At 41.0% G+C, this 288,358-nt stretch overlaps 2 protein-coding genes and 1 long non-coding RNA gene across 5 annotated transcripts; all 3 read right to left on the reverse strand.

Moving 5' to 3' along the window:
- Nucleotides 1-82,041: 82,041 nt before the first annotated feature.
- Nucleotides 82,042-92,039, reverse strand: LOC131462596 (uncharacterized). The gene is made up of 2 exons (XR_009240894.1): nucleotides 91,761-92,039; nucleotides 82,042-83,949 (listed from the first exon to the last, which is right to left on the reverse strand). It is a non-coding gene; the product is annotated as an uncharacterized LOC131462596 (long non-coding RNA).
- Nucleotides 92,040-92,648: 609 nt separating this feature from the next.
- Nucleotides 92,649-230,931, reverse strand: zgc:172282 (leucine-rich repeat and fibronectin type III domain-containing protein 1-like protein). 3 transcript variants are annotated; one of them, XM_058633908.1, is made up of 11 exons: nucleotides 230,392-230,931; nucleotides 161,444-161,546; nucleotides 141,051-141,267; nucleotides 139,745-139,896; nucleotides 137,495-137,748; nucleotides 137,070-137,313; nucleotides 136,820-136,977; nucleotides 135,503-135,886; nucleotides 99,593-100,239; nucleotides 94,236-94,336; nucleotides 92,650-92,731 (listed from the first exon to the last, which is right to left on the reverse strand). In XM_058633908.1, the coding sequence occupies exons 3-10, from the start codon at nucleotides 141,241-141,243 to the stop codon at nucleotides 94,284-94,286; spliced, it is 2,085 nt and encodes a 694-aa protein (XP_058489891.1). In that variant the 5' UTR covers nucleotides 141,244-141,267; nucleotides 161,444-161,546; nucleotides 230,392-230,931; the 3' UTR covers nucleotides 92,650-92,731; nucleotides 94,236-94,283. The 3 variants fall into 3 exon arrangements, with proteins under 3 accessions (XP_058489893.1, XP_058489891.1, XP_058489892.1); XM_058633910.1 differs by lacking the exon at nucleotides 94,236-94,336 and having other exon boundaries at nucleotides 92,649-92,731; XM_058633909.1 differs by lacking the exons at nucleotides 92,650-92,731; nucleotides 161,444-161,546 and having other exon boundaries at nucleotides 92,741-94,336.
- LOC131462904 (uncharacterized) lies at nucleotides 170,008-222,255 on the reverse strand. Its single transcript, XM_058634469.1, has 2 exons — nucleotides 219,460-222,255; nucleotides 170,008-170,115 (listed from the first exon to the last, which is right to left on the reverse strand). Exons 1-2 carry the CDS (start codon nucleotides 222,253-222,255, stop codon nucleotides 170,008-170,010), a joined length of 2,904 nt encoding a protein of 967 aa, XP_058490452.1.
- Nucleotides 230,932-288,358: the final 57,427 nt, after the last annotated feature.

A 288,358-nucleotide genomic window follows, 5' to 3' on the forward strand; every position in this document is an offset into this window, starting at 1 on the left:
GATTAAACAAAGGCTTGTGTAAATGGACTCTCAGCCAATGATAGCGCTTCAGAACATATGAAACTGCAGAACAGCTTTCGGAGACACTGCAACTCTCTTAATGGCCGGTGTGAATTGTCCCCTTGCTTATTGTTCATTAGTCTCTGTATCACACAATAACATTCACCTGCACAAGTTGATCGTGTTCAAACTCAAAAATAACATATCAGATATTAGATTTAGCTTCAGACCTGCCTGGAACTGACACTGAATGTTACTGGTGACTATTTAATAGTGGCTAAATAAGTTGTGGTGTATTTGGCTCAAGAAGGAGAAGAAACAGCTGACTAAAACAAATCATTTTCAAAACCCTGACATGGTTAGATACATCTTTGATCTCAGCAGGAAATCAGTACATCTATACAAATCTACTGGTTAGTGATCATTACTGTGGAGAATATTAACCCTGACAATCCATGTCATGGTTATTGTTGATGAAACGTAATTACATTTTATAACAAAGCAATACAAGGCCACTAACAGTATATGCATCTTGTTGTTCTGTTGGAAAAAACTGATCTAAAGTAAAAATATTTTCCATTAATGTACTTTTTTTTAATTATAATTTGGATGTCTGTGTGTCGGTTTGGTTTGACAACTACAAACATTGCTTATGTAGGTTGAATGAATAAACCAAAATATGTTTTCCCAATGGACTAGAACATAACATGTATTTGTCTTAATGGTTAAATGCTTAATAGTTTGATTCATGTTTACCTCAAGTCTGTGGTTATTATTCTTGGATACAAACTCAATTTCAAAGAAACCACAAGACTAAAGAGCCTATTCTATGATGTTGTTATAGAGTGCAACCTGGCTCTTCTCTATTACCAATAGCTGAGAAACCTATTACAAGTCCGACAAACTGATAAGAGCTTTTGCACTCCAAAGGGACTTTTTAAATTACTTTTTAGTAGAGCTGCACAGTGCATCGGTGTGGCCGTACAAGTTTGGGCAGGATAATCTTTCTTATTTCTGGCTATAAGACATATTATTCATTATGACAAACTGTTTTGCCCCAGAGCCGATGAATACATTTTTTAAAGTAACTTTTTCTCAGGTAATTGCGTCTTAGCTACTTTAGCTGCAGTTAAGTATTTATCTTCATTGAGCTCGTTCATCCACTTTTCAGGGCATCCTGGGCGTTAAATCCTCACAGTGGTCACTGACAAAAGGAGAGTGCAGCATTTCTTGAATCCACACCAATCCAACAAGCACAATGCAGCTACACAACAGCTTATTCAGTGTGGAAAAGACATGGCTATTTTTTTTTTTTAAGTGTGCTCTTACACTGAGAATGATATATTATATATAATGTATATTATGCATTATCTGCATACTGAAAAACACCAAGGACGACTTTGTGTCGCATTAACAAGTTCAGACTTTGAATTTCATGAATTGCCTTATTTCAGCTGAGGAAAAAAAAAAGACCTCAGGTCTTGTGAGAATTCATGAACATGCTGATCATCAATAGACTCCGGCATTATCTGTGAACGGAAACGTGGAGAGACTGAGATAAGAAGTGCTCAATAATGGAAATAGAAAAATGACACCATCCGTAATTACATTGATCCTCCATAAGACTCTCTTTTTGCCACTTGGATGCAGTTTCCGCAGAAATGTGATAACTCAATTTACAGCACAAGGGAGGGAACTTTGTTATTCCACATCCAAAACAACAAGGTTGTTTTAAAGGTGGTCTATTCAGGGCCCAAGAACTGTTTCCCTGTACCATTCAAATGTGTATTGCTGCTATCTTGGCCAAAAAAAAAAAGATCTGTGATCTCAATGGGACTAACCTGTTTAAATAAAGGCTAAAAGAAAAATGAATAACCAACTTTTGTACTATTGTATGCTCCTTTAAAATCTATGTCTGTGAATGTATGTATGTCTACAATATTGTTATTTAATGTTGAAGCTCAGTGTTTCATCCTCTATATTTCAGAAGCGGTGTGTATGGCCAAGCGTCTGTTGCAGGCTGAACCCTCCCCAAATGAACTGACCTAACATCACTAAGAAAAACCACAACGTGCAGTGTTTTCCGTGTCCTCTCAACTGTGGGAATCGCCTCCAAACTGCAGACAAAAAGTTAGTGTAAATGTAGAGAAAATACAAGAAGGTAGGGGTCGTACAGTAACGGGATGTAACATGTAACTTATTTATCTTACTTATATCTACACCTGACTTCCATCCTTTATTGCTCCTGTTTAAGGGTTGCATTTGTGGGGGACTCAAGATATATGATGATACATAGATGTGACAAATATTTCCAAGGATTAGCTTTCACGCCACTAATTAACTAATATAAATGCTTATTTTGAGTGCACCTCTTCTGTCCTCTAATTCCACACACAAATGTGATATCTTCTGCCACGCTTGGGACAGGATTTGAGTGAGACACCCTCGCTAATCCTTTTTTTGAAAAAATTCATTGTTTATATGTGTGAGGTCGCAGCAGGAGACCTCATAGAGCTGACTGAATATAGCCGGGTGTGAACACCCATTCTATTATGTTAATGCATGACCTACTACTATATGTAGGACAGGCTTCAACATTAATAACAGTTCCTTTTGGCTATTCATTTGTGGCGAGGGGTGTGTGTCAGGGCAGGACGGAGGAAGGACGAGGGTTTTTTTTTATATAAAAGCAGAGAGAGGAAGCAAATGAACATTCGGGCTTCTGCGCTTGGCGGAGAAAGCGAGGGTCAGACAGAGAGGACATATGTTAGGCCTCACCAGTCATGCTTGGCATCTCTGGGGGGAAAAAGACACAAATAAAAGGTTGAATAAAGCACCGGGGACGTGGCTCCTGAGCTACCTTATAATGAGGTCTGATGACTCGGTTACTTTCAGCTGGATAAGTTGCTGCTCCTCGTTGGCTGCGTAGCTGTGTGGCCGCCTGTGGTCTCGATAGCTCCAAAAGAAGCAGCGCTTGCAATCACATGCACCTTTCAGTGTTGGTCTGCCCACACTTGTTAAAATTAGATGGAGAGTCATTAAAACATTTCACAGCTCAATGAAAGTGACAACATCGGTGTCCCGAGTAGTTCCAGGTTTACTACCTTTTGGTCACTGCTGTAAAGATGGCACTCTGGTTTAAAGTACCTAAAAGGAGTACTTGAGTAAAAGTACAAGTATCTTACATGAAAATGACTTTGGTAGAAGTTGAAGTCACTTTTTCTAATGTTACTGAAGTAAAAGTCTTAAATTATATGACATTGACTGTACCCGAAATCACTTTCTTAAAGCCCACATAGACCGGAAGCTCCAATTAACGCTGCGTTTGTGTGTGTATCTGCGTCATTACCTCGTTTATGAAACCCTAAAGCTTCAGAACAAACAGTTCAGCCACTGCTGAGAAAATAGTGTTGTATTGTTTTCCTGGGCTCTGCGAAGCGGATCGGCACTTCCGTAGTTTGATGTCGTCATCAGAAATCCTCACCACTCCTCTCACCACCGTAGCGCCTCCTGGTGCGGGCACTAGTTCGGGCACATCCGGTTGCGTACATTCAACCGCAGAAGAAGAAGAACTACTCTCGTTGTAGCTGCTGAGATGCAGAGCATCCTCCGTGCCAGAGGGGGAGCTGTGTATCTGAGAGCTGGCCTATCTATTACGTCACTTCCAGGTACCTGGCCAATCAAAGTACAGTAGGAAATCTCTCGTTGGCTGGCCAATCACAACACAGTCCTGGTTTTGGTCTGAAACAGCGCGGCTGACGAGAGCGTCAGTGAGGAGATATTTTGATCGGCTCGTTTGCAGCGATTAGGAGGATTTTAACCATGAAAACAAGTTTATATATGTAAGTAGACCTCCATAACTAACATATATGTGTGATACAAGCATTCTGTGTCGCCTTTAAGTATATTTTATATCAGAAAATAACTTTTGATACTTAAGGGTTTAGCCTTGGTAGCTCAGTGGGAGGCCATGTTGAAGTGTGCGAATGTTAAGTACAGTAACAAAGTATTTGTACTTTGTTACATTACAACAGTGTTCCCCAACACTGGTCCTCAGGGAACACGGCCCTGCATGTGTTAGATGCTGCCCTGCTCCAGCACACCTGATTCAAATGAACAGCTCGTTATCTAGCTTCTGCAGAGCTGGATAACGAGCTGACCATCTGACACAGGTGTGCTGGAGCATATTATATAAATATATTTGAAACGAGAAACAGTTCAGGAATACTTGACTATACACGACTGAAACAAGTGGAATGATCTACAAATCTGCCTGATAGGAAGGATTATCTTTTACAAACTGAAAAAAAAACAAAAAATAAACATATAGAGTTCACTTTTTGCACGACAGCTGCTCTTCTCTCCTGCTCTCATTTTCTCTGGACTGCTGTAACGAGATTACAGTCCACTGCTTAAACACATTTGGCTGCTTGTCTGGATCACTGCCACATAAAAAATAAAAAAAAATATAAAATAAAACACTGATTAAAGATGTTACAACAGCGAGATTATTCCGATAAGAAAGTCATCAAACAACGGCTTTGGCGGCACCGAAATATGTTTTAGGGAAATAATTTCATGCCTTTTACGATGCAATCATCAGGGGAATAATTATTTCACCACTGCACTAGATGGTGGGCGTATAGTAACATATTCAGATCCTCAAAGATGTTTGGGCAGTGTCCTTTAAAAACGGGACTCGCTGCATTTGCAGTGGAGCTCGAGGAGGGTTCAAGGTCAATAACACAGATGTCCACACACTGTATTTTGCAAACGTCTCAGGGCGTCAGCAGCTTTGCTGTTTTTATGTCCGTCAAATTCTATGATCATTGACTTTTTTAAATCGTACAAAACAATTGCATGAATGCTCAAGCATAGCAGACTTTTTCTTCCACAGCGGATATTTGTCGACATAAAATAGCAGAGCACACTCACAGGTTTTAACAATAACATTAATTAGGATTCCACTCCAGTTTTAATAGAGCCAGGGTCACGCTATTGTTCAAATTTAAGGGTAGGTCACACTAAATACTTGACACCTTGACCTGTAGATGCTGTTTGTTTTCCGGATGGAGTTGCTATTTTAAAACTGCATACATATTCCTATTGTTTTCATTATAGCATATAGCGAAAACCACAAATATACGACTTTTACACAGTATTTTATGCCTCTATGTCCGTGTGTGTGTGTGTGTGTAAATATTATTGTCGTATGCAGCTTTTGGACGTAATTGTACTTTACAGAGCTGTGCAGCACTCATTTAACGCAGCACTGGCCAGCACAGCTGTCATTTCATCAACACTAATCCACACAATATTCTTATATCAACAGCCATGTGGGAAATAGGAGGCGTTACGCAATTCAAGTTCCCCTTCGGGGGAACATATTACAGCCTCTGGATTAATAATGGAATTAGCCTCACATGCAGCCAGGCACACATGGGCACATGCAGGGGGGAGGGATGTACAAATTCCTATACAGTACGCATTGGCAGTGTGATCCACATAGCACACGCACTGCTGATACAAAACATTTGTCAACCACAAACCATAACAACCACTAATGGAAGAATCTGGGTGATTAATCGAGCAGCTGTTCTCCCACCACCCTGTCTATGATAAGCCAACTCACATGTGATGAACAGCCAGCCCCCCGCCCCCCCAAAATATGGATGTGACGTAAAAGTGTTTGATTCTTACTGGTGTTCTGCCCAAAGGCAAGGACTTCAAGTCTGTCCTCCAAACCAAGCTGTTGTGGTGGTGAATTAGTTCTGCTGCAGTGTTGGATTTATGGTCAGATGGCCCAGTCCAGCCCAGCCCAGTCCAGTTCAGTCCAGTCCAGTTCATAGACTGTTAAACAGAAAACAATATAAATTGTCTTTGACACAGAGGTTGGACTATCTGTCTGTCTGTCTAAATATCTTTTCTTCAAATGACTTCAAGTGTGTAAGCTCACTAAAACACATTTTAAACTCTCAAAATGAGGCTGACAGAAACAATACATAGCAGGTTGCCTTCTCTCTGTTTAAACTGCAGGAAGAATCCCATCATCACACCGTCTTCTGCCAGGCTGCCAGTGCTGCTCGACACCACAGATGCTGACTGGAGTCTTTTTCCCCTTTTGTGCTTGTGCTGTGATGCTTCTCATCTCTTCTGTCATCTTTCTCACCTTTTGTTTGCTGCGTTTCTCTGAGGGTCTCTTTGATCACTGATCATCGTTATCCGGAGCTTACTTTTCTTTCATTATTGTCCAAGGAGGTTGAAAAACCTTGAGTCAAGGCAGTCAAGACAGTGTTTGTTCGGTTTTTTAATTGTGTTTTCTAAGTGTTCCTTGTTGTCATGTTTCTCTTTATAGATCTTGATCTCACTGAGACTAAATAAAGATGAAATGAATACAATGAATAAGGTAATACCCCTTAATCTGGCTCTCTGCGGCTCCAAAGTTTTTTTGCATATCACAGGAGGAGAACGTTTGAAGCTTAAGGAATTAAGTGTAATTATTAAAAGTCACTATTATGGAATTTGTTGAGGGTTTTTTGCAATATAACTCCAAGAGATGGAGAAATAACCTAGATAATAATCATCTGCTTCTTAAAATGATCACGCAGTTACAGTAGTGTTATAAACTACACTAGAAGAGAGGAAGTGGATATGTTATGTTGAGATAGAATCAGTATAGAGGTAAGGCAGCACATTCTGTTGTTCTATGGTGAGTTTTCAGCCTCCAACTAAAGATGATGAGGTGCTTTACTGACATTTTGGCACTTTGGTAGGAATCTCTGGCAGAACCAGACTCAAAGATGTGCAGCCATCTGCCTTGGCCGGTTGGGGTGAAAGGAAAATAGGGGACAGAAAGGGGGGAGAGAAAAAAAAGAGAGAAGGGAAACAGAAGGACAACTAAATATAGGGGGAAACAAGAGAAACAGGGAGCAAGGCCGGTGTACAAACACACAGGAATGACACAGCAAAAGAATAAAGCAATACCAAAACAATACAAAAATAAAATAACCAAGCTAGAATGGACTGAGCCTGCACAATAAAACTGTAAAAATGTAAAATGGAACCAGGAACAATGGGGGACAGAGGAGAGGTGACCAATGCATGAGAACCAGGATTACAAAGTCTGTTCCAATTATGAAGCTCAGAATTGTAAAATGCTGCTGAAAACCAAAACAGCTTAGTATATGAAACAGCAAAATGGTCTGAAATACGTGTCTCACAAATCTCACTGACTTACTACATATTTCACAGGAACAGAATGCAATGCAAATAGTAATATACTTGCCAACCCTATGTTTTCATATTAGTTTTACCTGTTTATCCTGGGGTTAAATGCAACTATGGAATCTAAAAGATGCTTTGAAGTGATTTGAAGGCTTTCTCTTTGGCAAGGAAAACAAAAGACTTGCACTTTGAATATTTACATTAAGAGTGTGTGAGCTGCTTTCCATGTTGCACTTTATTGTTGTCACATTTTGTTCGCAGAAAGAATAAATGGAGAGTTGTGTGTGCTGGGTGCTAAGTAGGTGTGTTTTTAGATGTTTATGAGTATGTGCGCATGGGTGGTAGTATTTAATGTGCCATACAGATTCCTATTTTTTTTATTTTTTGTTGTTTATTTAGGTGAAGATGGTCAATTAATTCTAAAAGTGGAGGCTATAGAAACATTATTGAAGACATTATTATTCTCCCATACCTGCTTCCCAGTGCTCATAGAGCCCCGGCCGTACATTTAAATGTATGATAACAGAGCAATCTCAGAATGAAATGCTAACATAGACACTGTGGTATTTCAAAGTAGGCACACGTGCAGCTGGGGAACAGAACTTGGAGGTCAAGGAAATATAGGACAGCATGAGGACATGGAAATAATTGAGCAAGACTGTTGCTCCACCCTGTGATGCAACAGTCATCCCCCATCCAGCTATTTGCAAATCCATTGCCATGAATGAAAGAGTAGCATCATTCATTCAAAGATGATGCTTCCTGTTTGCAGCGTAACTCATGATCAGATGAAAGAGTTGTTTGTGGACTAAAACTGAGTGGACGGGATGAGCATTACTGTCGGAATATAGAGCTTTTCATAGACGCGACAGTACAGCTCATAAAAAAGAAACGCCAAAACAAGCTCTTTCTCGCCATTTATACACCTGAATTAACACCTTCCGTGAGTGGTGGGCGAGCTCCCATCTGGGGACTGGCAAGATTATAGGAGGCTTTTTCGTGTATTTAAAGATGATTATAATCAGTGCTGTTACCATGGTGATGTACCTGCTTAAAAAAGCAATACCATCGGGGAGCTGTTGATGTTCAGCGTCAGTGAGACTCCTGACGGCTGTTGTCTTTATGGGGATATTTCTCCTCAGTGTAGGATATTGAATGTGTCATGTGATTGTTTTGATGTAGTCATGACTCTGATTTAGTGTTTTTCAATTACATGTAGCTGCACATTAGTAAACCTGAGCGTGGAGATTCCTTGGGGATTAGCTGGTTGGTGAGATTTTTAGATTATTTCTAGTTGCTGGAGGATTCAACATTAGAATTGGGCTGTTAGAAAAACACCTTTTTCTAAATGTGACACTGGACAGAAAATATGATATTTCTACTTTGAGATTCACTGCAATGAAGACTTGCTTTACTCTCAGGGATGACAACCAGTCATGTTACCATGAGTATCCTCCACGACCGTCTCGGGGCTGGAAATGAACACTGATTATCTGTTTGTATCTGTTTCCTCGCTGCTTGCTTGTCGGCTCTTCCTCTGTTTGTCTGCAAAGTGGTGGTGTTCACCGGTGAAGGGCGATAAGAGTGATAAGGTCATGACATATGTGTCAGGTTGGCTGCCGATCAGTAAAGTCATCTGTCCTCGCCAGTGTTTTCGACACGGTGCCGCAAATGTTCGGCAGAGCACAGGATATTAATGTAGTGTCGCGTCTTCGCCTCATTTCATCCGACAAATATCAAGAAGTGTTATTGACAAAATGGAGAGGAGGGGTACGTGGTTTTTTTTCCCCCCATAACAGATGAGCAAAAAAAAAGGATTACATTTTCATATTTTGCAAATGTCAGTGATTGCGACATGTTCAGAAATGAAATGTTAAAATGATGTATATCCCGCATTATGCCATGATCCATAAATTATGAAGAATACACATCAGCATCTTAATTAAACATTTCATTGTTGCCATAGCCAGACATCCCCGAGGTGCTGGAGGAAGCCTTATTTCAGCAGAATGCCCATTTAAAGTGTATTTCTGTTAAACTGGAAGCGTGGCATGGATTTGTCATTTGGTAACGCTTCAATATTGAAACGCTTATCCCCATATAGTCACACAGCTAAACACACAAACAGAAAAAAAGAAAGCGCTCACACAGGCCTAAACAAAACATACTGCTACAGCTTTGATGCCCTGGCTGCTGCTACAGGCCCATCTATGGCAACACTCAACAGAGGAGGTTTTATATGTATTTGCATTGAGCGATGCTGTCTGGAACAAGTGGTGCAATTTAGAGGATGCACACACACAGAACCGCTTTCTCCTTCATTCATTCTGCTGGGCACTTTTCCCCCGCGTACTGTCTTTTAATGAGCATGAGTTTGTGCCGTTATTTTGGCGAATGTGCACCAAGCAGGATATGAAATCAATCTTGATAAATTGTGACATGGTAAGGTCATCAATTCATGGCATTAGCCTGCAGGGCCACCTTGTGTAATTGCTGTCCTTGAAAATCCCCCAGAGCTCCACAAAATCAACCCTTAGCACATACAGGTTTATATAGCTTCACACATAACTCTCAACAGTCATAACGATTAAATCATGTATGCAGCACAGACATTTATGAATTAGTGACTTGATTAGTGACTGTCTCTATGGCTTAGTCACACTCAAAGCACCGTCACTCTTCCTGGGCAACATATGCCAAAATACTGCCTCATACAGCCATTATGTGGAGTTACGTCGACACTCTACTGCATAAAACAATTGTGATTAAGGAATCAAACATCTTGGAAATGGCTATTTGTGTAGCTAACACAATTAATATCAGGCGTTACAAAAAAATGACAGTGAACATGGTCAAGTGTCACGCTCCGCCTTCATCTCCGCCTGCGTCTCCTCCTCCTCCTCGTCTCTGCATGCAATCAGTTCACCTGCGGCGGGAGCACACCTGCTCCCAATTCAATCATCAAGCTCCTCTACTTATTTCCTGGTTCTCCAGTCACACGTCGCCAGATTGTAAAGTGGTAAACATCACGTTTCTCCTGAAGCTCTTTCGTATTCTAGTGTCTAGTTATTGCTTGTTTCTCTGCTCGCGTGAACTCCTGTACTTTCTGTTCTGTCTCCCGCCTGCTGGCTCACGGGTCCAGCACCTCACCGTAACACTCAAGAACGTTACGCCCCAAATTCGCACTGGTCCGTGTATAAAAGAGTGTCAAAGTGTGGTGTCTACTTTGTTCGGTTGTTGGCTTTTTGCCCTCTTTTGTTTGGATGTTTTCCTCAGGCAGTTCTTAGCAGTTCTAACTTGACTTTCCTGAATGAGTTGTGTCAAACATCTTCTGCATGTACTGTCTTTTACAGATTCCAGATTTAGCTTCATTACGTGGGACAGGCACCCAGCAGTAATGATCTCTGCTGGCGTCCTGTGATATACTATATGTAGATGTAGATGAGACGCATGTAGACGTCACTGAGGTCAAGCTGAGGCAGACACTTGGTTGATTCCAGAGCTTGAAATCTGACTGTAGCAGTAAAATGACTTCCGCTGTGGACCACCGTACTAACTTGAATAGTCAGCCGAATAATTACAGTCATGAGGTGGCTCTCTTTTCACCCTTCCAAGAAAAATATGGATAAATTCATTCCCTGACGTGTTTTATTCCTGATTAATGTCAAAGTGCTGCACTTTGCCTGTGGCAAAGGGCAGGCAGTCATATCGCTACACAACTGTTTCTGAAACACTTGGCAGTAAAATCTTTTCCCCGACACTATAAAATGTCAAGAGTTCCTCACTGAGAATTCATCGGCGGTCTGGTCAGACATGCGGCAATAAAAGTTAGTCGGCGCACATTCACATCAGGTCCACTCTTTCACAAAGTTGCCGAGTCAGTGAACAGACTGCACTCATATTGTATGTGTACTGCTCTTGTCTTCCTCTCCTTTTCTTGCCCTTCTGCTGAACCGGGATCATAGATTTGCTTCCAGTTCCGTTCTGTCTGTCCTCTGGAAAGTGAGCTAACGCATCATCTCTCAGCATGCCTCTATCTTTCTCTCGCTCCGCTCCCTCTCCTCCTCTCTTACCCAGCTGCCCCCGTGGCAGCAGCTTAGTTTTTCTTCAGTGGCAGTGTGTGCTTGTGGGGGTTTGTTGTGTCAAAGTGTTGCCAGCTGTCTTCTCTGTCTCCGGGCCTCTCGCTATCTATTCCCAGTGTTCGCCCTCCCTGTTCCTCTAGCTCTCATCGTTTTTCCTTCTTCTTTTCTGTCACCTTCACTTTTTCTCTTTCACTTCTCTCTGTTCTCTCTATCATCACCTCTATCCCTCTCATCTTCTGTTGTCCTCGGTTCACAGACAAAATGTACGACGCACGAACATTGTGAGTCCAGTGTAATAATAAAAGCCTGCAGACTCTAAATGTAGACGTGCAGAGGTGTGGGCGTTGGGTGTTTTACATTCTTTATTACAGTCATTTTACTTCTTGATCCGATATAAATAGACTTTCAAGAACGAAAACATGATTCTGCGAGTTTTATTGCCACTACATCACAGTGACACCAGCAGAACACTTTTGGCTCAGAAGTGATGTAGGTGGGTTTTTTTTTTCCACCTGATTAAATTTAAGGGCTTCTACTAGCCTCAGTCTGCCCGTCTGCTGTGTCACAGTAGCATTGAGTGTCAAACTTACAACCCCGTAACCACTCATCGATCTTTGTCTTATAGAGGGCAGACTGTAAAAAAAAAAAAAAGAAGAAAAAAAATCAGTTCTCAAGCTGCTGTGTGGGTTGTTTTGGCAGCGAGCAAAAGGTCAACGATATGGAGAGATTCTGAAATGTTGTTACACACTTTCACGCTTGTCATTCTGCTTATCTGATATCTGTCTTTCATGAAAAAAGATCATGCACCACAACCACAACATAATGTCAAATCGAATTGGCAGCGACAAGGCATTTTATTGATATTTGTGCAATGATATTGATGAATAACAGAAATAATAAGGATTATACAGAGAAATGAACATGAACGTGCGTTTGTATATTGACCTCCACATCCAATCCATTTTTTCCTCCAAAATAATTTGCATACATGCGGGTTTAGAATAATTGGAAAAGTTGTATCCATTATTTTGTTGTTTTTCTCCACACTGTTTAACTTGTGAAAGTCTGCAGAGGTTACACTGAGCGGACATGATGCTCAAACTCTAAAATAACACTTGAGGTCACAACCTCATTTCTCTTGACCAGTGAGATTGATTATGTCTTCTGCATCCAGTCTACTGCTAAGACTCCACTATAGCTGGAGGTCCAAATGTACATTTGTCACATTAAATCACACTTTATTGATCACTTTGGGGAACTGAACTGTTGCAGCAGGTCAAACTGTACTTACAGGAGGAACAGCCGTAAAAAGAACCCTGGAACTCCCAATTTCTGAAAATGACAGTATGACTGTATGTCAGTTATGTTTTTTTTTTTTTTAAGGTGACAATGAAGACAATATTGGTATGTTTTATTTCTTTGGAGGATTATCATTAAACATTTGTTTTACAGATGACAGCGAAACTTTTAAACAAAGTAAAGGAGAATTGTTTCAGCCTATTCAACCCTGATCTAGATTGAAGGCATCATGCAATGTCACATTAGTCTGATATTAATACGTCACCTTCAAGGATAATTAAACAATCTGCCATGCAATGATGTGTGCAGGAATATATAATATTAATACAAATTAAAATGAATAGATATTTACTTAAAACTGGTGTACAGTATCTCACCTGCTCTACAGTAGACATATACCAACACTAGAAAGTTGACTTGAAAAGTAATTTGAAATAGTTTTAGTTTCAACAATTCACGCCAGGAGCTGAATTATTAGATCTTTCATCGCCTTTCCACTTCCTACCCCCCCCCCCCCTCTGCCTCTTGTTCTTGCCAGCCATTACTCTCTGCTGAGCAACCTGACTAACACACCACTGCAGCCCTCAGACACACGCTGCACACTGACAGAGAAAAATGGCTCACCCAGATCCACTATTTAAATGAGTCACGATGTAAAATCAAAATATGCAAAACAATATGTGCAAAAAGGGAAGAGGGGGACAGTGTGTGTGTGTGTTGTTTCTGCTTTAAGATGACTGTCTTGCATCACCTCTTGTAATTTGGCTTTGTGCTAAATGAAGAGTTGGGCCACGGAAACCATAAAGCCACTATCGTAATCTCCTTGCCTCATTTTTTTTGTCCCTCACGATTTCTTGAGCTGTCAAACGCCTGATTTACTCATCTACACGTGAATGTGTGCACAATAACGACTCCCCCTGCAGTCACAAAAAAGGAAGGCACTCTTCAATTTTATTATAGACTATCTATCAATACAAAAGAATGAAAAATAATGCATGGTTGTCAGCCTCTTACCCAGCTGGCATATAGAGATAAACGACCCACATTCGCAGTCACAAACAAATATGCATATCTTTGGACTGTGGAAGGAAGCAGGTGTAGCTAGAAGAGACGTACACAGGCACGGGGAGGACATACGGGGATAACTCAGAACAGAATAACCACAGTTATCACGCTATACACTGACTAGTATAGAATTTAGGATACTATGTTGTAAAAACTACGTATGTATGGGGTGTTTTTTCCGTGTTTTTCCTTCCGTAATTGTATATTTGTTCGCTTATACAAACATAGGTAACACTTAAACAACTTTTTTTTCTCCATCGTTCTGTCTGCCATTACTGTCTAGCGCTGTTGTTGGTTTCCCTCCCTGCTCCCGGTAGGTAAATGTAAATACCAGCATTCATTTGTATGGTCTAATTTGTGTGTGTGTGTACCTCTGCACTTGTGCGGTTTACACACTCACATGCAGATTGTGACCTTAATCAACCAACCGTATCCGGGCTCTTTATTTTCCCACAAGTTGTATAAGCAGTGTGTGTGTGCGTGTGTGAGAGAGAGAGCATTGTGGGTATTGACTAAACAAAGTCTGACGAGTGACCTGCTATTCTCCCACACCTGCCAAATTGAATAGACTGCACCTGCAGCTGCCCTGTTTACTTAGACGCGCGCACACGTAAACATAGAAATGCCAACAGTAATTGGAGACAATTACAGCCACCTGTATAAAAACAAGAGATAATAACCTGTTGTTTCATTCGGGAGCTTTGTCTTTGAGTTGTATACGCTCCATTTTCTCCTTGCAAGCACTATGGGAATCGTCAAATGAAAAACTCTCTTTTATTCCCAGTGTGTCAGCTATTTTTATTTGCCAATCCTGTCATGGCCACTAAAGGCCTTCACCATCAAAACTCAAAAAAAAAAAAAAAAACATTCCAGAGCTTTAAAGTCATAAGGGGTGTCTGGTGGCCTATTGATTAAAAGGGCATAGCATATAACTAAAACATCCAAGGATCGAGACCTTTGTTGCATGTCAAATTCTCTCTGCCTTTCATTTCCAGACTTTTTCTCTCTCTCTCTCTCTTTCTCTGACAAAGTCAAAACTAACAAAAGTTTATTTTTTTTTGCAGACATTTATTGAAAACCACACATTCCTGTCTGGAGGGACGTAAATGTTCCGCAAAAGTCACTGTGGCCATTTTCTGAGACCCGCCCCTGCCTCCTGTGTCCTCGACCAAGGCCCCACAGTGAATTTATGTCGCAAGCAGCGTTTATAAAGGATGTTCATGTGTTTGTATGACAGCGGTTTTCTGTTTGTCACTGACGCTTGCACTTGCACATCCTTCCTCATGCGCAACCAGTAATAACAGGAGTGATGAAAATCCAGGTATAAAGCTGTGTCATGGACACCCAGTGAAAAACTAAAACCATCATCACAATGAAAATGAAGGGAATGTGCCTGAAAAGTCACTGGCAATGCACATCCTTTGAATGGGAACTCCATGGTGGGCGGATCATTTCCTTCCCTCCCACTGTTATCTATCTTTAGAAAGATCTTGTAAGAGCCACACAGGACATCATAAAACAGCGAGCTACCAGAGCTCTATTGTACTACTACTATATAAGTAATATAATATTAAAAGCAACATAAATGTAATATTTTGACCTTCAAATGTCTGCAACATCATTTTGACAGTACTTCAACTTAGAACAGGGTGAATGGCACCCGCTTTCAAAGCCTGAGCGCGTCTGCAATGCCTGCATTGGCACCAAGATGACACAAAAAGAACGGTTAAATTCTACTTTGGGTACCTCAACTTAAAATTCAGAAATAGCCTTTTTTTTAACCTCTTTTCTGAAACTGGGCTGAGTACTTTCCTCAAAACAACATACGCAGCATGTTGACACTGTTTTTTTTTTTGGTTTATTTTTCCAACAGTTTAATCAAGCTCCTTAAGCCTCTCTTTTTTTTCTTTTTTTTTTATCTTCAAGCTCAGTTCATTAGAAAGAGAGAAAAATCCCTCGAGAATATACCCACTACAGAAAATGTAAGTCTCAGTGAAGTGCACTGAATTTTATTCATAAGAAGCAGCTGAGGTCCACCTGTGGTCCAGGGATGTGCCATCATAGCAGGTGGTAGCAGTGGTTGGTAGCTGTGCATAATAATGCTCCAATCAATTTGAGACTAAAAACAAGGTTCATAAAGTGTTACTGTACCCAGGGTCAGCGTCACATCACAGTTATCAGAACACTTCTAATGTGCGCTTAACCCTTAGTGCTGAGCACCCGTGGTAAATTACAGTGGGAATAATGCAGGACTCCTTATATGGACATCCTGGGGGGGTGTGGTTATAGGCCACATATTCAGGCTTTAAAAAATGTGTTGTTGAGTCAAAGTTATGATTCATTTTATATCAATTTTTTAGTAGTGATATAAAGTAGCACAACACTTGTGCAGAAGTCACAAAATTAGACTGTTTTTCTTTTGGGGTTTTTTTTCATAAAAACTGAGCCAAGTGAACTTTGAACTGTGACATATTTTCCAAATTTCACAAATTCAATCCAATTTATATAAGTTTAAGTGGTGAAATTTTATTTTTTTTCATCAGATTGCCTAAGTTGTGTTGAAAAAAGGGATATAAGACACTCTATATTGGACATTCTTTAATGCGTTGAGTTCTAAGGGTTAATACAGTGTGTGGTGTCTTCTGCTGCTGTAGCCCATTAAGATTCAGTGTGTTGACACATTTTAGTTTTCTGCACACAGTACCTTGCCTCTGATTGTTAACTGTAATTTGAGTTACTGTTGCCTGTCAGCTTGAATCAGGCTGGCTGGCCATTCTCCTCTGACCTCTGGCATCACCAAGGCAATTTCCCCCATGAGAACTGATGCTAATTCTGGATAGTGTGTTTTACAGACCCTTTCTCTGGAAACCTTAAGTGGCTGTGTGTGAAAATCCCAGTTAAATCAGCAGTTTCTGAAATGTCCCTGTCTACATCCCTAAATGCATTGAGCTGCTGCCATGTGATTGGTTGATTAGATATTTGCCTAAACAGAAGGAATAAGCAGAACCTAGAGAGGCGGCTGTCATATAACATGTATCAAACATTAGTCTTTTGGTATTTTAGGGACGGAATTCCAATAAAATCATATTAAAAAGCTACAAAAAGCTCAGTCAAAATGATTCAACTCACCCTTTTTATATGCAGCTGTTTTCATATCCTGTGGTGGGGGGTGAATAATGATGAGCAAGAATCTAAGAAACACTGACAAGTCAAATCTAGCTTTTGTCTTTTCTTTATTGTGTTACCCAGAATGTCCTGAGATAGAGCTCATATACACATTTTTTATTATTATTTTAATAGATCTGCAACCTGCTCACTTTCATCTTTTTCACACATTACTTACGCACACAGAGAGGCAGTCGGGGCCGATTCACCTTGACTTTCTCTTTAGCTCACTCCCCTCCAGTCCTGCTTGCTCATGCAGAAAACCAGCACAGCCCAAGAGGTGTGAAGCCTCACAGGAATTCCAAAAGACACTTTTAAAGACAGTTCTGTGCTGCGTCTGCCAGAGGAGGAGATGTATCTTCTTAAATTTATTTTGTCACAAACTTTCAGGTCAAGTACTTTGATCTATCACTATGTTTGAATGTGCACAGCAAATCAGGTTGCAGGGAGAAATAAGAGCAACACAGGCCTTTGGATAAACTTGCTCCAGAATAACCTGGTTATGAAATTTCATTCATCACTGTACAGGAGGCACCGCTCTTGTTGTCTCCCACGGGTGAGGAGGAAAACAACATCTTTGATCAATAGAATATTTTAATAAAGAACTGGGGGTAAAGCTTTATATAAAGCAAGCTGGAGGACGAGTTGATTCATCTGATTCCATCTTATTCCCTCACTGTTTTCTCTCACACTGACACAGATTGTGTCTGTCTCTGTATTCTGCCTTTTCCCTTCTCTATGCTCTCAAAACTCACACATAACTCATATAAGCCTTGGGGTGTGAAGCTCTCAAATGGTGACTGAGAGATGCTTAAGTAGACAATCAAATAAAAGTAAAGGTGATTTGCTTCTGTGAAGCGAGAGAGATGCTATTCGGTGACACTATCAGAGGCCGAGTCTTCATATTTACTTGGTTTTGCTCAATTATTGTCTGTCGTTTGAGGGTCTTTTTTGAGGGTCAAAGCGGAGCTAGAGCCAATCCCAATCAAGGTGACACAGTTCACCACACATGAGGAGAACATGCAACTCCACACAGAAAAGAAAGCACGACTGCCAACCACCATGTTTTTGCTGTACCATAGAATTAGAATAGTACAAAGTTTTATGGGAGGACTACTTTTTATCTAAAACAACATGTAATACTGTTTCAAGCAGTATCCATCCATCCATTTTCCACCACTTTATCCTCCACATGAAGGTCATAGGGGGCCTGTAGCCAATCCCAGGTGACATAGGGCGAAAGGCAAGGTACTTGACAGGTTGCCAGTCCATTCCAGGGCCGACATACAGAGACGTACATACATTCGCTCTTACATTCACACCTCCTGTCAAGCTGGTGTGACCTACTTGGCAACTGTCAATTATCCTATAACTGACAAAGGCCTTCATTCGAACCAGGATCCGAGCTGATGACCCTCTTACTGTGAAGCAACAGTGCTCGCCACTACACACCACGTGGTCCCCTTTAACCCTTTAACACAGTTTGTATCACAGACGACACGTTCGCACAACCTCACTCTGCATGACCGTAATTATGCAACGGTTTATGCTATTGGAAAAATGTTGTTTCTGAAAGCTGAGAAGTTGCACCGTGTGGTTATTACGGTAATTTAATTCGCACTGTTGCAGGAAGCCAGCAAATCAGTGGCTTTGTGGCCAGAAAGAGTAAAGGTGATTTGCTTCTGTGAAGCGAGAGAGATGCTATTCGGTGACACTATCAGAGGCCGAGTCTTCATATTTACTTGGTTTTGCTCAATTATTGTCTGTCGTTTGAGTATTAAAAAAATGTAAATTTTACACCAAAGGTATGGAAGAGTAAGACCACCATGAATTCTGATTTTCATCTCAGAGTTCTGACTTTTTTCCTCAGAATTTTGTCTCTAATCATTATTTGTGCATTTCTAAGTTACTATTTTATAGCGTTTTAGCGATACCTCTGATCCTGTTACCCATCCATACAGCATCAGTACTTATTTGGGGTGTTTACTGCTTTTGCTCATTGTACATTAATGCATAATGTTAAGGCATACAGTGAATTGTGAGGTGCAGAATGCAGTGTATTCATTTATTAGAATCTGCTGTAATTCTGGAACATTATACTTCACTACAAGGAGGGAAAAAAATAACACAAAATTACCATAAAGCCATATATCTCTACAACAGTTTAAACTGTTTTTGGCGCTAGTACTGCAGAGCTGCTTTATTAAAATGATTTTGACATTAATGTGAAAAGAAAAGACGCGATGAGACTAGTGCTTTTATTACCAGGCCGACAGACGCTGGCTCTTTGCGGTCACTCCACACAGGTTCGGCTCCTGCAGAGCTTGCCTGCACTAACTGACTGATCAGTCTGTCAATCAGTTTGCTGCAATTAAGCAGCAAAAGCAAACAGAATAATCTATACAGCAAACTTCATGCTCGTCCATCAGTATTCCAAACAAACATACCCAGCAACTGAGAGCTGTGATTATGAATAAATTCATTAACTTGTGGTGCCCATACCGAGAAGGTAAAGCTTCAAGATTCCCCCTCAATCTCACTACATACATTGACAGGCTGCATCTCTGACAAGACGGAAACAAGACGATCCCAACAGTAGCATTAAGACGTGCTCGCAGCTGTTTTCAAGCTGTCTTGAATATGCACCCGCATGATTTCAAATATTTGCATGAAAGGCAAAAAAAACAAGATGAAACACATTGTACTGTACCCCATAGCTGAAGGTATTCAAACAAACACACACTTACACACACATTAATTCTGCATTCCTGAGTGAAGGATACCACACACTGTGCAGCGATTGAGATGTAACACTATGGTAAAATGTAATGCAGATTTACTTTGAAGTCTTCATTATTGTGAGTAACTCTCATCCAAACTGCTGATGAAGCTGTGCATGTTACCTCAAAGCAGCTATTGTGTGTTTTTCGACTTGCGAAGACGGCTTCCTCACACCAAACAATAATATCACTGGCTTAATGGACCACTTGGGGCTCTCACATGCACCAGCGCAAGTTGTGATTACTCTTCACAACCGCTCTAATGAAGCTCCTTTGCTGATTTGCAGATTTAAAGGGTCAGGGTGATGTGTGTGCAAACTCATACGTATACGTATGTGTGTGTGTGTGAGAGTGAGAGAGAGAGAGAGATTATGTGTGTGTGAAATGTTGTAATAATGCATCCTATATGATATCTAAAAGAGTGCCGTGATCAGGACAAGGCAATTAAAAAATATCTGCATCCAAATCATCACTGAATACATTTGCGATGTAAAACAGAGACAATACATGCTTTTAAACAACGAGTCTCTTCTTGCAATGCAGCCTTGTGTGAGCATACTTGAATAATAAAGTAGTCAGAGGACTATAAATACATCAAAAGGAAGAACAATATTTTATATTACAGTTGTTAAAATAATTAACATGCTACTTTCAGGGCCTTGTGCAGTCGAGGCAGTATGTTACTCCTTGCTTATACATAAATAAAAGTGAAAACCAGGATTTCTTGTAAAGTGGTGCTGCTACAATAGTTTTCTTGACAGTATTTTTTTTCGTGCACCTTCTAAAACACACTTACTATGTACAATGAATGGGTTTGTGCATTATAACAGCAAGAATATCATTAAGTCTCTAATTATTTTTTTGAGGGTCAAAGCGGAGCTAGAGCCAATCCTAATCAAGGTGACACAGTTCACCACACATGAGGAGAACATGCAACTCCACACAGAAAAGAAAGCACGACTGCCAACCACCATGTTTTTGCTGTACCATAGAATTAAAATAGTACAAAGTTTTACGGGAGGACTACTTTTTATCTAAAACAACATGTAATACTGTTTCAAGCAGTATCCATCCATCCATTTTCCACCACTTTATCCTCCACATGAAGGTCATAGGGGGCCTGTAGCCAATCCCAGGTGACATAGGGCGAAAGGCAAGGTACTTGACAGGTTGCCAGTCCATTCCAGGGCCGACATACAGAGACGTACATACATTCGCTCTTATATTCACACCTCCCGTCAAGCTGGTGTGACCTACTTGGCAACTGTCAATTATCCTATAACTGACAAAGGCCTTCATTCGAACCAGGATCCGAGCTGATGACCCTCTTACTGTGAAGCAACAGTGCTAGCCACTACTCCACCATGTGGTCCCCTTTAACCCTTTGACACAGTTCGTATCACAGACGACACGTTCGTGCAACCTCACTCTGCATGACCGTAATTATGCAACGGTTTATGCTATTGGAAAAATGTGGTTTCTGAAAGCTGAGAAGTTGCACCGTGTGGTTATTACGGTAATTTCATTCACACTGTTGCAGGAAGCCAGCAAATCAGTGGCTTTGTGGCCAGAAAGGGGAAAAAAAGAGGGGATAATCACCTGTACATACAATTTTTTGGCCTGTTTTTGGGCAGTGAGATAAAAATTATTATTTTTTTTTTTTTATAAATAAAACTTTTGGTTGTTCTTCATTTTAAATTGTTAATACACTATTTTAACATACAGTACATTGTAAATAAAAGTGTTAACCCTTAAAATAAGCAAAGAAAGGGTGCTAAAGGGTTACACTGCAGACATGCCTTATCTCTGGATTATCTGGAAAATGAAAAGTGAAAAAACTATACTGGTTAATCTGTTTTCTGTGATTTGCTTGTGTTTTCTATTTTTTCCCAGGCCCCTTTCCAGATGGCTTTGATTGAGCAGGTATTAAATGGTTTTAATTGGTCATTCATTTCCAGACTTGTCCTCTGTGTGGGCTTTTCTACGGTTTCACCAGCACTGATTTATTCATCTACATCTAACGTCGTATAATCTCTATAAAACAAAATAGTTTCCCGTTATTCCTCGAATTTGGGGTTAAAGCGCTGAGATTTAGTGGTACAGTTAAAGCCTCACCACTCCCTTATGCCTGCAGCCTAACCATCTTTTCTCCCTAGTGGTCTCTCTGTGATGACCTACATAAGCCACCTTGCTCTGCTGCAGTTTCTCTCTCCTGACACACACTTCCATGTGCCACAACACACACACACACACACACACACACTCCTACCCACTCTCCATGTTTTATTAATCACTCGGCTGAGTAAAGGTTGCTACAAAACAACAAAATTGCCACATGAACACAGAGACAAAGGCAGACTTCAGGTGCTGACGCAGTAACTCAAACCATTCAATATCACATTATATCTAGCTGATTTATCTATATGCCAACATACTCAATATGCATGCACGTTACTATTACGTAAATCATCATATTTCAGCACCTCTGCTGTTACTGTGACATGACTGCTATAAACCAGGTTTTTAGTTTTCAGCATGTGCACACTGAAATAAACTTTGCATTCATCGATAAACAATTGATCCAACAGTAAACCTTCATCTCCCCGAGTGTTCAGAGTTCAGTAGTTTCCAAGCATCAATTTTAAAAGAGGACATTTTAAATCCACTTTGATCATAATATTGAAGTAAAGTTTAGACAGGAGGACCAAAATATATTCAATGTAAATCTAAAAATAAACTACATTTATATCTATGTCTATATTAATCTGTCTTTGTTAAATGTATTTCAATGGAGGTAAACACAACATCCCCACAATACAAAATACCTTTCATGATAATTGTTTTATCTGATCAATTTAAATGTGTCTGTTTTTATTTTGGACGAAACAGCGCCCCCCTTGGTTGCCTGTCTGTGACAATAGTAAGTATGTGTGGTCAGATTTGGTATTGCACCCTACATCGATAAGGGCTCTGTGCTGTGGTGAGGTCGCAAGTGAAGTTGAAATTTGAATAATGCATCAATTAGTGACATAGTGACCCCCGCGACGCCAACGACGGACGGACGTGTGTCTGGAGGAAGAAACCGTGAGAGGAAAATTGTGAAGCCAGGCTTTTCCTGAACTTACAACAAGGTCCAAAAGTGTTTCATTAAATAACACAAACCAAGTTGGTATGCTTTCCACCATCGAAGGAGTATGTACAAGGGAAAAAATTGACAGCAAAAAAGACAGCAACACGCGCAAAGGACTGTTAAAAAGATGGACAATTTCACCAACAGCAACAAGAAGGACTTCAACGTCTATAATCAAGGTGAGTCGAATACACAGTCTGCCTCTGTCTTTGCTGGCTGGTTTATGTCCTGATGTTTACATGGCCCGCTGTGCCTGTGCTACGGTTACATGTATGTCATTTAATATGTTTAACTGTGAGGTAGCAGTGTGCTGTAGTTGTTGTTTGGTGTCCTGTACTTGTGTATTTGTGATTCATACAGTGTAGATCTGCATTTGTTTCCTTAAATCCATAATTTGGCTTCAAACTGATTAGTTCATAGACCAGAGGTCATGCTAGCTATGCTATATGACTAGCATAAACAATAGTTTATGCAGATTTTAATGTATTTAAAGCTGCTGTACATGCATACATTTTGGTGATTTTAGTTGTTGATGTTGTTATTTGTTTGTGTAGTGATTTGTTTTTAAGAAAAAAACGTTCCAGTCAAAGAGCTGTTTGTGTTTTTGAGGAATAGAATTCTCTTCTTAAACTTTTTGGTCGCGTGGTTTCTAGGTGAAAGAAGTCTTTTGTATCACAAAATACTGGTATACCACAAATCTGGATTTGGTTACTTCTTGCGTTAATTTAACTGGGTCCATTACGGCTAAATTTTTTCTCAATGTGGCCCCTGTGGTTACATCGGACAAGTATAACTGCTGCAGTGAAATTCATGCTGCTTTATTTTGCATGTGAGTTTTTTCAGTGGGGTGAATCAGCACAGGTGTGTCTCTGTGTTCATGTGTGTATGCCCCACTCCAATCGATAATCCCATTGTGCAGATAAATCTTTATTTCATTTTGTAATCCACTTGCTTTGGGCTATGTTGTGCTTGTGAATCTCAGTTCTTTGTATAACCATTTTTGCATCTTGGTGCATATCTGTATGTGAAAAACACAAACGGAGCAGCCAACTATTGGAGTGAACCTGATGCATTAGATAATGGGCCGAAACAAACAGATATAGTACACAAATGTAAAGCTTAAAAGATAAAATAAATCGAGTCTGTGTAGTGTCATGGATAGGGGTGTCACAATCTTGATTTTCGCAAGCAAAGGTGGAATCCGATTTGACCACGCCCCCAGTGTGACGTCCTGCTCGATGCCAGAGGAGAAATGTAGCATGACTACATGTCACCTCCTCTCACTAACATGAAGCTGCTGCCAACTAATAGTAACCCTCATAACCATCCCCATGAGTTTTGTCGACAATGTTTATGTAGTAGACAAGAAAACCATGGTGTGTTTTCATCTGCGCACGCATCAAAAGGACGTAGACGCAACTACGACAATTCTGTTAACACAGGCAACTCAAAATTTCCTCAAAATTCAACTCACGCTAAAGAGATAACTAGCGATATAGGTGTTTGTAGCATCAGACATATTCAGTGGTGGAAAACCCTGGATTTAAACAGTTAGTTAACGTACTGGAATCACGCTACGAAATGCCAAGCAGGTCACATCTTACCACAAAAGCATTATTGGAGGTCAGAGCAGATTTAGTGGCCTTAACAACAGATTATTGGACTTCCAGAGCAACACAGAGCTACATGACTCTATGACTTCTCTTGTTTTTACAGTTAGTTTCCAATTGACAGGTTATTGTTACATTCATACTCTTAATAAATAACTTAAATTTGAGGCCTTAGTGTGGTACATTGCAAACATATGATGGACATCATATCACTCATGACACCATGTAGACAATCAAAATGGGAATTATGAAACTAGACAAGTCTAAAAAAAGGCACACCTAGGCCATCCCCTAGCATACCTAGGAGATTGTGAAGTTTTTCACAATCTCCTAGTTATTCAGCCAGTAGCACTGTGTGGTTGTGTATGTCCAATGATAGGCATAGTTCACACCCTTCAGTGTTACTTCACCAATTAAGGCTGTGACGCTCTCGTCTGTGCCCCTATGTTTGAATCTTGTCCTGACACATTAGGCACTACAGCCCTGATATTGTGTTGAAAAGGTCAAGACTCACAACGGCTCTAATATTTCGACTCATTCCACATGAAAGGTTGCAAAGTCCATGAAACTTCATGTTGCCTTACAGTAATCACTGTGGAGTGTATTTAATGGTGTGCCATGGCAACTTATGTCAGCAGCTTCATATTCTGCAAAGTAGCACTCATGAAGTCCTCTTTCCTGTACTAAACAAAGTATGTCTGTGATTTTTATAAAGCCACCCTTTTTATGGCTCACACTTGAAAACAGTTCATTAAAAAGAAACAACTGCCACTCTAGAAACATGACATCTCGAGAGTGTGTATTTTTCATACTCCGTGATTTCCATTAATTTTATTAGGTTGCCCCCTGAATAATTTCCATGAAATGGCTTGCAGTGAGTAGAAGCCACAGATAATGTATCTTGATACAGCATTTTCTTTAAATACAGTGAACTATGGAATACACAATGCATCTTCTTCTTTCAGCTTCTCCCTTTAGGGTTCGCCACAGCGGATCACATGCAATGCATTTACATATATTAATGCAACCCTAACCCCTACTTTTCAAATATTTAGCTAATGGAGTAAACTGCAGCCAAAGCATCCTATCTTGTGCCAATCTGTAGACACAAAACACCCTTCTTTTGGCCACAGAAAATAATCGGCCAGTATTAACCTGCACTGGATGAATATGTTTCACTTTGGAGTGATGAAAAAACACTTTTGATCACTGAAATGATAATATGAAAGACCAGATGCTTTGCCCTGATATACTACTTTTAGTATGTTGTTGTGGTCACATTTCTTTTGTGTTTGGGGGGAAGGGTTATTTTACACTACTTTTAACTTGAATGTGAAAAGCACAGTGAAAGCAATATGAACCAGAAAAAAACAAGTTGTCTTAAGAGGAGTCTCTGGGCACTGCAGGCCACCAGTAAGTCCTTTGACATCTGCCATGCGAGTGCTGAACTCTTCCTTTATGTTGCCACTTGGATGCTGAAAGAACATATTTCTGAAATCAAAGCACTGATTCGGTCAGCTCTGATGTCTGCAGGTCACATAAGAACATGAGGGGAATCAGATGCTGGGACAGAGAATGGAGTGGGATGAAGATGCAGAGAGATAGTGTAACGTAGTGTAACGTAGTGAAACAAAAGAGACTGATGCGGGTTATGAAGTAAATTGGTGGAGATAAGAGGAGGAAGGGCAGAGAACAAAACGTCTTACACACACTATGACACTGCGACCATAGACGGAGACAAGACAGAACTTCTGTGCTGGAGGCAAGAAACTGAGTAGAAGCAGCTTCAATTCACTTCTTTTTTTGGTCCATAGCCTGACTTTTCTCACGAAATTGTGTATCCGTGTCGCATCATGACAAATCTGTAGCATCCATCAAAACGTTGTATTTTACTGCTCACAGATGGCAGCGTCTATGACTATAATAGACCCCTGGCTTGTAAATAAAGGACACTGGCATCATGTCCAACTGCCTCACAGAGCCTGTGGACATATCAACACTGGATACAATCACTGCTCGTCAGCTCTGACATGCAAATTTAAATGCCAGGTCAGACCAACATTGCCCCGGAATTTACATAGCTAAATGAGCTTGGCTCTCTGTTTTTTTTTGAAATGGGGGAATAGATGCAAGTCACCAAATAGTTTCAGGTGGTTGTTAACAGATTAGTATTTTAGAAGTTCAAGAAAGATTTTGTCCAATGCATAGAGAAAACGGGATGAAGGATGGAAAGGTCTTAGGTGAGATTAATAAGAGTGCTGTTGATACATGAGGGGGAAAGCTGGTTCAAGGTTCTTGGCTGTCACATTTTCATTTTGTCACATACCTCATTACTCCAAAACTTTTCTGGGACATGAGAAAGTCTCCGGAGCATGAACCTTCAAGTTTCAAATGAATCACTCTTCTTGTCTATCAATACGCTCACTTTAGTGTGAAAAAGCCCCCTCACCTGAAACACTTCTTGTCTCTCATCATTATCGCACATAGGTTTTCCTGAAAGATACTCTTAGTTAACGTAGCATGACTCAATCAGTAATTTTCTAGACTATTTCTGACTTTTATCGTGTCTGCATCGCATCATGCTGATGTGTTTGGTGTCGATAGATGTTGTCTTTATTCTGTTAGATGCTAGATACAATATTATCCATAACCATAACATTTCCATACACTCTTTACATTTCATGTTATGGCATTAAAGCAGTCATATTTCATATCGGATACATGTATACAGTGGTTGGGTAGTGTTGTACTTTTCTCTTAAGGCTGCTCATAGCGGAGATGTGCTCTCACGTCTCCAAGCAGAAGTGGTATCCTCGGGGTGCAATATTTCTACAATAAATGGCACCCGATCTATCATTAATATTTTGCTCCTGCCATGGTATTGACATCGACTATTCTGCCGTGTGGCCCGTTTTGCGGTATTTCACTCAAAACTGCAAATACCCTGTGGTGCCTTTTGTAAGATTAGGAGGTCAGATGTTTCTTGGGATAAGCCGAAATGTTAATCTAGTGTTCTAATCTAATCTTCAATGAATCAGGGGAGCACACAAAAACAATAATGACGGAGCTGTGAATGTCAGTGGTCTTGTTTTTACCACCCATAGATCTGTTGGTTAATAAAGTGCACCTTCAATACAGAAATTATATTTGATAAGAAATGTGTTCTAATGGGATGTGGTAGAACATGGTCTAAACTAAACGGACTTCTACTATTTCCTTTAAGATAAAAAACATTCCAAAAGTCATATACTGTATTTATCAAATGTTATCAAGAATTTCCCCTTCCTAGAGGGAGAAGGATTGTCCCTTATACGCATACTTTCACATAAATTTTGCAATTTCATTGGGGATGGCATTTTACAAGCCTCTGGCAAAGAGCCTGCTGAAGCCGAGTGTGCTGAAAATTTGTCAGTCAGATGAGGTCGTATACTCGATGTTGACTTGCTCATCTGTGGTGCCTCTGAGTCTGTGCCTGAGTGGGAAAGTAGCAGGTGAGCCTGAAGGTTTGCTGTCATTGTGGGTGTTGGACAGGAGTTTGCATGAAGTGTTCAAATGTTCTTGTGTTTATTGCTTTGCCATTTAAGGTATGCAACTCAAAATACTTCCCCACACTGTCAGGCAAAGCTGTTTTGAGTAAATCGTCTCCCAGCACCAAAGCATCGACTAGTAGCCTCCATTTTAATAGGAAGCAACATAACATACCACCGGAATTTAATGTGCATAATATGTGTTTGTTATTGTTTGCCGTCACTGCATATGATCATGGAGCATTTCAGTTTCCACCAGGAAGAAGAAGAAAACATGCAGTTGTTGCAACCCACCACCTAATATGTTAATGTGCTTTTTAAAGTGCTTGAATTTAGTTGAGTTTATTTCCAACTTTAAATGATAGTGTTAAACACTGACACTCTAGCAAACACTAAAGTTTAAGGTTACCATTGTTCTGAATCACTCCAATCCTTTTTTCTTTTTTTTGCCACAGTGTCACAGTATGTTATGTGACTTTGTGTCTTTGCCTCATTACAGTGAGCTGCAGGAGCTTTCCACACACTAAAGCTTTGGATGTCTGTGTCTGTAACCTTAGATAGTCCCGACATGGAGTCAGTCAGAGTGGAAATAGCTAATAAGCCAAACCAGAAAGAACAAATGAGATGGGTTAGTACCCCAGGGACTTTAGTCATGCTGTGGCATGTTTTGTTATGACTTTCAGAGACCGCATCTTTTTTTTTTTTTTTAAATTGAGATTGTTAATGTTGTAACCTTAGATTGTGGATAATATTTATTTATTTAGTTAGTTATTAAGTGATGCCGTATAAAACAGGTGAGAGAGATACAGTATAGTATTGCTTTTGTGTCTATCCTGTGAACTTTGGCATTTGGTTTGGAATAATGTGACTAAAAGGTGGTGTGTGTGTGTATATATGTGTATATATGTATGTGTATGTATGTATGTATATGTATATATATATATATATGTGTGTATGTGTATGTGTATATGTATATGTATATATATATATATATGTATATATATATATATATATATATATATATATATATATATATATATATATATATATACATATATAATATTACAGCTTCTCCACAATATTGTACGGCCTTGACCTGGAGCAGATGTTAACTGATTTGTGTGTGGTGCTCAGTGGGCATGGTGAGTAACATATCCAGTAACATATGCCTTGCTACTGGAGCATGGGTGGGTATATTTTAGCAGACAGTAGCAAGCAGACTCAATTCCCACTGTTCCAGCTGGTGCACCTGTTTCAGGTCATGTTTGCCGGACAGGATAATGGATTGCCACTCATTCACACAGACCCAGAGAGGGCAGATGTGAAAGCGCCTTTGCCACCTTCTGCATCTGTCCAGTCCTAATGCTAATGAACGGGCCTGTTTCCTGTCGCGCTGCTCCAGATGGGAGTTTTCAGGCAGTGGGGTCAGTGTGGAGCCTTGTCTTTCTCATGATGTGACAAGAGTTGGCTCTCTCATTTAACAGCATCCTGTGCCCATGACCTCATCACGAGTCCATATTATAATCAATCTTTGTTTCAGGCCTTGTAAAGTGAGTTGGAGAAGAAGCCAAACTGTCACTCACTCGTATAATATTATCTCATCTCTTTTAAGCCACCTTTTACATAAACCCAACCTTGACAAACACTACTTTTCATCGAGGGAGTAAGTTAAAATGACTAATTAATTCCACTCCCCCCATTCCAATTCAATATATTATGTTTTGTTCTAAGCAATCTGTTGACCTTTTGATATGCATGTGTGAAAGGTTCAACCATTTGGATTCAGGCTTTGTACTGTCAGGAAAAAAAACAGCTTAACTAGTTGCATTTGGGGGATGATTTGTCACTGACATTATAGTATGTGAGAAAGCCTCATATAATTGCTTTGGCATTTAGGACAGGAAACTTATTATCTACCAAATCATGTCTTGTAAAGTTCAAGGTATTCTTTCAACAGACTAAAGGTGTTTTGTTTTTTCTCCTCTTACACATACAGTATCATTCAGGAAGAGATTGAATTTGGTTGCAGGATTTGTATCTACAACAGTCAGTTGTACCGACTGCATGGTCCTGTAAATAGAAGTTAGTTAGTTTCCATGCATCTTAAAGCTTCCATATCTCCTCTGTCTTTGTCTGACGTACCAAACCATCTGTCTATAGCACTGTTTAGTCTTCCCCTCTGTCTGCCTGCCTGACAGCTACCCATCTGAACTAATACATAATTAAATGTCAACATATTATATTTCCAGTAACATCCAGTAGGTTTATTTACCGATCCATGAATTCCTTTCTGCCTGTACACAAATGCGGGAAAGGACCACAATACTACAAAACTCTGGTCTGCTTTAAGATGCCTAGAGTGCATTCAGACACATTCTGACAGTAGCTATGTTTACCGTACATGGACATAAGTATTTTGGAATAAAAGGCTGATCAGAATAAAAATTTGTGTTCATATAAACAGTTGGTCCGATCATTACTTCCTGGTTTGGTGCTATCACTTGTTTGATCCACGTAAATGTGACATATTTCCATTTTATTACTGCTGAACATCGGACAGCAGCAGGACGAGCAGAAGTTTGCGACATTTGTTTACTATCGAAGTGGGAGTGGAAGCTGCTTCTTTTGCTTCTACTACCAAAGACACTGCGCATGTCAAAATAGTCCATTCCAACTGAACACTTGATGCATGTGTACGCACACCACAATCGGATCATTTCATTTTGCGTCCATAAACAATGGAATTGTGAATTCCAATTGGAACAAATCTTTTCGGAACGAAGAAATGTAGTACATCCATCTTCTGCCGCTTGATCCTCCACGTGAGGGTCGCAGGGGGCGCTGTGCCAATCTCAGCTGACATAGGGCGATAGGCGGGGTACACCCTGGACAGTTCGCCAGTCCGTCACAGGGCCACATATTTATCATTGTTCCTAAATCTGCTTGTGCCTATGCGCAGAGGTTTCCCAAGCAACAGGATTTTAAATTGAAATTCAGGAGCTTGTGGTTCATTGTTTTCTGCATTTGTGTGTGTGTGTGTGTGTGTGTGTGTGTGTGTGTGTGTGTGTATTTTTTATAATTATTTATGAAAAGGTCTTCATGTGTCCTTCAACAGTTTTAAAACATCTTTGATATTAAAAATCTGAAATTCAAGAGTGGGATGGAAAACACAGCTAACTGATGTCTCGACTTATCAAACTTTATGTGACAGCTCGAGCTGTATAAAAAAAATAATTATGGTTTTCACCTATGATGAGATGGCTTTCACCTCTTCACCGCTCATCAGTTATTTTACTTTGTGCCTCGGTAATGACACACTGCAGCATGAAAACAATGCATTGCCTATTTCATCACTTTTTTGCTCACTGAGAAAACAATGGTTGACTTTTGTGGGTGTGTGTGATGCTCTGCATATGAAGGTTAGGTGAGTGTGGGAAATAAAGTGATCAGTGTTTAACATTTTCACTGTACAATTCAGTATCTATTATATAAATCAAAACAGCTATAGAAGGGGCACTCCTTATTCCTAAAATAATTTGATCTTAAATAAACAAAATTTAAAAAATAAATAAATAAATACATAAATCAACCCTTTACAGAGTTAGATTTGTGAGGCCTGAGATAAATGCAACAACATAAATGGTGCTGACATTTAAACTATTTCCACCTGTTTTTTTTTTTATTTTCTTTTGAAACATCACTCCTTCCTCTTGGAAGAAGTACAATCCCCCATCTCAATATTTTCTGACAACCTCCTCTTTGCTGCTGTCTGTGTTTCTTTTGTATGGTGAAATGACTGCCCTACATTTTAAAATGCCACGTCAACACCATTGTTGTTTGTCAAATCAATTTCAAATTCAGTGGAAGCCAGCCCACCCACAGCTTGTACCCGCCTCTTTGAGCTCAAAGCGCCGTCAGTGTGAGCGTTACATCGCGGGCTCCTTTGGATTAGACAATGGTGTGCTTCTGATTTTCTGTCTGGTTCAGTTCCCTTATAGTCAACTGGGTTGACAGCTTGAATGCTTTTACACACTGCACACTGTAGTTAAATCAGGCTATAGCCCACCACAACAAACGGTGTCTTACAGTGCTTTGACAGAAAACTGAGCCTTTAAACATAACAGATTCTCAACGCATACTCAGTCTGTACAGACAGATACACACACACACACACACACACACAGACAGGCAAAGTAACTAAACCTACAATTAGACGTGAAAGCAAAAAGCAAGGCTTCCAAAAATGACACGCACACAATTTATCTAAAGGTGCACATACACATAGATGGATATGCAATGCTGAATTCACAGATTTCTCAGTGGGTCGTTATTCTGAGAGGACGATAGGCGAGTGAACACATCTCAAGTGGTAAGGTTGCCATACCAATCGGGTCCGGTTTGTGAGATTTTGCTTTAGAAGGTGACACTATCATCCACTGTTCTCTGATTTTGCCGTAGTGCAGGTCGATGACCTCGGCGCTCAGCACCTGCAGTGGTAGGTTGGGGCAAGATAATATCATGACCGCTGTTTTAAAGATGTGCGAATTGACATTATCGATTCTTTAAATTACTTAAACTCCACACATTAGCTGAATGCGTGCAGCAGAAACCCTCCCTGCTGCAGGAACTTGAATGACCTGAAAAAAATCGGATAGGAGCCATTTAAGCCTGGTCATCCGAGGGCAGACAATGAAGAGACGAAAACTGCCCACAAGCACCTCTAATAAGATATGATGTGGTAATAAGTGAACAATCGAGGTGGTAAAGCAGATTCTGTTGCTCCTAAACAGAAACATACTCGCAGATTCTCTCTGTCTCTCAAGTCTTTGTTCAGTTATGCTAATAGTTTTCTAGTCGTTAGGTCATTATTGTACAGAAATGAGGAGTGAAATCAGATGAGCGTCCCAAAATGTCAGTGATTTAAATATTGTATACATGTAAATACTAGTCCAATAGAGTTAACTGGGTTTGTTTCAAGTAATATAAGCACGTTTCTAAAAATGACTATGAAGTTGATTGTTGCTGTTAAAATGTGTAAGGTGTCTGAGGCTTTTCAACTTCTGTTTCCCTTGCTCTTCTTTCCTACTTCTCATTCCCAAGCCCTGCTCACTCTCCCGTCTCCCTCTCCCTTAGTCCTCCATTCTCTCCTTTCCTATCTCTTTCATAGGCTGTCTTTCATTCTCCCGTACACATGTGCAGTGGCATTCAGATGTGTGGCTTGATTCAAATGCTGAATTATTAAAGGGAGCCAGTTTTAAGGATGCCTGCTCTGCATTGCAGCGAAAAACAAAATCTCCATTTCAACTGCAAATGTGAGCAGGGTTGTGAGTGAGTGAGCGAGTGAGCAAGAAAAAGAAAAGGATGAGAGAAGAGAAATTAGGGCAGTGATTTCAAGTTCCATTTATGAAAAAAATAAAATAAAGTTCAGAAAGTTGTGCGTATGTTTTCCTACTGTTGTAGTCATTCGTCATATAGGCAGATCTTGGTGTGTTTGCCGTGACCGATGATCCATTTTAAAGCCAATATCGGCCAATACTAATATTGTGCCGATTGCATTGCCTTTTTACATTTTAACATATTTTTATTTGTTTTTCAACTTCATTTTAGTTTTGTTTTTATTCCACCAACAGTCTAAATGGTGCTCGCAATAGTCGGTTGAGTAAGGTGCTGTAGGGCCTGAGTGTCAGTGCGGCACTGTCCTCACAGTACAACAATTTCCTTTTAAAAATAGAGACATTTACTGGAATATTCAGACTGTGGAAATGCCTATTGCTGTGAATCAATCTTCTAGGGTTCAAAGCATATCAAAGGCACATTACTCATGCCTGCAGGGATGCAGTGGTTCTAGGGCACCCACACACATGCAGGATATACAGTTCAACAATGCAAACCGAAAACATGTTTACAATGTGTCGTGGGGTTGCTTTAAGTTGAGGTTAGTCTAATCAGTCTGATCCTATTTGACCAAATGTTTGCCTGTGAAATGATACAGGCAAAGTGATTCTGACACGACAAATGCAGAATTTGTTCTCACTGGCCCACGGTCGAACTGCAGCCTTCTTTGTTTATTTCAAGGTCTGCTATGTCACATTGTGTAAAAGGCATTTCCTGCAGCTTCCGTGAGTCGTTTCCTTTGGAACGGTTACAAGATACGAAGGTGGACAGACAACTGGCAGAGAAACGAAGAAGAAATACACATGCACACACAAATAAAGCACAATGGCTTTGCGAATCATGGTTAAAGAAATAAATACAGAGATTAAAATTGTTATCAAACAGAACAGGCATCTCTATCCCATTATCTTATCCTTTACAGCTCACCCTTAACCCTGTTCACGGTCTCCTTAAAAACCGTTTTAGAAGTGCTTAGATGCTTAGAAATTGTAATGTTGCCAGTCGATTGGCTTTCATGTGAGAATGGTGTTTATTTAAGACCACATAATCGCACAGATCACAAGCTATTAGATGTTTTTGGCTTCACAAAGCGAACGCTATAAATCATTTGGAAATTGCGGGGAAAAACTTGTGGGCGAAGCATGGGGTGTTTCTAACCGAAACCCTGGAGGGGTTGTGCTTCTTTTGTGCTCGGCATTACTAAGCAACCAAAACCTGGGAGCTGGCGAGATGACTGAGATGTCACTGACGTTGCTGAATTAACACATTTAATTAAGAATGAATCAAAACAAAGACGATGCCGCTCGATTGCGTGTGTGACACACCCAGCGGAGCGTCACAATGAGCGGAGGCACGTCTCAACGGACTCATGTCACAACAGCGCTCTCCTTTGTGTGTGCGCGCCTTTGTTGAAAATAATTTGTATTTGTGTGTGCAAAAGATGCTGCATGTAAACAGGCCCTCTGGGGACCGAATTCAATGGATACTTGTTATGGTGTATAATATCCAAATTATTCTAGATTGCTCACAAGCAGAGGAATACGGAACAAGAGTTGTATTACTAACTGCCCTCTATATATTGATCTTCAGTGGCAGCTCAGTGACTCTGCTAATACAGAGATGACAAGTTGACAGGATGACTATATAAAGATGGTCATGGGAGATACAACTGCTGCTCTACAGCATATCAACGTCCCCCCCCCAGCTTATAGAGCAAAACTTCAGTCTGACTATTAGTTAATTCAAGTCAAATCTTTACAAATTCCGGTTGAATTAAGGAATTAAATTAAAGTGTACTGAAACCCAGGCTTAGACTATAGTATCTAACTGTTCTGAATGTTATGGGCTCATAAAATATGACATAAATGGTGTCTTGCATGTTTTGTGTCACAAACTACGTGTCAAATTAAGACTGTAGCCTATGATACATTTTCAGTTTTCTCTCTCACACACACGCACACGCACACACACACACACGCTGCAGGTCTTTTGGCTGTAGGAGTGAAAACACAGGCAAGCTGTCAAAACGTCTGGTAAAAATCCATAAAAGTGGAGAAATCCCTTTCTCAAAACCCAAACACTGAGTTAAAGAAATACAGACCTGGTCATAAGAAAATAATGTATAATGTACCTACAGTATATATCAGGGTTTCCCTATATCCGTGCTGTGCCTGAGTATTTTTGAAAATTGCAATTCTGTGCAATGACAAATGGATACCTGTCCTCTATTTTAAAGCACTTAATTTATTGGTATATGTCTTGAATTTATTTGTGTCGTATGTTTTTCAGAGGAACTATTGTTTCCATTGTCTTGTAATCTAAGCTTTCTATTCTATTCTATCGTACTTTAAGCATGTGTAAATTAGAGCTGCAAATAATGATTATTTTCATAAGCAATTAATCTGTCGATTATTTTTTTTCGAGTAATTGTTTGGTCCATAAAATGTCAGAAAATGTTGAAAAAGGTCGATCAGTGTTTGTCACACTTGGTAATGATGATGTTCTCAATTGTCTTGTTTTTGTCCTCATACCAAATTGATTCAGTTTTAGTGATTTATTTGTCATGTGGAGCAAAGAAACCAGAAAATATTCACATTTAAGAAGCTGCAACAATCATAAATCTTGTTTTTAATCATGAAAAAAGCTTCAAGCCGATTAATCAGTTATCAAAATAGTTGTCGATTCATAAGTTTAAATTTTTTTTTATTAATCCCCTTAGGCAAAGCATTCCTCTGCATTTGACCCATCCTAGAATTAGGAGCAGTGGGCTGCCACACTGAGTAGCGCCCGGGGAGCATTGGGGGTTGGGTACCTTGCTCAGGGGTACCCCAGCCCTTTTTTGCCAAGTGGGGATTTGAACCAGCGACCCTCCGGTAACAAGTCAAGTTCCCTTTCCACTTGGCCATGGACAATTGTTTCAGCTCTAGTGTAAAAATACACACTTACATACACTTTCGCTATTGCTGCGTACTAGTTTGCTCCTGGCCCAAGTTCCCAAATAATACTTTTCTAATCTTCCCGTTTCCACACCTCCATTTTTTCCACTGACATTTTCTATCTGTACATGAACTGAAATGGGGAAAAAAAACCGTATGCGCTCACACGAATCGGTACTGTTCACACACATTTATTCACCAACATAGATTTCTGATTTCGTAGACGTTTAGTGTTTTTAATAAGTGCTGGCCATCAAACAGATGGCCGGACATTAAGACATTTTCTGCCGTCATTGGACATCTGGATCATAAGTCATCGCTGAAACAAGCTACTGAACAAGCACTATTAGAGGAGGACTTCATTCCATATTTGGCTGCCATTTGCATCCATCTGGACGTACGCAGCAGTGGGAAAAAAAACAAACCCTTTATGTAAATGGCTACAGCAGACACAGTCACAGCACACACACACGTACACATGCAGGCATGTTTGCACTGCACGCATTTGTACATTTTCTCCCTTCCCTCTGGCCCATAAGCATTTCATCAATATACCAAGAGACAAAATCCAACTCATCAATCATTCATTCTCACATAGCAGCAGGTAAGCCACTGTTCCTGCCTCACTCGCACAGCAACACTTGTTTCTTTATATCCATTATGTAAAATACACTATTACTTCCCCCCCCAAAAGCTGAGCTCCCTCCACAGTATGTAAAGGGGTGATGTCTTCATGATGTTGAAGACATATACAAGCACTGGAAGACTATTTAAATATTTAAATGACAATATACAGGGAAATCGGCAACTCCTTTTTTTTCTTTTTTTTTTCTTCTTCACATACATGCACACCAAACTAAGATGGTTGGTCTCACGGGAACATTTACACGTACACACAGAAATGTACATGACGTAGAAGAGAGAGCAGCTTCATTTAAATCCACATCTCGTCTCCAAAATGCATCCTCTGCATTTTTAAGGGCTTAGTATTTCGATGGCGTAATGCAACGGCGACGAGAGCTCAGACATATTTAAGAAGATATCCTTTTTTTTAAAAAAAAAAAATACAGCTAGAGTTGAGAGGAGAAAGGAGAGGGGAAGCAAATAAAGGATTGGAAGGGATAAGAGCATTAAAGTGAGAGAGACGAAGGGCGGTCAGGTCAGGTTAGGAGAGCACAAGAAGAGGAATATGGAGAGAAGAGGAGTGTAGGAATCTGCGATGATTAATTGAGAGGCAAAGAGAAGGGGAATAAATAGAGAAACTAGAGTGTAAGTGTTGGCTGCATTTGGAAAGCAGCTGTTACCTAACACTGCAAATACACAAACACCTTTTTCCTCATATTTTCTTTCTTTACTGTTTGATAATACAGCAGAATAATCAGCAGGTATCTGCCTCCTCTCACTGGCCTCTGGATGAGAATAAAACAACACATGTCATACTGTTCCTCCTCCATCCTTCCCACCGTCCCCACTATCCCCCCCCCCGTTTCTTTTCTCCGTACTCCCACCATCCTGCTATCATTACCCTACCTCTCCCTCCTCCATCGCTTCACTCGCCTTTTCTTCCATCGTTTGACTTCCTTCTCCACCTTCACATTTCCCTCCACTATCAAACTAAGCGTCCTTATCTTCAGATTTCAAATTTGACCGAAGCATTCACACACAAAAACACACAGAGCAGAAGAAGAAAATAATCTTCCCACAGATGATTCTTGGTTATATAAAGGTTTTTTTTGCTGAATTCCTTGACATTTTTCATTTTGGCTTCACAATACTGTAATTGCATGATGCACATGATGGACAACCTGGAAATTGACGTGAACTACAGCACTCCTTATTTCTCAACACTGCAATTTTTGTTTATGGTCACTTCTGTTGTTTGGGAAAATTGAAAGAAAAGAAAAAAAAACATTGTAATTGTGGTATAGAGAGAGATGATATTTATTTCCTGGAGACTTGGAGTCATGACATTATTGAAATGAAACTGACAAACGGACACGAGGTATTTGAAATGTCATTGTTGTAAAAGGGTTTAGAAGTCACAGATCCTACATTTCAAAAAGGTCTGACAGGAAAACGACGTTCATCGAATAGTGTATTTTTATGTGTTATAATGGTTACATAATAGTCTGTGGGCTCCATGACTGCAGTAAGATTGACGACATGTCTCTGTTACATGCCGTACTACATGAAGTCAAAAATATCCTCTATGTGTCTGCAAAAATGTTGTGACTTACAGTATGAGATTGTGGAGTGGAACTAGAGTAGCGACATCCCACTAATATACTTGCCTGTCCAATTGTGAGTCGGTCCTCTCGCAGTGCTTGATTCCTGGTTGGAACCGTAGAGTGATCAGTACACATCCAAAAGTACATTTAGTATTACTTCTCCCCCCCAAAGCAATAGACGACCTGGAAGAGAGCAGGTTATATATGGCTTCTCGGTTAGGGAGAATTAGCCATAGGTGGGGAAGCCAGGTGAGGCGTTTGGTGTCTCTTCATGAGCCTACTGGCCGTGCATTGCAGGTTTAAACGATAATAGAATTTATGACACCTGTGTCTTTTTTGTTGTGTTGTAACATTAACCTCCAGCCGCCTCTCCACACCAACAGATCTGGCTTTATGGACACCGACTTGTTTCCATGTTCAAAGCGATGAGACTGCACTTCCAGCAGAGTTCCTATACTCGTTTACTATCTGCTGCAAATCTCACAAGCTGCCACTTCATCAAAAGAGTGTCCCTATAATCTCTGGCACAGTCTTGTCATTGTCCCAGTACTCTTTGTGATGTGTTGTCACTGCAGCTGCAAGCACTGCGACTAAAAGGAAATGGAGAGACCCTGCAGAAGTGGCAGTTTTTTTGTTGTTGATGTTTTTTTTACAATATTAAATCACTTTTTAAGTAAAATATTGAAACTGCCTATGGCTTCCTGCTGAGCAGCCTCTCTGCTGTATCCCCTTGAGTCTACCAAATATTTGTATTCGGATGAAAAACGGGGCCTGTGAATAGCCCCGATAGCCTTATTGCAATACTTGTTTTGAAAAACCGCAGATAAATTAATTAGTTAATTCAATTAAGTTGTACCCGTGTGTGTACAGATATGTCTGCTGAATGCACCCCAATATTAAAACGAACGTTTGCCCCCTGTATGAAGTTTAGAGTCGGCCACATACAAATGGAGACAAGGGTCTGCAGTGGGCACTTTTTTTTTTTTATTGTGGCTCGAATTTTGATTTTATAACAACCACTGGACTATGGAATTTTTACTGCTGAGAATCAATCAGTGAAGCACACGGAGCTGCATGGTCTCGACGCCCCTGAGATCACTAAATAGTCAGAGGCTACATTGTTCTGTCGTGTTTTATTCTTTGCGCTTTCATGGCACCTAAAATCAAATTGTAGTGAAATGTGGACGATCGTTTGCCGATGCCTTTTTCAATGTAGTGTTTCTAAACTGCTCGCACACTGCCTTCCTGCTCACTGTGAACTGCTAGTGTTTATACTGTTACAATTTAAGGGGTAAAGGATTTTTCAAAGGATATTTTTTACCCTTTTTGGTCAAAATATGAGGTTAATGTACAATGGTAATAGAAAACCCAATGTTTTTTTATTTTTTAATCTACACTGTATATCCCTTTGTAAACGTAATACTGTCGATTATTTTCTAGATTAATTGATGAATCGTTTGGTCCATAAAATATCAGAAAACCATAAAAAATCGGTTGATCGGTGTTCATCAAACCTGGAAATGATGATGTTCTCAAATGTCTTGTTTTGTCCACAAACCATTATGATTGACTTTTAATGATTAATTTGAAGCTTAAACAATCAGAAATCTGTTTTTTAATCATGAAAGAAGCTTCAAACCAATTAATCGATTATCAAAATAGTTGTCGATTAATTTAGTAATCGAATAATAATCGATTCATCGATTAATCGTTTCAGCTCTAGTTTTATTGCAGACAAGCCGCACATATCACATACGTTGTAAATGTAATCTTTTTGTGTGTGTGTGTGTGTGTGTGTGTGAAAATTCAGTAGTTGTAGATAATATTTTTATTGTTTACCTCTTTAATAATAATAAAAATAACAATAATAATCATCATCATAATAGAGCTGGATTTATTCTTATCTCTCAGAGAATCTTTTAAATCCGAGTGTCTCCCTTCCACCAGTTATTTACTAATTCTGTCTCTGTTATCAAGCATTTTCTCTCGAGCTGCTGGGGTTTATTTATGGAGTCGTCTTCACACTTAATATTCCAAGGATTACAACAGCATTAGATGCTCTTACTTACAACACCAAAAGGATAATATCGTGTTTAGGCAACACTTTATTTGAATCCTCGTCATTTATGAGCGGTTTACAAACATTTATCTTTTTATTTGTAATGCAATGTGGATATGTCTGTAGGTACATTTAACCTGTGCATTCTGTGCAAAAGTCTTAGTTTTCACACATTGTATAGTGTAGCCAGGCCCCTCAGGATATAGCCCTCAGTTTTAATGCGTTTACGTAATCTTGTCGTCTTTCATACAGCGAGTCGTCGGATTCATTAGGTCTTATATTAAACGCGCTGTTTTGAGACTTACTGCTTAAATTTTGTATCAAAATAATAACAAGTTTTTTCAAAACTCAGTAGTGTTAAACCAATTTGGCTTGTGCCGTTTAAAAAACGTTTCCCAGCATTTGGTCATAAGCCAAATAAAATCAAATTAAAGCTTATGATTATGATGTGGATTTCCACTCCCTGTTATCGGACTCTTTCTCCCTTAATTCTGAGGGTAAAAATCACTATAATTCAAGGAAACTCCCACTTTGTCTGGCAACCGTTACTGTGTTGTCCTGTACTGCTCTTAAATTGGCATTTTCTAATGACCAAGACTTCCCTCCAGCGGTGGCACCGCGGGGAGAAGCTGCAGCAGTCGTACAGAGCTCACATATTCAGCCGTGTCTTGTCTACCCCACTACATATAGGGGTAACCTTGCTTCTGGCGATCCTTCATCACATTTTCAGCCATATCATCTTCTCAGCAGCAGCACTCCGATCCGAGAAACTCATCAGGGAGAGGAAGAGAGTTCTCCACCTCCCTCAGAATTGGGCCCTACAGTTTGACCTGTCAAACTGCTGTTGCATTCAGCTGAGGAAGAGGATACCCGGACACAATCGAAATAATTCATCGACTGATGTGGCTTCCTCGAAAGGGGAAATTGTGTTGAGTCAAAAAAAACCCCCACATTTTGTTTATCTTGTGTTGTCTTGTCCAGGAAGCTGTGAAACCCCAGTGCTTGACATGCTTGTTTTCGTTCTTGCTGGCAATTTTCTGCACGTGAGAGAAAGTGGCGAACAAAAATTAAGTTAAATGACAGAAAAGCGAAGAAAGTGCTAGTCAATTCTTGAAGACAAAACACTTGTAAACATGCAGCACAAACATTTGCCAAGTTGATGTTGACTCGGTGAAGAAGAGCCCACTCAGTAGATGAAAGGAGACATGCTGTCATGCCCTGTGTCTGACGGTGAATCACGCATTGGGCTAATCAAACAAATCAACCAATCAACCTCTCTCTCCATCTCATTCTCCCTAATCACTGGATTGAAGAAACAATTATGTTCATGTTGATTCCGATTCATTTTGGGTCTGTGTTTGTAGTGTTCATTATCACTATTATCATCATGCTTTTAGGCACTGTGATTGCGTGGTTGTATAGTGCGAGATGTGTGCATCCTTGAGAAAGGGTTTTAGCATGTAGGAGCAAAGAGCTCAGGAATGGAAGGATGCGTTGATCCGCCAAGTTTGAAGGACGCTGCTGTGACACAATTAGTGTCTGCTAATGCCGTGTTTCCACTACGTGTTCCCAGCTCGCCTCGCCCCGCCTCGACTCTACACAGCTTTGTATGGTTTTCCATTACAATATATAGCACCTTCTAAATGTGAGAAACGGCTGCATGAAACGGACGTGACTTAGTTTTACATGGACATACAAAAACTATTGACTTGTAAAGCAGTTGTTTTCAGTGTTACTGAATTAAAAATACTTGGAACCTCGCCAGAGCAGGTACTTAAAAAAGTACCAGGTACTATCGCTAATAGAAAGGCAAAATAGCTGCAACGTGCCACGCTAGTGGAAAAGGTGCTTAATATAGTGTGAAGGTTGTGGCCCCTGAATATGGATAGAGCTGATGGAATGGGTTCTTGTTTTGGAACAAAGAGAAGCTTTGTGAAACCTAGGCACAAAATACTAAATAATAAATAAAAGACATCTTTGCGTTATTGGTTATAAAATTTATGGTATAAAAATGAAGTGATTAATTGTGGTGGGACTAATCTGATTTAACGTTTACCTCATGTCAGCAGTTTTATTACCTGCAGTCTTTCTTTGAAGGATAATATCCATATACCTGAGCTGAATGTGTTTACCCTCCGGTCAAGTGGTTATATGATATTTTTTTTTTTATATATGGTGTTGAGGGGGGATTTGCAGCACCACACAGTATTAAACGCAACCATTATCAACATTTTATATTCATCAAATGTATTATTAAGTGAACTGCCTGGTATTCCTGCTGATGAATTACTTTATTTTGTGTGCTCGGTCTTTTCTATGAGCCCCCTTCTCTCCTCTTGGTTTTATTTATATATATATATATTTTTTTTTTTCACACCTTGAAGCTGCCCAGTAAACTCAGAGGCCAATCAGTTTGCCACTGTGCAGTTCTACTGGAGCACCTGGGTTACATGCTTTGTTCAAGGGCACTTAAGTGAGCTCCCATTTTTTTTTACTCTACCCACCCAGATTTATTCCCACTCCATAGAAGTTGGTTGGAGAAAAAAAAAAAAGTACAGACCATGGTACTGCCCTTTAAAAAACTTGAGTTTTTTTTTTTACTAGTTTTTTTTACTGAAAGAATATGCATGATTAGGTTTTGGAAGTGTAAAGTTCAGTCAGTGTGTCAAGTAAACCCACAGTTGTAGATTGTTTAGTGAAGCTTCCAGTGGCAGTGACGGGAAGTGACTGTTTCACAGACTGAAACAGCAGCCAGGTGTATACGAAATATTTCACCCAAGATCGTATCTCCATATCAACACCTAAAGGGAGCATGAGACACTGTCAGAGCTTCACTGCTTCACTAATGATGGATGGAATGTTTGATCTCATCATTGCAGCCCACCCATCAAACTCCATTTCACTCTGCCTGTGTGTCTGTCACATTTGCTCTTGTTGTCTAGCATCTCCCCACTCTGTCCACTCTTTTCCTCTGTCGCTCACAAACTCCTGTTTCCGTCTCTCCTTATGTCTTGTCATGTTATCCATGTTTTGTTTCACAGTGCGTTTATGTGGGCAGTAACTTAATGAAGCCAGTGCTGCAGGTACAAAACAAGTGGCCTTGGACTGGTTTGCCATTATCGACTTTGCCGCCGGGGAGGAGTCTTACTTATCGGATGCATGCTCTGTGTTAGGAGAGAACATGTGCGGTAACACTCGGAGCTTATTGATCTAATATGCGTGTGTGTGTGTACTTGTATTTATATCTTTGTGAGGACATTTTGTATGAGCCCCACAACTTTAAAGGCCCTTTTCAGGTACAAGACCTGGTTTTAGGGTAAGGGTTGGAACTCAGGTTTTTATATTTTAGAATTAAAAATATAATTTTTGTTGAAGAGCTTCTACATACCGGTATATTACAGAAACTTGCTGTTAATTTAAGGCAGCCGTGGCATATTGGGTGGTGGTGTAATACATTTGTTAAGCACTGTATATAAAAGCTTGATTTTATTTTCATTTTTGTATTTGTATATATTTGGTTTATTGAAAATAAAACTGTTTAAATTCTATCAACTTTGACTGTTCATTCATGTAAGACTGCAAGAATGACTGCTAATGTATTTAAGATAATAAATAAGTATACTATGCAGCAAATGCTGTCATATTAGTGTAACCAAAATAATGTATGAAGGTTGTAGAAAAGTAACGTTACGGGAACGTTCTGGGAATCAAAGGAGAAAAAATATTTACAATATTTAAACAAAACTAATAATCTTTGCAAATATATAAATAAAAGTGTTGTGTGTGTGTGTGTGTGTGTGTATTATGTGTGTAAGTGTATAGTTTTGTAAGTGTGATTTGTTTTGTTTTTACATTTTTGTTTGACAGTGTTTTTGAAATGGAACAAAAAAAATGATATTACAGAAAACCTTTAAAGATAATTGGCTATTTTCTAAGACTGATCAGGCAGTTATGTTATTCCATGTTAGTTTGCAATACCATAAGTATCAACCTAATGACGACCTAAATAATAGTGCATCTATTACCACAAGGTGGCAGCAGTGGCAGGTATCTGGTCAGTAGGCTGTGTGTGTGTGTGTGTATGCAGAGGTGGGTTTCTCGAATACATGTTGTTGCTGCTCCGCTAAGCTCAACATGGTGTGGACTCTGCAGTATTTACACTAGCTCTCATGCGCTGTGTTGTTTTCTAATGGAACATTGATTTCTCACAACGTTATTTTTGATGTGGCATAAATCAAGTCTATCATGTCGGTTTAGATGGATCATTAACGTTTTTTTCCTCTTTCATAAAGCCTGCAGTGAAATTGGAAAAAAAAAGCAGCCCCCTGCTGCATTTAAGTCAGAATGGAATACCAACTTGATGAAACTGACTTCACACTTATGAACTGTTCTCTTTCATGGAGTCTTTAAAACTGTTGGTTTATATTGTAATCATCAGGAGAAGATCAAGTATACACTTATTTTCAGCAAAAGTGGCCCTTAAATGATCACATATAGCCATTGACCCATAACTTGTGCTAGGCTTGCTATTAGCAGTAGCAACTATGCTTGCGGAACCTCCCTGCAGAGCATTGATCTACATCTCTACTAGAGTTGTTCCGATTCCGATACCGGTATCGGAAATGCCTCCGATACTGCCGAAAATGTGGGTATCGGTATCGGCGAGTACTGGAGTCCATGCACCGATCCGATACCACGTTATTTAATAGAGCTCCGTTAGCTCTGACACAGTTCTTCTTCGCCGCTCTTGAAACAGTTGCGCTGTGCTGTTTTAGAGGCGTGAAGAAGAACGGATCACCCGACACCTGTAGACAAGGAGCTAACGTTAGCTCATCATGTCGGCGGTTTGGCAGTATTTACCAGTTAGCTCCGTTAGCGTTGTTAGCTGCGCTAGCTCCGTTAGCGCGTCTAACGTCAAACTGGAGCGGCCCGTTTATTAAACGAAAAGAGCAGCGCTACAACTAACCAGCGTACCTGTGTCCTGCGTATGTATGCCTCTGTTTTTAAAGTTTAACGTTACTTCAGAGACTCATTTTAACAATCTGGAGTCGAGTAAAAATGATGTCACGCGCGTCCTTTCCCGGTCAGTCGTCATGGAAACATGAAGCTCTGCCAGTGCTGCGGTGTTTGGACCAGAGTGAAAACAAACGTACAAGCTGAAAAACTAAATAACATATCACTGGTAAAAATAAATGATGTCCATTTGCTGTATTCGTTCATGTTTTACAGAGGGTTTAACCTGAGCCAAACCTTACCACCAATGATTTATTTATATATGTATATATATATGTTTATTTCGGTCATGTCAGTTAGATCACTCATCATCACACATCATCTTAGTGTAGTTTAAACAATACACATAACCAAAAGGGAAAGCCGGAGAAGCAAAAGCTTATCTAGTCCCGTCCCCATTACCCACAGAATACATATTTTCATCATACAATACATCATTTTTCTTTTTCTTATGACATTTTGACAAAAACATGTTTCAGCATCAGGTAGCACTCAGAGATGCAGTCTAGCTCTAGACAGTCAATCAGACTCCATGTATGTCAGCTGTTGTTTGGTTACATTTGCTTCCACTGCTGTATCCTCACGGTGTCTACAGATTTCTGTCTCTGACCTTTGTCATACTTTCCTCCTGGGTCATTCTGTATCGATTAATGGTCATCTCTACATACTTCTTTTTAAATACACTCCGTTTTGCTGATTTTTTCATCTCCTCATCCAGATTATTCCACTGTCTGACACCCGTGACTGATACGGTAAAGGATTTGGTGATGATAATCATATCACAGTCATGCAGGCGTAGTATGATATATATATTTTTTTATAACACACTGGTATCGGTATCGGTACTCGGTATCGGCCGATACCCACAGCACAAGTATCGGAATCGGTATCGGGAGGGAAAAAATGGTATCGGAACATCTCTAATCTCTACATAATCGGCAGAGAGCACAGCTATCAGGCATTTTTGGAGCCAGGATCCACTAACGCAGATAAGCTGTAAAATGGCCCATTACCATTTAATCGTCTAAAATGGTGAATTTATGCACATAATTATGATACTGGATAAAAAAAAAAATGCATGTACCTGCAAGCAACTGTACAGACAGGCACATCTGTCAATATGCTGCTGCCTGCATGTGTCCTCAAGTTCTGCTGTTCCTCCTGACAGACCTTGAGTCATGAGTCATTGGTTAGTGTGCTGGCCCATAATTGGATGATGGATGGGCTCGCTGGTCAGTTTTCTGCATTGTGATTGGATGATTTACCACCAGCTGCTTCTCAGACAACTGTGCTGTGCATTGATCCACATTATTCAGATACATGGTTTATTGACATCTGTGTGTGTCTGTGTGTGTGTGTGAGTCCATGTACTTTCCTAAGTGTAACTCGCAGTGACTCTGTTTGATTATTTTTTTTTTTTTTGTTTAGTTTATCTGATGTCTAATGCTCATGATTTGAGAAATGATGACAAAAAGTGAAACTGTTTTGCTTGCGTGACTGGAAACAAACAATGTGCAATTTACGTACACATTAATTCAGTGCCTCAGCTTGTGGTTGAAAACACAACATTTAATTTCTCAAACGGTGCAGGCACAAAAATGTAACAAATAAATCAAACGGATCTTTTATTAATATCCCAGTTCAGTCTCAGAATGAAAGTAGTACAAACTGACACTAATGAGGCTGGTTCAGCTTTGTCCTGCACACACTGTTTGTCAGTCAAATTAATGGTGAAATATCAAAAACGTCTGCACATTTGATATTTGCATTTATGTTATCTATTGCTAGCCTGGAGCGACATTTATCACTGCAGCTATCAAGACCTCCAGAGCCCATTTAAAGGTACAGTAGGTAGACGTTATTTATCAGTAATTCCATAAATACAGGGCTCTAAAATGCGGCCGCTTTTGGTAGCACTGGTGCAAACATTTCTAGTCCCCCATATATTGATCAATGCCGGATCATCATAAATCGATTCGGTCTTGTTTTCAAACACAATTTACACAACGTGTTGTTCCATTCATTCACCTCCCTGCTCCACAGCTCGCTTGCTCTCCCTCCCTCTCTCTCTCTCTCTCACACACACACACACACACACACAAAAAGCATGCTTAACAATGTGAACATCCACATAACGGTAATGTGTAAATGTGCTTTGGTGTCACACGCAACAGCACCACTGCTGAAAAATTGATAAGAGCTGAAAGCTCTGCTCTACCTGTCCAAAGGGGACAGAAAGAGAATATTCATCCAAAAATGAGTAAATAATGAAATACAACAAACTTTTCTTCTGTCTCTATCCTTTATCTGCAGCTGGAAACCTTAATATTTGTGACTTCCATCCCTGAAGTTGCAGATAAACATGTCTTGAGGGCCACAGAGAAAATTAGACCAAAGTCCTGCAGGTCTATGGTTACAAATCACAAGTCACAGTCGTATATTCCCCATAATCTTTAAATCCCTGTTGGCACTCTTTATAGCTTTCAGGCTTACGTACAATTCCTCCTCTAAGGTCTTTGATCTTCACTCACCTGCTATTAAACTGCAAATGATGAGCTTTTGACGGTTCAGAGAAGTCTGCTGTGCATGTGCTGAAAGGTAAAAAAAACAACTTTTGCTGAAGATGGAGCTAAAACAGTGGAATTCTACAGGAGCTAAAAATAAATAGCGGTTGGTGGATAGGGGTCCATAGGGTTTATTTCCCATCCAGTTGCTTTTTGCCTGTCTCTAAGTGCATTAATCATATTTCCTTTGTCATATCTCTGCATTAGTCATATCCTTTGGTGCTGGCGGTCCCCGCATTACTGCAGTCTCCTGGCCTAGAGTTAGAAATGCTGCTAGGCTCATGTCCTGTTAGCATTCCCACATTACTCATAATCTCTTTAACACATTTTCATGCATTATTAAATACTCAGTGGTGGTCTTTTCCTTTTGTACAATGTGGCCCGGACCTGCCGGAGGATCGCAACTCAATCGCTGATTATGTTCTGTACTGTCAATACTGTGACACTATTCCCCCGAGCTTCATGTGATGGGTGTTCTTTTTATCATAGTGAAGCAAACTAAAATAAACTATCTATATTATGTAATATCGCACAACAACGGACGGAGAACCCTCTCCCTTGCATGTGTCATTTTGAAATGTGTTGAAGAACTGACCAGACATCGGTTAGTAGAAGAGGCCAGAATAAGATGTGATTTAAGATGCTGCAGATTACGTCCCTTACATTAACATGGGTTGATGTCCAAACAATTATGGTTGTTCATTTTTGCTTCCCTTGTTTCTGTCCGTTATTAGCCGGTTTATATTTTCTGATCTTTAAGTGTATCCTTTTATCAGGATGGAATTATTCGGGATGGAAATACCAAATTGCTCAGGAGAAGTTTCTTTCCATTGTGCTCCTGTCCATAGTAGTTTGTGTTATGCTCATGTAAATTAAACCTAAAATTGAACATCAATTAAAGCACAAACATTATTGCTCAGATCTTCCTCTATGAGCCAGTTGTGACACCGAAAACCCCATCGGCTCCGGAGACTGGCTGAGGAGAAAATTGCTGTCTAGTAAGTAGAAGTAGTAGAAGAAGATGTTACCACCAAATCAGCGTGGGTCTTTGTTCGAAGGGGAGACAGTGATAGGGAAGTAATGTTGGGTTTAGATGGTTTCTCCATTTCAAGTAGTCCATTTTTATCAAAGATTGGCCAGTCTCAGATTTGCCGTCTGGAGAGCACCCATGTTGTTTCGGTGCTCTATAAAACTGTGACAGTGCTTGATATTCATGAAAGTGAATGCAATATGCACATTTTGTCGCCCGGTAGGAGGCAGGCAGATATCCACTGTGGCTCTTGGCCGGTTGTTGAAGTATTGATGTGTTATAACTAGATAAGCTTTTTTCCTAACATGAAGGATACAACTGAGATCCACATAAAATACATTTTCTACAGCATTGTAGTGTTGCTTCATCCAAGCTCCCTGTAAATGATTTTCAAACAGTCAAAGGCCCCTACCTGTGGTGCTTCGACACATGACAGGAGTACCAATGTGCCTATAATACTTAATAGCCTTTTAGCCTGACCTGCTGCCTGAGCGAGAGAAAAGGTTCACATATGGTTTTTTGTTGTTTTTTTCATGTGTGTTCTTTTCCCCAAACCTTGAAATTAAAGCCAAGAGCATGTTCCAGCTACATTTATCAAGGATGATTACAGCCTGACAGCCCATGAAAGAAAACTGGTAAGCATCCTTGACAAAGCTCCAAGGATTAGCATTTTTTATGATGGTTTTTTTTTCCTTTTTTTTGTGTAATCGTGGGGGATTTACACATGCAGATTAATCAGACAGAAATAATTTTCAGTTTTGCCACACTTATCTCTACATGGTGACACACGTAGGTATCCGGAGCAGGCCGTTGCACATGCAACATGCAATTTACTCCATTACCTCTAATTTCTTGCAATCAACGCCGTCATTTTAAACTCATCAGCAACAGCTTCTTTCATTTCATAAACAACCATATTTATTTCTCCAGGTGCCGACACACTGACTTTTATACCACGCTGATGTCCCATCATTTTAGGTTTGTAAACTAAAACAAAGCATCTGTTTAAAAGCATTGGTTTCCCAATGTTTTTTTGACCTACAGGCCTTCACACCAAACACAAACTTCTTTTTGGCTCTCGCTGATTTCCGATCCATTTAAGAGTGACGCATCTAATATGTTTCCGTTTTTGAAGCACTTTTCTAAAAGTGAGAAGCAACATGAGCATGAGCACCATAGGATACACTATTATTTATTGTGTGCTGTCACACACAGACTACACAAGTGCCTACACGGAGTGCTTTTAAAAAGCAGACTGGCCCTATTGGGGAAAGCATAGTGTCTGGCTCCCTAAGGCCAATTGTATCATACTGGTTTAGCGCACAGTTTTGGATGCTGAAATGCCTGCTTTAATAGTTTAAAAGCAGCACAAAATTCAATTTTAGCAACAGAGCCAAGTGCTCCTAACTGTTGGAGACTCCCACTGGAGGTCTTCCTCTTAATGTCAAGTCTAAAAATAAGCCTCTTATTTACCAAAAAACATGGTAGCTATATTTGGAGATGACATCTACACACACCCGGATCAGACCGCCAAAGAATATTGTGCTCCACTAGTATGCAATAAAATGTTTGGGTAAAATGAACGACATTGAGGAAGCTCACGTGATGAAACTTTTTTTGTTTGGTTCTGGAAATAAATGAGTGCTATGTTATTGCAGGTGTCAGTATGCTAAACTGACTGTGTTTCCCAGGATGAAAATACACGGGTGAGAAAGGGTGTGATTAAGATCTCAGACTTCACTTAAATTTCTGTCTCAATATTAATAATTATGTTCGTCAATCCATAATGTTTCAGGTTTATTTTCAATAATATCTCCGCTGGTTTATTTAACCATGTCTCGCACTCCTCGTCACAAGATTGCGCAGGTGTTTAACAGATTAATATCTTTCCACACGCCTCCACAAAATCCGCCTGCCGACTGCTCAAGTAACCCCCCGTGGTACCAAGTATCCTTGGTTGCGTAAACTCTGTTTTAAAGTGAGTTTGTTTCATTAACAGTAGAACACTGATGATGTTCATAAGCACAGCAGCAGTTTACATCGCAGATTGATACAATAATGGTAGAAAAATGAAATAATTACTGATTACAACACACTCTTTGATGACTTATTTCATTTTTACTTTAATACTTTTAATTATTTAGTCAAACTGCCTTTTTGATACCTGCTTATGTATTCGTCAATCACTTTCTTATAATGCTAAATCCCTCTCTCCTTCCTCGAGTTGTACCCAAATTTGATTTAATTTCAATCCCTTTGTCGTTGTCACATATTCGACAGAAAGCTACACACATAAACATGTATATGTCTGCAGTTGGGACTGTCTCATCGCTCACCTTCTGGTTTATTTTTAGCAAAGGGAGTTTTTGAACTCCCTTTCCTGATGATTCCAGCAATGGCGGAGTTTTCGTTGAGCCCCACTGAGGATAGAAGTCGCGTCTCTTTTATTGTGTGAAGTGCCTTAAGGTTGACTATACACCAGAACAAACTAGTGCTAAAATAATAAAGGTGAGTGATGAGGAAATGGAAACAGAACGAATGGGAACAGTTATTGAAAAAGGCCAGAGGCAAGGGCACGGAATGTAGAGGAAAGCGGAGGAGAGGGAAAGTAAAAAAAGCTTTATTATACTAAATGTTTGACAACTGGAAAACTGACAGCACCATTTGAACCATCGGGCAACACTGAGTTTGTTGTTTGAGTGTAGTCTCATGACAGTAGCCCTTCACTTTGACTGCAGTCAAAATTTGTCAAAATGGTTTTACTGCATCAGGCCCAGGCTTGCGAGTTAGGAGTTGACTGAAATCGGTCCCATGTGTTGATGTTGTTTTGGCCTAACTGGCTGGGGGGAAAATAATGAATACAAATCTTTCACTTGAAAAAACACGTCTGTCCATGCAAAATTAAAGCCTAACACTAAAGTTAATTCAGCAGACTCTAACTTTATGGTTGTGACTCCAGAGCACTTAAGATGTATGCACTCATGTGAGAAATGAATGGGCTACCCTATAAAATTGTAAATTGTAAAATTGATAAAGCCCGTCTAGTAGGTAATTTGAAAGTTATTTAATTTAAGGCGTTGTGTTGTTTGGCTTTTTGTTTTGACTTTCTGTCTTCTGTGACTGTCTGTGTAAGACAAAATGTCTATGATTAAAAGTATAATAAAAAAAAAAAGGCTGCTGCAGAACAACATGTAGTGATTTGCAGCAATCCCACTAATGAAGAGGAATCTTTTGTTACATGAAATCAACCATTCACTTGAGATTAATGTAAAATACCCACTTTCTGTTTATTCATTCGACGCAGTTACCTGGTACTTGCTCTGACACAAGAACCTAGCCGATCAGTGCTGAACTGTGAATCAGTTAAAAAGACTTAACAATTCTGGGTTAATTTCCAACCAGGGGAATGTCTAAAATCTCAATATTTAACGAGGAGTCTGGTGTATTTATCTTTAGCGTGCGGCGAGCCACATCACAACCCCTGCCGCTGTATTTCAGTCCAGGGACTGTGTCAGACGGAGTTTGTGCTCTGGTCATGGAGGAAATTACCCAGTTATACTGAAAACAACTGCTTTGTCACTAGTTTGTGCGTGTGCCGCGTGTAAAATGAAGTCACGTCCGTTTCATGCAGCCGTGCAGTGATGACTCTGCCCCTGTTGAGTAGGTACTATTTTGTAATGGAAAACCAACCTAAACCGTGCCGTGGCAACTGGGAACATAGGTGGAAAAGGGGCTATAGGGACAAACATCCATCAACTCTCACACCACAGTCAATTTAGAGTCTCCAATTTACCTAATCTCCATATTGCATATTTTTGGACAATGAGAGGAAACCGGCAAAAACTCCGTGCAGAAAGGCCCTTGTTCCGACCGGGTTGTGAACCTGGGTCTTCTTGCTGCAAAGGCAAGAGTGCTAACCACTACACCAACCGTGTGGCCCACTTTCTGTGTATGTTTATTTATTATGATTTTATAAACTCCTCTTACAAACTTGCTCCTCCATTTTATCATATCACAACTGTGTCTTATCAGATACAGATTACTCTGATACAATCAAAATAGCAGTTATATCTTTATGTATCAGGATATTGGTAAGGGGAAATCCAGAGAGGTACAATCTGGCATGGCTTCAGTGCTTGAGCAGGATTAATGACATTGAAAGAGACTGAAAGGGAAGATGGGGCAAACATTTCTGTCTTGTTGTTTTTAAATTAAAACATTACTGTTGAAATACTTCCACGATCTTCGTGAGTGTCTTAGCCACTCCCCACAATAAAATGTAATTCCCCAGCACTAGATCATTGTGTATTTTTGGCAACACATTAAAGCTTCTTATCATATCAAAAAGCAGTTTTTTTTATATGCAGTAAAGTCATACAGTAAACCAGCAGTGAAAAATGTGCAGAGTGTGTCTGTGTCTGCATGTTTGATGGCGTGTGACAGATTCCTCGTCTCCTTTCAATTATCTAGATCTCAAACTGTTCCGATGCATTTTATATAGCCCACATGACTTTACATTTTCCCTTCCACACTTGCCTTGGGGTGTGTGTTTTCGTCTACATATCTGCTCCGTTAATGTTTTTTTGGTTGCAATATTTGTGTCGGCGCTAGTTGATGTTTTTTTTATTGGAAATTTATTGCAAACCCCCAACAAACTGCAATGAACAGAGTGAGGAATGCACAGTAAGTGCAGCATTACCTTTTTCGTGTTTATGTCAGGCAAATTCTATGATCATTAGCTTTTGGATTGGAATAACGTGACTGAAAGTTGGTCTTGTATATTAGCAAACTGCGCTCGTACAACGTGTGTATGTAATGCGCATGTCTTCATTAAAGCTGGCCTAATGGACCTTATTCACAGCAGGTGTTTCTCGGCATTAAATAGTAGAACTGACACAGGGTTTAAAAGGATCATGAGTTAGTCTGGCTAGTTCTGGCTCTCTCCAGTCTTTCGAGAGCCAGAGTTTTGCTTTTGTTCTGGTGTAATTGTAGGTCACACTTAATACTTGACACTTTAACCTGTGGAAGAAGTTTTATGTCAAAAATATGTTATTTTGAAATTGCTGACATGTTTAATGTATTTTCTGGATGTGTTCCAATAAAGTGATTGAGATAGATAGATAGATAGATAGATAGATAGATAGATAGATCTTCCCCCATCTTATAAGCTACTGTACAATGTAGACATTTTTTTTATTTATCAGTAAGTGTCCTACTCTGAGTGAATGAACGAGGAAGATAGGGTCAGGGACAATGCCGGGCTTCTTGTTAACCACATGAATGGGTACAGATACAAGATAAAGCGAGAACGAGGAGGAAGAGGTGGAACATGAAGGGAGGAAGCACTTTAGATAACTTCATTACTTTGCACCGCAACAAAGGAAAGGATGGAAAACTGAGAGAGGGCCAAAAGAAATACTGCAGACACAGGTGGGCTTCAATCGCTAAAAGCCTTTCCACTGCCAAGGTACAGACATGCATGATTTAAGAGATATTTTCAGGGAAAAAAAGGGTAGAAGTTTAAAAGGAACTGGATTGTCATGAGGGACTGGGAAATTGTGCATTTACTATGCCCCCTGTACCCCATTACATTGGTAGTACACATCTATGGAGGAGGTCAAAAAAAGAAAAGAAAGAATGAAGAAAATGGGCCACTTTACAGTGTGAGACTGGAGTCAGCTGCCCAAATAGAGTCAGGGCACTTACGGATGGATTTAACTAGGTTTACTTTTAGAAATAGACGTTTTATTTATTTTTAGCCCTATATTAAGATTCCGTTCAATTTTCTGTATCATCTCAAGGCACTTTACATGGTAAGACTGTGTTTTATAGCAATGCTATAGTGAGTGATACACACAAAATTACTTTATTCCATGATCAAAAATCAAATTGGAAAATTATTTTAGATCCTACACTGACTTGTACAATTTGAAAACAGTGTCTCCTTCACTCCCACTGTGAGAGTTGGGTTCATATCTGCTCAGATACTGAACTGAACATGCAGGTTTGACCCTATAAATAGTAAAGATTTATTTGCAGGGAACCAGAAAGAGGGTAACGTAGATCGTTCCAACAATGAGTGCTTTACTGCATGTTACACTGTCTGCTATCAAGTGTGTTCACAGCCCACAGACTGCTCAAACGTCTCAAATGGGATCAATTTAAGTGAATAACTGAAAATGCGTTTGTCCTCAGTCCTCTGGTTTCAAGCAAAATTGTTTTTGTACTCACAATATCTTAAATGTGAAGATAATTGCTGTACAATAGTTTCTGAATTGGAAAACAAGTCTTCAAATTATTGTGTTTTTGTGTTAAAAAAAAAAAGACATCAAGATAATACAATTTAATCATTATGCAAACCTTCATGAAAATTGGGGAGATGATCCTTTTTGGGCTGGTTAGTGCTCCACTCACAGATTTGTATGCATACACACGCTCCTACACACAGAGATAGAGTGTAGGATAGATGGAGGGGAGCACTTTTTCGAGCTGATTTGTGCTTCTCTAATGTAGTTCATATCTCTCTGGTCTCCTAATTGACTTCCTATCATCTGCGTATAATTTACATATTGTAACCCTAGGCTAAGAAGTGTAGGAGAGCCTGACCTGGGACTTAGTATGTGTGTGCCTGAGTGTGTTCTCCTGTGTTAAGTAGAGATGAGTGCAGTGTGAATGCTATTAAATAGACCAATTTATTGTGTGCTTAACATCACCAGCAATAGTGAAAAAACATAAACAGGAGGAGTGCCAGGTTTTTAGAATCAGGAAAAACTAGCTAGAAGCCTTAGTCATATTCACCATTAGGTGAATGGTCGTAGAGTGACTCAGCTAATAGTATTGGTTCAACCACACAGTGACATTGAACCTGGGGTTGCTGTAGCAGCCTCCGCATTAAAACCACTTGAAGCTCAGCTTCAACTCTTCTCTGTAGGACGGCACAGAATAGGTTTTTTTTAAACTGCGACAAAAATGGCAAAAGCGTCACTTCCAGGGAAGCTCGGCTTCCACGACAGTGGATGGGGTGGGTGTGGGCGGGCCCAGACGCTGGGCTTCTTCATGATGATTGGAGGAACTGACAGCGGAGCCTTTTCTGCCTCACTCCTGTGTGGATTTGTGTGGACCGTGGACACAACGACGAATAGCTGGTCGTTGTGTGTTATTTGCTCAGCGATAAAGACCATTTTCATTTGCTTATACACCGTAAACAAAAACACTATTTTAGCATTTCAGTTTCTAGAATTTATGTATACATACCTGGTTCTGAAATGAGCTTCCCCAGTTTCAAAGACCAGCAACCTCCACTGGTTCTGACATAAAAAAAAAAAAAAACTTAAATACTTAAAACCATCTGAATATCTTTACAAAAGCATTGGTGTTTATGTTATGTGTAATGAATGAAGACGCCACAGAGAAAATTGTTGTTTCTACATGTAAACATTTTAGCTGTTTTGGGCTGACACACAATATTATGGTATGTTTCATCTAAAGACATTTAAACACAATGACATTGCAAGAGTTGTGTGAGAGTAGACGTGATGATACTAGACAGTCGACGTGTGATTTACACATATATATTGTTGGTAGGAAAAGAAGTGTGTCCACTTCATGTCCGGGCTCATTTACAAAACACCTTTGAAGCAGGGAGAGAGCAGAAAGTACGGGAACGAACAGGAAGCCAGCCACGACAGGACAGCAGAGCAGCAAGTCTGTTAACTATTATTTACCTATTTATTATTAAACATTTAGCTAAATATAAATAGAGATGTGTGGTTGGAGAGCAGAGAATACAATTGCTTGATTAAATGATTATTAATCGTTTACTACATTAATCGTCAACTATTTGGGCCACTCAACTTCCGGCGCCGACGCGAGTGGCAGCCTTTCTAGCAGCTCCGGGTGTTTCACTTTTAAATTTCCTTATTCTACATTGAAGGCAATTTTCTTGGTTTCTACTGAAACTATTATTAGTATATCCCATGGATACAGATTATTTCATATGTTTCAGTTTATATTTAGAATGTACATAGACTTGCATGCCTCTTATGTTTCTATCTTGTAACATATTCTGGAGCTGCTGAACTGTGAATTTCTCTGTGAGATGAATAAACTATCTATCTATCTATCTATCTATCTATCTATCTATCTATCTATCTATCTAATCATCGGTTTGAAGCTTTTTTCATGATTTAAACAATTTCCGATTATTTCAGATTCTTAAAAGTGAATCATTTTGGTTAATGGACAAAACAAGACATTTGAGAACATCATCATTTCCAGGTTTGACAAACACTGATCAACTTTTTTTTTAACGTTTTATGGACCAAACGATCACTCGATTCATCGTGAAAATGGTCGTTAATGTAGACACATTGGTTCGCCCTGTTTCACAGTGGAGGGCTCCCAATAAATGCTATGTTGCTGTGTGATATGTAAACGCATTCCAGGTTTTTTTTAAGGAAGAGACGCATCAAAAATCTAAATATATATAACCCAGATTGGACAGGAATGACAAGTGCACACTGAAACGCTTGTAACTGTTTCCGTCGCAGTGGCTTCCAGAGATACGATGTTTCCTCAGCCTTTGTCTCTCATGTCAGGCACCCCACTTTCTCCGTCTGTCTCTGCCATCACTCATTGCTACGCTACACCGACACACATTTGGAAGCACACGGACATCACAGTGACAGCGGTTAGTGAGGTGGGAAACCCTCCTTATGCTGCAGGGACTGTGCTCACCTCGATTTTGACAGCGACCACCCATCCAATCTCAAGTGTCCTACAGAATTTCATCCAAGATGTCCCAGGACAGTGACGATTGAACTCAAAATAGTGGCACATGTCCATGTCTTACTGGTGTCTTGTCATATCCCAGCAACAGACAAGTGTTTTAGTGCCTGTGTAGTGTGCATGTGGCATGTGCTGTAGATGGATGAGATTAATGTGTGTGCAGGCGTAGCATGGGGTAATGTATTATTTCAAAGTCTTATCTGATAGAAGGTGTTTGTAGTGTGTAATGACAAGATTGCCGAGCAGGAGCTCAGCGGGAGGCTGAGAGAGGAAGAGGGAGGCTTAGGAGTGAGAGAGTGAGAGTTAGTGTCTGTGGTGATACGGGGGAGATGAGAGGGGAAGCTTACAGAAAACAGATAAAAAAATAATATAAAAAAAAAACAAGTGGAGAAAGCTTGAAGTGGGATGGGGAAGAGACGGAGAAGGGGGGAAGGGGTTTAGTAGAGAGAGAAGACTGTTGTCACAGGTCTAACTTAAAGTGCTCTAATAAAAGAAGCACTAATTTAGAGATTAGTAAAAGAGACAGAAAGGGCACCACAGATGGAGCTCGTCGGGTCACGTTCATTTGGTGAATGCCTAACACCTCACTCGCTGAACAGAGAGGTATAAAAGACACCATGCACTCTAGTGTGTAAAATATTATGGCCTACACCCAAAAGTGCCCCAGGTACACCTGCAGTGTGTTAAATGGCTGCTGTCCATTTACAAGTACAATTTACATTCACCAGCCACTTAATTATTAAGTACACTGCTCAACTGCTTTAATGCAAATGTGTAATGAGCCAATGGCAGCAACTTAAAGCATTTAGACATGGTCAGTGATGACAGGCTGACAGAGCAGAAAATGTGAAGAATAGAGAAGAATAGTGATATACAGTAAGTGACTTTGAAGCTGACATGGTTGTTGGTGCTGGACCAGCTGAGTCTTTCAGAGTATTTCAGAAACGGACCATGTGGGATTTTCATGCACATCCTTCTCAAGGGTTTACAGAGAAGGTTTCAGTGAGGGACCGTTTTGTGGTTCAAAATGCCTTTGTTGATGCCAGAGGTCAGAAGAAAAAAAAAAAAGGCTGGGCTACATCTAAGTGATAGAAGGGCAACAGTAACTCATTACAACCGAGGTTCAAAGAATCTCTGAATGCACATGTCAAATTGACCACACCAGGTGGCACTCATGCTACTTTATTGTGTTCTTTGTACCTGGAAAACAGTGGCCTGCAAGTGATGTAGAATATGTTTCTGCGAAAAGAAAAGTAAAAGCGCTATATATATATGCACTGCGAATGAAATCTAACATTTAGCTGGTTATGAATATGTGTAGACTTTACTCTAAACTATACTACAGGGGTTAAATGCTGCTGGGCATTTCATACGTGTATAAACGAAAAAAAAATCCTAGACATTTGTGTCCATCAGTCCAATGTTTCACTGTCTCATGTTCACTATAATGAATCTTGTACCTGCAATAATGTCATTCATGGCAATCCAGGCAGCAGCGGGTAGACATATTTCAGTCTGGACCAAAAGTGGTGGATCAACTGACTGACAGATCAGCACTGCGATCCATCAAACTGCTCTCCAGGCTCCAGATACAAAATGAAATATTTATAGTAATAATAATAGAAAAGAAGCGGCACACAGAGAAAACATCACCAGAAAACACCAAGGCAAAACAACGACAATTCTGTGTGTGTGTGTGCAAGAGCAGTTGATCATACGTCCATCGAGTGATGTGTGAAGGTCATGAGAGCTCGTCTCACACACACACACACACACACAGTGTTTCAGTTTAGTCTTTAATAGAAAACCTAATTACTTTATGCATCTTGTGTCCATTTATGGAAAGTAGAAAGACTCCAGTGTCCCATGGTGTTGTCAGTGATTCATGTGTTTGTCTTATCCTGCAGAGCTTTACTGCAAGAGGTATAAGCTCTCCTACTTGCAAATATCGATTCATTTTATGAATTTAAAAAATAAAAATAAAAATGTATTGATCTAGATGGCCTCAATCGTGAATTTTGCATCGTTTTACTGATTCCTAGCAGCAAAAGAATCATCTCTAGCATCCTGAGACTTCACTCAAGGTATTAACCCGGAATATGTCAGTTTTTCTCGCTGAATTTAGCCTAAAGTCGGGTTGCACGAAAACAGGGACGCATAATTTACCGTGGCCATTTATTCTGTGCAACTACAAGGATTTTTTAATCCTGCTGCCGTCAGCTGTCACCTCAGTTTTATTAATCTGCATTAAAATGTTACAGTAATCATATTACAGTGATTACATGTGATTCTATGCCTTTTCTTTGTAATTCTGGGAGCCATTGTTACTCTTACGTGGATCTCATGAAGAAAGATGTTCGTATTGCTAAACATTTCGTATGTAATATTATTTAACAGATAATATAAAATGCCCAGTTATGTAATCTGTGTTTCCGTCACAATCCTGTTTTTTCTATGGGGTTGTTTATTTTTGCAAGCAGCATTCTTATTCTCAAACGGAGATGTGGAAAATCTGAACAAAGGCACGATTTGCCGCACTAGCTGAGCTGCATGCGATAAAGCCAGTGGCACATGTCTGCGTGATATGTTTGGATATCAGTCAAAGGTCCTTTGTTTCTGCTGGTTTTTTAATGACAGCAACAAGTCTTCAATAACAGAGTATCCTAGCGCCTTCTGCTGGCCCTAAGCTGCTACAGCACACAGAACTACACTTTCCCTGGCCTCAGAAGATCATGCTACATTGGAGAAGAAGATCGCAGTATCATGAATTGCACATTTCGCAAAACACATTGCCTTACAGTCGCAGTAGGAAAACTCATGTGCGATTGGTCACTGGACTGCACACAGATCCACATCAAACGTCCCCCAGGGAAACACAAAGGAGATTTTCAACTGCAGAGTCTTTATGAAGTTGCACATATTGTTTATTTTAGTGGCGGAATGGTAAGTAAGTGAGGAGCTCATTTGCAAAAAGAACTAAGGTTTTATTTATGAGACACCTCTGTTTTGAGTCAAAGGCACCAATCTCAGTTTAAACAGTATAAAAGATATTTAGCTCAAATGAGCTCTGTAAATATTTATGTTGGGCTACTTATGCATTCAGTTGGTCCTCAATCATCTGCCAGACTTTTTCTCTGCTCTTATTAAAAGTGGCTGTATCGCCTTTTTTTTTTTTTTTTTGTACTTATTATGTGCTTTCACCTCTTCATAAGATGCCATTATAAGCTGTTGCTCGCTTGGGGACTCACGTCTTCTCTATTTCTGCATCAGTAAATCTGTGATCGACCTCAGGGTCTACTTCAGAAAGCCGTAAATGCACACTTACCAGGATAAGTTACACCTGGCTTGACCGAGCCGTGCCTTCTCATCCAGGTTTGATGTTCGTGCAACAGACTAAGCCGAAATGAACTCCGTAGCATAGGTTAAGGCTCGCTTTCTCAGATATTCCAGATTTCTTGATTCTACTTTCGTGCAACAGGCCCCTGGTCTCAACTGCCTGGACTTGTGGGTGTTTCTTTTATTTTCTTATTTTTTTATTGTCTTGTTATTTGTAGAGACTTATTTCCCACTAGTTATTAATGGTTTCATTAAACACCAAAGACAACATGAGGTAAAATACATTTATATTGAATGTGAATGACGATATGGCAGTGCCAAAGAGGGAGGGGCAGTTGTCTTCAAATGAACGCACATGCACATGCTCTCACACAAATGCAAGTACTCATTAAGAAACTAGGGTGAAACTTTGATGTATTGTCTTATTTTTCACGTCAATATTTATAGTAAAGTGCAGTTAAAAGAAAAAAAAGAATCAATATGCCTTCTTAAAGACATTTAAACATTGGCTAATACCTTGAATTTTCAGGTCCTTTTAAGTGAACAACAGAAAGTGATTAGGTTTCTCTCCCACACGTCTCTAGTCTGGGCTACGTCCCCCGATCTGCTCGTCCGAAACCCCCCACCAAAGAGTTGCCTCCACCCCCGGTTACACCACCGCCCTGTAACCCCAGCGCAGTGCGGTGACCGCGGCCCGGCCACCCTCTGCGCATCCACCGAGTAAATCGGAGAGATTGCAGAGAGATTACACACACAACCACACACAACCTGTCGACTCCTCCCACGACTTCTCCACTTGTGCCGCTGACGTCGACGCGACATCACATGGGCTTTTCTGTTAATGCACCACTGTGTACACGGGAGTTGTGTTTATGCCAAAAGCAAACAGCTCTCACTTCAAAGAGAATCGGAGACCTAAAGCATGGAAGTCACTTTTACCTCACACACTCGCATCGCATGCATATACGTCTGAGGACACATTTCTAACACGACCCTCGACATTAAACATCAAAAACACAGAATTTCAGAATAATTACACAAATTACCATATTTTCATTCTTTTTTTTTTTTTGCAGTTCCTCATTAACACAAGGAAACAAAGAAAAGAAAGTAGGCCGCTGTTTATCTTGTCAGGGATTCGCTTTTTTTGCACATTACTAAGAGGTCAAATCATACGATGCTTTGGTCATGTGTGCGAGAGGCACACATTGTTCTCCAGTGCAGGCGACCATATGGTGTTTTGTGGAGCTTTGATTTCACCACAGTGTACTGTGCTACCCTGGTGGTCCATTGTATCAAGGTTATTCAATCCCCTGAAATAAAGGGAACAAGCTTTATAAGATGTTAACACCTTCCACTTCAGTAACCTCTACACTGAGCTGTAGCCCACCTTTTCTCCAGCACTGATAGATCCTTTGGAAGAAGGGGAGGGGGTGTGCGACTTAGTTATTGGCGCAATAATCGATGACGTAATTAGAAAAAATCCATTTGCCTTATTATAACGTGATTTATAACGAGCATACAATCATGTAAAACATCCAGGAATCGAGCATTTGGTGGATGGTATGTGTCATATGGAATCTCACGGGATGGTTCTCGGAGCTAAATAGCTGTAGGACCAAAAATATCCACGTTTTTTTTTCCCCAACACTGTTCTGCAACCAAATGGAAATAGTTTTCAACTATTGCTCATAGACTCTCATTCATTTATCTATTTAGAATATAAAAAAAATCACTAAAACACTGCAGAGTTTCCTTGTCGTAACATATAAGGCACAACATTGCCAAAAATATGAAAAAGGTTAGATGAACTGGTAAAATAAAGCTGAATCAAATATCACCTTCCCTCTGGAGACCTGAGCCGTTGCTCTGCCAATGTGCCGTTCTTACTGAGGGACCAAACTGCCGTTACAGCAGATAGCAATTAAAGACAAGAAGGTCAGAACTGCCAAGGGAATTGTAAACCCATTCATACAGAGATGAATGTTCCACTCTCTGTGCTCTGTGCATGTACGCGCCCACACACACACACACACATTTGCACAGCATTCAAAGTGAGGACATTCATGGACATAATGCATTCCCGAGCCTCTTACCCCAACCTTAACCATGACAATCAAATGTTTGACCCTTACCTTTGCACTAACCCTAACCTAAACCCAATTCAAGCCCTTTGTGATGTGAGTCCTCACAAACTTACATGGGCAAGAACACACACACACACACACACACACACACGCACACCTGTGCTCATAAAAGTGCGCATTCATGCACAGCAGCAGGTGTTGGTAAACATTTACTGTGAGTGGTAACAAGCTGCTTGTCAGTCAAACCCTCGGTACGTTCTTTTCAGTATTCCGTTCGTTGTCGTCCGACTTGGTAGCTTTTTTTAATCAGCTGCTCAGATTTCCCAAATCACCCGTCTTTGACAGATTTATTTAAGTGCACGACTCGCATGGCAAGCGCGGCTGTAAACATAGCGGCAGAGGGGTTTCGCTCACTTGGTTCAGCATGCCGATGCAGTGGCATGTATTTTACATAGAGAACAACATTTCCATGCGGCTCTGTTTAAGTGTTATAACTTCACTTTCACCGTTTTGTCGAGGATATTTTCTTCAAAATAAGTGATATTATTTATTTGGCTTTGCTATTAATCCACATTGTCTGGATGTTTCTGGTTAAACAAATATGTGTATCTTAAATCTGTGGATTCTGCTTGTTTTGGAAACAGATTTATGGGCCAGTCTGCCAGGATAGAATTAAACCAGCTTTCCCGACGTGTGATTCCGACAGATCCGACATGTGATTCTACGTTATGCTAAAAGAAGTAGTTGTCATATTATGTATTTATTTATTATCTCACAAGATATTTGTTTTTCACAGTTTGAGTTATTAGGCCCGTATTCAAATCGATGCATTCGGGAGGCACGGTGTGATAGAGGCGATCAATGAAATGAAGTTATGTCATCAAAATTAAGTGAGTATGCTACAAGTAATCATAGAGCCACTGTAGCCTGGTAGCTATGCAACAGAAATGTCTAGTGAAGGATCACCAACTGTAGATCTGCAATTATATGCACAGATTTTCTGAAACGGTCAGTGTTTTTCTATCCAACCTGTACAGAGGCTTAGTAATGTGCACCCTTTGAACAGATGTGCGCCACAAAATGTAGTTCGTGTGACTCATCTGTGTGTTTTTATCCCGTCTGCGGTCCTCTGTGATTTTGTTTTGGCATCAATTGGAAGGTCTAAAAACATTGAGTTTAAGTAAATGCACCTTTTTGTGTTTTTATCCGCTGCTGTTACACAAACATTGGAAGTTAGTTGTATAAGTTATTACAGATAAGCAGCTTAATGGTGTGAATAAAGAGAAGCATCTTGTTGCTGCTTCCCATCTGTTATTGTATTAATATTTGCTTTTATCGAGGAACGTTGTGTGTGGTTTCCTCAACAGACCACACATACCACCTATTGTGTGCTCTTTCTACTGTTTTTCCAGTGTAATGAAAAGCAAAGGCTTAAGTGATGTTTCAGTCGTGTGATTTCTAAATGCCGTCCTTGATGAGTTGAATCAATTTCCGTAGCATTTAAACCAGCGGTGTCAAACATACGGAACCAGCCCATCCAAGGGTCCAATCCGGTTTATTGTGATTACAGTCTGCTCATAATGTGAACAACTGTATTTGTCAGTTTCAGATACTGTGTGACTAACTGTTTTGTGCCTTTGTAGATCCAACTGGGACCTGTAAGTTGTAATGCACATGTGGAAATAGGTAAACTTGGGCATCCTTTTGTATAAATTCACTTACTTTTCTCAAGAAATGTCAGGTTGTTCATTATTCGTTTTGTAAAAAGATACTTAATTAAATGTAAAACAAAGGGAAACATAGGGCGATTTTGTTGTTCATAGGTTGTTTTTGTGTTGGTTTGGTGTGTTTGAGTGCTCATTGTTACTATTACACAGCAAAAGTTCAGTGACATTTTTATTTGTCTACGCTAGAAAGCAAATACTGATACTGACGTAATGACACACAATAAATAAATCAAATAGGTGTGTGGTGTTTACCTCCTGGAGGAAATGTCTGGGGACCCTGTGCTGAACCAGTTCAAGAACATACCCAACTTGTTGGCTCTGCTGAGCTTTTCCCCAATCGGATTCCCCCCCCAGCCTTGAAACCTTTGATCCTTTTCTCACCAGATGTCATGTTATTGTGCGGTTGCTTGTTTTCCATCTTCCTCCCATCAGCATCTTTGCTCCCCCTCAGCCCCACTTTCAGCTCTCCTGTTCACACTCTTCAGTAGGTCTTTGTGTCCATCCCCGAAGGCTCTCGTCCTCTTGTTCAGAAGCTCACTCAAGGAAAAGGTAGTTCAAGGAAAAATGTTTTTGTGGGGAAAAAATTGCACAGGGTGGGGGGGATGGTTTATGTCCACACGGTAGTTTGTGAGGCAGCCTGTCGTGGATTTTGTGTCATCTTCATCGGGCTCATGGAACTTATTCAAAAAGGAAAACCGTATTGTCAAATATTGCAGGCATTAAGGGAATAAGAATACATTGCGTACATAACAAAACAAAACCTCTCATAATGTGAACGTACACTCATGGCAAATACTTTAAATTCTGGGCTACATTGTTTTTGGCAATGAATTAAGCACAAAAACGGGGATTAAACCCATTGCTGGGAAAGCTCTGGGTTATAGACAGTTAACTGCACTGATTTTCTTCATAAAAAAAAAACAATATTGTAATAAGTGAAGTCCCTGCTTCTAATTTGAACATTGTCAATACTATTTGGCTCTAACTTGCTTCATTTGTTCTTTGTGTTTGTTTGTTTGTTTTTTATCTACCTGGAGATGGCAGAGAAGGGAGACAGGGGAAGTGAACATTAGAATGATGGATAGTAAGCCAGAGTAGAAAAAGGGTAATTATTTTTCATAATGTGAACAAAGAACTGGTATGCAGTCCAGTCCAAGGACTATCAAAGCAAACACACTCCACTATGAAAGTGTCACACACACACACACACAAACACGGAAACAAAGGGATGAAAGGATGATCCAGTAGTGAGGGAGTAGGAAGACAAAGGATGGTACAGCTGGAGCTGACCTTCAAATTTGTGGAATCAAGTGAGATGGTAGATGGAGGATAAGCAAGCAAGCAAGAGAAAAAGGTTAGAAGAAAAGTGGATGAAAGAGGGACACATCTTCCACCGTCGGTTCTCAAGATTGTTACAAGTGAAAGTACAAATGTGTGAAAGGCTTGTACAGATCAGCTCAGAGAAGAAATAAAAACATAAAAAAAAAACACGATGAGACTATACTAAGAATATAAACAAAGTGTTAAAAACACTTACGTTTGTGCATTACTATAAAATAGTTATAGGTAGTTTGTCCTTAACTTAAAGGTAATATAATAATAAGAGAGTCTCAGAGATGGATATAGGTGAATATACAGTCAAATACCACAGACATAGGAAGAGGATGTGGGAAGGCTTTGTTGGCACATAAGAGATGTGGTAAGGCAGAGAGGAATAAAAACAATGCATGGCCATATTCAGAATATCATCACTACAGTACACCCTTATATAGACCACCAATAGATTTGTTTTTTTAGCAGTGTTATAATGACATGCAGTACAATTATTTCTGAATCACTTTGTTGGAACACATTCAGAAAATATGGGAAACATGTATGCATGTTGAACCCCTTGACACCTAAGTCTCAAAAGTGACTTCCTGCTTATTTTAACCATAAAAGGGCCAGAAAATGTCCTTTGAGAGAGTGCTTTTGCTCATTTTTTCCAGAATAACTTTCAATATCTGGCAGTTATTTACAAGTTACTGCATGTTAAAATGGTGTATGTACGGGAACACTAGATTTTGCGTGTTAAATTTTAAATTTGAAACAGTATAAAACATATTTAAAATCACATTTGTCTTATGAGTCTTTGTCTCAATGTCCAAAAACAGGCCAACAATTGGAAACTCCTCTCCGGTGACGAAGGTGATAACGTTGTTTTTTTTTTCCAGGTTTTATAGGTTAAAGTGTATTTAACCTGGAAGTATTTAGTGTGACATACTCTTGAACACTTGAACAATAGCACAACCCTGGCTCTCTTAAAAAAAAGAGGTATATTATACCTGGTTTATTTAACAAATAAATGCTTGCGTTAAACTCGTTCACCGTTTGGTATAAGCCCATCTTTCAGTGACATCATTATTATAAAAATTCCAATGAACACTGAATATGACGAACATAAAAACTACAAAGCTGCTGGTGCCCTGAGACTTTTGTGCAGTACTGCGTGTGTGTGTGTGTGCATGCGTGTGTGTGTGGCACGTGTGTGTGTGTGTGTGTGCGTGTGCGCGTGCCTTGCTGTGAAGCTGGATAAGGCAGCATTGACGTCTGATTACTATCCTTTTTGGCGTCTGCCTTCACCTGTGCTCCTTATCTCCGCTCCTCCTCCTCCTCCTCCATTTCATTTCCTCTTTCATCTCCTCTACATTTCACGTTACGTGACGTGAAATGTGCTGCTCTTTGAGAAAAAGACAGCAGCTGCATAATGAACTGACGAGCCATTATTTACCCAGCATCCTGACCAGGTTTGTCGCATTGTGCAATGTGGGAAGAAGAGCAAGTTCTTGTTCCACAAACCATCTCTTCATATCTTCTGCTGTTTTGTGCAGTGCATATGCCAGAAAAAGTGTTGCCATGCCTACCGGTAAAAACATTTGATAGGTGGATCTGGAACAAACCTTGAATGATAATATCTCTATTGTAAAGCTTCTGGGGTTTTTTAAGCTCTTTCAGTTTCAAGGTGTATAACTTGTTTATACTCCAGTAATTATAATGTGCTGTGCAACGTCCTTTAAATTTCATCCACTTTTTAAATAGAATTCCAGCCTGAACTATATTTTCTCCTATTCAGCCTGTGACTTATTGGACCTGTATCTCTTTTTTTTCTCTTTGACTTTGAGAGTTTATTTCTCTTTTCTACCTCTATTCTGACACGTTCTCCTTGGAGACTTTATAGCAGCATGCTTTTTGTTACCTTTTCAAGAGAAATGACAGCTTCTAATTTTCTGTTTTATATACATGTAACTGGGAAACGCGGCCGTTACTTCTAAGCTACGACGTCGACATTCTACGGGACCACAAAGTCAGGCGTTACTGTCACTGCAATAGAAAGTTCAATGCCAATCAAGCAGTCATCACACTTTCAACAAGCTCGCAGAAGTGATACATGTATCAGTCTGCCGTCTCATGGCACTATTCTTCTAACACATCTGCAGCTTGTCGGTGAAGCTGAGAGTGCGTTGCTGTGGGGGGGATCTAAAATAAAAGCCTTCTCTCGGTGGTTTAACCACACATCTTAGTTTGACACTTTCTTGTAAACCTATTAACTGTGTGAGACAAACCAAACCAACCCATCCCACCCAGAGAATCACAGCACCAGTAAAGGGAGGAGGACAGTGGACAGGAGGCAGGTCGGATAGTCGCTCGTTTAAATGAGATTTTACATTTATTGTAGTGGGATATTATCGCGTATATTGCGCGAGAAAACTGTTATTCCTCGGGCAATATTGTGTTAGATTCTTCTGGGCTCAAGCTTCCTGTATCATCATGCTGTTATTTTTAGAACGAGTCCTTTTTTTACATTCAGGAATGTAAAACTCGGTAAGATTAATGATCGAATAGTGACCTTAAAATGGGCAAAAGGCCACTCACTCACTCACTGACTGACAACTCCAGTCCTTACATTTAAAGGAAGCTCCACTGAAAGCAGACACCAGAAAAAAACACCTAATTGCTGTAAATCTATCGGCACCTGTCCTTATTTATGATTCATGCACTTTATTGTAGTCAGCCATGCAAATATTCTCTCTCTTACTGGTTTCTGTAAAAAACAAAAATACAACAGAATACATTCCCTTCTACTGATCACGTCATTACTGGACAAAAACATTTTCATCCTGGCAATGAAAACGACTCCTTTCTTGAGTTTTTCTCTTGAGATGTGGCTACATCTGATTTATTGATGTGGATCAGAGACAGATTGTTGTAATGGACACAAGAGGAGGAAAAAAAACCAAACTGTGAGTGACAAGAGAAGACAAAATTGTTCTGCCACCAGAGAAGAGCAGATGAGAAATGACAGTGGTAAGGCTGATGTCTTTGGCTACTGCAGCAAAATACACACAGTGGCCCTCATTTATCAGACTTGCATAGAAAAGAGTGCAGATTCAGGTGCAGGAATTGCTGCGTGACAAGTCTCACATGTGATTCATGACACATGTGAGACTTGTCACCCAAGGTAATTAATTTTGTTTGTCAGACCCGAAAAGTCTGATCAAAGGAAGTCGGACCGCAACGGCGTGGAGAGAAATGAATGCTGCAGTCAACAGCGATGGCGTTGACGAGAGAAGTCCAGCTGAGATTTTAATATTTAATTTATCCAACCGCTGTCGTCGGGTAGAGCCCAGCCTGACACTGAGCCAGACTGAGGTGGCGCTGAGGGAACTCCTTCAGTGTCAGACATAAGTGATGGAGGAAACGGAGACAGTGGCTGAACCGGATAATGATTGATATTGAAATGTGCCAATGTCTGTGGAATTAGAATATTTTAAATTCACCTTTGGCACAGCTCCTTGAGATAGCATACACAGTACCATATGGACATTTCTTGCCACCACAGACTAGCCTGGAACAGCTATGAAATGATTCTAATGGCAGAAGTCCTGGAAAAACAGGCAGAAATGTGTCCGTTAATGACTCTCTGTTTGCAATAAATGACACATTAAAAGAGATCACTGGGAAAAACTAGAATGAGCATCAAATAAAAGAAATTTCAATCAATATTGTGCAGTGAACATCCTACTTGCCAAACATCATACTGACATTTTAGAAGCACTGGACGATGTCTTGTCTCCTCATATTGCTCTCTGATGGGGCTGCACCTTACAGGGCTCAACGGGCTCGTCTGGCTGGGCTTTGTTTCCTGTTCTTATTTTATACAGAATCTCATGTGCCAAAATGATGTCACTCACATTTTCCGGTGTTTACAGCAGGCTTCTCCCCACTGCTCACAAACGCGGTCCTCTGCCCTTTAGCAGCGTGATGCAGTGCTCCCGCATGTGTAATTGCACACTGAATGAATGTAAACTGCTCGTAATTATGCCACTAGTAGTCTGGGCTATAAATAAAAGAGAAATTAATCCTACACCTTAACATACACATCTTTAAGTGCCGAATATGCGACAGTACATGATTATTGTGTAATCTTTCAGCCAAAATTTAATTTAAGATTTTGTATGCAATATGTAATTCAACTGTGAGTGTGAACTGCATTAGTATGATCTAATTACAATTATCCACATAGCCATACACTGCACTCTATACACAAATATATATGTACACTATGCCAAGTACACCCACTTTTTTTGGTGTATGCAATGAATGCCTCATGGATGACAGTCACCACAGTAGCTCAGAAAACATGAAGATAATAATTATTGTTTATCATTGTTTTCATTTTTTTTTTAAAACCCTACTGATTATGCATTCGTCATAGTGGCTTCTTCTGTACTTTTATTTTGATATTTTTTACCTATATTTATTATTGTTATAGTCATATTATTTCATTTCAATAACTGTTTATCTTTGCAGAGAATACTTTTTTTTTTGCATTGTATTAAGCCGTGACGTCCGTGAGTCACATTTGCAGGGAAGTCTGAAAACTCCATTTTCTTTTTCAAATTAAAATATCAATATTTGGCACCAGCAAAATAATTAGTGTACCTTATTGATGTGTCTTATTGATTTTTTTTTGGTCCCACCACTGTCAGGGCTTCAGACTAACTTTTTACATTTTTTACAGTGGTGCACCTAACTTTTTTTTTTAGGTGCACCCAAATCTTTCATTGCTTCGCCTTTAACGCCATAAGGTCACCTTTTAATCGCTCTCCATAACATTCATATAATGCGAATGATTTTTAAACAAGAATAAGGTGTAGAGAAATGCTTGTCTTTAATTGAAGCACGATTATATAGTAAAATAAAAATAGCGTTTAAAGTGCTTCACTGAGCTGAAATCGAACGTTTCAAACTAAAACATTAAGCGAAATACAACTTTTCCAAATAAAGGTGCTTGTGCTTAAAGTGCTTCACTGAACTGAAATTCAACATTTCAAATCTCAAAGGATGATTTCAGATTCCTCAGAGGACCACGTTTTCTACACACAGGGGTTCCGAGTTCGGTCGGTGTCACCTCAAATCAGAATTTGCCGTGGTTACTTTTAGTTGTCAGGAAGTGATGTGTATTTGAGCTACAGTGGCTACAATCACAACAATGTGTTTTTTTCCCCCGCCACACGCCTGCAGGACGTCACACTGGGGTCGATTCCAGCTTTGCTTTTCAAGATTTACAATCAAAATTGGGACACCCCTAATCTTTACCCAAACGTCATCTAGTAGAGGACATGATATCTGCATTTACTATAAGAGCCAATCAGCTGCAGAGAAGAAATTGACTCCTGCGAGCAAATGGCATCAGAAAATCAAGACTGTGGCAAATGGGCAGAAATCTACAATGGTTAGTGACATTGCTGGTGGAAAATAATGAGGGGAATGTGTTGCTTGTCAGAGGAATTGTTCATGCAGCTCAGTAACTTCAGTTGGCCTTGACACGCAGCTCTCAACATATCACTGTACAGTGTACACTCTTGCTAATTTTCACTCCCCACAGTCTCTAGCATATCAAAACCTGCAAGCCAGTAAGTTTCAGGGCAAAAATGATGAAAGGGTTCACTGTTCCAGGGAAAGGATTCTCATTGTGGGTCGGCTCTTGTGGCCTTACTAAATATTACTAAACTCTCTCCTCAGTACAAGATTTAAACATTGAACCATGAATATAAAGGCATTAGTTAATGAGGGACGGCTCATAATCACTGAAAGTTCTCACTCCTAATGTTCTCAGCAAGAGATTAAAAACACATTTGAGTAGAACGTGTTCCGTCACCGATTTATCGTCTCGTGTCATAATGTTAAAGAAAGTTGGAAAAAATAATTTGGTATCCATCCCGTTTATGGCTATTGTTTCTTTTTTCTTCCTGGGTCATGCTCCACCTGTCCGCATTTCATCCAAGTGTCATGAAAAGATTTCCACAGTAACCCTGCTTCTCGACAGCTCAGATATAAATAGCCTCCTTGTCGGATGTACGCAGAAGTCAATATACTGTATGTACAAGTGAAATGAATAGTGAGTAAAATGGACTTGAGCGGTCATAAGTTGGTTTTTTTTCAGAATGTCGAGTTTTATTTGTGCTTCTCCTTTTTGAGTCTGAGTCTATAAACACTCAGTATCTTTACTAGTACTGGTGTAATCAGCTGTAATTGCTTCTTTTAGTATCAACTGGTAGCTATTTATGTTCAATTTTGACTCAGAAGCTGGCATCCAGGAGAAAGAAGTCAACATCCACGGTACTAAACAGCTTATCAACACTAGAGTTGTAGTGCATACTGATTTAAATCATTTTTGTTTAGAGTAGCATTTCAGATTTTGCCCAAATCAACAGAGGCGTGTTTTTAAATGTGTAAATCAAATATTTCTTCCCTAATTTCTAACTGCCTCTCTATCACCAATTACCACTTCTATGATTCATTAAATTGTGTTAATTCTCTATAGCTTATCCCCTAAATGTTCACAGGGGTAGACTGGAGCCTATTCCAATCCATCACAAGGCCTAGAATGTAAAATAACAATGCATTAAACCCAATTTTGCAAGTTATCTCAAAATTCCTCTTTTAAAAAAAGAGAGGGAGAGAGAGAGAGATATGCCTCTTCAAAGCTCTCAGAATTAAACCGCCTCTTCATGGTGTGAAATTAAGTTTTGAGACTGATCTGCAATACATTTTTACATAAAGATGGAAACATCATCCTGAGTGGTGATGGCTGATAGGAGGCGCCTGCATGACGAGTAAACATCAAGGCAAATACGCACTGGCCCCCGTGGGTACTAATATCCGCTGTTACTGGCTGACCAGATTGTTCATCTTTGATAGTATTGTTTTGATGAAACTGCGCTCCAGCTAGACCCTGATGACTTGTGAAGTTCCCTTCTGCTTTCATCTTATCATAGGAGTTAACTGTTCATTGTTTTTTGTTTTTTTCAAACGCAGACACCGTGTTTGTGTAACTACAGCTCATAACAGTTAGAGATGTTCCGATACCATTTTTTCCCTCCCGATACCGATTCCGATACTTATGCTGTGGGTATCGGCCGATACAGAGTACCGATACCGATACCAATACCAGTGTGTTGTATTCTGTAAAACATGAACGAATACAGCAAATGGACACCATTTATTTTTACCAGTGATATGTTATTTTGTTTTTCAGCTTGTACGTTTGTTTTGACTCTGGTCCAAACACCGCAGCACTGGCAGAGCTTTATGTTTCCATGACTACTGACCGGGAAAGGACGCCCGTGACATCATATTTACATGACTCCAGATTGTTAAAATGAGTCTCTGAAGTTACGCTAAACTTTAAAAAACAGAGGCATACATACGCAGGACACAGGTACGCTGGTTAGTTGTAGCGCTGCTCTTTTCGTTTAATAAACGGGCCGCTCCAGTTTGACTGTAGGCGCGCTAACGGCGCTAGGGCAGCTAACGGAGTCAACGGAGCATCGGAATCGGAACAACTCTAATAACAGTCTATGTATAAAATCAGTGACATTAAAGTTAGATTTTTCATGTAATGTATATCCATGCGCTGTCCTCAAGCAAAAATCCGGATAACTCTCAAATGTGAAATACCTTCTCTTTGTTCTACCATTTTCTTACTCTTCTGAGAAACCTACAGAGACGCTTGACAGTAAATCACTGTCAAAGCTCTGGCCTATGTCTTACCCTCTGTTCTACTCTCCATTAACAATAAAGGGAAGCTGGCCTCTTACTGTCAAAAACAACAATGGTCAAAAGCCAAACATTAGCATTGCTTCCTTTCTTTCTCTCTGCCCATCGGTTCACTCTTGACAGAACTAAAAAAACAAAACAAAAACACTTCCTACTCATTTTAAACCACTGCATGGACAATGACAGCTTCAAACTTCAAACCCCACACCAGTCCATGTGATTTATTTTGGACAAAGCCTTACGTAGAAAACATCCCTAAGATGTGAGACTGGAAGGAATGACTGCATTATGTCAAGAGACACATTCATAACAACAGGAGAATCTCCGGCACATGCAGATGAGGGGGTGGCACCTGGCGTGAGCATGCAGGAAACAGGACGCTTGCCTGTTTACTTCCTGTGGAGTTTCTCATGCTGCTTTCTCACATGAGCTCACTCAGACATTATTTGGAGATTATACTGGGAGCCGGCTGGAGAATCTCTAGTGAATCTCTGCACAATCACACATACAGCGCCTCCAATCTCTGGACAATCTCTAGAGATTGCTTTTGGTTATGCCTTTTGCACTAAATCCATTTATCCATCCATCCTGTTCAGGGTTCCTCCAGTAGACCCGTTTATGATTTTACAGAAAAAATGCACGGTGTTTGATTGCTGAGTGTAAATACTTTGATATTACTCATTTAAAACTTTTTTTTTTTGTTCTCCAAGACTGTGCACTGCCAGATACATTTTGTGAGATTTTGCTTCTTAGTGAATCTTTTGTTTCGGCTAGACCAGTGAACCCAAATACAAGATCTGGATTGGGGATAAAGTCTTGCGCACCTGGTTAGTGGTTCGGTGAGAGTGGAGGTTGTTGCACTTTAAGCGTTGACTTTTACGTTGATCCCTAGGATATCTGTGTTACAGCTGTCATGCTTGAGGGTCAGGGACCATGGTAACTTCCAGTATCAGTCTCTTCCGCTCCTTCCTGTGTCTGGCGCTGTGCGTGCACTCTGCCAGTGGTTTTCCCATCCAGTCTCGGACTATTGTCATCACCCCACCTCCTTCGTGGTGGGGTGATGACAATAGTCCCTTGGAGGATGTGTGTGGAGCTGTTTATAATTCTGTCTGTAATTCTGTTATCACGTCGTTTGCTCTTACCAGGCCCCCCCCCTTCAAAAAAAGACAATGAGCCATCGACCCCCAATTAAAGGTCGGTTGCCACAAGGCTCGGGCTTATGAGCCAATTTTCTGGGGGAAATCCCAATGTTCATAATCTAATTTACCTAAATTACTAACTGAGTGTCGCAGAGATGAAATAGAGCCTATTCCAGCTGATTATTCCAAGAGACATGGTAATTAACAGCAGTTAATTAACATGCATTTCTTTGGCCTGTGAAAAAAAAGCTTGCGTTTCCAAAGAAAACCCACATAGAGCACAACATGCAAACTCCCAACTGAAGGGTCCCCAGCTAAGCCCAGTTCAACGACAAAGCTAAAATGCATTTGGGTTGACACAAGCTACGAGATACAGCACAATTGCACCTATGTAATATGTTGAGGTGTAAATGATGGGATGCATGTTGCACTGCTTGGACAGGTTTCCATGTGTTCTTTCAGATCCAGATCACTGCAGCCTCCTGCTACTCGCTGCCAAATGTGGTCAGTAGCCCATGATTTGACAAGATTTAGTCCAATTAAGCAGCCCTGTGATGCAAGTTTAGAGTATATATTTTCTAAACGCAACCCATCATAATGTTTTCCTTTTGTAGCTCCCTCACAGCAGTTCCCTCATCTGGAAAATTTTTGGCTGAGATAGGACAGTAACTTTGGGTTTAATTAGTCGAACCAAACTTGATGAGACCTAGTGGTGTGCATCCGAGCTAGGATAAAACCGAGGGAGAGCAGAGTTTTTCAGTTATTTCTCACTTTGAGCTGTCCTCATTAAAGCCCATCTGATGCTTGTCTGCAGAAGATTAAATGGAAAACACATGAGGTATCCTTATTATAAACACTGAGTTTTGCTGATTACATACAACTACCCTTCATCACCATCTCTCCCCTTGTTTAGTGAATGGCCCGTCTCTGGAAGGTCCATTCCGCTGCCGTTCACAGGCGATAAAAGATACTACAAATGTTGCCTGTTTTCGGGTCGAAAACCATGAATAGCAGAGCAGTAGGCATCTCTACTTTGCTTCGACTGTAGTTACTTTAGAGTTGAGCAGTCAAAAGGTTTTAAAAGAAACAGGTTATTCATTATTCATTTTCTGTTATGCAAGAAAAAATGTACCATTTGTGACCACGCCGCCGGAGTTAATGAAGTGAAATGTAGGCAGGTAGTCTAAAAATGTCCAGTGAGTCATTTCTTCTCTGTAAAACTAGACGACACCTGGACACTCAGTACAACCAGTACAAAAATAAACAAGAACTCGAATGAAAGAATATATAAATGAACAAAAAAAAAGACAAAACTGAGTCGTGTGGGCTGGACCATCTAACTTCACACAGGACCTGACTTCTGTCTCCTCCTGAGGATTCGGTCAATGTCGGCTGCACTCTCCTGAGGATCCAGCCCTCAAATGGAGACACGGCTACTCTCATACACATTGTCAGTGGATATTTACCATACATTATGTTTTTACAGTCCCTCGTTGTCACTTACCTATGACAGTCTGTCGATCTCTATGCTGGCATGTGAAAATGAACCAAATATGCTAAGTTTATAAAGATAAAACAGATTGTTATGTGTGTAATTGCAGCTCCTTGCTTCCGTGTTCATTTTTTCTTTGGCAACACTTTCTCCTATGTTTTGGTTTGCAGTAATAGTTTGGAATGCCTGTGGTCTGTGTGTTTTTGACATACAGTACATCCCCAATTTTGGCAGAATATCGCTCAGACAAGTTAGACAGAAAACGCTTTTTAGTTTTTACTTCCATCCATGAATTTGTAAAAACTGCAAGGAGTTGCAGGAAATCTAAATGAAGTTGCCTAGTCTCATCTGAGCTGAGGGCATCAGAGAGCAGGCATTTCTCTGTGGCATAACACACTGAGGTGCAGCTATAGAATCCCCACAGGGTGAATGAATGAGGAGGGCTTGTTAAACACTTGCAAATGAGATTCAGGCTAGGGTCCTTTGGTTTAAATCTCTCATACTGTATTATTGTTGGCTAGAAGTCTCCCTGTGCTTTCTTCTCCAGTTTTCCTTGTATCAGCCCAGGAAGGAAACTGTGGTAGTTAGTTAGTCAGTTAGTTGATTGTCCCCCTGGGGAAATTTGTTTTCACAGTTTCTGTACATTTGCATGTCTCAGAAAAATATATAGAACATTATAAAAAAAAAAAAAGATCCAACAAAAGGAAAAACACATACACTACATATATGGCTGTTTTGTTTAAGGTGGATGTGGCTGAAGGTATTAGGCTTCTGCTGAGGCGGGCTTTATTGCATTTCATACTTTAGAGCTGGAAGTGATGGTTGAGTGGGTGTGTGGTGTCCTGTGATATTGCATGTGTGAGGCGTGCGATGGCCTTGCTGTTTTGTTCTTGTAGGTTTGGAGAGGTTTTTTTTTTTTTTTTTTTACAGAGAGCATGTTAAGGAAACAGGTGGAGCAGTATGTGTATACAATGCTTGTATATACATATCTGGGTTAGTGTTGTTCATGTATCATCATTATCATTTGTATGTCAACAGTAGTCACTTGCGTGCTTCTACACTCATGGTACACTTCAGCAGAAAATGCCAAAGTAATAATGGGTAGTTCCTACCTTTGCTGGGAAAACAGCCTCAGTTCTTTACAGCATCAATTTAATATGATGTTGGAAGCATCTGCCCTGTGTTGATGGATCTGTTGGGTGAACATTCATGATGCAAATTAGGGTTTCATCTCAGGAAACAGGATTCCCGGGAAATTCAACCGGGACCATTTCCCTAATTCGTGGGAGATTTAATGTAATTAAAATGAACTAAAAAAACAAATAGGTGAAATAAGTCTACAGTTTTCCCTCATACAACTTCAGATGTGTGTGTTTGTGTGTTGTGCATAGCACTAAAATTTCAACATGCAGGCTCCACAGTTCTTGCATTTTAATGGAGCCTTTTTATTTCATTTAAATGAACTACTTGTGTGTTATTAGTCGAGAGCAATATGCCTCCTTTGCCCTGCACTGATAAAGACATGTGAACTTTCAAGTGGCCGTTGTGCTCGCAAGCTTGCACAATGGGAGCCGCCACATAATAGACTTAGCTTAAGAGAATGGTTTGGAAATTGTCAAATGATTTACTTTAATCTGTAAAATGCTTTTACGAGGATATGCTTCTCAGGAGACAAGTCACAGGCAGTAAACTTTGCATTTCATATTTAGCGGTGCAGCACATTGGAAGTTCACACAGTGCAGCGCGCTTGATGCGAACAGAGTGGGGCCTCTATTTTACACCTCATCCAACCGACACAGTTGTCACTTGCACGCCCAACTTCCGAAACACGCATGGATGCACTTCAGCGGTCCTTCTCCTCCTAGTCCCCTTTCTCATCAGTTATATGCAGGTTGAATGTCGGTGCCATCCTTTATCCTGTGCGGTCTAATGAGTTGTTGATGGAACAGAGCCAGGAGACAGCGGAGCCAGATGGTTCACCAGCCAAGGACCACGTACGCATTAGTGTGGGCAGGGGGGGGGGGGCGCTGCCAGAGCTGTGCCACTTTTACACACAGTCCGTGCGTAAAAGGGCACAGACACAGTCTCTGTGTGCCGTGCGACTGAGATTCTGCCTTTTAATAATGATGAAAATAATACACAAAAGGTCAAATTGGGAACTCATACATGCATAATGTCTCCTTAGTGCATTGAGTGCCGCCTGAAATGACCTGGGCTTTACTGAACTGAGTTGTCTTTCTGCATCCATGATCTGGACATTTGGGAGCTTACAGAACTGAGATGACACTGTTTCTCTGTGATATGCTATAGCTATGACACAGTTAACTGCAGCTACTGTATAAATGGATGGGCATGGTGAGCATTCATTTTCAGATACAGTAAACTGAAGTATTCAAACCACAATAGGTTGGCGTTAAAGGGCCCAAAGTGTGCAACCAAGTCAGTCCCCTGCACATGACTCCATGGATTTGATCTGCTGTTGCCAAATTCTGACACTACAATTTCCATAGGGATCAGATTCTTCAGAACAAGCTGTTTTCCTTCAGCTACAGTGTTGGTGCACGTGTGCCTACAGCAGCTTCTGATTTTCCTCTTGCTGGTCTAGTACTTGACATGATGTGGTCTTCTGCTGCTGTAGTGGTCTCAATCTTAGTTGTGTTGTTCTCATTGTCTTTTTTTCTTTTCAACACATTTGTAAAGAGCTGTTATCCAGGTCTGGCCATTCTGTTTTGAAGTCTCTCATCAATCCGGCATGTCTGTCCACAGAACTGCTCACTGGATAGTTTCTGTTTTTCCACTCTGGTCATAATCCTAACCCCAGAGACTCTTGTGTGTGACAATCCCAGGAGAATTCCTCAAACCAGACTGATGGGAACCAAAGATAATGTCATGGTTAAAGTCACTGAGATCACATCATTTCTTCAGTGTTCTTAGGTGATGTTTTGCAGAAGAAACCTTTGAAATCTTCTTCATCCTGATGGCAATGAATACATTAAGGTTTGGACAACAACACAATCTTACCTGGAGGAGGATTGTTGCCCACAGTGATCTTCTACTCCTCTTCTCGTCACTTGTGGTCTCAAGTAGTCGGGCATTACAAAACGTGCGTGACTTTGATGGGCTAATTGTATTAAAATACAGTTGTCATTATTAAAATCAACTGCATGAATAAGTAAGCATTCCTAGTGACAGGCTTGTCACTGTTTGTGTTGTAAGTGATTGTTCCCATGACTTTTCAGTCAAGGCTACTTTTCCCTAAAGGAAAGTTTAACAGATAATGCTGTAAATCACTTTTATATACCGCGTGTGGTCAAAGATAAATTAAGTTTCACCGGTAGAACGGGCAAGGACATTGACCGAAGCGCTTGCACACGTTGTATTTCTTTTTTTTTTTTTTATTTTAAAGACAATTTAGCTGACATCAGCATGTCCGTGTGTAGATTTTGTGGATGAACAGTACATGACAGGAATTTAATGCGTACACAAAGTCTCACCCCTGTTGAGAAGATACTCATCTGATTAAATTTGGAGCACCTTGCTGCATAGGTTTACATATTAATCGGCACAAAAACAATTTTCCCCCGAAACTACTCGACGAAGTGGGATAAAGTTCATATTAATACAAGCCAAAGTATGCAATAAATATCTGGCTTGATTAATGAATTCAGCAGCAAAACCTTTAATATGCTGTGTCATAATGAGTGTGATTGGGTGTTTGTCCGTACTGCTGCAAAGCAAACTTTTAAGTTATGGTTGCTGTTCAATAATTAATCCCTAATGATAGTGACTCATCAGGATTTGTTTCGACTTTGTTTTCTACTCTGCTACATTGATTTCCTGTGGTAATGATATTCACTTCCCTGCTTTAGAGCTCCGCGAGTGAATCAAATTTTAATATTAGGATCTGTTTCAAAATGAGATCCCCGATGCCACATTACCTACAGCAGCTGATATCTGCCTGTATATTCACCCACCTCCATTTTTTTTTTTTTTTTACCATTTATTTCTCTCTTACTTTGGCTCCTGCCGTTTAAACGTATCATTGTCATTTGTTCAGGTTTAACCGGGAATGAGGTAGAGAGAGTGTTAACAGGTGGTGATGAGCATAAAGGAGAAAGCAGAGGCAGAAATTGTTAGTGGCTAATCTGGTGCTGGCCGCCTGCCAACAACTGTGGATCAGAGACGTGAGGACTGCAGTCAGTCTGGGGGAGCAGGACGGGGTTGCGTAGAATCAGTTAGGTATTAAAGTTGAGGGGGGGGGTGGGGGGGCAGCAGAAGAGTGAGGCAGACGAGGGCATTGGTGGTTAATGGAAGAAAGAACGAGGGAGAAAAGGAGCCTGTGGAAATAGATGAGGGGAGGACAGGTGATGGGAGGAGATAATGGGAGAGGACATAAGAGGAGGAAGAAGACAGATTTAGGTTATGCTTGTTGGAAACATTTGCAATGGGAGAATAATCAAGGAGTATACCAAAGACTTTTCATTATGCAAACAGGCACCTTCTTTATAAAAAGTGCTACTCTTTTATGTGATTTTTACTATTTGAAGAAAAAAGTAATTGACGTTTTTAAAATATAATTTCACAGATGCTTAATTTATCATATAAAATTTAGTAATGTTTGACGCTTGGAGAATCAGAGTTCAATATCCACTCTTCTTTTAGCTTTCATCTGCTCCTGGCCAACTACTGAGGTACAACAAATGTGTGCTCTTTAGCTGCTAACAGCTCAGCTAAGAAGTAATTGATGTTGCCTGCGTGCTTAACAGGTTGTGCACATTTGGTTTCTTGGAGCTCAGAACACCTGCCTGCTGCTGCAATTGATTTTTGAGAATCTGTAATCTCTGTAGATTAGAGGAGGGGGACGAAATCCACGAGGGCCCGTCATCTTACACGTAAAGATTTCTTCCATTGGTGGAAAAGCATCGACAGTATTAGCTGTGAGTAGAAATTGACATGGCTGCTCCTGTAATTTACGTGGAATTGCCTGATGTGGAAGTCTGACATTAAATCTGATCCCACAGTAACACATTTTAGTTCATGTTTTTAGACAGGAGGCTTTGTGGATGAGAAACATAAAACAAGTTTTATTTCAAATGATTGTTTATTTATTCACCTTTACTCCAAATGGATAGTTCCCTCTTCAAAAGTATACATATATACTGTATATAGCTAATTACACACTAACTAGTAGACAACTAGAAAATAATGGGCAACTAAGGGTTGAGATAGAAACAGACAAAAGAAACCAGTCTAGGAAAAAAGGCATCCATTTTTGATTCATTTTATTAGAAAATATTGACACACCATAAAAATTACATGTACAAAACTATAAGATTTGAAATTGCTTTATGTACAAATACAAAAGATAAAGCCCAAACGAAAAAGAAAAAATGGGAGGGGACACAACCGGTGGGGAAGGTGATTCTACTACGATGGGTCAAACGATTTGAGGCTTTTCCTCTACTAACACACACCTCGGCAGAAACAAACTGTGCCATGAGTATAATGATGGTGATTTTACAGAGGAATGGTACGCGCACATATGGACGACACATATCTCACGTGGCAGGCGTGGCCCATACATCGGACTCTGGGTAAAGGTGGTGAAAGAGATGCTATTATTTGGGCAACGGAAATATTTGGAGGGTCAATGTAAAGGTGATTTAGTCTGACGGCCATGACGGTGCAGCTCTTCAGAAACGGCGTTCAAGGGGACCCATCATACTCATTGCATCAGTAATATCTTTTTTTTATTTGAATTCTGGGACTCGTGTGCTTTGTTTCACTCTTCAAAACTGTCTCCATTTATCTCAAACTGCCTGTAACGCACCCCCTAATTTAAACCCTCTTACTTAAAAAAGGCAACATTAGCTCGGGCCTCTTTAGCAGCACATTTTCCTCTGATTGACTGAGCACCAGGACGCCTGCCAAGGAGAATCACACCCAGTCCTTGTGAGCATCACTTCAACTCTGTGCACTAAATATAACAGACTTTTCCTTTTTATTCTGTAACATAATGACAGCTTTTGTCTTTCAGTTACAATTGTGCACATGCCTCGCTTAAAAGGTGCATGCCTGGGCTATATGCTACCTGCTTACTGACACATGTTATGTCTGCTGTCAGAAAACACATTGTTGTTTTTGTTATTTCTAGTTATTTGTTGGATTTGTGCATTGCATGCTCGTATTGCCACTCAAGTAGATTGTTTTGGGAGAATGAGCGCTGCTTGAAGCATATGATTTTATAAATAAATCAGATGTCAGTTAGGCTGCATATGCTGCCGCAAAATTCAAAGTGACCCAATTCTGATTATACATTATATTTTTATACTTCTCCTCCCATGTGGCACAAGTCAGATATGAGCCATGAAGGTGTAAGCAGGGGGGAAAAAAAAGCACACGTTTCAGAATCCGAAGATCTCATTCGTATGTGTAAAGAAATCAGATATGAATCAGATACCTGCATTTTGCAGATATTCCCATCAATGCAACTCGTATGTCTTTTGACCAGTGCTATGGAGGATGAGAGCTCAAACCAGTGGGACTCATACAGACGGAGGTTTCCAGCCTTTTAAGCCTTGGGGGATTTTGAAAGTTCAAAATAACACCACATTCACTTTCTATTTCAGTAGCCATGTCCACCCCACACGTTGTCTTCCTCAAATGTTAACCAGTGTAAATGCAGATGTAAGCTAAAATTGAATATAGGCAACATAGCTGAATTGGGCATCACGTCATTAGTCCGAGCCCTGAGCTTTTCTCTCTTTTCTCTATTGATGTTATAACGTGTGAGGTGATATTAAATAGTAAAATAAGGCAAAAAATATAATAGGTTCCCTTTTACGTTACCGGTAAATGAGATATGGAATGTCATCAAATATTTCGTGAGTGGGGGAAACACTGTGGCAAAAACAAGGGTGGGATGGCAGAAATGGAAGTGGTGCAGCCATTTAGAGACACACAGCATTTTTTTCTTCACGATAAAACTATTCTGACTTTGAACGTAGAACTCCCTTTCTGTAAACTTATTCAGGGTTGACAGTAATGGGGATGACGCAGATTTTTTCTCATAATAATGTCGATCATAACAGTGATGCTGTATCGTGTCCCTCCTGTCCTGTTTTATTTGTTTTTCTTGACTTTTAACACGTGGCTTTCCTCCCGATCACTGGTCTGAAAGACAGAAAGAGAAAGACAGAGGCGTTAGTTTGCATTTCACATCCAGAAACAAAATATGACATAGGTGACAATGGTGTGGTTTTTATTTGAAAGTAAGATCTGAAGATCAACACCTCTTAGTTATACAGTAGCTGTAGCATATTTACGGCCTCTGGCTAAAATATGCGCTTCTATTCTCTAGTGTTGACACGTGTGTCATGTTGAGTGCACTGTATCTATTTTTGAACAGAGGTGACAGAGCAGATTGTTTCCATTGTTGTATTTCTCTGGATCAGAGAACAGAAACTGAAACTGTTATTTGTGAGGAGCCCTGGGAGTTGTCATGGCAGAAAAACAGTTTCATATAAAAACAGTCACATATTTGATCAAAGTTGTCTTGCATTTAGGAGGTCTATCTATGCACCTGTCTGTGTGTGGTGTTTTCCCCACCCACATTTCATGTGCCTTTTATAAAAATACTAAATTACCTGCTGATGCACCTAAATAGGACACCTAAACACACCTATTTTAAAAAGGCCAGTCCTGGACTGACAGTGAACCCTCCCGTTGAGCACCTGAGAACAGTTTTCCTGAATCCAGAAACACAATAAACACCACAGATGGTGGGCTGTATGAATTATATATGTCCCTGTTGAAACCTTGAAAAATAGTAATGTTTTATGCTGTGTTAAGATAGATTGCTAGATGGTGAAAATGGTAGGGAAATCCGTTGGCTGGCCTGCTGGCGCCGACTCACTTCATTATGAACCCTAATGTGAGCGTGATAAAATGATTAGCTGTCACAATGGTAAGAAGTCCTCGGGGGGAAACCTGGTGCTTTTTGGAAGTGTTCATTGAGTGGTTAGCAGAAGCACTGCACAAAGTAAGTACATACACACATAAATAACAACAAAGCAGTATTCTGAAGTAACGTATTTGATTTGACAAATAAGCAATAAGCCCAGGAAATATTTGGACAGGAGCTACTCGGACTGTATAGCAAAGATTAAACACAGAACGTGTCGTGTGAGTAAGTGTTTTTGCCCATTTTTCCACAATGACTTCCAATATCTGGCAGTTATTTACAATTTAGCGCGTATTAAGCTTGTGAATTAACAATTTAAAATGAAGCAAAACACGAGCACAAGTTGTACACAAACAACAGATTGTGCGTGTTAAATTAGAATTTTGAACCGTATACAACACATTTACAATAACAACTTCTCAGCTTTCGGAAATGGTTGGAATTTTTCCGATAGTAAGTACTGCAATACAAATTGCACTTGAGCAAACGTGTCGCCTGTGATACACTCGGTGTTAAAGGGTTCAAAATACTAATACTAATTACTGTTAATAAACCTATTGTGTCTCCATAGCTACAAAAAACATCCTCCTTATGGCGTGTTTCCACCGGCTCGCCTCGGCACGGCGCGGTTAAGGTGCGTTTGCACTAGCATAGTGTCTGGAACCAGGTACTTTTTTTTAGTACCTGCTCTGGCGAGGTTCCAAGCGTGCTGAGGCGATACTTTGCGTGACACAAGAATCAAGCCAAACGATGTCGAACTATAGATCACTTAAAAAAAACATAAGAATCCTAAAAACATGGGTTAATCTCCAACAATTAGCAGGAAAATAGGTTCATACTAGGTACTATTTTTGGAGTGGAAAACCAACCTAAGCTGTGCCGTGCCGTGGCGAGTTGAGGCAAGCCTGGACCATAGTGGCAAAGGACCATTAGTGGGGGTGCCCAAACAGCTTTAACCCCCCCCCCAAAAAAGCCAGGATGAAACCATCTTAACTTGCTGCAACACAATGCAGTATTAGCTGTGTAAGCAAATCTCCAAGCGCACATTCTTTTACGTCACGCTGTAATGTGAGCCGTGGCACCGTCTGTCAAAGCTGCCGCTGCCTGCAGCAGGCTCTCCGTTTCACAGTGAGACAGGTTATCAGCTGAGGAAACTGGCCTCATTTAGTACCTGATTCGTGACTGAACACTTAATTAGACATAGTTCCCACTAACTGCCCACCCATTCATCCACCTTTCAAATGGGCACATGTTGCTGAGTAGTGATGTTGTTGCAGCAAGCCAGTAAACGTCTCCACACTTAAACTGGATCTACAAGGGCTGAACTGACTGAAAAAGAGACCTGAAGACATGCACTCAGGACTGCACATTCCATTAAATGTTTGCCCAACTGATTGTCTCCCTGCCAGTCTAATTAACTGCACTGTGTTCGGGAGTTGCACTGCTTGAGAGAAATGAAAGCACTGTCTGATGAATGTCGACACACTAACGTGCGCCAGAGTTCCGACTGACGTGTACATTATTCATACTTGAACTTTCACTGATGATTATTTTTTAAAAGACGTCCAATCTTATCTTAACTTGACAAGCGTGACGTGACACTAATGTGTTTTCAGTGCAAAAAAATGTGCAAAAATCTACATCTGCGTTGTCACGCTGTGTGCACAAATTAAAGCATTGTTTAGCGATAGTGCTTGGGATTTAAGCTGATAGTGCAAACACATGATTTACATGATTTATAATTGAAACAACACAGATCACCAAAAATGAATGCTGTTGAAAGTCTATGGACCATGTTTAGTATGACTGTCATATTAAACAGTTCCTTCATAACAAATAAAAACCATCCATCCATCTTCTACCGCTTTATCCTCCACATGACGGGAGGTGCTGTGCCAATCTCATCTGACCGATCGCCAGTCCATCGCAGGGCCACATCGAGACAAACAACCATTCACTCTCACATTCACACCTACGGTCAATTTAGAGTGTTCAATTTACCTAATCCCCACATTTCCTGTTTCTTGGCCCTTTTCCACTATGGTCCTAGCTCGCCACCGCACGGCACGACACAGTTTAGGTTGGTTTTCCATTACAAAAATAGAACCTACTCAACGTGGGCGGAGTCATCACTGCATGGCTGCATGAAACTGCCGTGACTTTGTTTTACACGCGACACACACCCACGAGTGACTAGTGACTTGTAAAGCAGTTGTTTTCAGTGTAACTGAATCAATAGTATCATCCATCCATCCATAATCTATCCCTTTATCCTCCACCGGAAGGTCGCGGGGGGGGGCTGTGCCAATCTCAGCTGACATAGGGCGATAGGCGGGGTACACCCTGGACAGTTCTCATTAGAATCAGTTAATTAAAAATATTTGTTCAGTACATCCTCCATGACCGAAGCACAGACTTTCACTGAACTGGACTGAAATACAGCGGCAGGGCTTTTGATCAACAGTGTTGTCGCTAAAAACACCAGACTTCTCTGTTAAATATTGAGATTTTTGACATTTCCCTGGTAGTTGTTGGAGATGAACCCACGTTTTTGGGATTGTTAAGTCTTTTTAAGTGATCTACAGTTCGCCATTGTCCAGCTTGATTCTTGTCTCGGACGTCTCTTCCTGTGACGGCACCCTGACCAATCGGTGGCCGGCAGTCTGACAAACGTCACGCAAAGTGCCGCCTCAGCTCGCTTGGAACGTCGCCAGAGCAGGTACTAATTCTATTCTAGTGGAAACACAACTTCACTGAGCCGTACCGAGGCGATGTGAAGCAAGGCGAGCTGGTGGAAACACGCCATTGGACTGAGGAAGGAAACTTTTTTTATACTTTTAACACACAAAAGACTGAATCACTAAATTCAGCATCTCACCATCATCTCATTTTTGCTACAATCCAAATATAGTGCATCAGCGTTCTCTGCATAATGCTGTGAATACATCATTCACACACATCAAAAGCCTTAAACCTGCCTGAGATTTTAGTCCCAACAAAAGTGCTGTGTCCTATCGGCGTCGTGCCGTGACGTCCTGATTAATTCGATGGGTGTTTCATTAACACTTGACAATAGAATTTGGATGCAATTATGAGAATTTTCACTTGCTCTGTATCCAGAGAAGATAATGTTTAATTAAATGTTTGAATCACTTCACTCGCATTGCTTCTCCTGGAAAGTAGTTACAAACTCGCATTTGTTTATGCCTTGAATTGTTTACAGATACTGGGAAAGCACAGGTGCAGCCATTAGTTTATAAATGCCTCAAGGTATTTCGTACTTTGCTAAGTCATTTTGTAACTGGCTGAATATAGTGTTGTCTCACTTGTTCTTTTGTGTCCTCTTTTCTTTTACTCCATTCACGTGGCTCTGTATCCTGAATGTTGCTGTTGCATTGAATTTTACTCGGTTTGAAGTATAGTAGCTGCTGCCTCATTTACATGACATGCTTTCGAGAACAAGTCCGCTGTCCATAAGGAGACATTTTGTGCTGGAGTAGGCATTTATCTGACATATGTGCTGTAATTGAAGAAGAAAGGCCACTAAATTTAGCAGCGGCTCATCATTTACACATTATGTTCAGCCGACGCTGCACCAAAGATGGTATTTCCTCGTAGTAGGTCATTTTTTATTTTTATTTAACCTTTATTTATACAGCTCGTCTCACTGAGACACGAGGTGTCATTCTCAAGAGAGAGACCTGTTAAAAGGACTACACGGCGTCGCGGGGACCACCAGTTATGGCAACTGTGCGTTTAAACACACACCATTATTTCAGTAATTCTAGCAATATATGTGCTGTTCACACAATATGTATATATATATATATATATATATATATATAGTTTCTTTTTTCTGTGAAAAGCACATCCTGGGGCGGGGGTGGGGACTAATATAAAATCTGTCATAATAAATAAAATCACAGTAACAAGACAAGTGTTTATTTCAGCTTCAAGGGGGTAAAAATGGGAGTTATGTTCACGTTTTAAAAATGTAAAATAAAAACAAAGCTGAACTGGGAAGCGATAAATCAGTATGTATATAGCCTAATGGCCCTGCAGTCCATTCATCTTCATCCTTATTCTATGAAAGTATGGCCCTCCCTTTCTTTATATATGTTGCGCTTGGATCTTGCAATTTCTTTTTAAGTGACAACCTTAACAAACGACAACAAAACAAGACAACACATATGTCTTAAACCGGCTTTCCCAAATATCTGTGGCGATATAGCACTTTATAGCACAGCCAGAAACATGTTGGAAAGTGCACCATGTCTCCTAAAGTAAATACTTATATACTGCATGTGAACTGTTTATATGACAGCTTCCACCTTTGGCCATATTGCAGCTGCATTTATGGTCCCCTCATAGCAACCATTTGGTTCATGTGAAGGAGAGAAATGGACAGACACAGACTGAGGCTTTTGTTACAACCTCACTACTGGGAAAAGGCCTGTGTGTGTATGTGTGTGTGTGTGTGTGTACTCAGTATGTAACCTGATGGTAACGTTCGATGAGTAGCTGGTAGCTGATGAGGCACTGGTGTACCATGCATACATTACTGCATTTGTATAAAATCTTCCATACAAGAAGATGGGGAGGAAGTGCAGAAGGGTTGCAAAACACAGAATATGAGATTATAGGACAGCACGTTGTCTTTTATTCTGCCTCTTGGAATGAGGAACAGAATCAGATGCAAATGAGATAGGGAGAGGAATAAAGATTTATGGAACAATCTTTATTTTAAAAATTTTTTTTTTTTTTAGGGTAAATAAGAACCTCAGTGTTATAATTTCAATACGTGTGAGTTCAAATGAACATACAGAAACCACAGTGATGAGCGTATCTTGGCCAACTTGCCAACGACTACAAGACGAGCAGATTTATAAAGGAGGAGGAGGAGGCATAGCGGCAAACGGCGAGGATTAAAAGGTGAAAGTGTTGGAGGGAGGATGAGAGGAGGGATGTGGAGCGGTGGAAGAAGAGGAAACGGACCGGGAAAGGCAAACAGAGAGAGAGTGGGATGTGTATCGAGTTGTGTCTTAGGTTCGTCAGAAAGAAAGAACGCGATAGTATGAATAAAAGATGATACGACACACACACGCATACAATGTGTGTTTGTTTTTGTGTACATTTCTGATGTGATTCCTCTCGTTCTTTGAGTAGGTTGAAAAAAAAAAAAAGAAAAAGACAGGATTTGAGCCTGATGATGTACGGACACATTCAGCATCAGATATTCTCATGGAAGCAGCCACTGTGTTGAATGACAATATGAATTAATTGAAAGATACATTGGTGTTTCATGCCTGTCTCTCTCTATAAATGTGTGTGACAATCACGCTACAAAAGTCCTACTGGTTGTCCACCAAGGAAAAGCGTTCACAGTTTGGTGCTCACAGTCATGCGATGAGCACACCCGACTGAGTGTGTGTGTGTGTGTTTTTGTTTTGTTTCTTTCAATAACACCTAAGCCTCAAAATGTTTGCTTATAAAAGGGCTAGAAAATGTCCTGTGACGAAGAGCTTTTGTCCATTTTTCCAGAATAACTTTCAAAATATGGCAGTTATTTACAATTTACTGCATGTTAAAATGCTGTTTTAACAATTTAAAATGAAGTTTTAAACACAGTTGTACATGAACACTAGATTTTGCGTGTTAAGTTTTAAATTTGAACAGTATAAAACATATTTAATTCGCCAGCTTCCTGAAACGGCGCGAGTGAGATTACCGCGATAACCACACGTTGGCTTTGGCGTGCAACTTCTCAGCTTTCAGAAGCCGCTGGAATTGTTCCGCCGCGTATTTGCGACAAAGCGAAGTGTGCTTGTGCAAAAAGTGTCGGTGTTAAAGCGTTAAGGGCAACCCCATATGGCTAACGGGAAAGCATGGCGACGTCATGTTGACAAAGCAAGAGCGCAATTGACACTCACGGGCGTCGGTTTCATTATAAAAAAAAGGCTTCATTTTTCCACGTGTCAACTTCAGCGCTGCTTTGTGAGCACAACAGAATGAAACAGCAATTGACCTACACAGTGTTTAATTGCCCAAACTGCAGCGAGGCCCACCATCATTTATCCCACCACAGTCTCATTTTGTATTTCTCATAAAAACCTAGTATTTAGTGTCTCAGCTGAGTGGTGGCTTTCAGGAACGACATCTGATTAAAAGGAAGGGAGTCAAAATGCATGTTATCGGTTTAACGGTTATACGCGTCCTGTTATTACAGAAGAGCCTTAAAGCTTACAGTAATATACCTTTTGTGAATTGCATGTATTACAACTAACTCCACTGGACGGTGGCTCTTGATTACTTCCACGGCAGTGATCGCAGTGGATATCTTGCCAGCCTTAAAAAGAGGATGAGTGGAATTGTGCAGCATCAGACTTTGGTCTCTGTCCATGACTAAAGGGATATACAGTAGTATATCCGACCTCCTGTTGTACAGACAGAGTCCATCCCCGGGCTGTGGTGTTAGCTCATAACCATATCCTCTCCCGGTATATTAAATTCTCCCCTAGTATTCCATCTCTGCCCCCGGCAGACAGGAAAGAAACAAGAGATGGCTGATGGACAGAGAGGGGGAAAAGGGAGAATAGCACCGAGATGAGTACGAAATAATGAGTGACTTGGACAGTAGAATAGAAACTGACAAACAGGAGGGGTGGATCCGTTTCCTGTCGCCTGTTGTGATGTTGTCAGTCGAGTGCAGTAACGAAACAGATCGTTTGGCTCTCTAATTGTGTACCTGACAGCAATTAGATTGCTCTCGTAAAAGCGCTGCCCTAATTAGGTCACACACACACACACACACACACACACACCACTCCTGGCAGGAGGAGATGCTGCAGAGTGAAAGTGTGTTTTAAACAATGGGGCATGACTCAAAATCAGTAGCTGGTCAAGGTGACTGTCGGGGTGATACCGTATGTCACACTAATTAATGAGCCCGGGTCTTTAAGTGTGAGCGCTCATCTGGCTGCTTGTTTGGATGGGTTAATGGGCTAATCAGTAGATTACTCACCTGTGTAAATGATCCTGGAGAGATGTGGCGAGAGGCTAGTAAAGGTCCTTCCTGGTCCCACTCAGTGGAAAACAATAGATTGCAGGCTTTTATGTCTAGTCCAGTTTGGTCTGCATTGGCTAACTGGCACAGTCCCGGTCCATTACCAGTATACAGCAGCAGGTAATTCTTCACTGGGTCCAGGGTTTCTCAGTTCTGGCCGGGTCAAACCAATTAAATTGTCCATAAACTGTACCGTATATGCTCTCCAGATCATTCTGAGTGTGAGATGAAAGGGTCCAGGTAAGGTTAACAGCTCCAGCTCAGCATGAATTGCATGATCAAGCCACTTAAGAGCCGGCAACAGCATGCTGATGTTTCACAGACGTTTATATCCAAGGCAAGACCCATTCATAAGTTTCGGTCTATGCAGTATACCATGATGTATATCCGGGTTGTATGTGATTATCTATGCATCCTGTTTATTCCAAATGTTTACCATCTGCTCAGTGTCTGTCTGCACATGAAGAGGTTCCAGGTAGAAGTTAGAAGTCCGTCCATCTTTTCTTGCCTTTTTTTTTTTTTTTTTTGGTTGAGATATATACCCAAATGCCTCTTTATGCCCACTGTATCCATTTCTGCGGCGATTCCTTGTGATGCAAAGTGGAAAGTGCGGCACCAGCGCGTGTCGCTTCATTAAAAGTAATTAAGATGATCACACCCAACAGCTAAATCCTCCACGCTTGGTCACGACACAGTCAGTTGTCCAGTTGAGACACGAGAGCCAGGATAAGCGGTGAAAAGAAAGCCAGACAGTCGAGGTCTATAACCCCGTGATGTTTAATGGACACAAAGTAATGGGTAGAGTAAATGGGAGGTACAGAGAAAGAAGCTATAGGGCCTTTTTTTTTTTTTTTTCTTCTTCACCATCTTTTCCTTGGTGGTGATGTTGATCCTCCACATCTGCCACCCAGAACGACATCATCAGGGCTCTAGAAAGACAAAAGCGAGAACATGCGTGTTTTAAAATAGCACAGTAAAATACTCTTTAATGCTGGAAGGAAAAGGGGCATCATCTTTGTTACTGTACTGAGAACCGGGTGGTTAGAAATAAAAGTCAAATAATTGGGGAGTGGATAGAACATCAGCTTTTGTCAACAAAAACAAGGTTCTGGAAAAAAAACATTTGACAGAAGAGCGACTCACAGACACAATTTAGCACCATTTTCCAAATGTGTAGTACATCTCATAATAACTTTAAGTCTGTCAGGAAGAAAATAAACCTTCTGCAAAATAGCTGGAATTGACATTAACTTGATCGGGCCCAAAGGCCATATTTATAAATTTTGTCAGAGGAGTTGAATTAAAAGCATTATAATAATAGTTTAAGAAAAGCTACTTTACACTGAAAACAATTTTTTTTTGTGTGTCTGGCTTCATATCATATCATATCATATCCACTTTTGCCAAGACATGTAACAGCCTAAAGAATGATGGAACTGTCTATTGTGTCAGTATGATGTTGCCCCAGCTCTTATTTGTGGGCACTTCTTCACTGTATTTTTCAGAAGGAATATTTCTTGACCGCGTTCATGTGCAGGCAGTTCTTATTGTGCCAGTTTAAAAATGAAGCACAGTCTTCATAATGCCTCGGCGCGTATTCATCCATCACAACCACTGCACATCTTCAATGTCTTCTCCTCCATCATCCTCCACCCCTCTGCCCTTTTCATCTTCATCACCCTTTATACCACGCAGATGGATGAAGGAGATGGGGGGAGGGGGAGGGGGGCTGTTTGTAATGTGAGTAGTGAGCAGATGGATATATATATAAAAAAAAACACAAGTAAAGGTGTTGGACAAAAGGAAGTGGCAGCAAAAATAGAGGGTGGGGAGGAGAAATATGAGAGGATGAGCACTAAAAAGCAATAAAATGGAAATCTAGACTGAATAGATAAAAGGATGGGAGAGAGAGAGTAAAAGGGCAGGGAGTGTTAAGGAAAGGAAAACCAGGGATAATAAATGAAGGGATTCTATAATAGATTTATCCACATTACAAAAGCCACTTCCTCTAGTTGTAAATAACCATGCTGATGTTTTATCAAGCAGCGGATTTTATTCCTGCCTTCACCCTAATACAATAAAGGTAATTTGCGTTGATGAACATAATACATTTTACCACTCTTTTTGTTTGTTTTCTGCTTCTTCAATAGGCAACAATGTCACTTCTTTTCAATTCCAAATATTTAAAAAACAGAATATCATATGGAAAGCCTCTCATTTGAGTTGAGCAAAAATAATGACATTATCTCAAATAAATCAACGCTCAAATGACAGCTGTTGCAACGCTGGTATTTTCTAGGCTTCAGGAACCTTAAACGAATGCAGTTCTGTCTTGCTTTATTGTATAGTGGTGGTGACAAGAATCTCCAGGGTAGATGACTACAGGAAGGAAAACGGTACAGGGGTGCTCAAGTTCTTAGTTCCAATCATTACTCTTTATGTGAAGTGTGGACACGATCTCTTTGTGAGGCCGAGAGACCATCAGATCTTAAAGTCTCTCCATTGGACACTATGGAGCCGCCTGTTGTCTGCTGCTGGAGGTGTTGAAGAAATAGACAGAAACAGAGAGGCGGGACATGGAGAGAGAGAGAGAGGAGACAGAGTCGGAAACAGCAATATAGTAAGAGACATTTCAAGAAACAATAATGGAGGAAAAACCCTGACACAAGTTGGAACAAAACAGCAGAAAGAGGGCATGGAGAAAAGTGTGTAAAGGAAAAGATGGGGTAAGGTGACAAAGAGAGCTTGAGAAACACAGCAGGGTGTGAAGAAAAGGAGATTCAGAGCAATGCATTCAGTGAGACAGGTAGTGGGGTGAAGAACAAGGCTGCGTAATACAGGCCGACGGTGAAAGGAGTGATGATAGATTAAAATTCACGGAGGACAGACTTGCTGCGGGGTCACGGATGGGCCACGGGGAGAACACACACTTGCACTTCACACAGAGTCACACGTGTTTTTTGTGTTGTGTTATCCTTCCCTGCCTGACCTTGTGGGAACATTTCCATTGGCTCACGGCTGTGTTCAACCTTGGACACAACACCAATTTAATACCAACACCTTCAGCGAGTTTGCGGCACAAAAGCGTTCATTTTACATTCATTACCAGGAGGGTTGCAAAATTCGTATAACTGTGTTTTTTGGTGTGAACCAGTATACCGCCCAGCGCTACTTAAGCCCTTACAATGAATGATCTGCCTTGTGGATTGTGGATCTACTTGTTCCCCTTCCCCCGTGCGACTGTGTAGAGAATTTTGTCCTCATAAAATGATTAATAACTTGCGTATTCAGTGGCTGTTCTTGAACTAATGACACCGCTTGGCATAATCATAAACACGTTTGTTTCATGGAGCAATTGTTGAATATTTCCCACTTGATATTCAGGTTCAGTGATTCCATATCCACTAGAGTCATGGACTAGACCTTTGAGCTCCAAGGTGGCCGGAAAGTTTTTGACCATGTGTGTTAATTACTAAATATGGGATAAGGGGATAAGAGTCTAGTTACAGTTCACACTAGAGCTGAAACAATTAATCGATTATTAATCGATTACTAAATTAATCCACAGCTATTTTGATAATTGATTAATTGGTTCAAGGCTTTTTTTTCATGATTAAAACCACATTTCCGATTGTTTAAGTTGTTTAAACAACAGTCCAACACTCCTTTTTTATGCATTGCAAATATGAATATTATTATTTGTTATTTGGAGGATATCTAATTTAGACAGCCAAAATAGAAACATGCACAAACTAAAATAAATAACTATGTGTACCCGGCAAAGTTAGGAAAATGTATTAATTCTGTTTCTTGCACTGGAATCAGTTGGAGCAATTTCAGACACTGGTAACTCTTTAAAGCTGAACCTGTCATGTCTGCTTGATATGAAAGTATGGCTGGGAAAAAAAGGGAATATTTATCAAGGGCATTATATAACTACAAATTCATAATTAGGTATCCATTTCATCCCCATGAACAGGAAAAGCAAACAAAGCCAAACCCATCACCCACATTCTGGCTATTTCCTTTTTTATTAATGTTGCATCACATTTTGATACCCATTGCCTTTTAATGGGGTCTCTCTGTGTATCTGTCAGTTGCACTGTTCCTCAGGCGCTTAGACTCAATGCGGCTCTCTCTCTCTCTCCCTCTCTCCCTCCCTCTCTCTCTGATCAGATCAATGTTGCCTTTCTCTGCAATGCAGCAACCAGTAAAACACATCACAGACACAGCTACACTTGAGAAACCCCAACAGCCTGTGTACAAACACACGGGTACCAGCCTTCATTGCAGGTTGGCCTCAAAGTGCCACTGAACCTCGAATCAAAGGGCGAAGAAACAAAGAATACTAAGGCCAGCGTTATTTCCTTCTTCCCGTGTTAAGTGTCAAAATAAAAAGTGTATTTATTGCCTTGCTCCTTCTCTTTGTCTGGCTTCTCTTTGGGAGTGCCTTTGACTGACACTCTTCAGTCGGATGAGACTGAGGCTGAGATGAGGTCATGGCTTTAATTAAGGGCTATGGTGAGCATGTAAGGACACCTTAGCGCTGCAACGAAGTTCTTGACACTAGTTTAAATATTTCTACCCTAATGAGCACTCCCCATCCTCTCTCATATGCAACTCCAACTTAGCCATTAAGCCTCCCAGAACACTTGCTGAACTACATCTGCACAAGCAGAGGTGATAAAAACAACGAGAAGAAGAAGAAGAAGAAAGTAACTAGTTTCAGTCTAATTTCATGAACCAATTAATATCCAAGGTAGCTCGTTACTTGGAGCAGCACTTGACACTATAAACAATATTTGCAACTCTCTTGTATCATGCAATAATTAAAGTCTGTGATGTAAGTGATGCCCAGCTCATTTAATTGTGCTCCAAATGTCAGACTACAGATCCAGCTGATGTCTTGGAGGTGAAAACCTTCACTGAAACAGCCGGACTCTGCACAGGTCTCTCCTCTCGTCCTCGGCCATCAATGTGAGGCTCATTCACTCCTCATTTTAATCCCTTCACAGAGACCACGTGAACGATCAAACAACCACTGATAAAGTATTCTGACACAGCTGTTTCAGCCTCCCATGTGGAAATAGTGTCTCCATTTATCGGCTTCATTGAAACCCCTACATCCCGAGTGGAGCACCGGGTTTAATACCTGGTAAAAACTCCACCTGAATAGAACATTCAAAATACTCTTGTCAATGTCTATTATGTAAGTGCTTTTGAAAAATGTGAAAGGCGTGTTAACACTAACCCATAATCCTTAATGGATTAAGATAACTGTTGGAAATTTGGCATAAGAGGGGGTGATCTGATAGATGTTCTGCTAGAAATGTACTTACTTCACTGCAGTATTTTGGGTTTAGACTCCACTCAACTTTAGTGTGTTGTTTACACTCCGTGCAACATCTTCAAACATGAGTCTTCAGTAAGGGCTCTGAGTCTGGTTTTTCCTCATTTTTTGGTGTCAAAGAATCAAGCTCTCCACATGAATCTTTTGCCTTCTTTTTTTGTGGGAACATACTAATGTATCCCCGCACTTTTTTAAGCATATGTTAACATTAATAATCGTGGCCAGAAGAAGTTTGTATAAGAAGCGCCGTAAAAACTTTACTGCCCTTGGCCTATTCTAAGTGCTTGTACTGCTTACTACTTAAGTGCTGCATCTCTTAACCCTCACAATGTGCTCTCACGGATTCACATTTCTCCACCACCACAATTTAATCTTCTTCCAGTTGCTTATTCTGCAATACAGACAACAATAATGGTTGAGGTTGCATCACTGTGCTGCGTATAATACATTCCTAAATTGGATGTATCTATGTGATACTGTTGTGTTACCCTTAGGCGATGCCATTACAGTCTCACTGGATCTAAAGGACTTGGCCTGTGTTGTACGTCGAGCACCCTGGGGGCACACAATCTGAGCAGTGAGTGTATACAGCTGTGTAAACATTCATGCATAAGCTGCAGTAAATGTTTAACTTTTATTATATCAGTGCCTGAACAGCTAACGGCAGTGTATTGTTTTTACTTGATACATCTTGCGTTTGAAAAATCCCAAAGATTATGCATGGTCTTTTTACGTTGGATAAAACATCGTTGTTGAGTTTTCATTGACGTCGCTCATCTACGTTAGTGTTAATCCGAAGTCCCATACAGGGATTAAAACATCTTTGTATAATCCACTGTGCGTTTTAGAACGTCATGTGGCTAACATTGCTATTAGCTAGCTGAGTATTGTCGTTTTGAAATGCACATGGAAACGTGTGTTTGATCACATGATCGCATTATAAGCTGTAACGGGAGCGCGTGAGCAACTGCTACCAATATGAATAACACACCAACCTGATGTGCTTGAATAATGAAGTATTGACTGTGATGCTAATGAGTTAGCAACTAGCTGAGAGTTAGCACATCATCATCAGCTCATTCAGCAACAGACTGATCCGTCCACACTACACCACAGAGCCGCTTAAATGTATTTGATTTGATTTGAATTTAGAAATATGTATCTGTCTTTGAAGTGTGTTACCTTTCTTGTTTTTCATTTTTATGAAATTTATATTCATATTTCATTTCATTATTCTCTTGTAACCCCTGGGGACCTCTACATAGAACCTTCGGGGTCCTTAGACCTGCTATTGATAACCATTAAACAACCAATTAAATAACCTTTTTTTTTTTAATCAATAATCTTTTTTTTTTAAATGATTTTGGGGGTGGGGCTTTTTGCCTTTATTGGACAGGACAGTGAAGCATGAGAGGCAGAGAGGGGAAGACGAACCCAGGTCACTGTAAATGGGCCCTTTGCCCTCCAGCTCTACCAACTGAACTATCAGGTTCCCCGTCATTATTATTTTTACTTTGCCCTCAAGGAACTAAGCATTTTAACTTTTAATCAAAGTCATGGTGGTTTTATATTCTTCCGTCCTGGTGTTGAATTTCAACCCAAGCTTGGATACTGTTTTTCTTTGTACTGAAGTACCTTCGCCTTCTCACTCTTAATTACTCTGTCATACTTGATGGCAAACAAGCTTTCCAAAAGTTATTGAAGTCTAGTTTGAAGCACTTCGGTGGAGGACACACCATGAATGCTAATATAATGTTAGCCTTAGTGTGGCGGATGATCCCACAAATCCCTTTCTCAACAAATCCCACAAATGTTTTTTTTGGGAAGCTGACACAGACTAATTATACTTTGGAAACGTTTCCCGGCAGTCGCTGGTCGATGCGATCCAACACATGCAGGCAGCTGAAAATAACTCAGTGGTGTCATAAACTCACAAATATATTTAAAACCATTGTCTTGCATGCATCATATTTCATTCAACGGGGAGGAATCTGGCAAGAGTCGTGGATTTAAATGAATCTGACTAATCTGACTGTAGTTTGTCTCATTAAACTCATGCAATTGTTCCAAAGACCGTGGGGGAGAGAGGTAACAACAAATGTAGACACTACTTCAGTTCTGTAGACAAAAGGGAACACATGTCTGACGCTCTTGCCATCAACTATTCCACAAGGGTGGCATCTCTCTTATTCATGTTCTTTCTCACACTCACTTTCTCAGTATTCCACTCTGTGTTATTATCTCGCTTAATTTCACACCCTCTGTTGCACTCTGTCTGTCTCACATCCCGTCATCTCTTTCTGTGGGACTGCAGTCGGAATCTTATTCTCCCTTGCACTGTCTAGGTCACCACGTCTCTAAAGTGCTTCCTCCTCTCTTTGCTGCTGTGCCTCCTCTACATCTATGTCTATCACTTTCTACCTGTCTGACTCTTTACTACCTGCCAGTTCCTTGGGGGAGGTGGGCTCTTTGGCAACAGATGGCGGTCTGCTTTTCATCTCAATGGCGACCCTGGAGGAGAAGCGGGCTTTTGTGGGCGAGAGCATCTCCTCATTGGCCAGGGAGTCGGTCCTTGTCATTATGCTCCGTCCACTGCTCTCCTCAACCAGTGCAACTGTGTCTCTCAGGGTGTTGCTAGGCGACATGGCTCTGGACGACGCTAGCGCTTGGTCCTCATGAGTCTCAGTGATTTTTGAAGCAGAGTGAGGGAGGACTTGGACTTGTCCACTTCCTCCTTGTCCATTGCTCTGCGGTCTTGGCACACTGGCCGCAATGGCTGCTTTCCCGTGGCCTGCCCCTTGGTGGCTGTAAACCTTGTAACGTATCATTAGGATGATGATAAACACCAGCACAGAAGCAACAATAATCCCTCCAATGATGATGATCATAGTTCCACCTAGGAAGTGGCTGTGCAGTGCTTGGCACTGGCTGAACTCTGTGTCTGTGGTGAATGACAGACAGCCCAAAGGGCGGGTCGCAGTCAGCGATGTAATGACATCGTCGAACACGGCCAGGACGCAAAGGTCATAGCTGCGTCCAGCGGCAAGGTCCCGCACCAGGAAGTCGTTGCTGCTGGACGGGATCATCCTGCCAAAGAAAACACAAGATACCAACGTCAGAAAATGTGACAACAGTAATTAAATAACGTAAGACACGTCAGGCAAAACTTTAACATAAAGGAGCATAATTCCTAATCTGCAATAGACGTGAAGAATTAAAACCGTACACAAAAATGCATATATGTCTCCACCCATTCCTGGAAATAAGTTTCAGTTCGAGTTAGATAATTAAGGCTAGTAAATAACCAATTTCTCAACGTAATAAATAAATAAAACACATTTAATTTTGCTTTTTGAGGTTAAACAGGAAGTCATAGGCAAACTATCACTATCAAAAACATTTCATCAAGGGACTAATTGGTAAAGGACATGGCCTCAGTTATTTAAAGTGTAAAAACTCCCCCTCTGCAGCTAATTCTACCCAAATCCTGATTTTGAAAAATGTAATTCAAATAATTATTTTAAAAAGTTGCTTTTTATTTTTTTAATGATTAATGCATAGTTTTAAAAATAATGCTTAACAGAGGTAACATAATAATAACAAGAATAATACAAGGACATTACACTTGATGACATTGTGGTGTGGACTGGAGAGCCTACGTATCGGATCAACACTTATCACAGAGCCAAGTCTGAAAGCCAGAGAAGCTGCCAACACAAACCTCTCTCTCTGTCCAGCTCTGTCACTCACCTCTACACTAAACCAATCCTGTGATGTAAAATCCTGCCCAAAAATGACTTAGTCCATCTACTTGTATACTATTGTGTGCCATTATGAGGAAGCAGCAGTGGTGACATATGTACTATCATTATATATTTGCACGCTGTGCTGCCAGTGGCAGCCACCTCATCCTCCTTATTTCCCCACAGAGCTGGAATTCATGAGCCTGTTATCTGACAAACACTCACAAAGATCCATCCCCTACAGCTGTAGGAGTCTTCATTTCCTGATTAGACACATTTCCTGATTCTTCTTATTGTCAACCTCTGTCTTGGTATTTCCCAAGGTAAATAATTGAGCTCTCATTTTTTCCGCACCAGCTTTCTTTCCTGTGGGAAATTCGGTCGGGGGGACAAAATCACCCTGGTAAACAAGAACAATGCATCCCTGTGCTTACGGTGGTTTTGCTTTGTTTCTCCTTGTTGCACTGTTTCCTCCAGAGAGCCCACTTCACTATATTTTATCTCACATTTCTCTTCTGCGTAATCTGTTTAATTCAAACGTTTCCCAGGGTACCGTGAGTTTTTATGCCTCTGCCGTCTTTCCTCCATAAACACATTTCCACCTGTGCATAGAGCGATAAAGAGAGAGAGAGAGGCAGACCTCACATACTATTTAGAATGAAAGTGATTGGAGCCATGTTTGTGTCTGTTTGAGAGCCAGCGGGCATCGGAGGATAGCCAGTCCCAATGCCAAGCTCATTGATGGCATTAAATCTCCATCTGGGATTCTTCTTTCATATACAGTATAGCTGTGTGTGTGTGTGTGTGTGTGATGTAGGTAGGTATTTCTCGTGTTGTAGGAGCATAAATCTACATTGTCATATATGATGGGGACACAAATACTTCATATCAATCATTATTTTTAAGGTGAAGATGTTATGGGATTGTGTGTGCCTGTGTGTTGATACCAGGGACTGACTTTTGTAATAGAAATTGTAAAAGAAGAAAGTTTAACTGCCTTGCTGAAACTCCGAGAGCAGAGCAGAGCTGGGCTGCAGTTCCTGTGAGCAATTTCAGCATGGGATACTTAAATAAAAAATGTCACACAGAACAGCCCTCCAGTTCACTCCAGTATTAAACTTCAAGAAGCACAGAATGGAAGAATCTCCCAAATGTTTCTGAACAAAAAATGGTACCCAGCTGTTTGTCTCCTCGCCCGTGCTCACAGAGAAGCAGATTTAATCTAAGTGTATTAAAGGAGAAACCTATGGGAATCAATTATGTCCGGTCCTGACAGTCTACTGACAATCCTGCTAAGTATGTGCTTCGACTTGCAATGTGTTTCCATTGCCTGTGAAAGCTGTGATTCCATGTGAGGTGTTTGCAAGTGGCCTTAGCGTAGGAACCAAATGATCTCACTCGAATCAGGTTATGTAAAAGTCGTGACTTCTGAGAATTAAATTGTCATGGAGACAGAGCACAGGTTTCACTATTTGTGACTGTGATGTCTCCACTTCTGTGTCACACACTCATTTTTAATCTACTAAATGTCTAATTTCACAGAGTGACAGTCCAGTCTGGGAAGTGCTCTGGGTTATTTTGTTAATGCTCTGTACTGCTGGTGCACTGTGGTTGCTGCCAGCCCTTGACATTTTCCACTTTGTTGTGAATTGCTGTCATTTTTTTTGTTTTGTGTCATATTTATTTAGTTAAATTGACCCCAAAGTAGTTCCTTTAATGCAAACTCGAACATTACAAACCTGTTCAAGTTTAAAAACAAAAACAAATCTAGCCTAGAAATGCGTCAGACATTTGAAAGTTATTTACAAGTTGTCCAGCAGAGGGTGCTGTGAGCATCCATGACCTCTTTGTTCATCAGGAGCAAACATCTCACAGTCATGACAGACTATTATGGTCAAGTCCAGCATGATTGCGGTAGTCTCGCCGGATTTGTGCAGAGGAAACGGGGAATGGCAAATATCAAAAGTTCATTGTAAAGATTTTATGAATCAACTTTGGATCTGAATTGGGAAATAATTTTTTTTTTTATCCAGCTCAGAACAAAATGCCCCTAGAAAAGACTAATAGGCACAAGAAGGGGATCGAAAGTCGAGCATGTGGTATTAAGGGATATGTCACCCGCGATAGAATGACATGTGATGTTTTTAGTAGTCTAGAATATACTGAATCTTTGAATCTCTGTGTTTCCATCACCTTTGAATGAACCTTTTATATCTACAAGGGAAGTGAGTCCTCATTTTTCCGAGCCCGCTATATTGTACTGCTGTGTTTCTACCGTAGAGTACACAGGTCAAACTAATGCTGGCTCTAGATAGGTCCTCTAATGTTTTTTATGTTCTCTGAAGGCCACTGTATGTTTTAATAACATGCTTTTAAGACGAGGGTGAGGTGAGGCGTATTCGGTATTTTTGCAGTATGCGCTGCAAATGTGTTTTTGCTGCTACAGCACATGCAACTGAAGGCTGCAGACTAAACCTTTAACTGACATTTAATTTAAATCTAATGTAACACAGGGTTTTTTAATTTTCATTCAATGGGTATTCATCATCATTAGGCGACACCGTCTCCCCCTCACCTTCGCTTCGAGTCTCATAAATCTGTAAACTCCACACACCACTAAACCTGATCAGGACCAAATGTCAGGTCATAAATATTGATTATGTTCTCACTGAAGCAGCACAGATCAATTGTATCCAACCAGAGCCAGAACGCACACTCGCACACAGACACACACGGTGTTCCCACCCACCCCCCCCAGTATAGTTCTCTGTTCTTAATCGCTATCAAACTGGGAAACCTCCACTGCCTCGCGGCTTCGCTAAAAGGCATCTGCACATGAACAGCAAAGGGAACATGTGTGATGAGTTGGATCATTTTCGGAGCATTTGTGGTTTTTTTTGTTTTTTTTTTATCTTTTCTGGTCCGTCCATAATCACCTCAAATAGGGTAATTTACAGGATAACCTTGAAGCAAAGCACAAATTAACGGCTCAGTCGGGAAGTGCTGCTGATGCAGGGAACTGAATCTGGGCCTCCCACAAGGGCAGTTTTTTTTTCCCTCCTCCAGATGTACAAGAATGATTCCAGCTACTTTGATTATACCCGATGAATTCAGCATATGGCGTGTGATCAGCTCATTGGCCAGCACCTGCTTGTGTGGAGAGGATACAGGAACGTTTTCAACCCAATCAATAATTAAATATAGTCAGGGGTCGTTTTTGGACTTGTGCAAGTGTGTCATGACTTTAAAAAAGGACACGGACTTTTGGTGCCAAGGGGAAATGCTACATTAAGCCCATTTGACGCCGCAGTCGTACTAGATTGTTTAGCCAGTGAATGGGTTACACGACGGACACACACTCATGCACACATACTGTACATTCTCTCTCTTTCTCTCCTCCTCCTCTCTCTCTCTCCGGTTTTTATGGCTTAATGGATTCCTTACCTCCACACACACACACACACACACACAAAGCTACTGAGCAAAAGGAATGCTTTGTCAGACTCTGCTGCTCCCTCACACACTGCACAAACAAATCAACAGTCAATCAGGTTTTTGTCGCTCCTCGGTTCATCTTCACGCCCACAAGCACGTGCGCAAACATACGTCCACATTAAATCTGTGCCCACACACAGCTGAGAGACTACAAAACAACCCATTCAAATACACAAACCGATAAATTATCCCAATGTTTGAATAGATTAGTGCGGGCCTCGGTAGTGGATTCTGTGTACGCGCGTATACACATATTGCGAGCTTGATAATAGTCTGATTGATGTGTTTAAATTAGCCGAAAGCCCCTCAAAATAATCCTCGCGTTGTGAAATGTGCGTCATGCAAAAAGGAAACTGGAAGCTTAAATCACGTTGTCCACGAACCGTCCAAACACATGATTGTGTGATGTGACTGGAAGCTTCACATGGGAAACACACTGGCTATCGGAATTCAATACAGTGAAAGTGCTGCGCTGCTGAGGATCTTGGCAAGAATTACACCTTAAAATAGTGTTCTACTCTCTGCAGGTCTTTTCGATCTTCTGACAGACGTGTGCTGTAAAAACATGTCCGTGGTAACGCTGCAGAAAAGCTGAGTAATATTGTTATACATAATATTGAGTTATTTTGTTGATACATTCCTGTACACCCCGTACTCTGAATGTGCATCTTTGTACGTCTTCATCTTCAGCACTATAAAAAGCAGGAACAAACAAATGCTCAACCGAATGCTTCGTACGGTCAACACAATGCACAAATACCTAAAAAGATTGCCTCCATTTACAGAGCCGTCCCTTGTTCCTCTACATAAAAGTCTTCAACCCTGGTTTTTAATAATGCTAGGTGTTGCAAAACGACACCAATCTCACGCAGACTATTTTTAACCTCCACCGTGAGATCAATGAGATTTCACAGTGGCCAGTGGGAACTGGGAAGCAGAAAACCCTCCGCCTGTACTGTGATCGAGCACAATCTGCCACAGCACATATCATCTTGTATTCTGAATAGCTTTGGCAAAGCTGTTATCTCTACATGTATTTTGGCGAAATGTGTTTCAGAGGTTTTCGGATGCTTTTATTCTCCTCTTAGTTTCTTACTGTCATTCTTATTTTCTTATCTACTTATTATCAGAAAATGCATACTGATACACCACCCCCCCACTTCACCAGCAATCCTTTATTGTTTTTTTTTTATCGGTGACTGTTTTCATAACACAACAATCTAGGACAAGTGATTACCTTAGATTGCTGTCACAAACTTAACTGTGCAAATCAGCGTCTAACTGCACGATAACTGCAATGGGGAAACCCCACAGAGAATTTACACGTCTTTCAACAAATACGCATCAGTCAAATCTCATTTCTTTCAGAGAGTATAGTACAAAACGAATGCCAGGTAGATGGATACTGTAGATATAAGTAGATGAAGTGATATAGACAGTGTGGTTGTGCTAGGAAATAAGACTGAGTATCATGTATGTGGAAAGCGGTGAGAGCAAATAACATTACTACACATGCGCAGATATTAACGTACGATCACGCAATAAAGTGATAGCTGTCAATCAAATATAAGAAGTTCCTTATGGGTGTGATCACACTGAAGGTGACCAGTCATAAGAGGGCCGGTGCCCTCGTTGGTCTCCACCCCCAAACTGTCAAAAGTCTGGTCCACTCACACGACCAGATTTGAACTTTTCTCTTTAATATGCGCGAATCTTTATTGCCCCATCGTACGTTAATATCTGCGCACGTAGCAATATTATTTGTTTTACTGCTCTCACGACTTTTTGACATAGACTTGACGCCCTAATCATGTGGTACACTTTGCCCCCCCCAGAGTCACTGAATCTCTACAACAGCAAATGATGTGATGGTAGTCTTAGGACATAAAGGTGCAGTGCAGAATAAAGCCAGTGGATTGCAGCAATGTCAGTTAATACAGTAATACAGTGCTTATTGCAAACCTCTTCATTTTCATAAAATCTATGCAGGTTGTGGCCATTATTCAAAATAACTGCACGTGTATTTTACTGTGGCCTCTGTGTTGTGATACATATTGTAGCATGAGGTCGTTGGATATACCCAGCACTGACAGACAGATACAAGGTCGAGCTTAGACTGTGTTTAGTACTGAATGCCGAATGGTACAAGAGCTGCCATTGTGTGCAGCCAGACGCCCAGAGAGGCATCAGTGTCTGTGCTAATAAAGAGCATTAATAGATGATAATAGACTTGTTATTAGGACCTCCCCTTTGTTAGCATGCCGTTATTGTCTTTTCTCTGGTGGGGCCAGTGACGGGGTCCATTAGGGGCACTTGTTACAACAGTGGACTGACAGTGAGTCTTGTGTCGGCATGTTCATGAATATGCACGCGTGTAAGTGTGGCTGACATTACCTGTGCCCAGCATGGTCGTGTACACGCTCGTGTGCACATCTGTTTCCGTGCGTGAGCCTGACATTTCCGTGCTGTCTGTGTTCAGTCACGTTGACTGACAGCGGGGACGCTTTGTTTGCAAATACTGTCCATCAATCAGCCCGTGGGGCAATCAGAATGCATACATACACTTCAATTTGCACACGGAGATTGAGAGAGAGAGAGAGAGACGAGATGTCATGAAGTCACATCCGGCGCCCTAGGTTCTGACTGTCGATCTAAGCAAAACGTCAAGTGAATATTTATGATAATGGACCCCGGCTGTTTTTAAATAATTGAATGTGCCAATTACTCATACGGTGTGGGAAGGTCTGAACAGAGGAGGGCAGAGGGTCGACGGCAAAGTCATCCCCCGAAACACACTGCAAATAAAGGCAAATGATGTATCGCTAAGGAAAACGTGGATGGATGGATGGATTCAATTTCAAACCAACCGTTAATCTGCTTAATATTTGAATTATTAATTGCAATAATTCTTCATTTTCAAGTGAATTCAACCCAGGTTGTTTTTCTGTAGCCACAGATTACTGATGCTCTTTGAATGCATTAGCTGCAAGCGATCATTAGACTCCGTGCACACAGCAGCTTTGTTTCCAAACCCCCCGTGGCGACTGCAGTGCAGCTCAGGCAGGTGCGTGACAAAAGCTCAGGTATGTCTGAACAAAAGGTATTATACCTTGTACTGTAAGATACAGAAGCAAAGCTGTCTGCAGCTGCCAGTGTAGCCAGAGGGAGGAAACTGCTGAGTCTCTTAAGTAACTTTTAAAAGAGAAGTCATTGATGAAATTCCAACATGATAATCCTTTCTTTTTTTTTTTTCAATTACTTAAAGCGAGTGATTTCCTTTTGTTTCCCTTTTGAGGGATGGTACTTTCTGTTGCTGAGTGCAAGGGACATTTTTCATTCCTGTCTCAGAGCAGCAAGTGTTTACACTGGTGAATTAACACCTGTAAAATCACCACCAGAGATTGTCACTTTTTGTATAAGAGAAATAGCCATTGGGTATTCACACAACCCAGGGAAAAATGTTGATGTTACAAGCTTTAATTATGAAAATAAGTGCCACATAATAAATCATTTGCCGAGGCTTTGGGAACTCATGAGCTGTGGGGCACGTCTTGTTGACCTCTGTTAGGTGAGCTGTCCCTCTTCATCTCCCCCCCCGGGAAATGAGTCAGTACTTTTAAGGTTCAACTGAGAGGCTGGATCTGTTCGCCTTTCAGTCCGGCAGTGCTTTGACACATCCTCTTTTTCGCCCTCCTCCGCTCTCCTGCTTAATTTCCCCATTATCTTCGATTTCTCTGCCTCTCTTTGTATTTATTTTTCAGCAACACCACCGGTGTTCAGATGGATCATATTTCAGAGTTGCGAGACAAACACGAGAAGATCTAAATTGCAGATTATAGAAAAAAATGTGTACCGACTGATGATCGTAACGGCTTCACTCTTTTAGTAGAATAGTTGCGACAGTTTCTCGGGAGGTCGGGAGTCTGCTTATGCGTTTCATGTTGTGGGAAAGATAAATTGCAGGAGTGTGTTTTCTAATGGTTTCACAGAGAGTGGGAAAAGAGAACATAGAATACAATAATCACCATAGTCGATGTGTTTATTATGGTGTGCATTTGGACAATTGGCCATTTTAGCATAACAATGATTTGCTTGAAATCTATTGGATGACAAAATAGATGCATATGTGTATATATATGTGTGTATATGTATATATATATATATATATATATATATGTATGTATATATATATATATATATATATATATATATATATATATATATATATATATATATACATATGTATGTATATATATACACACACAGTATATATATGTATATACACATTGTGAAGAGGCCATTGTCAGGCTATTTGTAGAACCCTAGTTGGTATAGCTCGTAAATTGTAACCTGTATGGATAAATGAATGGCGAGTGGACCTGTAGTGTTATCCAACAGCCTTGTTGTGCTTTTGTCTGTTTTATGAGTATTTTTCTCCTCCTTCCTCACTCATCACTCCCTTCCTTCCACTTTTTTTTTGTTTTTCCCATTTTCTCTTTAATGCCCTTTCACTGCTCTCCTGTACAACACACCACTTCTACGTGACCTCCTTCTGTCCTCTGTCCTGCATGGACAAAAAAAAAAAAACAGTAAATATTCAAGTAAATATTTCAGCATGTTTTTACAGGCTGCCGTTTATGGTCCGGGCTGGATTTCTAATGGAGAAAGAAAGCTTTTCCCAAGGACCCTAAACAAACAGAGAGCAAGCTGTCCTTGTGGGAAAAAAAAAATATTTTCTTACCAACAAAGATCACATGAGGCTTTTCAGGAGCACAGGTGCAACCACCAAGCAAATAAGATGCGGACAAAATATCTTAAGAGATGACATTGAGTTGTGCATGGAGAGAACCTATAGAGTGTGAGCGTACATAGAGCCGGATCAATTATGTAGAGCAAAGAATAAAGAAAACTAAAAGTAAGTTATAGATCCTTAAAGGGAACGACGCGTCCTCCGTTTGTTTCGCACTTCACATGCCCTTTTAAAATCAATCGAGCGTTTTCTTTATGTTTTTAGAAGAGCAGTGTTATCGATTGACGTCATGGTTAATGGAAAGTACCATGAAATTATTGAAATAATCCTTCTTGTGGAAACGACTGTGTCCAATGTGCAGTTTACCTCACATACTGTAACACTGTGTCACAGTTTATATGAATAATTTATATGAACTATATCAATGAATCCTGGTCAGCGGTAGTCCAAAAAAAAAAAAGTTTGAGGAGAAGTGTTTAGCAAGCCAATAGTTCAGGATGTAGATTTTATACAATTTTCAACACAAACGACTTAAAGTAACCGCTATGTGGGGCCGAGGTTTTATCACTTTCTCTAAATAGGACTCCTATTATTAATACAGACAGGCAGGGCACTCTTACTGTCTGATTGTATTTGGGATACTATTGTAAATGCAGTTATGCCTCATAATAAGAGAAATACTGTAGGATAATCGCCATTATTACTGATTCTGTTTAAGAGGCTTAGCTATTTTGTCCCCCGCACTCAAGATGACATGCTTGATTTTGTGTAAGATGGCCACAAAACGCACTCAGCACTATTTTGTGCCTATTACGCACTCTCCTTTTGTGACTTACTGCAAACACACGGAAGCAAGTGTATATTTGTTCTAAGAAATTGTATAAATTGAGGCAACGGAATGGTAGAGGCTTTCATCTTCATGTGTTGGGTCATGTGATAATGAATACTTGTTGGTGAGACCCTCTTCCATGGTGTGCTTTGCACATGGCTTTGAGATCCAAGTCTGTGACATTATGAAGGCGTTTTCTCTCACGGCTGACGTCCTTGACTTTGCAGATTTGCTTTGTGCACTGGAGAATTTTCTTGTCGAATTTTGAATCTGCTTTAGGGAAAGGGTCACATTACAATTAGTATGTTATTTTTTGTCCACAGACACCAATTAGTGATGGTGAATTGGACCTATGCATTTAACCCATCCTTTTTACACACCAGCAGAAATCACAAGCGGTGGGCAGTACGTATCTGCACCCAAGGAGAAATGGGGGGGGCCTTGCTCAGGGGCACCCCAGCCTGAACTCGAACTGGCAACCCCCCGGTTACAAGCCCAGTCCCTTTCCCCATGGCCATGGGCTACAGAGCACATCATGATCTACTGTATAGATAAGGCAGCTGCATAAATTCAGGCGCTCCATCCACCTCGTCTGTCGCTTGGCCGATGGCAGAGTAGGTCAGATATGATGCATAAATGCATTCAATTCACAAATCCTTTTCTATTTTGACCTTCACCGAAGGAGCCTCTGTAGTGACCAGAGGAATATGATTATGGATTTCGAGCAGCATGCACTAGGCAGTCCAGTGAGTCTTGGTATTAAGCTGCCACTTGTCAGGAGTCAAAGGTTGTTGGGTACCTGCTCGAGATGCCGTCCCATCATGTGCGATGTTGCAAAGGGCTCCAGCTGCCAGGAGGGCTCATTGGGATTCCCCCCCCTCCAATATGAGCAGCTAGCATTGAAAAAGACATACAACACATTGCTCTACTTGTCCTGCTGGCACCTCAGACATGACTTGAAGATGCAAGGGAAAGGTGTAACATAATCTGCTACGTGTCTGATTAAGAAAGACTGTAAACTGTTACCTGATTGGACAGTATCTGTGTTTGCAAATCAAACGTGATCACCATATATTTTAATAGCATATTATATTTAATATTTAATCCGAAAATACGGACACCTCTCCTCAGGAAACTATCCATCCATCCATTTTCTACAGCTTTATCCTCCACATGAGGGTAGCTGGGGATACTGTGCCAATCTCAGCTGATGTAGGGCGATAGATGGGGTCACACCCTGGACGGTTTGCCAGTCCATCACAGGACCACATATAGAGATAAACAACCATTCACTCTCACACTCACACCTACGGTCACTTTAGAGTGTCCAATTTACCTAAACCCCACATTTTTTTGGACTGTGGGAGGAAGAGGAGCCGGGAAAACCCACGCACACACGAGGAGAACACGTAAACTCCATGCGGAAAGGCCCTTGTTCCGACCGGTTCTTGTGCTCACCACTACACCAACCGCCTGGGAAACTAATATTAGTGAAATAGACAATTATGCAGTAGGTCAAGCATTAAACCTTTATTATTGTGGAAAAAAAAACTATAATCATCACCAATGTGCTTACTTGATCAAGAAATTTCATGGTATAAATCCTTTCGTATCGTTGTGTCTATCTCTCTCCGACACCTGTGCCATTAATTTTGCTCACGAGCACTGGAGATGCAAACGCTAAAATGTGTTTTGTTCCTCAAAAATAAGCATTTGATTTGGTTAACGTGTGTTAAATAATAATAATAATAATAATACTAAGTAAGTCTGCGAAACCTGGATTCCTAAATTATTGATGGGAATGTAATTGCACTGAGCCATGACACCAGAATAATGTACAAGCGGTGATTGCTCGGGGAGGGGGGTAAGCGTATTAGTGCAGCTCATCATCATGCACATTTAATGGCAGATGTGCTTTTATAACTCCCTCCTCTCTGTCTATTATATTATTACAGGTACAGGGTATTTCTCAAACATGTCAAGAATGCAGCGAAGAGGTATTACCAGTCCGCGTGAATAGAAGTTGAACATGACATCTGACTGCTCAATATGGAACAGACCTTAGGGGGCAGGTTCTTAGCGGGATGCACATCGCAGAGTGAATGAGGGGTAAGGTAAGGTGCTGCATAAGAGGGAGCTGGAATTGTCTGTCTTGTGGCTGAAGTACAATTCAAAAGCCCAGTGGAGGCACAGACAAAGGGAGGGGCTCAACAAATTGCATTTGTGAGTGCTTTTATAAGTAGGTCAGTTGATTTAATGGTACCTGAAGTCGCATTAAAGCTTCACAAGCTGTCTGCAACTCTCTTCAATACACGACTGCCCTGTCACTGTGTTTTCTGTTTTACTATTAACACTGTGCCCTCAAAGATAAAATAAATCAATAATACTCTCCGGGTGACATATGATTCAGTGTTACAAGAAGCATGACCTTCATTGTCCTTGAGTCAGAGGGCTGGGGATAAACCAATATGAGAATGTCAGCGCTAATCCCTGGTGTTATAAAGTATTATCTTTCTAACTTAACATTAAGCTGAAACACTTTATATAATGGAGGCTGCTAAGCATACATGTCCTGTTCACATATGTATTATACAAGATAAATATAGAAGTAATCTATTGTAATTATGCATAAATATGTAGGATTTACCTAGTTGTGATTGAAAAGAGACAATGGCTTCAATGGGATAATACAAATTCAATTTACCGAGTAAATACAAATGACTTTCAGTCATTCAGTAAACTGAGATATGCTATTTAATTTTCAGTAGAGCTCCTCTTTCACTTTGTTCGGATTGTTGCTTGTGTTTACTGCCTTTCAGCTTCCAGGGTTGTTGCGTGACTTTATTACAGTTGCTGTTGCACCGTGTCCATGAGGATGTGATCTATATTAATGCAGTCCAAATCATTCCAAATGAAATGGCCTTAAAAAAACACCATAGATGGTTATTAATGTTCATCTTTGGTAGCTGTAGAAATTACTGTTTGAAATGCCATTTACTGAAAAATAAAATTCAGCCGTGCCTACACTGTAAAGCAATCTTGAAAAAAAACAACAACTAAGAGTTGACTCTCAATTTATTTATGTACACACTTTATCTCCTGTCCGCCGTGCTGCTCCCTCTGTTTTTATTTCTTGCCTCATTTGCAATGCTGGGCTTTTTTAAAGTGCCTTAAGCACTAATAGGCAATATGTAAGAGCATTTTGTTCACTTTATTGTGTATCATTCATTTATTGTCTACAGCTTTATCCTCCACATGAGGGTTGCGGGGAGCTGGAGCCAATCGCAGCAAAGGACGGGGTCCATCGCAGGGCCAACATATAGAGACTAACAACCATTAACTCTCACATCACGCCTATGGTCAATTAGAGTGTCCACTTAACCTCTGCATGCTTTCATGTTTTTTTAGACTGTGGGAGAAAACCCATGGGCAAAACATGGGGGAAAACATGCAAACTCTATAGGAAGACCAGTCTATACTACACCAGAATTTGTGTAATAACCCTCTTATGACCGGCTGTAGAATTGTCAAAACATGTTCAATGAGTCAGTGCTTTCACTTTTGATATCTGGCAGTTATTCACCCTGACGTCACAAACGTGAGACGCGCTGGTGAATCTTGTCTGTGATTGGACGATCGTTTCGCGGGAAGTCCTGACGACTATTATAACGACAAATATATGGGTGCAAAGCTCTATTTCTCTACTTTCCGGTTACTTTCCAACCAACCATCTTCTACCGCTTTAGGGTCACGGGGGCGTGCTGGGACAGATCGCCAGTCCATAGTTTTTGAATTTTCGAGATATCACAAACGGTACATGTGCCAAATCCTGTCGGCGGTGACAGGATTGGTATCAGAAGGGTTGATATCCAAATTAAAGTTATTATCTCATCCCTTACCTCACCTCCTCCATGGTCACCAAGCATCACTGCAACCCATTAGCTCTGCTCTAACTACTGTCAACGTAGCCTTTAACGCTGTAGTGTGAAACGTTTAAACATAAACAATGTCCACTCCAAGCCAATGTGAGATGTGTGTGACGCTCCTCCAGTACGGCGGTCATTTGTTTCTGTGTCTGTGGCAGAAGAAGCACACAGTGTGAGTAAAATGAGGCAACTTCATGCAGCAGCACTTTAGCCTGGAAAATACCCCCAAGTGCCCATGAAATGTGGCAAAATAAACTTCATTCAGAGGAACTTCACAACGATATGTTAATCCCAATCACTGCGTTGGCTTCTCGCCGACGTGATTGTGAATGCGTGCTCCGCCGACAGAACAGAGAGCAAATGAAGTGTTCCACGAACAGCTGCCTGACGATGCGCCCGCATGTGCTAATTACAGCAGCTGCTGTTTCCTTCGCCATGCAGCTCCTGGATGCTGTCTCGACAAGTAATGCTATGCTAATAGACAGACGCACAAACAGAGACCATACCAAAGCACCATAGAAAGAAATGCCAGAAGACACTATTGCTCCTCATTCTCTCTTCCTCTTTCCACATCACTTTTTTTTTTTTTTTTTTCATATGCATGTGTAAGAGTGAGGAGGGGGCGAGCGAGACAGAAGTTAGGTCAGACACCGCACTTTCTTTTGGGTAATTTCTCAGAAGTCTCGCAGTTTAATGGGGAAATGAATTTACTGTGAACTGTATCAAATGCTCCGCTCTCACAGTCTGCTGCGGATGGGTGGAGGCAGTGGAGCCACTCAGTTCTGTACTGTGCTATAAGCGCTGTTATCAGCTTTCACATGAATATCCTGCCCCCACAATTCTTCTCACAAATCTGATCAGTTATTTTATTGATCTATGTGGGAAAATCACCTCTCTAAGGTCTTCCCACCACATATAGACAAGAGTTCACGGTTAGTGATACACTCAAAAAAACTCCACAGGACTGACGCTGCTCTCATATAATTTAAATAGTGGCAGTTTTTGTTGGACTGTAGTGCACAGTGGAGCAAATGGGATATATCCTAACCCCTTTGTTTGAATATTGAAAATAATATACCATGTGGTGCATGCTAGAATAATCTTCTCTGGTGCTGTGACTAATAATCCTTGACTTTATACTGTGACCTTACTCCCAAATCCGAGGCCAATGGCTGACCTTTAGGGTATAAATACATGTCATATTTTAAATTAATATTGTCTAAGCAATAGCCTGTGTTGCCCTGTATCGTAACATCACACCGTAATGAAAATAGTGGAGCTGTGTTTAGCCACCCAGGTCTGCCACGCATAAGAGATTTATATCTCAAAAGGTTAATAAAATAAACCCTCTGACCCTAAACCCTTTTTAATCCTGACCTCTGGCGATGTTTCAGTCAAACGAAATGGCAGTACGTGTTTAAATCATGCATGAGGATTTGTGTTTAAAAAAATATATATATATATATCTATGTATATATACATAGATATAAATATTTATACTGTATAAATTAATTTCTATTTTTTATTTCAATGTTTTAAACATTTCCTCAGGTGTGACTGAAATAGTTTTTTCACAGCGATTAATTAGACGTTGATCAAGAAATGATCTTGAAAGAGTGACAAAGTATGTGTAATTAATTCAAATTCAATTTGCTCACTTGCTCACGGCATTCCTGAATGAATTTTTGAACTGAATTATCACCACTGGCATAGAAGGGGGGAAAACCCACGAGTTAAACTGACTAAGTCTATTAAAATATTTAAGGTCTGAATGCACGGTGAAAGCGCTGCGGCACGAGTTTTAAAAATGTTAACTACCTCGACGGCAGCGCTCAGTTTTAATCTACGCTCCGGGCAGCTTGTTGTTGCAATATTTATAACGCTACTTTTTCGGCACTGTTTATTATCGAAATATAGTGGCAGATGCAACAGCAGCGCTTTCCTGCCCTGATATATGTAGCGCAACACTTTATCCATTTACCTCCGTATTGACCCTTCTGAAACCGTCAGTCTGTCGCCGCACGGTAAAATAGTCTGACGCCTCCGTCAAAGTTAAACGCCTATAAAACTCTTCAAGCTGTTGGACTTTCATAAGACGTGTCTGAACAGACTGGAGACGTTGTTGACCCCATAACATTAATCTGTCACTTCCCCTCTTATACTCTGTATCAAAAAGCCCCCCCCCCCCTCCTCCTTTCCATTACCCAGGAAAGAGGAAGAGATAATCTGGGCTGAGATTACTCTGAGATTAGTTGTGTCCGCTGCTGTGTTGTGTGTATGTGGCGGAAGAACTAGTTTGAAAGGACACACCGCCCCGCGAGTGAATGATAGAGAAACAGACGCAGGGATGGACTGAAGGGAGATAAACAGACAGGTGGGCAGTTTCGTAGTCAAATAATCGAGAGATAGATGGTCTGACAAGAGAAGAGAGAGAGAAAAAAAAATAAACAGGAAGGGGCGAGACTGACGTTGACAAGTGGCCCTGCGCGAGTAAGCTGGAGAGGTTGTCGAGTTGGCTGCAGCGCCTTTTTTTTGAATTATTTGTTATTTTTTTCCACGTGACCTGTGCAGTCACCGATTCACGCCGCTTTAAGAGTCACTTACTAACCCTCAAAGTGGCAACGCGTGAACCTAGACCTGACCTTTCATCCCCGTATTTCCTGTATAAATAACTTAATGGAAAACACAAGCCTTCCGGTAAATAGAGTTACAGTATATGTTGCATATTTTATAAAGCTTATGTTTTGCTTTTCCATACATCAGTCAACGGGCGTGAAGCTGAGATGTCCTGAGATGGAAAGCGTCCGCACGGGTAAAGGTCAAACGGCCGTAATGGGAGAGGCACTTTAAAAGGTTATCAATGTCAACATTGACCCAATTATGTATAATGGGTGTCATGGCCATGATGGGATAACCCATCCTGCATTTGTCAGTGCAGTTCTAAAAGTTTGCTCCTCCTGTTGTATACCGTTGTGAAACACAGCAGATTCAGAGCCACAGAAACGTCGAGTTACATAACTTAATGTTTGCATGATTTACATTTTTTCCCCCGTGCGTTCCTTGTTCACAAGTCATGTTCAGTAAGACGTCACTCTGCCTTTGATCAGGGGGGTACGGGGACTTGCCGTTTGCTGAAACATGATGTTGGTCTTTGGTTGGAGAGAACTTGTTTACTTTAAAGCTAAAGTGAGAAAACCTGAAAATGTGTTTTTTCTGTATGACACTTTTTTTTAATAAGAAATTTTAGCAGTTCTTTAACTTTTTTTTTTTTTTACCAATTGTCAAACTGACTCTTCTAATTTGCATATTAGTCGAAACCTCATGTTTACTCGATTTGAGGCCGGTGTGCATGCATGCGTGTGTGTGTGTGTTTTTCCCCACTGACAATCTTGTGTTGTTTGACAGGGCAGCAGAGGGCCTGGAGTGTCCTGACTGAAGTGAGTGCAGTATATTGACAGTTGAAGTGTAATGAAATAAAAGTGATGTGGAAGCCCACACTGTTGTAAAAATGTGCCTCCTTTGCCGTGACGATTGACGACCTGAAAAGTCAGACATGGGGACAGAAAGGCGACTTTTTCCACTAATATTGCTTTGACACAGGGACACATAGATGAACAGTTTCCTTTGAATGTTCAGTGCATCTTAACCCTTAGAACACAGAGACTTTTGTGTGCTTTTTTCCCATTACTATGTTAAAACGTACAGTATATACAGAGGGAATAAGAATAGAGTGTCTTGTATCCTTTTTTTCAACACAACCTGTTGGCAATCTGGTGAAATATTTTCATTTTCATCAACTATGTAGACACACCAAAGCAAAAAGTACCCAAAATGTTTGTAATGGGATTGAATTTGTGAAATTTGGAAATACGTGGAAGTTCAAATTTTATTTGGCTCGTATTTATAAACACAAAGAAAAGGAAAAAAACGGTTTATTTCTGTCACTTCTGCACAACTCTGACTCAACAACACATTTTTAAAGCCTGAATTTGTGACCTATAAACACACACACCCCGGATGTCCATATAAGGAGTTGTGTATTATTCCCATGGCAAATGACCGTGGGTGCACCTGCGGCACAGTGTGATAAGCTAAAGGCTAAATGTGTTATAAGCTAAGATTTCCCTGAAATCACCATTCATTCATGGCCATAAACTTTTGCAGGCTCTGCAACTTAATGGATTTCTGACATTTTGCGGTTCATATGTTGTTTGTTTGATGGTAATTGACGGTTCCATGATACAAGATACTATCTGAAAGATGGCAAATGTATTCAGTAATGTACAGCAAGTGGTTGTTATTGTTGTTTTACTGTATACCGGGAGTATTCATTTCTGCATGATAACATATGGGACACACACACACACACAGAGTCACTCACTCACACTGTGACAGTCATAACCATGCAGGGGAAAATGTCAGTCTCTTTGTCAAGCAGAAGAGCCTGACAGAATCAATTAGCAGGCAGGGAGAATGGAGAATACTGGATTCAATTAAACTGACAGCTTTCCCCATAGGCACACCACTCACTGGGCCATTATTCAACCAAACTCACTGTGCTTGTACGTCTGTCTGTGCGAGTGTGTTTCCCACTGTCTGTCTTTTGTGTGTTTCTTTGTGTGTACTCCCCTCTGTACACAATGGAGCGCCAGTGTCTGTGTGTATTTATCTTGAGGATGAACTCGTTTCTCTTCTCCACCCTCGCAGAGGTCAGCTCGCCGTGGAAGGGGATTTGCCCAAATCAAACGCAGTCAAAGCCTAATCCGTTCTTCAACTGTGGCAACCAAAACACACACACACACAGACACACACACACGGTGGTCAAAGAGCAGCTTTTTAACCAATGAACTTTATCCCTTGGCTACATTAGCATTAGATGGCTTTCTGACACTGGCTTTGAAGAGAGCTCCAGCAAGAGCAGATATGTATGTCTGTCTGTCTGTCTGTCTGTCTGTCTGTCTTGAGTATGGCTTCACTGACACTGGCAGGCATGTTTAGAGTTTGAATCTAGAGAATTCACCATGGGACAAAATAAGAGTGGCATTGTGAAAAATCAATAAACTGAATGTACCCGCGAGTAGGCAAGCGGTTGTATTTCTGTAGGGCTAATGAGCTTTCAAACTCACATGACCTCACAAGACACTCAGTGTCTGGTCAGGAGGGAGCCAGGTCACTTGTAAAAAAAAGAGCCCAATTCTAACCCTAACCCTTTTATTTATTATTCTGTACAGCACCTTGGTCAAAAAAGTGTTTTAATATGCGACAATATTAAGTTTACATTAATAAAAACATACTTGTGATGCAAAATAAATCTATTCATTAAATAAAATACAGAAATGACTCATTATAGGGCCACATGACATTGATTAGAGGGGCCCCATGTGGCCCACATGCCTCAGGTTTGAGACCTCTGCTTGAGAGGCTTGGGTTTGGCACATTGTGTCATTTTTTTTTTGCATATAACTGATTCCCATTATCATTACCACATTTATATAAAACGGCACATTCAGACAGCAGCCAGACAGAAAGAAAACGTACGCCAAAGTCTTCCTTTGTAAAGTGTCTGAGAGAGCGCTATGGCCTCAGGTGCACGTTTGTGAACAATGATGAGATGACGACGTGGCTCTTAAAAGCATTTTACTCCTCCACCCATAACCATCATCTGTGACGGAAGTCATTCTTGGCTGTTTGACAGATTTTCTTCTTCTTCTTTTTTGTTTCCTGATGATAACTTAGGCCTTTAAGTCGTCAGGAAACATTAGCGAGTCATTCTCACTCGTCGACGTGCACTTATTTCCTCTGTGGCAAGTGTTGCAGCAGCTTCAGAAACTCCTGCACGTGACACAATGTAAAAGACTTCAGTTACACTCTATTAACTTAAAGAACGTTGTTTTCGCAATGAGGCAACATGGGATTGATTAGTCCGCTGCTCTAAGCAGCATAGTAACTGAGTTTGTGTGTGTGTGTGTGTGTGAAAGGTGTTCTTAATTGTTGGTGTTGACATTATTGTACACTGAACACTGAGCCGCCTGTCATTTCTCAGAAAGTGCTTGTTAGTTATTCATATATTCATGTACATTTTTCACTGCAGCAGCTTCACATGCTCGTAGTGTTACTGTTTTTGACATTTCTGTCATTTGCTTGCAATCCAATGCACTTCTGTCGCAGTGCTTTACATTTCCTATAAAAAGGGGCGTTTTGTGTTATAAACATAAGCTATCGCGTCAATCGCGCTACGCAGTCTCAACAGAAACATTCTGTGCCACAGATTGATTGATTTCAACTCTTAAAGCTGCCACGCTGTGCACTACTTTGGCTTTTCTGTTACACCAAAACCAGTGGGTGTCTCTTTTTTATTTAAATATAGTTAAGAAAAACAGTAATTACACGCTTTACACTCACACTTCACTTATTATTGCATATTGTGTTTGAACTATCCGCAGGGATTCATACATGGTTATGTTTTTGGAAGAAATATTCAAACTAAAAACATGCCATCATGTAAATATAGTAGACAGAATACAATTAATATCATTTAATTTAGAATTGGTGGAACAGCTGCTTAATGCAGGGTGGTGACAGGTATAAAAATACTTGCCATCTCAGTGTGGCAGTAAGTATCCCGGCCCATTTCCATGCAGCTTAAGCCAAACCCCGTCCAAATGCTTCTCTTTTTAAACAGAGGCCTGGATCCATAACTCTGGCCATTTTATGTATTCATTCTGGATCCAAGTATTTAAACCGCTCTACCAGAAGCGTATATTACATTTTATTTGAGTTGTCCTTTCTAATTCCATCCCAGATCTTAAAGAGCACAAACTCTCCCATCTGTATTGTCACATAATATAATAATCCCAGTGACGTGAACTGAATTGTTGTGTTCTCACCGCACTGAAGACAAAACAACAAATCCTAACCTGTGGGTTTAATTCTGTCTGTCCTGCTGGACAATAACAATTTGGGTTTTCGGTGTCCATTAAGAACATTTACTGTCTGTCTGCTTGTCTGTCTGTTGGTGTGTCGCTGCGACGCACGCACACATAAAGAACCAACGCAGACACTCAACCAGTTTAGCTCCTAAACCAGCTGTAATGGGTAAGATTTTCTGAAGCCATTGTCAGATTTCCTCCTATTCACCAAAACTATCGATCGGCAAACTGCTCTCGGTCCATCAAGCATGAAGGGAGGGAGGGAGGCGGACGGAGAGGGAGAGGGAGATACAAAGTGAGAATGAGAGAAAGGAGATTATATTCTTATCAAGTGCGTTGTTGACAGAGGGGCAATAGGCTAAATTTAGAGCATCGATCACAGATGGAAAAACAAAAAAGGAGTAGACTGACTTGGGGAAAAAAGGGAAAATAAAGGACATTTGACAACGAAGAAACGTTTTGGAATGAGAAGTGTTGACTCTGGGGAGGATGCATTTAGTTCAGCTGGAGGATTAAAGCCTAATTTTACATCCATCTAAGTGGACTATAGGGGGAGAGAGTGGGGGGGGGGGGGTGTGAAGTGATGCTTGTAAATGGCTTAAGAGTCTCGTCAGGGCTGGGGTGAACTTTGAGTTCAATGACGAGTTGTACTTGAGACACGCTGGAGGTTCAACACTGTCAAGCAGAAGATGCAGGCCTGTTAAATACTTCCACTTGAATATATTGCTGTGGCTAAATTAAAACGGCCTACCTTGAAAGGATACTTTTTCTTTTCTTTCTTTTTTTTTTAAATTGAATGTACTCTCCAGTTTGCCCTGACCTAAGGCCCTGAAACCCCCTCACAATACAAAATAGAATCTAATGTAGTTAGATAACTGCATTCCGTGAATTATAATGAGAAAGTAAATATTCATACTTGAGATTGTTCCACAGAACTGTCAGGCTACAAAGAATCTATAAAACTGTGATCTGTCATACACTTTCGTTATGCACACACACACACACACACACACACACACACATCAAGGTTTTTTGAAGTCTTTGGAAACAAAGACTGACACCGACACAAAATAGCTGCCTCGCTGTTACTGTACACAAAAATCTATTGACATTTGAGATGTTCATGTATGACCCTCTCCTGCAATGATTTGTTATGTATTAAATGATAATGAATTCAAACACAGAGACACACAGAGAGAGAGAGGTGCACATACAGTTAAAATGCATTGTGATGTAAAAATGAAGGGAAAATCTGCCTCGTGCTCTTAGATTCTAAGAGCACGAGGCAACACGCCTGGCTGCATGACCGCACCCTCACGCGTGCAGTCTTACAGATAATAATAATACAGGTTATACTTGGCTTATTCAAATGCTGTGTATGGAAATGCAATATCACTATTGACTCGACGTCTGTCCACACGTGCATGCTGCCCCAAATACGCTCAGACACGCGTGTTTAACCCGCCAACACGTGTTTTTTTTTTCCATTACTATGTTAAAACGTGCAGTACATACTGAGCTTAGAAGAATGTGCAATAATAGAGTGTCTTATATGGTTTTTTTTCAGCACAACCTATAGGCAATCTGATGAAAAATGTATATTATAAACACACCTGAGCAAAAAAAAAATGTTTAAAATCGGATTGAATTTGTGAAATTTGGAAATCTGTCACAGTTCGAAGTTCACTTGGCTCGTTTTTATGAACAAAAAGAAAAGAAGTCTATTTTGAGACTTCTGCACAATTATCGCTACTACTAAAAATGCAATATAAAGTGAATCATAACTTTGACACATAAGAAAAGACATTTTCAAAGCCTGAATATGTGACCACCTGCGGCACAGATCCGTTCCGCATGAGCACTAAGGGAAACGCGTCATTTCATCACGTGATCATATGGACACCCGTGCACAAACAGGTACTAAATAATACACAGACTACAGGCTAGATCAACTGGTATTTGACTGCGCGCTGCTGTGTATTTAGAGCACACACTGGCATAGACGCATTCAAATTATGAGCACAGGCAGTGCAGCAAGGAGTTGGCAGTTTCTGATTATTCTCATCTGCAGACTTTAATGGCTCTCTCCATGTGACGCCCCCTCACCTCTTTTCTACTCTTGCTTCCTCTGTCTCCTTGTTTATTAGTCCCATAATAAGAACTCGCAGCTTTTCCACATGTGCATCCATGACGGTGTGATTTATACATTTTTTTTTTTTGTTTTTTTTCCTTGCTCCTATAACTCACTGAGCCTGTGTACGGTGATTATTAAATAGCCGATCATTACTGTAGCTTCCCCGTTGAGAAGCAGAGTAATAAAAAAAAAAAATGAGACGAGGGAGGAGGAAGGGAGAGAATTAAAATCAAAGCAGAAAGAGAAAAGAGGAGGCAGGAAAAACAAGTCACAGGGAGACGAGGCTGGAGCGTGACGAAACAGAGGAGAGATGAGTAATTATGACTCAATATTACATGGAAGATCCCACTCATGAACATGTACGTGTACACACGCACGCACACAAACACACATGCAAATACAGCACTCGGGAGTATACCAAACTCAAATTGGCCAATTAAACTAGGCTGCTACTGAGTTATTGGCCTATTAGCAGAAACAGGACGCTGTTTTCGACAGTTAACTCTGATTGCTCAGAACCTGTGTGAGGCCGTTAGCTCGGGACACAGAGGAGACATAAAACACTTAGCACTGAAACAACACAATCAAAATAAACTTGCCTTGTTCAGGAAGATCACCTGACCTTTAAAGACAAACTCTTCTCAGGAGCAATGCAAAGACGATGCAATATAGCTATAGAAAATGTCTCCCAGATTACTTTGATGGTATATTCACTTTAAGGACAACAGGGTGCATGGCCTGAGCAGGTCTGCATCGCCGGCAATGAATGGAATGGGTTCTATTTTCCCATCACCACATGCGGTTTCACATGAAAGCAAGTTATTAGAAATAACAGCATTAACGATTTTAACCCCGAGTCACCGTCCGGCCTCAGCCTCTGTTATTGTTATCGTTATTTTATTTTTTTGCGACGGCATGGGTAAACAACATATTTTGTTGTTTGTTTTGGAGGAAGTGTGGTCCATGGTGATTTTAGAAGACCTGAGGGTATTTTTTTTGTTTTTTAAAAAACAAAAAAAAAACTTCAAGGGACTTTTGTAAAATGTTCACCACATACAGTAAACCTGGCAAAGTGTCATGAAATAACAACAAGTCAACAATCATGCTTCCCGCAACAGCACAACAGTTACCTATAGCAACGCTGTGACACGATGGGAAGCCTCAGGTTTGATTGGCTAATGAGGATTTATACTATTAATAATTTCTTTGCATATGAAACCAGGCTTTTTTTTTGTTTGGACAACCATCTGTACTTGGATTCAGTGTCTGACCAGGCTTTCCCGATTTCCTGAGGGTCTGTTTGTTCTTGGCTGGAAGTTTCTAGGCAAAGTACTTTTACTGCTCCCCGCAGCCAAACATTTGTAGCTATAATTAATACTCAAAGGATTGGCTGACGGTGGACTATAGATGTACTTCTTACTAATAACTCTTACCCCCCTACACACGAGCCAACGTAACTGCTGAAACGGCCCAGTAATCATAAAGTCATTAGAATCACAGGTGTCTTTTTCATATCTCAGTTAGCTCACATTTACATATCCACCCTGGCCCTGACATCAAGTAACACGTTTCCTTATGTTATCTTTAGTTTTATCCAAAGAAAGCAAACATTTCATGGACAAATTCATCCGATACTAAACATAGACAATACCGTATATTGCCAAATAGATAATATATCTTTAAATAAAAGAAAACGTCAACAGACTTTCAATAAAGGAATGATAAAAGGTGCATAGAATGCTCTGAGAAACATTAAAAGAATTCAGCTTCCACAGTAGATGGATACGTTTAACCATAGACTCTGTGCATGCAGCACTATACATGGTTTAAGTCCAGTTATCAGTTATCAGTTTTTCATTCTGTAGAAGTTTAATGACCTACACAGTTACTACCGAGATGCATTTATCTCTGCTGGGGAAAAGTGAAAACTCAGCAACCTGTCATTGTCTCACTTTTGATAGTTTCTTCCTGGCAGCACTTGGTCGAGGTATGTGTCGTGTAAATGTCAGTATCTCTTGGTGTGTGTGTGTGTGTGTTCTTGTATGTGTGTCATTGTGAGGACCAAAAACACATTTTGGCTGGTCCTCGTGTCTTTTAAAGGGCTTTTTCAGGGTTAAGGCCTGGTCTGAAAGTCAGGGTTAGGCATTTAGTTGTGATGGTTAAGGTTAGGGTAAAGGGGCGAGGGAATGCATTATGTCTTTGATTGTCCTCACACAGATATATTCACATAATATTTACATAATGAAAACAATAATAATAAGAATATTTATTTCATCTTTTGTGCTCTCAGACTAAAAGAATGAAATCTGCAGTTGTCTATTTGGGACCTTGGTGACTCACTTGGTTTTCAGCACAGGACCTTTGACAGCAGGTCTTCTGTCAGTGGCTGAGCCAGGGTCCATCCTCTTAATGAAGCACTGTTCCTTCTCTCCACTCTCCCCTTTTCATTTCATCTTCCTTTCATATGTCATTCTCCATCCACCTATTGTAACCTCTTAAACTAGCTCCCCATCCTCACCGCTCCTCTTTTCATCTTGATCCTTGGCCTTCGCTCTCCTCTTTCTTCTTCCCCCAGTTATCCGTCTCTACTTCCTCCTCTTTCTACCCACCTCTCTCTCTCTCTCTTAACAGGCAACTCATCCCGTGTGTTGCGCATCTGGCTCCTCATACTGTCCTCTTTACATCTCTGCCTCATATCTTTGAAGCTATTGTGGATGAGGACATTAGCCAAATGCTTTATTTGTGCTTATGCAGACGAGGATCAAAGACGTCATTTGGAATGAAGAGATGTCACGTTGGTGAGAACTCATCTCAAAATTCACATCTACATGTCAGAAAGGGGACACGCGCACAGCAAAGATATAAATATTCTTCATTATCAGCAGGAATGGAAAAGTCTAACGGACCTATTTCAAATGCATCATCAAGTTGATGTCAGATCTTTATGTCCGTGCGGTGGAGTGTGAGTTGCTAAGCTCATTTAATGAATGGATTTTATGGGAAGAATATTAAAACTACACTTTGAACATAATGACCGGTGCCTGTGAAGGTCAAAGCATATCTGAGAGAATTGTTGAAAAGCTCCGATAATTAAATATGAAGTGCCACTCGACTTTAAAGCTTGTGTATGCAATACTCTACAACAACTGCCATATTTACAGATACAGCGTGTTAATGGGCTGCACAGAGAATAAGGGCGATTTCATATTGTGATACACGGTGAAATAAACATCAAAGATGCTTTGCCACACGCAGATACTGCAGGAGCAATATATTGTATTTATTTTGCAACTCTTACTTGTTTTTTTTTTTCAAATGTAAGCTCCATATACTCGATGTTTCCAATGTTACAATCAGATTTGAGGGGAATTGCACTTGATGCTGATTGAGTCCTGTGTCCATGACCATAGAACATATAGAACAAAGCAAGTGCTCTTGAGTTTGCTGGTGCTTGTGTATCAGAGAAGACCTGCTGCGTTTGAACCCATTTCTGCACTGCAGCACATTTCAGCTCTATTTTCTAACAATCACTCAACACACTATACATCCATACGTAACCAACAGTTATGAGCGGAGCTGGCACAGCAATTTGTAGTCATAAAAAATTAAGTGTGTGCACAACGCTGGGCTCGACATCGTGACTGTCAGCCATCTGCAATGGCCCAACCCCACACTGTAAGCCTCCCGCTCAATCTACACTGGTCCGGACTTAACCTCGTTTGTAACGTAGTGTAATGAATAAATGTAAATCTATTGACATCGACCAAAGATCTTGACCTGGTATTACAGTGACATCTGTGATCCAATCACACATGGACAGCTGTCCCGTACCTGACATCAGAATGGTGTTCACACAGTTTACAGAATAAGGCCAAATATGTATCATAGCCTTCATAGCCTCATTTGCTGGCCTGTTGCCACATATTATGCAGAGCGGGCTTGGTGCGTGAGAATCAATCTGGAGCGATGAGACCGTATTTTAAGTAGGAATCCTGATATTGTCTATTAAATGCAGCTTTCTTTTTCTTGGAAGTTGAAGGCTCTTCTTCTTCTGTCTCCTCTTTCTAAATAAGTTCCCCAAAGACTCATTTTTGCTAGCTTGTAAGCCACATTTTTGACGTGCCATATCATGTGACTGAGACAAGAGTTTTTTTTCAAAATAAAATATCTTCCAGACTCTAATAGTCAATAAAATATTTTATTTTACTTTATTCAGTCTTTCTGTGGGCCCAGTACCAAATGACCAGTCTGTGGCATCTCTGAACGAGTGTGTGACTGTGAATGGATCTTAGGTGTGCTCACATCTGTGCTTAAAGTTGTTGACTTGTGATCACATTACTTGACATGTACGTTCTAGTGTCACTTTATTGACAATGACAATATCCATCCATCCATTTTCTACCGCTTTATCCTCCACAGGAGTTACCCCCATATTGCATGTTTTTGGACTGTGGGAGGAAGCCGGAGAACCGGGAGAAAACCCACGCACACACGGGGAGAACATGCAAACTCCATTACCATCTGTCAGGTAACTTTTAATATAATTGTTCGTTTACTGACTGTCAAGTCAAGGCAGATGATATTATCTTTCTTTTTTTTCCCTTTTGCAGCCTCTTTTTCACCTTTTTTTTAACTTGTCACAACACACGTCACATAAATTGGCTTTTCATTTTGTTTTTCATATTCAATGACTCTAAAAGCCCCCTACCGATTGTGATCACATTAAGCAGTTTTATTAATTCTTAAATGAACTGATTTGTCCATAGCGAGATCCCAAAATAAGCTCTCATTATCTCCGGTTCAGACTATGCGCGGCTGACTCAATTGCACTTCGAGACTGTGAGGTAAAATGCATAACAATTAGGCAAATCAAACTTCACAAGTAATTATAATGCAGCTCTAAGGGGTTCGCTCATACAACAATGGAATAAATGGAGAAAATTGTGAGAGGGATTATAAAGGCAATAGACAGAAATGAACAAAGACTGGAGAGGAGAGACGCAGAGCAAAGGAGAACATTTAAAGGGAAAGGGCTCAATACAGCACATCTATATGCGTTGTCAAATGTTTGACCGAGTGCAAGACGGTGACTGCATCAATGCATGTATATATATATATGTGAAAGCATGTGGGTAAAGCTTGGATGATGAGGTACAAGAGGAAACAAAAGAAGACACCGGACAACGGGGTAATAGGACTAGAGCATGAATAATGCAGGCATGAAAGGCTACCTATAATCTATAAGAATCTATAAGAACAGGAAAAGAATAGATCATTCCGAGACACCTGACACGTTCACCCGACATATAACATCGATATCGCCGTTTCCCCCATTACCTGTAAACAGACATGCTCTAATGATGTCTCGTATGTCATATGCTTGTTCTGCATCAGACGCAGGGAATCACAAAATCTCCCAGCGATTTACGCTGAGGTTGTTGTTTAGCGAGAGAGAAACGTTTTGAGTCATTGGAGAAGGTAAACATTCAAGGTGGAATAGAAATGGAAACTCGTTGATTTTTTTTTGTTTGTCAAGTGGTGAAGGTGACTGTTTCCCCTCCTTAATTTAAAAAAAGAGCATCAGCACTTTTGACAGCGACACTGTCATATCCATTTGTCCTCATGACAGTCATTGGACATTCTCCCGTTCTTTAACTGATTGTGTAGTTTTAATTTGTCGGTTATTATGGGCAAAGTGAGATAAATGTTGCTTGATTCTGTATTTTTACCTTTTAACCTTCTGTGTCCGTGCTGTAAATGTTACTGTTTTTGTGCAGCGCTGACAATGATAACCCTTAATATTATTCCCATACCCCTCCACACTCGATAACAGGATAATACTTTTGTTATAATACGGGGCGTAAAATAATGTTTGCATCCCTGAAGACAAACAAAAAAATGGAACTTGCTCCACTTTCAGTTTTGTATTAATTTTCTAAACACAAGTTGGTTGCAAAGTGGTAACAAATAGGACAAGGACAAAAAGCTTAATACTTTCTAATCTTCTCCAGGCTTAGTGCTGAACTAAATTACTATACACTCAATATATTGGATTGGGCCTCAGCGATTTGATTTATGTAGATGTGTCTTGTTTACGCTTGACTCCTGTGTTGATGTTCTTGGGTTGATAACAAATGAATGATAATAATAATAATAAAAAAAAGTGATCTCATAAAATATTTGAGCCATCTATTAAACAGTGTATGGATTCCCTATTCATTCACTTCATTTGAATCCATTATGTTCTGTTCCAAGCATAAAGTGTCCTCTGGCAGAGAAAGATCTCTTCAATATTTTAACAAGCTCCTTTCTCATTTACAACATGTGCATTTTGTTGGGGCTTTGAAAAAAAAAAAAGGTAAAATAGCTTTTGTCTGTTTAGCTCATTCTACATTTTGGTCAGAGCTATGACGACACATTGATTTTTCATGCACTCGGTAAGCCCTTAACCTATGTTATTAATTTCTACTCAGGTTTTAAAAGCATAGATAAACCAGACTTATTATAGTTTAAATAATATAGTTTTTACTCATATTTTATTAAGTGCAATCCGGCGTCTCTTATCTGTACTTACCATTAAAATCACCTCTTGTCTGTTTCCCTTATCCACACATCAGTTCCCCTTCCCAGTCTCCTCCTCTTTCCCTCTGACTCCCCCTCTCCCTCTCTTATGCCACCCTCTCCTCTCATTTAGTACATTTTTATCTCTCTCCCGTTCCCTCAGTCTATCTTTATGTCAGTCAGCGTGTGTCATGTGTCTTTTTAATTACTCTTCCCTCCAGCCATGACAAACTTAAGGTTGGGTGGGGGACGTGGAGGACTACGGAGAGGAAGAGCAGGAAGCAGGCTGGTGGGTGGGGTAGTAGGGTTGGGGTGTGTCATGGGATAATTAAACATCGATTTGGAACGATGATGAAACCAGCAACAAGGTGCCAGACAAGGGAATTATGGGTCGGACGGCCCGTGGTGTTTTGCTGAGCTCTGCAAACATCCAGGAGAGGAGAGGAGAGGAGAGGAGAGGAGAGGAGAGGAGAGGAGAGGAGAGGAGAGGAGAGGAGAGGAGAGGAGAGGAGACGAGACATGTGGAAGGGAAAACAAGGACTACATAGCAAAGGAATAGGCTATGAAAAGAGAGCGAGACAACGTAAAAGACAAACAAAGTGATACAAAACGAGGGGATTTGAATGTATCTGTGCAAAGTAAGAAGAGCAAACGTACAGACGTGACTGAATGTCTTCCCTGTCTTTGAACCTAACCTTCCTGATCTGAGTCATTAGTTATACGTTTAATTGGCAAAAAATACAGCTGCTAGCCGTGATGTCAGGGTGTGGGAGTGCATGCAAGTGTGCAAACAGTCGTCTGTCATTAGGCTCTTGAAGCTCATTAGTTTGTAGTGCAGTGAATCATTCAATTTAACGGCAAAGAGCGACAACAAAGTGCCTCCTCACTGCCACTGTAGCGTGTGTTTGATTGTGGGTGCATTGTGACAGACAGGCATAAATATTGGTTTGGTCATCATGTTTTTTAGATTTGAGTACATAGTAGTGTACATATTTGATGCGAATATGAACCATAGTTAATGTTGATATTGTGATTGTTTGTGACGAGAAAAAACCAAACCTCACTTAATGTGATAAAACATTGACTGTGGAATCTGTCCCTTTGACTTTGGGATGGTTTAATCTATTGTTTCCCATCCCAAGGCCATTTTTTTTTAGAACGCGGTCGCTTCAGACGGACACTATTTGGCCATGATGTGCAACAAAATAAATAAATAAATGATTACATTCTAATCAAGAGCGGTTGCTTTTTGAATCGTGCACGCACAGGCAGACTGCACTTTTGTCAAGTAAAGCCACATTTCCTAGGCTACGGTTGCGTCCTTTGTTTGCTTTGTGCTGGTGTGTGTGTGGATGCCCTGCTTTCGCCAAAAAAAAAACATTTTTGTCCACGCTGCTGAAACTCCCACAATCTCGGTTTGAGTTCATAAAATAACTAGAGATGTCAAAATATAAAGGAAATTGCACTGCACACATCTGCACACATGGTAAATGGTGTGTATTTATATAGCACTTTTCTAGTCTTTATGACCACTCCAAGGCGCTTTACACTACAGTTTGGCCATTCACCCCCATTCACATACGCTTTCACAGAGCAGTGCATTTTTTGCATCACACGTCTCCCATGCCCATTCACACGCTGCCGGCACAGCCGTCGGGAGTAACGCGGGGGTTAAGTGTCTGGCCCAATGACACGCCGGCATGTAGACGAGCGGAGCGATTTCCGGTTGAAAGACGACTCGCTCTGCCGCTGAGCCAATGTGGCATCCCTCTACACTGCCTCTGTCCTCCATCTCACTCTGCACAGTCACCCACATGGGCGCACACCTCAGCCCACCCAGCTTTGTTCCAGATGCTCCCACCACCTGCTCAAAAGCTATTAACCCACAACTTCCTCTATCATAACCACCCACTCGTGTACGCACGCACACACACAGGTTCGTGCAGCTATTCTTTTTAGGACAGTGCAGTCATTTCATACAGCCTAAACAAAGTGTTATCCCTAAACTTAACCATAACCAGGTAAGACCTTACCGCACGTCCAATGTTAGCCGTAAACATAACCAGTTCTTCTAAGACCAGGTTTTTGTCCCCATAACGACTATTTGCCCTGAGTGGGTCTGCAAAATAAAACAATTACAAGTACACACACGCACGGATATTGCTTATGCACTGACTTGAGTTCAATTCATATTTCAGTTTAATGATGCTTGACGATTCGCCACATAGTATCACACCAAGTACTCGAATGGCTTTTAGAATTCCATACTGCATGTTCAGTGTCTGCGGTTTTCATTCCAAAAGTGAATTGAGGGCATTTGAGAGAGTCAAAAATCAGCCTTGTTGATAGTTTATTTTATTTTATTTTACACTGTGCACTATAATCTGATTAAGACAAACTAATTAGAGGACATGTGTGTCAAAGCTTGCCATCATGCGCGCAATGCCTACTTTTGTACACGAGTAAGGACTTGGGATGAGAGCAGGTCTAACTAACTCGGCATCACTGAGAGAGTCCATTATCTAAAACTGCAAACTGTGGACTGTGCAGGGGAGTTAGGACGCAGATATCTGGGCTCACGTCTCACCTGTATTCTGTGTGTTTTTGTGTGTGGGTGTCTGTGTGTACGTGGATGTTTCACACTGACCTCTTTCTGCCCTTGTGTGGTGAGGAAAATGGGAGGCAAATAATAACACTGAAGCCAAAACACATATCGACAAAAATCTTAGCCCACATACTATCTCAGTCATACCTAACCTAGATGGACCAAGGCGGTGTGGAATGAAAACGAATCAGAGCCGTAAATGTAACATGTTTTCTGTTTTTCAGAGGAATCTCTTCACAAGTTCTATTTATATGTGCACCTTAAAGGCAGTTCTTGCTCCCTCATCATGGTAATCATATGTAGAAGAGGCGCGTCTGTCTGGAGGCGAACACAACACACTGCAAAAGCAGCAACTGCACATTACTTAACATTTCGCTTTCTTTCTTTAAGTCATCTGCCTCTTTTTATTCTTGTCAAATACTGATGCACTTGCGCTGGTGTTGAACCTGCAAGATGCCAAACTGACTGATGCTCACAGCTCAGCGCGCCAGAGCACGGTATGATAAATGTATAGAATTAAATAAATAAAACCGCGCATGAGGCCACAGAGGACTGCTAAGTCAGATTCTGCTCACAGTACAACACTGTGGGAACCCTTTTTGCATAGTGATACCTGACTTTGACTAAGACCTTGTACTTCACAATATACAAGGAGTGCCAAGAACTACCTGCATACTCACATGCTGCATTTAATCTGGATCTACACTCTGCACCAAGTCATTATTTCTAAAAACCCACAGAAAATCTCTACTCTGCATTTTATGGTTATGTGAGTAAGTATAGTATGTAAAGCCACGTATGAATCATTGCTCAGATGAAAAGGGTAGTTTTCAGCAAATGTGGCAGTGGATTGGGTTTATCCTGATGAGCTACAGAATGCATCCCTATCTAATGCCACTGTGTTTGACTGGGTAATGTGTTATCACTGTTTAGGCCTGCAGTGTAATCTAACACTTTTATTAATCCTATATATATATATATATATATATATATATATATATACACACATATATATATGTATGTATGTATATTGTATATGTATATAATATAACTCCTCTTAAGAAATCTGCGACCGCAAGCATGGTGGCTGCAAGATAAAGGAGAGAACAGGGTGGGGGGGGGGGGGGGTTGTTAGTTAAATCAAGAAATCAAGACAGGGACGTGAGGAGGAAACGGATAGAAACTGTCTTCAGTGAGAGGCATTTCACCCCACATCACAGTGTGGTGTTTTATCATCTCACCCTCGCCGTTTTGTTTACTGTCTGAACTGAAATGATCATTTACGATCAAGATCTTTTGACTTCTCTTGTCTTTGTTAATCTCAAATCTTGAAGATTTTGATTATTCTTGATTCAGAGACATGCATACACACAGGTACACACACACACACCTCTATTCTTAGCCACTGTGCCCACTATCTACATCCAACCTCAAACACACACAGGTGCAGTTGGGTGGTTGCTATGCAATAAAATAGTTGTCATGGTTAGGAGTGTGAGAAGCTGCCTGTCTCTCACTTTTAGCTGAACTGTCATATGAATTAGTGTTCATTTAGACCGCTGTCTTACTTTGATATAGCACTATAATCATTTTTTAAAGTCGATGCTATCATTTCCATATCCCACAAGTGGTTGAATTTGCACTTATTGTCTGGTTCCTCAGTGAAATGAACGCATTTTGGCATATTCTGTGAAAGGATTTTTCTTCTTCCCAAGAGACAAAGAGACAAAGTCAAAAGGCTGACAAAAGTAACACTGTAGGAAGCATAGTTGATGGATTTATTTTTTATTTTTTTGGTAACTTTTGTAGTAACAGGAATCGGAGAATCGATAGTAAGTAGTGAGATAAATCAATAATCAGTGGTTCCTATCTGGGAATATAATAACCTATAATAACCTACTTTTATTCCACAGAACAAAATCACAATGTCGCTCGACTTTTGTTTTGTCAAGTGACACTTTTCAAAAGTGTCAAGTGCGGGAATATAAATCAGGACCACCCCCCCCATCCTGTTGTCATGACAACTTCACAACATATGAACCCTCCTCAGAATACTGAAAGAAACTGTATTTCCAGGCTTTTTCCGAGAGATTTTGCAGTGATGCTGGCAGGGCTTTGGGTTCCACACAGTGAGATAATGGATGATTCGCAAGGGCACACAGATTTAGAGGAGAACTTAACTTGAACACATACTAGTGCTCAGTCGTTTATCCATGCCCCTGTGACATTCACACTGCACAGAGGCGTAGTAAGTTGAAGAAAGACGCTGGACGACAGATTCTGTTTCAAATACTTAACCAATAGTGGGAGAAAAGCCTGGCTCTAAACCAAATGTGTTCATCATAAATTAAAATAATGAAGGGGCGGAACAGCGTCTATACTGTAATCTAAAATAAGAAAATGATCCGTCTGTAAAAAAAAAAGAGTGAGTATATATTATATTTAAAGAAAAAATGTTCTCACAGATAATGAAACACTCTTCAGCACATTCATACACTGTACTGTATACTCCAAGTCCAACATTTGACGTACTGCTACAGGGAATCTTTGAGCGAATGTTCGGTGACACTGGTAGTTTAATGATTTGCCTTCAACGTCCAATGGCTGCGACGGTCTGCCATTGATCACTTCGCTGCAAATGTGATAGGGCTGGACATCATGAAGACACATGACTCAAAACGACTGATTTGTCAATATTTGTCATAAAGCACTAACTGAGCCATCGATTTTATTTCTCAGAATCCGCATGCCTTCAATGTAAGAGACGACGCTAACCAAGTTTAGAATGATTAATATGATCAAATTCTGCACGTCAACACTCTATTTGCATCCATTCACACATTGTAGACGGGTTATGTGACAACATGTTTATGTCCAGTTGAGTAATATCCCCAGTCTCAGTCGGAATAAAAAAATCTGACACCCACTGCAATCCCAGGCGCTTAAAATTCCACCAAACATACAAATCACAAAACTGTAGTGTTATAACCGCCAGTGAAACCACACGGTAAATAAAACAAACATCAGCAGAGCGATGCAGTCATGAACCAAACTGACAGCGAAGCATTCAAACTTTGTAAACTCTCCTCACATTTGGCACAGACTCCTGCATTCACTGAACCCGACAATGGCTCAGCTCCATTACAAAAGTCTAATCATTTCAGATGATTAGACTTTTATGACTGGACGAGTGGCTTATCTCCACTTGCGTCATCTGTCACACTTTGTCATCCTCACAGCAGGGGCTGACAACTGCTGAATACGCACTTACAGACACTTCTTACTAAAACGCTGTCTTTAAAAAGATGAATATGGGGCATTGTAAGTACATTTAACACAGACAGACGGATCACGCATCGGGAGTGTAGATAGACAGACCTGTAAACCAGCGCGTCATCCCCAGAGCTGTTGTACTGAATTTGGAACATCCTGACTCCAGATATCGGTGGCGTCTGGCTGGTCCATCTAATGAGGGCAGAGTTTCCTCTCAGTTCCACCAAGGAAACTCTCCGGTCCGCTCCCCGCGTCTCATTGTTGGGCAGTGCTACCTTGGAGGATGTTAAAATATCAGAGGGGGCGGGCTCAGAGGACGGGTCTCGGCTACGACTCGTGCTGTTTGCAAGATGGGGCATCGCCGTGACAACAAGCTCCACCCTCCCCGTGGATTCGCCAGCTGCATTGGAGGCGATGCACGTGAAGTTTCCGGAATCCTTCAGTGATGTTACGTTGATCTCCAGGCTTCCATTTGGGAAAACTAAAGTTCTGAAAGACATAAAAAAAACAACCTTCATAACTGAATGAATAATCAATTGAAGAAAACAAATATATTGTCCATCTGGCAAACTCTACTGTCAGGTACACGTATGTATGTAACTGAAGGAGCAAACTCTCATTCTTTCCATCTAATGACTTAAGCTGGCCTCCCTCGTCACCCATACATGGGCCAACTGTTAAATTGTTGTTCTCCAAATCAACTCATTTACCCACACCTCCACTTTGCTGCCCGCAGGACCTGATGGTGCTGCCAGTGTACATTGCCAGCATCCATCCAGATTCTCATCCAGAATCACTATAATGACTTCCAGCCTGAGGATTTATGGCTTTACCCCCACAAGTTTAGGCATTAGCCCAAATGGTACTTGCCAAAAAAAAAGGTTTCTTTTATTTTTTTGGTCAGAATGAAAAACAGAAATTCCAAATCAACAGGTGCCAATAAAAAAAAAGGCTTAAGGGGGTGAGACCACATTCAGACAAACCCTGTTTACCCTGGCATTGAAATCTATGCATGCTCTAAACGTGATTACATTTCTACCTGGTATTAATATGTATCCACAGTGTTTCACTGAGATCTGATATTAGATCCAATCGCTTTCCCTTGGTCTCCTCCCACTTGTACTGGTCCAAAAAACCCAAGAAATAACACAAACATCCACAAATCTGTGTTATTGTGTTTGCTTACTTTCGTAAATTCTCAATTCATAGTTGAGAAGTGAAGAGAGCACTGCATTGAGCAAGTGTTTGCTGCCGAATGCCAAACTGCACATTTGCAGTGGTTTGGCATGCATTCTTTTCTGCCCAAACAGTTATTGTATGAGGACTGTTAGCTTTTTTCAGTATTACATTAGCATCGTTTTCTTTTTGAAAGATTGTGAAATCTATTACCCTTGAGTGAAAAGCACAATACTGCAGTAATACCTGGAGCTGTTAGATATAAGTCGCCCCTCTGGGCTGATCCAGTGGACTTCAGGCTCTGGATCGCCATTTGCTTTGCATTTCAGGCTGGCAGGTTGACCCTCCATTGCCATGGTGTGAGGTGACTTCCGGGTTAGAACTGGTGGGTCACAAATGAACTCCTAAAGGATAGAAAACAGCTTAAGTCATTATTTCTGCATTCGTTTTTGAGCTGCAGGTTTATCTTTAAAAGGGTCTTCTTGTCAAACCTCACCTCTTCAGGTATCGTCCAGAAATATTTGGCACTGAGGTCAGGGGGAGAGGCGCATGTCTCAAGGTCATCTTCCCTGGTAAGTCTCCTCAACCACAGAAGTTCACAATTACAGTGAAGTGGGTTCCCACCGAAACTCAGCACCAGCGAGGACAGAGGGGATCCTCTGGACTTGGCATAAACTGGGATTCTCAGGAACAAGGGATCGGGGGGAATTTTCTTCAGTTTGTTGGATGTCATATCAAGCCTGTATATGGACAGTGAGGGACATTAGGGAGAGATGGAGAAATAGATTCATTAGCTAATCCGTTAACCACTCAACACATAATAATCAGTGTGATAAATACAGTAAGTCCATAACTCAGGAAATTAACAATGCTTAACACACACCACACTCTATTTCCTCTACATTCTATACATCCTTTTACCTTGCCAGTTTGTGCAGGTTGGTGAATACCCCCTGGGGAACGTTCTCTATGAGGTTATGATCCATATTTAGGGTATTGACATTGGTCAGGCGCCCAACCGTGTCCCATGGCACCTGGGCAAGGTTGTTGTAGCTGAGGTCAAGATCCTCCAGTGTTGACAGAAAGTCATCAAAGGCATGGGGCGAAATGTTGTGGAGCTGGTTGTTGGCGAGTATTAGGTGGCGAAGGTTGGTCAGGCCTTTGAAATGATCGTCCTGATGAGTGAAATAAATGCAGTGAGAAACCGTATCATTCCATAAAGACAAATCTCTTAAAGGTGTCGATTAGAAAATACAGTTGTATCATGAATAGATAATAATGAAGCTATTGATTGAGTTCATACATACTAATTCGATCACAATTTCATTAATTCATCACTAATAAAACGAATGGCCAAAGTGAATCTATAAATACACATCCATCCACATGTTATCCATTTTTAATTGTGCAACAATTTGGTTTAAATTGTAGAGCGAATCAAGCTACATCTCCCTTTACTTTTACTGGTCCAACCCAAAAAGAACAAGATACAATTTTATTCTAATATAACAGTATGCTTTCTGAACAAATTATGTTCAGAATGAGAAATGCAAACGATTAAATTATTTACCTATTTTGTTTTTCTTTCTTCTCCTACAAATGTAACAATAAGAACCAATAAGAGTACCATTAAAGTACTGGATCGATAAGGAGCAGTGGATCGATGTGCCGAGGTGTTAAGTTGATCAGCCACACCATGAAGACATGGGTGGCTGACATGGGTTCATGCCAACAAAAAAAACACGTATGTGATTTTTTTGCTTTGAGACTGCTGATGGAGAAATACAGAGTAGGCCAGAAGGAGTTGCACTGCGTCTTTGTGGATATAGAGAAAGCTTATGATCCGGTGCCAAGATAGGAACTGTGGTGTTGAGTGAGGAAGTCTGCATTGGCAAAGAAGTATGTGAGGGTGGTGCAGGACATGTATGAGGACACTGAAACAGTGGCGAGGTGTGCAGTTGGAGGAGAACGTGGGATTGCATCAGAGATCAGCTCTGAGCTCCTGCTTGTTTTTGCGATGGTGATGGACAAGTTGACAGATGAGGTCAGACAGGAGTCTTAGTGGACTGCGTCGTTTGCAGATGATACTGTAATCTGTAGTGAAAGTAGGGGACAGGTGGAAGAGAGCCTGGAGAGGTGGAATTATGTACTGAAGAGAAGAGGAATGAAGGGTAGTAAGAGCAAGACAGAATACCTGTGTGTGAATGACAGTGAGACAGGTGGTATAGTGAAGATGTTTTTTTTGGAGTAGAGTCAGCGAAAGTGGGCGAGTTAAAATACCTAGGGTCAACCTTCCAAAGTAATGGACAGTGCTCAAGAGAGGTGAAGAAGAGAAGGCAGGCAGGGTGAAGTGGGTCGAGACGAAGGCTGCACTGCACGGTAATTATACAATCGACTTTTTTAGCGATTATTCTAATGATTATTATTGTATTACTCTCATTAATATTTTGATATTTTATTCAATCGTCTTCTCTTTCAAATAAGAAAGTAACCAGACAAAACCAAATCTTTGTTTTACAGTCCAACATGATAATATTCAAGTTTATGTATCAAGATATGACATAGTTAGTTTGGCAGCGAATGTTGTTGGTGGCGAGGAGCTCTGCAAAAAAAAAAGACTGTCCAGGAAGAAAAACTATACATAACTATATACACCATTGCAGCAAACATATGTAAACAATTCCAAGATTGTCAGGTATCCGTCTAAAATACTCGTATAGCAATTTTTTTTTTTTTTTATTCAGCTTCGACAAATTTCTGCCTAGTCGAGACGAGTGTCAGTGTTGATATGTGACAGAAAAAGTGGCAGGGGAGGTTGACAAGACAGTAGTGAGGCCAGCTATGATGTATGGCTTAGAGACGGAGGTGGAGCTGGAGGTGGCAGAGCTGAAGATGCTGAGATCCTGGAGTGACCAGGATGAACAGGTTTAAAAATGAGCATATTCGAGGGACAGCTCAGGTTGGACGGTAGTGAATGTATTGGACAAAGGATGTTGAAGATGGAGCTGCCGGTTGATGTAACAGAAGGGGACATAAGGGATAGAGCAAGATGGGGGCATATGATACGCTTTGGTGACCCCTAAAGGGAGAAGCCGAAAGACGAAGAAGAAGTAGGAGAAGTGTATCAATGCCCCCCTGTAAACTTTGCTTGTTTGGCACCATCAGTCTTACCTTTATCACAGTTAATCTATTAGAGTCTAGGTGGAGCGCTCGCAGTCGTCGCAGGTCACTAAATGCTGAAGGGAGTATCTGACTGATGGTGTTTCTGGAGAGGGTCAAATGTAGCAGGCTGGTCATGTTGGCAAAATCCTTTCTTCGGACAGCTGGTAGCGAGCAGAAAAAACACAAAGAGAGACAAGAAAAACTCCATAAGCTAGAATGTAACGGGCCAGATATACTGAAAAGGTAAAGCCGAGGGAGATTTGGATGGCTCTGGAGCATGGGATCTAGTGGTGTGAAAACAAATGTATTGTCACACTTATGTTGGACAAAAATAATGAGTCATTTTAGTCCATTGTCTAAAATAGCATGCGGTAACTTATGTTTTGAAGAGGAGTGCAATGTGACATGCATAATTTGACTTAAAGGGTTTTTCCCCTACATATTGTTTCAGCTGCAGTGCTGTTGTGAGGATGCCAGAACAGCTAGGCTCATATTTGTTTTCATTAAATGGCTTGATCTATCATTGTAGATCATTATTTGTTGACTTTTGTATCTTCATTTGCAGCATTCGGTGCTCTCTTGTGTAAGTTATCAGTGATCATCATTAACGGTACACTGATATTAATGACCGTGTGAAATGTTTGCATTGTCCTCGATAATCTTGCAGAGGTGTCAGACCTGAAATAATGTAGAGTAGGAGAAACACTCTGCTGTGTGATTTAATGCATGGCACGTCACAATATCTGAAAGCAGTACATTTTTTCAGTGTGTCTATAGTTTTGAGTCACGCCTCGGAGGATTAGGTTGGGTGCCTTGGATGGAGCAGATGACAATCGAGATTCAAATGAAAGGATAAAGTAACACTACAGTTCTTAAAAATAAGCTAATATAATATAACACAATACTAAATTAAAAACTTGTTGACTGAAGCACAACACAAACAAAAAGTAATCATGGGAATAGTAAAAAAAAAAAGAATAATAGATTACTGTAGTGAACTGAAGGTGATCTGACATGTGTGTTTACTCAGTTTAAATAAGTAGTTTAGTTGCAACCAAGTGTTCTACGGTAAGGTGAAAAAAAATATATAAAAAATATATAAACAAACAGCCACTGAATCTGTTTCCATGTGAACAACCAATCCAAATATACCCATCAAATTACAGATAACGGCAAATTAGGTGAAACAAATGGACCAGTTTATAAAGAACGCTGCAGCACTCTTGTGAGACATGCTGCGCTCTAATGTGTGATTTGAATTCCCATGCTGTACTAAATTGAATTATATGCTGATAAAGACTGGCAGGTACATTACCTGTGATAAAGTTCTCTTGAAGTCGTAGCTCCACGGTGCGCCGGTCAATGGCTGCAGGAACGAACAGCAAGCCCGTCTTGGAGCAGAGGATAGCCAGCGATGGAGAGAGGCTCTGGCACATACAGCGTTTTGGACATGGCTGTCCTCTGCATGCTGCTGCCAGCAACAGCAAAGACAGCCACAGCCGTTCCATTATCCTCCAATGGAAACAGGTCACCTGGAAAACAGATCGACGACGACAGCAATGAATTCAAGTGGATTCAAATATGGTGTCACTGAAGAAAACAGTGGCCCTTAGTTTCAGGGCCACTGTTGATGTCTAATGTGACTAACTCGCACATATTCTTTTCTTGTCCAGACATTAAATCGTGACACAAGATAAAGAAATAACTCATAACAGAAAAAGAAAACGGTGACACAAAAGTCTTCTGCTCAGCTTTTATAACAAATACAGTGAGTGAGTCAGAGTCAGGAAACATTACAGCCAAGTGTTATCTCAATCACATCGGTAAGTGTGCAAAATACTGTATTATCCATATCATATTTGTCCCCTCCCACTTCAGCCAGCATCTACTTTATCGTATATATTCACACTCGTCCATTCTGTTATTCATGTTAAAAGCAAACAATGTGATGTCATCCGCAGGGATCAGAACTCATATTCTGAAGCCTCAATTGTCTATTTCCCTCTAAATGGGAACGTCCTTTATAAAAATCGATTGAAGAAGATCTGAAACTATCGATTACGACCATTAACTCTGAGGGAAAATGTTTACTGTTGTTGCAAATTAGGCGTGAAGTAGACTTTTCTTTGGACTCTCATTCATACGCAGTTCTTTTTTTGCATCCAGCTTAGTTGCCCCCTGGTGGCTCTTCAATTTAATTCTTATCTCCTAATTAGCTTCACTGGCAAAACGGAAAACTATGTCCATTGCTTTTTTTTTTGGCTTTCAATAACTGTCACAACTGGAACATCCCTTCCTGTAACCGGTCTCACAAATGTAATTAAATGATAGGTTGACATGTGACTCCCGTAACATACTGTGGTGGAACACAATCTTGGCGGGTTCGCTGCAATTTGTGGATTATGCACAGAAATGATTGAAATGCTAATTTAGAAGCTAAATGTGGCACAATCAATACGTTCATGCAGCGGTTATCTGTCGGTAAGCGGTACGTTAGCCTCGCGACCAGGCTAATCAATAGCATTGAGCTACATTTTAGTCAAAGTGCATGTGTGCTACCTCTCTATCTTGACTACATTTATAAAGATCAGTTGTGATTGGGTAGGCAGTGTTCTCCGTCCTCCCACAATGTAAAATAAAGTTCAGAAATGAAGGTTAGCCATAACCTCCGTATACAGAAACACAAAATGTCCTCCGTCAGCCTTCAGTGCATTCTCCGTTGATGATTTTCTATCCTTCAAGGTCTGCTTATTATACTGTTGATAATTCCCTCGACAACACCTCCCCATCCCCTTTTCTGTGCGCGGACCTTTTTCACCTGTTCTCAGAAATCCTCATACCAGTAGGCTCTTTCTTCTCTTTTCATGCTTTACTCACTCAATGGTCCCTATTTCTAACCCATGTGAATACATCACATCCATTATAAACACATGCTTTTTCAGTTTTCTGATCATTTGTAATGTCGGGCTCAGGGTCACAGTATCCCTGCTCCCCTTTACTTCTATATCACTTTCTCTTCCTGCCCACCATTCTCTGTAACTAATGCATTTCTCATAAGCCACTTCATTCGGCCTAATCTCCATTTCTATCACACATCCCTTATTTTACTCATCGTCCCTGCCTTTCAGGTCTTCTGTCTCCTCTTTTTCGTAGAATCAGAATCAGAAATGGGTTTATTGCCAGGTAGAGCTTACACAATACAAGGAATTTGCTCCGGTCGTCGGTGCAAAAAACAAATAAATATTAGAGCAACATAAAAAATAAAATACAAATAAGAAAATAAAGAGTAGCGTACAATTCTTTACAAAGGAGATACTGTATATGAATTTAAAACAAACCCCAAAAATCTGTGCAGTATGGGCACTGTGCAATATGTCGAAGCCAAAGACAAAAGACTGTACAAATTGTGCACTCTGAAACCGGGAGTGCAAAAGCAGCAGTTTATAGTGTCAGCGAGATAAAGAATGGTTCCTGCGGAGGATTGACTTCTTATTCTTAATCATGTCCTCCGACGTGCTTTTCATTTTCTTGTTTTTCCTCGTGATCAACTATCTTACAAACCCCATTCCTCGATCTTTCTCTCTTTCTCTCATAGGCCTCCTGTGCTCGCTCCCTACTTGTGCCCCGTCATGCATCGCTCGCTGTGTTTATTTATATTGTGTATAATGTATAAATTAATGTGTACAAATTTCTACAGACCGTGATTTTAAACCCTCTGCTTGATATACTGTACTGTAACCAATGCAGCTCAGCGTAATAATGGATCTGTCTTAAACATTTAGACATAAATCACCCGCTTCTATGCAGAGTAGGGTTGGACGGTATGCTGGTATAGAACTACACGATACTGTTTATACCTTCACTGTAAAGCCATTCTTGCGTCTGTGGCCCAATCATTAATATTTACTTTATCCTATTTATTAACATTTTGTTTCATGCTAGAGTAATCAATGAGTAGAAGAGATTGGACTATTTAGATGTTTGTTTTTTTGTCTCCTGTGTAACGATAGTGATCGGTCACACACCATTCCTCCCCACGGTGCCTGTTCAGCTGTAACGAGTTTATAACACAAGAGAAAACAGACCCAAAACAAATTGTCTGCCCTTGTAACCACTTAGACTGGGCCGTTATAGTCTCTGGCATTGATTTGGATTGCAGACTAATGCTTTGCAATAACTGTTGAGACACATTGACAGTTGTTTTGTCCCAGCTCAATTAAAACTGCACCTGGTCGTGATGTAGCCACTGGCTGTGTTCATGCGCTCACTCAGAGTTTCACACTGCATGATAGTCTAAATACTGCTGCTGATAATAATAATAATAAGTGTATTATTCAGCATGCTTCTTGAGGCTATACTTTAGTTTATAAAATCAAGTCATATTGAAAAGATGGTATGTAAAACCTAGTTCAGCCATCAGTCTTGAAAGAGTATTTGATTTTTTATTTATTTGTTGTTTTTTACTCTTGTCTTCAGTACGTTATTTGTATGTGGTGGAACTTAGGCTTGTCTTAGGTGGGGTTAGTTACAAAGCTGGTTGTTGGATGTTAAAAATGAGCCTGACCACATTATTCCAGAAATATCGTATTGCAATTTATTGCTTGCCTTGATCTCTAAATAACACGTGTCCACTTTTTACATTCATTTTAGTGGAGAATTCTGCATTGATCCTTTTCTAGAAGCGACAGTAAACGCTGCCAGGACAACACTGAGGTTGTTTTCAGCGGGGACAATTGATTTATTTTTTTTCCCCTCAATGCAATGTAAAACTAAATCAGAAATGAACACTCACGCAAAAATGATCTCAACGTTGCATTTGTGAATCAATCAGCTGCTCCCTAGCAGCAGAATATTTTCAATGTGTTTATGTTTGGTATTGAAGCTGACTTAAAATCTACATTGATTTTTAGGTATGGGGGGGGAAAGGAGAAATCCAGGTAACACTGCTTTGAGGGAAAATATCTTTAACTTCAGTTATAAAAGGACATTATGAAGAAAGCAGGGATTAGAGAGATTTACTGTTAAAGCACCACATATTTATTTTGTCTTAAAGGAAAAAGAAATTCCTCCATGGGTGATATCAACCCTGTGAGGATATCTCTCAGTTTTTATTATACTGTACCTGATCAATGAAAATAAGGAGCTGCCTTTATGAATATGTTTATCCTAAATAAAGCAGACTGCAGTGCTGTGTTTACCTTGTTTAAAAAAAGCCATGAAGGAGCTTTAGTCTTAATTAAAATGGACTTCCCACTGAATAAACGGGTGCTCTTCAGTCAGAAATGTGATATGAGCAACCTGAAGTCCACTATAGCTCTTTAGTTTCTTTGCATGCAAAATGAATTTACATTATGATGGAACACTGGAAACAACAGCAGTGTTTATTGGCAAACAAATATGACGCGGAAAAAGCAGAATACACCTGTGGTCGAGACACAGTCAAACCAAGATGAAACCAAAAAACTTAAGAAGCAGTGACATGCAGCCTCCAGGCAGAGATACAAAACACACAGAAATCAGCTCATGAAAGGGATGGAGACAGAAACCACAGGGGAGCTATGTGCACCGAAAAAAGAGAACAATTGGACATGCAACCAAGATAGTTGAAATTGAATCACAGTGAATGGAGTAGTGAGGTAGAATGATGTGAGGAGTAAAAAGCAAATTAGGTAAAAAGGGGCACAGTTGTGTCAAATAAGATCTGTGTGAAATAAGTCAAGATGCACTGTCATCTTTATCTAATTGCACTCGTTCCTGCCACACCACCCCAGTATGTCTAGATAAGCAAAATCATGTTTGAAATAATTGAATCACGAGGAAGACGCACTCCCCGTCACCTGGTGACTTGACCCACTTGCTCTGCTAATACCCCAGATCAGTAGTATTATGGGGATCGTTTTTCAAGATGATATCTGAACTTCCAGACAGGAGCACATATTCTGCTCCCACATTTACAATGGCTGGCCTAATGAGGTAAGGACTGTAACCTCTGAGGAGGCAAATGTCATCTTATAGCTCCCTTAATTGCCCGATGAAAGATACGTTTACAGTGGTGGCGCGCACTTACAAGCACACAAGTCCTAACCATGTAATGTCTTCACCAGTTTCAAAAGAAAACATTTTACTCGGCGGGTAGCGATACACTTTAACTGCTTCAGCCTTTGAATTCACAATCAGCAACGCTCAATTGCACTGAAGTGGCATCGTGGCGACATACAGGGGTTAGATTGGCCCAAAGCCCATTAGTGCTCTTCTCCACCGCCTCACTTCAAATTCACACCACACCAAGACAATCCTCCACCTACTTGAATACAATGGCAATGTCCAGTGGTGATGAAAGCAAGTGGTAGTGATGTAATAAAATTACATCACTACATTAGCATTTACTACTGTTCATATTAGTGCTGGACGGTGTAGGGTTCATACTGAAAAAAATATCATTTATTTTTTTCTGATATGAATTTTTCGTATACCGCAAGATCACTATATAAAAAACGGAACGTGGTGCGGCACAACACTGTTCGATGGGGGCCCCTTTTCATTGCTGCACCAAACATGCTAGAGGGGCTGAAGAACAACTGTGGTAGTAACTGCAGGAATGATATACTTACTCCAGATATAAATGTCTGCTAAATTTGAGCTCTTCAGTACCTTTCTGGGTAACACTGTGTAATTCACAGCTTAGATGTGGTGTCCCCCAAGGCTCTGTCCTTGTACCCCCTTGTTTTATTTCATTTATAAAGCCAAAAACTATCCCTAAAAAGAATGACGAAATAACAATGGTGCTCCACCACTCGACAATTGAAAGCCATAACAATATTCTTCCTTGTCCGGCCTCTTAATCTATCACTCTCCATCGTTTTCGTTGACTTTCCGTCAAAACATTAACCCTCTTCGATTTTTGTGATGCCTCTACCATGAGATCCGCTCAATGAATAGTTCCACCTGTGTACATTGTGTTGCTTTAAATTCAATCATGGTAAGTCTCAGCTAGCCCTGCTTTTCCTCCTGTAGTGCTTATCTTGTTGCTCTGTCAAAATAATATTTAGCAGGCTCCTACATATCTTTGACTTTAATCTCTGTTGTGATGACCAAGTCAAGATTGTTCTCCATGGCATCCCCTTACAGAAGGAGTTGAATGATAAAAACATTTCAGCAACCACAAAAAAATACAATAAAACCAGCAGATGGTGGGAGGAGGTGAGGCTACGTGCCTCACCTCACAGTAAAAGCTGTGGACAACAGTAAGACAAATTGTACACAAGTATCTTGAATGCAATGTTGTACTTTAATTAGTGTAAATAGATAAAAAAACATATGGCTGTTTTAAATCTTGATATTCTGGTCAGTGGATTTCAAAATTAGAAAAAGTTACAATTTCACATTGCAGGGTTAAGGCTTTTTTTTTTTTCCTCTTGTATTTTTTGTTTGTGTATGTGTTGTTTTTTTCTGTGTGCATGTGTGTACACCCTAGCCGTGTGATACTTGATTTTTTTAACAACCTCAAAAGCAGCACTGTCAGTCCACTGCATACTCACAGAACCATGTTGTAGCTCAAACAGATGGAGCTTGTGCCATCATCTAACCAAGTGCAATCTTGCGTGTTTGTGTCCATATGTGCCAATACATGCAATGATTGCCCAGCCCTCCACTACAGTCTAATCTCTGTATAATGTTTAAGTGATTAACCATGAAACAAATCTATGTGGAGTTGAATTGACAATATGTCAACAGTCAATGAAAAAAAAACCACAAAAAAACTCTTCATCTAGTGCCTGTCTTGCTTTTGCATTCCTCATTAATACCATGCTGTATTGAGCAAGTTTGAAGTTTGTGAGCAAATACTCGAATCAAAGCGTGGAAAAACATGACAACAAGTGAATAATGGGCAAGACTAGACCGCGGGAAGGCAAAGCAATGTTGAAAGATAAGGAAAGAGCCGAGCAAAGACAAAAGGGCTCCTACAGAATGGGGTATCTGACAAAAAAGCAAAGCCTTTATTGGCTGAAAAAGAAAAAAAAAACTTGGTAGGGGCCTGTAACTTAGCAACGACCAATGACACATGGATGGTAACAGTGAGGAGGTGGGAAGTGCATGCGTGTGTGTGTGTGTGTGTGTTGTACGATTGTGGGGGAGTAGTGAGAGTGTGTGTATGGGGGCTGTGAGAAAGTGTGAGATTGGTCTGGAGATCTCACAAGAAATGAACGTGGAGTTTTTTGTAAGACAGAAGGAGGTTCAGAGAAGAGTGAGAGAGGGAGAGACTGCACTTGTTGTATGAGGAGTGCAATGATACAGTTTTTTCTATCCAAGGTACACATTGCTTCAAAGTTACGTTTGCATCAAACATAAATGTAAACATACTGTGCACTAGCAGCGCTCCAGACTAACTTTTTGCAGTGGTTGCACCTAACTTTTTCATTTAAGTGGACCATCCCAGCGTTTAGGTGAACCTCATTTTTTATTAACGTGTCGCCTTCAGCGCTACAATTTCTTTCTTTTCGCATCATTACTTGTAAATGATTGTAAACAAGACTGAGGTATAGATAAATGTTAGTCTTCACGTGAAGTACAAATATAGTGTGGCAGTGGCGGCTCAGGATAACAAATGTTGAGGGTCATAAATTTGATGACAGTAAATGGAAAACTTCAGTGTGTCGTGAAGGTCCTTCTACAAGTTATGGCAGACTGAAGCCCTATTGCGATCCTACAGACTCTGATCCGCAGCTGCAGCTGAAATGTTGTTCATGAATCAAAAGAAAAGAAGAAAAAAGCTGCGTCCCTGGGAGGATCTGGACAGAACCAGTGAGAGACCAGCCCCAGGTCAGCTGTTTACCAAAAGTTGAAGGACTTACATAGACACTCATGTAACCATGCCCATGAAGCGTACACACTATACACTGTGTATAGTTATTTAGAATTATTTACGTTTATATGACAGAAGTGGCCTTCTTTTGTTGGCGTTGTTCCCACCACTGTAGTATAGTGTGGTCTACTAAGTATCCTGTAGTATTTCAAACTAATCAGAGGCTAAGACACCACCACTTCTGTCTTTGCTTTTGACTACCATGTCATCATTCTGTGAGTGTGAGCTTTGGCAAGTGAGGATAGAGAAGACGGGATTTGTGGACAGACGTTAGGGAAGAGGAGCGTTGCACACCAAAGGTTTTTGGTCACACTTTATCACCCTGCCTAGTGTTCTGACTCAGAGGAAGAAATTGTCCTGTTGGTCAATTTAACAGCATTTTAGTGAAATAAATAATTGTATTGTCTTTATCCACGGGACAATCCCCGTACTGTACAATTTTAGACCCAGTTATTTTTGCCACCCTCCGCTATGCTGATTAAAAATGGGGGCGGCTTTGGCATTTAAATAGGTGTCTGACCAGCAAGAATATGAGTCAGAATACTGAGCAATTCTATATCTTTTGTCAGGTGCACAGGTGTTAAAAAAAAACAGGATATGAGTTTCACTTTTTGCACATCTAACACAGATAAAACATTCACTACCTTTAGGTCTTCCAGTCATGTCAGGCAAGGTCAATTACTTATTACTGTTACTTATTCAAAAATGAGATGCAGAAACATCACACCACAATAATTGACGATCGAGATACTCCAAAGAGAGTGTGAGAAGAGACCAGGGCCTGTCAACTGGTGTCCTCACAGTGTAGCTCATGCATTCTGACAGCGGAGCCATATCTTGATATTGTCTCTGTGTCTGAACAAATGTAATGTCAACTGTGTTTAGAGAAAGATTTTGTGTTTCTGACGAGATTATAGTCGCTGCAGCCTAGCAACAGTTTGCAGTCTCGTAAAGAAATCGCTCTCTCCCTGGTTATTCTGCACAGTCTCTTTGGGAAATGTGTCTCTAAAACCATGGCTTAAAACAAAGTGTGCATTTCAAAGAAAAGCCCTGAAAATATATATAGAATGTGTGTTATGAACAATGTATAAGATGTCTTAAGATGTTCTATTCAAATATAAGTTTTGATGTTGATTTTCACTTTGCGTTGTTCCAAATATTCCCTATTTTCTGACAGTTGTTAACTGTAGGATTGTTTGACAGGTACATTCCTACATATTTGCATGAAACTAATTATAGGATATGTTGACTACTTCCCAACAATGAAGCTTTGATAATGTCTTCTTTAATATTTCAAAATGATGTGATCCTCAAATTTCCTACACTTAGTCCAGACTTTGTCAGGTTGTAAAAACCCTCGTGGTAGAAAGAATCTGCCCTTCAAAAAGAAAAAAAATATATTTTTGACTGGCATTGTGCTTTTCTGGTGCTGACCCAGACTTTCCCATGGAGTGGTATGTAGGATACTTTCACAGTGGGGATCAATATGATTACAGCCTATGAGATGTGATGATCATTCTTGTGAAGTCATTGGTGAAGTGCATGCTGTTTTTCCCTCCCACTGCAGCAGATGCCTCCAATTTAACCCCGAGAAACAATTATGTGTTGAAGCTTTCAGAAGGCACAATGCCATTGTTCACATTTTAGCAGGATTTCGTTTAGTTTTGATTTTTTTAATAAAAAAAAAACATCAACAACTTTGTAGTTACCATGAAGGGAAATGAAACTTATCCCCTACTAAGTTTTTAGTTTAAATTTTTTTTTATTTTACCTTCCAGACAATGACACATGTAAACTGTACCTTCATTATAAATATATAACACATGATTGATCCCATGTTGGAGACTGATATGGAAAGTTCCAAGGGTTTATTGAACCTGAAACTTTATATCAGGATAAATGTAATTGTCTTTAAGGGAATGACTTTTGCAATAGAATACACATTACATTAAATTTGCAGCCTCCACCACCACGTGCCTATGTCCTTTCTCCACCTCTGAAAAACATCAGTGCTACTCCAGAATCTATGTGGCCACATATAGAATGCCGTGGCCTGGAAAAAGTGTTCTCTGGTTATGCTGGGTGACAAAAATGTCCCCCAATAGGCCCTGAGAGTTAAAAAAAAAAAAAATCCCACTTTTTATAACACAGATGTTATAAAGGGAAAAGGTAACAGGAAAGCAATGGAGATGAGTCTGATGTCTCTTCACGTAATAATGTTGTGTTCTTGGTGCGGGTCAGTCGAAACCTCTCTGCAGCTGGACACATTGCAGAAGCTGCAAATATACATGGTCATACACTGTGGAAAAACAGTTGCCCAGACAGACATTCACCACCAATATCGATCTGATACAACACTGGGATCCAACACACACACACACACATTATTGTACAGCACTCTCTGTAGGAGGACTCTTGTAGACAATTCATTCCCTAGCTCCTTCCCCTAACTACCACAACTAAATACCTCACGCTAAAACCAAGTATTCACTCCAAAACAGCTCTTTGTGAGGTCAAAATGTCCTCCCAACCTACAACACACACACACACACACACACACACACAGAAGGGGAAACAGAAGCTATCTAATGGCTCTCATGTTACATGAGTCCTTCTCTCCACTCCTCTTTCTGTCTATCTATATCTTCTGTCTCTCACACAGTTGTTTGCGTCCTTCTATTGTTCTCCTCTGTTTCACTGTCACTGTTTCTTCCCCCGTCTTTGCTCTTTTTCCCCTGTCGCTGTGCGCCGTCTTTCTAGCGCTCTGTCCCTTCGCTGTCAGTACAGTAGATAATGAGGTGATTGCGGCCACGAGTATGGTACATTAATGCCTGTCGCGCTGCACTCACCCGTAACACTAACCGCAGCCTCAGGTTTACTGTAATGCTCACACACACATGCACGCACGCACACACACACTATGTTGCTCTTTGCTTCCTCTTTAAAAAACGTGATATTTAACGGGCACGTCCTCTCGTCCCTGAGCCACATTATAAACTATATGTCCATCTACTCTCATCGTTTGCCATCGGACCTAATTAAAGATACGCTGATTACTGTATTTTTGCAGGACATCCGGCTGCATCGGATCTTAAAAAGGGGGGGGGGGATCGCTTATATGTCATTCTCATCTTCTTATACAGTACAGGGGATCTGGAGGAAGAGAGTGAAGTGTGAAATAACTCAGAAAGAGATGTAAATGAGCGGGAGAAGAGTTAAGCAAAGAGGTCATGTAACAAGAGAGCCATTAGTGAATGTCTGTTTCCCCTCCCCTGCTAGATCTCTGAAAGACAGCATCTCTCTCTCTCTCCCTCTCGCTCTGTGTGTGTGTGTGGTGTGTGTGAATAAACAGGACCTTCTCTGGCATAAACACTGACCTTGTCAGGACCAGGGCTGCTCCTAATACCTGAGGAAAGCGGTAAAATCTGAGGCTAAGATTTGAATTGTGGTGAGGTTAAGATTAGAGTCCGGCATCACCTGGTTATGGTTAAGGTTAGGGATAACGTTGTGTTAAGGCTGTCCGAATGAATGGAAGTCAATGCAGTGTCCTAAAAACAATAGCTGTGTAAACCTGTGAGGGTGTACGTGTGTGTGTGGGTGTCCCTTTAAAAAAAATAAAATAAAAAATCAATAATGACTTTTATATACCACTGTACCTGCAAAACAAACCGTCTTTCTACACAAGGGTGAACTGACTTGACATAATCTTCAAACTTGAATGAATGAATGTTCTTATATTGATATGTATGCATGTATTTATGTATGTGTATAAAAAAAAGTAATGTTAAAATGTATCTTTTGAATCCTTCCACTGTGATGTTGTCAAATTAGTCAAATCAGCTGTTGGCTGGTGACAAATCTCCGTCTGGGGACAGGGGCATATACTGTATCTTGGGACTCCCTGTGTGTCATTTACCATTTGCAATCCAAGTCGCATTTGAGCGACAACGTCTAAAACTGTGTTTTTTGGCTAATCTCTATCTCTAGCTGTCTGCGTTCATATGCAGATCATTGCAAGCTTATAGCCCTGCATTACTTTAAATGGGTTCCCACTTCTTTTGACTCTCTACACAAACTGTTTATCTCAAACAACCGAATGACTGCTCAGCCACGATCGTCAAAACAACTAAAAAAAACAAAAAAACAGAAGGGATATTATTATTATAAATTGTGCCTCTTGCCTACAGATTTACATACAGAATGTTCTCAGAAGGATGGTGACATATTTTCCTCCCTCATGTCTAAGATGGCATCTGTGTTTTTCCTTTCCTTTTTTTCTCCCCCCTCTGTTAGTAAATTGTACTGGTGTTTTATTAGCTGCCATGAATATAGAGGGGGGAGTTTGACAAGCAACAAAGAGTTCGCTTGTGCGTTCAGTCAAACTGGGGAAACTCCTGACTCCATCCACTCTCGACATTATTTATTTTTTTCCGGTTAAATCAAGGAACATGCACTTCCTCGTCCACGTTCTGTCATTTTACACACGATACAAATGGGACATTTTGTTTCTCTGCTCTATTTCAATATCTTTCACAGTCGTCCTTTCCAGGCTTGTGATGTGAGTTTTAGTACAGGGAGTCTGGAAATAATCACAACGCAAAGAAAGGGCCGATGTGGGAGCCGCCGAATGTACCGACGTTTGATATGCTGAAAGCACGGGCACGTTGACCTTGAGAAACGATCAGCGTTGAAAAGGTTTTTTTTAGCATGTAGATTTTATTGAAGCCAGTGAAGTGGAGAAGCCCGTGTGGCGTTTTGGTAACACACTGCATATCTGTGCTTTTGTATGTTTCCAATGATGTGGCCTTGAGGTTCACACACCATGAAGGGACAATGAAGCGTGCTGATGCAGAGGTTTTTCTCTCGCTGCTTTATTCCCCTGTCTTACGTGCAGAAAGATCCTTCCAAATACTCAGTAGTGTAGCTAATGGGGTTCTCACTTCAAACACTTCTCATTATGAATGACTAAATATAGGGCCTTTAGTGTTCCTCAGGTTCCCCTGTGTTCTTACTTGCTGTACCGCTTATTAATGGCCCTTTTCATTCATCATTTTTCATTCTTCTGAACACAATTTTATTCTTCCTTTCCACTTTTTTTCTGCTCCCCTTCCTTTATTCATGTTAAAGTTCCTTATATCTCCCCCCCCCCCCCTCGCCGTGTCTCCACTTTCTATTGCTTTTATTGCTTCGGATCTTACAAAGGTTATCCTGTGACAAATGTGTCTCATTTTGCCGAGCGCTGAACCAAACAGTTGGGATCCAATGATTATGGTGATTGGAGAGTAATGATATTACAGAGACAAGACAAGGAAAAAATGTACACTTTAAGTGAGAATGAGCGGAGAAAGGGGAGAGAGAGTGGGGGAGACAGTGGAAACGTGAGACGGACAGTGTACACTCCCTTAAAGGGAGGAAGAAGGGGAAACTGATGGATAAAAGAAAAAAGGGGAGGAGAAAGGACACATGTGCCACTTGGTAGTCATCACAGAGAATCTTCTTCATTCAGGAACTTAGCGTGCAGCTGTCGCTTCAGGGAACTGATCACACACACACACACAAATGCTCTCTCCCTCCCTCTCTCTCTCTCCTCTTTCCCACACACAAATGCTTTGGGCTGTACTTTGAACTGATCTCTGCTACTGGAGAGGCACATACACAGAGAGCTAATATTATCCTATGGTCTTCTTATGGTAATGTGGTTTTTATTGCTATGAAGAAATATGAATATTATGGCTTTCAGAGGCAGCTTAGGGAATGACATGGCTGCCATGGTTCTCAACTTCAATAGAATATTTAGATTTTCCTCTTTACCCAGGGTCTCTGGGAGGGAAATGTGTTCAGGTATTTACCTTTGTTATGATATGTGCAGACATGTTTTATTGTTCATACCTTTCCTTGGCACGGTCTGTGTGGATCTGAGCTATATGGCAAAATGGGCTTTTGCTGCCTGAAAAAGACAGGGTCCATGACACAGTGAGGTAATATGTCAATTAAATGTCTCCTTGCCCTCTAGCTCAAACAAAGAAGAATATCCCTCCATAAATATGGAGTAATTGAATGTTCTCATTCTACAGGAACAAAAACACCAAGATACATGTGATAACATGGTTATTGAAGGTAAATAAATGAAATATTTTCTGCAAACTTACTCACAGACCAACTACATTCAACCATCCAAGCACAAGGGGAGAGTGACAGACACGCGTGTCTTTGACAAACCCCAGATCAAATGTTTTGATAACAGACTTCGATGGGCTTTGAGCTTTAATAGCAGTGAATAACACGGTAAAACAGTAAGAGCTGATGTGTGAGATGTCTTTGATACGACACGACAAGAACAATAACTACACATGGAGCTTTTGTCTCTTGCTGCACCGATGACTGTTTCGCTGACAGTCACAGAACGGCACAGAGGACAAAGTAGGGGAGACATTTGCAAGTCATGAGGCGGGGGTATTAAAAATGGCAGTTGTGATAATAAATGTGTGCATAGCATATGTACTGTATGCATTAATGTATCTTTTATTTAAGTAATATCACTTGAGAGGGAGTGCCGTCGTACTGCGGCTGTGATGCGGTCGAGGGTGATACTACTTTTATACAACAGTTCTACTAACTTCTAACTATAACATAAATAATAACTGGAGACTTGACTGTCGCCTAGCAACACAAACAATGGGCATATCCTGGTTATGTCCACTTCTTTGACTCATGTACATTTATTTGTATTTTTTATTGATTGGGCAACCAAGGGGGGGGGGGGAGTGTCGACTGGGTTGTTTGTGTTTGGTGGTTTGTGTGAATCTGGCACGTTTACATCTTGATCTGACCGTGCACTGCTCCATGGTTTCCTGCTCTCACTAGATGGTCTCCAGCAACTTTTCAATTAACTTTCAGATCCGTCTCACTCCCATGTGTGTGTGTGTGTGTTCACCAGCCTGCGGTGTCTCATACGCGTCTCTCCCCCCCACACCACCAATACGCTCATGACTTTAGTTTATGATTTATCTCTGACTTAGGCAGACGGAGAGCAAAGGAGAAAGAGAGAGTGTCTGCACTTCACCTTATATATTAATTAATAGTTTTTAAAAAAAAACAATATTTATGTTTTTGCATGTATTCAGTTTAGTAGAAACTCGCTAGTAGAATGCCAGTATCATTATCAACAGATCTTTAGTCTGTTTACTTTTGCTGGGTACCGCGCCTGTCACACATGAAAAATAGGGAAGGCACTGAAGCGTAAAAATAGACACGGGTGCATGTCACACACGCAGCGTGAACACTCTAATCTATTAACATTTGTTAGGTACTTTTACCGGTGGTACTTTGCATATTTGGGAGCGCGATGGTTACACCAAGACTGGTATTATCGCTTGGTTTTGTTTGTTTTGATACCAGTTGTGTATTTACAATAAATATTTTATTTTCACGACTTATTTTTTTTTTTAATTAGCACAGGAAGCCGCCCACCTTTCATCCCTTTTAATGAATCAGCAGATTACAGTATGAGTGCCGAATAACATGTGAGTCATACTTCATCTGATAAGTAAACTACTCTTCCAGTCAGTCACACCAGTTTGGTAAATACTGTTTCATACAGTTAAGATGTTGCATGATGTGAACTTCATATGTGGACATCTTCAGTAGTTAGCTGCAGGCAACTGGACCTGCTTGAGTTATGTTTCAATATGTTTCACCTCTCATCCAAGAGGCTTCAAATCTGACTAACTGGTGGAAAAATCCAGGTATTCAGTCTGTCTAGAGAAATGCTTTAAGACAAACAATGCAGGTCATTCCAGCTCACGCCCGCATCCCAGTTTCAGGCTGTTAGTCTTACCCGAGTCAAGGTGTGAAAGAGGGTTGTTAGGGTCACCTGAGAGGCCGAGTCTGCTATCGTGCGAGTGTCGAAGGTCACGTTTGTTTGTGTGTTTGAGACTCCGAGAGACATAGGAGGATTTTTAACAAACACCGCATCCCTGTACTATTCCAAACCTGTACTATTCACTTTATGACAGAAACGTGTTCATCCAAAGGACAAAACTCCACGGCACAAACAGAGCAATGTGGTATATGCAGTGCAATATAATGAGAAGTGCCCTGACCTCCTCAGTGGGGAAACCAAACAACCGCTGCATAAACACGCGGCACGGCGCATGAAGAGCCGGCTCATGTGGACAGGACTCAGCTGCCCACCTACATCTGAAGGACAAAACACATTCTTTTGATGATGAGAATGTACAAGGAAAGACAGCCTATCTATGTTAACCTGGAGAAAGCATCACTCAACGGAGGAGATGGCCTAAGACGCCAACTATCAGTCAATATGCGACGCTGCCCTGAGCTGTCTTCCTAAAAGGATCAACGCTCGCACAACAGCAGAGACACTGTCTCTTAAGTTTAGTTTAGAACTGATGAAGCCTCCTGGATGAGAGATGAAACTTAACTCAAGCAGGTCCATCTATGTAGAGGTAGACGAGTGTTGCAGTCATGGCTGCTGGACTAGACAGATATGAGTTGCACTTAGTAGTACAGTAGAGTGATGCTTCTCCTGCATCAAGGTTTTTCATGAGCAGGATTGGTGGGTGAATTTTGTCTGTTGCTGTCTTGTCACACTTCACACATGACTGTGGCCACGCAAGAATAACGTTGTCTGTTCATTTAGCTTTAGGCCGATTGCCTGGAAGACTTCGAAGCAGCGGAGACGTAGATTGGGTGTGACTGGAGCATCTGTGATGTTGCATTTAGGGATCGACCAGTTTTCAGCCTGGCCTATTGTTGGGGGCCAATATTAGGCTTTTTTTTCCAATTCCCACCAATATTATGAAGTCATTACAAAGTGTTCTGCTGCTGTGGCTCCGGCCGTTTGCTCTCAAGCAGCTGCTTCATGCAAGGCCCTGCCCACAAGAATCTCTGATAGTGTAGATGTCGCACAAGTAATAGCCAATCAATGCTAATGCTAAAGCCCAAAAGTGCAGCATGAACCTCCAGCCAAGAGAGATGAGAGTTTTGGCTGAGCATGACGATGGCAGATAAAGCAGCTGATGCCTCCCAAATTAAAACATTATACTCTCAACACTGAAGTTACAAAATACCACACAGCTCCTATGAGATACTTCCGTAATGAAAACCCTGCCTGGTTTCCCAGTTACGCTGCTGAAAATGACCGAATAACAAACGTTGTTGTGGTTCACAGCATTACGTAGCAGGACTTGGGATTCCACGCTGCTTATCTTACTGAACTGAAGCTGCAGGACGAGGGGCCGGTGGAGTTGGCATTGTGGCATTTCTGTGCATCAAGGAGATAAGAGGCACCTGTTGGCAGACAGTGACGGTGGTTTTGGGGGCTTTTGTCTCCAGGTTAGTGCGCTGGCACGCGGCGTATAAAGTCGTTGACAAAAGAAAAAAAATGTTATTTAATTGTTGAAGACCTTGTTAAACATGAGGGGCGTAGTATGTCGTTGGCTATTAAAATGTGGACATGAGCAGCACGTAGCTTGTACGTGGGCTGCTTGGTCAACGATTATATCTATTGATAAAGAAACCAAAATGCAATGATTAAAATGACCACATTGCTGTATAGGTGGTAGATTGTGTGCATTCTTTTATTTTTAATTGCTAAAATATCATGAAAAGTGATTAAAGCTTACAGCTAGTGAACCATGGTTGACTGACCCCTAGTTACCGTTCTGCCTTCTTCTCTTTCTCTGAAATAAAAAGACTTGATTTTTTGTGCAAATATAGACATTTCTAAAACTCTATTAAGAAAAAAGCCTTAAGCTCCTGATGGGACATACCTTACTGTCAGTACTATACTTCCACAGTCTGACCGTGGGGTATGCTCTGGTGCAAGACCAGACAAGAACACAGAACCATTGCAAATTGACGAACCACAAACCCTTTAGTGAAAACATCCATCAATATGACAAACCATGTTGCTGCATTTAGAAGTACACTGCAGTTAAGAAAACGCTTGCAAATGGAGGAACGCTGTATTGTGTACAAATGCAATTGGACTGAGCTACTTCCACATAGCGGGGATGTATCTGGGGATCTGGTTGACATTTGCTCCAACTCAAATTCTGTGTTGAGGGACTTCCCAAAGGCCCAGGGTTTCCACGAGCATCTGCAAACATTAGTACATACTCACACACACACACAGAGGGATGACCGACAGTATTCCAATCTCTCTGTGCCTCATGAACTTGTGCATTTTTTCGTTCTACAAACTTGAGATATCCAATTTTCTCATATGTTCATCCCTCTCGGTCTCTGAGATAACTAATCTTAGATAAGCGGAATGTTCTCTGATACCACACTACATACTTTACTCTATCTAAATGGGAACTCTATGAATATTTCACCGGGAGATAGAGACATAAAAATAGAACATATTATAACAGATATCACGTAGTTCAAATGAGCAATCTTGAGCAGTCTTTGAAATGTTAGGCAGATAAGAAGTTAGTGGTCTGACTTGAAGTCTCACTCCGCACGCGAGGAAAAGTTTTTCTCATGTCAGGAAAAGGCTTTTTGGATATGGATGGCTCATTTTGGAAGCTACAAATAAAATCTCATTGTACATGGTTTGTCTTTGTGTGCAATGTATAGTCTTAAGTCTAAATGTTATCCGTGTTCCTATTGGCTTTCATGTTAAACAATGCAACAGGACCAAAATGGCCATTATTAGAATGCTGCATTGACACACAACTCTCCTAGTGAGGAAATTGCTGACTCGTCTTGTGAATAAACTCTTCTAATCCGAGGTACAAAACCCCTAGGTTTGCTGACAATGTAAAAGTAGAAATAATGCAAAGTAGCACTCGGTTACAGTAAAAGATAGGACAAGCAATGTTCTTTGAACACCTTAACATAAGCTTCTTTCAGAACTGGGGCAATATCGAGAAGATGTGAGGTGTTGCAGCTGCAGCGCCTTGTTAAAATAAAGAGCATATTTGATGACCAAACTGCTAATAAATATTAACTTCAGTACGTTGTTCCACAGCATACACAAATATGGCGAAGCATGGTACAAAAACGCACTAAAGGCCAGAAGGTGCAGGAGGAAATAGTCCACCATAATGCCATAAAATGTTTGACCAACAAAAAAAGCTTCTCCTGAAAGTTAAAGCAGGAACAGGGGCCTCACAGTGGTACACGTGGCTACAACTGGTTGCTGGTTCACATCCTGGTCCAGGCGTCTTTGTGTGGAATTGACATGTTCTCCCTATGTGTGCATGGCTTTTTACCTGGTTGCTCTTGTTTCCTCCCACATGTCCAAAACCATGCAGAGGTTAATTGGACAGCTGGGATTGGCACCAGCGCCCCCCCCTGTGTCCCTCATGTGGAGGATAAAGTGGGTAGATGTTTTCCATGTTTGGTATTATACAAACGTACCATAAAGTAGGTGAAATGAAAGGGCAGTGCGCCCAGACATAGTACATAACTGAATAAATGTGAAATGGATCACTACAGGTGTCCAATTTATTGGTGTATGATTTCCCACCTGTGTTGGTCTCACTATCTCAAACACTTTGCTGCTTTTGACCTTTAGTCTATAGAAATAAAGAACTGCTGTTCTCTGACAGGCTAATGGCTAAAATATCACTCGCTCCTCCAATATGTCCACTTCTGCTTTGGTTGCAGACTCGGTTGCTTCGTTAAAATTCGGATTTGGCCCAACCTGGTCAGATACATTTGGCGTCACATTGCTGCAGAGGTCTTTAGATCTGTTAAACAGCAAGACGGGGTTTTTGTAGATATAGTTGTATTTTAAATGACAGGTTCCTGGGTCACTCATGCATTTTGAATGACCAAATCTAAGTGCAATGGATCAAAGTGAATGGCGAGTGGGCTAAGGTTTTCTGCCTGCATCATACTTTACATCCATACAATTACCAAAAAAAGAATAAAAGATAAAAGGAAACACTTTAAAACATTGGCAGTGCCGGCACAATTTTCTCCTCTACAGTGAGCCGCCACTCGAAGACTTGTTATGAAATTTTAAAATGTAATTTCAGTTCTGACTGCAGCAGGCAAGTGTGACAATTGATTAGGGGGTGTTGTACAATGACAGCTTATCCCTCTTCCAATTAAGTCCATCCATCTAGTATTAATGGCAGCATTTCTTCTCTGCTGAGCCGCCTGAGCCAAGACCCCGACCTTAACTCCTTCCTTAAGATTTATTCACGGAGACACAAACGATTTTGCTTCTATCTGAGAGCAAGGCATTCACCAGCCCCTAAAAGCTTAAACTTCCCACCAACTATAACCTAGGCCTGAATCAGCATATCTATCTATCTATATATGTATATGTATATATATATATATATATATATATATATATATATATATATAGATGTTTTTTTTCAGCAGTTGGTTTGTTGTTAAAGGAGAAAGTAGGAGCATCCGTCACCTTGTGCTTTATTATGTTCCCAGTGTTTTTGCTCTTCTCTTATGCCATTTGTTTTTTCTCTTCCCATCATCAAAGGCAGACTTAATGTAGAGGGATCGACCTTGAATTTGTAGCATCACAACAGACATATGGACACATGCATGAGCTGCTTCATTTCGGCAAAGTAGCCGTCACACATACAGTACGCAAAGGGAGCCTAGCAACAAGAACACTACACTATGTGGGCACTGGAATATTTTAATGACTCAGTGCAAACGTATACTCATCTAATTTCCCAAACGGGATAATTAAACGTCAATGGTTTGTGTCTGTTTTAGATGCAATTAAAAGCAAACAATGGTGTTACGGTAGAGGCTGTTTCGTGTCCTTTCGACAAGCGCAGTTTTGAATCCATACAGTACAAAAAAAGGGGGAGTTTTTTTTTTTTTCCTACCTCTATCTGGTATGCTGTGATTTATTCATCAACATGAAGGTGAACTGTGGCGACCAGAGACCGTCTGAAAAGGGAGATGACCTCAAGAGAGGGATCCAAAGACCTGAAGGAGGAGACGAGAGAGAGACAACACAAGGGTTTAATCTGGGATGGGGATGGGGATGTTTTTCAGCCGCTCCCTTGCATTCAGTGGTATTGACTATGTCACCAATGTGAACAGGTCATTGACTGCAATCCATTAAAACAGAGGAATTGTTTCCCGTAAACATAGGCCTTAGAATCGGCTGCGGCACAAATGACCAGAGAAGCGTGAATATTTTGCAATTCTAATCGGGCAGATGGAGACACAGATACAGTCAATACACACAATTGAATTGCAGTTTGAATGAAATTGGTCAGACGTTTCAAAACTGCGTATGTTGACCATGTGATAGCTGTGGTGGAGGAACAGGAATCATTGATGTCTAGACAAAGGTTCATTTTGTCTTAGGGCTGCAACACCTATTTATTGATCAGTCATTAATTTCAGCTTCTAAAAGTGCCTTTCGTCTGCATACGGTATAAAACCTCGATAACTGATCTCTACAAATGTGGGAGAGTCAACTCAGATGCTCAGTGTCTACACTTACTCCGCTAATGTGGGGATGTGTTGCTTTCAACCCTTGCACCCTTGTCAAACCTAGTATGCTCACTTTAGAGTCCTCTGATCTTCCTATGTTTCTGTCTCCTGTCTCCTGTCTTTTAGTAATCTAAAAATGGAATCATAAGAGACATAGTCAGCGCTAACGCAGATATCAAGTGTATGCTCACACTAATGGGAAGCAGAGGCCCGTGTAAGTACAAATATACATTTCTTATGTCAGGACTGGAAACAGTTTTGGCACCTGAAAATCTGGGTGCTGATGCATAAATTAATTCATCCCCTATGAATCAAAGAACTGTCACACTGAAACTGACACGACTTTGTGTTTTAGTGGACACACACACACACACACACACACACACGCATCAAACAGGACGCACACACTTTGGCAGTCAGTTTTCCAGCGAGCCGAGCTAACAAGTTGCAGGTTATTAGAAATTCATTACTCGCATCAGAAGCCCAGAAGTGTCTCATCACTGAGACATGAAACCGCAGTGTGACAACAGCGAGACAGCTGATTAGTTTCCAGACATCCAGCGTCGCGTCTTGCGCATAGGGTGAATCCACACGAGTCACCTAAAGCTGTTAATAAAGAGGATGCTATACAGTATGTGTCTTTCCTTTCAAAACCCGCTGACGACTTGTCATAAAGGACAACAACAGCAGGCAGACCTTTCTGCACGCTGGTTCAAGTTGGCAGATGCAACGTGCACATGTCAGGGCTGTTGCTTGGCTGTTTGCACACAGACAGACATAAACCTGGGCTGATGTTGACATGTAGAGTATTAATTATCTTCAATAAAGGCGCCCCCACTTTTAAAAAAGATAAAATATAAGTAAAACACACACACACAGACAAATTCTAGGAGTGGCAGCACCATGTTAGTGATATCTTCTTAGCATAAACCTTGTTCAGCCTACTAATAGTATGCCAGCATGTATGTTTTTTTGGGGACTTTTTTATTTATTCCAAACAAAGAATACATGAAGATCCACATACGTTCACAATCTGACCAAGTTTTATCATTTGTCTCATCGGATTCCATCGTGTTTCAAATGTTTTGAAAGTCTTGCCGTAGTTTTTTTTCCATAATAAAGAACTTTTTTACTCTCCATTGCATGGAAATTTTTGTAGTGTTACTTACTACTGTTTAAACTTGATGTCCATCGGTTGTCATTAAAATGTACATCTGGAGTACTGGAGTTGAACAGTCCTTCTACCCATCTATTTCTCCGTTTGTGGCTGCGGATGATGTGTAGCAATGCAGTTTTATCCAGTTGATTAAATCTTTGCTCGAGTGAAACTGCAATTAAATAACATTTCATCAGAAAGCAATTCTCTGAAGCAACTCCAAGTCCCCCATTAACCACCACCTTCAGGTACGACGCTGTCTTTGAAAACCACAGTTGCTGCATCAATCGAATCGTCACACTGCTTCGTCTGAATGGTAGGCTCTTGGAAGTCGTTGGTATTCCGCTCAGTTTGACTCTATATTTAGCACCTGTTCTCCACGGGGCTATGTTAGATTGTGGTGAAATGACCTGTCGGTGCACTGCGTGTGCACGCGTGTGTGTCTCCATGTCCCTGATTCTCTGTCGTTGAACATGTAAGCAGGAAAAGAAACAAAGAGTCATGTGAAAACCGCTGAGGTATAAAAGATTAAAATATGCAAAGCAGAAACACCCGCATTGAAGCTGCATGCCACACACAACACATAACACGCAGGCTAAGGTCAGGGCCAGGGCACATATTAACTGCTTAGAGCAGCCACACTTCCTGCTTCGAGACCTGCGTCTCAGATGCCGCTCACAACTCGACTTCTTGCCTATTTATTTCTTTTTTTCCATTTCAATGTAAAATAGACATTGAAAATGACCTGTTGTTACAGTGATGGCGTCTATATTTGTCACAAATGTCACCGACACAATGTCACAATGTCAAATATTTGTTTTAAGGTAAAAGCAGACCCTGATTGTGAGGTATGTAAAGCAATATGGAAGTATATGATACGATCACTTTCAAAACGTGGAACGTAGCGGTAGCTCTGCTGAAAATGTATCAATAAGACAGCTTTCAGTGCAATAAGACAATAAGTCATAAATATAAAGTGACTGGAGTGACTATAGAGTTGTCTCAGTTTTTATTCAGCCCCAGTTTGTCTTGCATAATGACTGCAGCTACAGATGGTGCCACTGCTGTTAAAACCCTGTATATATTACTTTTTTCTTCTTCGGTTTTTTTGCCCTCCAAGTTTGAGAACTTTGGTCACAGTGACACACTACACAGCTTGGGTTGTAATCATGCTTAAAATGTGATGTCTGACCTCGGCATTAGAAGCACCTCAATCATTAGACACAATGCTATGAGTCCCAAATATCGGCCGAGTATTATTAGTCTGGCACCTAAATGAAAATGAAAAAAAAATTGATGATTTATGGTTGAATAACTCCAACTAGGCACCTTACTAACAGAATACAGTAAAGATATTTAATTAATAAACATTGTTAATGGCCTGTAAGCACCCTGCTCTCATCTCACACCATCTTCCCTGATCCTTTTCTCTTCCCATTTCTCATGACACATGATTTTTTTTTCCTTGCCCTTGCATCCACTCCTCATTATATCATCAATTTCACTCTCATTTTAATCCAACATACCGCTTCCACCATCCCTGATCCTTCGTCCCCCCCTTCTGATGCAGCATAATTATCTGGTCATTATTATCAGAATCATTCTGTTTCCTCATTATAAACCCATCTGCCCTGCTCTGCGCTGCTCTGCTCTGCACATGAAAACAGAAACTGAAGAAAACACACTCTCTCTGTATCTCTGTCCCACACACGATCTCATCACTGGAGCCACTTGAGTGACTGAGCACATCAGTCCTGAGTAATTATGTTGAGAGTGAGGTAAAGATGTTGGACTAATCTAGTGAGATAGCTCAAGGAAAGAAAAAAAACAAAAAAAAACGCACTACATTCGCCCTGATCTAGATAAAAATGGTGTTTTTGCAATGGCATACACATTTACAGTTGCATTGTTCTCAGTCTGACACCTGCTAATTTTAATCCTGTCACAATCAGAACAGTCTGTCATCATGTGGCATCACGATATTACATAAGTGACCAGACACGAGAAAACCCAGCAACATGTCGGCCCAGCACAAGTCGTTTTTTTTTACAGAATATGCAAATTTAAATCACAAAGAAGCTGCTCAATGCTTCAAATCACAGTATTGTGGTTCTTAAAATCATAACCTTTGTGTTTGAATTTGGGTTTGTTTGATCACAGTGAACCGATACCTAATTGGGTGTTGTGATACCACATTGCAGTGCTTCTGTTGTTTTTTGGCCAATGGCTACTTTATATGCAGGCTCATTACTGTTATGACAAGGGAAAATGCATTGCAGAAGAAATAAATCGTGGGTGTAACAGCGCAAATCTTCGGCTGTACTCCTTAACCAAGACAGATGCTTCTAGTCATGCCGACGCCCATCTCACTCCTGCTATGCTACGGAAATGCTACGAAAGAAGACGCCGCAACGTGTAGCCACAAACTTTCTCCAGAGCTTATGTACAACAAACGTTTGGATTCTTTAGCGGCCCGAAAAGAGAGTGGCAGGACATGAGGGTAATTGGACAGACAGTGCAGTAGTTACTTCTGAGATGGCGACATGGCGCCCGTGAAGAAAAGAAAGCACCCCCCCCGAACCTCTTATTAACCTCCTCTCATTAAGCTCATCCAGCGATAGACTGATCCATCCACACTACACCACAGAGCCGCTGAGATGTATTTTTTTTTAAATGTGATATTAGAATTATGTATCTATCTTTGATCCGTCTAACTCTTAACTATATGTTTTTCATATTTATGAAATGCATATTCATATTTCATTTTATTTTTCTCTGTTCAAACTACTACAATAGTTTATGTCCTGTGGGCTAACAGATATCGGATGTCACTGACAGCTACACTGGGAGGGGGTTGGACTATGTAAATATGATGATACTATCATATATATATATATATATATGAATACATATATATATATATATATATATATATATATATGAATACATTTAATGAAATGTACATCACCAGCTAGATTAGTGAATTGCAAAAGCGCCTATCAAAGAGCTTTTCATATGGTTAGACGCTGTTGTGATGATCTCTAAAAGCTCTGTTCTGAGAGCCAAGCCTTTTAGCACCGTGCAGTCAAGCTCGCAGTGGCAGGCAGTCGGTGCCTGTGTTTGTGGGACCATATGTGTGTGTGAAGTGACACAGACAGTGGAACATTTGATCTTCAGCTCTGACGTGACTACTGTCCCGTAGTTAACGGAGGATTTAAAGGACGATCACAGCCATTAGCTGCAGTTTTCGGAGTAACCCTGGATTTCCACTGGACGCGGAACGGCCGCGGAACGGCCGCGGCGCGGTTCTGCTTCGTCCTCTCCCAAACGTCAATCCCCACCGGGCGCGTTACGGCAGTGGCGCGGAGCCTTGGGAGCCAGCGGTATTCACGGAAGATCGCGCGATAATCTCGAACGGACGCGAGATCCCGCGATAGACTGTGTGTATAAAGGAAACAACAACAACACAGCTTCTTTCATTTCTCCACTTCCATAATCAGTCTCTCGTCGTCCATTGTCTCCGAGACCCTCGGATCAAATGACTGTTGACCTGGGAGCACCGGTTATGACGTAACGTTGAGGTGAAGTTGTGACCTGCGTATTGTGTTTTATTTTGAAAGGGGGGCGGAAGTGTTTTACTTTGATACTGTGTCGGACTTCCTGTCTTGTGCGATCTGCTTCGTTGAAATTTACGAGGTTCAGCAGCGGCAACGGAAAAAATAGAACTGATTCCTATCGATAGCGCTGCGGCGCGGCGAGCCGCTTCTGGGCCGCTGCTGATCCGCGCTGCAGCGCGGCCGGTGGGAATGCTCACATTGATTAGAATGGAAGCGATTTGCAACGGCTACCGTTCCGCGGCCGTTCCGCGTCCAGTGGAAATCCAGGGTAAGACGTTTTGCATGCGAGCTCTCTTGAGAATGTAGATTTTCCTGTAGAGTTTCCACAACTGAGTTTAGTTAACAGTTATATAAACTCACATGCACACCCTGAATGCCAGGCTCAACCAGAGGTTTGAGAAGAGACGGTTAATAATAAAAATATGTGTTCTTGTATGAAGAACCAATGGGGTTGCCCTGGTGTCCCTATCAACTAAAGTCTGTATTTTAACATTGAACCGTCCTCACACTCAATCTTACAACACATCTACACTCACCAGCAACTTTATTAGTCACACATCTTCGACTGCTTGTTAACACAATTATGTAATCTACTAATCGCCTGTACCTAAGGGCATGCAGAATTGGTCAAGGCAACTCGCTGAAGCTGAAACTGAGCATCAAAATCGGGGAGACAGTTCATTTAAGTGACTCTGAACTTTGCATGGTCGTTGGTGGCAGATGGCTGATCTAAGTATTTCAGAAATTGCTGATCTACTGGGATTTTCTGCACAAAAAAAGAGAAAATATCCAGTGAGTGGCAGGTCTCTGGGTCTACATGCTTTATTGATGCCATAGGTCAGAGGAGAATGGTCAGAATAGTTTAAAATGACAGTAACTCAAATACCACTCCAGTCAGTCCCTGAAAGCCCAACGCATCAAAGCTTTAAGCAGAAGAGGACCACACCACGTGCAACTCCTGCTACTTTATTATGTGTCCTCTGTACCTAATATAGTGGCCATGAGTGTATATGTAGCATTTTTTTTCTACCACACACATTCACACACTGCCGGCAACAGCTCTTAGGAGCTGGGGATCGAAGCCACCCTTGAAAAAAAAATCTATAAAAAATTAATTGTATACAGTATTGGCTTCCTATCCCTGTCCCCTTGCTTCCTCTAACCTCAGCTGGTTGTCACCATATATCCAAACGTATTGTTTGTGTCATTACACATTTAAAGCATGTTATTACATAAAATAGCTGCTAACCTCTGCTTAGGTGTAGAGTAGTCTGGAATATTGACAAATCTCCAGTTTTTAATCATTTTTCTACATAACACGAAAGGAGAGCGCGTTTGTTAGGAGATGACGATGAGTGGTATTCAGCATCACCTTAAAAAATGCACCCGTTAAACTAGGAACTATTTGACCTTTAAATAGAAAGTATGTTGTCGGACGCTCACACAAACATGCTGACACACACACACACAGCTCCAGCTGTGCGACAGATTAAAGATTAAGAAAGGATGAATCTGTCTACACGCAACGGATCACAACATAAGCACACACGTGCAGTTGATCTCCAAAGATGCATCCTGCATACAGGCACAGATAGGTTACTGATGTATGCTGTCGGTGGTTTACTGATCCAGGAACACCCACCAGATTTCCTTCTTTCTTGTCTATTTCTTGCCTGTTCTTCATCAGAGGTTTCATATGCCACCGTCCCTTTTTTTTTTGCCACTCTGCAAAGCATTATGTTTAGGGCCATCTGCTTGATGCTTTCATTTTGTCTGCAATTTCTGAACCCAAGGCAGCGCCGTACACCGTGTATCATAGTCTCGTTTGAAGGAAAAGAGCTTGTCCTATGATGGACAGCACATGCTCCAGGGAAGACATTTGTCTATACGTTCAGATGTGTTTTAACTGTCAGACGGTTGTCTTTAGGGTGGGTTTAGCTGTGCTCGGATCATGATGAGCGATGTTATTTTTTGTGATGAATAAAGGAAAATGACTAATTTATCTAATTAAGCTTGGCTGTCAGCCACCGTGCAGCTTCAAGGGAGAAAGAACACAGGTTAATTTGTGGAAAATAGAGCAGAGAATTTCGTTTTAATTCATCTCCAAGAAATGACTGGGAGAGATAAATGTAGTAGAATAAAGAGAGAGAGGAACAGAGAGAGATAAATGGAAGGAATAGGAATAGGAGGAAGAAAGACTTTACTGCATAGACACGGTTTCCCACTTTCATGCCTGTTTCTGTGCTCTCACTGTCAGTCAAAATAACTATCTGAGAGCGAACCTACTCTAATTCCAAAGGAAGTGATCCCCAAAACACCTTTAGACTTAAATCCATCACAGATTCCTCACTGGATGCAACTGAACAGGACTGAATGGGCCTCAAAACACACACAAAGACCAAAATAAGAGGGTCTCAGTAATTCTAACCTAATGCAAACCTCACTGAAATGTATTGTGACAGACTGGGATGAGCCGAGAGGATGGTTGATGTCGGTGAGTGTCCTCACAAAGATAGAAGTGCATGTGTGTGCAGGTGGCCAGTGGTGTGTGAGGTAAATATTATTGCTCTGTCCCGCCTCCAGGATAACGTCCCACATGGCTGGTGATGACTGACAGCTGCTTTTGAGTGCTTTCTTCGATGCCTCTTAGCTCCCCTTATCTTCTCTCCTCTGACTTGTCTGGGGTTATTTTCCCCCTCTAAGTGTCTGTAAATGTATAAGAGTGCATGTCTAAATGAATCTGAGAAAATGTGATAACAAGAGTGTTTTCCCTCCCTAAAATTGGGGATTGCACCAATTTTGTACATCATGAATCACCTTTCAATTCATTTAACATTCTTTCTCTCACGATATAAGGAAACATATAAAATAGTTGAGATACTCTGAGGTCAGAGTTTCCGTCTGAGGTCGATTCTGTGGATTTACTTAAAAAAAAAAAAAGCCTGCCCTTTAAAAGACTTAAGACGAGGAGAGCAATAAAATCAAGATGGGAAATCTTTTTAGACCAAACTTTTGCGTTGCCCGTGCATGGCACCACACTACCTGTGAGAAATCCCCAGAGCTCAGTGCTCAGTTCTTACAGGGAGCAAGTGTTATGAATGGGCGGGCAGGGCTGCCTGAGGCCCGGGGAGAACCGTGAAACACCGGGGAGGAAACACTAAAGTTTTTCAGGCTATCCAGCTCTGGCTGGAGGATGAGTGCTGGCTTTGAGCACGGGGGCCACGGAGCTCTGGGGAGTTCTCGCAGGGAACAAGTGCCATGCACGGGCGGACAGGGTTGCCTGAGGCATGGGAAGAGCCCCGAGAGCTCTGGGTATCACTGGGGAGGGAAAACTATTGTGAGGGAATTAAAAAAATATTGTCTAAAAATATTTCCCACCTTGACCCTACCCGGGATCCATAGTATGCTCTGATCTAAGATGCAAGAAGTTGTTCTTGTGATCTAGATTCACAAATAAGGAAACAACATAATTCATTGGCATATGTAGAACACAAGGTAGCACTTACACAACTTAGCGTGGCGTTGCAAATGCTACTTCATTGTCTGTAAAAGACGCCACATAAGGAGCTGTTCACAAGCCTGTTCCTAAACACATGAAAGACAGAAGCCAGAGGCGCTCATGAGGGTCAAGCTCCTGACACGCCTGTCGTTACTAAGCAACAGGAACCTGGGAGCTTCTAAGATTAGCAGCTTCACCGTATACATTAATACATTAAAGTGAGAAATAGAATCACAAACAAAGACAACAGAGTATCAGCCCTGCATTTTCTTCACTGCTGCTTTATATAGATCCGAAAGACAGGGTACACCCCGGACAGGTCGCCGGGTCTGTGTGTATTCACAACACTAATATTTAAGCATTCTCGGGAAATGTTATGTACCAGAAGCAACCCTGACTTCACCAAATGATTCAGGATCTTGGTCAGGACAATTGAGGTTCCAAGTTTGTTTCAGCGTAAAACAAGCACCAGGTTACAAAGACACATGCACAGTATTTTGGCACAGGCTGAATCTCATCAGTGGAGAATCTGTTGATAGACAAAGTGCTGAGTAGGCACCAGCGGTGCAGTTATTGGGCAGTTGAGGGGATACCGGGCAGGGGTGTGTGGAGAGAGAATGATACTATATTCTGATCCACCTGTTCCCCCGTGATGCCTGCTTTCAGCCTTTTATCATGTGTTACACTGCACGGAAGGTCTCACAGTCTAAAAGACAGGTGTAAAAGAAGCCTTTTTTGCACACACAGTGGTACATTCCTCTTTTCATCGTTGACTGACATGATAGCTCTTGGACACGAGCTGCCATGATAACTTTTGTTTTTTGTCTGACATGCATGCTCCACTGCCCAGACTGGTGGTGCTCAAGTATTGCATATTGCACTTTTAAGAATGCAAATGAGGCCCTTACACTGCAGTTGTTTTTAATGGCACAATGCATAATTTAGATTAATCTCATCGAAAGGGCATCTTTTTAAGTATTCAAGATTGTTTCTCAGACAGTGCACAAGCGCTTTCCTTGTGTCTGTCTCACAGAGGCCAAGGTGAAGTTTGTGCCAGAACGGTAGTGTAGTAGCCAGACCCTGACCTTGACCAAATCACCAGCAGGTTGTAGACACACAGTGGTGTGTTGCAGCTGCTCTCTCTCTCTCTCTCTCTCTCTCACACACACACTTCTCATGGAACCGTCTCTTCATTCCCTACTTCTCTCCATTTCCTTTCCCAACCACTTACAACACCACTATTTCTCTCTATTTAGCCTGTCCACTACACCGGGGAGGCACTAGTTTTTGTGTGTATCCACCTGTGTGGGTGCGTGTGTGTGCACCAGACTGAGTTGATGGGTTGTGATAGGTCTCAGGGAGAAAGCCAGACCACAGCAGTTAACACTGACCTCTCCATCGGTGTGTCTCTCCACCTCCCACACAACTCTCTCTCTCTCTCTCTCTCTCTCCCTCCCTCTCTACATGCCTCTCATTTTCTGTTAGTCATATCCCTCTCCTCATATACTGATTCTCATCTCTCAGTTTCCTCTTTCTCCTTCACACTTTCCACACTATCTTTATTTTTTTTACCATAATCCCTGGTCCTTTTGTTTGTCTTTTTTGTCCAGAGTGCTGGCCCGATAAGCAAGTTCATGTTATAGCTCTGCAGTCCCCTGCCTTCTCTCTCTCTCTCTGCAGTGTAACTCTGCATTTCTTTCCTTCTTCCACCTCCTTTTCGTCTTTCACCTTAAGGCATCTACACACTGTGCGATAACAGGAATCTTTCAGTTTCACTACATGTCAATCTGTGCTACTGTGACTATATAATATACGTTTTAAGGCATGACAGATTGTGCCATGATTACCTGGTTGATCATAGAAGTATGTCAAAGAAAAAAATAGACAGTGTACAGCTGTGTTAACTGCTCTCTAACGCTCTAATTGGGCAAACTGTGCTCTGAGATGAATGCTAACATCAGTCTGATAAAGTGCTCACAAAGGCGATGCTGATGTTTGGCAGGCGTTACATTTTCTGACACTTGTGTTCTTGCCAGTGCCATGCTAATCACGTGGTTCTAACTGCTCAAATTACTACGTTGACCTACCGATGGCACTAAAATGCCAAATGAAGCATTTTGCCCAAGTGACACACGAGAGACGGATACATGTGAGCAATTCCAAGGCAGTCTGTCCATTTTCTTGTTGGCATTTCGCTCAAACGAGAACCTGATGTCACTGTGTGATTCATCCTCCATTAATGTATGTACAAACATCGCTGCAGTGCATCTGACAGATGTTGGGTTATTATGTCCGGGCCAAAACGGTGAATCTGCCAAATGACCAACGTCACAAGCGATCCTTGTAAGCATAACAGGACTGCAACTGCGATGCTACAATCTGATTTTCAAATACTGCCCAGATTTGTTTTATGCATTTGGTCCCCAAACATATACTTCAGTCATTGCTGAACAATGGATTTAATTCAGTAAACAATCAACAAATCCTTGAACCTTTCTCGCGTCAGTCGACTTTTGTTAGAAGTAACCTGTAATTACAGAGAGTAGGAGGCCTTTCATGCTCAGCTTCCATCAACAGCAGCGTGTCCTTGAGATGCCACATGCCCTCTCTCCAAACTACGGCTCCCGTGCCATCATCCCGCTCTTCTCCAACCTGTCAATCCATCTGTTCGGTGTCTTCACACTCTTTCCACTTGATCAACTCTCCCCCATCTGTTCCCCCCCCTCCCCTACATGAGACACTCTCCCCTTAATTTCTTTCATTTGAACACTGCCCCATCCTATTACCATCCCTCCGTTCCTCAGCTGTCTTATCCATTACCGTCTAAACATAAACTTCAGTATGCTTCGATGGTTCTGTCTCCATGACGACATTTCCTTCATCTTCTCTTGTACTTTTTTCCCTGTATTTCTTTTCTGTCCTCCCTCCCATTGTCACCACTGTAATTTCTCAACCCCCCCCCCCCGCATGACTTTTCTTCTGTTTCCTCACTCTCCCTCACCTGCCTCCATCAACTGTGAATTGGTCAGTGCTAATTCATCTGGTGTGTGTGTGTTTGTGTGTGCAGTGATCTAGCATTGTAATATGACTCACTCAACACACACCTGTATGCATGCAGGCAGGCACACACACACACATGGACGAAAGCACACACATTTCCAGCAGCCGCAAAGGCAATGACACACCATATATCCATCCCTCAACACTTGACTGACCCTGAATCTCATTATTGTGTAATTTCACAGGTGAGGTTGGTATTTTATTGTTTAATTCAATACCACTTCATTCTTTACACCCTGGTTTTTCATTTAGTTTTCTCTACTGTTTCTATCTGCAATGATTATCAGTTAAAGGCTTGTTATTTAGCAGCAGCAAATTTAATTGTGAACAAACATAGTGTCAGTAAAGTATTCCCAGACACAAATAAATTCAACAGGCAAACGCTATCTACCTTCAAGTCGCCCGGCAAATTAAACCCAGCACCAAACCCTCTTCCATGCCTCTGACTAATATAACAGCCTGTTTCTATCTCTATTTATTTCTCTGACGCTATCTTTCTCTGTGGGCCCTTTCAACTTTTAATTAATTCATTGAATGCTTTCTGGCATGACATGTAGATCCCCTTTTGCCAAGCACATTCACTAAAGCTCACATTCAGGGTTGTGATAAGCACACATAATGGGGATTTATCTGCAGAATTGCGGGCATTGGCATTCAGACTTAAGTGCTTGTGAGACACCTCTGAGGCGGCTTCATCTTCAGGGTGGGGTTTGTGTGCCAGTATTTCGAACATCATTTCTGCTTTGGAGACAAAGACGCCCGGAGAACAGCAGCCACTGTACAGTTCTGATTCATTTTCTATTAATTGACCAACATAAAGATTGCAAGTTCATTCAATTTATTCTAACTAGTATTGTCGTCGGCATAGGCAGCTTTTTAAGCCTCCGGCCATTTTCAAATTAGAGCGGTGGTAATGTCATCCACTTAGGAGGAGGGAAAAAAAAGAAATCAATGTATTGTACAACTAATGAATTAAGAGTACAGCAGTGATGAGGCCATTACATGGTCGTACTGCACAGCTTTTTTTTCTCTCCTGCTTATTTGATGTATTTCTCCAGACATACAGAGCCTTCAGCTTCTTCAGAGGAGGAAATGTGACCACCCTACAGGAAGTGCCAGTAAACACAACGTTTTTAATGACAAAAATCAAGGCAAGTTGAAAGTTGTGTAAGATAGAGGGGGTTCATCCGCACAACTCCAAGCTGCAGGTCGCAGGGGATAATTTGCGGCAAAAATGTTGTTACATTGGCTGAACACAGAAAATTGATCCCATATCAAAGATAGTGGCGTGCAATTGATAATTCAAGCACTTACCTGAGCCTGGAATCAAAATAAGACAAATCACAAATATCATAATCCAATTTTTTCTTTTTTTTTTTGCTGACTCAAAACATAAAAGAGTTCAGAGAAAATTAGAATTACTTAGGTTAATCACACTTTGCGTGGCATCACTGCACTCTAGAGTCATGTTACAATAATGAAAATTCGCACAATGCATTATCCTTCTGTAAGTATTTGCGTGTGCAGTAAATGTCTAGTTGGAATAGATCAGTTGCAGCTGCACAAGCATGTCTCTTTCCCTTGAAATCCACGGTCGTTGGAGAACTGTAGAAAGTACAGCATAACATGCTCACGATAAAATAAGGTGTTATATTTATCGGTTTGAAGACCTGCTTGATTTCCTTTAGTTTACCACTCTCCAACCTTCACTGTGTTTCTTCCTCACCCCAATTTTACTCTTTTAAAATTTCCAAAGGTTAAACGAGTCTTGAATCACTACACATGAGTTCTCTCTGGTCAATGTTGGGCGGCCACCCACCGTGCTCTTTGTTCATGTCCCCTGGAGGCATAGCAGAAAATCTAGGAAGAGACGTTTGAATTACTTTCAAATCTATCCACAGCTTGTCTCTGAGGCACAGCGAGCAGACAGAAATCCTCCCATAGAGACTATCGGTAAGAAATGATTTATAAAGACAAGTGCGCCTTTAATGTGCACCAGTCAGAGCCTACTCTACTCTCATTTATTGTCAAATATCCATACGACTGAAGTGATTTTGCAGCGATTCGGCAAAAACAAATTAAAACTGCATTTCGTAAAAGCCACGGCTGCATGTCTAGATTCTCTTATATGTCCAGATTTAGACTGTTTTATTTTGAGGAGGGCGAAACACAGACTGCTCCCACGACAATGTGATGGTGTGAGCCAGTTCGGAATCATCTGATACTGCAGGGACACAACAGTGCCAGTGAATTAATGATAATCATAAAAATGTCATCACTATGCCCTTCAAGAATTAGCATTTTTTCGTATTTTGTGTCGCTTTTTCGGAAGGGGCTTTAACTGATTTTTGTTTCATTGTTGACGTTTGCTGTAGCTTTGGTTTGGTTTAACTATAAAACGTTCAAATCTTTCAAATCTTTTATTCCATAGAGTTGGGAGATTAGCTTTTTCATGGGTGAAGAATTGCCCTCTTGATAACCTTGGGCCTAGGTATACTGTATATAATTCAGTTCAGCCACAATGTCTTTGTAGTGCAAAGACTCCAGCAGTGTACCTCACAGTCAGTTGATCTGTAATTTGTGTACACATTCTTCCTCGGTTTTCTTATAAAAGCAGCACAGAAACTAATCATGTTTCACTCACTCCCTGCCTTAAGTTTGCCTCTCCTTCTTTGTTTGCTCTGTCCATTTCTGATAACTTTCAGTCCATCTCTGTCATTCCCCTCTGCATCTCTGCTGCTCCCTGAGCTGGAGTATCAAACTAAAAATGAATTAAAAACTCAATGACTGTATAATTATGTAAGAAAAAAATATTTTTTATATATATATTTATTGTCATCTGCATTTTCTTCTCTTCTCTTGTCTCTTTATTGAGAGCTGTCACACATATAAACACAAATAAATCACTTTGAATTGTATGTATTTCCTATTGTACAGCCTCCATCACCACCTTGCTAAATGACTATGTTACATCCAGGTTACTGTTAATAAAGGTATTGCAGACAATGTAAAGCATGGAATATGTTTCATATTATTATTATTATTATTATAATTTGATTTAATGTTCTGAAATCTCATTGTAATGTGTGTGTTACGTTCAGACTCACAGTGCTCGTACTTCTAGCCGATTCCTACCACTGGGTTAGATCTAAGATCAGCCTACATTCATTATTTGGTTTTGAAAAGTAACATCTTGTAGGTTCAAGTTTATGGTTATGAACTTGAACCTTCTTATTAGTCTAAAGGAAATATGAGAGTAAGCGTTGAGAGGAAATGACCCGACTTGCCCAAGAAAGAAAAAGGATATAGAAAATATAAAGGTGGCTTGAGCCTAGTTAATCAAATCAACATCTGTACCCTTTTACTTTATGCTGCTTTTTATTGCTTCATTAAACCAATGCTTTTTTTATTCAGTCAAAAATCACACTGCACTGCTTTTCATATGTGTAATTACAAAATTGATATAACAGCAAGCTGCAGTTCTGTGCTCAAGTCCCCTTTGTGCTCTATTTCCCTACTCAAAAAAATACGAGTCAGTTAACCACAGCCAGCTTAGTGACCAATTTCAACGGTAATAGTTCAAGTATGAGTGAGAGTAGAGTGGTTAGAAGATGGTGATTTAACTATTATGCTGAAACAGTAACAGGATAAATTAAACAAAGCCACCTTTAAGCTTGGGGCTAATGCAAGCGTGGTACAACTACAGTATGACACGTTTCTCCTGTGAAAAGGAGAACATTTAGTGCAGCATTTTAGTAACAGAAGAGCAAAAGAAATCTAGTAACAGACAGAACAGAGAAAGAGTAAAGATGCATGAACCGTACATGAGGGCATATATCAGAAAATGGAGAAAGGGAGACACGGTTGCTCCACGTTTGGCACCTTAATGTCATTTTCAGGTTTTCCTGAGGCGAAACACAAACACACACACACACAGGCCCAGTATTTCCTTTCTGTATTTATTCCTGTTTCTGTTTTTTCTAATTCAGCTGTCACCCCACCAGCCTCTTCATCACAACCTCATTCTCTCTTTTCTGTCCACTCGTCATTTCCCCCTCCTTTTATTCCCCTTACTCTATCGTTACTGTGGCATTTTAATCCTGCAACCATTTGCATTAGTGTTCAAAATCATGTATTGTAGAGATAGAAACAGACAAACACAGAGAAGGAAGAAAGATAGTCCGTGTGTGTGTAGCATGTGCAAGTGACTGTTGACCGGATGCCAGTTGGCATGTGGTGCACAAGCTGTCCTAATGAAGTGTGCATGACACCCCCATCCCCAATCACCTCCAGTAACTAGTTCAACCAATAATGAGAGAAAAATAACAAACCTTCAGTGTCATAAAATAGCTATTTTCAGCAAAATATCAACAAAACAAGAGAAATTGAAGGAAATTGCTAATGAAGGTTATTTTAACAATGGAAACCTTGCTGTGGCTTGTCAACAATAAATGAGTGCATGATCAGAAAATTTCATGGTTTAAAAATATGGAGTAATTGTTATAAATGAAGCCATTTTTTTTTCTCTAAAGGTATTTGGCAGGATATTGTATCTCCTCACTAATAACCTTTGAATTTTGATCCAGATTTTAGTCAAATAAAATGAAACGGCTCAAACAAGGACATTGAAAGGAATGGTTCCACCGCTTCTGGATGTATGGCAGTCACTGAACTCACCACTGACTCACATCACTGCTGAATCTGAGTGTCATAACACAATGAATCACATCTTCTGTCAATAACTTCCACTAAATGACTTCTTGACGACGTTTTTACATGCTTATCGAGAGTAATCAAAGGAGCAACACTCATAAGATTCTTTGCTAAGTCAATACAGCCGTTGGACGAGCAAATACTTAATCTAATCCTTAGTCTGCTGTAATCAAGTGGCTCAAGTCCAGGCCAATCTCAAGATCAATATCACTGCTCAGATTGAAACTTGAGTGAATAGCAATACTGGACACACACGTCAATTAGGCCAAATGCCTCATGATTGAACTCATTTTTGCTGCATGTTTTATACTCATTTCTCAGCCCGCTTTGAAATACTAGACTGATCTCAACACGTAACAACACGTGTAGTTTTGGAGCAAATGTCACAACTAATATAAAATATTGTCATAAAACACCTATAGTTGCCACCATTTTCACCTTAACACTGTAAACTGTTTTTCTCGAGTACGTTCTTAACATCAACAAGTGCAGAGCAAGCATGCTATATAAACAACATACATGTCATGGAGACTTCTGTATTTATCCATGCACTCACTCACTCATTCATGCATGTGTATTAAAAGGTGCAGAATGTACTTTGTGGTGGATATTTAGTGGAGTGCACAGGTACAGTATGTACACACGTTCACACGCTTTGTCATTGTCAGGCTTTAAAGACGTATTTAAACAGCTTAACAGGATCAGTTTGGCAAACAGCTGATTCATCCTGACCGTCGTTGTCAGAGTTGCCAGTTCATAACGGGCTGAGAGGGAGAGATGGCGTCAGACAGTTGTGCTGTCAACACTCCTGCTGGGGTGCCTTGCTCAGGGGCACCACAGCCCTTGGCCCACCCTAGAATTGAACCAGCAACCTTCCAATTCCTTGGTCCATAGACATGGACAAGGCCTGTCTTTGTGTGTGTGTTCTAGAGAGTGAGCACAGCTACATGTATGACATGAAGAAGAAAAGACATACCATCTGTGCACTGCTTAAATACACACACACACACCTGCTCCAGCCAGCAGGGGCACTGCTGAGTATGGGCTTTAACACTCACACACTTGCAAGTCCTCACTTTGCTTAATATTAAAAAAAAAAAAAAAATTCACCAGAGCATCTTAGACATGATTTTAGCTTGATTTAAATCACGACTAACAGGGGACCTGAAAACTGTCCCCTGTTCAACGTGGAGTCCCCTGTTTGTGAGTGTGTAACAACACCAAAGTCCCCTGTTCTACTGGTTCACAAGTACACACGCACATACACACATACTCCGAAGACTGCCCTACCCACACACTCTGATATAACACGCAGTGATGCACACAGATTACATATACTTAGATTATGTCCGTGCACATCCACTCTTATATACACTACAGCCTAAGACTTCATTTACTGAAAGCAAGTCATAAATTGAGCTTGTTTATGTGCCTTCACTGCACCCAATGGGAAATAAAATATCTTTGGCTCCATTTAATGGGCTATAAGATGCCCGCTTTTGATTTGCTGCAAAATGGTTGCCATTGTCCTTTGACATATCCTATGGGATTATGCAAAATTGTTAAATGAGTCTAGTTTATTGCGAATCACAGTGTAAGCGCCGCCTGAATACAAAGACGTCTCCTTTTCTTCCCCCCCCCCGGTATAATGGTTGTTCCCTCTTGTCCTCCGTCTCCGTCTTGTACACACAGGCCATTCTTCTGTTCACGCAGACAAATATTTAATAATACGAGTTAAACCTTCAACAATGGAAAAATAAAATTGCTTATTGACAAACACCTCTTCTCTCATTACAAAAACATTATTTCAACACCGAGTCTTGGCCGCACACTCACACTCAGAGAGCGAGAGAGAGAGAGTTATCCCTCTTGACTTCTGCTGCAGCTGTGCCAGTCTGTCACCTGATTCTAAGCTCCTTTTCTCTGCCAGTGCACCCACTGTGAGAGGAGTGAAATATGCAAGCAAAGCTATCTGAGCACTGACGCCACATAAATTAACAGGGGACAGGAAAAAGTAAACACTTTTCAAGAACTTTTTTTTCATCAAACGACGGGCTGCCGCAATATAACTCTCAAACAATAACTCTCACTCTGTTTGAAAAACAATTGCAGACATATTCCATCGCATACAAGTGTAGTGTGTAATGTTTTACCTTTAAGAAAAATAGCACATCATGAACACAAACATGTGGTCATGTGACAGAGTCTGACTGCCTGTGAGGTTGGTTCATGGGATGAAGGGAGGGAGATGCAGAAGTAGGAAGCAACCGTTGGCAAAGGGGGAGAGGATCAGTGTTGTTGTGTGTCAAACGGATCAAACCGAGCGATGACAGAGGGATTACACGGATGTAACTTCATCAAAATGAACGGCAGATTATGATAGATACAAGAATCGCTGGCAATGCTTAATGCAAAACCAAAAATGAATTTACACATCAATGCAGGAACAGCATGTCAACGACCAAAGTCTATTCAAATGGCGGCCGGCGGCCCATAACCAACTTCACCAGAAATAACTGAATAACTTTTCACCGCCCCTCAAAGATTCCTACGTCAATTCCTACAGTAGTCTGATGAGGTCTGATAACAGTGTTAGTTCTTTTGTGTTCTGTAAAAGGCACTTTGAGATGTCTGTGGGTTGTATATGACATATGTTTATCTTTTTTCAAAGAGAAACACATGCTATATTTAAATTTTAAGCACTTTGAGTTGCACCTGAGATGACAAACACGTTTATTTTCAATGTAAAACAGTTGCAGCTAAGGCTGTGCACTTGTTTATGCACTTTGAGGTGTGCAAAGGACAGGTATGAACAAAATATTATATTATTTTTGAAATGCAATTTTCGATGTATGTTTCAAATGTGTCATCACCTGCTTCTTACTGGCTGCAGACAATTAGATTTCTTGGTTTGAAAACGCCGCCCAACTGAGTTTGTAATTGAATATTCCTGCCCGAAAGCATCAGGCCTTGAGGCGAATGTGCACAAAAGTCTAGTATTTGCAATTATGCTGAGCAGTATATCATATTGCCCAGCACCCGTATTATTATTGTACATTCCCTTTTTTTTGCCTGTCAGCTGTGATTAACATGCAAACTTTGGCCTCAAAGCTCCAGCTCGTTCTACCACAGTGAAATTCAGATTGGAGGGAGGGTTCTATCATCATAAGTAGGACAAACAACGCACCGAAATGAAAAAGAGAGAGAACTGTGTCGCCAAAGAGCTGGATATTACACAATATTCAAAGCGAGTGCATGCTGTCACAGTCACACTGTTAGAAATACAATAGGAATAATGGAGTTTTGGCAAAAAGCATACATACATACATAGTTTTTTAAAGTAGCCTCAAATGTGTCATTTCTATTCATAAAGTAAAAAAAGTGATCAACCACACATGCACACCTGCTCAGTCGAGTTACATAAAGGTAGTTCAACTTGTAAACAAACGGCTGAGTGAATGGGAGTTTAATATGTTATTAAATGACTCTTGGTTTTCACAGTGGAAGCCAGAGAGGATCAAAGAGGGGAAAAAAAAGAAAATGACATCAACAGTAAAGGCTTTAAAATGATCATCCGAGGGTTTTTATCATGTTCATTATGGTTTTATCACACAGTTTCATCTGAGAGTAATGTAAGAACCAACGGTTTCTATTAGTTGTCAGTAATAACTCTTGTTTTAAAGCCGCTGGCTGTGGCCGCCCCACTCTGCTCTCACACTTGCACTCGCACACCCTTTCATGACCCTGCTCTGTATTCAACATGAGTAACTTCCTTAGTTTAAGGAGATGCATGGCTCTCTCTCTCTCTCTCTCTATGTTTGTGTGTGTACATTCTGAAGGAGGTTTTTAAATCAAAGCTATCTTTGTGAGGACATGTTGACAGCTTTTTGAAGATTAAGACCTGGTTTTAGGGTTAAGGTTGGTTAAGGTGAGGGTAAGGGTTTATGAGTGTCCTCGCGAAGAATGATGTACAAGAGTAATGCGTGTGTTTGGTTGTTGGCCCCTGATACTACGTTGGCAGTCCGTTGTTATTACCCCAATTAATAAATGTATGAATATAATGATTAATAATTCACAAGCCTTGCTCCTAGCAGCGCAAAACATGGATTATTTGAAGAATAAAAAATACCAGTGAGTTTGCCAGTGAGTGTTTAAACAGACTATATGATAGTCTGTCTTCACAGCCCGGCTGAATTTTTATGGACCGTACACATTTAATGCCTCATTGTAATTTTATAGCTATGATAGATAAAGTTTTGTCTTGGTATTTTTGCGTTTTCGGCTCGGACTGCAGTACAAGAGCGCTTCACTAGTGCAGTACTAATATAAGATAAGTGAAAGAGATGACCATGGATTTAATGACTTCTGACTTTAAAGCTTAGATCCGTTTCTTGCATCACAGATGGGAGTGGCCCAACACCATCCCTCCATCTTCTGCCGCTTTATGCTCCGCATGAGGGTCAGAGTTTGTGCCGAAGTTAGAGTGTCCAGTTTGCCTAATCTGCATGTCTTTGGACTGTGGGAGGAAACCAGAGAACCTGGAGAAAACATGCAAACTCCATGCAGAAAGGCCCTTGTTCCGACCGGGTCTTCATGCTGCAAAGGCAAGAGCGCTAAACACTACACCAGCCGTGTAGCAGTAGATAAGAGGTCAATGTGAGAGTGACCTTAGAACAAAAACATTGTTCACCATTTGCAACTACCCAGTTGTACACGTCAGTAAAGACGGCACTAATTTACCATCACCATTGTGATATAACATCTTACTGTTTACACCGTCACAGCAGCTATCACACCCGCCTGTGAACAGAGAGAGTGAAGACATCACAGGGCGGAGGAAGGATCAGATAAAATGGAAGGCAGGAAAAGGAGACGGCGGACAAAATGAAGTGCACTAGTGCTGAATAAAAGTGAACAACAATGGCGAAGAGAGAGGAAAAGGACCTCAACATCACTCCCCTCCCCCATGCTCCTCTTCCTTTCACCTCCTCATTTATATTCTTTATATCTTGGTCTTGCTGATCAGTTTCCGCTGGTTATTGATTTGTGCTATAACTGAACAACAGTCATCACATGCCCTCTGAAATCACTCTCTTCTCCGTTTCTTGCTTCTCCCACTGCTCTGCACTTTTCCCCTTAAAGCTGGTTTAGATTTCTGAGCAGGTTTTGCCATTTCTCTCATCAAAGAAAGCAAAAGCACATTAGGGACAGTAATGCCTTTCTACATGTCTCTCCTGTGTATGATCCTTGGGGGCATAAATCTAGTGAAGGCCTTGCTTTATATCTTTTATTACCTACTAATCAGTGCTATAATTATTAGGTGCTTAGGAGGAGCACTAAGAGCCAGTCTCTGTTTACTCATTTGTTTGTTCACTAACGTCTAAGGCTTTTTGTACTGCGACTGTTTAGAGATTTATGGCGTGAGCCGTTCAGGCTAAGCTGAGTTCACAAGCTCCCTGGAAGGGAAATATGGAGCTGTTTTACAACAGACAAGTCACATGAGCATCTGATGGTAAGTGCACTGTATCCTGTAGGAACCTCTGTTCGAAATAAAGCCAAAGTTCTGCAAACAAACTTCTCTGTTTTCGGTGTAGGAGCGTTACAGCGACATGTACAGACCCGGCATGTGTAGTACAGCATTTACAGTCAGTTTGAGTGATTTGTGTGGATGAAGACATTTCTTGAAACAGTGCCGTATTTAACAATAAGAAAATGATTATGGGGGATTATTCTGCTTCACAATTATTTCAAACACAGCTGAAAGAAAAAAAAAAAAAAATTTAGTTTAATAATCTTTATTAATGTGCTGATGACTCTGGACGACTAGAGTCTTTGACACTTGAACACGCCTAAGGAGTTAATCTCATCAGCATCAGTGGGCCAATATGCATGCAGCCAGCTGTTTCTGAATGAATGGAAATCACAACCAGAGATGGGAGCTCATTCCCCCCAAAAAAGAAGAGGAAGTAGAGGATTAACACGTGTGAGTGTCTGTGTCGTATTTTGAAAGGCTGCCACTTGTTCTGTGAATGAAAGTATGTGAAGACGATCTGAAATACATCAATATGAGAACAGGAAGTCGCTTCATGTTTGACTGCAAAAAGATGACCCGTCCAGCTAAAAGCAAAACTAATTTAGAATTTTTTAAATTGATGTAACAACATGAGAAAAAAAAAATATCCAGAAATAGGTTTCAAGTCCAGATAGCAATACCAAAAAAATGTAAATAATACCCAGCCTGAGAAATGACAGATATGGGACCTAAGAGTGTGCATGCTTGAGAGGATATGAAAACAGGCAGTATGAGAATGAAAGCATGATTGAATGCAAGAGCAGTCTCATGCTCGGGCTTCAAGTGTGTACCACTTCCTGTAAGGCACATGGCAAATAATATTTAGTCACAAAAGCTTGTATGGTAATTTATTCAACAGATGTATGTGACCTGCAGGCCTCACAAGAGCACCCTGTCACTATTGTTTGAAGGAGTTTGAGAAAATCTCTCCCCGGAATCTCCGAAATCGTGTTCTTTCTCGAAATGAATTGACTTAAATGTCAGTAGAATTAGTCCCGCTATACCGAAGTGCTGTAGTTCTGCATAAGGTTGTCACAGGACGTTTTTCACCAGAAAGGTCTTCCTCAAAACGTGTTGTTCATCTTACACTCATGTACAAAATAATACGCATTTTTTCCCATAACTGTATTTTCCCCTTTTTGTTTCAAGCTTCTTGTTCCTCGCTCTGAAAAGGAACTCCACTCGTTTTTCTTGTTCTCATTTCCATATCTCTCTATCTCTCTGTTTTCCAGCTCTCAACTAAGAGAGTTGATTCCCCCCCGTTCATCATTAAGAGCTTCATCCCTAAGGCACTGCTTTTATCTGTCTGTCCCATCTACAGTACACACCCAACCACACACTGGATCTTTTTCTTTTTTTTTTTCTTCACGTGATCCATCGTCAGACAATATTTCTTTCTTTCTTCTTTCGATCACACTGGTTCTCACCTTAAGCATGGTGCCATGTTTCAAAAAATGCATGCACTTCATCAATAAATATCATTCTCAAGACTATGCTATAAACCTGTGACAGCACACACACATACAGACACTCTTGTATTGTATTGTATTTCACATTTCTGACATGTTTGAATTGAGTGTGAATGAGTGGAGAACTACTGTTTGGATTCTTGTGTTGCATGTTGCTGCATGGGAACATTTTGTGTGTGCAGTGCAGCACCCGGTGCGTTATTCCGTTGTGAGAACAGAGGGGGACAAAGAACACGAGTTCAGGACAGGGTCGCATAGATAACGGAACATCTTCAGTTGTATTACACGAATATTGACAAATGCGAACAAGCTGATCAATGCGATCGCACAGCCCGCTTAATTGTGTCATTTCTTCACAGTGAAATTTCTCAGCCGTTCTGGGATTTCAACTCGAGGTTCACAAGTCAGTCCGACTGGTTTCACTATAATTTGCAGCTAACAGTATTTCCCACTGGGCTTTTCTTCAGCGATTGAGATATTTTTGGAATATGGTGGGACACTTCTGCTGCCCCGTGTGTGATGCCCACAGGGAGGCTCGTCCAAAAGAAACCTTCAGTTTGAGGGTGGACAAGAAAGTGGCGTGGGGGAGGGGACGGGCATATACAACATCCTTGCACTTGGATGCTGAGTTTATACTAAAAAAAAGAAAATGATTCACAGACTTAAAAAGGTGACCCAAGATTAAGCTTGTTGCCACCAATGTCTCTGATAGCTACGTAAAACATTGTGAAACTATAGCTATTTTCTATTAGGGAGCACATACTACGGATGTTTGGACTTGCTCTAAGAAATAACCACAACAGTTTCCCTCACTGGTTTCACACGGGAGATATGTTTGCCCATTCAGGGATAATCAGTCAGTAAATGTGTTGGTGTTTCTCAGTTAAAGGTGTTTCTATCATGAGTCATCGATCATCTCTTCAGTAAAGCCAACCTTGTGATCATGTCTACGGTATTTGCCAAGTGCCACTAGAAATGTGTTGTTTTGCTGTGGTACAGTGTGGAATCCTTTTTCAGCTTGACAGTATATTCGTAAACATGCAGAGTAACAGTAATCCTCAATGTCATATTTGGCCCAGGCAGCCAAATAAATCAAGCAAGAGGTGAGCTTTACAAGCCAAAAAAAACTCCGCTTGCATTGACTTCCTCTTTCTCAATGTCACGAAATAAAAGTTGAACATTTAAATGTGTTTTGTTTTTTTATTTTTCCTGTTGATGCCCACCTGGCTTTTCCAAAGCATTTGAATTGTTCAACACATTTGTGTGTGATCCAGCTCAACTCATGGACCCTACATTTAGGTAGGATTGCCAGAATATTTAACCAGTATCTTCCACCCGACCTACTCCACAGGCTCACGTCAAAATGATGTCATCTCACGTACCCAAACCTCGTGTATAACCCTACCAAGCACAACCACAAAGCAAGGCCACTCTGGCCGCACGAGTGGATTGACTTGTCATGATTGATTGGTCGTGTGAGAGCTTCACCCCGTCCTCAGCTCCCAACTTTATCTCAATTATATGGTGCAGCTTCCACTTAAAGGCAACTGCTGCACTGAGGCACCTGCTGGCCCACTATTCTGCTCATCCTCACTCGAGAAGGGAATTGCAACAGACGCCTTGGAGCCTCAAAGAGCAGGAATTGCTTCACATCAAATTCACCCTGATTTTCTTTTTCCTCATTATTAAACATTTCTGCATCTTTTATGGATCAACGCCAGTGTGGGAGATTTGATAAGTATACATATATGTGTGTGAGTGGAACAACTGTATATGCATACTGTATGTATGTCTTTAAACCCATGTGAAGACATCTCTGGAGACATGAGCAGCTTTTCTGTTATACGGGATGCAGAATAGCTAGTTTTGTAGATGAGGTGGCAAAGGAGTTCAAATCAATTAATGGCTCCTTTAAATAAACAAAAAGTGACAAGTGGAAAATGCCGTTGTGAAATAGCAGTGAGATCCAAGCATTGTGCTTGCTCAGAAGAAAGACTTTTAACTAAATTAACCTTTTTGGTTAAGGAAATGTATTCATGTGCTTTATAGGACCCTTTCTCATGGATTCTTTTAAAACACTTACTGTGGGGGAAACATGGAATAATTATTAAGTCTTCTGCACACTCCCTATAGCAACCACTGGCACTGTTGCTTTCTCTTACAACCAATGCATTTCTAGGTCATTTAAGATTTGGCATGGATCGAAATTGCATACACATACACACACACACACACACATACTACGCAGCTATACCGCTACAGTCAGCAGTGAGATCCAGTGCACATCGGGTCTAAGGTGCGATCTAACGCGCCTGCACACAATGGAGCTCACAGCAGATGTAGCAACTTAAATAGCTTTTTGCTGCCTCATGTTTTTACTGCCCCCAATAAGCAGTATTCAGTACTGTAAAAACAATTGCGGCGCTTCTTTTTTTATCTGCTGCCTGGTCTTGAATTCTGTGCTTGTTGCAGTTCTTTTGTCTGTAATGTTGCGATACCGCTTCGATTTGGAAGTAGCTGGGGCTTCGCAGGCGACGGCAATGCGAGTGAGAGTGTAGTGTTTTCCATCAGCAGGTCAATGAACTCGCTACAGTCACAAGCTTCGTTCTGCTCTCAGTCTATCTTATCCTCCCTGGCGTAAAGGCAAAATATCAAGATTTTTTCACTTTAGATCCTTCAAGGAAACCCTGCGTTGTGATTTATATTACATTTTTAGTATTACTAGTGTGTGTAATTTCAACAGTCGCATAATCAGAAAGAAAAACTTTCCTTTTTTTTCTGATTATGGCTTTGCGTTTGATCAACTGATGGGTGCATCTTCCCGAACGTGGATGTTACTGGTTTGATGTTTCATCGCCATCAGAAATGATCAAACCAACGCAACTGTCACGTTATAACATAAGAAATACAGATTGATGAGTCTTTTAATGAAGAATTCATTTAAAAATGAATACCCACTGTAATTCCTTGACTGTCTTGAGTGCATGCATTTGTTTTCCAATCTCCACTGCCCATTTTTTTATGTCTTGCCTCCTCCTCCTCCTCCTCCTCCTCAATTCCCTAACACATTTTCCTGTGGGCAGTTCTGACACCCATGTATCTCTGACAAAGATATTAATACACCACAAAAAATGACAGACACCTTTGCTACTCCCCGTCTCCATTTCCTGCACAAACAGAACATGCTCATACAAATCTCCGTGCTTTAACAACTCACCACTTTATTTTATTTTTTTCCTCATCATACATAAATTCATGTACAGGCAGACAAGTGCACACACAGATGGGGCTCGAGGCTACAGCTCCATCAGCGGCGACCAGACCGTGCCAGTCCCATTAGCTCTGGAGCAAAGTCAGAATGTGACACCACTTACATAAGCCGAGAGCTCCACCTCCCTCTCTGCGCACTGCACAAGGTCACACTCCAACCGACGTGTCACTCAATCAATCGGTTTTACCCTTCGTCTGTCCAAAATCTGTCAACTACTGTACATATTTAATCCTGACATTACATGATGAAATGCTCTCCCACAGAAGGACGCTAAAAATACCAAGAAGCCGCTGCTGAGATCTCAACAACTCGCTAGTGTGTGTTTATCCCTCGGCCTCTTGAAACATGATGGATTCCAACTGCTTTAAAAGGCGAAACTGTTCGCTTTAACAGAAACTGACTGTGCAGGCAGACCATTTTCTGATAAGGATCAGAAAGAGAAAAGAAAAAACAAATTCTTACCCGGTATGTTCAGACTCCTACATTGCATTATAAACAACACTATGTGCATGTCTTTATCTTTATTTAAATGCTGCCGGTATATCTAGGAAGCATACTCAGAGTCCACAGAGGCAACACTGTTTAACAATGTGTATTGCCACGAAGAGAAGATTCCTCTCCGGGGACAACAGTGCATAGTGGTTCTCTCAGGATCCAAGTCAATCTTGACACTCAGGATAATCTCCAAATCAGGAGTGTGGCATTGAAAAACGGCTCTTATCTATTATTTAGTTTAGTGCTCTGGCTGAAGAGGTTTAATGTTGGGTAACAAGCACACAGCAGCCATATAGTGAATGTCCGTGTGTAGTGGAGAAATGTGCTACATACCATGGTTTGGCCAACGGAAGATGCCTTTGTCCAATGGCTGACAATCATAATGATACTGATCAAGTCCCTGAGCCAACACACGCAACAGCTTATTTAATATAATGCCGTTTTAACCGCCACAAAAGACGCTCAGTGCAGGTTCAAGTGAGAGACTTCATGTGTGTGTGGTCTGCATTGCTTCGCCAGTTGGGACAACATGCAGTGGTGGGCTGTCAGGGCCAGCAGGGCCTTCTCTGTTGGCCCTGACAATATCAAAAAAGTCTTTTTATTATTATTATTATTTTTATTTTATTTTTTTAATAATTAATGTGTGTCTGAACGTGTCTGAATTCAATTACTTTTTCAGTATGTTATGATTATATTTCCAGAAAGAATATGGTTATTTTTTGTGAAGCTGAGCTGGATTTTCCTGTATGTCATTAAATGCATCATAGCTGCGTGGACCTGCTCTAGTAGTATTGCTGGCCTTTCGTTGAACCTGCCATTTCCTATTTGGTTATAACTTTGACTGACGTGTGTCGTCAGCCAATCAAAATGTGATGTGTCTGGCGCTAGCCCCCTCTCGTTGTCATCAATGACGTTTGAACCTTTGGCGGGTTTTGAAGTAAGCTATGGCCACTGCAGTAACACCACCGATCCATCATGTTTCTGATCTCCTTCGTGTGCACTTTTCACGGCGATCGTTTGGAGAAAAGAAGGAAATTATTTCAAGAGGAAGACCTACACCGAAGAGGTACATCATTTCCGGTAGTTCGAGTGGTAATGATAAATTGAAAACATTTTTTAGAAGTCTGGAGGACAAAACTGTTGATCATAAATAGTGCCGTGGACGTGTTCCCCGCGTAGCTGACACCTATGCTTATGTGGAAGCTTGTTTTTGTGTCATATAGTTGCTTGTGAAATTGCGGTTGCTGAGTGACATAACGAAAGATGTGGTGGTAATGATGCAGTAGCCTATAGATGCGCAGTGGTGTGCGCGTGCGCTATGGTTGTTGCAGATCAACTGTCTCGTGAATATAGTCGGTGTTGGTGCTTGTTTTTTTGTTTTTTTTTACTGAAGGCCCTGACTGAAACCCTACGGTACGCTACTGACAACATGTGTGTATTTATCTTAGTTTTGATTATTTTGTCATAAAACATTAAGCAGCACTTTACAAATGGAGCTTGCCGAGAGAGAGAGAGAGAGAGAAGAGACATGATAGCTTAAAAAGCCACTTTACAGCACCAGCATCAGCGTCTGTGTTTTGTGTTTGCCTGGCTTGATCACTTATGGTATAAAACCACTTACATTTATATAGCAACATAACACAGGATGCTGAAAATGTGCTGTGTGTGCGCATGAGTGTGCATGAGTAATAGATACGCTTGCTAAGTCTGAGTGTATTGAGGGTTTTGCCACTTTTAGATAAATAACTCAGCATCACAATGTTACTTCTTGGGGGAAAGAGATGGACCGACAGACTGGGAAACACCACACTGTACTGCATGCACTCTCGACAGTGTTTAGGTCTTCATGGGAAAACATATAGTGTGTGATGATGAAGCATTTAATAGAGTTACGGTGAGATAGGACACAGCCTGCTGGTGTACAGTATAGGCTCCTGGAGTTTATGTGATGGACCTGCTGCAGTAGAGCTTTGGGTGAGGCTCTGCATAGATTTGTCATTCTTATTTATTTGCAGTGCTTTGTTTCATAACTCAAGGCTCTGTGCTTGTTTCAGAAATGTAAATCTCGTTAGTTTTGTTTAAAGGAAGAAGCTGAACGCGTATACCCGCACAGCAGATTTGTGTCTCGTTTGTGTTACCTTTTTTTTTCTGGTATAACACTGACGAGTAATCAGGACGACTAGTACAAGACCAAATAAGGCAGAACGTAATTTCTGAGGCCATAAATTGTGGTACGGTGCAGGTTCTGGTTGGGCATTAACTGGTTAGAGGGAGAAGTAGGGATAAGGTTCAGATTAGGCTTTCCACGTTTAACAATAGCTGTGCAAACGTGTCCTAATGAGGCACAACCTAAAGCCTTTTGGTCCCAGCTTGCCTCGCCTCGCCTTGGCATGGCACGGTTCAGGTTGTTAAGTTTTAACTGATCTACAGTTCGGCATTGTTCGGCTTGATTCTTGTGTCGAACGTCTCTGACTGTGACGGCAGCCTGACCAATCAGTGACCAATAGTATCGCCTAAGCTTGCTTGGCGATACTATAGTTATAGTAGTTACTAAGAAAAGTACCTGGTGCCAGGTACTATGATTGTGGAAACGCAACATAGCCGTGCCGAAGTGAGGCGAGTCGAGCTGGTGGAAACGCACCATAATTCTCGAAGCTCTGGCTAAAGTCAGGACTTCGATGTCAATTGTATTGGTATTAACTAGTCATGGTTGACGTTAGGGATAAGGCTTTATTCAGGCTCTTCAAATGAATTGGAGTGGACGCACCTCTGTGTGAATTGTCTCCTGACAATGATACAGTAATTGATTCATGCCTGTGGTGAAACGTGAGATGTGTGCTTGTTTGTCACCTTGCCGAGTATTTTTCTATTATATTGGATCGGATTGTTTTTTTTTACCACATGTCTATTTGTAGTGCAAATATGTGTCACATTCGATCATCACTGACAGCCTGACTGGCTAGAACAACAACAAAGCAATAGGAATAAAAACTTTTATAAAAAAAAAAAAAAAAAAAGGCAGTTTCCCATCCAAGTATTAAAATATTCTGAAGCAAGACATTAAAGTGCAGAAGCTAATCTTTGTATGCCGTGTCGTGGTGCACTCATTAGGTTTGCACGGTATAGTTAAATCGTCTGTGAACTCATAAATACTAAATAATATCTGTATTTGAAAAGTGACAAATTCACATGCCAGACTGGGCAGCAGTTAGTATGACCTTCATTAGAGCTCGCATGACTTATCAATGATTTATCGATGAGCAGGGAACAGGCAGACAATGATGACCTGTCACATTTTAATCAGCGGGAGCAAACACACCTGTGAGATTCACCCCTTTAGAAATGATAGTGTTTTGTTTGTTTGAAGAATGTGTGACCTTGTGTTAATATTACACAGACATAGTTAATGCCACATGGTTGAAGGGGATATAAGAGGAATACGACTATTAAGAAAATGTAATCTTCAGACATAAAGGAACCAAAAAAGCCTACAGTGCCTTAACAGAGAATTTAAAATCCCTCGGATTAAACTCTGAAAGATACAAAGGTGTCATTTCTACACGGTGGCTACATGTTAACTATTATTAATTAACATTCATGACTAGATTATTTAGTTTTGCTGTTTTGTAAGGGTTTATTTATTAAAACAAGTAATTACTTTGGATTATGATTTATTTATTTATTTATGTTTTTGTTTTTTTTTCCCTGACTGTTAAACTGGGTGTTAAACAAAGCTCCCTGACTTAATTCTCAGTATGTAATCATAATCATGTCATGTCGCGATGCATCAGTCTGCTAAAAGACAATTGTACCAAAGTCTAAAGATTATGTCAAAATGAAAGAAGCACTTTTCTTACACCGAATGAAATGGAATAGGACGTTGTCTTCAACAAATAAATTGTCAAGAGACAAAACATGACAGTCTTTTCACATTAGTAAAAATGAATAAATTAAATTATTTCATTTGCATTGGCCAGTCCCCCATGTGCTGCAGGAGCCCACGTCTGTGCCATCTCCTCCCTCTGTTGCCCTGGGGATGTCGTTGACAGGCTTCTGTCAGCTCTGATGCACAGAGTGAGCTGCTCCTTCTCACCTGCCAATGAGACATTTCACCAGAATCGTGTAACACATGTTGAGATTCAGGCTGCCTCCCCAGCCCCCCACCCCCCAAAAACCCCGACCTTCATGATTAAGATTCGTGTACAGTCTCGGTTTTCGAGTGACATCTTCTTCAGACTCTTAAAGGAGAAGACAGGCCCCGGTAAGATGCTGCCATATCATTTTATCACAGACCAGCAACACTCTGACGTTCAAAGTTTTCCAAAACCGTTCACAAAGACACACGCAGCACAGCAGTGAATTTGAATTAAGACATCAGTGCCATTGATTTGGTCCACATTTGCATTATTACTGAGCTGTGACGCGTCTTTGGTTAAAGTAGCTTATCTTTGCTTTTGGCCGTACTTAAAAATTGCTTAGTATGTGCCCCAAAGGTCTGCAGCAGATGTCACTGTTTGCCTCCATAAATTGCTCGGTGTTTAATGCCTAATGGAGTGGCACAGTGGTAAAGAGGTTAGCGCTGTCATCTCACAGCAAGAGGGCCTTCCTGTATGGTGTTTGCCTGTTTTCCCACCTTGCCTTGTTGCCCTTTGACCAGTGGCATGATCATTTTAAATTCACAAGTTCAGCTTGATGCTGATTCCCAAGACAACATGCAGACAAGCAGCCTCGGCTTGATTCATAATGACGACGAGTAAACATAGGCTTGCTGTCTCATATGAGTTCTACCTTCAAGAGCTAAGAGAGATAAGTTGCCACTTGTGCTATACAGCTGTTAACACGGCACAGGCCTGGTAATAAAATGACCCATTTCCCCATAGACATTAAGTCATATTCATAACAGTCTCGTTGGAACCACAATCATTCCAGAACATTTCACAACCACAATAACACAAGAGGCTTTCAGAGTGAATGGGTGGGGTAGGACAGAAGGGATGAGAGACGCCGTCCACTCACCGCTGCAGGAGAGAGGGGGGAAGTTAAAGAGAGAGAGAGTGAGAAAGAAGGAAGTGAAGCGAGAAAGATAGACGGTATGACGAGAAAGCGAAGGGACTGTGAGTGAGAAACAGATACAACAGGACATGCTGACAGTTGCAGCCTGTCATCACACACCAGGGGATTTTGGTGTGTGTGTGTGTGTGTGTGTGTGTGTGTGTGTGTGTGAGAGAGAGGGAGAGAGAGAGAGAGAGAGACATTTGAATATGCACTGCCAGCCGTCACATTGAGAAAGACACATGCAGCATCTCCCTTCCTCCCCCCCTCTCTCTCTCTCTCTGAAACAGACTGCAAAGATGAGCAGGAAATGCCATGGCTGCCTAGCAACCACATGGTAGCCTAGGTATTTTATTTTTCCCAAATTTCACACTTGCCCTTGAATCCAAATTGTGGCCAAATGCACGGCCAAACCAAAACGATCTGTTAGAAAAAAAAGTCTGTGAATGGCTTTCTGACAAATAAGTGTGTGTGTGTTCGAGAGAAACTGTTATAATACTATTAATACACTCAGCCTGTCTACCACATTGTGTTACACATTGCCAGGTTTGTGCCGCTGTTGCCAACATTGCAATAAAGAAAGTCACTTACAAGCATGCTAAATTTGAGTTTGTGCATACACCCAGCTAAGCTAAAGTGATCATTTAGGGCAGTAGATATTTAAATCTACATTTCTCCAGTGGTACATTGTGCACCAAACCAGAACCAAAACCTGCACCTTATGCAGCACCATAGGGTTAACCCAGTACTTCTCAAAAAGTGGGGCGGGCCCCCCTGGGGGGTCATGGTGAGGTGTCAACTCATACAGTAGTTTATACAGATAAATAAATAACTATTATCACGTTCTCAATAGTATTTCAATTCAGGGGGAGGCGTGAAGAAATGTACCCTAGGGGGGGCATGACAGAAAATAATTCAGAACCACTGGGTTCTGTGACCGTCCTATCATGGTTGACAGGATTTGTAATGCGTACTTCTCGTTACTATAACTCCTAGACCATCAGCTAGAATGTCAGCTGAGATTGGCACAGCACCCGTGCGGCCCTCATGTGGAGGATTAAGTGGTAGAAGATGGATGGATGGATGGATGGATACTGGAAAGCAGCGAAATACTTGTCCTTATGGTAGCCCTCAGGACTTCTGCGGAATGACCATCCAATCGCAGACAAGATTCACCAGCATGTCACACAACTACCATATTCCTAAATGGTTGAATAACTGCTAGATGTCGAAAGTGAAAGTTATCATGGAAAAGGCAGCGGACGGGGGTTCATTTTTTGACAATGCTACAGCCATATAATCAATATAAATCCAGGCAGCCTCATTAACTTGAATGGTCATAAGAGGGTTACGTTCTTGATCCCCACAAAGCTAAATTCTCACCTTAAAGAGTTTATCTGATACATTGTTTTGTCAGGGGTTACATTTAGCCAAAGTGATGCCTTTTTGGTCCAAAGGCTTCTCTGTCTACACTTTTTCATATTCATTATTCCTCATACTCAGCACTCTATGTACTTGGTTGGTTGGTGGTGTTTAATGGCAGTTGGTGTCCCTAGTGTAGCTTTACTGCCTTCCTCTAGATTTAATCATCCATTACTTTTTTTTCTTTTTTCCTCTTTCCTCAACCATCAATTACTTTGTCGTATATCAAAAAGGGTTTCACCCAGATTTGAACTGCGTCTTGTTCTTTGGTGTTTTACGGCACTTGGCAATCTTGATGCCTCCCAAATGTAGCTCTCCGTGAAGGCACTAAGCTTCTTCAGACAATGAGTAGCATATATCTGATGAATAATACATCGGTAAAGTATGCAGACAGAAAAGATTCAGTCACTGTTCAACTAAATATTACAGTGGACATCTAAACTACTCTGCGTTATGTACCATGACAACAGTCCTTTCCTCTGGGATTTACATGCACTGCACTGTATTTGGACACACTAGTTCAACCACAGTTCAAGAAAACAGGCTGACCAGTGTACCATACAAACTGCTGAGAATACACCGTACGGAAACTTCTGAGTATGGTCTGGAAGTCTAAAGCTCAGGCTGACAACCTAGTGATTGCTAATCAACCAGACAAAACTTCCAAGTAAGGAAGACGGTGATGATAGAAATGGCAACCCAAAGTAGAGCATGGACACCTGACCTGATATCCAACCTCACAGGTGAGGCCAGATTGTGACAAAAATCCACAATAAATGTCTCTTAGTGTTTGTGTGTTTATGAGGCAAATAGTGGCTTCCTGCTGGATGTAATGATAACTTAGGCTGTTTTCAGTAACCATAAATAAAGGCTACATCCACCGCGACAGTCTGAGTACGCTACAACTTACTCTAATTGTGTCGGGAACAGGTTGGCCTGTTCGGGTTTCGGATAGAAAAATTGAGCCCAAACCAAAGTTCTGCACCGGCTCGGGTACAGGTCTGCGGGTATGTGGAATAAATGTGGAATACTGGAGTGGTACAGTAATTGTGTGTGAGGCGTTCTTTTTACTGTGTCTTATGTGAATTTCTCTGTGAGATGAATAAAGTATCTATCTATCTATCTATCTATCTATCTATCTATCTATCTATCTATCCATCCATTATGATCTTTTGATCTCTTGATATTTTGTGAGCGCACATTGAGTGGATGTTCTGCACGTCAGTATGAGACCCTAATGATGGTTTATGTGTCGGTTACATCACGGAGCTTCACGGGTATTGGCAGGTGCAGGGTTTAAAAAAAATAAATAAAAAACAGACCCGTGCAGGACTCTGACCCAAACTGCACTCTAATCCAAAGCAGTGGCACCATCAAGAAGATGGAACATGAGAAACTTGGAAAATACAAGTGCTGTGAGAGGACGTAGAGATGTGGGGAGTAAACACAGCAAGTGGTGCCAGTGGTAATTGGAGCACTGGAGGCTGGGACCCAAAAATCTGGGAGAGTGGCTCCATCAGATCCGTGGTACATCATGGTGCATCCCAGGCCAACAGAGCACAGGACCCACCCTCAAGCTCCCAGGTCTTTGGTAGGGGATCCGTATGAGCATATGGTTGCCATAATTTCATACTTGTCCAACCACTCAGTAACCCCTCACCAACTGTGTGCAAGCACCTGCATTCTTTTTTTGTGTCCACTTTAATTTAAGTGCATGATAAAAGAACCCTGTCATATGAGCAGCTGATCTGAGCAGGAGCATAGCATTACATTGTTCAGTGGATTGTGACCAAAATGTGGTTTGTTATTCAACTCACCACACGCATGAATTTAGAGCCACACGTTGGGTAAATATGATTTGCAGCCTTGTGAAAGCCTCATTCACTGAATCTCGGGACAACAGAACACCACTGGGATGAAGCGAAGGAGCATACGCAGGCTGTTACTGCTGCTGAATATTCTTAAAGAACAACCTGACGCTCTCCACTCTGAAGGTTGAAACAATTCTTCGGAAACATCTGTCGCCTTGTCGTCATGTATAGACGACATTTTTAAGTCCATTGTGCCTGAGGCTAAAACATAGCCAAACATAACACAAACACAGAAACTGACCCGTGTTGTGATCATATTTTGTTTAGTTCTCCTAAACTGAATATATTGTGTTTTGCACAGCATATTTCTCACAGCTGCATCAAAGAATCCAATTACAGCATTGATTATCTTGCTTTGAAAAAGGAAGGTTCATTAAAGCATATTGCTTCTCTTGTCGTATGGGGAACCACAAGGGATAAGTCCATGACCTATTTCGGAAACTGACCTTACGTGGTTAAAAAAAAGAAATAATAATCCTCTGTTTGTGTGTCTGCGTGTGTGTGTGGGATGAAACATTTAGGCCTCGACTGTTCCTTCATTCCTGTAGAGCCCGTAGGACAACACGAAGCACCACAGAGACGGTGAGAAATAGAGCAGAACCGGCAAAATTAGATCTTTTTTCAGGCTCCACCATGACTGTCTGCTTCCTTGAGAAAAAAAAATAAAAAAACATGGAGGGGGAAAGTACAGAGAATAATGCAAAGTTAATGAAAGGGTGGCGGACAAGCAGGGACGAACATCCCATACATGGGAAGCTGAGCAAAGACTCACACAGACATTTGTATCCCATAGCGATGACGTTTGTGTGTGTATGTGTTCCTCGTTTTTACACGCGTTGTAAAAATAATCAGCTTGACTGGCGTTTTCTGACCGTCCAACATCCAAATGATGTCCGTGCAACTTTGTCTTATGGGGCAACTGGACATGTAATCCATCAGCGGTAAATGCAGTATGAGAACATCTGTGACAGCATGGCAAGACAGGAGATCATCACGAATTACCAGCTGGCTACCAACCTCTTTCTTTTCTTGTCTCAACTCTCTCTCGCTGTCTGTCCTTTCCTCTCAGGCTGTCTTGCTGTCTCGCTCTCTTCACATCCTCCTGCCCAGAGCCTTCCTCTGTCTCTTTCTTTTAAACAGCTAGTGGTGTGTGCAGCGGGGTGGGGGGGGGGTTGCAGTAAGAGAAATCTATAATTCTCCTCAAGGAATTAGAAATGAATTAAAAAAGAAAAAGAAAAAAAGACTATTCATGAATTCAGAGCCAGTCTCATTGACTAGAGTCACCTAGTCGATGACTCTAGTCAATGAGACTTGGCACCCTTGATAAATTTTGCATTAAAAAAAAAAGAAATTGCCAGGCGAATGGGCAGCATGGTCGGATGAGCTTCTGAATTAATGGACGGATGGTTGAATAGATGGATCAATTGAAAATAAAAGATCCAGACTTAATCTCAATGAGCAATCCCATTGTTCTTCTGTCTCTCCCTCTCTACCTCCACCCCACCCAGTCCATCCCTCCATTTGGTCCACCTGTTCTATTCTCTCTCTCTCTCTCTCTCTCTCTCTCTGTGTGTGTGAGTGTGTGCACATTGCTGTATTAATCCTGTGTTCATCACATTCTCTGACACATTAAACGCCGTCCTAATGGAGCCAGCTAAACTCCCGATGAAGCCTTGCTGTTATGCTACTATAGATGATGCCACTTTGGCTTATGAATTGCGCGTTGTGGATACAGATATGATCATTTCGGATCATGTTATTTTTGTTAACACTGGGGAATTGCACATTCGTTAAAAGTGTTGGTTTGCATGTGGAGGATAACATTCATGCCAGTGATTTGGTAATAATTCACTATTCAACTCATATGTGTAAATTTACCTTTGGAGACCTCACTGGTGCCCAAACTCATCCAGCTCCATGTCGACCATTTTCTGTAAATGCAGCTTTTATTTCACAACCGCGAAACATAAACAATGAACAATTTAAGATTCCCATGAGGCCGCAAGGCAATTCTTGGACAAAGCAGTTGTGATTTCTTTTTTTTTTTTGTACTGGTATTGCTGTGTGCATTAGTGGCAGTTTACCCCCATCGCAGTTTGGTGTCACCAGCCAGCTGGTTTCATACGAGCGCTTTTTCTTTTTTTTCTTTTTTTTTGTTGCAAAGGCCACAGTAATACAGTGTCTGAGCCAACATCCTGACATAGTTCACAGCAGTCACGCCGGCTAACACACACAGAGGTGAGCAGCCTTTGTGGAGGCAGATGGTGACAGAGCGCGGCTATTTGTGGCTTCTCCGAGAGGAAAAGGTGCACGGAAAGGACAGTGAATGGAGGATGAGCGGTGTGTCACAGTCAGTGGCACTGGTGTCTGCGTCTGTGAGATGTGTCTGCGGTGTGGATCTAATGGTTAAAAACGCTCTGATTGAAAAGCTCCCGACGACTGACAAAAGGCTTCACTGTCGCTGGTCGGACCAGAAGAACGTTGGCCATATCAGGTCACCACAGTCAACATAACATGTCACAATGAATGGCAGTGTTCCCTTAATAAGCAATACATGAATAAATATCTTCCCATTTGCATTTATATAGCACCTTTTTTTTTTTTTGGCTTATTTAAATCATTGCTTTGAATTTGACCCACATAGTGTCAGTTAATGGTCTTAAATTCAATGGACCATTTTGCTCATACACTCCCATTCTAAAGTGCCAAAAGGATTAAGATAATATTCAGCGGGGGAGTAATTATTTCCAGATTAGATATTCTGGCCACTAAGAAAACACATCAAATGTACTCGTACTGTATTGCACGCCTATTTTACATTAATTCTGGCCACATTACTTTGTATTCAACATGAAATGAGGCGATGTTTTTAATAGTAGTGCTGAAGCTGACTGAGAGCACGACCACATCCACCATGTTGCTATTTAAGACACATTACTGCAAACGACATACGTTCCCATGTTATTTCTTTAGTGCCCAACGAGGCGTCAAAAACAAGCTCATGCCATACTGGGAACATTTTTCAGGGAGGATATTCACTTCCCCCAGAGATAAGCAGATGGCAAAGGATACCCGGTGCAAACGATATCTATTTTCTTACCACATTTCCAGTGATATAGTAATCCTTTGCCTGAAGGCGATGTGTTAGAGTTAAAGCTAAAATATCCAAGTTTTACATTTTTATAACAATGATTAAGTTATGAGGGAAAAGGCTTTTTTTTTAGTGATGTTTTGGGAATTTAAACACTGCCATTCGGACAGGTTCAGTGATGAGCAAGGGCTGAGTGACAGGGGCCATAACAGCGGTGGAGAGCGGGTGTCAAGAGAAAGAGCAGTCGAATATAATGTGTGACTGACAACACCCCCCCACTCAGTAACTCTCATCAAAAACTGGAAGTGCTGACCAATGCATTTTGTTTAAAAGTTACCGAGTACAGAGTAAAGGGTCACACGGATTAAGTGCAGCCATGCTGTCAACTGGTTATTTTTACTTTTTGGTCACATCAGACGTTTCTTTGGTTTGTTGTTTGTTTTTTTTAAACACGGTGGGATGTTGCTGCAGGCACTTCAACTAAATCATTTTTTATCTTGAAGCGCACTAAATATACATAAATGCAGTATAAAAAGCATGAACCAATTCAACACTACTTAGCCACACGTGAACTTAACAGGATTTAACTGTTTTGATTTAGTTTTGTATTTAATTACTGTCAGACGTTAACGCGCTGATTCTGATCACGACAGAAAGAAAGAAGATGCTCTGACTTCTAACTTATTTTCTGATATTTCTTTGTACATTTAAGTTCCAGTGGGGAGCATACTGATGTTATTGGTCAGTATTTTCATAACCGTTCAGCATAGTGTAATTAAAGCAATTGTGCTATTGCTTAATTTCATGGTAGAGCTTTCCTTATTTGTGCAAATTCAGCCTTTTTCTTCCTTTTGTTTTCTCTTCTAAGGGAGATCGAGGTCCTTCGTATAAGCCTGTGACCTCTCCAGGCACTTTTTAATATCTTTTTTTCCTTCTGGATTTTTCTGCTATTTGTGTGTGCAAAATAAACCAAACCTATTTAAACTCAATTGGCTCTGTTGACCAATCTGAGGAAGTGCACTGCTCTGCATACAGGTCCCTTCAGTGGAAAGACCTCTACACCAGCATCAGCAGCAACTGCCTTCACTGCAAAGAAACCCAAAAAAGGGATGGTTCACACGAGAGTCGCACAATACATGCAATATAACTTGTCAATATTAGTGGAGCGTTTGAGCGGTGGAAAGATTTGTGCTCATCTGATGAGAGAAGAGAAGTTAGTGTTCCCTGATCCTGCAGATGAGCTATTAAAACAAAACTATTCTTCCAGCGATCCTGCTTACTGCAGCTTTGATTTGACCATATCTGGTCATATTTGACTAAAAATAGTGTTCTTGGATGAAATGTAACCACTTTCTAATCAAGCAAAGTCTGTCACTATCCAGCTCCAGGGAACAGCCATCTACAAGTCTGAGGTCGCGTTAAACAAGAATTATCCGTCATTGATATATTTTTTTCTGAGCTGTCTCAGAAGGCTGTCCATCATTTTTGATTGATTGAACACTGAGGGTGATCTACTGAAATTTCAAATAATTCACACACAACACTGCCCAAAAAAACACGTGTAGACCACCTGTAACAGTGGCGCCGGTAGCCATAATCCTGTACAATTAAATATTGGTAGACACTGAAGCAAGCACAAGTTTAAGTTAATGCAGAGCAGGAGGAAGGTTTGAGTTACAGAAGGTCAACTGAGTTTTGTTTCATTTCTTATCAATAGTTAACTCATATTCTAATCGTGACTGTCTAATCGCACTGCAGTGTTTCAACGGCCTCACTAAGAGACTCTGCCCGCCTGTGCTGCTCCCCACTCACACTTCTTTGCATTTTTCAAAACCGGGCATTGGCTGGAGTTAGCTTCAGAAGAGGGGGTTTAGTTGCCCTTTAAGTGCTTCAAAGCATTATAAGAGTGTAAACGAGTAGCCTAAGGAGACTTAGTCTCAGACCAAAGAAATACTACTTTGCACAGCTGCGGTAAAAATCTATTATACAGGGCCAATTACAACTGAAGACAGGAGACAGAAGAAATGAAGACGGAGAAGAAAAAGAGAGTTGAGCAAAGACAATGCACAGGGGAGAAACAAAGGACAACAGGGGGAAAAAAAAGACGACAGAAGGAGGGGAGAGAGATGAGTTGTTTATGAGCTGCCCAAGGACAGGTCAGCTGTGGCCGGTAGACACTCGTTAATCTCTCATTACTCTCATCAGGCCTCTGGTACCACCACACTGGTGCTCTGCATGTGTGTGTGTGTGTGTGTGTGTGTGTGTGTGTTTATGAGGGCACCAGAATCCTGATTTGGATTCTGGTCATTGGCTAGGGAAAAGCTGAGTCAACATGGTGACCCGTAACCATGAAATGGAGCAGAGGGGAGTGGGAGCTTATAGGAAGAAGGAAAGATGGTGGGATGAGAGGAGGATAAAGGAGGAAAAGAGGGGAACAGATGAGCAAATAAGGGCAGGATGTGAGCGGAGTGTGCAGAGTAATGAAAGAGTATCTCCCGTGGTGTTGGCCATTGTGTGGCGTTCTGTTGTTCCTCATTTTCTTCGGGAGGGTGTCTTATTAAAAAAAGAGATAGATACCTCATAATGAGGGCAAGTTTATTTATGCACATAGCTGTTTCTGCATCTTTTCTCATCTCTTTGCCGCATCACCAACTCTTTTCGCTCAGTCGCGTTAGCTGCTTTTAATGGTAGAAATGCATTTTTAAAAACTATGAAAATTGGAATAATAATTATTATTTTAGTTGTTATAAAACGTTCAATCCAAATGTCTAAATTGACCACACTGGTGTGCATGTGCGTGTGATGGAGTATTTTAGTGATTAAACTGTTTCAATTTAAAGTAGGTCATACCTTTTTGTGACTTTCCCAAAAAAAAAAGTGCACTAAGTATTTTGTTCCTTTCAACCAAATTAGTTTGGGGCTTTTGGGCCAACACGAAAGCTGAGTGAGAACATCCAAGATGAGTGAGGCTAAAGATAAAGCAGGATTTGAGTCTTATTGGCAACAGTCACAGATAAGAACCCTTCTGGTATTACAATGCCAGTATTAAAAATGTAGCACTTATCGTACCCCAGCACAACACAGAAGATGGCTTCTTTCATTTTCATTCCACAAATTATTTCACATGTTGAGTGTGTGCCAAAATGGCCACTGCTTCGACTGCAAACACACGTTAGAATATAGTTATAGCATCTACATTCTAATCTCCATTTCAAATCTTTTCACTCTAAACTAGCTTCACTTTGGTTTTTCGGATGCCAACAAGTGGCACTCGCATCCATCAGGACTCTTGAGATTAAATGTGATGTGTCACCTATTTGGATTTTTAATGAATGCAAGTATAAGTGGCATGGTTCTGCAGAAAAAAAGTCAAAAAATCTACCAACTACTGCATGTACTGTTGTTTTTTGCTTTCGTTTTTGCTAACAAGCAAATTTCAAACTGGGTTTTCACAAAAAAAACATCCACTGTTTGTGAAGAAAGCCCCGAAATCTACCGCTACTGTTCCCGCAGTACGAGCATCAGCTCATTATTGTGCGTTCCCGTCAAATGCAGAGTGAACTGTTTACACGGTGAGATAACATACAGAGTCGTGGCAGTTGCGATGTGCTGGGTGACACAAACTGTTTTCGTCGTCCACTTCGGTCTACATGTTTGAGTGCACGCTAAAAGTTAGCATGATACATTGACGTTAAGACTGGTGGAAAGAAATAGAGCCCTGTTATTTTTACTCTCCTTTGTTCTGGAAGAGAAATCAGAACAAGTTCATACTTGTGCAGATGCAGCAAAAAGCATGAAAGCATCTCTCTGCCCAATTGCATTCAGTTTCTAGAGATTAGAATCTGGTCTAATCTGTGAATTTAAAGCATTTTTAGGTTAGATTAGAACCAACAAATGTTCCAGGAGTAAAACATGTTGAAGAAATGGACATACATACAGCTGTGATGACACAAACACACACATGGGATTGACTGGTCTAATAAAGTAGCTGCTGGTCGGATCTTTTTAAGACAAAATTAGCCAGGAGACAGGCACACTCACTCACTCACACACACACACACACATCTGTGGGTGAATGAAACACCACCACACGACAGAAGATTGACATGCCATTCACCAACTGTGATTGATTTTCTTTTAAGGTGTAAAAAGGGTTTCAAACCCCAAGTATTGATGTAACCTCTATCCAACAAGTGTGTGTAAATGTGAATGTGTTCAAGAGACAAATACAGAGGGAGAGCGAGAGAGAAAGAGCTGGAAAGTGAATATCTGTGTCTGTGGGTGCGAGACAGAGGAAGAAAAAGAGTGACAGATATTGTGACTATACAGAAGTGGACAGTGTCGGCCACTCCACTCCACTAGAATAATGGGAATTGATGAGGATCAATCGGTAAACTACATGCTGCACTGATTTCCGATCTACACAGAGGCCGCGGACACACATCTGAAAAGCATCTGAAAAGCAGAAGGGTACACCAACTGTATCTGTGTGTGTGTGTGTGTGTGAAAGAAAGAGAGAGAACTGATGGAGTCAACACATTCACACACACATTCAGTAAACAATCATTTACAGTAGCGTGGCATACAGATGTGCCGTGACAAATTAGTCTCAGCGTATTGCACTGTCAGCAGAACTCAATTAGAAGGCGACCAGACCTTTCCGCGATGAAAGGCAATACCTGAGTGATTAATAGTCTTCTGCAAATTGTTTTATTTCCTATTCAGTGACTCACTCATTGGATCTAAAAAAAAACACAAACACAGATCAATCTATTTAAAGTGCACATGTGAGCATTTTAGGTGCCATAAAGCTTTACGTTCAGTTTTTTTTCTTCTTTTTTTGGACACGGCACTATAGACGGACCTCAGTAGAACACCAGCAAGAACAACCTATTTTGCAATGTCAAGGAAAATGAGACAAAAAGTCCGGGATTTGAACATTTGAAGGTTCCTCGCAGGCACAAACATGTGTGGAAATTGGTAATGAATTGCTATTGTTATTGTTATTATCCTGCTGGCAGATAACACTTAGACGCTCTACTTCTTTATTAATTAATTATTGCTACTTTATATCACTACTTAAAATGGGAAATACAGTACAATTAATCCTAAATTTGACTCAACAACACATAAGAAGACAACACTAATTTTTTCAAGCCTGAATATGTGCCACATGGGCACTAAGGGTTAAACTAACGAACCAACCAAAATACACTGAAAACACAAGTTCCTTGACAGGTTGGAGATTTCACCAGATTGCTCAGTTGGGGGGACTAAGATATTCAAGTATAATCAGTATCTTTCGTAAACAGAGATACTGTAATAAAAAGATTATTTGTGCCTTTTCAATAGCTGGTGGTGTTTACTTACATGTCGGCAGGTTTGAGTGATGCTCAAAGCCTGCTGATAAACACCTGCAATTAGCCAGTGCATGAAAGATCATTGCTTCATTCATAAATAATGAACAAACACACAAAACATGATCTAAAATGTCCAGACTCCAGTTCTTTAATTACATGATCGCTATCAACGTCTGTCAACAAGCCACAAATATTACAAATTAGAAAGTTGTTTAATAGAATTTGATAACAGTCGGGATTCAAAATGACAGTGTGTTTGTGCTGGTGTTTGTTACATCTGTAGGATATTTTCTGGCATAAACACTGACCTTATCAGGACCAGTAAGTCCTTGCGGAGACCAAAACCTGGTCTTTTGAGGAACTGGTTGAGTTTAGGATAAAAAGGATTTAAATTGTGGTTAGGTTGAACTTAGCATTAAGCATAAACTGGTTATGGATGAGGGATTTGTTTAGGCTGTGCAAATGAATGGAAATCAATGCAGTGCCCTAAGGAAAATAGCTGCACACACAAATGTGTGTATGTTGTAAAAAAAATAATAATGCATTTGCCACCCCACTGACAGTTTAGTAAATGTCACTATATTACCTGAGGATGGAGATAAAATGCTTCCCTCCCTTAACTCCACATTGGCACTCTTTAATCCGCCCTGTCACTTGAGGCACTGTGTGTGGGAACTTAATTCAATTAGAAAAAAACGGGAACAACTCAGAAGATTAAAAAGTTTAAGGTATAAAGGTATAAAAGCTCCAACCCAAATGAACTAGCATATTAGATTGAAACAATAAGGAAACAATTTACCAGATTAAACCTATAACGGCTTCTTCCTTGCAGCTAAAACAGACAACTTTTGAGCTCAAACTTTCAATTGTTTATTTTTTTTTCTTGTTGCCACCACACACACACACACACACACACAAAAAAAATAATGACAAGATTCACAGCACGGGGAACTGTGTTATTCCATATCCAAAACTACAAAGAGAACACGGCTCACCGAGTGTACTGTGTTTCTCATGCAGGGTTTGCTTATTATGACACAACATGACGCGAGCTCTGAGGAAAAGTACCTGTGTCCTTGCCACCTTTCTACTGCTGCATCTCTCCAGCAGGGACCAAATATGAACCATGCACTCCAGACACCAAAGTTGTCTCTTTGAGCGTTTACAGTCATGCCCGTAATGCTATAACGCTGCGGGAATAAATGTAACTCTGAAGTTAGCCGAGTATATAAACCTGACTAAATAATCAGAGGAATGTATTTGACTGAATCCAATTAGTGTCCTAAGTATCCCCAGTTGAATTAAGGGTCACAAAGGGGGGAGGATTAAAAAGGATTCTGATGTGCATTGATGCTATTATTTAAAAGCAGACCTGACTCGAAAAGGAAGAGAATAAAAGATGTTAACTTTTGTTTAAAATGACAATAGATCCCTGTGATTTTTCAACATCCCCAAGAACCTTAATCAGAGACAGTTTTTATATACATAACTACTCTGATCTTGTGTCCGTGACAATTATTCACACACCAACAGCCAGTGTGGGCTGCCAGGAGGGTTTCCCATTCAATAAAAATGTAAATTGTTAAGTGAAACACTGCTATTTATTTATTGTTTTTGTCTTTGACCGCCGCTCACTCACCATCAGTCACCACAACAAACTTCTGAGCAATTATTTAATTATTAATTTTTCACTATAGATGATTCATTTGCTCGTCGTCCTTAATTCTGTGTTTTGTTTTGTTTTTTTATGGCTGACATTTAGTCGGCAATGGCTATTCAGGGGGATTTGCATTGTAATTATCTCTCTCGTCTTGTGGTTTTTAATTCAAACTGCATAATCGCAAAGGATTCAAAGGAAGCAGCAAGTGCACATCCAATCATGACTTCAGTGTTACTCCGTCGGACCAATCAATTGATTATATTTGTCCGGATTCTTCAGCAGAGGGATGGGCCGTGACCGTTTATCACAGCCTCCGCTTAGTTCCAGTGACCTATGAGAATGAATTTATAATTCTAAACAGCTGCTTCACTATACCTAACGATAATACACCACCTTAAAAATGCCACAGAACACTGATTAGTCTGACATTAGGGCAGCGCGATGAATCGTTAAAAAAATCTCGATTCACAGCTACACGTGATCTCATTCCTAAACGACGACAATTCTTCCCGTCTGCAGAGTGAGTGCGGCACAGAACAGAGGAGAAAGTGTGTGCTAAGGAGAAACACAACATGTTTTGAATGTTGATTAAAAACCAAGGTGGTAGTGAAGAGAATCACTAAATACACCGGACTCCTCTGTTCAACGATGACATTTTAGACATTTCCTTTGCTAAATGTTGGAGATTTACCCACTTTTTCAGGATTGTAAAGACTTTTTAACCGATCTACAGTTCGGTTTGATTCTTGTGCCTCTTCCTGTGCAGGGCAGACTGACAACATCACACATTTTCCCTGGTTATGACGTCACAAATCCAGAATCATGCGGTCCTATCTGACACAGGAGCTTCTTCCAGTTTGTAACTTGAGGGATATATGTAGGGAATATCCTCTGATTGGAATTCACAGCAGAAGTCTTCATCTACACATGGAAGTAGCATACTGTACCTGCTATTTATACATTCTATACTGTATATGACAATATACTTGATCTCCTACACGGTGATAATTTGACATAAATATTTAAACGGTGTTCTTAGCTGGTGCAGTGACCCAGATAAGAGTTTGCATGTCGCTGTCAGTGTGTGTCCTAGACGACATGAAATACTGTCTTTCCACAACAGGGATTTATATCAGTAACATTAATAAATCAGTACAAATGTGTGAATGATAATGTCTGATTTTGCTGCACTGAAAAATGTATACACTACTCCCAGATGTTTTATTATTATCTTGATGAGGTCAAGGCTGCATGTGACTGGCTCTAGGATACCACTGTTAAACAGGGGGAAAGTTGCTAACACAGTGCAGACGGGCTCGGATTTCTTTGAGTAGGCTGACTGATAGAAGCAGTTAACAAACACTGACAGTTGCCTGACAGCTCTTTGGCAGCTAAAGTTCACTTCAGACACTTGGCAGTATGTGTCTGAAGCTCTGCTGGGTGCAATATCTGCATTAAACTGTCAGGGGAGACTTGGAAAAATCACATGCTGCATTATTTTTTTTTTTCTTCCCCCCTCTGAAACATACACTGAGTGCTGATGAGATAAGAGATGCATGTTTTATTAAAATAAATGAATATATTTAGAACTGCTAAGAATGAATGTCCTCCTGCCAGTTGCTTCCGTTCCTCGCGCGGTGATTCAGCACACACTGCTGAAATCTTGAAAGTGTCACATTTAATTTAAGGCTCTACAAAGAACACGTCTGATGTGACCAAACGTTGAATATCAGGCCCATCGTATCGTTAGATTCGCTCGTGTGATGAGCTGAGGGGCAATTTATCGATGCATTAACATCAGCACATGCGGGACAAATGTAGCCATTAACAGCAAGACGTCAGGCATTATTATTATAACTATTATAGAGTTTTCATAAATGTGATGCTGTCGTGTCTCCGCGCTCGTGTTTGTCCCACATTGTTAAATGTAGCCCCGTTGGTTTCACTGCACAGCCACATTCAACTTCTCCAAACGGCGCCTGCTTCTCTAACACTGCAACCTACTCATTTGTTATATAACGTGTTCGCTCCTTTGTCCATTCTCGTTGGGGGAGGTGAGCTAATTAAAGAAGAAAAATATAATAATATTTACGAGACAACAAATGTCCACAGTCCACACCAAGGACCAAGAGAACAGAGCAGCCAGGATACATGTCAGTGATTATTCTGGAGGGCGGCTGATCCAAATCGCTGGGAAATATCCCGAGGATTATTGTAGGAAGGCACAGAATCTGACACAAGACAACTTTATTTTAGCAGCTGCCAGCTCAGTAAGTTGGCAGCCAAGCACAACAGCTGGAATAAGGAGTTTTACATCTGCCACACACACACACAGGTACAGACACAGTGTCCAGCCTGTAAACACTGTCACTGGTAATTGTATCATCAGGAGTGTAGATATAGGCCTGTATCTACACCTGCTTCACATCACTTTGTTGAATACAGGGAACACTTTTAAACACACACCCGGCGTCAACAGTAAAATGAAAAAGAATTGCACAATTCAGACTTTTTTTTTGTGGTAATGGAAGCCTTTAATGGCAGGCACCTTGTCTTCCACGAATGCCGGGGTTGTTTCTGAGTGATTTCTGCATCACTTGAACATGATTTATGGTTCGCTTGGCACATTAGTAGTAAATGGCTCCCGCATGTGGGGAAAAAAGGGCATCTTCATGGCTCTCGCTGAAACACAACAGGCTAAGGAGGAGGCGCCACGCAGTCACATGTCTGACCTCACACAGCATCTAATGATACGGTTGATCAGCCTGTGTGCCATTTATCGAAAAAAATAAATACATAAATCTACTCTCTCACGTCCAGTTTGGACTCGGATAAAACTAAATTCAATTTTAGTGCATAATGATAATACCTGTTTAGTTTAACCCGCAGAACACAGAGCATTTCGGCTGCTTTTTTCCATTACTGTTTAAACGTACAGTAAATACAGAGGTTATGAGAATATGCGACATAGAGTGTCTTATATGCTTTTTTTCAGCACAACCTAGACAATCTGATCATTTTCACAAACAATGCAAACACACCTGAGCAAAAAAGTATTTAAAAAAAGTACCGTGTCGCGTGAGCACTAAGGGTTAACTGTTAACAGTCTAATCCACCCAAGTGATTCAGTTTAAAGCTAAAATTAACAAATTTTCAGGGATAACAGCAATATAATTTTCAACATTCAATAGTTATAGACACCAGTACGCTTTCAAGACTGTAATAATTAAACTTTACAAAGAAATGATCATTTTTTTACGGTATATGTTGTCAGATTGTGTGATGCAGCAGCAAATGCTCATTTCACTTAGAATAAAGGGGGGGAAGAGAAATCCACAGGAAAGTTTCCATCAATTCAGAGCATCTTACAGCTCTTTAAATGGTTTTCCCGTGGAGCCATAGGTTTCTCAGAGTCAGCATCTAGGTACCATCAGTGGCACTCCAGCTTAAGGCACTATGTATGCATAATCATCCAACTTCCTGGTGTCTCATACACACACACACACACATATAGACACAATTCTCACCCGCTGTCACTCAAACCATCATCAAACATGCAGCCTCCCAGGCACCTAAAGGAGAATAACAAATGTTTGTGTACATGTACAGTGTCTGTGTGTGTATGTGTGTGAAATAGGCCTATGGACCGCATATGAGGGAAAAAAAAGTTGCACATGCTTCATGCAGTGAAACAGCATCTGCAGACTGAGCCTCTGCAAACGCAACCCACAATCTACTCGAGTAAAAGCCCACCTCCCCATATCAACCAGATTTTTCAAAATCCATCCGTAGTATGGAAGTAAATATGATCCAAATGTTGACTTTGTATCAACACAGAAGGCTAAATTATTACTAAAAACATGTTTTCTTCTTTCTGTCTTTCTTTGTGTGGCATCGTCCTAAAATGCCCTGAGACGGATGATTAATCTTTAATTGGGTGATCAAATTTCAGCAGCGGTTTTTTATCCTTCTCTGTAAATAATGTGCACAAGTACACTGAGCACTTACAGAGTGCTGTGCCTTTGAGAGGGAGTTAGAAAGGCAATTTATGGTGTTAAACTCTTGTATTAAAGCAGTGCCACGCTTTTGCTAAAGCTGCCCAGAGATAATGTCCCCAGTTTCTCGTGAGGCAATTGCACATTAGCTAAACACACTACTGTGACAGCACAATCAATACTACGATGTTATGTTACAGGGCTCCAGGAATTCACAATACAAACCAGATCAGATAAACACATTACAGTCGTGTCATATTGAGGTCCGAATTAAAAAAATTGGGGCTAAGCCACAAACAATGGCTTTCCTCTCTTGGTTCAACGCCACCATTTTCACAAACTTCAGCTACTGCTGAGCTTCATAAACTACCTACTAAGTCCTTAAGAGTGCCATTATCTACAGTAGATTGCTCTCTCAAGTCTAATTATTTCTCAGACGACCAGGCTCATGGTGCATCAAGTGGAGCGTTTGGACCCAGAAGTGTCTGTCCTTTTAGCCTGCGCTAATAAACACAAATTTTCTGAACTGGGCCGCATCAAGGCTGGGGATGGGGATGTTTCTTCAGCAACTGTTTTCAAAACTGATCACAAGGTTAAAATACGCCATGTGTCGTTTTGTGAATTCTGCGACGATCCATCAAGGAGACGCCATTATTTACTGTCTGCAATGAGTAAAACAGGGGGTGTGAGTTCACACAAATCAATCATGTGATGATAAATGTTCCCTGTCGCTAAGACCATGAGCCAGGGGAAGCTTTTCAAGTGTTTGGGAGGTCTACTATAACAGCTGGGCTCTGTGGGTTCATTAATGTGTGTGCTCACTTGTAACTCAATTTGCAGTGTGCACTGGTTAGGGTAAATAAGTCAACAGTGTTAAAGCAGCTGAGAACCCAGAGAGCCCGTGACATGAGCATTTGTACTCCAGGAGAAACACAGACACATCAGAATATATATACGGTGGTTATTATACTTCGATGAAGACACGTTTGCACAAACGCACTTTGCATTACCGTAATTACGCAGCGGTTTGTGCTTTCGGGAAAAATTCCAACGGTTTGTGAAAGCTGAGAAGTTGCACGTCAAATCCACCATGTGGTTATTATGGCAATTTCGCTTGCGCTGTTGCAGGAAGCCGGCGAAATCCGCATCTTTGTCACCAGAGAGCGTTGGAAAAACGCCTTTACAGTGTTTCCATTTTTTGGCCTGTTTTTGGACATTGAGACAAAAAAATCTAATTTAACACACAACATCTGGTTAGGACACAACTACAGTGTGTGTGTGTTTTAATAACAATTGCCAACAATTTTAAATTGTTAATACACTATTTTAAAATGCAGTAAGTTGTAAATAACTGCCAGATATTGAAAGTTATTGCAAAAGCACATTTTCTGCCCCTTTTATGGTTAAAATAAGCAAAAAAGAAAAAAGTCCAGACGGAGATTTTTAGGCTTAGGTGTTAAAGGGTTAACTACAGCATGCGACTCCTTTCCCTCGTTGGTTGCCTAACACTGATTTGAACAATAAAATATTGAGCTTTGTACGATTGACTGACCTTGGAATTGGTAAGAGCTTGGTAAGACAAGGGATCTAAGTGTTCTAACCTTGAGTTTTGATACAAGTGCAGTTTTTCAGGAGTATATTAGGCTGTAAAAAGAAATAGAGACACACGAGCACAGCCATGAGGAGGGCTGCAATCACTGGTGATCAACCTTCAAACTGGGAGTTCTTTTCGTTTCTTTCAGACACTCTTCAAGTGAGTGAAAGAAAACACAGACATGCCAAGATTTCTAGAAATTTGTTTTCTTCTTGTGTTGCAAAAATCAACCACAGAAGTTACCTGCGATGTTGCAAGCATCACGGTTTTACTGGGGCGTGACCACTAAGGGCCAATCTGCATGATTGGTACTGAGGTTAATGAAAGGCTTTTACATCCTGATCATTTCATGGTCATTTATATATCTGTACGCATTGCACCCCAGGATGGTGGGTGTCCAGATAGAAAAGGTGCTGGGCTGCAATGAGCACTTGACAATCTGTTATTAGCACGAATCACTGTTAAGCGTGTGCTGAACAAAGACATAGCAGGCAGCAGTTTTAATGAAACCCATTCACACTTGACAGCAGTTAAATGTTTGCCTTGGGCAACATTTAAAAGTATGAAATACCGCTATTGGCTGCAGACAGTATATGAACTTCGGCATTTTTACACAAGCTGGAAATCCAAATCCTCTCTATGTCTCCTGCTGTAACAATTACAGACTAGTTTCGCTGTCCTTGGATATCATACGTACTAACACCTGGCCTGGGACCCCACATGAAAAGGATCCCTGTGGCTGAAGGGATTGATTTGATGTCTCTTTCAGCAAAGTACTTAATTGGCTGGAATATATTACACAGTAAAAATCCAGGGTCACCTGGATGAGGCTATATGTTCTTAGCTCAGAAATAGATATTAGAACGACTCCTCTTTCAACATGCATCAGCTTTTCTGTTTTTTATCGCGTGTCTCTGTTCCATCACGTGTGCCCTTCAATCTCCTCTCGTTCATTTATAATTGCAGACACATGCACATCCTGCAAGACGCAGCAGACTGGTAAACAAACACATAATTACATATTGCATGGCCCCCAGAAATTTGAAACGACAATTATGCACTTACCCTACACATACTACCAGAGATATTACAGAACACACACATTTAACACGTGACGAAAAAGAAAAAAAGGAATGAAATACAGTCAAAGAAAGAAGATATCAAGACAAATTACAAACAAAGGAACAGAGCAAGTGATAGGAAGATGAAGAGAAAACCATGTGAGATGAGCGAGTGAGTGAGCAAACCTGGAGAAGAAAAAGAGAGATGGTATGAAGCATCCATCCATCATGGGGCACCGTTTCTGCCAGACACAAGTAATAGATGAGGAGAGATAGAGAGGAGAGCAGACACTCCTCTTCACTCTATCTGCTCCCACTATCTGGGTTCACTTGTCAGGTCTACTCCGCTCACTCAGACCAAGACAATTACAGAGGAGAGAGGAGAGTGGTCCAGTTGCAGATATAAACACTGACACATTCAAACATAGCTGAAGAGAAAAGACAAAAAGAAAAGAAAAACCCAGTCATCAATGTAATTACTGAACTGACATAATACACTTCAGCTACCATGTAATATGTATATATATATATATATATATATATATATATATATACTGTATATATACAGTATATATCATTAGATATATCCTTAGATAAATCATTAGAATGATTCTGATGCGCCATCATTTAAAAGAAACATAGCAGATGCTGAAGCTGCACATAAATGAAATCATAAATCACTGTCACTGTAAACATTGTTTGGTCTTCTGTCTTATCCATACTTGCACAGTGCAGTCCATCAAGCATTTCATTTATCGTCCATACTGATGATGTAGGGTTCTAACTGTCTTTCCCAATGACTGATCTACTTGGTGCAGACCCCCCCCCCCCCCCCCTTTGTCCAACACGAGTACACAGGTGGCTTCCATGTACCTGTCGTTCAGCTGTGCGTTGGAGCATGGGCTGTTCACTGTCTAATGACAATGATCAAGTCTTCAGTGGCCTGACTCTCTGGAGCATAGTGGGCTTAAGATCAAAGCTAATGACAACCAGGCAAGCGCCTGCAGTACAAACAAACAAAAAACAGTTACTGGCATCCACCATACTTTGCTCGTTATTTCTAAAGAGGCTTAGAACGGCAGTGCTTCCCTTTCAAATAGAAATGAATGCCCGTTACATTTAAGACGGAGGCAAATGAGTCGCTGAAGCTTATCAGCTCCATCATATTTCTCCGTATAGTGTGTGTCACCCGGCCGCATTCCCATACTACAAAAAGGAAGTGATTTGTTTTATGTCACAATTGACAGAGGCAAGGAAGAACAGCAACATAGCACTGTTAACACGATGACAGACGGCAGCCAACTGAGTACGGCGGAAAATGCTAAGACACACCCACTAAAAGTGGATTATATATATATCCATCCATCCAGTTACTTCTGCTTTATCCTGCACATGAGGGTCGCGGAGGGCGCTGTGCCGCAGCTGACGGGGTACAGGACAGGGTGGTCAAGACCTGATTTGCTATTTTATTTCTAGTGAATTATAGAGAAAGAGATGTACTATCTGTACACCCGGGACACATATTTATGTTGGGAGGACAAGAAAAGTGCATTCTGCATAATATCTCGCCTTGAATGGATCCAGATAGCTGAAACATAAACTGCCGTTTACGGGGTGATCTCTGTTTTGTAACGGCACACTGAGGACACACAAACGACGCAACGCCGCAGCACGTCTATTGAGTTAGAGGGCCAAACTGAGGACAATGCAAGGGAATTCAGGCCACAGACAGGAAATCAAGTGGTGTTCGTTTTGAAGAACATTTGTTGTGCAAAGAGCCCAAGAAAACCTGAGGGTGAGTGAGGACGGGGAGAGGCTCAGTGCAGGACGAGTAAAGATGAAGAAGAAAGTGTTTGCCTGGCAGCGGGAGGATGACATGGAGCAAAGGGAGGCTGTGTGAACAAAATGTGGAGCTCCGATTGCTGCTGAACAGCGATTTGCTTCAGCCATATGTCAAAACTTCAGCTTAACAACAAGGGGGGGGGGGGGGGGAGAGAATGTGGCTGTGAGAGAGAATGTCCCTCACCAGGAGATACGGAGCCTCAACAAAATGCCAGTGTAGAGATAGAGGTGGAGAAGGCCAACCAATCCATCCAAGCACAGAAGCAGAGAATACCGAGGAGGTGAAAGAGGTAGAGGAAATGAGGGCTGTACCTGAGTCTCCACAGATGTGCAAGAGAAGACTCTTTAAGTGAACAAAGGGCTTTCATGGTGAATGAGATTGACTGACTTCGCTCATGCATCAAATCTCGTTAAACGCTGTATTCCTAATTCTTCAACTGGATCCCATTAGCTTAGCCTGCACAGAAGTGGTCTAGTCTTTCAGGGGCTAATTCATCCATACTACCTTTTAGCCCTTAACACCACTTTGAGATTGCATTATGTCGAGTGAAATAATGGAACTTCTTTACTGTTCAATAGCACCACAGACTACTATAACTGCACATTTGGCCAGTAGAAACTGAAATCAAGAGTAAAAAAACACAACTTTAAGCATTCTGTCGCCAAAAGTCATTAAATCAGCACAGGATCATTTGAGGTGATGGGACCTTTTTAGCTCCTGTGATGAATTTGCATAATTCATCATCTCCAAACACACGCATGTTAGGCTAATTTTGTGAATGTGAGTGGGTTTACCCCAACTGGATCCAATTTCTGTTGTCAGGAGCTGTCCGTGGTTCTGGTGGTATGTCCAGCCGACAAAGACAAATGAATAAACGCAAAGAGACACCAAAAATAAATCCCAAAGTGGCTAGTGATTTATTTTTCAAGATGACTCGTGAATTATTTATGGTGTATTTTGAGACATCTACGATCGGTCAACAGTGTAAATGGGTCTGGTGCTGCGAGTGTAGCCCTTTCTTTTTAAATATTATATTCAACAGTGATATATGAGCGGATATCGAATAGGTAACCATCCCAAATAAGCTGTGAGTCTTTATCTCGTTCAATTTTGTTGACAATCACCCAGTGCATTGACTCTAAACTTGAATTAGAAATAGTTCGTTTTGCACACACGCCAATTAGTGATGGTGAATTTGACCTCTGCATTTACTCCATCCTTATTACGCACCAAGTCGGGCATAGTTGCAGTGGGCAGCACTTCCTTGGATTTGAACCAGTGACCTTCCAGTTATGAGTCCAATTGCTTCCCTTTTGGCTGACTGGTGCTTTGAGAGTTTATGAATAGAACCCATCAGGCTATTAACTGTAACAATCCACACATTGATGAGCACATTTTCAGTGGGGAAAAAAAGTACAATCTGAAATCAGCAAAACTATTGACTACTTTAGGATAACAATTGGGTAGAAAAGAGATAATAGAACTGTCGTCTCCTGAGAAGACGTGTGGAAACCTGCAGGATCCTGAGGTTTAGTTGAGCAGTGTTATGTGCCTGCCTGCTCCACACAGCACCATTCTAATGTCACGCTGTTTGGCATTCAGCACGCCGCTTGCTCCTCTTGCACTCTCTCCCTTTCTCCTGGCACTATCCTCCCTTTTTCTCTTCACCTCTCTCTCTCTCTCTGTGTCTCACTCTGTCTCTCTCTCTCACAAGCATCTTAAGTGTGCTCCTCCCTGGTGAGGTGGGATTGCACCACTGAACCAGCATCTGTTGCCACACATGTGCAAATGGGTGCACACACGCACACACACACACACGCACACAGACTGACAGAGAGGTACATGCATCAACACACAAGCCATGTAGATATTTAAAAACCAAAACCGAACCCTTACCCCGAACCCGTTAGCTCTCTTCTCCTCACATGCTTTCACAGTGCTGTCATCACTCCTCTACAACTCCGTCTCGCCTTCCTCCTTTTCTGTCTGCTTCACCCAAACAGAATTTGCTCCTAATTGACCTGCCCTGCTCAAGAAAGGTCAGTTCCTCCAGAAAAGCCTCCTATGCTCCATTTCACTTTGTTTTCCTACAGCAAGCCTTTCTCCTTCCCCTGCCTTCCTCGACTGCAAGCCTTTCATCACTGCCAAATCACTCCCTTTACTCTTCTTAAGAACATTAGACTTGTATTACAGTCACACACTCCCATTGTTGTTCGTCTTTTTTTTCTTTTTTTGAAATACATTATTTGTATACACTGAATTGAAAAGAAGAAGGTTTTTCTCCATTCAGCCAGTCTCTGCTTACCTAAGCACCGAGGCTTTCATCCCTGCTAAATCACCCAATTTACTCTTCTTGAAAACAATAGACTTTTATTACAGTCACATAATCCCATTGTTGTCCATCCTTTATTTTTGAAATACATATATATACTGTATATATATATATGTATGATGTTCTGACTGTCTGGCATGAACCAAGGCATTTTTCCTTGTATCAATAAACTCGTGACTGTCCTTCAATGACACATCTGTGCCCTCTCTATCTGCCGGTTTTGACAACGTCCATACATACGCACACATACCCCCTCTGTAGTGACTTGTTCTTAAAATAAAAAACAACAAAACGAACCTAAGCCACTTGAGGGGGCTGCTGTACTGGTACTTGTAGTAGTTGACGCGTTGTCTTCCGGGTCCAATGAATGAATTACACACAAGATCGTCGTATGCAATCACCAACATTTATTTGTCTAACAAACGGACAGCGGAAGCGACGATGACGGTCAAAAAACTTTGTGCTTCCCCAGTCAGCAGCACACCTGACGAGTAATTACCTCTTGCTCTTATTTAACACCTTCCTGCCCAGTGCAGAGCGCCACCTACTGTGGCCTTCAATTAGGTATGGCTCTAACACACCGGCCCCTAATTGTAAATGACAACAGACATTACAATTACCTTCACATTAAATTACAGAGCCATAACACCAGTAATACACACAAATTGTACCAAACAATGCCCAATATTTGTACACATAACCTGGTTTCACTGAGAGGTCACCATAAATGTCAACATTAACAACTTGCAGCTTCCTGCAATAGGCATAGCTTAGTGACGGGTCTTTCCAAGATGTTTGTCTTCGTCTGGAGACGCACAGAGCGTACCAGACCCTTCTTGTCGGGAAAGGTTTCCACAACTCTGCCAAGAAGCCAAGATCCACGTGGAGCAGCAGAATCCATCACAACAACAATATCTCCAGGAACAAAATTTCTCCTTTTTTGATTCCATTTTTGGCGTTCTTGAAGCAGAGGAAGGTACTCCTGTACCCATCTTTTCCAGAACAGATCCGCGATGTATTGGACTTGCCGCCATCTCCTCTTCACATACACATCATCCTTACTAAATAATCCAGGTGATAAGACTGGTTTCCCTTTCATCAGGAGAATGTGATTAGGAGTGAGTGGTTCAAGATCAGTGGGATCATCAGAGAGCTTAGTGAGGGGGCGACCATTCAATATAGCCTCAACCTCACACAAGACGGTGTGGAGCCCATCATCATCCAGAGTTTGCTGATTTAACACAGAGGTGAGAACTTTCCTTACCATACGAATGACCCGTTCCCAGACACCACCATGGTGTGATGCTGCAGGGGGGTTAAATCTCCACTGGATGCCATCTTGCAATAGCACTCTCTGTATCTGCTTGTGATTTAGAGATGCAAGTGCTCCCCTCAGTTCTTTTTCAGCTCCCACAAAGTTTGTACCATTATCTGAGCGCATAGAAGATACCTGTCCTCTTCGGCTGATGAACCTTCGTAACGCATTAATACATGCATCAGTATCCAATGATGAAGCTACTTCCAAATGAACAGCTCTGCTTGCAAAACAGGTAAAGATGACACCATAACGTTTACACACACCTCGACCTCTCTTCACCTCTAAAGGCCCAAAGTAATCTACTCCCACATTTGTGAAGGGAGGGAGATCGGGAAGGAGCCTTTCCTTTGGTAGGTCCGCCATTTTTTGCTCACCCAACTTCCCTTTGTATCGTCTGCAGAAGCTGCATTGTGATATGATTTTTCTCACAGCTGAAGTGGCGCTTGTTATCCAGAACCTTTTTCGCAACTTTGACAGCGTATGATTTCTTCCACCGTGGCCAACTTGTTGGTGCATGTGTCTTAATATGAGTGTGGAGATGTGTTGATCTTTTGACAAGATGAGTGGATGCTTTACCTCTTCTGGTAAAGCTGCCTTACTCAATCGGCCTCCAACTCTCACAAGTCCATCCTCCAGACATGGGTCTAGTTTGTAAATAGAACTGTCTCGTGACACACATTTTCCAGCTGATAGGGCAGCAATCTCCTCTTTGAACCTTTTCTGCTGACTGTAACGAATGATGGAAACTTCAGCATCCAAAAGATTCTCAGCTGACAAAGTTCGACTCATTGCTTTCTTGGCCCTCTCCATCTCCAGTGACACATGTGATCCAGCTGCATCCCTTCTGTTGATCTCAAGAGCATACAATTCCTTTCTCCTTTGCTTTAACTGCAGAAGAATCCTCTTCCATTTGAGAAACCATGCAACTGCCACCTTAAGTTTCCTCCAATCAGAGAAGTATAATAGGAGCTGGTCTGTAGCATTAGGGAAATCCTGAGTAATGATTGTGTTTACTGTGACATCCCTTTTGACCTCTACATCATCGGCTGCAATTGTGGCCTCTGTGATGTCCGAAGGCCAATCCTTTTCTGGGTCAAAAAGAAACCTTGGGCCTTCAATCCAGCTACCACCATTCAACAGATCTCCAACCTTCATACCTCTAGAGGCGTAGTCAGCAGGGTTGTCTTTGGTGTTGACGTACCTCCACTGAGACACATGAGTTGCATCTCTGATGGTTGACACCCGATTCGCCACAAATGTGTGGAAACGTCTGTCCTCATTTTTTATATACTTGAGCACTGAAGTACTATCTGTCCAGAAAGTTGACTGATCCAGTGGCAGCTCCAATTCTGCTCTCAACATCTGATCCACTCGAACGGCGAGGACAGCAGCTGTAAGCTCCAGACGAGGAATGGTTATCTGTTTCAATGGGGTGACTCTTGCCTTTCCCAGCAAGAAGGAGACATGGACCTGGCCCTCGCTGTTTTCAATTCTGAGGTAGGTGACAGTGCCAAATCCATCTTCACTGGCATCAGAAAAGTTGTGCAGCTCTGCTTTAATGGGCTGTCCAAAGTGTTTTGGCTTAATGCATCTCTTCACTTTGAATGAAGTCAACCTTTTCAGATCCTCCAGCCATCCTGTCCACTGATGGCTAATGTCTGCAGGTATGTTGTCATCCCACCCACAACGTCTGCGACAGAGCTCTTGCAGCATAACCTTTGCTGGCAGTGTCACTGGTGCAAGAAACCCCAAGGGATCATAAACTGAATAGATTATAGACAACAATCCTCTTCTGCTCTGTGCTTGCTCTTTCACCATCATTTTGAATTTGAACGTGTCCGACTCCACACACCACTGTAGTCCAAGGGCTCTCTCGACTGGAAGCTCATCTCTATCCAGATCCAGTTCTTTCCAGTCTTTAGCTCTATGCTCCTCTTCAATGGTTTGCAGCACTGTCCGGCTGTTACTGATCCACTTTGTCAAAGTAAAGCCTCCCTTTAGGCAGAGGTCCCTAAGAGCTTTAACCATCACAACGGCCTCCTCCTCTGAGGGCAAGCTCTTCAAACAGTCGTCAACATAAAAATTTTGCCTGACTGTTTTTACCACCTCTGATGGGAAGTGAGCATTATTGTCTTCTGCTGTCCTCCTGAGTGCATAACTGGCACAACTTGGGGATGAGACTGCGCCAAACAAATGAACTGTCATCCGATATTCCACAATCTCTTGGCTCACTTTACCATCAGGCCACCATAGGAAGCGAAGAAAGTCCTTGTCCTCTTCAGCCACTTTAACCTGGTAGAACATAGACTGAATGTCTCCCATGAACGCTACTGGCTCCTGTCTGAATCTGGCAAGGACTCCTAGCAGTGAACTGGTCAGGTTTGGGCCTTGAAAAAGCTGGCTGTTGAGTGAGGCACCTTTAAACTCAGCTGAACAGTCAAACACAACACGTAAGGTACCTTTTCTGGGATGACGCACACCATGATGGGGAATATACCAAACTTTTCCATTTTCTCCATCCAGTTGATGTTGAGGCACTTTCTCTGCGTAGCCTTTCCTTATAACATCAGTGAAGAAACTGGTGTATTCCTTATGAAACAGTTCATCTTTTCTGAACTTACACTTCAATCCTAGCAGCCTTTGCTTGACCATGCTAAGATTATTGGGAAGAGTGAGCTGCTCTTTCCTGAAGGGCAAGTTCATACTGTAATGACCATCCTGAAGCTGTGCTGACTCATCCATAATCCTTAAGAATCTGATGTCTTCCCTTGACATCGCCTTTTCCTCTGTACTTCTTTCATTGAAGTCATGATTGTACTGGTTGTTCAACATCACCTCCAGCTTACACACAGAAATCCTATTGACAGCTGCCACTGAAAATCCTGTTTTAAGTTTACTGTTCTCTCCGTCTCGAAGGGGACCATTTACTACCCAACCAAGTACAGTTCTTACTGCATAAGGGCCATTCCCTTGGCTGTTGACAACTTCCCAGGGTTCCAATACCTTTGGGACGTTGGTACCAATCAACATGTCAACATTGGCGTGTATGCAGGGGATCTGAACTTCAGAGAGGTAAGACCACTGTGACAGCTCTTCCTGTGAGATAATGTTGTTGGGGGTCGCAGGCATTTTTCTTTGAGTGAGAACTTCTGGTAGACTGTAAAAGTCGTTACTGTCAAGACCAGCCACCTCCAAACCATTCAAAACGTAAGTGGAAACAACCTTTTCTTGTCCCATGGTGCGTAAAAGAAAACTGGTTCTTCTACCGTCGATGTTCAACCTTCGCATAAGATGCTCTGAACAGAATGTGGCTGTACTGCCGGGATCCAGGAACGCATAGGTTTGTATTATTTGGTCTCCCCTAATGGATTTAACCTGGATTGGCAGAATGGACAACATGCAACCCTCCTTTCCGGCCCCTGTATGACCACAAGTTTCTGAAGAGGGTGGTTTAACATGTCCTGTTTCTTTAGAGTGTTCACTTTCTGTTCTGGTTCTCAGCCTTTCAAAAATATGAAGCACCGTAGGATGATTCTGACCACACTCTTTGCAAGTTAAACGCCTGTCGCAATCCTTGCTCATGTGTCCACTACATAGGCAGCCAAAACACATCCTTTTTTCCTTCAGAAAGATAATTTTGTCCCGATGCTTCTTCCTTTTCAGCTTTGGACACTCCTCCAATGTGTGAGACTGGGCGCAACAGACACATGCATTTTTAGACCTTTCAATTGAGTCCTGCCTCTGTGGGATTGAACATGAACCTTTGGTTGTGTCAACAGTAACTGTAGTGGCAAAGCTATCACCTCTGACTCTGCTGAACTTGGACTGAGACCTGAACTTGTTAACACTCTTGAATGCAGGTAAACCACTTGTCGTGTCCTGAACGTCCCCAAAGAGTGGATCCGAGATGATCTTAACTTGACGTTCGATGAATGAAACAAGATCTTTAAAGCAAGCTCTGCGATTGTACCTCTCCAAGATGTCATGTGCTTTTGTCCTCCATTTTTCTCTGAATTTAAATGGCAATTTTGTCATGATTGCTCTCATGTTGGTTGGCACGTCTAGTTCTTGCATATAGTGAAGCTCCTCCATCACGTTGCAACAACCACGCAAAAACAGAGAAAAGGCTTGTAGCGATTTCACATCCTCTGATTTCACTGTAGGCCAAGCCAGAGCCTTCCTTATATAAGCTGCAGCAATCCTGTATTCATTTCCAAAATGTTCATGTAGAAGCTCTTTAGCCAGTTGATAGCCTCTGCCAGGAATCATGTGCTGACAGCTCCTCACCAATTCTCTGGGTTGACCTATTGTAAACTGCTCCAAAAAATAAAGACAATCAGTTTCTTTAGCTTTTGATTCCACTCCATGCTCAAAAGCTCTGATGAAGTTTCTGTACTGGAGAGGATCACCGTCGAATACTGGAATGTCTCGAGATGGTAAGGACAGAAAGCATTGTTGTTGAACAAGAGCTGCTGTTATTTCATTCTGCTTATGCATTATGGTGCATAGATCTCCATGCATTTGTACAGAATGTGGATGCGGTTGCTCAACTGATGCAGGCTGCTCCTTATTTATGGGTAAATAAACAGTTTGATGCTGTGCGTCTTCATATTGTGTTCTTCCATATGTTTCTGTTGTTTTCCTGTGTGTCTCCTGTCCTGATCCAAAGATGCACTGCTGCCCTTTTTCCACAGTGTGTGTGTTCCATGCTCTTGAATCCTTATGACATACTGGGAAATTGGTTTGTGGCATTGCATTCCATGTCCAGGGTTCATATGAATTTGCTGCGGGGTTGAGCCATTTGGAAGTTGTTTTTTGTTCCATTTCCCTTTGTAGATATGAATTCATTCCATTTGATGATGCGTGGGATTTGCTTGAACATTCTGAAGCAGTTCGTAAAACTGCTAATTTTGCTGTGGATGCTGCAATGTCAGCATCAAGCTCCAGTTGCTCTCTTTTCCTTCTCAGCTCTGCTTCTTGCTTCTCCAGAGCATGTTTTTCCTTTAACACTGCAGCTCGAGCAAGAAGTGCGGCCTTTTCTGCCTCTGCTTTAATGCGGGCAGATGCTGTTGTTTGACCACTTTTGCTGCTTTTAACACTGCATGTGCTTATTCGCTGAGAACGTTTACTGGCAACATTTGATATACTGTCATCAGGATGAACATCATCAACCACATTAACAACATTTTCAATGTTTCTCAACCATTGTTTAACATCATCAATGAAACCATTTTCAATCAACATTTTTGCAGTAAACCATGTATTTTGTTTCCCACTTTCTTCAGCGGGCATTAAAGGCACCAAAGAATGATGAGCATTTTTTGCTTCTTCACACAAACCAATAATTTTTTCCAGTGCACCTTTTACCTCTGCAACACTGTTTTTATGCATATACTCTTCAGTTACCTTTCTCATATTTTTTACCTTGCTTAATCGATCTTTTCTTACATTTTGAAACTTTTCCAACTTTTCAACAAAAGCCTTATGTGTTAGTTTAACAACTCTTTTACCTATACCCAACTGTGCTTCATTTGAAATTCCCACTTCAATAGAAGGAGCGATAGCAGCCGATTCTGCGACCGGCTCATCAGATTGATCGTTCATAATGTCCTCCTTTTGTTGTAATGTTCCACAATGAAAATCCAAGCGATGAGAAAAGTTCAGTCTTAAGACGCGATCCTCATTGTTTTTAGCAACCAATGCATTGGGATTATGCTCGCAAAATAGTGTGCACACTTTGATTTATTTATTTTATTATGGCCATGAAACCGGTAGCGCTACTCCTCATACCTTGATGCCTGCGGTGGGCGCCGTAAGATGGTCCGGCGGCAGCACTACCTCGTCAGATGAATCAGCTGATGATCGGCGTCACTCCGGGAAACACGGCCGCTGTTGACGTCTTCCATGCGGCTCGGCTGGTTCGGAAACCCGGCGTTGACTCCAGCGTTGGCTCTGCCTCCGTGCGGTATCCTTTCCGCGACTAACTACGACTCTAACCGAAGCGCAGTTTTTTGACTTAATGTAGTGACTTGTTCTTAAAATAAAAAACAACAAAACGAACCTAAGCCACTTGAGGGGGCTGCTGTACTGGTACTTGTAGTAGTTGACGCGTTGTCTTCCGGGTCCAATGAATGAATTACACACAAGATCGTCGTATGCAATCACCAACATTTATTTGTCTAACAAACGGACAGCGGAAGCGACGATGACGGTCAAAAAACTTTGTGCTTCCCCAGTCAGCAGCACACCTGACGAGTAATTACCTCTTGCTCTTATTTAACACCTTCCTGCCCAGTGCAGAGCGCCACCTACTGTGGCCTTCAATTAGGTATGGCTCTAACACCCTCTTTTACCCAACGTGTGTGTCGCCCTCGCTCTTTGTTCACTCCTTGCTTGGGATTAGTCCACTATTAGAGTCTGTGTCCATTCACTGATGCCCCAAGGTCTAAATACAGAGCACAGAGACAACCTGGTCGTCTGTCACTCTTTATTTTCAGATTTCCCCCACAATACCCTGTATTTAAATCTCCATATATACATATTCAAGGTTTAAAATTTGAAGAGAGCTGTTTTGTCACTATGTCTTGCATAACTATTGCTATTTTGACATGGCTCACATGCGGATATTAATCCCGTTCCACAGCTACCCATGTATACGTCTGTGCCAGAGTACAAAGCAGGCCTTAAACAAACCACTGTGCGAGCTTCAATTGCACCTGCAGACCTATACATCTCCTCTCCACAGTGATGAAATTGTATTTTCTTTCTCTCTCTTAAAACCTAATTGAGTTTCTCTGTGTGAGTTCCATTCTCCCTGCTCTCAGTCTCTCACCCGTACAGAAACATCAATTAGACTTGGACACCCCGAGAATTTACACTTCTCTACGGCTTCATTATTCACTCTGACATTGTCAGAACAAGAGGTATTGTACAGGGTGCTCAAAATAGGAGGCTTTACTATGTGTCCGTGCCAAAGTGCTGAGATTGATTTTCTTCTCTTTTTTACCCTTTTGGTCATCATAATGAGTCATGGCCACCGACGAGACAGATCTATGTCACTCAGGTCATGTAATTATTTAGTCCAGTGAAGGTCTGTGTGACTAGATACAGCTCCAGCTAATGTGGAAAGGGAAAAAGTTCACCGTTTTTAATCCACGCTTCCTTCCTTCCTTTCTTCTCCAAATCACACCTCTCCTTCCACCACCCTTGACTCCGTGTGGTTCAATAAACTGTAAACATGATAAAGGGCCCTGCATTGTCAGCTCTTGCAGAAGCAGGGAAAGTGTTAAGGTACTCTCACTTTTTAATTGCTTCATCCCATCAATCTCCTGCCTCTGCTGCACTCCATTTGGAGGGGGATAAGAACCCACCAGAATCTGAGTCACAGCCACCTGAGTGATAACACAGCAGTACGTGGTGTTTCGCGATCACAGGAAGGTTTGACAGCAGTTATCTCCCTAGTATGTTTGCTTTTACCCTCAGTATACACCCCAATAAGCCACAGGGATCATGGAGTGCACGTTTCATAGCCTATTCTCGTGCTTAAAAGGAGGGTCAAATGAGTGTCTGCCCTTTGACCCCTTCACTGAGCTCTCAGAACGGCAAGTATATGAGATTTCTTAGCTTGAACAAATGGTGTGCTGGAACTGTGATGGAAAAGGAACTTTAGGTGTAAAAAAGAACGCCTTTTAAAGTAAAACACAGCGTGAATGTATACTGTTGTTTGCACCAGGTCGCTGGCAGTATCATTTGACTTTATTGTAGACAGCGTTACCTGCAGTATTTCCTTGCAGCAGATATTTTCAGCCTGGCCGTTCTGCAGCATTATCCACAAGTGCACCTAATTACAGTTATTTGTTATTCACAAAGTCAAAGAAAGTGTAGATACATTTATATTATGAGGTAAGACTGCTACGTATGTACTAGTCTTTGATAGACTGTTCAAGACACGAAATGGCACGAAATGTAAACCATCTTTTTCTTTGCATTTTTGAAAAGGTTTCCGTACTCATGGCATCGTTTCAGGAAATGTCTTCATCTACACGGGACCCCCTACACCTTCATATGTCAGGCCTGTAAGTGGCGCTGTAGTGCTACACCAACAACAGAGAAGAAGATGTTAATCACGTCACAGATATAATCACAGAAACGGAGACAGAATGAAGCGAGCTCGGGGAAACGGTGTTGACAACTTTGGTGACTCTGTCCCTATATTTAGCGACTTCACAGACCCCCGGCGACTTGTGATTTGCTTCAAAAACGGCGACTAGCGAGAAATCTAGCGAGTCACGACTTTCTGGCACGATGCTGACTACTTTCCCAGGAAAGTTCTGCCACACGAGTGAGCTTCATCTAGCTGTGTTTACTGCGGGCGGAGAGTCGGTCTGACTTTAGACACGGAGAGAAAGAGGAACACTGTGACCACACAGACAAGAACATGCTGTGGATTTGCAGTGCGGTTGACCGTGTGCAGAACAATCACTCATCTGTTCATTCAAGTAAAAGTGTGTGTCTGTGAAAGTAGGTATTGTTTTCTCCTCTTATTTTACAATTAAGAGTTACAAGTAACAGTTTCACTGTTAATTAAAAAAAAAAATTGTTCTTCCCCCCTGCGTCTGAAGAGGGCAGGAGTGTGTTTTTCTGATATCTAGCGCCTGACTTTAGTTGCTTTTAATTGAAAGTAGTTGGCTACACTGCCAAACAATCTCCACACACAAGAGAAGGACGCCCATAACAATGACGAAGACAGGGACGGTGAAGGCCTACATGAAAAACGCAAGGGGCGGCGTTTTGAGATTTTCCCACCTGGCTCACATTTGCAACAAATACCATTTCAAGTCTTCCAAACTGCTGTTCCGGTGTGGATGAAATGCCAATGTGATTAAAAACCATGTGAATTCTCCTGAACCCGTTTCTATGTAGACGGCCCCATGTATCTGCTCTCTGTTTATGGTTAATAGTATTGAAACTAGAAGTGGTTGAGCCATCACAGCAGACTGGCCAGCTGACCATGTGCATAGCATGTCCACTTTCCGCTAATCAGATCCCGGCAGTAGCTTTTATATTTACCATACAGATAAAAGGGTAATATTGATCATCTCACCATTTATCAACAAGAGAGTGAATAAGTGACGACAATAACGACATCACTAAAAATGTTCAACTGAAATAGAACATTATTTTGGTTTTACTGGCTGTGTGGGGACCTCACTTTCAGTTTGAGGGTATTGCACAGTGATGGTTGCATAAACACACATGAGCGGTGGATCTCACCTGACGAGAACATGAGCTGGGGTGCATGTTGGCACGCTCACTGTGACAACACATTTGTCAGTGACAAAGATTCCATGGAATCCAAGGAATCCAAGGCCTGGACTACTAATTATACACAAGCATGACTCATTTTTGGTTTTGAAGAAAATGTCAGTCTGGAGTTTTCTTAGTCTGTATTTTAGCTTTCCTGTACCACTGTATTAATAATGGGTCATACGATCAGAAGAACTTTAGTTGCTTCTAGCACTACCCACTCTGTAAAGATACTGATTTACTGCTTTAAAAATCACACAAAATTTCAATATTTTTCCCCCCTCGGCAGTCTTTGATAATATAAGCAAGAGGAAGAGAGAAAATGTCGACCAAAGAGACTCAAATAGCCAAACTAGGCTTCAGCTAAGCCACAGGTACATACATTTGCAGACAGGAGCAGGTAATAACTTCATTCAAACCTTGTTTAATCGTGATTCTTTGTTTACATGTGTTTTAAGTGGCTTGGAGCCACCGCAAAAGGCCATTAAAATGCAAATGGAGCAATTAGGAAGGAGAAGATTTGCCAGGTAAAGACGAGCACATGAGTTAACACAGCAAACTTGAATGGTAGACGTGTGTGCATCTCGCTTCAGCTTTTTGTGGTTTCCTCTCTGCTGTCTTTCTGACTATCTCCATGGTGCAGCAACCACCATTATGCAGCAATCTATTGGATAATGTCACACAGCGTAGAGGATTCTATTCAGAGTATTCTTGGACCCCAGCAAGCTGCTGTTGGAGCTTAAGGGACCATTTCAATGTCAGAAGCAACATCTGCTCTCTTTTCTCATTGACCCTTACTTCTTCTTGGTCGATGTTTCCCCCACAGTGCTGTACAACTCACAAAATACTGCCCTTCCCTCTCCTCATTTTCCCAGTCTTCTCTGCTCCTGCCATATCCTCCCCTCTCCCCGACCCCTAAACACCTCTCTCATATCACACAGCCCATCTCTCCACTTGGCTCCTGCTCTGTATTCCATCTCAGCACTTTCTCCACCCCACACCCCCCTACACACGTCTCCTCACCAGTCTGCTCTCCCCAGTTCAGCTCAATTCAATTCAATGCAGTCCTCGTCTCTTCATTCTTCCATGCCCGGCCATTTCTCCCATATTGCCTCTTCCCATCTTTAACTTTTAGACCCTGTCTCTCCCATACTGCTCCATCCACCTCCATCTCCCAGTTTGCTGATTGTATCCCACCTCTGCACATCCCTATACCATTATCTCATCCTCTCATCTGTTTCAGACCCATTTCTTAACTCTTCCTGTGCTTTCCACCCCTCAGCATCTCTCTCTCTCCTCACCCCCCCCTCTCTTTTTCCTTCCTGTCCTTAATCTACACTGAGGATATCGCCACCTCTAAATCGTATGGGAGCGAAAACACCAGCGCCATTATCTCCCATCTGCCTCATGTGTCTCTCGCTCTCTTTGCTTTCTCCTGTCTCTGTGTGTGTGTGCAATCAACTCAGATCTTCTGAAATTACAAATCAACCTCTCATAAATGTTGTGAATAACTGCAGGATTTGGGAAGTGTGCGACAGTCGGACAGGAAAAGTGGTTAAAGGACTGCCATACCTGCGCGTCTCCCTCTCCTCCTTCTCTCCGGTCAGGTAGACTCCTTCTCTTCCGTTTATCCCTTCCACACCCCCTCGTCAAGCGAGGCGAAGAGCTCCACTCATCGAAGAATATGTTAAATAATCCCTCTGCTGATCAGATCATTTTCCAATGCCAAATTAGAAACCATATCCACTTTGTTTCTCAGTCTTGCGCCGCGCAAGGCTCTGTGTGCTGTGTGTGTGTGTGTGTGTGTGGCTCCTGGAGGAGTGGTGGGGCAAGCGAGGCGTTTTTAAATTAGTTCCCGATGAGGTTACATCAAAACGCCCGGTGCCACTGTCGACCACGAGTCTATAACCTGCAGCAGTCCACTGACCGCCGGTCATCCAAAACGACAGGACCGTGAGAGTGGGAAAACGACGTTAGACCGGCGCACCGCCGCGCTGCGCTCTCATCTGGTCTCCACATGAGCTCCCCCGCGTTAAGACTCCGTTAATCGCTCTTTTTTTTTTTTTTTTACTAGAACATATCCCGACCAGCAGTGGGGTCAAATCACACGAATCCAGTGTCTAGTTAAAGAGAAGAGAAGAGAACACTGTGGAGGCAACTCTGGGCTCGCTGGAATCAGGCACGGTCATGTCGTTTTCAGCTCATCAGCCGCTCTCCACCCATGACAAGTTCCCATGTGGACGCTCTCTGCCCTCACCTCGTTCAGCAGCTGCCATCAGTGCCCAGACATCACATCTCACTCTTTTGCGTTTGATCTGTTGTTGGGAAAAGAAACTGATCCTGTCTTGGTTGCTGGTCCGTGGCTGATTCTCCCTCCCCTCCGCTCAAGGTCTCTCTCTAAATGCGCGTGCAGGCGGTTGGAGAACAAACTGCAGATCCAGAGGAGCTTGGTAAATGTTCATCGCCACATAGAAGTGACTTTGCCTTGACCTCTCTTCCTCTCACTTCTCTCCGCGTCTCTGAGACGCCGGACAAGTGTGTGCGCGCTGCCCGGTGAACGCGGCTCTATAGATAGAGGCGTTATAGAGGAGAAGAAGGCAAGCGTCACAGGGAAGGAGGATTAACCTCGTGAGAGAAACAGCCTCAAATCATCCATGTCCCTCTTCCTCTGTAGCCTCTGGTTAAAAAGAGGCGATGCTGTTCGTCCCCTCCCTTTGTCATACTTTCACACAGTGCGACAGTTGGTCCCGGGAGGCGCGCGCCTCCTCCCCGCTGAGTTCTCGCTGCTGCTGGTTTACGAGATGGAACGAAGGATTGAGACGATGTGACGACGGTGCGTGATCGCCGGGCGTTTGCCCAAGAAAACAATGGATAGTGTGGATAGTTTAGACTTTGCCAGGGGATTGAACAGACAGAGACAGGATCTAGAGGTTCTCAAAATGAGAAACGGGGACCTCAAGAGGGCCGTGTGAATCTATAAGTGTGCCCTCTAACACGCTCTGGGTTTACTCTTCCATTTTTACCACAACTTTCAAAATAGAACAAATGCCATATATATATATATATATATATATTAAGTTTCCGGGGCTCCTAGATAAAATGATGCACGTTGTGATTCATTTATCACAGCACACAGCTTGGATTATATTTAAATTTTTGACAATGCAAAAAAAATATTTTTGGTACAGAAACGGCAGCAGAAGTGTCACAGATTTTACACACAAAGTAGCTATTGTCGCATTGTGTTATAGTTTGCTATAATTTGTCGTTTTTAATAAGAAACACATTATCAATATCATAACATAAGATATCAATATCTTATGTCAGTGACGCACAACAACACTGGCCAAAACAGCCTTTTCTGCAAGTTAAACACCAGACTTACAATATGCATCATTCAATTTTGAACTTACAACCAAAATTGGTTGTGGACCGATTTGGATGTTTCCAGTTTTTATGCTAATCTGAGCTAACTGCCTACTGGCTGTGAGTCATTATACTCACAGTTATGAGAATAATTTGAATGATATTGGCAAGAAAGGAAATTTGCATGACTAGAAGATGGATTTTTAAAAAATAATAATTGTCCAGTTAAGTCCATGTGGGATACATGGCTAGATAATTTCACTGTAACTATATAGTGCTGTGTGACCTGCCTGATGGTGGTGATGATGGTCACGCGGCACTTGTAGTTGAGAAAGTGACCGAGAGAAATGGTAAAAAAAGAGCGGACACTAGAGACAGATTGGTGTGCTTTGTAAATTCTGCCTGATCTCGTGGTTTATACAGTGTGATTGTACCACAATTATCTGATTAGCAAGAGATGGGATAAATGATATGACACACTGCTGGCATAGTTCAGAGTTGTGGTTGGTGCTGGTGGGGCCACAAGGGCAGGGGATAATAGAGAAATGGGGAGGGGGGAGGGAAATAGGGAGGGGAGAAAGATATAACGAGATAGAGAGATTAAGAGAATGGGCAGAGATCAGATCAGCAGCCTGGCAAATGAAAACTCTGCTGAAGTGCATAATGTTCTATAACCTCCACTAACACGGAAACACCTCTGGGCTATATAGGCTAAAGGTCAGTATAATGATAACGAAATGAAAGTGTGTGCATGGGTGTTGGATGAACAGAAGATTGATGAAGAGGAAAATGTGTGATGTGGAGATTATGGATGTTTATTCCATGATGTGAGGCAGTTTCAATAAGCAGTATTTTCTTTATAATGTCAGTGTAAGTACATTGTTGGGTGTAAAATGGTTGTTGTTGTTGTTGTTTTTTTATATCACAGTACCAGTGTTTTAATTAGACGACGAGTCCCCGGGGGCAAAAACAAAATGTGCTCATTCTGGGATAAGAAAACCACTGACCTAAAGGATGCTGTCGAGTTGTGTTAGCAGAATTCTACAATATTATTTTATACCCTGGTGAACCAAAAAACAAACAACAACACATGATGGTGTGGCATTTAGTTGATGGGCAAAAGAAAACAGGAGAATTGTGAGCGGGTGAGAAAGATAAGAACATAAACATAGGAGACTGTGAAATTATGTCAAATATTTTCCATCGTTAAAGCCCAAAGAAATACATTCAGGGTCACTATCAAACTAGTCAAACCTCTGAAAATAGACCTTCTGCTTCCCATCACGACACAGATTCCCCAAATGCCAAAGCCGATTCTTCATCACCAAGCCTTTAATAAACGTGCCCAAACCAAATGCTAACACAGAAAAAAGACAAACGTGGAGAGACTATTCTGACACAAACGCTGAGCTCTAAAAACAGTAGGCTGACATGATGGAGGATTATCCAACCAGTGTGACTAATAAACCTCAAAGGAAAATGTTTAATAACTATACAGTCGGTGAATGGAGTGATCACACTCCTCCACAGGATCGGTGAGGGGGCACCGTCTTCCTTTTTAAATGCAAAAGTCACAACTCTTAATTCAACAAATACATTATTAATTCCAACTAATTCATTCTACCAATTCAAATCTAATTATACTGTGTGTCTTAAATACTGATTTTGTTTGTTCACAGTTTTATATCAGTGTAAATTAAAGTTTTGGTTGTATTTTATTGGCCTACTGTACTTCACATTTGGCCTCTGAGAAATTGCAGAATGCGTACTAGATAATTGACATTTGACTGAATATTTTATAAAGAATAAAAATAAACCGAAAAAAACAAATTACAGTTGATCACCTTTTAAACTAAGCTTGGCCTTTTAAAACAACCCATACGTTTTTTTTCTGGTCGATCTTTAGTTTTCAGCCTTTTTCTCCTTTTTTTTATTATTGCTATAAAATGTTTGTTCATTTTTATTCATATTTAACCCTTTCACACCGAGCGTATCGCATTACCCCAACCTAACTTAATACACCATTTTAACATGCCAGATATTGAAAGTTATTATGGAAAAATGGGCAACAGGACATTTATTTGGCCCTTATATGATTAAGTAAGCAAAAAAAAAAGTCCAGGCAGACATTTTGAGGCTTAGCTGTTAAAGGGTCTTGTCTCATTTTATATTGTATATCTTGTTTTGTTATTTTGTAGTTACATTTTGCTAGTGTCATTGAAATATGTGTTGACATTGCTTGAGCAAACTCTGTGAAGTTTAGAGGAACAAGACAATGAAAGGGTGAAACAAAGAAGACAGGTGTGAGAGAGAGAGAGAGACCAAAGAGCCTTAAGCAGATTCAGCACCATGGACAGTTCTGCAGCAGGATTCAGCAGCAAGCTGGAACAAGCTTTATCCTCAGAGAGAAAAGCCACAAGCTTGTCTCAACATACTCTGATCTAACTCTCTTACTTTCTGTTTTCTTACACACACACACACACACACATATGTTTCTCTAAAATAGCTGAGACTGGGAAGTAGGTATGAGTCATGAGTCAAACAAAGCCAGGACACCACCACACACATGTGTTTGATCCCTAGAGAAATGTATTACAATGATGGGCAGTGACATCACACCCATCCTACAGCGGCTCCACTGGCTCCCCATCACACAACGAACCAGATACAAAATACTGCTCCTCACTTTCAAAGCCACACACAACCTTGCACCTCCGTACCTTTCAGATCTCCTCCACATTTCCACTTCTGCCCGCACCCTCAGAGCCTCCTCCTATGTCAATATCACAAGATATTGACTTACAGGAACGGTCAAAGAGAGAAAAGAAAATCAGCTAAAAAAGAAAAAAAAGACACAGTTAAGAATAATGTTTGTGAACGTAGGAGGGGTTTCATTTTGAAAGTTCTGTGTCAATAAACCTAAAGAGTCATTAAATACAGCACAAAATGTTCAGATTCTTTTGCAGTTACATTGTTGTGTATATGGTATAACTCAAAGGAACACAAGAGCAATCTGATATTCTAGTCCAAAAAGGTTCATTCTAGTCCACAAAATGATTATACTCGGAGTTCATCCTTTCTTGGCTAGTGCAAGTTTGTTTACCTTGACAGGTTCATCTGTACTTCCTGCAGTCTTTCTCAGATGATCTTGCTGTGACCTCCAGTGTTGTATCCAGGTCGGAGTGACGGTGCAACCCTCTGGCAGCGAGAAGATCTTTCAGCCACCTGGGGGATGGGGTGTCTGGCACACACCTGCCGTCTGACCTTAGTCAGATAGCGGCCCTCCACCCACCCCCACTCTATCCCAGACGTTTTGGCGCCCACCAAGTGACCGGACACCCCACCCGCTGGCGGCTGGAAGACCTTCTTACCATTTACACCAGCCAAGAAAAGGATGTAGTCAGAATCTAAGCCAACAAGATAAGGAAAATCCCTCTGTTGGCAGTTTAGGCAAAAATGGTGTCGAACATCATCCCTTCATTATGTTATTCACAATGTGGGGCCCAGACACAGGCACATTTTTCCCTCCTAGTCTATGCACAGAGAGAAAATTCAAACCTTTGCTTCCTGTGGTGAAGCATAGGTCTTTGGCATCAACCAATAGCCACTTGGCTGCCTTTTTCATATTGAGGCAAGTCAAACGAGACCCTAATATAAACTGTGTCAAACTATCTGTTAGGTTATGATGTCGGACATGAACGTTATGAACTCGCCTCATAAAAGAAAAGCTGCCTGTCTGGCTGTGAGTTAGGATTCCAGCACTGGAGATGAAAAAAATAAAAAATAAATGTGTGTCAATAACATCAAAAACAGCAGCTGCAGACAAACCACAGATCACATCCTGCAATGCCAACATTTAGCAGGCATATTTGCCGTGGTCGACGGTCGCCATTCACACAGAGTATATGTCGTAGCCAACAGCAGCAGCAGCCTTACGTAAGAAACACTTCCCACATTAATTTAGTGTGAAAATGGTGACATTCACCGGAAATTACAAATGATACCAGCAAATGCCACATGTACACACTGTCAGATCTTCTCTTCATCCATTCAGGGTTTAAACCTCCTGTTTGCATCTTCTCGGCACATATTTTCCCCCCACAGTCAAAGATCAATACCCTGCCCAATTCCTACGACTTGTCTTCTCTTGTCAGTCAACAGTGGCCGCGCAGTCAAAGAAACAATCAATGCGCTCAATGAAATCATGAGATCAGTGCCTCAAGCTGACAGACGATCCATCGTCCAATCAAGTGATTGATTGGCATTGACTAGTTAATGCTGTAGGCTCGTGTTTGATGCTTAAAAAGCCTGTTTCACAGACAGGATAGGTAGAAATATTGGAAGGGAAGCTGTTCCATCGACATAACTGCAAGAACGCTGATCTCTAATATCTTCTATGCAGATTTATGAAGGCTATTCATGTTACAACACACTCGCTTATGCAGAATGGGCTTGCAACAGAGATGTATCTTCTTAAAAGTACTTGAAATCCACCAGTGGACTCTCAGCTGTTGACAAGAGACGAATAGGAGTCGCGCGGCATTTGAATCATCTTATCTCTCAGTACAAAAGGATAATATCTCTCTCTTCCCCGTCCGTCATGTAGCTTATTTTTGGGGAATGAAATTTCATATCGAGAACAGATAGACTTATGGGACAGCCGAGATAGGAATCAGTCAACTAGAGAAGTGCTCAACCTAGTTTCGTGTAAGATATTTTGTCTGTATTTTGTTCCCTCTCAGCAGACAAATTTGAGCAAACACAATGATCAAAACAAATAATTCCCTCTCTGCCTTTTTTTCCACTGATACCTTCCATTTTTTATATGAAACGGTGCTGATGGAGGTATAGTCGTTTTGTTTTGTTTGTTTGCTTGTTTTTGTTTCTTTCATACCAGCTCTTCACCACATCAAAGAGTCGTCTTGCCCTGTACAATTGTCTTGGTGTCATATCAGTGAAAGAGCGAAGGCTAACGGTGAGTGGGCGAGACCGCATCCATCACCTTACATGTTTGTAGCACCACACTGGTTGACGAAGAAATAGAAATACATTGGACTGACCCGCCACTTGACCCACTCCCCCTCGCTCCAGAAGTGTCATGGTACTAGATTAAGTCAAGATTAAATAATTAATTATAATAATTAAAAGAGAAAATACAGGCCGCCCAAAATAAAACCTTTATGTCTCAAAAGTGCCAATTAAGGAAACGTTTGAGGTTGGTGGTGTACTGGCTTGTTTGGAGGCTTGTTTTGGAGGTTGTTGTGTCATTTACCAAACCCTCACTGAGTAACATAATGTGCTAAGTTTTAAGGAATTCAACTTTTTTTAAGGTGAGTTATTGCATTATAAATATAAATACCAATGCTTTATTATTCCGTCCCATTGCCAGCTGTTTTTCTCTGGGTGTTTTTGTCTTGCACACTGTTTGTCTGAATAATGGTTTGTTTTCGGTAGCTGCTTTATTTCTGCATTTTTTTTTACACTACTCCTACTACTACCATGGCAGTACTCTTGTATTGTTGTCTGCAGCAAAAGAAATGGAACATTTCGGATTTGACACATCAAATGTCATCATGTAAAGCTTCTGCTGTGCTGCTAATGTGCCGCTTTGAATATATAGCCTCCAAAGACCGTGATTTACACTCCAGCTCGCTGGTGTCACACAGCTCAAATTCACCAAAAATGGGAGCTTTAAAAAAAAAAAATATATAGTTCAGTACTTCAAAGGTTGTGTTATTTAGGGTGCTGTCTGTCGTGCCCCTGGTGAGCCTACACTCAGATGTTCAGAGTCGGCAGCAATTGGAATCAAATGTAAAGTAGTAGAAGAGTTTTTTATTTTTTTTATTTTATTATAATGTAATAAGACGTATTTCCGTGGGGGGAAAGTAGGATGAGGAAAAGAGCAAAGGAGATGTTATAGCTTTGTCCTTCACAGTAGCAAGGTGACGGTTTCATTGAGCCAATTCGAAATCCTCTCCCGACACATTTCTATTAGTGAAAGGACACCAGAGAGGTGTTGACTGAAAGAGGGAGAGAGAGGGAGAGAGAGAGAGAGGAGGAGAGCACTATACTTGTGATGGTTATCAATCACCCCTGAAAGTAGCAGGAGGGATGAAGCAAAGGGCAAGAGATTTATATGTATTATGTAAACTATAACTCCTATATCTGGAATCTTGTACAACAGACCTGGGTAGAAGCCTTTTTGGTAGCATTGTGTCATTCCATTTTGCGATGGAGGATATTGTGGTGAGAGATTGGAGAGATGTGCTGAGGGTCTCAGCTGCTATTTATACGACTGTGGAGCGACCAAACATAATGTGTCAAGAACACGCTTCTTAGTTGGTCATATATATAAATCGTACGTATCACCAGTGGGTGATATTGCGAAAATGTTTGAATGCAAGTCTATTGGAAAATGAGCCTACTTCTCATTTCATTGACAATGTCAGTAAACACGGTTGGTCTCCGTCACTAGTTGCAGGTCTTCTTCAATAACACAAGATTTCAGTTTTGTAAATTATGTTTAAACTATTATGCAGGGTTACAGGAGCATCTGTGACTTCATTCACTTTTTTTTACATCATCTATCAATCATATATGTTCCCATTAACTGGGGGACAAACTCAAAACCCTAAGACTGTCCACTTTGGTCCATTTATGCACAATGTTCTCCTCACAAAACGTCAGAAAAGGCACCTTCTAGTCTGGCCCTGCTCACATTTCCCTGATGACATTACTACACACAGAGATGAAGCCTCACAAACACACCAAAGAGAATAATGTGGACCGTAAGAGGCTCGCACGCTAAGCTGAGGAGGCAGAGAGTAGAACTAACCGTGGGACCAAAAATAAAAAAAAAATCTCTTATGATCCTTTCACACCTGTCGACTGCTCACAAAACCTCAACGGCGGCTTTTGTGCGAAACTCCAGCAGACCCTTCACTTCATCTCAGACGTTATCTTTTGCCAGGAAAGCCTCACTGAGGACTGTGGCGACTGTGCTCCCTAACCTGGACACAGTGTATGCTGCGAGCTGTCTAGAGGAGAACAATAGCAACATCAATAAGGTCCCAACCCAGGTCACAGTCTGTTTGTCCCCTTGTCATTGGCAAAGAGATAGAAAAGCATCAAAGTCGGATCTACAGACTGAAGAAATGTGTCTTCCACAGAGCTTTAGCCGGCTACAGCCACCACAGAGGACTGGAAGCTATTGCCTATGTAGTTTCTCCTATCCACCCATAGATGGATGGATGGATGATGTACTTTATATCTTAAGGAGATAAGTAAGCAGAGGGATAGGAGAGATGGAGAAAGGATAATAGGAGTGAATCTCTATCCTGGGGCTCAGGCTGGGAAATAGTGATGGGAAGAAGATAAGGAGGAGAGAAAAAGTCAATAGAGAGAACATGGCTGAGTGACAGCTGGAGAAAGACACTACAAGGTATTTTTGTTGCATTTAGTATTCTGAGCACTGGTACTTGTTCATCACAGGTCACTGGACTCTATCCAATGCAGGTTACAGTTTACATATTAGTGTGCTCTCTATTTGATAAAGGCATATTGAGCACAGCTTATTCTGCCTGATGCCTGTGGGTGAGTCATCCGCTCTGGGTAGTAATGAAAATAATTGGTAAACGAGAGATGGAGTAATGGCAGGGATTACATGAATAGATGTTTTAAACTTGAAATAATAATCACACAATAGCTCAGGTAAGAGCTCAGTGTCTCAAACATTTTAAGTTTTAGCTCAAACTTCCATATCAATCTAAAGCATTTACTCTTTATCATTCTTTGGCTACCTGTTCTCCACTGTGTTAGAGAATAAACAATAATACCCATGCACAGCCACTGCAGATAAAGACAATGAAGTGAATACAAAAGACGGAGCAGCAAAGAGGGAATAGAGAAAAGTAAGTTCAGAAACAAGAAGAATATGGGAGGAATAAGAATATCCTTTTGTTTGATAATATTACGTTGATAAAAAAAGCATGCATTGTTTGAGTAAGTGTGTGTGTGTGTGTGCGCGCGTGTGCTTGATATATAAAGTTTGTGTTCATTAGACTCCGGTAATGAAGTGACATTAAGGAAGTGAGAGGGCAAACACCCTAATTCACAGTGTTACAGAGAGGAGGTGACAGCAGTATTTTACTTGCAAGAGGAGCTGTGGCAGTAAAACAGTGCGGCATGAACACTAAAGGTCACCTGTAATTGGCGATTAATTCAACAATGTAATTGTGTTATGCGACAAAGACGTCCGCGGATCAAAATGCTGGGTTTCACATGATTTTTGAGGTGATGCAAATGAGTAATACTGATTCATTTAAAAAAAAAAAAAAAGAAATCCTTCTCATCCTGGCTGCTTACCATGTTGCTGATATATTATTTTAGCTTTAAACAGATACATTTGCCGCTATAGCATGTGATATTTTATATGAAAAGCCCGAGACGTTAAAGGAAAGGGAAAGTCTTTCGTCGTGGGTGTGTGCGTATGCGTCTGTGTTCCTGTAAAAAGCCCAGATTCATGAGTTGATGTGTTTGTGCATCTCCGTGCATGAATGTGTGTTCCTGTAGAAAGCCCAGATTCAATCAGTCTTGTTAATTAGAAGCAGATGTTATGCTTCCCAAATTAGAAAGTGAGGATTCAGTGACAGTGAACCAGCACTCTGCTGTCTACCTCAAATCCATTTGGGGGCCAAAAACAGTGAAGGAAATCTTTTTATACATACTAAAGCCTACCTCCATGGAGTGCAAGATATATATATATATATAGACTAATTCTCTTTCAGTGGCGTGTAATGATAATGACAGTTGGGAGGTGGTAAAAGTGATGACCGTAATAATGATGAAAAATCTCATAATTCCACAAAGCACATCCTTAAAAATGCTGAATGTACCTCTGACAAAATTATCCTCGCATACTCAAGTACTTTTTTTTTTCCCCAGTCAGTGAGACCAAGCCAGATGCTATCACTGAAAGCGTGTATTTACAACTACTTCTATCACACAGCTCTCAAAGAAAAGATGTAAAACAAATAGTCAGCATTATTATGATAATAATATTTGCACCTGCAGCCATCTGTTTCCAACTGAATCACTGGAGAGAGAGAGAGAGCTGTAATGGGAGTAAACTATTGTTAAATGATTGCTTTTGACACACATTTTAACAAGGGTGTCGCAGTTATAGCTCCTGTAAAACATTCCGGTATACAACCCTCTCAAAGCTTTGTCTGTCTCTCTGGGTTTTTTTTTTGTTGTCGCTCTCTCGTGGTGCTGAGCGTCGCAGCAACGCCGCTAACCCTTGGTCCTGTAAATGGGAGCAGTATGGGACAGTAGAGCGTGGCTAAGGTATGGCTCAGCACTACATGGAAAAATCCATTTGGGCTCGGCACGGTGCGGTTCCGTGTACGACACAGCATGAGAAACCTAAGCACGGTGAAGTGCAGCTAAGCATAGCATTGGCTTTTATCCCGCTTGACTTAAGTTTAAAACAGCAAAAAAAAAAAATAGTATCGCTATCTTGTTAATGACACAAGCACAGTTGCCTTTTTGCTTGACATACATTGAGATGCATATTATACACTATAGTTGCCTATAGATCTATGTCCATGAACCTGAAGCAGAGGAGCAGAGACATTGTGGATTATTCTCACGTACTTCAAGTTACTTCTAAAGTGGGTTCAAAAAACTACGGGAGGCTGTACTTAAAGATGCACTGTGTGAGAATGAGTGACATCTAATGGCGAGATTGCACATTGCGATGAACACATGACTCCTCTGCTCGCCCCACCTTATCCCGTGCACTTCAGGGAACTATGGTGGCCCCTGCGTAACCAAAAGGATATAAACACTCTTTCATAAGTCTCTCAATTCTTCCCCTATCCCACTCTCTCTACCATTTCCTCCTCCTCTTGTGCATTGGGTGCATGTGGGCCGAGCCTTTCTTCATTTCTGAAGTACGCTTCCACTTTGAAACATGAAATACATGCTCTGGCTGGTTTTTCCCCCCCTCTTAGGCTGCTGGAGAAACAAGGTGATACAAAATGACAGCCGAAGGAAACCAAGGAAATGCTTGTGAAGCTTATTGAAGGCTACAAAAAACACATTCTTTTCATTATGGAGTAATTATACTCTGTTATTAATATCAAGTAGAATGGAGAGTGGAAGTGGTTGGTGGATTGGAGAGGCATGGAGGTAAAAGATGATGCCTTGAAGATAAGGCGTATGATTTTATAGCCTATACATGTGATGGTAATGTATTCCGTTTCTGCCATTAAACTGTTCTAAATGTTACACGCTGCATGCCCTGGGTTTTACATGTGCAAGGCGTTCTCACATACGTATTGCTAATGAGCTGATGTAAAACAAGTGTGATCTTTATTATTTTACCATGTTAGCAATTCGCTATAGGGGCACTCAAAAAAAAAAAAAAAATCAGACCATAATGCTGTATGTAAGGGTTTCATTCTGGGAACGGAATGGATAAGCAATGTATAGCCTATACCACCTTTCATATTTTACCGACCATATAATCACAATTATGCACAAAACATTTCACGTTCAGTGGTTTATTTGGCAATTTCTCTGTGGGAAATGAGATGTTTTAACAGCAACCTGCCTCCCTGTTTGTAATGGTCACATAAAATAAATCCCCCGCGCTGCAACATTATTTTTCACCATGTCCACAACCTGGTTGTCAGCCATATTGTTAGATAATGTTGCATGAGAAATATAGGTTTTCTTCATGTCGTCATATTCCTATGGCAAATGCCTGCGTGGTATAACAAAACAGGTGCGTGTGTGTGTGTGAGAGAGATAAAGAGGGAGAGAGGGAGTAAGCAACACTGCTAACATTGTACAGCATAGGTGAGACTCAGGACTTGAACTTACAATGTGACAAAGTGTGTGAGATGCCCCCGCTGCTGCACCGAGCCCCCTGCCCCGCTGTGCTCTGCTGTGTTCCGTGCTGAGGTATTCTGTTTCATGCCAAGCAGGCTAACTAGACTGTTATGCTTCGCTGGTGCAGAACGTTGACTGCATCTGCTTCACTGCCCTGTCTGTGTGCGCGCGTGTGTGTGTACTTGTATTTATGTCTTTGTGAGGGCCAAACAAACACAAAACCCTATCTTTGTGGGGACATTTTTGTCCGGTTTTAGGGTCAGGGTTAGGATTTGGTTTAGGTTAGGCACTGATGTGTGCTCACTAAGGCATAAAAATAAGTTTGTGTGTGTGTGTGTGAAGAAAGTGACCAAAATACAGTGAAAATGTGAGGTGAGACAGATGGAAGGACATAAATAAAACTAGAAAGGAAAAGGGGGAAAAAGAAATGAGATTTTGTCGGAAGATAAGAAATATATAAAGCACATGGAGAGATGTTAGGGAACAGTTCACTGCTCAGTATCCATAATCATCAACCGTTGCTTTTGATGGATGGAATTTCAAATGTGTGATTTGGAAAGAAGAAGACTTGGGAGATATTTCAAATTGTTGGCTACATGTCTGCATAACTGATGTGTTTCATATATCTATGCCATCTGAATGACAACCATCTGTTGCTGATGAAAACCATTGATTTATTTTTCAACATATTTTACTCTTTTCCTTCCCTCTGGTTCCGACTGCTCTCACACACCTTTGATCAGCGGATGTCTTGCGTCTCCTGTCTGTTACAGAAGCTCCATGACAGGCTGCAGTGACGCTCCAGAGGGGTTTTCTCAACGATCATTTAATAAGGCAACAATGCAGAGTGAAGTCTGTTTTTTTTTTTTATTTGAAATCTCATACTTGTTTAATATAATATATTATATAATTTAATTTTAGTCTGACAAATTGTCTAATTTGAGGAGAACCCGATAAGAACAGATGGCTGCAAAAGCACAGTCCATGTGACAATCTGTGTTAGATCTTGTATTATTAATGTTCCTCCTCAGGTGAGGCGAGCAGCAGTGCACACACTGCCATGTGAGGGTCTGTTGACTTCTGCCCCTGGGTCTGTTTTTATGGACTTTTTCCAAGTACCTTTCTGAACCTTCCTGACAGGATATTTATAGACACCTGTGCCAGTTTCTTCCAGACAAGTTTTTTTTTTTTTTTTTTTACACAGCAACTAAAAGAGAAAGACTGGAACATGAAGTGAGGAAAGACAACATATATATAAGAGAGAGACAGAGTCAAAAATACTGTCACAAATTAGGCCACAAAAACTGTTCATTTTACCCATTTATTAAGGTGAATGTCTGTATTTATGCAGTACTATCCGACTCACTTGACCCCTCACATACTGTATTGTATATATATTTTATATAAATGATACATAATTTATCCATTCCATCCATTTTCTACCACTTTATTCTCCACACGAGGGTTGCAGGGGATGCTGTGCCAATGTCAGCTGTCCATTCACACATCTAGGGTCAATTTAGAGTGTCTAATTTGCCTAATGCCTATAATGCATCTTTTTAGATAGTAGGAGGAAGCCGGAGAACCCGGAGAAAACCCACACACACACGGGAAGAACATGCAAACTCCCTTGTTCCGACCGGGTCTCAAACCCGGGTCTTCTTGCTGCTACACCAACCGTGTGGCCCGATATTATAGAAATACGAACAACAATAAGTCAACCCACTCTAACCACCTACGCACAGCCACCTGCCTGTGTAAATAATCAGCTTTTAGTTACTGTGAAGTTAATAAAGTATGAGCGCTCTGCATTACACGCCCACGCGTTATGGGACGACGCGACATCCCGACTTAGACCATTTTTGTTTAGCAGATTCACTGTGACTGTGCTTTGAATCCCTCCTCAGTTGCTCTTACAACGTTATTTAGAGGGAGTGCTGAGGTTCTGTGCCACACTTTACATCACTGAGATTTAAACAGTCATCAAACGTATTAAGTCGACAGGCAGTTACACTGTCTGTAGTTACGTCTGGGATTTATTCACTTTATCATGGCGCGCACACACACACACACACAGGTTCGTGCAACTATTCTTCTTAGGACCCTGCATTCATTTCCATTCATTTAGACGGCGTAAACAAAGCTTTATCATGTACTGTAACCATAACCGCCTAGTGCCTTAATCTCAGCCTAATCACAATTTGGATTTTAGTCCTAAACTTCACTGGTTCCTCTAAAGTAAGGTTCTGCTTTATTTTACGATAAGGTTTTGATTCCATGAGGACAACTGGGTTTTATGCCAGAAAAGGTCCTAAAGGTGTAACAAATACAACACACACACACATTCCCAGCCTTTCTTCTGTCCTTTTGTCCTTTCCTCATGCTCTATTTCATTTTGATAGAGGAGCCAAAGCACAGGCAGCTGGCTGCTGCCTGTGTTTACTCCAATAAATGTATGCCACTGTCACTGTAAACATCAGCCGAACCCTGTCGAGAAAAATCTGGCATTTTAATAATAAATTGTAGATTGATATGCTGTGTGGAAATAAAGGGAACAAATATCCATATTTTGAATCCAAAAGCCACAGGTTGGAGCAGACCCAGTGTTGACCTTCCCTGTTCTCCGGAAAACGCATTAGAGCAACCTCCGAAACTCAGCATCCTCTCTGACCTGATCCACATTACATAAATACCCCCATGTACCATCACCCATCCATAACAGACACAGCTGGACTCTCCTCACCTGGAACAGCTTTCCACTGCATGGGAAGAGGTGACAAGGTGATATTTGGGACATGGACACAAAACCAGCCCACACACACACACACACAATACACAAGCATCTAGATCATGTCTGAAATAATATCTCAGCTTATATGTGGGTAGTCATTTTAAACGCCACTGAAAAGATGGCTCTCTCTTGTTCAGCAATTGATTTATTTGGGGAACTGAACAAATGATCTGCATTCATTGTCCGCTTTGTGAACAGTGAATAGCAGCAACCCAGCTACAGATGAACTGCTTCAAGGACACCGAGCTCAACGACTGAACAAGAGCAGATACACCCACACACAGACACACACACACACATCCTAACCTTAAATTAACCCAACCTCATCCTAACCATACATGTCTGCACCTTAAAATCTAATCATTTACATGATTTACATGATGGGGACTCCCCATAAGGGAGCCAAGTCCCCGTAATGTGACTGTGTAAAGAGATTTAGGTCCGCACAACAGGGACTCGCACTGCTTTTCATACATTTGGACGGCCTAAACGAAGCCTTATCCCTAATTACACTTCAGGTCTAATCACAGTTTAAATCTTAGCCCTAAAGTTCTCATTAGTACCAGGTTCTGGTCTCCTTGAGGACTACTGGTACTTAAGTATACACACACACAGTTATTTACCTTTTTTGCATGCTAGATATCCACCCTGTCATATACCTCCCACACAGTCTTAAACTAGCATTCCCACTTGAGCAATAACACAGAAAAAAATAAATTATAACAAACAAGTTAAATTATCAAACAAGTAAATAATTATGTAGGGTTAGCTTGTTTTTTGCACGCTTACTTTTTGTTCTGCAGTGTGATTCTGCATATACACACATGCACATGTCTAGTGTGTTTGTTTATCAACAGATATGATAGGAGGATATTATATTATATTGTATTATATTATATTATATTATATTATATTATATTGTTATAATAACTACATTAAGAGGTGAACTTAGCTGTGAACAAACGGATGTTATAATAATTAGCAAAAACACCTTTGGCTGCTGGCAAGTGCTGCCCATACATCTCCACCTTGTGTCATGACATTTCATTTTCCATTTTGTTCACTTTAAAATAAAAAAGCACATCATTTATAAAATTATTGATACAACTGAGTAAAACCAGTGTCATGACCGAAACAGAGCAGCATGCACAAAAAAAAGCAATTGCTTATGAATAATGTGACCTTTAGGTAGGTGAATAATGTTGTTTTTACCTTCCCTGATTATCCAAAGAAAGTAAAACAAAAACAGAAAACAAAAAAGTTGGACTTCACTTTACAGCCATTTCACAGGTAATTTCGGGACATGAATCATAGCGGACACAACACTGCTGTCTGTGCTGCTTGGTTGATTTGTTCAAGGTAATGGGGCATAGTTTCTTCGGGGGGAAAGCACAGCCATTACATAACTACCCTAAAAAAAAGGGGATATCAGTCTTCACATGCTACCTAATTTCTGTGCCTTTGTTTTTGAAGCACTGGCTGAATATTTTCTAATTCTCATATCTGATTTTATTCCCCAATTAAAGGATAGAAAAGGAAGTTTGTCACAGTGTGAACTGTTTCCTGTGCTTTGTCTTCGTTTTCATTCATTTATTTATTTATTTTCCCTTCATCCACTGTGGGGTCACAGTCTACAACAACTGAGCCAGGTGCCTACACTTGCAGATGGTGGACCCGTGTGGAGGCAGCTACATGCCACTGCTTGTGGCTGAGCCTGACGGTGGCCCATGAACCAATACGAAGCCACCAGACTCTCGCCACAGAGGTCCGCTCCAAGATCTGGCTCCACAGAAGGTCGGCCCGGTTTACATGTTCTGGGTGAGTTCCTGTAATGCTTCCTGTAATGCTTTGGGTTTGGGTGTCATGAGAATCCTTGGAGATTTGACTCTCTCAAGGCCTGCTGTGTCTGTTCTTTCAAGGTCTGCAACGTAGACCTCATGCTGATGTATCTGTTCTTGATTTGCTAATGACCCATCGAGTATCTTTGAGTGATGCTAATATGCACTTGTGTTTGTCTTGCACGGATCCCTGCATGTGTTTTTCTCGTTTCTCTTCGCAAAAGCAGTGAATCCACACATCCCGTCACCCGAGGCCTCGTTTAGACTGCAGCCCATATCTGATTTGTAATCATATATCTGATAAGAATCTGATCTTCCCGATGTGCATGTGTCCATATTGACATTGTCTAGTCTAGTCTTCCACATGGATTTCTATAGTTACAAGCACCCCCCAAACAAATGGACTGAAATATGTGCCTGTTTCTGTCCCAAATGGTTTTGTGGAGCCGCGATTGCAAACTTTATTCTGTTTTTTAAACGATTATATAACTTTTGTCTCTCTGGATGCGAGGGATGCAGAACCCAGGGATGTCACTGCATGAGTACCGTACAATATGGTGTTTATGTTAAATGTTGTATTGAAAAAGATCTCTGAAAATTCCAATCAGAATCACATTCCAAACCACCTCCGTTTTTGGTTTGAATCATCTTTGGAAAAATCGGATCTCGTGTGTTTTTTTTTTTTTAGCTGTCCAGACTACCAAAGAAATCAAGCTAGATACAAACCGGACATGCTTAAAACTCCAGTTTGTGATGCAGATGAGTAGAGAGTTACTGAGGCTGACAACCACTTCTAGCAGAGGGATACGTGTTACTCAAGTCACACTGCCTTCTTATTTCACTGAGGGATTTTTGAACCTTCTCTGACCTCAGATATAAATTAAATATGCCTAGAATTGAAAACAAACAGAGCAATATGTGCAAATGTGGAGTAGATCTCAATAAAATGTCCTATGTAAGACTATCTAATTTAAAAAAAATGCCTTTAAGGATTGACAGACAGATGTTATTATAATATAGTAAAACATTTTTTAGCATATTGCAATATCATAGTAAGGACATAATGTAAAGGTTGCTGCTTGGGTCAAATGTTATTTTGCATAATTTAACTGCCAGCTGTATACACACAAGCTGCTGTTACAAATCCAAATAATTATAATGCCATCTCCAATGTTTCCCTTGGCTGCTGTTGGCATAATCCTGTTTTGACTTGTTCAGTAATGTATTACCGCTGTGCCTGGCCAGTGTGAAGCGCTCTGATTGTACAGTAGATCACCAAATGAAGACTTTGCTAACAGGACAGGGGACACGCAGTGACACATCCGCTTCTTATCCAACGCAATGGAGTGAAGTCTCCTCTGCTCGCATCGGAGACTGATCACAGCTTTGCCCGAACCAAATTACATTTACAAGAGGTCTGCAATAGAACTGCTTGTGTGCAAGAGAAAATTGAAACTATCACTTCATTTTATATACGTATATACGTATATCCTCAAGTGGATCATTGCCTCTTAATGAGGATTTTAGGGCAATACGTTTGTAATATTTTATTGTAAGTATTACTCTCCCTTTAAACAAAACTCTGCAAATGTGTTTGTTGTTGTTGTTGTTGTTGTTGTTGTTGTTGTTGTTGTTGTTGTTGTTGTAATGGTAATGGTCCCATGGTTTTGTCAAATTAACTTTGACTTTTTTGTTGCTCAGAGCAAAGGAAATAATTATAAAAACCATGATATCACATCTTAATATCGCTAATTAATTTAGGAAACTCCCTTTTGCAGGTTTGCTTCTCTTAATTTTAGAATAAAGTCAGCACACTTGTGCGTTAATTATAACTGATCTGTTTGTTCAAAAACAAAAACCATGATATCACATCAAAAACCATGATATCACATCTTAATATCGCTAATTAATTTAGGAAACTCCCTTTTGCAGGTTTGCTTCTCTTAATTTTAGAATAAAGTCAGCACACTTGTGCGTTAATTATAACTGATCTGTTTGTTCAAACTCACTCAAGTAGGAAATAATGAGTTGAACGCCTACTAATCAAAATAAATAACCCTGTATTATATGAAATGTATGTGGCCAAGTTCCCATGGCAGGACTTTGAGAGTGGTTGGCAATCCCCTACTCCATGATGAGATGCTGTCTTGTCTTTGCTGGGACACTGACTTCACACACGAGTGAACACAATCTCTTCACAGTCTTTCACCAGGAGAGGCCTCAACAAGTATGTCTTCACCTTTACATAGAACGTGTGAAAATACAGCGGTGACAGAAAGACATGTACGAATTAAAAATTGGTTAGTAAAGTTTGCTTTTAAGTTTACGTACTGCTGATTACGCCTATCAGCTCCAGACACGTCTCTCTCTCTCTCTGTGTTTCTCAGTAACAAAAAAAAGTTCTTTGTTTCCGTGTTTGTGGCAACCTTCCCGTGCTGCACACAGAGTGACACATTTTATGGCATGACTGAGCAGGCGAGGGAGAAGAAGTACACGGCGCCATAAAGCGAGACAGCTTCATAAAGCAGTAGCAAGGGCTGACAACACCAAGTAGCGCCCATGAAAGGAAGAGGATTCCACAGCTGAAAATAAACCCAGACATTTAATGGGACTTTAAAGTCACATTTGAATCACAGTCCCTATTCTTGCTTCATTTTTGGCTCTATCAATGAATGATGCACTCAAAACAACTCATTATTGGCACCAATCAAACACTGGACTTTAATTCCAAAGAGAGAGACAGAGAGAGCAGTGGACTCGGGCGGACGTCCCGTGACTCGCGTCACTACGATGCCACGAAACTGAGCGGGATCGATGCTGGCTGGATTCAAACCTGTCAGAGTTCACTGCGCACTTTAAATCCACAAAGATCGACCAATATATCGCCCAACTTGACCGACTGAATTTATCTGATCCTTATAATGCCCCGCGGTGCTTTTTATGGGTTTGGAAACAGCCGGACGAGATATTATTCCAGACCTGCAGTATCTTGACATCTTCCTGATTAACTTCCATTCATCTTACACCAGAGAGTCACTGACCGCTTACGAATGGACGTTCATCTCTGGCAGCTAAAGATTTGCATGGTTGTCGCAGTGTGTTCTCTGTGTTAACGCTGCCACGGAATCTGTTGCTCGCGGGTTCCAGTCGTTACGTCTCTTTCTACCCGCTGTGAGCATGTTTCATAGCAGTGATTCACCTCCATTCTGTAACTGTTGGTATACCAGGGCACAACAGCTATCCACCATCTTCACTTCACGAAGTTTCCTGACATATTGCCTGATTTATGTGTTGTCCCTTCGAGGGTTTTGTCAAACCTGGTCCTGGGGACCCACTGCCCTGCATGTTTTTAGCTGATTCAGCAGCTGATCCGAAGGGTTCGCTCATCAGCAAGCTCTGCAGAAGCCTGATAACGGCCCATTTGTTTGAATACGTTACGTCGAAAAAGGGGACAGCGTAGTTTCCTGCCAGAGGGCGCTGTACACTATTCTCCCTTTATATGTATCCACTTGTTTATCTTTCTATTCATTGTGTACTTGCATTTCTCGTTGCATCCGGCTTCATTATTAGGATGCTTGGATCATTCACACGTACAGGGCAGAAGCAGACAGGAGACATTAAAGTGAACTCAATGAACCAGTCGAAGTGAAGAGAGATGGAGTTGACAGCATCCGTTGTTTATTAATACCTGTGTAATAAAAAAGCACACAGAAAGTGCTGTAAACCAAATCACCTTTTCGTCAAACGTTCAAACAAAACCGTTTTTGTCCACAGTCTCTTGACAGCATGTTTTACAAAACAACAGCCTCTTGTTAAATTAATAGTGACTAAAATAAAAGCCAAGAGTCTGAACAACTGAACACTTGTAAACTCTTTAACAGCATTACCTTTAGACTGAATTACACACACACACACACACACAGCAGCAGAGCAAAAGGAATAGTTTTTTGTTATTCATTCTCCAGAAAGCTATCAGGGATAATATTGATATTATTTATTTATTTACCGACATTTCAGATTTGTTTCCAGTGAACGATTAATGCATCAGTAGTGACTTAAGTTCTTAACATCAATACTGCTGCTTCTGTCTTTCTATGTCACGCCAAATTCTATGAAATACACATATTCTGCTCTACACTGCAGAAGCACAATGTATTTCGGGGTCAGGGTACATTGCAAATACTGTATTTCGAAACATATGGCTGATATATTAGAACTGCAACTGCAGAATGTTTGCATAGCCCAGTGTTGTCTGACCTTTCGGAGCCTTTCCTTCTCGGCAAAACGTTGATGGCTCAGTGTTTAACCCCCTTGCCACAGCTGCTAGCCTTTTTAAACATGCAGCGAAAAAGCTTATGCATTTTAAGCTCTCCTATGGCCATTAGCTGATGAAAATAAGCACTAAAGCCGCTACACTGTAGAGGGCTGTACTTCCTTGAGCCTAGGGCAATACTGTTAGCTGTTTAATATGCAGGCTGGTGGCATTAAAGGGTACTGCTGCTGGTGTAAATATTAATATGCAGCATAAGGCCGGTCATGTAGAGTGCTAAAACTGCTAGCTGTGATGCCCAGGGAAATCCCTGCTGCTGACCTTTTACTGACAGGATGAAACCTGACACAGACACACACATGGTAATGAGTGCTGGGAGGGAGAAGTGAAGTGAAGTGAAGGAGATGGAAAGGAGAATGGTGATGGGAAGCTCACGGGGGGACGGCACTGGTGGAATTAGGAATTACAGAAGGAGGGAGAAAGCGGCGAAATATGTGGTCGCTTTGGGGAGAAAAGAGAGAAATAGAGGAGTGAGAAGAGCAGCCGATGTGTTCAATGAACAAAAGAAGATGGCCTTAAAGGAGAGCGGAGAAAAAAAAGGGGTAATACTTGGAACAGGTCAAGTGACCCAACAGAACTAAAGGTTATCAAAGCCAAAGATATGAGATGATAAACACAGAGATGAAGTGTTGCTGATAGTGAAGTGGCAGGAAGTGATGAACACAAGAATGGAAAGTCAGCGAAGATAGAGAAGAAGAAGAAAGAAGAGAGAGCAAGCAGAGCACACTGATTCCCTCACAGCAGTGTCAGTGAGATGGTAATTTAACGGTCCCGTCTGGTTGCAATCAGAGCCTGTGTGTACATACACGTGTGTGCGCATGCATGTGTGCCTGTGTGTGTGTGTGTGTGTGTGTGTGTGTGTGAGCAGGCCTAGAGGGACAGTTAGACACACAGCAGAGTTAGCGGGAGGGAGGGAGGAAGGGGAGAACAAATGAAAGCATAGATGAGCAAACAGAAGGGACAGTCGTATGTCTTTGTCAAGATTCTTCTCTGTTTAGAGACTCGTTTTCATGTGGACCCCTTGGTCCACATGAAAACGGGTCTTCGTAAATCTGCGCTGGAGTTTTGTCCACACTGAAACAACATTTTGGGAGCCCTGAAATGCTATTTGTTGTCATGTAGACAACCAGTACACTACCTTGGGAAAACAATGTCATAGCCCCAACAGCTCTCTCGCACTTGCACTCAGTGTTGCTGTCTTCCTCCTTGTTGTTTTCGTCCTCCTCTTGTGCTTGGACTTAGTTTGGTCTGTTTTATTTACTTTCCTCAGTTGCCTTTTATTATGTCTCCATTTCTGTGATTGTATGTATTGTGATGAATACTCATTTGAAGAAAGCTTTGTTTAATACCACCGTCTCATATGCTGTTTGTGCATGCTCAGCATCTCCAGTTTTGATGTAGCAGTGCTATACAGTGCCACATACAGGCCTGGTATATTTACTGCAGCTTTTTGAGTTGTTTTTTTTGGGGGGGGTAGGTTCCTGAAACATGTTTACGGCAAACTTCTTTTTAAAACGACAAAGAAAAAAAGTTTGTTTCACGCTTTGTTCCGTTCCCATGTGGATGGGGAAATAGTCAAATGAGGGAAGTTGAGAAGCAAAAGGTTGAGTCAGGAGGAAGCAGAGGGGATTTATAATGGAAGAAAGAGGAATGAGAGAAGGATATTAGCAGGAAGCAAGGGAAAGTGAGGGAGAGTGTCAGATGAGTTAGGAAGTGGAGTGAAGGCTGGAGAGGAAATAAAGCGATCAAAGCAAAAACTGGAGAGGGGAGTACGGAAGACGAGATGATGACGGAGCATACTGGGAGAAGGGGAGGAGAGTCAAGGAGAAAAGGGGATATGGGGAGGTGAGGACTGGAAACATAGAGCGTGAGATGGGACAGAGTAGAGAAGAAAAGGAACAGAGGACAAATGAAGAGGAGAGAGAGGGAGACGATGGGATTAGAGGAGGATTGAAAAGAGAAGAGAGAGGGGAGAGCCATGAGGGAGGGGAGCAGGGATAAAAATGAGTTTCTTTTTCATCCAGAGTAGAATAATCCTCCAAAACTGTAGAGAACTGTAGAGATAAAGGGAGTTCAAAGGAATAGTTAGAATGAAAAAAAAGAAAAGGGGACATCTGAGCTCAAAACATTGAGCAAAGTGAAGTGTAAATCTCCCACTTCCGCATACAATAAGTTGGGTGTTAGATTATACTGAGAGGAAAACAATGACACTTATTATTATAACAGTTAACTTATAATATAGTTACCCTGCTGTGTCTTCATGAATTGGAAAGTGGAAAGTGTTGCATGAGTAAATGTAGACTGAAATTATAAGTACGATAAGGTCCAGGTCATGTGCTGAATGTATCTTACTATAATACAGCATGGAAAGTCATCGACAAGCTTTGAATCATGCAACGCTAGAACCTTTCAACAGCTATGAAAGGCACCATGTGGTGTTGTATCACATCTTTATTATATATAGAGTGTGGTGTGTTTTTTTTTACATCATGTCTGCATTGTGTTATTAGAAACAGGGGCCAGACAACAAATGAGGCAATCTTTGTTGACTCTCTCATAAGATGTGAATAAAAACAAAAGAAAATATCCAGTGGCTATGGATGTGGAACCCTAAATAAACGAAATACTAAAACATGTATTGTATTCAACTAGAACTGACATAGGAACACTTTACTCTAGCAAACATTTTGCATAATTGCAGTAGGCCTGTCAGATATAAAAAAAAAAAAAATGAACAACACATTTTGTGTAATTATAATTGAAAAAGACACATATAAACACATACAGCCATTATTTATGTGTTACACGTCCATCCACTGACACAGAGCAACCTTAGCGTGGCCTTGACATGAGGTTTTTACTGGGTTAATTAGTGTAGGAGTAAGCAGGTGGTCAGTAAACCACAATGAGAGGTCAAAAGTCACCAGAGACCACTTGTACAGTTGAAGGGAAATGCAGTCACGTAGTCATTAGCGGTAGGTTTGTTGTCAGAAGTGCAATTTATCACTGTCTTATATCGTTCTCAAAGTCTAACATGTGTCCACGTAGCAGCAGGTTACACGTGCGACACAGTAGATAAAAGAGGCTGCATAAATTAGGGTTGACTTTAGTTATCAATAGATATTATGTACAAGAGAAACACACGTTCTGCGCTGCGGGGTTTGTTATAAATTGCTTTTACTTTGAGGAAAACACTTACTTGACTGTATTTCATTCAATTTGTTTGATGCACTCCGCTGCGCATAAGTTGTGTCAAAGAAAAACAAATTAAACTGTGTGTCGGAGATAATGGTTGAACAACATTACAAAACGGAACATCTGAAATATTTAGCAGGTTTGTCTTGATATGCATATTTGTTTTTGTTTTGTTTTTTCATGTTCTTTTAAATTTACTTTTGACAATATGAGTTCCATGACAGCTTTTGTCTGTCTTTCTCAAACTCGTCAGTGGGTTCCTGCCATCATTTCCACCCTCAGGCACATGTTCTATTGTTTCTTGCAGTTACGGGTGTTGTATTAATAAATTAAGACCCCAAGGACTCTGCAGTTGCTGCTGTGCATTAGCACATCATGCAGACGCTTTTAAGCAGACTGAGTAGACAGAAACTAATCAAATGCTGAAGTAACATTTTTAAAAGAAGATATATATATATATATATATATATATATGTATGTAACAACCTTGAGTGCAGAGGTATTCATGTTTATGCAAACAGTATGATAAAATAATTTCAAAATATCTCCTCTAAGGCACTCCATATATCTGCCATTAACATGTTTTATCCATATTGTATGTGGACATATTTGAATATTACCACCCATTATTATTGTCTGTCCACATATGTTTGAGATCTGATGTCCTGCTCACGTAACCTCCTGTTTTGTGCAGGTCAAAATAACACAACAAAAAGATAGAAGAATACTTGCTTTTGGATGAGTTTTGTCTTCACATGTGTTTTTGAATATCTGAGAAGCAAGGAGAATACAGATACAGTAGATAATATTCGATAATATTATTAATATATTATTCTTGCCCCACATGATTGCATTTACATTAGTGTCTGATGTGGTTAGATTGTGTTCTTGACCACCTGTGAGAGATAGTTTGACCAATTTTATCACAATGTTTCTCGACTGTATTTCATGGTCGACCTTTTTTTTTTTTTCATTTGAATGTTTTTAAAGAAATTAATGTCGAAGGTGCATTCAGCTTTACAAGATGTCAGGAAGTAAATATTAACTCTGTACATATGGACAACATTGTTGGACATTCTGCACTACAAAGGATTTTATGATATCCCATTCTAAATCAAGTTGGTCGCCCTCTTTGCAGCTACAACAGCTCACACTCCTCTGGGAAGGGATTTTTGAGTGTTTCTGTCGAATTTGTGGCCATACATGCTGAAAAGCATTTCTGAGGTCAGGCGCTGATGTTGTAGGAGAGGGCTTGACTCACAGTTCCTCCCAAAGGTGTTTGGGGGGGGGTCACTCAAGTTCTTCCACACCAAACTCACCCAATCATATGAACCTGGCGTTGTGCACTGGGTCACAGACAGTCATGCTGGAATAGAAAAGTGCCCTCCTCACAGTGTTCTCACAAAGTTGGAAGCATTGATTTTTCTCACTGGAACTGAGGAGCCTTGGCCAACAAAAGAAAAGCAACTCCCTACCATCCTCCACCAAATTTAACAGATGGCTCAATGCAGTCAAACCCTAACTCATCTTTCTGCCAGCTACAGAAATGTGATTTGTCCAGAGCCCAGTAGCAGTGTGCTTTACACCACTCCTCTTTGCCTCGGGCTGCATGAGAAATTGGACTTTTAACCCATGAGCAAGGCACCTGATCCCAATAGCTCCTCGGGCACAGATAAGCCACTGCCCACCATTCCTGTGCCAGGTGTTGTGTGTGTTCAGTGGTGTTAGGATGGGTTAAATGTAAAGATCAAGTTCACTGTCACTAATTCTTCTTATTGATACAGGACTGAGTGAAACACCTAAATCAATGATCAAGAGATGTGACCCAGCAGCAAGACATATTATTCAATGCAATACAATTTATTTGTATTGTGCCAAATCACAGCTTCTTCTTCATCTGTGTTTTCCTTGCATAGCTGTTGAAGTTAACGCGGTAACAGCTTATATAGAATAATGGATAAGAAATAAGAGAGATATTGCTAAAAATGGATGGATGGATGGATAGATAGATGGAATGGGATATAATAGCCTAATGCAAGTACAAATACACTATATACACTGGAGCTCCACAGCATATTAATCATCATGGCATATACAGTGCTGACCTGCCCCAGCCTCAAAATATACAGTGACTAATTTGACGCTGTCTCTTTATACAGCTCATTTTTCTTGCTAACAAGAGCCGCAGCATGCGACACAAAATCAAAATAAACAGCAAGTTGGCAGAACAAAGGAGGAACGCACAACAAAAACAGTTAACAAAAAACAATTATGTGATTTATTCATTAAGATTCTGCACACAGTGGTCCCATTGCTCAATTAGAATTGAACACATTTCCATGATAAGGTGGACATCATCAAAGAAGGAGGGAATAACAGAACTACTGGCTTTCAGGGCAAGCAAGAAAAGCACAACATTGGCATAAATTAAAGGATACAAAAGGGAAAATTACAGCTCCTGCTTGGTCTCATAAAAGACCTGATGTTGCTTGTTTGTGTAAGTGTGGCTGCAGCCGGCTATTGTTAAATCGAGTTTCCCCTGTCAGTAACACTGCTCTCACGTATCAATTCCAGGTTTTAATTGCACTACTTTGATTTCTGCATTTTTAGTGAATTTGCAATTTCTCCTTTTTATTCTGTGCTGCCTGGTAGTTATCATATTCTTCTCGTCCTTTTTGCTCATCAAGGTGCAGTGTTCTCCAGGGCGGTCACCCTGCAGCTCTGCTTGCCTATGTGTAAAAGTCACCACATGCCTAAATGTTTTCAGCAGTGCACATTAAAGACTTTCATGAAGTTAAAATTCCTCCGGTGGGGCATTAACAACTGCTGCGAGGCTGACTCCCCCCCCCCCCCATTTAATTGCATATTATTGAAGATTCCAAGGTCCTAAGTGAGTTCAATTAGTAAAGATAGCACAACCTAGTGCAGAGCGTTTCACTCCTGGAACCACATAACTATACTTTAAATTATTATAGTGAGTGTGCCTCCTCGCTAATCAGATACTTAATGATGCAGCAGGAGGTATATGAGGTGTCAGTGGAAATGGAAGAGGTCAGTCAAACAGGGGGAGTGGGCTGTGCCGAGTAAGGAGACAGGAAGCAATGGGGGAAAATAAAGACGAGATGTTATGGTTTGCTGATTTGGTGTATTTCCAGCCTGAGTGTTACATTATGACCTCAAGCTATGAACGTTTAAAGCAAAACCAGAGGCCAAGACTCAACAGTCCTTGTCCTTCCTCTGCAAGATACTGCTGACATGCAACTGTGGACAGGTGTCTTGATGAAGAACAGAGCCCCCCCCCCCCCCCCCAACTGTTCTCTGCTGTGGCTGGTGCAGCATTTCCTTTAGACCCCCAGGAGGTCTGAAGAAAGATGTCTGACTCACTGCACAAGCACACACTTGGAAAACGTGTAGTGGCAGGACAAGATAACAATAACAGCGGGAGTCAGTCGTCCTTGTGGAAGGTACCAATCAATAAAGTGAAGCATTAGCACCAATAGTCCCCCACTTAACTGTTAATCACTGCATAATAGGAGTGTATAAAAGGTGTTCTGCGAAGACATTAGGACTGATTCACACTCAACAGGAATGTGTGTTTTTTGTAGTAGGATGTTCCCGTTGACCAAATCACAGCTGCGGGGGACACAAAAATCAATAAAAGAAAGTTGGTACACACAGATAAGGACTGCATGTATTACGATAAAACTGTACAACACACTGACAAAGTGCATTTAGCCGAGAGTGTCTGTGAGCAGCAGAGCAGTCTTTTGTAATGCTAAAACTGATTGTATTGATAACTATTTATGCTTTGCCTGCATGCACCAAACATGATCAGAGTATCTGGATCCCAAACCGTATTTTGTACTGCAGAACAAAAACTCTGTAAACCAATTTCTGTTCTTTCAAGGGAAAAATAACTTATGGACAAACAGAAAAAAAAACATAAATGGAAAAAATAAAAATTCCTAACCAGTTCAAGATTACTGAACCTATTTTAGAAGGAGTGAAAAGAAATATTTCAATCAAAAGATTGGGCTTCTAGCCACCAACTTATCCTCCCTGATACCATTTCTAATAACTCTGTGTTTCAGCTGATATTGAACATTTTTCCCTTGCTGTATGCAGTTAACCCTGTATGGAAGTGATAACTACTATCATTGTATGATGCAGCTGAGTTTAAACCCTATGAAAAACAAAAAAACATGCACACAAAGAGCAGATGCCACAGATCTTTTTGTTTGACAGTCTCGACAGAAAAGGAACACAAATAAATAAATGTTGTAATATACGACAGTTGCTTCATTTAAGTGACTGTTAGAAGCAGTTAAAGTGCAGTCAGACACTTTTGCATCACAATACAAATGGTTAAGTTTTGGTGCCCAGGCTCCGACTTAATCACTCGCCACAGATATGTTTACATCTTGTGGGTTGACGTGTGCCAGGCAGAACCGCACTGTACCTAATCTAAAGCGAAAGCGGGGCCCTTGAGCATATCTTGAGCTGCTGCCCAAAGGCTCTTGGAGAGGGTCGCTACCGTTGGCACCACAACCAGGTACTCAAGACCATTGCAGAATGTACCTGCAGTACTGTCACCAGCTGCAGGAGATTAAAACCCTCAAGGCAGACAATCAGCTTTGTTCGTGCAGGGGAGAAACCATCAAGGCAACAACTACTCAACACTGCAGACTGGCAGCTCTGTTCCCCCAGCATGTCGCCAAGACCACCCTTAGACCATTTCTGGTGTCAGAGAGGACCAAGAACATCATCATGCTGAAACCTACAGTGCCTTAGGAAGATCCCATGGAGGAGCCCTTTGAAAGGAAGAGGGAAAAGTATGAGGGCCTTGTCAGCGACTGCCACAGACAGGAATGGAATGGCCGAGGTGCTTACCTGCAGAGGTGGGGTTTTGCAGGGCAGTCCCTCTGCACTCGGCATCACAGGAGAAAGGAGGAGGAGAGCCATCCAGAGCAACACGGATGCTGCTGAGAAAGCCTCAAGATGGCTTTGGATCAAGAGAGCTGATCCATGGCAGAATGCTGCTATAGGGCACGAGCTGAGGCTTGATCAACCTCGGCTGGGTCACCCAGAGACCTCAGGAACATGACTGATGATGTTCCCCTAGCTTAGCATCAGAAGATGTTCCATAACAATATTGACATATCGGGAATTGATGAGCAAACATCTTAAACCCCGCCTGCAGGTGGATGCTGGGGTGGAGGTGGCGCTTAAAGCATGAGCAGGAGCACTAGCGCAGAGTAGCAGTAGCAGTGGCAGACAGAGGGAGAGATGGGACAGTTTGCGGCCTAAATACCCCGCCAAATTGAGAGGGAGTGTATGTGAGGCGTGTCTTATGGATATTAAAATGCCACTCGAGTTGACTGCCTGAACTCGCTCCGAGGCTCGCATCATTTGATATAAATGTAAGACTTTATAGCTATACTTCAAGACCATAATTTCATTTAATATTCTTGAAGTGCTTTATGAGATTGCTATGTAACTGAAAACAAGGATGTCCTCCCTTGACTCGCATACTGTACTCAGTACTCTATGCAAGACTTTAGAGCTGAAACGATTAATCGATGAATTGATTACAAATTAATTGACAACTATTTTGATAATCGATTAATCAGTTTGAAGCTTTTTTCATGATTAAAACAAGATTTCTGATTGTTTAAGCTTCTTAAATATGAATATTTTCTTCATTTCTTTGCTCTGGATAACAAATTAATCATTAAAAGTCAATCATTTTGGTTTGTGGACAAAACAAGACATTTGAGAACATCATCATTTCTAGGTTTGACGAAACACCGATCAACATTTTTTATGGTTTTCTGATATTTTATGGACCAAACGATTCATCGATTAATCGAGAAAATAATCGACAGATTAATCGATTATGAAAAATAATCGTTAGTTGCAGCTCTACAAGACTTTACTGATTTTTTTCGCAGCTCTCAAAACACATTTGTACCTAAACTGAAGTGTACATTTTCTTGCCCAAGAAAAAAAAAAAGTCACATTCGGATCTCGATTTTGACAGTTTTACTCAGAGACGAGGTGAGAGAAGTGACTCCGCATCGTGAGCTCCTGCACGTCACACTCAACCTGTATTGTGAGGTCAGAGCTAATTAGGCACATGCTGCAGTCGGAGCATGTGCTTCAAATTTGTCAAATTGTATAATCACCCCACCTTTATGCACCACAGCTGGCAGCCGTGGTGCAGTGTGGGTGGTCCAATGCTCACACTGTCTCCCACAGAGACTCGCTGGCTGAATAGTGTAGAAATATAGCTTACTTGAGTCTACACTGGGAAATGCTATTAATAAAAAATACAGTGGTATTTAAACCTGGAATTTGGCTCACATATGCCTGTGCAGTTTCACACAGATATTGTCTATTTGCTTGAATCTTATACCTATATAAGGAAATATGTCTATGCATAACAACCATACTTAAAACATTCATCATTCTAACATAGCCAGGATGTATATCTGTGATACACATCTGTTTGCCTCCTTTTATCAAAGCCATTAAGAATAGCCTGTTCCTAAACTGCACGGAGGGCTTTTAATATTAAATGGCATGGCAGAGGGAGGGATGACAGGAAATTAGATGATGGAATTGAAATACAGAAATAGGCTAATTAAAAGCAAAGTGCTTGGAAATGTTTATTGTCATTAGTCACAGCTCGTCAACCTTCCAACATCGGATAGATGTGATCCTCATCATCGTCTCACAAACAATCTCCATGCTACGAGTGCAAGTGAACACCATCCATCCTTCTCTGAGACCCATCTATCTCCATCCTCATCGGCCTGCTGCACATAATGCCATAAGTGTATGGTGCACTAAAAGCCAAAGAATATGAATGGTAAAAAGGGCATTCACATCAAACCCTCTTGCTTGAATGGTCCTGGCAGACACACTGTAAACAGCCAACACAGACTTTTTGTGTAAATCTCTGAGCTTCATGAATGTAATGGACTTACTGCTTCATACAGCACCATTAGTGCTGTAAAACACACCTGGGCTCTGTGCGCTTTCATGAGAAAAGCACGAGGTCTGGTACATTTTAATCAGCTCTCACTTCCCCTGAGTGTTTTTTGTTGCTGCATGTTCCTACTCCTAACCAGTGACTACTGACACTGCAACCCGTGTGTCTTTCTGGTTTCAGGGAAAGGGAGAGACTTAGTACAATATTTTGTGACACAATACAACCCATCTGCCTCAGCTGCATGTTGTGTTCAGTGCTACTTACTAAAATGTACATTGCTTGCAGGTAAAAATGTAATATACTGTACAGGTCCTGGTAAACATGGGCCCTCGTCACCTCAGACTTTGTCATTAACTGGGCTGTTAATTCCTGTTTAATGTACATTAAAGGTGACATAGAATGCTTGTATCACACATATATGTTTGTTATGGAGGTCTACTTACATATATTAACTTGTTTTCATGGTTAAAAACCTCCTAGTCGCTGCAAACGAGCCGATCAAAATATCTCCTCACTGACACTCTCGTCAGCCGCGCTGTTTCAGACCAAAATCACCCCCCCAGAACGTGGACTGTGTTGTGATTGGCCAGCCAACGAGAGCTTTCCCACTGTCCTGTGATTGGCCAGGTACCTGGAAGTGACGTAATTAGTAGGCCAGCTCTCAGATGCACAGCTCCCCCTCTGGCACGGTGGATGCTCTGCGTCTCAGCAGCTACAACGAGAGTAGTTCTTCTTCTTCTGCGGTTGAATGTACGCAACCGGATGTGCCCGGACTAGTGCCCGCACCAGGAGGCGGTACGGTGGCGAGAGGAGTGGTGAGGTTTTCTGATGACATCATCAGCATAGGGAAGTGCCGATCCGCTTCGCAGAGCCCAGGAAAACAATATAACACTATTTTCTCAGCAGTGGCTGAACTGTTTGTTCTGAAACTTTAGGGTTTCATAAACGAGGTAATGACACAGATATACACACAAACGCAGCGTTAATTGGAGCTTCCGGTCTATGTGGGCTTTAAAACCGTTTTGTAAAACTTGCCAAAATTCACTGTATTAGAAAGGAAAACAGCCTGTGCCAACCTGATGAACTGTATGCCATTTCTAAAATAAAACACACCACAGCTATGAACTCCAGCTTTGCAAACAGCCCTGGTTTTACTCAAGTGATACTTTAGACATATACTCACTGAGATAAGGAACCCATTTGAAATGAATAGCCTTGATTAATGATGGATTGTGGTTTCTAATGTGTAAGGCAAGCTGTCAGTGGGGTGTCAGATATAGTTTCAAATAGACTGCTATGCTTTGGGTTGTGGAGAAATGTGTCTTTGAATCTAAGAAACACTCTTTCAGTGCCGTATGTTCCAAATTTCACACTCATTAGAGAATCCGGTAGAGTCGAGTCCCTGGCTTCTCAGTGTAAGCATAAAAACAGGATATTAGAATAGCCAGACGAACTAATTGGGAAGAGGACCGAAGGGAAATGAGAAACTGACAAAGATGGATACTGTCAGTACAAAATGGCCCTTGAATGAGGCTGTCGTGTCTGACCATATGTTTTCCATTCAAAAATAAATGATCTGTCAAAAGAAAAAAGATGCATAATTGTAGCTGAAGGCGTTTTTAAAGGGAAGCAGGTTCGAACACGTAACACATAACAGTTTCTTCCCTTATATTTCTCCTCTGAATTATATCTGCAAAGGCGTAAGATAGGCCAATTCACAAAAGTTCGCTGTATAGAGAAGCAGAAGCCAAAAAGTCCATGTGCAGTGATGCAGGCAGAGATAATTATGCCAGTAACATGGGTGCAGTTAGTTCTAAGAGGCAAGATTAGACTGGAGGCAGCACTGCAGATGACATTACACTGTCATTATCCAGACAGCGGTCGCATCCCCTTTTACAGAAAGTGGTGACACACCTTTTTCTGTGCTACAATATAATTCCAATGTGTTTAAATAATACATTTTTGATCCATTCATAGTGTGTGCCCTCCCCTGATTACTGTAATTTAAACAGCCATTATTGAATAAGTATGGGGAATATTTTCTTTTTTCATATACTGGGGTTGTACACAAAACCATGGACACCTGTCTTGTCTATTGTAATGCAATCCAATGCAGTAGCTCTGAAACAAATACTTTGTGAAGCCTATTATGTGAAATTGTTGTTGACACAACCAGGGAGATGTTTGGACAGCTTCACAGTAATTTCAGAGGCTGAAATTGGTTAAGTTTCATTGAATTAGATTTCACTGCATGACATAACGTTTGCATAGTTCTTCCTCCCCTGTCTGTTGTCTCCTGTCAGTTTCTAGCAAGCAGAAAGGGTACATGAGCATCTTTTGCACCTTGCAGGAAAACAGGAACGCTTTTTGTCCATTGTTCCCTGCTTTAAGTGCTGGATTAACCATCATTTATCTAAACTGGAACAGTTGGAGAGTCCAATCAGAGCTCTCCGAGTACTGCATTCACTTCCATTATGAACTTCTGTGTTGCCATTAAAATACTCAGCGTGTCAATACAACTGTAGAGTCTGCAGTCACAGCGCAAACTTCACAGTTGCAGTCAACAATGGCTACCAACTAACTCATGGAAATATGGTACGTCAAGTCAATGCAAACCCAAAATATTCTGATGCTCTTTTCCAGCATTGATGTTACTAAGTGTTCACTCATTTATGTCTTTAGTTTGCCTCAAAATGGTGGTTAAATGGAAATATCTTGGCAATCCGTGATTAATCTTTGGGAATTGTTAGACTGAGATGGAAAGATTTACCACCTATTTATTCAATCATGAAATGCTGATGGGGCCAGTTCCTACTAATAGAAGCTCTACAGTTCTGATTAATGTGCAAATAAACCAATCAGGTGCTCGTCTGTTGGTCATCATTCAATTAAAGTATTGGTTCCTGTCACTAAATACATGCTGGGAACATGCCTGGCAGAAAGATGACTCTTGGGCCAGAGGGGTTGTATATGCGTAAGTGTGTGTGTATACCCATAAGCCAATCAGATTGCAGGAGGAACACATGTGCCCTGGCCGTATATCACACTAAGGCTAGTTTCCTTAATAGAATCCATTGTTAGCAGTTAATCCATATAACCCACACCCTTGCAAGGTCATTAGTTATCTCTTTAAGTCCCCCAGTGCTTTGAAAAAGTCTATACATGTAGGTTGTAGCTTTTGATTGTCCCCAAGCAGTCACCAATCACAGCCTGTTAGAAGCTCTTCAAACTGTCCAAAATATCTTGTTCTCTGTAATCTCTGGCAACTTGTCCAGTAATCTGCTACATGCTGCTCCCTCCACCAGTTGTCCCAAGGTTATGATGTTGGATCTGGTAATAACATTCAGCTGCAGTCAAAAGAAGTGGTTGTCCCCTGCTGCAGGTTGTGCAGAGGTGGAAATAAAAATGGATCCTAGCATTGAGATCGATGTCGACACAAACATGAATACATTCATAATAATATGTTGTGAAAAGTGCTGTGGACTAGCAGTCAATCTCTGGCACAAGGGTTGAAGGAGTGCACGACTTCTTAAAGAGAGAGATCACCTTTGTGTAGCAGCATTTAGCCTCCCAATGACCTTCGTCTGCAACTTTAATGCCCCTCTGCAGAGCCACTGCCTCTTTGTGAGGAAACGTGGGCTGATGCCAACAGTCTGCAAAAGCCCTCAATAAATCCTGGTGTTAAACCCAATCAAAACTCTTCCCTGTAATGAACCCAAACAACCATGAAGGTCGCCCAATGTAAACACCCAGCAAATTATTAAAAAGGACACAGGTAAGGATTCTGTAATTGCTCAGTGATGTTTTGATTAAAATACTAATCAGACAGTGATGTCTAGCAATTCTTATGTTTGCTAAAACTGACTTAACGTTTAATGTATCACCTTTTACTAAAAAAAAACTCTAAGTACAGTCTTTAATGTGTAATAATTAGTGACATATAATCACCCCTCCCTTTCCCAAGTGCATCGGGAAACTATAGCCGTGTTTCCATCATGGTACAGTTTGGTTTGGTACAGTACGGTATGGTAAATCCCTCAGTCAAGGTTGCGTTTTGATTGAGAAAAGTATTTTTAATTGGTAGGCGCAGTTGAGCGCTGTGCCCGATGGCTGTGTAAAAGTGAGATACGTCGCGTCACATTTTACCTGTACCAACGCAACAGACAACAATGGAGCAGCTTGTTTTTCCTGACTGGTTTGTGGCTGTTTGTCTCAACAAGATGCCAAGCGTTGTATGAGGATAGTGGCTCTTTTTTGTCGCCCAATCAGCTGACTGTTGTGGATCTAGCTCCGCCCATGCCGTGCCATTACTCTGGTACTCCAAGGGAAGGGCACCAAAAAATGAAATGGTTAGGGCTAGTTATTTTGGTACTATTCCTAATGGAATTGCAAAAAAAAATGCATACCGTACCGAATCGAACCGTTCCACTCGGTGGAAACACACCATATGGTGGCCTTGATGTTGTTCTTCTTTGTTTGCACAGTATGTTTCTGCTTCTAAATTTTAAATACATATTTTGGTTGGTTTGAAACACAATATGGTATATAAGTACAAATTAAAAGCTTATTCTAAGACAAAAAAAAAAACCTTAATAGAGACATACTTATGCATAGTATGTTTTCATTTCCTGCAATAAACCCTCCTAAATGTTACCCACTCGATCTTTAATTTCACTAAATTGAGTGTGAATAAAGCAGAATGATGCCATCTCATCTCGAGGTATAATTACAGGAAACCATCAGCTTCTCCATTAGCCAACCTCATTCATTTACTGAGCAACTCCCAGGTTACACGCTCCTGTCATGCAGCCAAAATCCAAAGTGTGTAAGAGAGATGGAAAGACAGACAAGAAGAAGTAGGAAGAGACTGAAAGTTCTATTTGCAAGCCGCTAAACTGAACGCCATCAATCTCTGTCCCACCATGTCCGCCTCACTGATAGAAGACACCCTCATGGCAGGGATGCATTTGATGGGGAAATGTATTGATGGAGTTGAATTCATGATAAGGTTGTTGGTTGGCTGAGTGCCATCTGATTGACTCAAGTAAGTTATTTGGAGTTCCGACTGACTGTTGCTCTTAAGGATCCGTTTCCATTATCGGCTGTTTTGTCCAAAAACAAACCTGCTGATAAATCAAGCCACTCTTTTGACAAACCCTTGATGCTTTCCATTAAATGCCGTCAGTAGCAGTGCCTGGGAGCTCAGGGAACACGTCCTACTGCGTCTACACTGTTCACTGAGTGGCAGAGAGGTGGAGCAGTGGTTTGTTACTGACATTGAGGCTGTGCATGATGTGACCGGCAAAAAGCAGCTTTTAGACATGGACTGCAGCCTGAAACACAGACGCTGCAGGCGCTGCAACGTCCGAATCGGTTTAATTGGACATAAAACAGACTTTTCCCTTTGCTGCTCCCAAGTGCGAACGATGTCTAATGTTGCACTGAGCTAAAGTGCAGACAATAAAAATGGATGAAACACGATTCAATAATGTCATGAATACATTCATCGCCGTGATGCGGTTTCACACTTTTCAACTATGTCCTCAGTAACACTACACTCTCCAGCCCTATCTTAGGTTTGACTGAGAATTATTCAGCTCCATCGTACGAAAAAACCCTTTGATCCGTTAGATACTATCCGCAACTGGTTATAGACCAGAGGCAAATATCTTGTAAGAAAAGGGAAGAGCTTTAGGCAAAGATTTAAAACAACACAGATTGTCCATAAATCATTGTGCAGCATCTGTACTCAGAGCCACAGCTTTATCACGGTGCCTGTGGTGCCAGTTGCTGTGGACACCAGCTCATTGATTTTTACTTATTACTATGAAAGGTATCTACAAATAAACAGTTCATATGTGTGTAAACAATTTGTAGAGCAAAAGTATCTGCACATGTCACTTCTTTATCAAATTTAACATTTTTTTTGTTATGAATTTGTAAAAATCTAAAGTCAAGTGTGGATGTACATCAACTTCACCTGCATCATGTATATTTTTCAATATTTGATCGTGTTTCTAGCAGCGCAGAGTCTTTGTTGTGACTTTAAAACATTTTAAAACCTATCCTTATAAGATGCCTGGTCACATCTGATTTTCAAGAGAAGTGCAAAAACTATCCTCGGAGGGATTTACAGCCTAAGTCCCATCACGTTGATATAACACAACATGATCGATGCTGCCTCTGATTATGTCAGACGTGTTTGATATTTAGGACACAACACCTGCGTTGTCACTACGACAGAGGTGACTGCGGGGATCACACTTTCAAAACAGGCACTGCTAAGAGCCACCTGGACACTGAATTTAGAGCGAGGTGTGCTTGGCCACCAGCCCCACGCGTTGTCCATGTAACACCACCAGTTCCTGTGAAAATACACGGCCCTGTGTTTATCCGTATCTATTTTTAGACATTTTGACAGATGCACTGTAGACAAAAAGAGAAAAGAAAATCAACCCAGAGCAGAGGAAGATCACGTTTTAGAAGGTCAGGTGCCCCACCTGATATTTGCAACTTCATACATCACTGCCTTGGTGGATGCAGTCGGTGTGCCCGTTGTGAATTGATGCGTGTGGCTTTTATAGCACGTTTCAAAAACACTGACCAAGGTAGCACACTCTATTATCTCGTTGTATTTTACACAGTGGAACTAAAGGTTTTCTGTTTTATTCAACATGTAGCTATTGATTACAGCAAACGCTGCAGTTTGCTTTTGATTGCTAAGAATAAATACAGAGAATTATCAGAAGACTGCAATTTCAGTTTAGTGGAAGTATCTTGCATTGTGTTTGCTGAAACTACAATTTGTATCATTGGAAAAATCTATATTTTATTTATTGTATGAGGTGTCTTGAAATGTGGATCATTTTTATTCACACTGCTGCCTATAAATGCAGATCTGCCAATTGTCGAATCGGCATATGGTGTGAATGAATCATTCATCCAACATATTAGACGGCAATCATTTAATTCATGAATGCATTTACCAAGATTATTAACCATATCATCATCATCATCACTATCACCATCATACTGTAACTTACTGTCATAAGTTAGTTTGTTTTGTTTTGTTTACAATGAGTAATATTAGAAATGTGGCATTACCCCTGCATTCTGGCCAACAAATTATATTATTTAGTGATGAATTGTACTAAATATTTACAAAATACAATTGATCATCTTAAGAATTATGACATAAATGATCTCTGGTTGATGGAAACTTTGTCTCTCATTCCTTGGACAAATGCCACCTCATTGTGACTGTCTAATAACTGCCCCAGCCTCTCATTCGCAGCGGTCAGATGTATTTCTGCTTTGCAATTTGTTTACATCAATTCTCATGTCAGACTATTTTTTTTTCCCCTTGCACCATCATCCAAACCTTCTGGGGACACAACATGTTTACCCCATTAGTTAATGCAGCGCAGGCTTTTTTCCCCCCACTACCCTATCCTTCTTTTAACGTAAATCATCCACCTCTCACACGGTCTTTTAAAATTTCACAACACATCTGCTGTTGAGCAATTACGTTGTCCACCTTTTCTGAGTCATGTCTTAAAACTGCAGCTTCTCCCTCTTCTCACTTCTGTGTTCAGCGCACGTGCCTTTTTAAGAGGTGGAGCTTGGTGACCTGTTAACATGATGGATCGGATGTGATTCATTTGGGAACGTGGTCACTCTGTGTGGACTCATTTATACTGGACTGAGATTTGTTTGACATATTCCCCCCATTTGTCTGGCATTAGTGTTTTTTTTCTCGCTCTCTATCTCATTCATAACATGTCCACATATAGACTGCATCAGCACCTGCATGAATTCAGAAAATGTGGTCAAATATTTATAGGGATGGGATGATGCCACTGCACTGATGATACCACTACAGTCATTTCAGACCAGTGATGAACTATGAAGCTGTTAACAAAACATTTGTGCTGAGTCATTTCCATGACATAATTCTCCAACTGTGTTGCAACAAATATTGTTCTCCCAAAAAGAAGAAATGAACATGTAGGATTTTTGGATTGTCTCGGATTCTACATTTTTAACAGTCCGATATCCGATCCAGTGTTTTTGTCCGATACTGATTCCCATCCCTACTTTTTTTACAAGCTTTATGTCCAGATAGACTTCTCTGGCAAATGTAATAAGAAAGCTGAACAGAGTCCTTTTGACTCCTAAAGTCAAAGATCTATATCTTTCTGTCTGTGTATGTGTGTGTGTGTGATATAGAAAGGGAGGAAGTACTAAGCCTACAAAGTCCATTAAAAGGATTATGAAGACATGTGTAGGCTCACTCAGGGTCTTTCAGTGCTGACACACAGGATAAGTTCATAATTATATGGCCATTGTCAAATAACCAGGCCAAGAAGACCCATCGCACATTAGGCCTCACAGTAAATAATAAACATCATTTGATGCCTTGTCTCACAAGACACAGCTGCCCATTAGAAGGAACATGGGCAACTGCTAATGGACTGTCACTCATTATGAAAGTGCTAAGCCAAATGTTGAGAAAATATTTCCTATACAGAATGTGCCAACACATTAGAAAGTATAGAAACACAAAGTACACAAACACACAGGTCAGGTTTCTCCAAGAATCCACTAATCCAATGTATCACAACTGTATATAGTTAATGGGAGCATGTGTGATCACAATCTAGCCAAAAAAGGCTAACAAAATGGTGAATAAATGCACAAAGCGGAACTGAAATGGAAAAGCCGGTTGTCGCGAAAACGTCACTTCAAAGTCAGTCACATGAACTTTGAAACTCACTGAAGAAACTGCTCAAACGGCGTCTGCAGTACTACGCAAAGCCTCGAGGAAACAAACAAGTCAGAATGAATGTAAAACCCACATTGAAACGCACATTGGTTTGGGCGTGGGTCAAAGCAAGGAGCCCGATTTTCTTCACGCTCCTCTTCGTCATCTTGCACAAAAGCGATGGAACGAGCGGCGCGCTAAGTGGACGCCACACACATTATGCAAAGCCGCCGCTGAAACAAAACGCATCAACGTGTCAGAGACGATTTGCCCGTCCTGACTGACTGTGGCTGCGGCATGTTGGCTCATTTCTCAGACGACGGAACATCGGACAGTGAAAGAAGCCACATCGGAACATCAGATAATGTCCGGATGTCAGAACAACTAGGCAGCATCCTTGTCAAGGGCTTTTGGGCAACAAGACTGAGAGCAGCCCCTTAATGAGAATGTGACACAGTCAAACAAATCCTGGCTAATGTGATCTCGTACACAATGGTTGGACATCATTAAAACTCAATGGATGGAAGGTGACATGAAAGAGGCAAATGGGTTGTATGAAACGAGTCCTTTAAAAAAATGTAGTTACATAAAGTCTAAATGGATATAGTTAGAGCTTCTGCCGCTGTGGCCTTCAGCTGAGGTGAAAGAAGCAGAAGAAAGAAGACAGGAGGAGGGAGGGCCATGGTTGTGGAGATTATTGTAAAGAGATGATGGAGAAGAGGCCCACGGATCGACAAAAAGTAAAGAAAAGTTGATTCAATTCAAGAGAGGAAAGCAAGGAGGTGTTGGGGTGCTTTAATTGCTTTCCAAGTTATTGTTTGTCTACGGAACGTTTTAATCCAGGATGTAATTATTTGATTACATCTACTTGAAATGTTATCAGATTGCAGTTGGTTACTATTGTTCTCCACACAACAGCAAATGAAGTTAAAATGGACTTGACATTCAGTTATAATCAGTTTCTGAGCAGATCGGGGGGAAAGAGTCAAGTGGGGTAAAGCAGAAGTGCGCGTGGAAACGGGGATGAAGTGTTCGCATGTTGATGTCCTGCGACTTCACCGTGTGCGCCATCACTTCCCTCTTTCGTAATTTGTGCTGAACATAAAGCATATTTATTTAAAAGTAGCACACCCGGAAGGATTGCGAACCCCTGACAACACAACTGAAGATGTGATCTGTTCTGAGCAAATGTAGCCTGAGATAAAATACGTCAAGAACATCCCTTGAGTTGACGTGGTTGTATATTTTTTAATGACTTGTGTCAAATAATTGACTCAAAACAAATTAACAAAGCGTCGTTTTCCCCCCACTGATGTTTGATTTGAAATAAAATATATTCACTGGAATTACTGATAAGCACAGTCGTTCTCTCAAGGCTTCACTCTGGTGGAATCTCACTTTAAATAAACAAATCACTGGGTCCCCGCTTGACTGTAGCTCCTATGCATCATACATCAGTCCACTTGTGCTCCTTTAGTGATGAACAACATTTTAATCACGCTCTCAGCGGCTTGCAAAAGGAAGGGCTTTGCGTGGTGGTGATTGTGGGACTGTATACACCTGTTTTTGTTAATTACCGTGCAACACATTAAGATAAGATGTCTGTTGCTGCCATGTCAGAAGAAAGGAATATTATTATATCCATCTACGGTATATCTTTTTTTTAGAATTTTCTTTTCTTTCTTTTAGACATGGCGGAGTTAGATATGGGCAACATGTGGCCCCACCAAAGAAAAAAAAAATCGCTTTTCTGTCACTTATGTGCATGTCCTGCCAATAATATCATGGCACCATGTGGGTTGTGATGAGTCCCCCCCTTAGTTATTAGTCATTTGTGAAGAAGATGAGACTGCCTGCCGGCCTCGCACTCAGTTGACATTGTTGTAATCAGCGAGTTTGATGTTGTCACTCTTCACACTGTTCTGATCAGAAAGGCCCATCTCCAGCCCCCGGGAATGTGAGCAGTTATCGCTTCTTAAACAGAGAGGGGTTGATGGAAAGTCGGGGAAAGGTTGCGATTGAGATGCCAGTCGTGCAATTTAGTTTGCGTTTTCCATTGGAAGTGCATTGTTGTAATACTGTATATCTGTGCTCGTGTTATAAATCCGGCTAGCACAGTCTTTTGAGGATGGGTGGTGGTTGCAGAAGGGTTTGCTCAGGCCACCATTTAAGGTTGAAGCAACACTGGCTTTCTGCCTCCCTCTCTTCCAGAGTTCACACTTAAATCTGAGCCTTTGTCATCTCTGGTCGCGTCAATTCTTGGTTCCATTTTAATTCAAAATTTGATGTCATTATTATTATTTTTAGCTATTTCCCCTATGCACTTACAAAAGTATCCTCTAAGTAAGTTTTTTTTTTTTTTTCAATCTTTTGAGAATAAAGTTGTTATTATTATTCAAGCACATTCTCCGATGATGAGCTGCAAACCTGCGACAAGATGAGGAACGTGGAAGTCACATTTTGATCGGGGCTTCACAAATAAAGGAATACTTAATCTTTTTGTCCTAACCATACAACATGTGTTCACAATAAAATTCAATCATTTCCAGTATGAGGACTTGCTTTTGCAGGTTCCCACAACATGAGTAATGTAACCTGGAACACACAAACACTCACACTCTTTTGCCAACAGCTTACTTTCCTTTAATTGCTAATTAGTTAGACTAGATTTAAGAGGAACACTATAAATACACCACGTGTAGCTCAGCATTCGTGCATATTTATTGGGCATCTTTCCTTGCATTCTCTGTGCATATGGTCATGTTTGTGCACACATGTATTTTTGTTTGAAAGAGACAGAGAGCTCTTGTGCCCGCAGGCTATCACAGTCCTGCAACATTTATATCTCATTACCCTTAGAGAGAGAGAGAGGGCTGCAAACTAACACACACACACACACACAATGCAAAAGAAACACAAGGGAGCGCAGACAAACCGATTAAAAGTACAGAGGTAGACAATCAGAAAATCAGTTTTAACATGTTAATGATTCTTCTCTGCTCCGCGTGTGCAGATGAATGTGTCATGATGATTAATGGCATAATAATAACCATAACCTTGACATGGTGAATGGTGAATGGTGCAACTTTTTTTTTTTGTACATAGTGTATTTATTTCTGAAAAATGGGTTTCTGTAGTGTTGATATCTTTTTGCTTGAATTGTTCGATTTTCCGTTTTCTTTTGTTTTGTGAAAACAAAATGGTACATTCTGGACACAGACGCCGTATTGTGCCGACAATTGTAGGAGAATTTACGTACTGATAGATTTAGCATAATTAACAAGAAACTTTGCCAGGCTCTGCTGTCTCACAGTCATTCATTTACATACGACAGAAACATAGACCGTGTGTTTAGACGCACTGGGGTTGCATTACACGCTTATCCAACAATAGAAAAACATAGGCACACATATCATATCCACATGGATGACAAAGCCGCCAAATAATTAGCAAACTTCTTCAAGTGTTGACACATTAATCAGCGCGCACATAACGAATGAGTCACACAGACAAGCAGACACACAAATATGCACACAGCAAATAGGGGATGAGGAGAAGATCAATTCTTTCAAGTTCCAGTTTAGTGTTATCTTCTTTTTTTTTGTGTGTTTTTTCATTTCTTTTCCAAAGCTGCAAAAAAAAGTACTTGCAAGAGACGAAGAGCTGCAGGCAAAGTGTTGGAAATAATAACTGTAGTTTAAATATGATTGTGGCTGTGTTTCCCTGTGATTTATAATTTAGAAATACCCACACTCGCCTCGCCTCTCCTCTCCTCTCCTCTCCTCTCCTCTCCAGTGAGGGCACCCTCACAGAGGATATAAAGTGTGTGTGTGTGTGTGATCACACACCAACGAACAGTTCATTGTACATATTCTGTTAAGTAGTCACAATTTAGTCGAATTTAAGTAGATGCTTGGCTAGATTTCTGGTGGAAAATGGCCTGTCATTGGGATTAGGATTGGAGGGTAAAAATGTGGTTACGGTTGTAAGAGGGACAGAGTTTTTCTGACCCATGCATCCAGCCCATTCTTTGTTGTTCTTTAAAGTTTTTCCTCGCTTCTTGACATAATTACTACTCCCACCAGAGGTCATCTGACAATAAAAAAAGATACGTATGTGTCATAATACGCTGCTGATAACAGACGACTCAGTGTGGAGAGCGAGTCGTCTTCCAACTCGAAGGTTGTGGGTTCGGTTCCCGGCCTCGCTGGTCTACATGTGTCACGACCTATCGCTGTATGAAAGTTTGAGTGATGGGTGTGAATGGCACGAGAAAAGCGCTATATTAATACACAGTATTTAGCATAAACGTAAAGATGCTTTTTCTCATATTATCTGACAGTAGCTCATTTGACAGCAGGCGTAAAGTATTAATGATGGCTCCCTTTTTTGCAACATGGACATGCACTTTCATTAAAATGAATTAAAAAAAAAATTATTGCAAAATAAATAAATGAAAAAAATATATAAATATAATGCATATATTACATGATAATGAGATGTTAGACAAGTTCTTGGCCATAATCACTTTGGAGAGAACACAATGGAAAGAGACATGCTCAGTATTAGTCAGCACTCACACGATGACGTCCTCTCTCTGGATTGTTTTATGCCTTTGCCAAAAACCAGTGACTGACGAAAGACTCGCATCTGTTGGGGACAATCTCGCATTGAATGCATTGTGGCCTAAATCAATATACATTTCCAATCACTGGCAGTGAATTCACCGCGATGAAATGATTGCAGGCTTTACTTCGGCACTGATTCAGGCAATCAACATTGCAGGCTGCAGACTGGGTTTGATTAGCTGCAACATTATTGCCTTTGTTGGATGTTATATGGTCCCAATTTCCATCTAACTGATTATAAGCTCTTCATCTGTGACTTTTGAGACAATGTGTTCCCCCCCCCCCCACACACATTTTCATTGCAAGTGCATTTCTTCACAACTGTAACTTAAGTTACACCCTTGAAAAATAATCTTAGATCTTAAATTATGATTACTTTTTACATTCAGATTCTAGCCCTGTCACATACATCTCATTCAGATTTCCAGGCAGCTTGGTGTGTATTTCACGTTAATACTGCCATATTTTGCCATAATAGTAAAAACCTGAGGAAAAACATGGGATATTCCGAAGGTTCCCAAAGCACATGAACAAATCACAGTCTAAAAAAAAACAAGGCAGGTGAGAATGAGCACATCACCTTTTAGTGAAGAACCAGATGGAGTTCTGTCGGCCACACGCCGAAGACACCTCAGTTTCATGAAGTGCACAGCACTTCAGACATGCAAATTGGACTGATACATACTGATGCATGTTGCACACCAGAAATGGAGGCTCAATCTGGGTTTGCTGGAATGAAACTGGAAACTTTTTTAATAGGTGCATGGCTGCAGGTGTAGGTGGACGTGCAGCAGACAAGCTGTCAGTCAGAACCAGCCAAGCTTTTCCAAATATGGTTACGTGAAAAAATGGCACTGGCCAAAATACTAAACCTCCTCATACACCAAACACTTTAAACCAGTGGTTCACAAACCGACGGGTGTTGGAGTTCAAATAAATGAATCTGATATGAATCTGATTGACTTTATTGGAGTTTAATACCTAAAAATGGGTGAGCGTATCATAATGGCAGTGACTCGTGACAATTAAATTTCCATCAGTCTCTTTCCTTCATGACAGTTACCTTCTTATTTTGCAATTAAATCAGACAATTGACACCTACACTTCTCCTCACTGGCTCACTGTGCACTCAGTTGTGCGTCTCCTTCTGTCTCCTTTCACGTATCTGTCCCCTCCATCCCTCCCTCCCTCCCTCCCTCTTTATTTCTCCTTTTCCTGTCTTTCTCAGTCTCTCGAGTCCTTTACAGCTGTTGTAACAGGCACCTGACCTTTCTTCTTGGTGATTACTTTGTAATGAGACCACAGTTCCCTCCTTACTTACTTACTTACTCTCTCTTTCCTGCCCACCACCTCTATACCCCCCGCCCACCCCCCGCCATGATTGTATGTGTATGTGTCATTTTTCTTCTTCAAGATTACTTTCATAACTTCTTCAAGATTACTTCCATGACCTCGGCTGTAAGAGTGCGCTGCAGCGACTGGCATGGGTTAGACAAATGAAACATAAGATTGTGACGACAAAATCTGAGACACGGAGAATGTATTAACTTAGTTACTTGTAAATGATTTGTTGCATATTTAGATTCAACCTGGCTGATCAAATCCCCTCAAGTGTCACGTATTTCCGGTGGAAAACGTTGAAATAAAAACCTACAGCGCCAAACAAAGTGTCAAGCCTGTGAATTACAGAGGTGCCGGTTACTTTTAGGCGGTCACTTGTAATTAACATTGACAGTTAACTGTTAAATACTGAAACTAGACAGCGTAAATGGCACAGGGCTACGGCCGTGAATCTAAGGCAACATTCCAATATCTATATAGCATGCCTCACATACAGCGAGGCTGTCATTAAAACACACATATAACATGCACATCAATTTGTTTAGGAGTGCTCGGATGAGTGAAATGGCCCATTCAACCGTCCCGTTCAGTAATTGGTTTGATGATGAAGTAGTTAGCTCTCTCTGCTACCATGGCAACCACACTAATAATGTAGTTACTTAGATCAACATCGCCCTTGACACAGAGATGGTGAAGCCTCGTATATTTTTCACATGTGGTGGGGGGGGTTTATAACCTAGGATACAAATCCTGAATCCTAGGTTTTGGATGCCCAGTGTGGAGCCTCATACTTCAAAAAGACTCATTTACACGATGGTGGTTTGGCAAGCGTGAGTTTCTTAGTTCCTTCAAGTCTTCAGACTGTTGGACAGGAGTGGAGCTCGGTATGAGTGCATGCCGTTGCTCACTTGAATATTAAGTGCACCAACAAGTTCCAAACCTACGTCTGAAAGAACTTTGAGACACAGCATGTGGAAGTCTTCAAGCAGACACACACACACACACACACACAAACAAACACAATCAGTCGACTCGGTGTCTATCAAAATCATTGCGAGACAAACTTTTGCTTGTATCAGCAACCCCGCACACCCCTCTCTCCTTGATTGAGGGCAATCAAGCAGGGAGGATGTGTCTCCACAGGAGGGACAGACAGAAACAGACAGGAAGGAGAGGGAAGAGGCAACAAAGACAAACAAAACGAGAGGCCAGAGAAATGGATTATGAGATGCCATGAAGAGGGAGTAACAGAATCAGACAGATAAATATTTGTGTAAAGAAAACCTGTCTGAAGTCCTGAGGATGTTTATGAGATTATTGATCATGGTCTGCCTTTCACAAACAAAATATTCTTTTTATCGCTTTTTTATTATTTATTGCTTCATTTCTCTGTGTATTGTGCGTACAGTTTCCATCCACACTCGCACAGTAAATGTCTTAAACTGCTCGCCACTCCTCTGTCAGTGAATCCATTTATCTTACTGCCACGTTCTGTGTGTATTCATTCCTTGGTTTGTGTCGCTCTGAAAAGTCAGACTTGGGGAAAATGAAGGTAGAGTTCTTAAAGCAGTCTTGTGGTGCCTTTGCCTTACCTTTTTTTGTCTCTCTCTCTCTTTGCTTTGTTCCGTCTCTGCTTTTCTTTTCAACACATGTACAGCACCACATCAGACAGTCGCAGGAGCTGCCCCCCCCCTCCAGTGCACACCACAATGTTCTTGTTTTCATGGTAAAAAATCGAGTGGAAATGTACGTGTTGTCAATGCTCAAGAACACTGGAAAGTGACTGTTTTCCAGTCCTATTATTAATAGATTAAAGTTAGAGGGAGAAGGTGATGAGTAGTGGGAGGAAATCCCCGCAGGTCCCAGCTCATGCTGAAGGTCGAATGCTCCAACTCATTTGGTTGCGTGTGTAACACCAGAAATATTGTTTGAATGTGTTTTCATTCATCTCTGCCATGATCGGCTGAGCTGTTTTGGCGGTGGATGGCAACAATGGTGCAGCCATGTTGGGTTGGGCGACAGATTAATGGACACAAACGCAGAGCTTGAAATCGCTCCTACTCCCTTTAACACAGATCAAACCAAGAATCTAAACACATGTTGGCTTGTACCTCTAACAACCTCCACCACCCAGTAGCAAGCATTTCATTTCAAAAAGAAATGATACCAGTGACTGATTTCCACCCGAATAATAAAATATAACAATTAAAACTGCCACTCAGAATAAACTCTACATTAGGACACACTGTGTACTGAGAAGGTGTTTATTCAGTAAATAAATCATAGCTTGTAATCATCTTAATTAACAAGCACTCTCAATATAATGACAAGGGCACACCAGAGGAGGGAAGAGAAGGAGCAGTGAGATGAAAAGTTGGAAACAGTATTTCAAGAGCAACTAAACCCCAAACCACTTTTTCTTTTTTCAATCTAGTAATGTCATTTGTTTGTTTATCCGGGTGCAAATCTTTATAGTTTAGTGTGAAGTATTGAATGTATACTGTACATGTTGTGGTAAAAAGCAGCTTAGCCTTTGTCTCTCGCTGGTCAAATACCAGCTACTGCATTCACAAATATTCACACTGGCTGTTTTAGTCCATGCTTACGTCACTGATACACTCCTTTGTATCACTCTCTTGTCAAATCAGAGTGAGGCTCATTATGACTTGTCACAATGCCAGTTTGAGATATCTACAACTTCATTGTGACTATGTGAAACTTAATTCAAGATATATGAATGTAGATATATTTAATTGAGGATAATTATAAATATCTTGAACTCCAATTATAATCATAATGACGTTGTAGATATCTCAAACTGGAATTATAGGTATCTATAATGACAAAAGTGATCATTATGATTAGTAAAAACTGAATTACAGATATCCGTAACTTTAGTTTTGGTACACCTGTTGTTGGCTGCAAAATGGAATTAGAGACTCGGACTTTATTTTGTCTTTCTTTCACAAACAAGGTGGACATGCAATGGTTAACGATCCGATGGTGGCTGGCGTTAGAATAAAATAGGATAAATGAGAAAAATAATAAAACCACATCAGACGTGGAGATGAAAGAGCAGATTTGCTCATTTACATATGCACAATGCATTTGGCCATTAAAGCTTTCAGAAAGCATGTTGACCATTCATTTGGAAACCCAAACACCTCACACAGTGGTTTGCTGTGAGTGCACACATTGTTCTGTTCCCTGGGTACAGCATATCTCCTATTTTATCACAAGATTTTGGGCTGATGTAGAAAAGTATAGCCGAGAAGAGATATATGGGTTGTCGGCTCGAGAGCAAGGTTGTCAAACTCAAATCACCTGGGGGCCAATGAGCTTCCAGTCTGGTCAAGATGGGGCCAGTCAAGAGCAAAAAAAGTAAACTTGAAATGATATGTTATATAATATACCAGTATGGCAATGACATTCTGTTTTGATAGGGAACAATATATAAAAATAAATAATAATATAACCTATTACTATTATAAAAATCACTGTTCACTGTGTATGTCAATTGCTAACAAACATACACCAAACCTCACCTTTATCTGAGTTATATAGTTTTGGCCTGTAAATAATAAGACAATATATATTTTTTTTAAAATGTCATTTAAACACGTTAGTCTGACTAAAGTCGAGTTAGTCTTAATCGGACTAACACACTTGGATAATCCAATTACTCCTGCATGTATATGCTTAGTTGTACTGAAGTGGGACTTCCTATGTCACGATGTGCTCTGAGAGTAATAAGCTCATGTTGAATTCCTCTGGTGTCTTCCAAAACACAGGCAGGACTGCCACTGTACAAAGAACAATAGTCACGCACACATACACCCACATGCTGATGAGACCTGTATCCCCACTGGAGACCTTGAGGACCACAACAACGCAGCATAAAATGTCTCCTAGATGTTTCCTAGCAACAGAGAGAAAGTTAATTGCAAAAGATATTATAAGAGAAGATGGGTCACCACAAATCAAGGACGCTGGAGAGGAGGAACATAAAAGACTCCTTCTCCATGCAATAAATTACTAATAGTCAAACAGCAACTCCATCAGTCATTCCGTTTACTGTAAACCAGCTAGGTAGTTCATATATCTACATCTACTCTCAGTCATTAAAAAAAATCAAACATATTGTTTTGCATTGATGTAAATGACTGGACAGTTGCAGTCCATGAAGGAATCCGCTGGCAGAGCAAATAATTAGCAAGCATGTCAGCGAGACTCTAATGTGATGCTAACTTTCATTACAAATAACATCATGTAGACACTAATTAAATGACATTCCCATTGTCAGTGAAAGAACGTTTATATTAAAGCACACATTCTTCGTCTGGGTGACAACATATTAGGGAAGGCGGAATAATAACGCAATTAACTGTGGAAGTAAACACCAATATTTAAGGCAGATCATCATTTGAAGCCTCATTACACAGATATTTTACTCAAGGGATGGAAGAATAAAATGCACAAATTCACTTCATTTTGTTTTTCAGAAGCGCTGCAGAGCCAAATGTTAATGTTCCTTTCGACACGCATGTTCAGGTAGGATACTGTATTTCATGGTCAGTAAAGCAGCTCTTTCATACTATTGTGACTTATTTCTAAACAGAGATTAATGGCCATGGAATAAATGCATGGGAAAGGAAGTGAGGAAAGGCATTCATTCTCTTTAAGGCTTTTCCCTAAAGACATAAGAGATGCTAATTTTGTGTGCAGCGCTTTCTTCCACAATAAAAAAGGCTCACCCAAGACTGTAAAGCATGCTAGGGCGATATAAACATAGCAGAACACAAACCCAGTATCCGCCGGCAGTATGCATATATGTGCCTTGCATTACAAGATACATATTAAAAGTTAATGTTTTCATTTATAAATATTGACCATAATTAGGTTACAAGCCGCAGTGAAAAAGAGGACATTATTTAAAAAAAAAAAAAAAAAAAAAACATGTACAAACCTTTACTCACCTGGAGCAGAAAGGTGGTGCCTGTAAGGGTCAGGGGTTAATGTGGAGCTGAGGTAAAGGGCACAAATGGCCCAATTTTGTGCCTCATGGGCTAAAATGGTGCTTAACAGGTCAGTCTTTAGCTGAATAATAATATTTGAAAAGGGCATTTTTGAGCCCTGGATATGAAGGTAAGAAAATGTCATCCTGCTGGCTGTGATTAAGGCTTTAAAAACAATGGTATGTGGTAGGAATTTAGCGAGAAACAGACAGATAATAATACAAAAAAGTACCCTTTGGATGTGCAGCTCTTACGGACTCATGTGTTTCTGTTTCTTATGTAGCTTGTCTCTGTACTTCAGCTGTGAGTTCCTCCTGCAGACACATACGGGCACATCATAATCCTTCTCCTGCAGCCACACAGATGGCTCTAAATTGGAGTAAACAACTTTAGTTCCCTTTTATTCCGTGTTCGCTAATTTGCCACTCATTCACCTACTGTATGTGCAGTAAGGCCCCGAGGGTCAACATTACTCGGTGTATATAATAACAAGGACGTAACAATGTTGACCACAACTTTGAAACAAAGTTACACGAGGACCACAGTTAACTCACCTTTTCAATCTATCAAATGATCACTATAAGAATCAGGACGGTTTACAGCTGTGAACTCCTCATTTTAGATGGGAAAAAAAATCTCTCTCTCCAGCTTCTCCGGTTTCCTCCCACAGTCCAAAAAAATGATTAGGTAAATTAGGTATTAGGATTATATCAATTATTAGGATTAGGGTTAGGTCAATTGGACACTCTAAATTGACCATAGGTGTGAGTGTGTGAGTGGATGGTTGTTTGTCTCTACATGTGGCCCTGTGATGGACTGGCAAACTGTCCAGGGTGTGACCCGCCTATCGCCCCATGTCAGCTGAGATTGGCACAGCTCCCCCTGCGACCCTCATGTGGAGGATAAAGCGGTAGAAGACGGATGGATGGATGGATGTCTGATCAACTATAGTCTCACACAGTAGACACACTGTCAGTGCTGAAGAAGGAGCTGCCATCTGGCTACACCTATTCTGGCCTCCCTTGGTGTCTTACCCTGGATTTCCACTGGACGCGGAACGGCCGCGGAACGGCCGCGGAACGGTAGCCGTTGCAAATCGCTTCCATTCTAATCAATGTGAGCATTCCCACCGGCCGCGCTGCGGCGCGGATCAGCAGCGGCCCAGAAGCGGCTCGCCGCGCCGCAGCGCTATCGATAGGAATCAGTTCTATTTTTTCCGTTGCCGCTGCTGAACCTCGTAAATTTCAACGAAGCAGATCGCACAAGACCGGAAGTCCGACACAGTATCAAAGTAAAACACTTCCGCCCCCCTTTCAAAATAAAACACAATACGCAGGTCACAACTTCACCTCAACGTTACGGTGCTCCCAGGTCAACAGTCATTTGATCCGAGGGTCTCGGAGACAATGGACGATGAGAGACTGATTATGGAAGTGGAGAAATGACAGAAGCTGTGTTGTTGTTGTTTCCTTTATACACACAGTCTATCGCGGGATCTCGCGTCCGTTCGAGATTATCGCGCGATCTTCCGTGAATACCGCTGGCTCCCAAGGCTCCGCGCCGCTGCCGTAACGCGCCCGGTGGGGATTGACGTTTGGGAGAGGACGAAGCAGAAACGCGCCGCGGCCGTTCCGCGGCCGTTCCGCGTCCAGTGGAAATCCAGGGTTAGAGCAATGGCCTGTGGTCTGGCTGGTGGTGGTTTGTTCGTTTGTTTGGGTGAACGAACAGAACTGAATCCCTTACTGAAATGATTGGTTCGTCTCACAGTTCAGCTGAGGTCTGCTGCGACTCGAGTGAGACAGCAGCCAGTGGCAAAAGTGATTTGTTCACTCACTGCGACAAATCACTCTGTGTCCCCCACGCTAACATCTAATGTTCATCCGTTGTTTTAACAGACTTTCCCAGTAAGCACAAACTTAAATGTTAAGCTGGCCCGTAATGAGAGGACAGTGTCCGGACTCGGCAACGCTGCAGCTCAGCTGCCACTGCGATGAGAGGAGGAGGACAGTGCAACAAGATGGAATTATGTCTAAAAGTGCGGCATTCTGATCTCGCCACATGTCGAATCCTACAATATGACAAAAACAGCGGACTGAGGCGTCTCAGTGCGTGTAGCGATAAATCAAGTGATTGCTTCACTCACTGAGTGTAATGTGTGTTAATCAGTTCACCAGTTCAGTGATTCAGCGACTTAAACTGTCAGAAATTCTGCCTCGGCAAATCCCAGAACAATACCACTTTAGATCCATTCAAAAGACCTGAAAAGACAAGAAAATGTGTGTTAAACTCCAACATTTAGCAAGGAAATTTCTAAAATCTCTATTTTAACAGTGATTTGGTGAATTCATCGTTTGAATTAATCCTTTGAGTGGACCACCAAAAACAACTTTTGTTCCCATCAACTATGTCTGACCATACAACAGCAGGAGATCATTTTTAATAAAAGATAAACAGAATGCATTGATGCACTGTCCTTGTGCTTTTTTTTTTACTGGCAAGAAAACCTTACACACAATTTTGATTCTGACGCTTTTTAAACACAGATAGAGGAGTAAGGAATCACAGCAGAAAGAGAAGAACACACTAATTCATTCACTGTGTATCCACCATATGAGAGTCACGAAGGGGCTGCAGCCAATCCTGGCTGACAAAGGTCAAAAGGTGGGATACACCCTGGACAGAATGCCAGTTCATTATGGCGACAAACAAATTCACTCTCACATTCACACCTGCAGTTTAGCGTGTCCAATTAACCGAACCCCCAACCCGCACAGAGAGAGGCCCTCAGTCAAACCAGGATCGGAACAGGTGACCTTCTTGCCACATATATAAAACTGATGACCCATATTTAGTTCAATAATGCATTTGTTTTATAATGAGAATGTGTTCCACCCCGAGACCTCAGCGTGTCTGTGCAGCTCCTCTCGATGCTGCTTTTGAAGGGGTTTAGTGGAATCGCTGTAACTGATCACTGTGAATCCACCTGCTGATTCGCCACATTGTGCCTTGGCTGTGCACGGCTGCACCTGGTGTGTGTGTGACAAACCTGTGGTTATTAAAATCGCAGAAAACTGCTGGTCAGGTCTGTTCATGATTTTCGCTTAGAGAGTCTGCCTGTATTTGGGTCTTTGCTTTATTTCAGGGGAAAAAAAATAGTCCATAGTGTTCCTTCCTAATCTTAAAACAGCCTTGTGCTCATATTTTCTACACGTCTTCTACAATTGTGTCATGAATGATCCCTCGAAGGCAAAGTAGCAGAATGATGACCATGGCATGAGTTTTACAGTCGGCTGTTTTTTTATACACCCAAAGCCGGTGGTCGGTTATGAGGCCATGTGTGTGTCGCTTTGCATTCAGTGCACGTCATCTTTAAGGCCCTAATCTAGTCTGTTGTAGGGGAATTCAGAGTTTCTGTGAAGTTAAAGCATCCCATAATATGCTTTGATGTGTTCCTGACAGAATTGTGTCCTGTTCAAATGACCTCTCTCACACGCGCGTCTTCAGTGCACATTTACCGCGTAAACGCTGGGTGACAAAACTGCTGGTCACTGACGGCTGAAACATCTGCCCCTCAGTTTAGCAAAGCAGAGGATGTCGATGCCTTTCAGCATCATCACAGTCACGCTTTATGAAGATCAGTACCCAAGCAACACACAACACTGCAGCTGTTCTTTTACAGGAGTCACTGTAGAATAAGAGTAATACTTCACAGATAAGCCTGCAGTTTGTTTTTCCAATTTAAACTAACCCTTTTTGAGCAAAAAAATTCTCCTTCGGAATCAATGTTTAATCATAACTTATGATTCTACTCACACCAGGCCTTGACCACTAAAGTAATGTAATTTAGTTTTCCCATGAATTAATTATGGGTTTAATTCAACAGGCATTTGAAATATGGAGATTTTAATAGAACGTCACAGTTTATCAGTGTATTGGCTTTGGTTTAGAGTGGTGTTATTATGCTCACGGTGGTCAGGCTACATGGAAGTTAAAGGGATCATTTGCTCTTTGATTAAACAAAATCTCCTTAATTATTAAAACCTGTGCAGCCACTGTTGCATCACCGGGTCAGGGCTCATACATGAGATCCGTTGTAATCCCACTCTGTTGTTCACAGTGTAGTGTAACCCTGAAGTGATGAGATAGCGTACATTTAGGATGCACTATCATGGATGCCTTTGTAATTTCATTTCTTTTTTGTTTGGGCGCTCATGACGACTCGAACGAGTTCAATCCGTTGCAACAGTTTCATCACATTTACTAATGGCCTCAGCCTTTCAACTTGACTGCTCGTGTTGTGCTCGTACTTGTGGGGGCTTATTTCAGGGCTGGGCATTAAATGAAACTTGAACTCAGTAGAAGTTGTGTCTGAGAATGAAGAACAACATGTGCGTACACAGAGCCATGTGTGCATGTAAAATAAATCCCTAGTATGTTTTAGAATAAGAGGTTATATTGTTGTTTTTTTTATCAGCGTAATTAACATCTTTAATTTTGTTTGGTTCCTGTTCCTATTATACATTTTAAAAAAGCAGATTTTATTATCACCATTACTATGTCTTAAACCAACCCCTGCCTGCTTCAGACTTTAAGTGTTTGGCTATCTTGATTAGAAAAGTAATTGGGTGTGCACTTATATCCAATGATTCATCCTCTCCTCAATTCATTCTGCCAGCTTTATTTCAGCTGCTTCTTTTGTTGTTGTGAAGACACCTGGAGCCTGCAGACTCATAATCTAGTCCAGTCTGGCATTCTGCTGATCACTGCAAACAAATCTAGCTATCAACAATGGCAACTTACCAGAGGAGCCACACACACACACATGTGGCTTTTACAGTAGTGTCATTTATTAAAGGTTGCTTCCCTCACCAAACAGAAACTCATAAAAAAAAGATCTTATTTGTATCTTAGTTTGACTGGGACAAAGTGCTGAACCTAACCCCATTATTCCTCCCACATTCAGAGATAATACTTTGTCTTTTATGTTGCATAGATTGACAGTGGATATAGGCTTCATTGCACATCACGCATCACGCGTCTCTATGATTTTATTCACACCTGAAATAATAGCAGCATATTCAGCGACAGCACCAGCACATCTGCACACACACACACACACACACACGCACAGCACATAACATTCACACCAACACTGATCCCTGAGTCAAGTAAGCCCTCACACATCCCTGCAAAGTCGCAGTACGAGCGGAAGAACAACACAAACAACTTTTAGAACACATATCCAAACAAACCCTGCCACACACTGTTGAATGCGGCCTCATTTCCTAAGGTGCTCCAGGAAACTATGGCACCTCGATCTTGTCTCAAGGCGGTGAACATCCAGCCAGCACGATTTCCCCAAACCACCTCCTTGTGACGTCAAAAGCAGTGCACCCTGCTACCATAGCGATAAATCAAGACATAAAGCACAGCTCTGCGCATGTCCATAACACTCTCAGCTGTTGTCGCACAGGGCACAGAAGAAAAGTGTCGTTTCCATGGTTCTTCCTAAACTATTGGAGCTGGGAGTGATTGCTGTTTAGAGGCCACACAAAAAAAAAAAAAATTGTGTCACGGGTATTAGCTCTGTTGATATTTGGAAGATTTCTCCCCAGTGGTGTTGCAAGCTGAGGTTCCATTAACTTGTTTTTGTGTCAATGAAAGGTAAATAAGTAGTGTTGCAGTGGAAAATAATTTAGATTCGTTTCGAAATCACACAACCGAACTGTCTCTCCAGATTTCCGTATTTCGCTGCACTGGAAAATCAGCAAATATTACTTCAAATGGAAACAGCAATGAAATGCCACCAACAGCAACTCTTTATTAAAGTCAAGTTGCACCCTCTTATTATCACGTTTTATTCTTATTATTCTTATTATTATATATATATGTATATTTTTTGCGTTTCAGCAGACTTTAGTCATGCAGCCTCTGGCCTCACCACCCAGAGGCGGATGAGACAATGCACTGACAGTGCAGGTGGGTGAGCACAGCTGGCTCCAAATGCAGGATAATTCACCTGCAGCCAGACAGAAGATAAAAATGAGGCAGCAGAAGGTAGAATTTTCACAGCATTAAGCTGCAATCTGTTCCACTGTTTCGAAAGGACACACTGTTGGAATTTAATTCAGCTCCACGACACTGCTTTTTTTCTGTTGACTTAACAGTAAATACATGGATGTTCTTGAGCACAGATGCTGCATCAACTTGTCAAGTACCATCTCTGTGTGGGAGTGGTCTGTGTAAACGAGTGTGTAAGAGGCGACACCGATGAGAAAGGGGGTAAAAGAAAAGAGAGAGAGAGAGAGAGACGTGTGTGTGTGTGTGTGTATACAGACGTCTTTGCACACAGCACTGCAGTCGAAAACAAAGTTACAACTC

The sequence above is a fragment of the Solea solea genome, chromosome 7 (genome assembly GCF_958295425.1).
Source record: "Solea solea chromosome 7, fSolSol10.1, whole genome shotgun sequence".
Classification (NCBI taxonomy): domain Eukaryota; kingdom Metazoa; phylum Chordata; class Actinopteri; order Pleuronectiformes; family Soleidae; genus Solea; species Solea solea.

What these genes read in the sequence shown, in the direction of transcription:
- LOC131462904 (XM_058634469.1), bottom strand. Translation starts at nt 222,255, where the DNA reads ATGGATGAGTCAGCACAGCTTCAGGATGGTCATTACAGTATGAACTTG. An exon ending in GGGAACGGGTCATTCGTATG is followed by an intron (nt 170,116 to 219,459) that starts GTAAGGAAAGTT and finishes CCCATGCCTCAG; the next exon opens with GCAACCCTGTCCGCCCGTGC.
- zgc:172282 (XM_058633908.1), bottom strand. Translation starts at nt 141,243, where the DNA reads ATGGAACGGCTGTGGCTGTCTTTGCTGTTGCTGGCAGCAGCATGCAGA. An exon ending in TCAAGAGAACTTTATCACAG is followed by an intron (nt 139,897 to 141,050) that starts GTAATGTACCTG and finishes GCTCGCTACCAG; the next exon opens with CTGTCCGAAGAAAGGATTTT. An exon ending in CTTATATCTAACAGCTCCAG is followed by an intron (nt 135,887 to 136,819) that starts GTATTACTGCAG and finishes TATGTCTTTCAG; the next exon opens with AACTTTAGTTTTCCCAAATG.